Source organism: Narcine bancroftii, chromosome 1 (genome assembly GCF_036971445.1).
Source record: "Narcine bancroftii isolate sNarBan1 chromosome 1, sNarBan1.hap1, whole genome shotgun sequence".
Lineage (NCBI taxonomy): Eukaryota > Metazoa > Chordata > Chondrichthyes > Torpediniformes > Narcinidae > Narcine > Narcine bancroftii.
The window spans coordinates 350,931,611-351,175,403 of record NC_091469.1 but is presented as its reverse complement, the minus strand read 5'-3'; the positions used below and the strand labels follow the sequence as shown (position 1 = coordinate 351,175,403).

At 40.9% G+C, this 243,793-nt stretch overlaps 1 protein-coding gene and 1 long non-coding RNA gene across 5 annotated transcripts; one reads left to right on the top strand and one right to left on the bottom strand.

Moving 5' to 3' along the window:
• Nucleotides 1-15,222: 15,222 nt before the first annotated feature.
• LOC138749344 (cadherin-6-like) lies at nucleotides 15,223-185,726 on the bottom strand. Of its 4 annotated transcripts, XR_011348568.1 has the most exons (12): nucleotides 185,338-185,726; nucleotides 122,494-122,788; nucleotides 106,270-106,389; nucleotides 101,100-101,267; nucleotides 98,155-98,342; nucleotides 97,813-98,066; nucleotides 37,423-37,559; nucleotides 36,309-36,436; nucleotides 31,329-31,446; nucleotides 26,715-26,798; nucleotides 24,766-24,927; nucleotides 23,330-23,413 (listed from the first exon to the last, which is right to left on the bottom strand). XR_011348568.1 is itself a non-coding variant. In XM_069910557.1 (11 exons), exons 1-11 carry the CDS (start codon nucleotides 185,572-185,574, stop codon nucleotides 19,265-19,267), a joined length of 2,388 nt encoding a protein of 795 aa, XP_069766658.1. In that variant the 5' UTR covers nucleotides 185,575-185,726; the 3' UTR covers nucleotides 15,223-19,264. The 4 variants fall into 4 exon arrangements, 2 of the variants coding, with proteins under 2 accessions (XP_069766658.1, XP_069766673.1); XM_069910557.1 differs by lacking the exons at nucleotides 24,766-24,927; nucleotides 26,715-26,798 and adding an exon at nucleotides 15,223-19,755 and having other exon boundaries at nucleotides 23,162-23,413; XR_011348569.1 differs by lacking the exon at nucleotides 26,715-26,798.
• Nucleotides 17,285-47,356, top strand: LOC138749361 (uncharacterized). Its single transcript, XR_011348572.1, has 5 exons — nucleotides 17,285-17,433; nucleotides 22,339-22,473; nucleotides 25,313-25,376; nucleotides 27,917-28,034; nucleotides 47,128-47,356. It is a non-coding gene; the product is annotated as an uncharacterized lncRNA (long non-coding RNA).
• Nucleotides 185,727-243,793: the final 58,067 nt, after the last annotated feature.

Here is a 243,793-nt window from a genome sequence, read left to right as displayed (position 1 = left end):
GTGCCAGACTGAGAGTCCATTAAGTTAAGGCCATGTTTACTTCCTCTTTTTTTAGGTTCTCCAGGAAAATGACCTGAATCCACAAACAGCCATCCTATTTATGCATATCAACCATGCACATCCAACTGGATGGCATTAACATAGACTTCTCCAATTTTTGTTCACCTACTTCCTGTTCTCCCTCTCTTCCTCATCCCTCTGTCTTTTCTCCAGCTCTCCAACCCCTTTCCTCTTCCATTCACAGAGCCATTCCCCCTCCCCTTGTTTGTTGGAGTGCCTTTCCTCCCTTATGCAACTATTATTTCCTGCCTGTGGAACTGTGCTCCTCCCCCCGTGGTGTGGATTGTGAAGGGTCACGTGACCTCCATCTGGAACCTGGATGGAATGTGCATTGGGGAGGGCCATGTGTGCCCTCGCCATCTGAAACCTGGTCGGAATCTGGCCAGTTATTTGACCTGTCCAACGAGCCTGATATCAGAAGTGACCTCATCTACCAATCAGTGTTAGATCTGCCAACAGGTGAGGCTGACGTGCAATTGTCTGAGTCGATCAAATGAACTGGCCCTGCAATGAAAAGGCACATGTGGAGCCTGGTCATGCTCTCTCTTTGTTTGTTGCTACCTCCAAACCATCACTGAAGTCCAGGTTGCAGGCCTTGGGCTGCTCTGGAGGGCTGTCTGAGATGGGCCCATCTCAGGGCTGAGGTCAGTGCTGGAAAACAGGTTCATTTGATATACTTGTTGGTTGTAATTAATTTACTGATCAATAGTATGTTGTCCCACCCCCCCCCCCCCCCACCCCACCATTTTGTTTGGGCACCTGTCTACATTGATACCTTCATGAAGGTCTGAAGCCCAAAAATGGAAAGAACCAGGAAGTAGAACTCAGGGACAGAAGAAGTGTCCCTAAATATTCAGCCCTGTGTTCTGCAAATATGTCTGCCATACCTGCAAAAACATATTATACTTCTTCCTTATGTTACAAGTAATTTTCTCCAGGGGAACACAACTATGGATTTCCACATTCCATCGGGCCATGACCAGAAAAGAATCAGACTTCCACATAACTGCAATACATTTCCTAGTCCCACCAATGCAATTTTAAGAAATTATAATTGATACTTGGCCAGTTTCATTTTAGATTTTACGTCCACAGTATTTTCTAGGAGAAACAGTTCTGAACTTTGTGATAATTGTTTCCCAATAATTTGATCTAATAAAATTCTTAAATTTCCCCAAAAGGGTTTAACTTTAGAGCACACATGTCAAACTCAGGCCCACGGGCCAAATTTGGCGCATGATATAATTATATTTGGCCCGCAAAATCATATCAAATATGTATTAGAGCTGGCCTGTGCCAGTATAGCGCATGCACAGCTAATACTACAAATCCCAGAATGCTTTGCAAATGTGTTGGCGCCGGCCCGTCAGCCCGCTAATCCTCCCCACCTCCTCTCTTTACTTTCATTAGCATCTGCGACCTGTCGCCCAACTCACATGTAATAAACCCCTCACGAAAAATGGCCAAACCAAAGACAGAAAACAGGACCTTTCAAGACAGGTGGGAGGCAGACTCATTTTAAAAGTCAAACTTGTTTGTCATTGAAGGTTGTTGTTATTTATGACTTGTTGGCTTGTGAAAAAAAATGCATTCAAAAGGAGCTTAAAGGCTATAGAGAAATATTATTTATTGAATATTTTATTTCTCATTTGTTAATGCTTCTTCTGGAAAGAGTTTAACCAAAACTATTATTAAACATTTATTTTAATAAGAAAAAGTTTAACATTACATATGTTGAAAGAAGAGAAAACATGCAGATGTTGTTGAAAATTTCCAATAAATATTTAGTTTGGCCCACGACTTAGTCCAAGTTTTTAATTTTGGCCCTCTGTGAATTTGAGTTTGACACCCCTGCTTTAGAGCATGACCAGGTGGAATGTTAAAAAGGTTCCTGTTTCCTCACTGCTTCTAAAACAGATCCGATATATTAGAATTTAATTTATGGAATTTCTCCGGGGTATGTTATAGCTGATGCAAAAAATCATGTTGCACCAATCTAAATCTTAAATTAATTGTATTGGTCATGCAAACCTGGCATAAGTCAGGCCATTTTCTTATCACCAATACTGATATTCAAGTCTGATTCCCATTTTTGATTTATATAACTCCTGCTTAGGAGTGTCTGACTGAAGTAAGGAATACATTGCAGATGTAAACTTTCTTGTGTTCATCTTTGGAAAAAAAGCTCTTAATTGAAGTAGCAGAAGACTTATTAAGAATGCTATATTTATTTTTTAACTGTTCAAATGACATTAGTTGTCCTTGCAGATAACAATCTTCCACATAACTGATCCCTTTACGGGACCATGTATGAAGAATTTTATTATTTATTATTAAAGAAATTAATATATTTTGAGTCGAGGGCATTTTTGGAAATATTTTTTCCTTATGATCCAATTAAAATATTCATTTTGTACCAAATATTCAAAATACGCATTGTTAAAGGTACTGTTACGAGCCCAGAGGACCTCAAAACCCAGCAGCAATAGATATTCACCAAAACAAATTATTACTTGAACAAAATTGCTTTTAATTATTATTAAACGTGAAAACAGAATCACACTTTAACTTATCACTATTGACTTAACTAACCTAACTTAACCCCTTTCTAATTCTAAGCACACATGTATGTAATTTGTGTGTAAGTTCAGAAAAGTTATTTGATTTACCATCCAATTTCACTTCTCATTCCTCCAAGTTCACTGGTTGCAGGCAATTCTTATACAGAATTTAACATTTATAAAGTTCTCCAGGCTTTGGTACTTGAAAGGTAAATGGTTACTGTTCAGGAAGGTTCTTGTCAGTTTTCGGAGAGAGATTTGTTGTTTGCTGGACACCCACAACTGATTCCTTTTTAATCAGCCACTTCAGTGTCTTGCTAAAGAGACCTGCCTCTCAGTGTTTTCCAGATGATAGCTTCTTTCTTTCAGGTCACCAAAGAGTTCCTTTTTGTTTCACTTATTTCAAATGAAACATTAGGCAGCCAGTCTTCTCCTCTTGCATGAACCACAAGGGCTTTGACCAAGCTGAACTATGAACTCACAACACATCTTCCATATGGGGATTTCCACAAGCATGCCAGCTTGTCTTGTTCCAGTCCCATCTGCTGTTGCTGACTGTATCACTGTAAAGCTCATCTCTGTATCTCTCTCTCTCTCATACACACACAAACACAAATCCTGTTTGACTCTCTCTGCTTCCAAAACCACATGACCCTCTTGAAACAGCAAGTTCCCCTCCAGACTGTCTGCGGCTCTTTCATCTGTTGCCTTGTTGTAAACAATAATCCATTAATGAAGACTCTTCATTTTGCAAAGGCTCTGAGGCCCCAACATGTCGAGCATTAGCATAGCTCCAATATTTTAAATCTATTTTTAAAGTGTTTGTATGTGACCTACACTAACAAATCTTGCCCCAATTTATCTCCCAAAAACATATCTGTATACTCTGTCACAGTACTTTCTTTCCATCAGAAATAGATTTAGTATCACATTTATATATATCTTCTGCTATTCTCTTATTGACTTTGTGCAGTTCAATTTCCATCCATGAAGGCTTGTCTCTTCCAACAAAGAGGGAAGTGTCAAATTTCATCTGGGGCCCCCAATAGCAATATTTAAATTTTGAGAGTTGCAAACCCCCCCCCCCCCCACCCTGCCCCCACATAGTAATAACAAGTTAATTTTTCCATGGAGTCTCTGGCTAATTTACCTTTCCAAAGAAACTTCCTAACTAACTTAGTTAAATTTTGAAAAGAACTTCTGTGGTAATGGTATTAGAAGAGGTTGAAAGAGGTACTATATACGTGGAAATATATTCATTTTAATACAGTTAACTCCTCCGATCAAAGTTAGCATAAGAGTTATCCATTTATTTAAATGTTCCTCAACTTTTGAGCAAGAGGAGGTCATTCATTTTATACAATTTTTTCAGGTCATTGTCCATTTTGATCCCCAAATACAACCCCATTCTTCATGCATCTAAATTGTGTATTTTTTTTGGCAATTTGTATAATCCCTTTCAATTAATGGCATAAGCTCACTCTTATCCCAATTTATCTTATACCCAGGAACCCTCCCATAATCTTCCAATTGTAAATGCAATGAAGTTTCTGGTTCTGTGAGATATATTAATACATTTTCTGCAAACAGACTAATCTTATGTTCATCTTGGTCAACCCTGAACCTCTTAATGTCAGTATCCCTTTGAATAATTTCCACCAAAGGTTCTAGAGCCAATACAAAATATCCAAAGATAATGGACATCCTTGTCTGCTAGATCTGGACAGTGAGAATGTTGGAGATGCTTGACAGTTCATCACAACTCTGGCATTAGGCTCATTATATGGGGCTCAAATCCAATTTATAAAGTTTTGACCTTATCCAAATTTCTCCAATACTTTAAATAAAAAATTCTTACTCCAATCTATCAAAAGCCTTTTCCACATCCAAGGCAATTGCCACACTGAAATCATCTTTTTTTCTGGGCCAAATGAATTATAATCAATCTTGTTACATTGCCTGTTTATTGCCTTTCCTTGACAAATCCTGTTTGATCCATATTTATCAATTTGGCATATATTTTGCAAATCTTTCCCAAAACTTTGGCTACTATTTTATTGTCTGTATTCAACAAGGAAATCAGCATATATGTTGACAGTTTCAATTGTTCAATATCTTTTTTTGGGAATTATTATTGCTGTTGAGAAAGAATCCAGCAAGGTATGTGATCCATCCACTTGATTCAATACCTCCATAAAAAGAGGCATTAACAAATCCTTAAATTCTTATAAAATTCTGGTGGAAAACCATCCTCACTGGGGGATCTATTAACAATTTTCAATTGAGTAAAAGATGCATTAAGTTCGATCTGCTGAACCAAATCCAAATTTGGGAAAGCCAATTTTGACAAATAATTGTTTATTTTATCAATATCTCTGAGATTCTGATTTATATAATTTGGAATAAAATGATTTGAAGTCCTCATTCATTTCCTGTGGCTGAGATTCTATTGGCTTCTGTTTCAATTGCATAATTGTTTGAGAGACCTGTTCTGTTTTCAGTGGCCAAGATAAGACCTTGTGAGCTTTCTCCTCCAGCTTGTAGTACCTTTGTCTTGTTCTGATTGCTTTCTCTATCGTACAAGTTTCTGATGTATTTTACTTGAGCTTTTTATTAATAATTACTCTTCGTTCTGTTCTGAGTTCCTCAACTTCAGGTCTTTCTCAAAATGATGTATCTCTTGTTCTAACTTGTCTATCTCCCTTATGTATTTTTTTAATTCTCAAGTTATCAAAGTATCTCATATAGTAAATTTATTGGCAGTAGAATGACAGTCTCACAGAATATTCTAATAAAATCACAAAATTCAGATCTTCTCAACAACAATTGATTTAAACACCATCTATGTACCATGTCCTACTTATCAGAACAACAATTGATAAAAATAGAAGTGAATGGTCTGACAGGACTCTCACCTTATACTCATTTCCCATGATTCTATCCTGTAAATGCACTGATAGTAAAATTAGATCTATCCTGGAGTATGAATCATGTGTACTGGAGTAAAAGAAGTTGGCTCTTTGTCTCAGATATAATTTCTTCCAGGTGTCTATTAAATTCAGGTATTTCATTGAAACTAAAGTGGCTCTAGCTATTTTTGTCCTGGCCACAGCTCTTGTTGATTTATCCAAAACGGGATCCAGACAAGAATTAAAATCCCCTGCAACAATTATATTTTGTTGGGCATCTGCCAATTGAAAAAAAGGTTTATTTTATAAAACTTTAATTATGTACATTTGGGGAATATAAATTTAAGGGTTCAAGATTCAGAATATATCTGACGGTTTATCTTCACATACCTACCTGCCGGGTCAGTTACAACATTCTGTATTACAACTGGAAGATTCTTCTTTATTAAAGCCACTCCTGTTGCTTTAGAACTGAAGGATGATGCTGTAACATGGCCCACCCAGTCTCTTTTCAATTTTTGATATTCCTTATCAATCAAAAGTGTTTCCTGAAGGAAGGCCAGTTCCACTCCCATTTTCTTAATATACGAGAGTACTCTCTTTTAACAGTGTTGTTTAAATCTTTAAGATTAATACTAACAGACTTCACCACATTTATCATTATCACAGATTATCATTATACCAATTTCTGTTATCCTTCATTCCATCTATCCACACACCCTCCCCCAGAGATTCAAATTTCCTTTTCTTCCACCAGTGGACCCAAACCTGCCGACAGTTCCAATAGTACAATGTATCAAAAAATAAAAATAAAGTTATTTTCATATCTATAAATAAAATCAAAATAAAACAAATCCCTCTTATAAATGTTAAGAAATAAGCTCAAAATACTATCCAACTTACTATTACGGGCTGTGACTAATGCACAAATACACATTTGGTGTGACGAAGACACACCTTGAGCCTTCATCACCCCAGATATTAACATTATATAAGATTTGATTTCATTCTGTATTTACAAGAGGAATAATTCCAATATATCACAATAATTCCAATATATCACATACAAATATAAAGATAATATTATTGTCATCTACTAAGTTCAGTCAACTCTCAAGTCCAGCAGTTGATTAACAAAACCCATAGCACGTTTTGTATCCGTAAAAAAAGAAAATATTTTCATCATTCGGTATCATAATCTTCAGGGTGGTAGGATGACATAAAACAAAGTCGTAACCCTTTTTCTACAAAGAATCCTTCATGGGGTTAAATTCCTGCCTACGTCTCAAAAGTAGCACATTAATGTCCAGATAAAAGAAATTTTTTCCTCCTTATTTGAATGATGTCCGCCTTTGGCCGCTGCTCTGAGAATTTTCTCATAATCCTGAAATCTTAGACATAAGAAATAGGAGCTCAGGAGTAGGCTATCCGATAGGATCATGGCTTATCTGATTATTGACTCAACTCCACCTACCTGCCTTTTCCCCATATCACTTAATTTAAAAAAAAAATTAAATATCTATCTAACTGAACCTTAAATATGTTTAATGAAGTAGCCTCAACTGTTTCCCTGGGCATAGAATTCCATAGATTCACTACTCTCTGGGGAAAAAACAGGTTTTCCTCATCTCCATCTTAAATCTAGTCCCCTGAATCTTGTGGCTGTGTCCCCTGTTCTGGTCTCACCTCCCAATGAAAACAATGTTCCTACCTCTATCTCATTTATCCCTTTCATAATTTTCTATGTTTCTATAAGATCTCCTCATTTTTCTGAATTCGAGTGTGTATAATCCCAGATGATTTAGTCTCTCCTCGTAGGTCAACCCCCTCATCTCCAGATCAACCTGGTGAATCTCCTCTGGACTGCCTCCAAGGCCAGTATATCCTTCCTCAAGAATGGAGACCAGAACTGCACACAGTACTCCAGGTGTGGCCTCACCAGTACCTTGTATAGTTGCAGCATATCCTCCCTGCTCTTGAATTCAATTCCTCTAGCAATGAAGGCCAACATTCCATTTGCTTTCTTAATAACTTGTACCTGCAACCCAAATTTGTGATTCATGCACAAGCACTCTCAAGTCCTTCTGCACAACAGCATGCTGCAGTTTTTCACCATTTAAATAATAATCCGCTCTTCTATTTTTCCTACTAAAGTGGACGACCTCACATTTACTAACACTGTACTCCATCTGCCAGAGCTTTGCCCATTCACTTAACTATTTCCTTCTGCAGCCTCTCCACATCCTCTTTTCCACTCAATTTAGTATCATCTGCAAACTTGGCTACACTACATTCTGTTCCCTCTTCCAAATCATCAATGTAAATGATGAACAGGGCCCAGCACCAACCCCTGTATCACCCCACTTACCATTGTCTGTCAATCAGAATAACACCAATTTATCCTGACTCTCCGCCTTCAGTCAGTTAACCAATCCTCAAGCCATGGCAATATACTTCCCTTGACTCCATTCATCTAGCTTATTGATAAGTGGCATCTTATCAAATGCCTTCTGGAAATCGAAATATACAAAATCAACCTGTTCTCTATTAACTGTACCCATTATATCCTCAAAACACTCCAGCAACTTTGTCTTTTCTGAATCCATGCTGTGTCTGCCTGATGGAACTCCTTCGATCTAAACGTCTCGCTATTTCATCCTTAATGACAGCTTCAAGCATTTTCCCGACTATAGATGTTAAGCTAACTGGTCGATAGTTACCCATCTTCTGCCTACATCCCTTTTTAAAAAGTGATGTGACATTTGCTGTCTTCCAATCTGCTGGACCTGCCCAGAATCTAGAGAATTTTGATAAATGACTACCAATGTATGAACTATATCACTATTTCCTTCAGTACCCTGGGATGCATCCCATCAGGACCAGAGAATTTGTCTACTTTCAGTCCCATTAGTTTGCTCATCACTATCTCTTTTGTAACAATTATTTTATCAAGGCCCTCACCTCCCTTCACATCCCTAACACCACTCTTTGGCATGCTGGACATGTGTTCTACCATGAAGACTGGCATAAAATATCTGTTCAATGCCCTGCCATTTCCTCATTACTCAATATCAATCTCCCTTTCTCATCTTCCAAGGGACCTATGTTGTCTCGAGCCATCCTATTCCATTTTATATATTTATAATTTTTTTTTTGCTGTCTGTTTTTTTTATATTTTGTGCTACCTCATACTCCTTCTTCCCTTCCCTTATTTCCTGTTTAGTTGTCCTTTGTTGCCTTTTAAACTTGTCCCAATCCTTCAGTTTCCCACAACTCATGATCTTTTAATTTCATTCTTTCCTTTATTTCCTTAGTTAACCAAAGCTGACTCTTCTCTCTCTTAATGCCTTTATTTTTAATGGGAACATATTTTTGTTGAGGACTGTGAAAAATCTCTTTGAAAGTCTTCCACTGTTCCTCAACTGTTCAGCCAACTAGCCTGTGCTCCCAGTCCACACTGACCAATTCCTTCCTCATCCTGTTGTAGTCTCTCCTGTTCAAGCATAATGTATCTAACTATTACACCCTCCATCTGTATGAGAAATTCAATCATACGATAATTACTTTTTCCAAAAGGATCCCTAACTACTAGATCGTTAATTTTACGTATCTAATTGCACATTATGGGTAGATCTAAAATAGCATTCTCCCTTGTTGGTTCCTTATCATACTGCTCAAGAAAGCTATCACGGATACATTCTATGAAGTCATCCTCCAACTACCTCAACTAACTTGATTTTCCCAATCTACGTTCTGTTCTTACATTCCTCAATTATCTCTCAGTTAATGGTCTGTGCCACTGTGTTATTGTTATTTGGTGGGTAATAGACAACTCCCTCCAGTGATTTCTCTCCCCCACCCCCTTACTCTTCTTAATCTCTACCCAGATGACCTTAACATTCTGCTCCTTAGATTTTATATTGTCCCTCACTATTGCCCTGATCTCATCCATAATAAGACCACTACCCCACCACTTTACCTTCCTGTCTATCTTTTCGTATTGCCTGATACCCTTGAATATTTAATTCCCAATCTTGCCCACATTGCAACCATGTTTCTGTGATGACCACTAAATCATATGCCTAGGTACTGATTTATGCCTCAAGTTCACTATCCTTATTTCTAATTCTATGGCATTCAAATAACGTGCCCTTATGCTCATTGTCCTTTTAGAATCTAGTGACCTCTGCATTCTTTGCTTTTGACTTTTCTACCCTCTATTTTTCTTTTTCTCTTTCCTAACTCTAGCTTTGGTCTCTGTACCACCTTCCCATCCCCCTGCCCCATGAGTTTAAATCTTCCCCAACAGCAGTAGCAAACAATCTCCCTGAACAGGGCTTCTGGCCTGGAAGTTGGGTAGGGGGGGGTGGGGGGCAAGTGGAAGTGCATGCATGAGTGATCTATTTCAATGTTGTCACTCACTTTATCCTGTCCCAAAATTCTTGGTAGTCAATTTTGAAAATATGCAACACCGTCAACACCTTAAATTCCTCCCCTAAGACCTTCAATTTTAATATTATGTCTCCAACTAAAGTTTTTGAGAACATCGATTTTATCTCAGTCTGACTTTTTCCTGGCCCCAAGTGCTAACATCTTTATCCAAACTGGTTACTTTATTCATTACTTCATCATATTTCTCCTCAATGACATTAACTCTTTCATTTAATGACTGTAGCTCTTTCCATCTTCATTATTACTTTTAAAATATTATCAAGTTTTTTTATTTGTATTTTTTCCTTTCTATCCAAGGCTCTTAAATCATCATCTATATTAAGCCTAGACTTAACTTTATTTGCCTTTTTCTTCTTCTCCGTTGCTCTGGCAGCCTCTTCTACTTCTTCTGAAATTGATTCTTCAGAACTCACATTTTGTGATGACTCAACTTTTTCGATTAATTCAGACCTTTGCAGCTGATCTGTTGAATCTGCACCCCTGCGCACTCAGTCAAAGGTTCCCCTAGCAGCTTGTTCCGTCGCCAACCGCTGGAACCAGGAAGAGGCATTTCCAATTGAGAGGTAAGAGAAACTTCATCCCCAGGCTTCTTGGTATGTGAGGGCCTTTGCCCCCATGTATCTTCCCTCTGCCGGCATGTTCCAGAGGCTGCCTGGTGCGTCCTGCTCTTCTTTGAACCCATTACTAAGTAGGTTCAAATATTGTTTAGACAAAGAAAGTTATAAACATGTTGTGTATTCCAGGAGGACTGAGAGTTCACACCAGGTCTCTTACTGCATCGCGTGACTCCCCATCCCAAAATAGTCCATCCTTTTTTTAAAATATTTTATTTAATCAACATATATAAGATCATAATAGAAAAAGCAATGTCACCATAATACAATGTTAACAAATATATGCTGAAAATATATATAAAAAAACTAAAAACTAAAAAAAACCCTCTAAACCCTCCCTCCCCCCCAAACTTAATTTAATCCCATAACTAAATTACACAATATCATTACTGCATAATAATTAATTCTGATTGCATCAGATGACACCCAAAAATATTGTAAAATTGTTATTCTTTCAGGGAAAACTTCACCTGGTCAGGTGAAAAAACTGTTCATCCTTGAAGCAACACATCAGAGAGTCTGGACACAGACTGGTTAGCTGATACTTTCACTCTGCATCGATGACAGATCTCCCAGTGATCAACCATTTCAATTCGGCACTCCCGCAGTGACATGTCTGTTCGTGGCCTCATGCACTGCCAAACCAGGACCACCCATAGATTGGAGGAGCAACACCTAATATTGTGTCTGGGCACTCTCCAATCAGATGGCATTATCATCGACTTCTATTGTTTCTGCAAGATCAATCCCTGTTCTCCCTCTGTCTCCTTTCCTCCAGCTCTCCACCTCCTTCCCTCTTGATTCACAGAGCCTTCCCCCCCCCTCACCCTGTTTTCTCTTGCTCCATCCCTCCTTTATCCACCTATTATCTCTGCCCTGTGGGCCTGTGCTCCTTCCCTGACCGCCCCCCCCAACACCATTTTATTCAGGCACCTGCCTACATAGGTCTCCGGCCCAAAACATCGGTTATGTATCTTTGTATTTGCTATATAAAGTATGCTGTGTGACCTGCAGAGTTTCTCCGACATTGTGCTTTTAAATGGAGAAAATTATTGTGAACAAAACCAAAACTGGAGGCTTTAAATATTGTATAGTTGCAAATAAATCCAACAGGCAATTCTAGAAAACATCTAAAGCTAAAGGAAGACACAAGAGAGTGGTTGACAGAAGTAATATTGTTAAAAAATCAATCAAGTGGACTTGATGTTACTACAATGTCAGTGGGAAAGAAATATGGACCTATTTATTCTACATCTGTATGCAATAAACTCTTTTATTGACGTTACACTTCTGAACATAGAATGAATGAGCTATTAATCGGTTGGATGGGCAGCTGAAGGTTTTCATTCATGTTGACCCACCAAGACCCACGTGTCTCTTCCAGTGCTAGTGATGGCATCTATGACTGGTTGTTGCTGTCTGGCATATTTTTGAAGCTGTTGGATATGTTCTGGGTAAAGAATGTTATATGAAGATGACAATTTGTGGCAAGATCACTTCTCTCAAGGTCCCTGATGCATATCCTTACTCCCTGCATGGATCTCTTAGAGCATTCTTGAATCTCCAGTCCAAACCCTTGCAGGTACGGCACAATTAAAATAGCCATAGTTACATAGTTACAGTGCCAGCGATTGGGACTGGGGTTCGAATCTCATGATGTCTCTAAGGAGTTGGTACGTTCTCCCCATGTCTGCATGGGTTTTCTCTGAAGACTATGGGTTCTTCCCACTTTTCAAAATGTAACGTGGGTTGTAGGTCAATTGGGTGTAATTGGGCGGCACAAGCTTTTGGCCAAAAGGACCTGTTACCATGCTGTATATCTAAAAAAAATGTAAATTCCTGGAATTCATCCTGTCCACCAAGCAAGATATCAGGGTACCTGAGTTTCAATAATTTGGACTAATAGGCTGGATTTCAATATAATGCATCTTTTTTGAAAGACAATAAACAATAGGTGCTGGAGAAGGCCATTCAACCCATTGAGCCAGCCAGGCCATTCATTTAGATCATGGCTGATCTTCCACTATCAGTACCCTGTCCCTGCCTTCTCCCCATAACCCTTAATTCCCCTGTCCTCAAGAACCTTGTCTAACTCCGTCATGAATTTATCCAGAGAAACCACCTCTACCACCCTCTGTGGCAAAGCATTCATTCCACAGACCAACATCTGGGTAAAAGATTTTTTTTCTCATCTTTGTCCTAAAGGGCCTTTCCTGTATTCTTAAACTATGGCCTCTAGTCCTAGTCTCCCCCAACACTGGGAGCATGTAATCAGTTTCTATCGTGTTCAATCCCTTAATAATCTTATATATTTTTATCATATCTCCCTTCATCCTTCTAAATTCCAACATACACCACCCCAGTTATCTAACCTTTCGGCATACATCAATCCCGCTATCCCGGTAACTAACCTGCACTCCCTCAATAGTGACAATGTCCTTCCTCAAATTAGAATACCAGAACTGGACACAATACTCCACATGTGGTCTCACCAGGGCCCTATACTCGATACCCCTTTTTTTTTATCAAGGCCAACATGTCATTTGCCTTTTTCACAGCTTGTTGAACCTGCATGCTAGCCTTTAGTGACTGATGTACAAGTACACCTAGATCACGTTACACTTCCCTATGCCCTAACTTGACTCTATTTAAATAATAATCTGCCTTCCCGTTTCTGCCACCAAAGTGGATAACCTCACATTTATCTACATTAAACTGCATCTTCCATGCATCCAGCCACTCACCTAACCTGTTTAAGTCCCCCTGCATTTTCCTAACATCCTCCCCACACTTCACCCTGCCACTCAATTTCGTGTCATCTGCAAATTTGCTAATGTTATTTATAATCCACATATCTAAATCATATGATAAACAACTGAGGACCCAGCACTGAGACCTGCGGGACCCCACTTGTCACATCCTGTCATCCCGAAAGTGACCCATTAACCCCAACTCTCTTTGGTCTGTAAAAATACACCTGTCTATTTTTCATTCAAATGCTTTCTTTATTTTAGCTATAGTATTACAAAGACTATAGTATTACAATCATTGAGATGGTTAGAATTCTCTCTGATAACAGGGAGAACCCTACCCATGTCTGCTGGCAACCAAGGTTCACAGGTGAGCCAGAAACCAGCATGTGCTACAGTCTCCAACTGTATTGGTCAATTAACCTATAGCTCTTCTCCCACATTACTGCCATGTACCCATTAATGTACTTTGTGCATCTCCTTTTGTCTGCAGATATTGAAAGGCCTTCATTTTCCGCACTTTCTCACATGCTATTGTGAAGAGATGTTGAAGCAATGATCTTGCTATATTGCCATTCCCTTTTGTGCATTGAGGTAAATGAAGCTCTTGTTAGTTTACTGATTTATTGAGTGCAATTGATCCTTAACCTTTTGTTACATGCTGTTCAAATTTTGTATCCTGACTCTTCTATGAATTTCATGTTTCCCTCCGCAATTGGAGCCCTGCTTTCACACACTAAGAAAACTTGGATTATGTGTAAATGACTTAATACTGGAAATAACCTGCTGCAAGAGTGGTGAAGATCCCTGGTGGGTCTGTGAGAAAACAGTTAATATTCGAGGCCAACAACTTTTCCACTAGACTGAATTGCTATAGGTCTTAATGAAAGCTCATTGAGATGAAGCCTTAGTTGTATTTTACTTCCAATTTTCTTCATCCACAAAATTTTGTTTTTAGCAGAGAATTGTCAAAAATTTTGAAAAGGGGAACTTTTAATTTTGTGGGATGGATCTGGCAACTTAACAAGAGCATCCTGAATTAAACCTCTGCTACTACTACATTTAGTTCAATGGACCTAGTGCTATGAATTGAATTACAGAGATAGAAGAGGTTATAATATGGATTGAAGATGGTGTCTACATTTTAAAGACAAGACATTAACAATACTTTCATAATAATGTTAGATTCAATGCACTAATGTTACATCATTTCTTGTATGTAACATATTTTAGCTTGTAATCAGAAGAAATAATTGAGCTTGAGAGCATCAGGGATTACAGATGGTGAGCAGCGAAAGAGAAGCAGCAGGGATTACAGATGGGGAGCACTGAGAGGGATACCTTGATGATGAGCTCAAGCCACAACGTGTTTATGTATTTTTATCTTTGCTCTATAAAGGACTGTTTCACCCGCTGAGTTTTTCCAGCATTATGTTTTTACTCTTTTAGGTTGTAATCTGTTTATTTGAAAAACTATGTAAAGCTTCTAAGATTCCATAACAATTTTTCTTTCAGCATGTTAACTGGAAAATAACCTAAGGAAAGATGCCATATCCTTGACATAATCCCAACTGTTAGCAATAAAAATGTATGCATTAAAATAGGATTGTCTCTCACTAAAGCATTCTTCCAAATTAATGTTATTCACTTAATCTGTCTATACTCTTAAAAGCCTCCTGTGAAGACTGGTAGATATTTAGAATGTATCTACAGCACCTTTTAGTGCCCAATTAGCTACAATTTCTAAGGAACCAAATATGACTTAAAAGGCATTACTTGTGAATATTAAACCCTACCCTGGACAATGTCACGTCTTGTAATATGGAGAAAATTTAAAACACACATACACCAAATAAATAAAAAGAATCGCTCAGGCTGAATCCATACATAAAAACATTTTATTGAATAGTATCATATAAATAATCCTGGTACAAAATGTTACTTAGCAAAAGAAAATGACTCAGATTTTCTTCCAATTGCTAAACCTTACAGATGCTGCTAAAACAATGACAATTCTTTGCAGATCTTGAAATCATAAAAAAGCAGGTATTGATCAGAAACGTAAGCAAAGATCCTTCATTGGCATTAGCTATTTTCAGTTGTACAAACTGGCCCAGCCACATTAAAATATTTCACATTAACATAGATGTTAATAGTCACAAATTTATTTAAACTGGCAGGTCAATACTATCAAAAGACATCTGACTGGGTTTGTGATTTTTTTTTAAATGGCCTAAGTTTAAAATAGATAAGGGGTGATCCATGCACAAATTAATATATGGGAAATGAATATGAGAAATTGTTGTAATTTCTTTTCACATTTTTCCTGATCGCTCGAAGATACAGGGGTAAAGATTAATCATTGGGCACTTGCTCTAAATAATTTGCCTTTGATTTTAAGTTGAACAAGCCACACCTTAGAGGCAGAATGCAAAAGAAAGTACCTGTGCTTGGTGGAAGAGACTAAAGAGATATTTCTTCCTGATTGATATTCTTGGTCACACAGTTGCCCTTTGGTATTATTCATATAACAACTATGTCATAGAAACAGGAAATATTGAGCAGCTCAGGTAGAACCTTTCTCATTCTATCACACATTAGATGGCCCATTCCAGCTCGAACCAATTTCTACTAAAGCTTCTGATGTTGTTTCTTAAGGAAGTTGGATTACAGGTAAATCTGTACATAGATATCCAAATGTCACGGCACCTAAACAATGTTGCATGAGTGCAATCAGTTCATCGTCATTCTCTCACACTGTTTTCTATGCCAGTGTAGGTCAGTTGTCTTGATATAGTCTCTCCATGGTTGCCATCCAAATGATGCTAAAGTGAAGTAATAAACTCTTTATTTAAGTGAGAGGGAAAGGATTTAAAATACTCCTATTATTGGATTGAACTATGACGGACAAAATAATTTTAAAGCATTCAGAGCCCAAGTGACATAAACAAGTCTCAAAATTTTACTAAAGAAAATGCTAAGATTGTCTAAGCTAATCACAACTGGACAATGAGTACAGTTATGGATTTTAAAGTAACACCCACCCACTTTGTGATAGTTTTTATGCATGAGTGAAACAGAGCAAAATGGATGCAGAATGTACTGTCTCCCAATTAGCTCAGCTGGTTTTCCAACATGTGCAAAGAAGCGGAATTAGACAATGAGTCCAATTCAAATATTGATGGAATTTAGCATAAATAATGTAAACAGCATACATCTCGGAATGTTACTTCAACATTTTCCTACCTTGTGTTAATGTAGGATGTAATGACCAACTCCTAATTGTACCACTCACCCCCTGGGTTATTTTTCCTTCAGTCATGAGTGCGTTGGAAGCTTGCTGAGTATTTTCTTTCAGACAGAGGTTCAGCTGAGTACTTGTGTTCATCTCCTGTTGGCTGGAGATTGAGGGACCAGGTTTCAGTCGAGCTGATTTCATTCTCAAACTGTGGTCACCAGAAGCACAGGGATACCCATTGTTCACCTCCACTTTCCAACATTACCTGCAACTGACTGTTTTTGTTCTGTCATTTTGGTGAAATAGACTGAAGTTAAAAACAAAAATAAACCACTGGATTCTTTTGGGTTTATCTTCCTCAATGTTTAACTTAAGATTGTGTCAAAGAAGCTGGCGGTGATATTGCAGAGAAGCCTTATTTTACAGGTTTACACAGATTAGGTGATAATACTGTACTAAATTGTTGGAATTCTTTCACAAAAGTGCAATACATTAAGGATGTGCGTACCTTTAAATTCTAGTTACTACAAAACCATCAAATTGAAACAATGGGATCTTTGGATCCAAACTGAAATGGTATTTGCAGTATCCCTAACATTTCCACATCTATTGGTTATTTTTCCTATGATAATCTGCGCTTCCATTATGCTTCAATTCAGAATAGTTAATGACTATTTCTTTTAAATTTTCTTCTAGTAACTTGTCACTTACATTTCCAAGTGGTCATGACAGAACCAGGCTATCATCTGTATTAACAAGTCCAGTACAAATTCTGTGCGTAGAAAATGGGTGGCTCATCCGATGAGATTATAGCGGAATATGACAGTTTGCAGATCTCAGTTCAACCAGGTAACCTTTTACTCATCCTGTGTAGTGTTATGTAGAATTGTTGGCTACAGATCAGACAGGAGATTTAAGTCTGGTTATTTGACGAGCCTTTCCCAATCCAGACCTTGGGCTAAAAGTGAAGAAGAGATTTTATGAATTCATCTTCCAGCCTTTGGTTGGTTTGGATATCTAAGCTCCTGTGGGCAAAGTCTTAAAGGTAAAGGAAGTAGCAACACTTTCTTCTTCGGTCCCCCCCCCCTCCCCCCAAAGACAAGTGCCAACCCTTCAGTTGAGGACACAATGTAAAGCCATAGGTCAGCCTCGGCACATTTCTGAGTGGTGAATGGTCCATTCTGAGGCAGCAGGCATTCCAAAATGTATTTCTTTCACCTCCCCTTCCCTACTATCACCGGTAGAAAAATAGCAAAAATCACAAGCTCAGCAAGAGATCACTTGGCCTTCTGTTCCTCTCAGTGCAAAGAGGTGATTGACATCATCATCAAACAGGATATGAGATGGATTTTAAGAATTTTAACATTAATTTGTTGAAGTCCTATTGACAGAACCCCATCGATCAATACAGATTACTGCTAAGGCTTGTGCAATATTGAAGATGGTGAATATTAGGAGATACTTTTGTTTGCATTTAAGGAAGCAACCATGATCATTTAGGGGTTGATAGGGCCAACTATAGAGCTGGTTCAGTCTAACATTTAATTGGCCACCAGAAGCTGTGCATTCTATTAAAAAAAATTCTCCAACCTGCAGGTAACAATACTCATGGGAATTCCTTGGGAATCCAGAGTTCTGACCTGATACTTAATTTTACAACAGGAGTTGAACATTTCAGGTGGTAAACTAAATGGGAACTTTGTATCATTAGGTTAATGTGTGCAGCTTAAATCTGCTGCACACCAAAATGTCAACAGCACCCAGCCAATTAACTTAGTTTTCAGATGCACCTGTAGTGATTTACATCCACACTACATAATACAGCTCTGCATACAATATGTATACATCCGTGTATATTGAATCTAGATTACAGTACAGTACATTGTGAAAGAAAACGGTTAACTTGACCACACGTTCAGCTCAAACATCTAATTCACTAATTTCACCAAAGGGATGTGCTGGCCAGCAGGCCTGAGGCCGTAAACCTGGGTTAAATCCATCAGGCTTGTAGTTCAATAGCAAAAACATGACTCTTGAAACGTTTTACCTCTCAGGAAAGTGCTTGTTGGTTTAATGCACATTTTGACATGTTTCCTAGTCAAGTTAAATTTGTCTGCTACTCCAGCATAAAATAGATGATGTTTTCTAAGTCACAAATAGTGTCCTTGCAAATTGGAATTGGAGAAGAGAGGAAAAAGTCAGTTTTCAACCCAGAAAACAAGTATTATATATTTTGTCTAATGCTTGCTTCCAACCTGAATCTTCCAAACCATTAAAATTTACTGGTTGTTTTAAAGATTTTGTTCTATGCACATCCCTATTTTATTACATTTTCTATTCTTCTGTGTAGACAATAACACCTGTGAAATATTTCTATTTTGGAAACAAAATGAGCAATATAACATGTGTCTCCACTAGTACAACAGTGGGTCGTGTCGGCATATAGTTATTGTTTAAATTCTCAGAGTTGCCTTCTTAGGGATGCTCATTAAATGAAGCAAAAGTTACACACTTTTCACACTGGAACCATTCTGAAGCCATGAATATATGGAATAAAAGTCCAACAGTACACAATAAATGTTTTTTTGTGAGATAGATTTTGAAAAAGTACTGGCCCGCATGTTTACACAGCAATACTCTGTTCTGTCAAAAGCTGAACTTAAGGGAATGATTTTTCTTGCTAAGAGTCCCTGTCACTGTCGTCTCCACCATACATATCTGACAGTTTTTTGAACCGAGGTCCCCAGTCACTTAAGTAATCATAATCTTGGTCTGGCTCTGTGGTAACTGATTCCAAGGAGCTGAGTGACTCTGCTATGGAACCATTTCCTTCATAGGCGTATGTTGCTAGAGAATCATAAGGAGGGGCACTGGGATCTGTATCATTTTCCTTTAGCCTTTGATTAATGAAATCTCTGACATCGGTGTTGTCTGGTATTGGTGGGGTTGGCCGAGGTAGAAGGAAGTTCTCGGGTTTGATGTCCCTGCGTAACTGAGTGTCTTCTATAACCTCAGGATTCCTCAGTGTGCTAATGTCGAAGGCCTGGGTATCCTCCTCACCGCCACCTTCATCATTGTAGCTGACAATGTTGTCTCGGATATCCTCTTTGGAAATGATAAGAGGCTCTTTCTTCCTCTGTTTTCTCATGGCAGCGAAAAGGACCACAATAACTGAAAGTCAGAAAATAGGTTATAGTAAAACCCCTGGTATCTGGAATTCAAGCAACCAGCAAAATAAATGTTAAAGAATAAAATATTAGGTAAAAATATGTAAGTTTAAAGTTATAAAAGTATATGTTCTGTGAAGATGGGAGCAAATATTCCTGGACATGCTTTATTCATAGCAACTGTTTGAATAAAATGGCGTTGCCCAGGAAGAAGAGCTAGTTGATGCTGCTCGTCGTTGGGGTGACTCTCTTAAAGTGTCTCCTTATCTCTGCTTAGTAAGACTCACTCCAGTGAGGGGCTTTATCTGTAAACTTGGGGGGGGGGGCGGGCATTAATTATCTATAGTATTATTGTTTGTCTTTCAGACATTCATGGAGGGGAAGGAACCTGAAGTTGCAGCGCTGGTTAAATGTTTTCAAAGAATGTAACTGAAAATAAAGTTAAATGCTAAGGTTCATATATTCATGCAAGTGAAATTTGTTCACTGTAAGTATATTAGTTAGGCATTGAAGGAATAAGCCTCAAGCAACCAGAAAATACATTTATCCAGCATCCACCAATCCCCATGGGTTTTACTGTACTTGCAATGGGTGGCTGTGAGGGAGAGTCCATAAACCATAAAGCAACCTGTCAACAAAACATCACCAAATATAGAGTGTAGATAGTAAATGACCTAGATATATTTACTCTTTATGAAAAGGAAGCCCACCCTCCAAGCCCTGGCTATAATATTTATATTCCCTTTTCCTTTATTCCTGCCCAACAGAAACTATTTCTTTCACCTACTAATCAGTCCTTCTTGAAAATATTAAATCATTTTTTAATCTTCTGTAATATAGGAAATGAGACTCTTGTTTGTATGATCTCTCTGATGTTACAGGACATGTCAGTGCTTGAAATAATAAACTTCAGGACAAGGCACATCTAGACAGGAGTGGGTAGTGGACCCATTGTCATTTTACATGCTCCAAAGTCCTGGAGGGTACCAGAAAATCAGAAAACAGCCAATCTGTCCACCTTTTTCAATAAAGGGGAAAGGCAGAAGACAGGAGACTGCAGGTCTGTTAGTTTGACAATTATTGGTAATGGATTCTAGCATCTTGCCCAAAAGTAAATAGCTAATACTGTAATGTATGAGAGTTGGATATAATTAATCCTAGTCAACATAACTTTATGAAAAATAAATCATGTTTGATATATTTGTTTGAATTCTTTGACTATGTAATTTTTCTGGATTTACAACAGGTTAGTTCAAGAATTAGCAACGCAATGGCTTTCTTTACAAAGAGTTTAAATTTATGGAGGCTTTGTATAGAGTGTTGGTGAGGCCTTACCAGGAATACTACATATAGTTTAGGCTCCTTAGCTAAAATACACATCTAGTGAGATTGAGAGCAGTACCAGGCTAATTTATAGGATGAGAGAGATGACCCACTAAGAAAAGTAAAACACAAAAGTCTGTAGACACTGGTTGAAGTAAAAACACAATGCTGGAAAAACTTAGTAGATCAAACAGTGTACTTTATATTGCAAAGATAAAGATACATAACAAATGTTTTGGGCTTGAGCCCAAACGTTTGAGCCTGTATTCTCTGGAGGTTAGAATGAAGGTGACCTTATTCAAATAGTAAGAATCTCAGGGGGCTTGTCAGGGTAGATTTTTTTAGTGGAGGTGTTTCGAACAAGGGTGCATAACTTCAAGATAAGGGATCAGTCAATTTTAACTGAGTTACATAGAAATATTTTTGTCACTGAGATGGTGAATTTCTTGAATTCTCTACCCTGTGGCTAATGGAAACTAGATTATTATAAGTATTTTAATTAGAGGTGGTTAAATAATTGATTTAGACATGGATAGAAAAAAATGCAAAGAAGAAGAACTGAAGTCATCATCGATCAATCTTTATCATATTAACATAAGAAGATTTAATGACAGAACAGTTTTGACAGGCCTGGTGGCTTACTCCTGCTCCTATATTCTTGTAATATGTTGGAGAGGTGACAGATGAGGCTTTCACATGATTTTGCTTTCCTTCCCCCATAAAGAGCAGACAAATGTTATGCTGAGAGAACTGCACCAGCCATTTCAAGAAAGAGAAAGCTTTCACAACAAACTGAAAATCACTGGCCTAACATGAAGAATCAGCAACTAAAAACTGCACAAATAAAAAAAAAAGCAGTTATGAATCGTGGAACAATTAAATTTGCCAAGTGTACATTGGTAAAGGTGCATAACAGTGACAATGGATTTTGAAAACTATCTTAAAGATTTTAAAATGGAAGTTTTTCCAGCCCAACAAAGGGTCAGTCAGCATAAATGAATAAGTGACATTTGGTATAACTGGAGCAGATTCACTTAAATGCACAATCCAATCAAGTTACTGGTGTCTTTCGGTCATCTGCAGTGGAATTCCAAGGCAATGGGGGAGTGAGCTCAAACTTCTGATGATGACAGGCACCAATGAGCCCCTGACATCTATGGGGGTCTGCCAAAGATGGATGGGGCTAAACTTGGAGATGAGCTGAAAAAAGCATTACTGGTGACTTTTGATCAAATGGTGCATCTTCCTGATTGTATTTGCACAGATGCTGGTGTTCAGACCTGAGGACATTGAAGAACAAGAGTTTATTGAGAAGGCCATGCATCCTCTTTCTCTGGTGGGACATTGTCGAGGATGAGAGCACTGCAAATCAGGCAGCCACTTTCAAGGGACATTTCAGGTAGGATAATCCCAGATCAATGTTAGAGGGTTGACAAAAAAATCCAGTGGAGAATTCAGAAGAAGTTGTCAGGATGAATGTATTAAAGGAAACTTAAGCAATAAAGACTAGTGGAATAGCAGATTCTGGCAGTCTGTTGGATGAGCAAAGATCTGAGTAGGAAAACCAGAATGGTTGGTTGGGCTGAACGGCTGATTTGTCTGATGTATAGTCTATGTGCCACTTAACTGTGTGGTCTCATTGAGCACTAAGTACAATGTAATCATTCCTCATGAGGAGAAAAATTTTGAAGTAAAAGCATTAAAGTGACAGCAGCACTTCAAAAAGGTTTCCTGGATTCTTTATTTTCCCTAGAATTCATAATTAGCTAAAACCTTGAAACTACATTTCAAGCATAATTTGTAATAATCAGTGACCAGACATTCCCCTCACTAAATCTTTTTCCTTTTCATTGGAAAAATAGCTTAAAGTGCTTTGTCATGTGTGATCCTTTTCTGACATTTTCACCAGTATTTAGCATTCCCCAGGTGTTCACATAAATTCTGCCAAGTTGACTACGCTCTGCAAGTCAACATTGTGATTTCAGACATTCTCCAGTGTTCTCTTACAATTGTATCCTGCAAATTCAGGATGATAGGCAGAGGCGGACAATAAACTGAAAGTGTGACTAATTTTAAAAAAAACTCACCAAGCAGAATAATGATGCACAGCAGAATGGCGATCAGGGCTCCAGTGCTGAGCCCGGGAGGAAGGATTATAGCTTCAGTATTGCAGGACTGCATGGTGCCATCACTATCACAGGCACAGACTCTAATCAGAAGGGTATTAGTGCTGCTCTGAATAGGATGCTCCTTGTCAGAAATGAAAACGGGCAAAAGGTAGGTGTTCAGTTCTTGACGGCTAAATCCTCCTCTCCGAGTGAGAATTCCTGCTGTGTTATCTGAAAATAATATTGAATAGGAAATAAATAGTTACTGATGTGTCTTCACAAGATGGTGAAAGATAAATGATCAACATCGGTTCACATGAAACTTATATATGTTATTTGGAATGTTTTTGTACCCAAAAGGATTTTAGGATTGCTGTTGTTTGACCTTCCATCCAGTTAATGTAAGATAAATGGCTTGAGTTAAGGATAGCAGTATTACAGTGTGCACAACCCAGCAAGTTTGATGATCAAGCATTTACTTTGTGCAGGAAATAAGGGTGACATACTTCTCAAATTATGCAGTGCATACCATCAGAGATTGAAATGATCAAGTGGTAATAGGCCTATCAAGCCTATCTGCATTCATCCACTTACTTCCAAATTCCTTTCTGCCTCAGATGTCTCTTAAATATTGTTACTGTTCCTGCTTCTACCACACCTCCTCTGGCAGCTCATTCCAGAGAGCAAATACTTTATTGGATAAGTGTATCCAACAAAGAGGTGACCTGCGTTGTGGATTTGGAGATTTAGTCTCTAAAATATCGTGTTTTTTTTCAATGTCTCACTGGATCATTGGAATGATCATAAAATTCTGTTTCCCTTGGACATCTGATATCTGGAACACCTGCAATATTTCCACATCTTTATGCCTTGATTAAGGTCTTGTGAAGTTTTTTCCTGACTCCCCTTCCAAGACTGGCTACAGTGTTCATTTGCACAAGAAAGCTTCTCATTTTGAATTTGGTGAAAATGCATCATAACCCAGGATTTTGTCACTGTAAATTAACACAAAATCCTACATTTATTTATTAAACTTTGGACATACTGAAAACATGATGGATCTCCAGTATAGCTTATCTCTCCAGATAACTGCAGAAGTCTGCTTGACATTCTCAGCTTAATTCCCAAATTCTCCCTCGGTATGCTGTTTGTGAATTGCAGTTTGCACATGCCAACTGAGTCAAATTTATATTTTAAAAAGTCTGAACTGAGAGTCACAGTGGTGAGAGTTCACAGCAGACCAGCTGTTGCTCTTTGTATAAAAGCTGGCATCAGACTGGTCTGGGAATTAACAAAGGGCACAATTAGAAGTTTCTTAAAGGCTGAAATTAATTATTCTGAAGCTCAAAATAAACTCTGCCTCATTTCCATATGAATTATACTACTTTATCATATGTATCCTGAAAATAAATTACCCAGTGTTCACACAGAATTTTTAAACCTGTTATATTTTCTTAGGAGCTATATGATCAATGTGCCTGCTCTTGTTATAGCAAAATATTGTAAATTTAAAACTCAATGACAGCATCCTTTTTAATCCCAGAAAAACCAAGGATGTTCCATATACAAATATATAAACTGACCTGATATTAATGTAAGACAGGGCTGAGAGTAGTTAACTGAATCTTAGGTTTTAAAGTTTGGTAGTTTATGAAATCAGTCCGCATCTTTCACCAGTCATCGTGACCTTATAACTTCCTCGTTGATTCATTTGTCTGTGTCTGTTTGCTTTACTGTTAACTTGACTACAAAGTAATAGAATAATTTATCAGTGATAAACGGAAAAGTGATATGCCACCTTTGGTAATACATTTTGGTATTCATGATTTATTACAGGTACTGACAATTAAATTAATCAAAGTTCTCGTACTTTTGTTTTTTTTTTGGTTTTGTTTCTATAACACTTGCCTCAGAGTCCAGAGGTTGTAGCTTCAGTCCTGACTCCAGAGACATGAACAGATTATCTCTGTACAATACTGAGGAAGGGAGTGGGAGGCTACAGTGCCTTTCAGAGGAGTGTCAAACTGGGAGCCCATCTGCTCTCAGTCAGATGTGAAAGATCCAGTGGCACAATCACAAACAGGAGAAATTCTTTGTGTTGAATTGTTAATCATAATTTTTTTTTTTCAGCACAGGCAGTCCTCTGATTACAAAGGAATCGATTACTTAGAAGTGTCTGCACGTTGATTTCTCTGTAAGTCAGAAACATCTCTTTCCTGTAACTGCCCATAGGGTATCACTCAACATACACTTGATATATTTTGTTCATTTCATTGAATAATCACTCTTACACTACCCATAGTTAAACTAATGAAATATATACTATATCCAGTCATTAACGAATACCATGAAATACTTTAAGTCAGGTCACTTGTGACCATTGGACATTGGAACCCCATTGATTATGTGTTTGTGGGATTGGCTACTGTGTTTTCTGCATGCTCTCCAAAAGTGCAAAAATGGCCAGGATATTCAGACATCTGAAATATACCAATTAATTAAACCTATTTTTCCTTTTCAAAACTACTAGCCCTAATGAGGATAATATATGCTAATTCATTAACAGTTTGCTTCCATTACAACATAATTTAAAGAACACAACACATTTACTCAGGAAACTGGCACAGAGTTGAGAGAAGTAAGGAAATCAAGCAGTGAGATTGTGGAATTGACACAGATTAAAGAGGAGGAGGTGCTTGCAGTCTTAAAGCAAATTTAGGTGGATAAATCCCCAGGGGTTGACAAGATATTCTCAAGATCTGATGGTTTGCAGGGGCTCTGGCAGAAATATTTAAAATGTTCTTAGCCACGGGTGTGGTGTCGGAGGATTGGAGGATACCTCAAATTGTTCCCTTGTTTAAAAAAAGGCTCCAAAAGTAACCCTGGAAATTATAGGCTGTTGAGCCTGGTGCCATTAGCAGGTAAATTATTGGAAGGTGTTCTAAGAGATCGGATATATAATAATTTGGATAGCCAAAAACTGATTAGGGATAGTGAACATGGCTTTGTGCATGGTAGTTCATGATTAAGCAATCTTATAGAGTTTTTTCAAGGAGGTTACCAGGAAACTTGATGAAGGAAAGGCTGTGGATGGACTTTAGTCAGGAAGGTTCGTGTTGAGGTAGTAAACCAGATTTGACATTGGCTATATGGGAGAAATCAGAGAGTGGTCATGGATGATTACCTCTCAGACTGGAGGCCTGTGACTAGTGGTATACCTAAGCAATTGGTGCTGGGACCTTTGTTGTTTGTCATCTCTATAAATATCTGGATGATAATCTGATAAATTGGATAAGCAAATTTGCAGATGACACAAAGATTGGAGGTGTGGACTGTGAGGAATGCTTTCAAAGTTTGCACAGGGATCTGAAGCAGCTGGAAAAATGGCAGATGGAATTTAATGCAGACATGTATTGAGTTGCATTTAGATTAACAAACCAAGAAAGGATATACAAAGTAAATGGTAGGGCACTGAGGAGTGTAGAAGAACAAAGAAATCTGGGAATACAGATATAGGTACTTCCCGACATACGTCCATTTTCTGTTCTGGCCGCCTGGTTGTATCTCGAAATGGATGTATGTTGGAATTGCTCAGTGTTCCTGTTATAGTTCATCACTATAAATACAACACAATGGCCACCAAGGCCAGCTTGCGTAAGAGGTGTTATTTTGCATAGATAGGCCTGATTTTCAACATAATTGTGTAAATTTTATGTTTTCTTTTCATTTCGGTGCTCATCTTGTAATGATGTCAAGAAAACATGCTTTGTCGGACCCAACACAGTTTTTTTTTAAAAAAGGTGATTTAGAATGCATGCACAGATTGTTATTGCTGGGGAGTGATGGAGATTGAAGAGGGAAAGAGAGAGTGACGGAAATCTGCACATGTTCCAAATCACATTGTAGGTTCTCAGGTGAAGCCGTTGCCCCTAGTTATGCGGCACCAACTCAGGCTCCCGGCAGGGACAAGGGAAAATACTTCCTGTACAGTATTTCTCTTAAAAAAAAAAATTGGGTCATATGTACGGATGGGCATAAGTCCCATGGGTCATAAGTTGGGGTGTACCTGTACATGATTCGCTGAAGGTGGTGTAGCAGTTAGATAGGGTTATAAAGAGAGCTTTTGACATATTGGCCTTCATAAATCAAAGTATTGAATATAGGAATTGGAAAGTTACGTTAAACTTGTGTAAGACATTGGTGAGGCCAAATTTGGAATATTTTGTGCAGTTTTGATCACCGAACTACAGGAAAGATTTTACTCGGATATTGACTTCAGGGACTGATTTACAAGGAAAGGTTAAACAGGTTAGGACTTTATCCCTTGAGGGTAGAAGAATGAGGAAAGATTTAGTAGAAAGTAAATGTAGTTAGACTTTTTCTATAGAGGACATGCGTTAAGGGTGAAAGGGGAAATGTTTTGGGGGAATATTATGGGAAACTTCACACAGAAAGTGGTGAATGTGGGCTCAATTTTAACATTTAAGAAGAATTTGAACAGGTACATGACTGGGAGGTGTATATGGAGCATTATGAACTGGTCGCAGGTCAACGGGACTCTCTGTGCTGCAATGTTCTATGGCTCTAAAGCTCTTTTAACAACACAGAGAAAACACACTCTGTTCTGCTGGATACTAAGCTGTTAACATTATTGGTGGTAGATAAGGGGAAGGTAATCAGCTCCTCAGGCTTGTGCTTTCATGGTTTTGAAGTAATTGTTGTGGATTTCAGCAGAGCTGCTGCCATTTGGGGTTTCTGAAAAGGACAGCACAAAGTGGATGCAACTGTAAGAATTTCTATCCTTTGCTATTTTCAACATCGGCTGAGTGGGATTGGAAGCCTGCTGAACCAGGTCAGTTGTCTCATGACTTTAATCTTAGGAATTTAATGCATCTCGTCAAAGCCTCAAGCACTTTTGCACCAGGGGTACCAACAGCCAAACTGCAGATTGTCGGTTGCCTGTTAAATGCTTTGGAAAAAAAACCTGCTATGTTGGATGGCAGATAGCTTTTATCTACATTTGTCCTTCTGCTTGAAGGCCCCAATGAAAGCAGTGGTGCGTGAAGCTTTGCCAGTGGCAAAATAATAAAGTACAGCGGCAGCAGCTGTGGTGTATGTTTAAAAACCTGACTGAAACACTAGCAAGCATTCTTGTACTGCTTCTCTCCTAATTCTGCTGAAAGCTGACTGATCTTGCTGCAGAATCTTGAATAATATGGAGTCTACTATCATTATCAAGTGCACTAACATACACCAAGTTCTGGAGCAAAAAAATTCTTTTTCTCCTTCTGCCAGACAAGACCATCAACTGGCACAGAAGTCTTCTTCTGCAAAAAGGAGATATGAAAATTGCCAGGGTGATTTTAAAAGATGAAGTTACAATCCAATTTTAATTCCAGATGATACAGGTACACAATCTTTTATCCAAAATCCTTGGGGGACAGTGTGTTCCAAATTTCGGATTTTTTCCGGATTTCAGAACAAAAGCTAGCTGCCCCAGATTTAAGCCCACCCGAATTGTGCTGCCCTATCTCTCCCCTTGCTCGCCCAGTCAAGTCACGCTGCTGACTCTCTCTCCCCCTCCACTGTACCAGCACCAGGAAAAAAATGCTGGTTTTTGGAGCTTTCCGGATTTTAGATGTCCGGATAAAGGATTGTGTACCTGTATATAGTGAATTGAAGCGAATTATTTGGCAATCCAGCTAGTAAAGAGTTCTGTGGTTTTTTTTTAAAGCTATAATTTGCACATCCTTATTAGGTGTTTGAAGAATGACTAGGTTGGGGAATGGCAGGCTTGACATGCAAGTGCATTGATTGAGGTGAAGTGTTAATGCTCTGACTGGTGAACATTCGGTAAGGGAGCAGAAGTAGATCAGTCAGACTCTCGAGTCTGTTCCATCATGAGCTGATCCATTCTCCCCATAAACTTTGATACACTGACCTGTCAGATACCTATACACCCAATGACAGGTAAGGCCTTATAAATTTGTTTTTTGATTTGGAGAGGTTGCAATGGCAGTCAGATCAGATGTATGCTCCTCCTGCAGGATGTGAGATATTAGACATTGGTGTCTAGTTGGAAGTGTGTGCAGCTCTTAACAAACTCTTGTCAAAGAATTGGATCATAGTTAAGGGTGATGTGGTCACGCCCAAGGAAAGGTCCCTATGATCACCTCCCTCAGAAACATACACTGCTTTAGATACTGGGGATTGGGAGTGGTTGGATGACCTCTTAGGGGCAGTGGCAACCATGATCAGCAAGGAATAATGGAGTTAGACCTAGTGCTTGGTGACTCCATAGACTGGGAAGTGTGGTGCAAGAGTAAGTTGTCACTGCAAGCAAGAAACCAAGATGGTGTGTGTTGTCTCCTGACTGCCAAGGGCAAGAAGGCCTCTGAGTGTCTGCAGAATAATCAAAGGTTTGGGTGGGGGGGGGGGAAGCATGGATACAAAAAGGTAAGAAAAGAGATGAGGTCTTGTGGAATGTCACAAAGTCATACAGCATGGAATGGGCTGGTCAGTCCATCTCTTATATACTGACCAGTTTGGCATTTTGGACCAGTCCCATTTGCCAGCATTTGGTCCAAACATCTTTTGAATGTTACAATTATGTCCACTTCCACAGTTTCCCCTGGCAATTCAGTCAACCTACAGAGCACCCTCTGAGTGAAAAATTGCCCCTCAGCACACTCTTCAATCTCTCCCTTCTCTTAAACCTATGTATGTCCTTTAGTTTTAGAATAATTTTACCTCTCCCTGTAACTCAATAGTCCCAACAACATCCTAGTGAATCTTCTCTGTATCACTTCCATTTTATTGATATCCTTCCAATAGCTGGGGTGTCCAGACTCATTAAATGCCCTGTACTGATGAATCCTGAGGTCCTGATTCTTGTGCTCAATACCCCACCCCATGAAGACAAATGTATCAGGTGCCTTCAAGGAACCATGCACCTGTACTCTGTGGCCTGTCTATTCTACAGAAATCCCCAAGGCCCTACCATTCACCGTTGTAAGAACTAAATTGCCTTTGCTACTCCTTATCCCAAATAGATCTTTGTAAGCTTGGATATCGTTCCTCACTGCCCACTACCCCACTTTTGTTGGTGTCATCTGCAAATTTACTAATCAACATAACTACATTGCCATCCAGATTTGTAACAAACAACAATAGTGTCAGTACTGATCCCTGCTGCACAATCAGATAAACATTGCCCTTTCCCTCCTTCCACTAAGCCAATTGGGCCCGCTGATCCCTTGGATTGGATCCCTAGTGACCTAACCTTCCAGACTAATTGGCCAAAAGTCTTATTCAATGCCATCAATACAATGTCCACTGTCCTGCACTCAACATTCTTCTTTGCCTCCTCTTCAAAAAAACTCTCACCAGATTCATGAGATGCAATCTCCCACACACAAGCTAGTGCTAACTTGTTGTCATTCAATCCAGAATTTCCAATCACTTATTGGTCTGTAGTTCACTGACATGTTCATGCTGCCCTTTTAAAAATAATGGCACAGCATTAGCCACCTCCAATTTCTGACACTTTGCTCAAGGCCAAAGATGATGAAAATATTTCAGTGAGGGTCTTTGCAATTTCCTCCCCAGCTTCCCACAAGGTGCAAGGATGCACCTCATCAGGCCCTGGGGTTTTATCCACTTTAATACAATCCAAGGCTGCCAATAACTTGTCCCTGTAGTTCTGATACACCCCAGGACCTTTGCAACTCATTCCCTTCAATTCCCTGGCTGACACTATTTGTGTATTGCATCCGACCCCAGCATCTGTAGATTTTCTTCTTTAACCCTAAAGGGAATGCTCAGAGTTTTTCTTTCCCTAGGGTAGACAATTCTAGAACTAGAGAGCATAGATTTTAAAAAGACCTGAGGGGCAACCTTTTCCACTCAGAGGTGTCTGGAACATGCTTCCAGAGGAAACTATAGAAGCAGGTACAAGACATTTGGACAGATTTATGGATGGGAAAGGCTTAAAAGGATGTGAAACAAATGCAGCCAAATCGGATTCACCCAGAATGCCTTTCTGGTCACCATGGATGAGTTGGGCTTAAGGGCCTGTTCCATGCTATATGACTCCAGGACCCCACTCTGACTGTGGTTTTAATTAAGTTGCAAGTTAAAGGCATACCTTCATTATCCTGAACTGTGAAGTTTGGGTTGTTGGCAGCTTCTGGGGTCAAGCTGAAGAAGAACTTGGATCCACTTGGTGGGGAATCTTGATCCACAGCGCTGACAGTTTGTATCAGCTATAGTTTAAATAATATAAAGATCAATAAAATAGCCATTCAGGCAGATGAACATGTACAATATTGGTTATCTATAAGCAAAACCATAGGAGGAATCATGTCATATAAAACTCCAATAATTCATCATCTGACTATTCAGAAATTCTAACCTTGTGACTTTTGGCAACCTTGGTTCCCATGATCCCTTTTATTCACTGGGATCCTGAGCTCCAGCCATCAATTCCCCTGCACCCTTCCACTCACCTAAAAACTAATGCTTCCCATGCTTCTGGAACCCTGTTTTCCTGCATTTGTTTTGACCTTGCCAGGTTTATTAGAAAAAAAATTCTAGTTTGTAGCAACTATGAAAAACTTCTGAGAGTCTGTAACATCTGCTAATCCGTCCCAAACCTGTCAAAGGATTTTCCCGTCTTTGCTAGACTGTGCTCCATCTCTGTAGTTCATAATTAGACAATGCCCATAAGATAGCAAAATGTCTCAAAGCATTTCACAAGATTATTGTTCACAAGAAGCTTGATCAAAGTGGTAGGTTTTTAAGGAGCTTATTATCTGAGAAAAGGGATGTGGAAAGGTAAAGCGGTAGAGTGAGGAGGCACCATAACCTAGAGGTGAGGCAACTGAAGGCACAATTGCAAATGATGGAGTGATCAGAACTCTATATGTGTGAGAGGCTGGATTAGGAAGCTGGAGGTCTTTAGGAGACTGCAGAGAAAAATGGGGTTTGAACAAAGAAGAATTGTGATTTCACAATTAAAGACCTGCTGAACCAAGATCCAACATAGGTCACCAAGCAAGATGGTGATTACAATACCAAAATATATTTTCAACGAGACAGAAGAGCTTAGTGGATCATTGCGTCCCCTCTGAAGTCATGTCAATGACTGCCTAAGAGTAAGTTATTTTCTGCAGTGGCTTGGCTGTTGTGCACTTGCATTCACCTGGTTTCAACTCTCGTTGCAGCCTGCTGTCAAGAATGATAAGGGAAAAGAGGTATGGCTGCTTGGAGTGACCTGGAATACTAGCGGAATAGTCAGAAAAAATAAAATCAGCGGAGTTAGAAGCAAAAATAACTCATCAATGTACTTTTATAAATAATTAACAAAGGCTCAAATATTAGCAGTGTGTTTAAGAAAAATATTTTGACATGCTCCAAATAATTTATAGGCTTTAAAAAAAAATCTGAAGTAGACATTCATCTTCTGTTAACTGCTTTCAAAGGAGCTAAATTTCAGAAGGAGGACACAACTGGCTTAAGCTAAGGCTCTGAATTGGATCTTGGCCCATTCTTTTTGGTGACCTTGGGTCAAGTCTAGCTTAAGATGACATAAGGAGCAGAGGCTCCAAATTGTAACTACACATAAAGTGGATGAAATTACAGAATGTAAGATTCCCTAAAACATTAGCAAAAATTCTATAATCCTCTGCCATGAAAATGAGATACGTTGAGCTATCATAAACTCAGTTATAAATAGACACCATTATTGAATGATGTCCCCTGAAATATTGGTAAATACTAAAATTTGAACTCCTGGGTTTGGCTAATGCTTCATACAGCAAACACTCTTTCAAATGATACTTTTTATCCACAGCCTATCTGTGTGGTCCTGAGTTTCAGATGGATTGGAAATATTCTCCGAGATTTTTCTAATAACGGGTGATTTTTCCCGGACTCATTTACAAACCTGCTCTATCAGAGTGGAATTTTAGACCAACCTTGGAGAATGATGAAGTTGTATTCAAGTATTCTCACAGCTAATACAGTAGCTGCAACCATTAACAACAGTGATCCAGGAAGACAATGGGAATCAGCTGCATTGATTTTTCATCACTTCTCCAAGTCATGTACCATCCTGACTTAATTACATTGAAATTCCTCATCATCACTGGACCAATATATCTAGAACTCTGTACCAACCACCCACTGTGAGAAATCATTCCAAAAGATGGCTCATTGCTATCTTCTTAAGATTTGCTCAGACTTGCTGTCTTACAGGAGTTTGTACATTCTCCCCGTGTCTGCATGGGTTTTCTCTGGATTTTATTCCCACCATTCAAAAGATACCAGGGGTGTAGGTTAATGGGGTGTAAATTGGGCTGTTACCGTACTCTATGTCTAAATTTTAAATTTACCATACATTGGGCAGATATATATTTAATAAAAATGAACAGTGTGGCTTGTAAAGATCCCAAAATAAAAACATAAAACTACAGCACAGGAACCAACCCCTTGGCCCAAGTGTCTGTGCCAAACACGATGTCCAATTTAAACACTGCTGCCTCCACATAATACATATTCATGTCTGCTTCCACCACAACTCCTGGCAGTGTGGTCCAGGCACTGTGCATTTTGTGTGTGTGTTAAAATATAAATAAATTGCTCAGTAAAGCCCCCTAAATCTAATCTCTCTTTCCCCCACCTCAGCTTTAACTCACGTTCTCCAGTATCACTTTCTTTACTCTGGGGGGAAGAAGATTCTGACTGGATGAAAAAAGCAGAGGAGTGTCTTGTGAATGGGATGATCCAGAGAAAATAACTTCTTCCCCTTTAGTATCTGATGTAGATCCTGTTGTATTCTTTGATACTCTTGAAACTGTCCACCAATCTTCTGCAAACTTACTAACCACTCACTTACTTTTCATTCAAGTAATTTAATTTATTCATGTCCTAGCATCAATCCCTATGGAACACCACTGATCATGGACGTCCAGCCAGAGTAACAACCTTCCTTCATTACCCTCTTGAAACTGTCCACCAATCTTCTGCAAACTTACTAACCACTCACTTACTTTTCATCCAAGTAATTTAATTTATTCATGTCCTAGCATCAATCCCTATGGAACACCACTGATCATGGACGTCCAGCCAGAGTAACAACCTTCCTTCATTACCCTCTTGAAACTGTCCACCAATCTTCTGCAAACTTACTAACCACTCACTTACTTTTCATCCAAGTAATTTAATTTATTCATGTCCTAGCATCAATCCCTATGGAACACCACTGATCATGGACGTCCAGCCAGAGTAACAACCTTCCTTCATTACCCTCTGTCTTCTATGGGTCAGCCAGTTCCATAACCAAACTATCAATTAACCTTGCATCTATACCTTCTGGGAAGCCAACCATGAGGGACCTTGTCAAATACCTTACTAAAGACCATGTAGACAACATCCACTGCCATATCCTCATCAAACTCCTTTGTCACCTGCTCAAAAAAATTCAAATCAAATTTTAACGACATGATCTGCCCCACAGAAATCAATGCTGACTCGCTAATCTGAATATTCCTTTCCAGGGGTGTATAAATCCTAGTCCCAAGGATCCTCTCCAATAGTTTCCCTACCACTTGTGAGAGGCTCACCACCCTATAATTTCCTGGATTATCCTTATTTCTTTTCATGAACAAAGGCATAACACTGGCTGCTCCAGTCCTCCAAGATTTCACCTGTTATTCGTGGGGATAGACCACTTCAGGCTCTAGGGACATCCATTTTACAGCTTGAAAAGACACAGGCCCATTTTCCTTACTATCAATGTCCTCCATGTCCTTCTTGGTGAACACTGATGCCTCACCCACTTCCTCTGACCAAGGATAAATATCCTTCTTTGTCCTTGAGTGGTCCCATCCTCTCCCTAGTCATCCTCTTGGATTTAATATAAATTTAGACATACAGCAAACGGTAACAGGCCCTTCTGCCCCAGACCATTCAAATACCTCTATTAATCTACAACCCCCATACATTTTTAAGGGTGGGAGGAAACCAGAGCACACAGGAAACCCATGCAGACAAGGGGAGAAAGTAAAAACTCCTTTCAAACAGGGCCGAGTTTGAGCCTGGGTTGTTGGTGCTATTATAGCATTGCGCTAACCACTTGTATAAAATGCCTTAGGAGTTTGAGAAATGTTGAATTTCTCTATTGCGTTGTTGTCAAAGTGAGTTTGAGGGTGTTGTAGACACTGGGTTAGGATTGACATATATATATTTACCCAAAGAATTTCAACCAGAGAAGGAAAATGTATCTCAAGACATCAATCACCCTGGCCATCTGTTTTTAATAAAAGGCATTACCATTTTCGTGTTCACTTTCAAATCTTATTAGATTAAAACCTTTTTTGGGAATTTGTATGATCAAGACGATGACACTATTGCTGGTGTGGACACAGGGAGGGTAGATATTTCTTTCAGTGCTCCTCCACAGGAATGTATTGCCTAGCTGTCCCATTTGACAGCCCTATACAGGTTTCACCTGTCAAACAGGGCTGGCAGCATTTTAGGCCATTCAGCCCATCCAGTCTGCTTTGCTATTTGAATAATGGGTGATGTATTTTTCTTATCAACACCATTCTCTTGCCTTCTCCCCATAAAATGACATCCAATCAAATCAAGAACCCATCAATTTCCGCTTTAAATCTACTGACTGAATGATTTGGCCTCGACAGTGGCAACAAATTCCACAGATTCGCCACCCTCTGGATGAAGAAAATTATCCTGTTCGAACAGTATCCTTTTATTTTGAGGCTCTTCCCCCTTGTTCAAGACTCTCCCACTACTGGAAACATCTCCACATCCACTCCATCTATCTCTTACAATTTTCAACAGGTAACGTGTGAAAAAGCCATTTTTACTAAGTTAGAAACATCATGTCAATAGAAGTTATTCTTATTTTGGTCTCATTGTGGAAGGTCTGGGAAAAATCGGCACACAGGAGGAGTTCAGGCTTGGGGAGTTCAGCCAGGATCATTTGGAAGGAGGCAGACTTGAGGGCCAATTGGCCTACTCCTCCACTTAATTTATTGTACTCTATTTCACTGGTTGTCCTACTGCGCACAAAAAATAAAACTGAATAATTAAAATTGCTCACCTGACCAGCCTTGGCATTTTCACAGACAAAGGTTTCATAAACCATGGGGAATTCTGGTGCATTGTCATTCACATCTAAAACCTTGATATGAACTGGTACACGACTACTTTGTCTTGAGTTTTCTGTAACTGCAAACAAAAAAAATCATCACAGCTTTTAATTATAAACAGAGGTGGGAATTTAAATCATAATTAATCTAGAACTGTGTAATAATTGAAAAGTACAGTGCAGGAGGCAAACATTGGCTCATTATGTCCATATTGATTTGGTAAAGTGTTCAGACCAGTGAGTTGGGAAGTGGGACTGGTCTGAATACTTTATGAAATCAATATGGACATAATGAGCCAATGTTTGCCTCCTGTACCATACTTTTCAAATTTCTTCATATGAAACTAATCACCATTTTTTCTCTCCATATAAAGAGTAAGTCTGATTCTCAAGCTGTTTCACTTGGTCGTCCCCCCCACCCCCACCATGGTTCATTTAGCCCACGTAAAAATATGAGTTACTGCATTATACTTCATATGAATGCAGGTTTAATACAGCTTCATAAAAGTTCTCAGGTGAAATTTGTGAACTAACCAATCATGAAATACGATTAGGTGTATTGCCAGCATGAAATTCGTGCATTACACTCACCTCTGCATTTTGACTCCAATTAGCAGCCAATACACATGTGCATGTGTATGTGCCAGTGATCAAAGCTGAACATCCAGCCTACACATTGAATGCTTTGATTTTTTTTAACTCTGCAATTTCTAGTTATAACTATTGTCAATCCCCTCTGTGGGCTGGGTCACTGTCAGCACCCGATAGTGATGCTAGCCTGGTACTCAATGCTTGATATTACTGTTTCTCCAATGACTACCCATGACACCATGTAGCCACTGTACACCTCAAAATGATCACACTTGCTTATTCTTTTTACATGAGGTTAAAGCCAAAGTGGAATATTTAAGGAGGGAAACATTCATATTGAAGACTCAATAATTACTTGTTTTAACATAAAACAGGCAATTCTCACCCATGTTTAAGAGTGTACACTTTTGATAAGTGAAGAAAATTGACAAAAATTTGTGTGTACATCTACTGTTAATAATAGACATGCACTTACTTGTCTCAGTTGCTATTATTGTAATATTATGCCACGCTGATTCTTCCCGATCAAGTGGCTTTAATGTAATAATCGATCCATTCGCAGAGTTGATGTTGAAGTACCTGTCCAAATCACTATGACGATCGATTGAATAACTGAAAATAAAATCAAAAGAGGAAAACAATTCTTACAAACATCATACCACTTTTCAATTTAACCTCTAAAAATAGATATATTGACGTAGGCTGAATTGTGGCAACATCATTTTCTGGTTCTTTTGCTGATCGGGATAACTATCTAACTGTTGCCAATGCATTCAATGCTAGATTGATGGAATGCTGTACAGTAGGAAGTGCCATATTTCAGATGAAGTCCCATACCCATATTTCAGCAAATAGTGGAGTTTCTTGGTTTCCTGATCAATATTTATCCCTCATACAACATCATTAAAGGAGAATGTTTGGTAATTATTACAATACTACTTGTATAAGCTTGCCCAATGCAATTCCCACATTACAGCGGTGATTACTGCAAAGCATTTACATAGAAACATAGAAGATAGGCGTAGGTCATTCGGCCCTTCGAGCCTGCTCCGCCATTCAACGAGATCATGGCTGATCTTAAAGTTCAGTACCCCGTTCCCACCTTCTCTCCGTAACCCCGAATTCCCTTATATTGAAGAAATATATTTAATTCCCTCTTAAATATATTCAATGAACCTGCCTCTACTGCTCTCTGTGGCAATGAATTCCACAGATTCACCACCCTCTGGGTAAAGAAATTCCTCCTCATCTCGGTTCTAAATGGTTTGCCTATTATCCTCGAACCATGGCCCCGGGTTCTGGACTCCCCCACCATCAGAAATATCCCTTCCACATCCATTCTGTCCAGTCCTGCCAGAATTTTATATGTCTCTATGAGATCCCCTCTCAATCTTCTAAACTCCAGGGAGTACAATCCCAATTTGCGCAATCTTTCCTCATAAGTCATTCCTGCCATTCCAAGTATCAGCCTGGTGAATCGCCTCTGCATTCCCTCCATTCCAAGAACATCCTTCCTCAGATAAGGTGACCAAAACTGCACACAATACTCCAGGTGTGGTCTCACCAAGGCCCTGTACAGCTGCAGTAAGGTATCCTTGTTCCTATACTCAAATGCTCTTGATATGAAGGTCAACATATCATTTACCTTTATAACCGCCTGCTGTACCTGCATGCTCGCCTTCAGTGACTGGTGCACTAGGTCTCTCTGCACTTCCCCATCTCCCAATCTATTGCCATTCAAATAGTAGTCTGCCCTCTGGTTTGTATTACCAAAGTGGATAACCTCACATTTATCCACATTGTAGTGCATTTGCCATGTATATGCCCAGTCCCCCAATTTATCCAAATCACATTGGAGCTTCCTGACCCCTTCCTCAGTGCACACAACCCCTCCTAGCTTAGTGTCGTCTGCAAATTTGGAGATATTACATCCAATTCCCTCATCTAGATCATTAATGTAAATTGTGAACAGCTGGGGTCCCAGTACAGATCCCTGTGGCACCCCACTGGTTACCGCCTGCCACCTAGAAAATGAGCCGTTTATCCCAACTCTCTGTCTTCTATCTGCCAGCCAGTTCTCAATCCACATCAATACCTTGCCCCCAATCCCATGAGCCTTGATTTTACATGCCAGTCGTTTATGTGGAACCTTATCAAAGGCCTTTTTATCCAGGTACACCACATCCGCTGACTCTCCCCCATCTATTTTACCTGTCACCATCTCAAAGAATTCCAGTAGATTTGTCAAGCAGGATTTACCTTTTGTAAATCCATGTTGACTCTGTCCGATCCCTTCTCTGCTAGTCATATGCTCCGCTATTACATCCTTAATAATGGATTCCATCATTTTGCCCACTACTGATGTAAGGCTCACCAGCCTATAATTCCCCGCTTTTTCTCTACCCCCTTTTTAAATAGTGGGGTAACATTAGCTACCCTCCAATCCATAGGTACTGATCCTGAGTCTATCGAGTTCTGTAAAATCATTTTTAAAGCATCTGCTATCTGAATGTCCACTCTTTAAGTATCCTAGGATGTAGATTAAAAGGCCCTTGAGATTTATTGGCCTTCAATCCCTTCAATTTCCCTGAGACCATGTCCTTAGAGGTACTGATTTCTTTCAGCTCCTCCCTTGCATTAGTCTCAATGTTTCCCAACATCCTTCGGAGGTTATTTGTATCCTCTCTTGTGAAAACAGAACTAAAGTAAGAATTTAATTGGTCTGCCATTTCCTTATTCCCCATTATATATTCCCCTGATTCTGACTGCAAGGGACCTACTCTGGATTTCACTAATCTTTTCCTCTTGACATATTTATAAAAGCTTTTGCAGTCGGTTTTTATATTTGCCGCAAGCTTACTTTTGTAATTTATTTTTGCCCTCTTGATTAATCCCTTTGTCCTCCTTTGCTGCATCTTGAACTCTTCCCAGTCTTCGGATTTGGTACTTTTTTTGGCCAATTGATATGCTCACCCTTTGGACCTAATGCTGTCTCTAATTTCCCTTGTTATCCACAGTTGAGTCATCTTTTTTGGTTTATTTTTATGCCAAACCAGTATAAATGATTTCTGCAATTCTTCCATTAGATCTTTGAATGCTTTCCATTGTCTATCCACCATCAAACCCCCCCATAAACACCAACCAATCAATCTTACTCAACTCCCGTCTCATACCATCATAATTCCCTTTATTTAAATTCAGGACCTTAATTTCTTCACTCTCCATGTTGAGTGAGAATTCGATCATATTGTGATCGCTCCTACCCAAAGGGCCTCGTACAAACAAGATTTAGATATATAGAATTAATTTTCATACCCATGTAGCTGCCTCTGGCATTGAAGCTTCTGCATGGCCCCAAAGCTGAGTCTAAGCACTGTCTGCCTTGATTGTTCTTTCCATTTTCACTCTTGTTTTTCTGTGAGGACATAGCCACCATCCAACATGTCGATTTTTCCTCAATTAACTCACTAAGATTGCAGACATCATTTAAATAATAACAGCCCTGAACCTGTTAAAGCATATTCAGTGATATTCAGTGAATGAAAATGCAATATCTTATTCTAATGACAGGTTCACAAGTTTTCCATTGAATTCTCTACAACAGGAAATGTTTCCAAATATTAAACCTTGGTCTATAATGAGTTTTCTCAGCACGAGTAGAGATGTAGATATTTCCATCAACGTTCTCACCAATGTAACCAAATGAGTTCTGCTCCCCATCACCATTTAGTGAGTCCTGATGGATATACTTACACACATGTGGAAATTGAGTCAGGTAAAATGCATATGCTAAGCCTGCGATAGCAAACCTTCAAGATACTTCAAAGCTCACATGCATAAATGAGCACTCAGGATGGAAAGTCCACAGGAGCTTTGAGTGCAGCACATGAGGAAAGGGGAGAAAGCCAGCCCCAGAAATAAAATGCGTTTGAATATAAAATAATAGGTGCTGAAACATATTGATGATCAGCTGCATTCTAATGTGTGGTGACAAAGAGTGAGAAGCAGCAAGCAGTGGAAAGTGAGCTCTGCACTCCATTATCTATAGATAATGCAGTATAGACCATTCACAGAAGTACTGAGGGAAAAATAAGGGAGGGGGAGTTATAGTAACACTATTCCCATGCGTTGTACCAGTGGTTTTGTCTAGAATTACATTTCCAGAAATAGGTCTTGAACAAAGCCAAAACACAGTGAATATTTCAGCGACCCAGGTTCAATCCTGATCTTAAATATAGCCTGTGTGGACTTTGCACATTCTCCCCCTGACTGTGTGGTTTCCTCCCACATCCTAAAGATATGATTTTTGGTTAATAGCAAGCTAAATTGTCCCTAGTGGGCAGGCGAGTAGTGGAATCTTGGGGGAGTTGGTGGGAATGTGAGGGGAACAAAAAAAAATGTAGTATGAGTATAGGATGACTGTAAATAGGTTATAGGTGCACATTGTAGACTTGTCAGGTTGAAGGGACTGTTTTCCTGCTGTATAATTCTATGACTAATTAGATAGTGAGCAAATGGTTCAGTATCTGTAGAGAGAAAAATGGGGTTAAGTTTCAGATCGATGGCTTTCATCAAAATACTTTTGTCCACAGATCCTGCTTGCGCTGCTGAATATTCCCAGCATTCTCTCTTTTTACAATTGATCGTAGGTGTCTGAGCTTTTCATAACTGTTTGATCTAGACACGTTCACCAGTTCAAAAAAAAAATGATGAACAATCTTGTATTTTAGTAACAAAACAGCTCTAGCACTTTGGAAGTTTTGAGGTAAATGGCTTAATGGAAGAACAGGATTTGGGGAAACAGAGGGAAAGACCTGAAATATACATTAGGAACATGACTGGTCTGCGATCAGATTAACTTGGAAAATCTGATTTAAGTGCCACCAACTGATGTCCCATTATTATAACGGGTATTTCAATATTAGAATCTACTGGAAAGCCAGCAGAGGATTTTTCAATGGAGTAAGTGACCAATTTGAATGTATTATGCTGCACAGATACACTCAGAAAATAGATTGCATAAAAAACCATTTGTCATTTAATCTCTCCTTTTTTTGTTTTATCATGTTATCCCAAAGTACCCTGAGAGCTGTCTGTACTTAAAACCTCTTACATATTTAACCTTTGGTGGTTCATTGTGCAGTGCACTTGTTTCTCAGTGTAAGGAGTGAAACAAAAAGTCTGCAGATTGTAGTCAAAATGCCGACATGATGGAGGAACTCAACCGGTCTCGCAGCATCCATGGGAGGTAAAGATATATCATCGATGTTTGGGGCCTGACCGCTTCCTCAAGGAATGAGAAAAAAGAGGGACTGGAGGGAAAAAAAAGGAAAAATGGGAAAGAGGAGTGAAGACCAACAGATTAAAGGTGTGAGAAGAAGAACATTCTGGGATGATAACCCACATAGTGTACGAACTGTGCCAAGAGTCTAGGCTGCTGCTCTCCAAAGTGGACATAAACAATAAACATCATAACTTTGAAGAACAGGAAGAGGGGGACATCTCTTACAACCAATATCCTGGTCAATATTTCTTGTTCAGTGGGTTATCAGCCATTATCATACACTTATGTTTGGATCTTTATTTTGAGCCCACATAAACTGTTGTGTTCCCACCATCCCCCCCCCCCCCCCCCCTACCCCATGATAGTTAGCAGCAAAGAAACACCTTCATTATAACACAAGCTCTCAGGGTACTTTGGGATAACATGAAAAGCTGTTGATCCTCACATTTATCCTCAATCTGAATCTTCTAGCTGTTGTAAAACTAGTTAAACCTCATAGAGTAGCACAACCCAGAGTTCATTAATACTGGGGAAATACCATACATACATGGTCTTGTAAAAGTCGATACCATGTAAAAGTTGACCCCCCCTATTTCTGGCCAAAAATCTGGAATTTTCCATATGTCTAGTCTCTCACTTCTGCCCCAGTCCCTTACCCACCAGATCTCCTGACCCCTCCAACGTGGACGTGCTTCGGTCCTAACCATCCACCCATCAAAGAACTGATACTTCCAAAGATGAAGATACTTAGCGCTCTCCCGACCTCCCCCATTGTAGGACATATGGTTTGATGCACTAACTCTATATTTCTAATTTATTGTGTTTTTGTTCTTTATTTTTTTACTTTTTAAAAATTTAAAAGTAGGTAATTTGTTTAGAGATCATTTGGACTTTTGCTACTGATATTTTGCATTCTAGTGTGAATTTCAGCCCTTCAAATGTAATAGTCGACCCCATAAATTTAACATTAAAAAATTATCTAAAAAATTCTATTTTTACAGTTATATATGGAAATATAAATACTACAAATGGCAAGGCATAAAATATTATACAAAATTACTTTTAACCATACACATAATATTCACTGACATAGCTTTCTATCTCACTCTGTACAGGCAAACAACTCTGTCCACAGTTACCTTGCAAATGATTTTACCTCAGCGTACTCAAGTCAGACAAGCGCATGGTCACATTATCCACTGGGTGTGAATTATCCTTGACAGCTTTAGAAATTAGCACCTCTGCCCACAGAAAGACCACAGCTTTCAAGCAGTGGCAAGTTGCTAACATAATCTTCAGTGACCATACTCTGGTGGGAATTGCCACCACATATTTGAGAACAGAGAGCAAGACTGTTAAGTGACCAGGTGGCATTTTATAAGCCAGATGAGAAAGATTCTCTGCATTCACACCTTCCCTGGTGTCAGTAAGACAACATAAAAATTGCACCTGGCCCTGATTATAACACTTCATGCTGCAAAACAATTTTCCATTATTATTCAAGCTAACTTTGATTCCTGTTTTATCCTGATCTGGATATGCTGTGGAGATTGCACCTCATTATGACACTTTGCCCCTGAGAGCTTGTGTTATAATGAAGGTGTTTCTTTGCTGCTAACTATCAGCGTATGAGTACATCCATCATGATTTGGCCAGCTCCTACTGCTATATAGTAGCCTGCAGTTATAGTGTCGCACTGTAATTGCTTTCTTATTCAAATTTACCTCCACTGCAAGATTGAGGCACTCAGATGGTTTTGAACAGACATTTTTTAAAGAATGGTTAAATGACTACATCAGATGGGATCTCACACCTGCCACAGAAAAGTGCAGCAGATTAAATCCCTCTCATGTTGAATAGACCAGCTGAGTTCCTCCAGCATTTTGGTGTTTTTACTACAATCACAGTGTCTGCAGCCTATCATGTTTCCCCTCTCTCATGTTGAGACTTGGGGCAACTAACTCTTGACAACAAATCATCTTTATATGCCACTCTCATCATAGCTCCAAACAGATACAGGTCATTCACGGGCATTTTATTGATTACCAACAAAATCTGTCACAGTCACACAAAGAGATATTAAAACTGATCAAATTACAGCTTGTTCAATATTTTCAGCCCCACGTGCTTCATAATTTCTGATACCTTTCTTGAAAATCTGTTTTGCATATCCAAACTCTGCTTCCTTTTAGTGATATAAAGACCAGAATATTGAATATTGATATTTTAAGTTTATACACAACTTTCCCAATGTTCAATCCTGTTCCTCTAGAAATGAACCAAAGTACTTTTTTTTTATTGTAAACTGTGTGGCTATTTTCATTTGTTGCTGAATTTTACTTTTCCCCTTCGGTTAGATGTGATAAAAAAAATCATCCTTGGTTGAATGTACATCAAAGCCTTTCTATTGTCTACACAATACCCAAGTCGGGAATGTGATAGATGCCAGGATGTTTGCAGTTCCAACAGTGCTCAAGAAACCTGACGCCTTCCAACTTCTCCCATTGAGAAAGATGGGGCAGCATGCACTTGTGGCTTCACCATCCTGGGACTCCCTCCTCCCCAACATGCGATCACTTTGACCAGAAAAGGGAGCACATTGAACGGATTTGAAGGACAAGTAGGGATGGATGATAAACGCTGATGCTGTCAGCAAAGCACAGATCCCAAAAACTCAATAAATAAAAAAGATGATTAGGGAGCATGCTTTCTAAAATTCCAAAAGCTGGGCAAAATTGCAAATTCCTGCCCCGCCAAAGAGGTGAGTCCCATATTCCTACAAATTAAAAAAAATAAGGAAACAAATGTGAGTTTAATTTTTACTATCAGATTTCAAATGAACCAAAGCTGACCCTTGAGGTATGAAACATTCATTGACAACGAAGGAGAAGGGAGCTTGATAAATAGACCTCAGAATAATTTTTGAGTCCTTCACTTGGTCTAAGACCAAATAAAACACAATGTATTTGAGAATTCTGTTGTATTGATTATCACACTATTTAATGTGAAAAGTTATTTATGGTATTTCATGTAACATTTTAATAAAATTCAGAAATTGCCTTTTAATTTTAATGCAATTTTCAGCAAATTATTTGAGGTTTTGACATGAGTTCTCCATTGCACTGAAATTGCAATATATAATATACATTAAATATAATGTGTGAAACTACAATCCATCTGCTGGAGGAACTCAGCACACCTAATAGCCTGATCTTGGAAGCTAAGCAGGTTCTGGCCTGGTCAGTACCCGGAGGGGAGACCACCTTGGAACACCAGATGTTGTAGGTTTCTGTGAGGGGTGCTAGGACAAAGAGGTGACTCTCCGTCTCCCTTAGGGTAGACAATGTTAAAGAATTCCATGTATGTTACATTATAAATGTAGTATTAAGTGACAAAAAAAATGGAACCTTTACGTTTACATTGAGCAGCATCAGTGGGAGAAAAAATAATTATCAACTTTAAAGGCCAGAACTCTTTCTTAAAACTCCTAATTCTTTTCCCATCGGCATCAATCATCACCGGCAAGATTAGCAGATGAGCTGTTTCAACGACTATCGCCCAGTAGCACTCATATCTACTGTGGTGAAATGCTTTGAGAGGATGGTCATGGCCAGAATTAACACATACCTAAGTAAAGGACTGGACCCACTGTAATTTGCCTACCATAACAGATGCAATATCATTGGCTTTCCACTCAGCTCTGCATCACCTTTAAAACAGCACCTCATGAAGCTGCTCTTCATTGATAACAGCTCAGCTTTCAACACCATTAGTCCTTCAGTGCTCGTCAACAAGCTCCAAACCCTCGGCCTTTGTAACTGGATCCTTGACTTCCTCATTGGAAGACAACAGTCAGTATAAATTGGAAGCAATTCTCCTCACAGATGATCAATATAGGTGCATCTCAAGGTTGCATGCTTAACCCAATGCTCTACACCCATGACTGTGGCTAGGCACAATGTAAATGCGATCAACATATTTGTCGATGACACCACAGTTGTTGTCAGAATCACAGATGGCAATGAGGAAGCATACAGAAAGGAGATAGATCAGCTAGTTGAGAGGTGTCAACAACAACAGTGTACTCAGAGTCAGCAAAACCAAGAAGATGATTGTGGACTTTAGGAGGAAATCAGGAGAACACGAACCAGGATCTATCCTGGAATTTTCATGTCGATGCAATCATGAGAAAGGCTCGCCAGTAGCTTTACTTTGTGAGGTGTTTGAGGAGATTCAGTATGTCACCAAAACTCTCAAAAACTTCTGCAGTTGTACCATGAAGAGCATTCTGTTTGGTTGCATCATTATGTGGAACGGAGGTGCCAATGCTCAGGAAAAGAAGTCCAGAGGGTTATTAACTCAGCCAGCAAAATCACAGGCACCTGTCTTCACTCCATCAAGGACATCTGCAAGGGGTGTTGTCTTAAGAAAGCAACCTCTATCCTCAAGAACCCTCACCACCCAGGCCATGCACTCTACTCTGCAACCATCAGGAAAAAGTTACAGGTGCCTAAAGACGAGCACTCAGTGGCACAAGGACAGCTTTTTCCCCCCTCTGCCATCAGATTCCCTAATGAATAATGAACCAGACGCTGCCTTGCCTTGTCATTTTCTTTCTCTTGCACTATTTTGAAAGGTGGGTTATATGTTTCCACTGGGATGCTGCCACAAAACAACGAATTTTGTGACATACTCACGACAATAAATTCTGATTTTGATTCTGATCTTGTTTGACCTGCTGAGTTCCTCCTGCAGATTCCAGCATCTGCAGTTTCAGTGAAACATTGTGGTGAAGTAACACTCAGCAGAGTTTTGACCAATAAATATAATCACAGAAGATTTGTTGCAGTAACATCTTTTCACATTTAAGATTGCTCACATTTCTTTGTCTTTCAGAGTTAGCACTGATCTTGATGCTTCAACAAAAGAACAGAGGAAGACAGAATAGCTGATGCTGTTTACAATGTACTGCAACCCAACGTGAACTGGACTCAATTCAGTCATTAAATTTATGTCAGATGTAATGCACTGCAACTACTCAGCTTAATTTAAAGACTCATACTTCCAGCATACTGTCAGCCACAATCGGAGCTGGTACCAGACTATTTTGTGCCCTAGGTAAGGCCAAAAGTATTAAAATCTTACCTTCGAATGTTCAGAGGGTCGCCATGGGGATCGGAACCATCTGATGGAGCTCCAGGGAGAGGCAGGAAGAGGGAAATGGGGGGGGGGGGAGAGAGCAGAAATTGGAGAGGGGGAGGAACAGGGGAACGGACACCAGGGAAGGATGGAGCGGGGTCTGGGGAGGGGTGGGGAGGCGGGAGCAGCAGACACCAGGGGAGGGGGGAGCCGGGAGAGAGGGAGGAACCTGCTGGGCTCCAGCAACCCAGCACTGAGCCAATGTGGCCATATCTGAGCGAGGCCAGTTACATCTCCATCACCTCCCCCTCCCCAGGGAGCCACTATACCATTGCCTTCCTCGAGCCGCACACTCACCAGAAAGTGCCTCCCTAAAAAAATTTAAAGTCTTACCTGATCACCACGTGCTGGTTGGGGCACTCCACAAACATGTAGCCGCACTTGAGCTGAACTTGTCCGACAGCTCAGCATAAGTAAAGAGTGCCAATGTATTGAAAACATTCCAAGCTTTCAAACCAATGCGTTTGAAAGCTTGACATGTCAGACCCAAAACAGCTGTCTGAGTATGCCTGCATCCCAGTCTGAGATGCAATTTTAAGCTAGAGTCAGTCTCCGGCCGTGAAACTGTAGTGAGGGTATAGGACATAGAGAGAGAAGGAGTCACCTGGCTCCAACAACACTGAACTACTACACTTGTGCCGAGTGCAGAAAGATACGGACCCCGGGATACCTCAAAGTCAAATGTCGAACTGTCTAGCCACCCTGACTGCGCCCCTCTGAGGTCTGCGCTCTAGGCGGCTGCCTAGTTTGCCTAATAGTAGTGCCAGCCTTGACCACAGTTTAAAAGGTGACACTTTTACCTCTGATACAGAAGATTCGGGATCAGAAGGTAGATGAATGAAGAGATTCATAACCGGCTGAGGGTGACCTTGATGGCCTTTCAGGCAGGTGATCCAGATCTCTACAGATACGACCTACAAAAGGTTATTTCAGCAGCAGGGAGGCAATTCCAAGACAAGCTCGAGGCAGTCAGAAACACACAAACTATGACAGGAATTGAAGGTCATTACATCCTACAACAAGGCAAAGCCAAACACCATAAATGGCTGTGATACTTCACTACCCAATGAGCTGAACACCCTTTATGCTCGCTTTGAAAAGGAGAACTCAACTATACATTTGAGAACCCCTACCGTAGCTGACCACCCTTTGAAATCTGTCTCTGAGGGCAACATCAGAACATCCTTCAAGAGGGTGAACCGTCGCAAGGCATCAGGCACTGATGGCGTACCCGGCACAGTATTTAAAATCTGTGCCAACTAACTAGTTAGAATGTTCATGGAGATTTTCAATCTCTCATCGCTGCAGTTGAGGTTCCCACCTGCTTCAAAGGAGCATCAATCATACTGGTGCTCAAAAAGAGTAGTGAGCTGCCTCAATAACTATCACCCAGTAGCACTCACATCTACTGCGATGAAATGCTTTGACAGGTTGGTTGTGGTGAGAATTAACTCATGCCAAATTCAAGATCTGAGCCCATTGCAATTCACCACCATGGCTCCACAGCAGATGCAATATCACTGGGTCTACACTCAGCTCTGGATCATCTCGAAACCAGCAACAAATACATAAGGCTAATCTTCGTCAACTTCAGCTCGGCTTTCAACACCATCATACCCTCGGGATTGGTCAACAATCTCCAAACCAGGGCCCCTGCACCTCTTCTGCAACTGAATCCTTGACTCCTCATCAGGAGATCATAGTCAATACAAATTGGAAACAACATCTCCTCCTCACTGACAATCAACACAATCAATGCATGCTTAGCCCACTGCTCTACTCATGACTGTCTAGCTAGACACCACTGTTGTCAGCAGAATCATAGACGGCAATGAGGATATGTACAGGTGTGAGATAGATCAGCTAGTTGAGTGGTGTCACAATAATAATCTTGTATTTAACATTACCAAAACTAAGGAACTAATTGTGGACCACAAGGGGTGATCAGGAGAATATGAACCAGTCCTTATCAGGGGGATGGGGGTGGGGAGGTCAGCAGTGGAAAGGGTTAAGAATTTCAAGTTCCTGGGTATCATCATCTCTGAAGATCTATCCTGGGACTTACATGTCAATGCAATCATAAAGAAGGCTCACCAGTGGCTATACTTCATGAGGAGTTTGAAGAGATTAGGCAAGTCACTAATGTCTCCTGTAAACGTCTGGTCATGGAGGTACCAATGCACAGGACAGGAAAAGACTACAGAGCATTGTGAACTTGGCCAATGCCATCATGGGTATCAGTCTTCACTCCATCTTTTGTCTTCTACAAAAGGTGGTGTCTTTAAAAAAAAACAGCCTCTATTCTCAAGCTAAGCTACCATCAGGAAAGAGCTATATGAGCCTGAAGTGAGTGACTAGTGGAGTTTCACAGGGATCTGTTGTGGGATCCCTGCTCTTTCTGGTTTTTAAAAATTACTAGATGAAGTGTAAGGATGGGCCAGTAAAAGTTTGCTGATGATGCGAAGGATGGAGGAGTTGGGGTTGTCGTAGGTTCAAAAATTATATGTACAGGATGCAGAGTTGGGCAGAAAAGTGTCAGATGGAATTCAATTTGGATAAGTGTGAGGTGATGCATTTTCAAAGGTCAAATCTGAATGCTGAGTGCAAGGTTAATGGTCAGATACTTTGGGATGCTGGGCTTCATTAGTCAGGGATTGAGTTCAAGTGGTCACATTGCAAATCTGCATATCTGGTGAGGACACATTTAGAATATTGTGTTCAGTTCTGGTCACCTTTATTATCAGAAGGATGTAGAAGCTATGAAGAGGGTGCAGAGGAGATTTACCAGGATGTTGCCTGGACTGGAAAGTAAGTCTTATGTGGCCAGATGAGCTGAGCTAGGACTTTTCTCTTTGGAGTGAAGGAGAATGAGAGGTGACTTAATAGAGGTCTATAAGATTCTGAGAGGCATAGATAATGTAGACCTTTTTCCTAGGTTGGGAGTAGCAAATATCAGAGAACATCTGACAAGTTGAGGGGAGGAAAGTTTAGGGGAGACATTTGGGGTTATTTTTTTTTTACAGAGTTGTGGAATGCCTTGCCAGGGGTGGTGGTGGAGGCTGAAATGTTAGAGGCATTTAAGAGACTCTTAGACAGGCACAGAGATGAAGTAAAAGCAGAGGGTTATGAGGTAGGAAGGGATTAGTTTATTTTTTGGTCGGTGTCCAAGTTGGCACAATATCAAGGCCTGAAATGCCTGTACTGTGCTGCAGTGTTCTATGTTCTATGATGAACACCCAACGGTGCAAAAACAGCTTCTTTCCCTCTGCGATCAGATTTCTGAATGAACAATGAACCACAGACACGAGCTCACTTTCTCTTCTTTTGCACTAATTAATTTTTTAATATTATTTATAGCAATATTTGTACCTGTAATGCTGCCACAATATAACAAATTTTATGGCACACGTTCACAATAAGTTCTGATTTTTCTTCTAAATAAGAAATTCAATTCCCACTCCAGAAGACCCAGGTTGATACACCCAGTGTACTAATGTCCAAGGTACCATCATTTAAATGAAAGTCAAGCTCTCTTCTCTCTCAGATGCACTCATAAGAAATTTCTGCAATTTTACAAATAAGACAATATTGATGAGAGTTTATTGTTAAGTGTATAAGTCCAATGCTCCAAAATTTTAATTGCTGCGGCCAGACAGGTATGCAAGATAGTATAATAGTATAAATTAGGGTACCATAATATGCCAAGACAGAATAAAACATTTAAAAAGGAGAGAGAAATAAATTCACAGCTGTAGTTCGAACAAGAGGGGAAAAAAAAGTACAATTTTAATAGTGCAGATAAATATTTTGGCAGTCCTGGAAAAGTTTATGGCTAGGGTTCAGATATTATTGCGAGGTTAAAGAGCCCAAATAATATAGTCTTTGGAAGGGGAAAAAAACTGTCCATGAACCTCGAGGTATTGGACTTTAGGCTTTTGTACTTTTGTGGGAGTACTTCCCAATGTTCTGGCCAACATAATAAAAAATTATCTAGTAATTTATTTAATTGTTGAAACTATGTGGATACATTGGCTACAATATTACTATGTCACAACAATGAGAACTTCACTGATCGCAAGGCATTTTGAAATGTCATTACAGGTGCCATGGAAATTGAATTATATCGGTTCTATTGCAGAAATCTCTCAGCTGGTTTGAGTAAATAATAGTTTCCATTTCTTCACCAAACTAAAGCAGGTTCAACTTTGTAAATATTTGCATTTTTCTAAAATTTTGGCAGGTTCCACAGTTGTGTGGCATTGAGGCCTCCATTCGTTTTGGTACATTTGGGTACTCTGGACAGCCTTGACCACTAGATGGCTCTCCAAGATCAAATTTTGATTTCCATCTCAAAACCATGATGGAACCTTAGGCAAACAATGAGCTGCGCGATGCAAGAAGCATCCATGGGCAGAAATGGTCAATCAACATTTCAGGTTGGGACCCTTTGTCTAGACTGATTTCCATTGGTTTAGTAATTAACACTCTCTCAATGAATATATGGTAGATCTCCCATTCCACACCTGTAGATGGAAAGTGCTCAAGTAAAAGCTGCAGCACATTCCACAGAAGACAGCACAAAATTGACAAACAAAACTGCTCCATAGCCAGCAAGCATCTAAGGGGCACTGGCTCATGCGTTAAAAGGGTCAGTTCCCATGCTGAACATCCAAATTTTTAAAAAATCTTACTGCTGTTCCTCTGGTCAAACTGATTTAGAGGATGCTCACACATTGAGACATGGACGAGCAGTGCAGTTCACAAGATGACCCCTGAGCTTTCCACGTTTGCCTGTCAGTTTATTCTCCATCCCATTCTCTCCTCCTTTAACAACTATTCCAAAAACTCCTTTCCCCCACAATGAAAAAACTGATTCTTTCTCCTATAACTTCACGTGCAGTCCAATACCTCACCACCACACTAACACATGGACTGAAATCATTAAGCCTCCCAGAGATGCACCTCAGTCCTATCACCACCCTCCACTACACAATAACAGTAATGGAGAGTACCAAGTACCTCAGAGTTCACTTCAGAAGTGGCCTATCTTGGACACATAACATCTCACTTATCAAGAAGGTGCAACAATGACAGCACTTTCTGAGAAGACTGAGGTGGGCAAGGGTACTGGCCACCATACTGTTAACTTTCTCCAGGAGCTCTATCAAAAACAATCTGGCCAGCTGCATCATAGTGTGGTAAGGTTGCTGTAGAGCATTGGATTGGAGGTCAATCCACATGATCATAAGAGCAGCAGAGAAGAGAATCACTGGGGTCTCCCTCACCTCCCCATCCCCCAATCGATGTGATTTACTGTGATTGCTGTTTAAATAGGGCTTCTAAAATCAGTGAGGACCATTACCACCGTGTGCACAGCAACTTCCAGCTACTTCCCACTGGGAAAAAGATACAGAAGTGTTAGTGCCAGAACCACCAGGCTGATGAACTGCTTCTTCCAATGGGGAGTGAGAATGCTGAGTGAATGATGAACTGCTATAACAACTCTCCAAAACTCCACTATTAATAATATTTATTTTGTATTTGTGTTAACTGTATGTGTACGTGCACTGCTTTGCACTGTGGACTGAAGAGCTGTTTTGTCGTGGTGTACTCGTACAATCGGATGATAAAAAAACTTGAACTTAATGTCCCTCTTCTGTTGAAGTTGAAATTTATGATCATCTGACTGTATAAATACAACCAGACAAAACAATATTTTTCCAGCCCACGTTGCACTCACATACACACATAATACACAGCACAAAATAATCACACATGTATACATATATGTCAGAATAATTTACTCATTTCATTGATTAAAGTCCCAAAGTTACAGGATACCTTTCATCAATCTCACAGCCTGCCGGAAGAAGCTATTTCCCAGCCTGGCAGTCCTGCTTTTGATGCTCCTGTACCTCTTTCCTGAAGGTCATGCAGGAGACTGCCTCGGAACACCAGGTGCTGTAGGTTTCTGTGAGGGGCATTGCACAAAGTTGCGACTCCGCCTGCCTTATGGTTAACAAAAGTTAAAGAATGTGGTGTATGTTACATTCTAAAAGTAGTATTACGAGACAATAATGGAACTGTTACCCTTACATTTACCGAAGATTCTGTGTGCTGGATAGTAGAGACCTTCGATAAATCTTTGAGCCCTATTTAAGCAATGCTCCCAAAGAATGTCGTCAATGGAGACCTCAATCCCAGCTGTTTTGATGATTCCCTGTGTTGTCTTCCAGTCCGATACTTTGCAGCTATCATTCCATAGAATGATGAGCCAGACAGGACATTCTTAATTGTGCTGGTGTAAAATGTCATTGAGATGGAGACTGGTAACTTTGCCCTTCTCAACCTCCTTAGGAAGTGTAGGCGCTGCTTCACATTCCTAACTAATGAGAAGGTGCTGTGGGTCCAATGTTTATGCATCAAGGAACTTTGTGCTCTCCACGACAGGACTATTGAAGTCTAATAGGGAGCGGTCAACCTTTGTCATCCTGAAGTTCATAATCACCTCCTTTGCCTTGTCAGTGTTGAGACTCAGGTTGATGTTCTTGCACCATTTAACAAGCTTCCTAACCTCCTCTCTGTAAGTTGACTCATCATTGTTGCCAATGAGGCCAATTACTGTTGTATCATCTGCAAACATGATGATTCTATTAGAACTGAATCTGGAAGTGGGGCCATTAACAGAGATATTTAAGATGTCACTGGCCACGGGGGTAGTGCCAAAGGATTGGAGGGTGGCGCATGTGGTTCCGCTGTTTAAGAAAGGGTCTAACTGTAAACCTGGGAATTATAGGCCATGAGTCTGACGTCTGTGGTGGGCAAGTTGATGGAAAGTGTTCTGAGGGATGGTATTTACAAATATTTGGAGGTACAGGGATTGCTAGGGAGTAATCAGCATGGTTTTGTCAGGGGTAGATCATGCTTGACAAACCTGATTGAGTTTTTCGAGGGGGTTACAAAAAAGGTTGATGAAGGGAAAGCTGTGGACGTTGTCTATTTAGACTTTAGTAAAGCTTTTGACAAAGTTCCCCACAGGAGGTTAGGAAAAAAGGTGGAGGCATTAGGTATAAATGAGGAGGTAGTGAAATGGATTCAGCAATGGTTGGATGGGAGGTGTCAGAGAGTAGTGGTAGAAAATTGTTTGTCCAATTGGAGGCCGGTGACTAGTGGAGTTCCTCAGGGATTGGTCCTGGGTCCACTATTATTTGTTATATATATTAACGATTTGGAAGTAGGGGTGGAGAATTGGATAAGCAAGTTTGCGGATGATACAAAGATTGGTGGTGTTGTGGACAGTGAGGAAGATTACCGTAGATTAAAAGGTGATTTAGGAAGGCTGGAGGTGTGGGCTGAGAAATGGCTGATGGAATTTAATACAGATAAGTGTGAGGTGCTATATTTTGGAAAGGCAAATCTAAATAGGTCATATGCATTAAATGGTAGGCTATTGAGATGTGCAGAGCAACAAAGGGATTTAGGAGTTGTGGTAAATAGTACCCTCAAGGCTGATTATCAGGTAGATGGTGTGGTGAAGAAGGCATTTGGAATGTTGGCCTTCATAAATCGGAGTATTGAATTCAAGAGTAGGGAGGTTATGATGAAATTGTACAAGGCATTGGTGAGGCCAAATTTGGAGTACTGTGTACAGTTTTGGTCACCAAATTATAGGAAAGATATAAACAAAACAGAGAGAGTGCAGAGAAAGTTCACGAGAATGTTGACAGGATTTCAAGGTTTGAATTACAGGGAAAGGTTGTGCAGACTGGGGCTTTTTTCTCTGGAGCGTATAAGATTGAGAGGGGACTTGATAGAGGTGTTTAAGATTTTAAAAGGGACAGACAGAGTAAACGTGGATAGGCTTTTTCAATTAAGAGTGGGGGAGATTCAAACTAGAGGGCATGGTTTAAGATTGAAGGGGGAAAATTATAAGGGGAACATGAGGGGAAATTTCTTTATGCGAAGGGTGGTAGGGATGTGGAATGAGCTTCCGACAGATGTGGTCGAGGCGGGATCATTGGTTACATTTAAGGAAAGACTGGATAGTTACATGGAGAGGAGAGGACTGGAGGGGTATGGACCGGGTGCTGGTCCGTGGGACTAGGAGGGTGGGGATTTGTTACGGCATGGACTAGTACGGCCGAACTGGCCTGTTCTGTGCTGTAAGTGGTTATATGGTTAAGTGCAGTAGTGTAAACAGCAGCAGTACAGCCCTGAGGTGCACCAGTGCTCAGTGTGATGGGATTTTACACAGAACAGTACAGGTCCTTCGGCCCATAATACTGTGCTGACCTCTAGAGGTCAGGATACCTGACCTCTAGAGGTTTTGCCTCTACTTTAAATTCCTCCATATGCTGTCTAGGAGCCTCTTGAATTTCACCAATGTACCTGCCTCCACCACTGACCCAGTTAGTGCATTCCATGCACCAACCACTCTCTGGGTAAAAAACCTCTCTCTGACATCGAACTTCCCACCCATTACCTTAAAGGCATGCCCTCTTGTGTTGAGCAGTGGTGCCCTGGAAAGAGGTGCTGGCTCTCTATTCCTCTTAATATCTTGTATACCTCTATCGTGTCACCTCACATCCTCCTTCTCTCCAAATAGTAAAGCCCTAGTTCCATCAATCTCTGCTAATAATGCATACTCTCTAAACCAGCTATCATCCAGGTAAATCTCCTCTGCACCCTTTCCAACACTTCCATGCCTCTCCTATAAGGAGGTGACCAGAACTGGATACAGTCCTTCATGTGTGGTCTAACCAGAGTTTTGTAGAGCTGCATCATTACCTCGCAGCTCTTAAACTCAATCCCTCAAAGCTAACACACCATAAGCTTTCTTAACTACCCCGTCTACTTGTGAGGCAACTGTCAGGGAACAGTGGACATGGACCCCCCAGATCCCCTCGCACTGGCTATCCATTCCATAGGATGATGATAGTTCCTTTCAGTCAGTTTGTGGGGTTTGATAAGTGCGTCCTAGAGTGGCTGTACAGACCGATCCTTGATAGGCACTGCTTGCCGTATACTTGGCAGGTGAGGCCTAGAGGGGCAACAGGGGCAGAAGCTCTGCTGTGGCCCTCCTGTGCCTTTCCTCTGTTGCCTCTTTGAGCTTGTTGTCAGCAGCATCCACACCTTTTCTGATGGTGTCCCTCCACTGTGAGTGATCTTGAGCCAGACCCTCACATGTTGATGGGGCAGTGTCAGCTTTCTTGAGGCTCCTGTGTAGGACATCCTTGTACCACTGACCTCTTCATTTTCAGGTACCACTGGACAGTTGGCCATACAAGATGCCCTTGGACAGTATTCCGTCAAGCATTCTGACAACATGTCCTGCCCAACGCAGTTGTGCTGACAACACCAAAGTTGAAACTGTTGGGATTCCAGCTCGAGAAAGGACCTTGACATTGGAGACCTTGTCTCGCTCGGTGATTATCATCAGAGAACTTAGGTGATGTTGCTGCAGTTGGTCAAGCTAACATAAGTGACTCTGTTATGGGCATCTCATCTCACCTGCATATGACAATGGCTCTGTACACCTTGCACTTGGTAGCCACACTACCAAGAATCCAGCCATTAACTTTGTACTCTGTCTTGGAGTTTGTCCTTCCAAAGTATACCACCTCACACTTCTCCGGATTGAACTCCATCTGCCACTTCTCAGACCAGCTCTGCATCCAATTAATGTCCCTCTGCAATCTTCTACCATGTTCTACATTATCTATAACATCACTAATCTTTAAGTCATTTGCAAACTTGCCATCCCACCCTTCTACCCCCTCATCCAAGTCGTTAGTAAAAAGCACGAAAAGCAGAGGTCCTAGAACTGATCCTTGAGGGACTCCATGAGACACAACCCTCCAATCCGAATGTACTCCCTCTACAACAACCCTCTGCTTTCTATAGGCAAGCCAATTCTGAATCCACATGGCCAAGCTTCCCTGGATCCCATGCCTTCTGACTTTCTGAATAAGCCTACCAGGTGGAACCTTGTCAAATGCATATAGACAACACCCATCGCACTGTCATCATTAATATGCTGCCTACCAGTTCTGACTGACTCAAAGAAAGAAAGAGCCAGAGAGATATCAGGATCATAATAAGGAGAAAGATCTGAGGAGAGTGTGACTGTGGTTTATTTTACCTACCTTCCATATGAGACATCAGCTCTCGACTCTACCATAAAGTTCATACGTTCTAGGCTGTGTATAACATAAATAGTTCAATGACTGAACATCTATGATGACTCAAGTCACAAACAAATCCATGATTTGTGACTAGACTGAGCTTTACAAAAGGGATCTTCACACAGGTCTGGGTGCTGTCAACTTTCTGCTCTATAAATTTAAGTTTAGACATACAGCACAGTAACAGGCCTTCTGGCCCATATGCTCATGCTGCCTGTATACACCAATGAACCTCATACATTTTTGGAGGGGGGGGGGGGAACTGCAGCACCTAGAGGAATCCCACACATACACAGGGAGAACATTCAAACTTCTTACAGCCACCGCCAGATTTGAACCTGAGCTGTTGGCACTGTAATAGCATTACGCTAACCTTTATGCTAACCGTGCCGCTCCTGATCTTCAGGAAAGTGACTGAAATGAAGAAAAGGAAGGAAGGGCCCACCATACTACTAAGTAGCTTTACATTCCAAGGCACTGAGAAGACCAAAGGGAACAAGTGGTTTTTTAAAATCTTTACAGATTATCATGAGACACACATTTCTCAACAGGCAGATCTTGGCCAGATTGCAGGGGACACAATGCATTAAAAATATTTAAAGTCTATTAGATTTCACCCGAGAGTTCAATCACACTGCGACTCTTAACTAGTGATACATTTCAGGTTTCAAAAGAAATCTGAGGATGATTGATCCCCATGTAAAGTAGTAAGAAAGTGAAGCCGGTGGATTGTCAATAGCAATTGTCAGCCACGGTTCAGTGTGCAACACTCTTGCCTCTGGCACAGTAAATTGTGGGTTCAAATCCCACTTCAGAGAATTAAACTTAAAAACAGCCTGATACTCTGTCACAATATGAAGGAATGCTGCATTCTGGGTGAGAGTTAAATCATGGTCATCAAACTTCCCAGGGCACTACTTTTTGATGAACAGCAGGGGAGCTATCAACAGCATGCAGGCCAATATTAAATCCTCACCCAATGTCATGACAATAGTGTTGTCATGTCCCTATTTATGGTCATTTGCTGTGTGCAAATTTGCATAATGCAACAATGATTGTCAAAACATTTATGAGCTGTAAAGCTCTTTGAAAGGTTATGTGGTAAATTGGAGTAACAACTGAACTGTGCGGGCTAAATAGTTTTTTTTCTTGTAGGGCACACATAGCCACACCACTCCCAACTTATACTTTCAATGATTGCATTGGAATTGAAAATCTGACCAGGTGAAAGGTAGCTCCTGTTCTCACTTCGTGCTCAGTGCACGAGGATGTATTTCTTCCTCATATCATCTTTTGACATTTCAGCTCCTCACCGTTATTCCAAGAACACAGCTAAATAACTTCTGCCATTGTGAAACCTGGCTTATATTTATGATACATTTCTGGTTTTACAGCAAATATCAAGGCAATACTCTCTCAGGTAACAAGAGTTCCTCACAGAAATCTTGCAAAGACCACATGGTGTGCCACAGGAGGTTCGCTGGAGGCGCAACATGAAAGGCAGGAGATTCAATTGCCAATGCTGCATATACTCCATTCGAGTTGAATTTCCCTCCAATTCTTTGAAGATGAAAGCTTCCTTGAGTTCAATATTTTACTGTATAGTGATCAGAAATAGTAATGATAAATGTCAGTCTGATCCCGAGCAGTTTAGAAGCTAATTGTATTCTGCACCATGAAGCTTCTAATGTTCCAATCAAATTAATCTCACTGTCCCCCAAACAATCCATTAACATTTTTACTCCAATCACTCATCTCTCAACGACAACAAAAGCCCTTTCTGTATTTTCCCACACATCGTCATCTTCCTATGTTCTCATTTACAGCATTCACCTCATCTCAATCTACATTGTAAGCAGTTTTCATCAAACTATTTACATTTATCAATGCATTTTTAACACTCTTAATATACAAAAAGGCACCTTTACAAACAATATTTAGGAAAATTATTTTGGAAAAGATCATTATAAGAGATGAACTTTATAGTTCACTTTCTGAAAAAGACAGCACACGAGGTTGCAGCGATCAGTTCAACTCCACTTCATGGTCAAATCCCCAACCCTACACATTTTGTTTATGATTGTGAAACACTTAGGAAATAAGAAAAACGACATGGAATTTCAAACTAGAGGGTCAGACTGATAACATATGGAGTGGTTTTAACAATGAAGCAAGAGAGCCAGTCTGCAGTAAACCTCAGAGCAGATCATTGGAGATGCGAGGGAGGCCTTCGGAAGCATTGTTTGAGGAGGCAGAAGTACAGCAAGCAAATTAGCAACAGAGTTTGAATAAGAATTAAACCCTTCAGATCTTCAGTCCCGACAGTCTTAACCACGAATGTAAGATCGCTAGAGAAGAAAGTGTATTACCTTAGACTGCATATGAACCAGAAAAACTGCAAGGTGGCTGGGCTCTGGTGATTACAGAAATTTGGCACCAGTAGTCATAGAAACATGGAAGATAGGAGCAGGAGAAGGTCATTCAGCCCTTCGAGCCTGCTCCGCCATTCAACGAGATCGTGGCTGATCTTAAAGTTCAGTACCCTGTCCCCGCCTTCTCTCCGTAACCTTTAATAGCCTTATACTGAAGAAATAGATCTAATTCCCTCTTAAATAGATTTAATGAACCTACCTCTACTGCCCTCTGTGGCAATGAATTCCACAGATTCACCACCCTCTGGGTCAAGAAATTCCTCCTCATCTCGGTCCTAAATGGTTTGCCTATTATCCTCAAACCATGGCCCCAGGTTCTGGATTTTCCAATCCTTGGAATCATCCCATCTGCATCCATTCTGTCCAGTCCTGCCAGAATTTTATAGGTCTCTATGAGATCCCCTCTCAATCTTCTAAACTCCAGTGAGTACAATCCCAATTTGCGCAATCTTTCCTCATAAGTTATTCCTGCCATTCCAGGTATCAGCCTGGTGAATCGCCTCTGCACTCCCTCTATTGCAAGAACATCCTTCCTTAGATAAGGTGACCAAAACTGCACACAATACTCCAGGTGGGGTCTCACCAAGGCCCTGTACAGCTGCAGTAAGGTATCCTTGTTCCTATACTCAAACCCTCTTGATATGAAGGCCAACATACCATTTGCCTTTTTAACCGCCTGCTGTACCTGCATGCTCGCCTTCAGAGACTGGTGTACAAGTACCCCTAGGTCTCTCTGCATTTCCCCATCTCTTAATCTATTGCCATTCAAATAGTAATCTGCCCTCCGGTTTGTATTACCAAAGTGAATAACCTCACATTAGTCCATCCCAGATTTAGCGATTCAGCTTGATGGTCTTTATTTCCCTCAGGTCAGACAGAGTTGTTGCTGCTTCTAGCAAGACTCGAGGAGGTGGTGGGGGGGGGCGGGGTGGGGTGGTTGGTGAGAACTGGCTTGAAAATGTCTCTGATGTAAAGACCTGCTCAACAGAGATAGAGTGCCTGCTGGTGAAACGCAGACCCTTCTATCTGTCCCGGGAATTCATGGCCACGCGGAATGCCGCAGTTTTCGTTCCACCTTCAGCGAATGAGTGAAGCGATGAAGCAGCTTTAGGGTGCCATCTGTGAATTCAAGATGTCTCAACCTAATGCAGTGGTTCTCAACCTTTTTTTATCCCCCGCACCCCTAAAAAATTTTAATATGTTCTCGCACCCCTTAAAGGAATAATTTATTTAAGAATAAAGATGAAAGTGACCAAAACAAATTTGTATAATCAATTTTTACTAATATATAAACAAAAATGAAACATATGGAAAAGAAAAATATATCACAACAAATTAAAAGTTGCATAAACCCTACAAAAAAATTAAATTTTCATCCATGCATGAAATTTCTTTAAAAAAATTAAAGAACTAATGTTCAAATGTTCCTAAGCCAATTTAAATTTAATGACTCTTTTGTTCCTGTTTATTACTTAAGAGTTTTTCCAAAATGTGGCCCTTCGTTGCTGATAGCAGTCCACACGTGCAGACGATTTCTTGCATCATATGTAATTGCGATTTCTAGAATTTGTCTTGATTGACAAAAGGGCACTAAATCCAGACTCGCATAAGTATGTCGTCGCGAATGGGATGAGCACAGTTAATGCTTTTTCACAAAGTCTTGGAAACATGTCCATTGCCAAACACCAATATTGTACCAAAGTTGTGCTTTCAAACTGCACTTCAAGAACATGATTTGTGCGCAGTTCAATAAGATCTTCCTTCAGCTCTTCATCATCCAACATATTATCCAAATTGAAGGAGTATGGATTTATAAAAAAAAACGGAAATGTTATCTCGCAGCCCCTGGAATGCTTTCTCACACCCCCAAGGGGTGCGAGCACCCCTGGTTGGGAAACCCTGCCCTATCTGGTGACTTGTTAACCTGAAAACTGTTCCACCACAGTTTCAACAGCATCAAATCCGTCACCATAGGAGAGAATATCCAGGATCAAGTGTACACCAACATCTCTGATATGTACAAGGCTGCTCCTCCACCCCATCTTGGATACTCCAACAACATATCCATTCTGCTAGCCCCGGTATACACCCCTTTATCAAAATGGGTGAAGTCAATTTGCAAGGAGATCAGGATGTGGCCGGGGAATGGGGGAAGGTGAGGTGGTGTGAGGGGGGCCATAGCAGCATAACAGAACTGCTTTGAGACCACGGACTGGAGCTGTTTCAGGGAGGCGGCCACCTACAACAACTACATAAACATCACGAGCTCAGTGACTGGCTACAATAGCAAGTGCATCGAGCATGTCATAGACATTAAAGGGTACATAACCAGGGCTAACCAGAAACCATGGTTGGATGCAGAAGTCTGAACACTTCTCAGTCCTTGAGATGAAGCCTTCAGAACAGGGGATATGATGCCACCAAGATCAGCCAGGGCTGAATTCTCCTGTGCAATTCAAAAGGCAAAGCATAGTTATGGAAGGATGATCCATAGTCAGTTGTGTGACACTGGGATTATGAGGCACATGCACCAAGTGATCAAAACAATAACAGATCACAAAATGACCGTGTGAGTCACCAATAACAGTACCTTCCTTTTGGACAGACTGAAAATCTTCTGGTGAAACTGCAGATGCTATTATTGTAGTCAAAACACATAAATGCTGGAAAAACTCAAATAGTCTCGCATAGAAGGTAAAGGTATATTACCAATGCTTCAGTCCTGAGCCCTTCATCAAAGTGTGAGTGAAAATAGACAAGCATCTGAATTGATGACTGAGGAAAGAAAGGGGGAAGAATGGAAGGAGGAAGAGTCCAGACCAACAGCCAAAAGGTATTAATTAGATATGATAAGAGAAAAGGTGAGAATTGATTTTGGCTCTGTGAAATAACAAAGGGAGGGGAGAGAGAGATAGACAGACTGCAAGCACACACTAGAGGAAAGGAGATGGGGAAGAAGATTGGGGGGGGGGGGGGTTTCTAATGAAAACAGGAGTCAATGCCTAGATGGAAGATGAAGTGTTGTTCCTCCGATATGTGGATTGTCTCACTCTAACAGTGGATAAGACCATGGACAGACATGTCTCCAAGGGAATGGGGCAAGAAATTGAAATGGGTGGCCATTGGGAGATTTATATGATTGGGGTGGACAGAGCCGAGGTGCCCAATGTATCAATCTTCCAGTCTGCTCCAGTCTCTCCGACGTAGAAGAGACCACAACAGGAACACTGGATGCAGTAGATGACCCCTGCAGATTCACAAGTTAAATGTTGCTTCATTTGGAAGGACAGTTTTAAGCCCTGAATGCTGGTGAGAGAGGAGGTGTGGGTACAAGTGGAGCATTTCCTGCGGTCACAGGGTTAGGTCCCAAGAGGACGATTGGTGGGGAGGGAAGAATGGACAAGGAAATTATGGAGGGAGTGGTCCCTGCAGAAAGTGGAGAGGGGAGGAGAGGGGAATACGTACCTTGTGGAGGGATCATGTAATAGGTGGATTGGTGGAGGAGGTTACGTTGGATGCGGAGGCTGGTGAAGTGGTAGGTGAGGATAAGAGGGATCCTGTTTTTGTTATGTATGGGGTTGAAGGGGGGCTAGGGCAAGTGTGGTAGTAATGGAGGATATGCGGATGAGGGCTGGGTTTATAGTGGTAGAGGGGAAGCCACGTTATTTGAAAAGGAGGATGTATCTATGATCTGGTCTGGAAGATCTTGTCCTGGAAATAGCTGCAATGGAAACGGAGGAATTTAAAGAAAGGAATGGAATTCTTACTGGATACAGGTTATGAAGAGGAGCAGTCGAGGAGGCTGGAGTAGTTGGTGGGTAGAAGATGTCTGTCTAGATGCAGACAATTTTTAATTTGGACATTCAGCACAGTAACAGGCCATTTTGGCCCATGAGTCCGTGCCACCCAATTACAGTATCATCCCGATATATACTTGTGGGCTGAATGGGCTTACATTTAAAATTTAAATTTGTGCTGTAAATGGTTATATGGTTAAAGGTTGCCCACCCTCAGAGTTTATCTCATGAGTTGGAGTCAGAGAGATTGTGAAAAGGGTGATGGACCAAGTGAATTTGAGTTTGGGGTGGAAGTTAGCAGCAAAGTGGATGAAGTGGAGGAACTCATCATGGATGCACGAGGCTGCACCAAAGTAGTTGTTAATGTTGCAGAGAAAGAGTTGAGGGGCTTTTCATGTGTAAGCTTGTAGTATGGATGGCTCCATGCAGCCAACAAAAAGGATGACATTGGTGGGGCCCATGTGGGAACTCCTTAGATTTGGGGAAGTTGAATGAATCAAAGAAGTCATTGAGGGTGAGAACAAGCTCTGTCAGCTGGAGGAGGGTGTTGGTGGAGGGAGACTGGTTCAGTCTCTTTTCAAGAAAGAAATGAAGGACTTTGAGGCCTTTAGTATGGGGATGGAGGCATATATAGTGATGGATGTCCATGGTAAAGATGAGCCAATTGAGTTCAGGAAACTGTATGCTGTTGAAGTGATGGAGAGCATGTGAAGTTTCCCAGATGTAGGTGGGGAGGGACCAGGCCAGAAGGGGACAAAACAGATTCAAGGGAATACCAGTTCGGTGAGCAGGAACATGTGGAAATGATTGGTCTGCTGGGCCAATTGGATTTGTGCATCTTGGGTAGGAGATAGAAATGGGGGGTGCAGTATTGGCGAACATTGAGGTTGGAGGTTGGAGATGATCAGAAGTGGAGCCATGCTAAGAAGTTGATCTTTGGCTTGGCTTCGCGGACGAAGATTTATGGAGGGGGTAAATGTCCACGTCAGCTGCAGGCTCGTTTGTGGCTGACAAGTCCGATGCGGGACAGGCAGACACGGTTGCAGCTGAATGGCATTAACATCGAATTCTCCGAATTCCATTACAAACCATCTCCCCCTCCACTCAATTTCATTCTCCTGTCTCCTTTTCTCTAGCTCACTCTCTCTCCCTCCCTTCCCTTTTCACTGTCTCTTTTTACAGAGCCAAAATCAATTCTCACCTTTCATCTATCATATCCAAGTAACACATTTGACGCCAATCTGTTCTCCTCCCTCTCCAATTCTTACCACTTTCTTTCTTTCTTTCCCCAAACCCAAAACATCATTAATAAATATTTATTCCTAAGGATGCTTTGAGACTGGTTGCGATCCTCCAGCATTTCTGTGTTTTGAACATTTTCTATGTATGGTTGGACAAGAAGAACAGAGTGACACGAAAGAAAGCTCCGCCTATTCCGGAAAAACAGGCCCTTTGCTTAGCCACGGTCGGGGTTAGGATAATCCTATCCATGGTGAACCCACAGAAGACAGTAGAATAACACATCATTGCTGCAATCTTTTGTCCCTGCAGTTTTAAGGCAGCCAGCATCATCCAGGTACAAAAGAGATCAACAGTAACAGGCCTCAACAACTACTGTCCAGTGGCACTGACCTTCACCATTATGAAATGCTTTGAGCATCTGATGATGGAACCTGTTAAAGCACATCTCTCAGAGACAATGGTCCCATTTCAGTTTCAGATGGAACTGTTCCACTGATGATGCGATATCTTTGCCCCTTCACTTTATTCTGATACACCTGGAAAATGATGCCTCATACACCAGGCTGCTGTTCAGCATTTAATACAATCATACCCTAGAAGCTGATGGAGATGTTGTCCTTGCTAGGACTCAACATCTTTCTCTGTAACTGGATTCTGTACTTCCTAACAGAAAGACCACAGTCTGTCTGGATTGGCAGCAGAATATTGAGCACCATCATGCTGAACATTGACACTCCTCAGGGCTGCATACTCAGCCCATCCTTGTTCATGCTACTGACCCATGAATGCATTGCCAGATATAGCTTCAGCAGAGTGATCTTCTTTGCAGATGACACAACAATAGTTGACCTCATCAGTAACAATAATTCGCACTACAGAGAAGAAGGAGGTATGAGAATAACCTGTCTAAACTTGGTCAAGACAAAGGAGGTGATTGTGGACTTTAGGAGGACCAGGGACAATCACATTAATAGCTCGGTAGTGGAGAGCACCAAGTTCCTTGGAGTCTACTTAAGAAGTGGCCTATCCTGGACACTCAACATCTCCTCACTTGTCAGGAAGGTGCAACAATGACTACAGTTCCTTACAAGGCTTAGGCATGCAAGGCCACCATTCTGTCAACTTTTTACAAGAGCTCTATCAAGAGCATCCTGACTGGCCACATCACAGTGTGGTACAGTTGCTCTGAAGAGCATCAGGTCAGAAGTCAATCCACAGGACTATAGAAATGCCAGAGGATCACCTAGATCGTCCCTTCCCCCAGAGCCAGATCCACCAGGCTGAGGAACAGCTTCTTCCCATGGGCAGTGAGACTGTTGAAAATGGCTGCAAAAACAACTCCCTATGACTCAACTATTTATCAATTTTTTTAAAAATTTCATATATGTTTATATGGTGGCATGTATATAGGTCCTGTATATGTATTGTTTGTCTCTATGTGTGTTAAGACTGTATTTGTGTTTTGCTCTGTTTCTGCACTGTGGACTAGAGAACGCTGTTTCGTTGAGTTGCACTTTTACAACTGGATGATAAATAAACTTGATCTTGAAAATCTTGAAGGAGAAAAGAGAGAATGAAAAAGAGAAAGTAAGAGAAGATTAATAATGGATAATCCTGCACTTCTAACGGTCAGAGTTCTTGGAAGACAAAATATTTGGGGGTGAACACAAGGAAGAAACAAGGTCTTGGAGAACTTCAAAAATAAGGATGCATATTTCATTATGGCCCTAAGCCAAAATGGAAGCTGTTGTCGGTCATCAAGGGGAGGAAGCTTAGTGTGAGTTAAGATAGAGGCAATTGAAGAGTATGGAGGGTACAAGTGAGGACAGTATTGAGATAGTTGTCTCTGGGACAGGGCCATGATAGGAGGTTTCAGCTTCATTTGAACCTGGATTATCTCCATATCACCACTCTTATTCCTGTAATCTTGTGCCTCACCCTCCTTTATCAATTTACCCATCCATTGCTTACAGCTTTCAGCTCATTGCATTCCCTTTGCACCTTATCTTTGCTTCTATAACTACACTTCCCCTAAACGTAACTTAGCTCTGAACCCTGGCATTTTATGAACAGTCCTGCTCCAAAAAAAGCATTGATCTTTATCTCAAGATATATTTATAATTATTCATCCTTACCAGAATGCTCCTCGGCTGTGTTTATCCATTTTGAATCCACAGGATCATAAAACTATCAGAACAGGAAAGATTATTTAGTCCCTCAACTCCCCTCTCAGTTCAGTGAGATCATAGCTAATCTGCAACTAACCCCATACATCTCTTCCTGGAGCCAGCTCATCCAGGCAACCATGAAGAAGGCACACCAACACCTCTACTTCCAAAGAAGTCCAAGAATATTTGGCATGTTGTCGAATACTCTTTACAGGTGCATTGTGTAAAGTACAATGAATGGTTGCATCACGGCCTAATTTGGGTAAGTTGAGTGCCCAGGAATGCAGAAGACTGCAGAAGGCAACAAATATATCTAAGACCATCAGAGATTCCTTCTTTCCATATAAGTGGGGTGCTGACTCAAGAAGGCAGCCAGCTTCATGAAGAACCCCCATCACCCTGGTCACCTTTTCTGACTGTTATCTCAGGTAGAAGATAAAGACCAGCACCTCTGGGATCAAGAACAGTTTATGTCAAACACCTAGAAGGCTCTTGAACCTCCCCTTATTACATTAATCATGGACTGCTCTGTGTAACAGAGTTCTGTGTTATGTATTGGCCAATGTGTTGTGTGGTTTTATGTTAAAAAGTGACAGTTTACCTTAGAGAGCCAAGGTGAAGGTGGACTGCTGAGAGAATGGGAGACGGACTGAGCATGTGCAGAAAATGATCTAAAAATTTATGGACTTGGACGATAAACCACCACTGGGGGTGCTGTGGAGTGGAAGAAAGCCCAGAGCATGAGTCATGGTCTGGAGGACAGTTTAGAAAGTTGGGATTTCAAAAAGGGATGAACATTCCAAATGCAGCCAGAAGGATCAGGACCAAGCCAATTGTTCCTCTCTCTGCAAGCAACACAAGACAACTTCGAATTTTATGATCTCTCTCTCTCTCAAAGATCTTTTGGCTTCAGTTTACCAAACAAACTGAATTTTGTTTATGATCTTTGCTTCGGTTGAGATCGAAATTTGGTGAGTCTTGTGTGTTTTGTGTCTAAGTTTTTCTGTGGGCTAGTTGGAAATATAACAGACTTTAATTACATATGTTATATTTAGGCCGGGGAATTTATTAGTTTTACATTGTTATAGAGATTTGCATAGTAACCAGTGGGCATTGTTATAAAAGGGGGGATTTTGAATTAAAGTTTGAAGGTGAATTTTTTTGTTAATAATGTAATTGTTCATCTTTACCCCTGTGTGATATGCCTTCTTTGTGGTTGCTGGTTTGATCTTGTAACATCTGACACCACAAAATGTTTCAGACATTCTCAACAGGGGACAGAAGCCCTACTCCCACCGGGGCCACAGTCTGAAATTATAAAAATATTATGTTTTTTTGTGTAAAGAAGTTGGTAGGAGAGAAGTACTGAAGAAACCAACTAAACTTGACTGCTTCACAGCAAAAGAGGCCCATAAACTTTGAGCAGAGTTCTAAGGGGGCCATAGCCAAAAAGGTTTGAGATAGCTGATCTGCATTATTGCATCACATTTTTCATTCATGCATTATGGTAACTGTAAAAATACCCATATTTTGAATTTATTATCTCTTGTCAATTTATTTGATTAGCTGCAAGAATTTTGGTGTAAATCTACAATGTACAATAGATTTTTTCAATAAACCCATTATCATTTTCATCTGTTATAATCTCCTCAATCATCTCAGATTTAATTTTATCAAAACCCCCAGTGTCAAATTCTATTTGTGGAAGAGTGCAAAATTTTGATCACTCTCCAAGTGTAGGAATCTCTTAATACTACACAAGAAAGGCTTAGTCTTATTTGCTTGACTATGAACAAACATTTCATCCAGAAGAAATAGTTTCGCTATATCTATTCTGAGTCCTTCCTTAACATCTTAAAAATACCTTGGAGCTTCCTTGTTTGAGAAATCTATTTTCCTAATTTAATTCATAAAATCCAGGTACCACTCTGGAAATTCTCTTCATTCCCAGGTGAATATGTTCATCCTGAGGTGTAAGGCCCAAAGTTGGTCCAAGTGCTCCAGGTGTGGTTTAATCAGGGCTTGGTAGAACTGTAATTTGATTTCCACCTTTTTTTTTGTACTTCAGTTGTGATATAAAGATCACCATTCTTTACATTCAAAAGCAGTTGCTGGAACTATCCAGCACATCAACTACATTCCACAAAGAAAGATACTCAACTCTTAACATCAATAATATTTCACTAGAAGTAAACCACAACATTATTTACCTTAACTGTTCATTCCACAGAATCAACTGATTCACCAATGAATGACCCATTTAAAAGGTGGTTTGTGTAGATGTGTGAGATATTTCATCTCTTAGTCCACACATGCCAATCCTGCCAATGGCGATGGACAATTGGTCTGATTCAAGTACCATATTGTCCTTCAGTTACTTCATTGTGAGGAACCCGGCAGCCTGATCCAAGATTACCTTCTGCTTGAGGATTGAGAGAGACAAGCAAGAGTTTCATCTGCAGAACCCTGCCACCAATATTCATGTCTTTATGGCGTTGAACATTGGTACATCAGTTAAAATCCAAGTTTTAAGCATATTGGCAATTATCACTTTCTAACCAAATCTATTGTTAAAGGATAGAAAAATAAAACAAAAATGTCAGCCATTTCAGACCTTGCTGCGCAAAAATGCTTTTTTTTTGGAAATGAAATAGGTAAACCAATTAACATTAAATTTAACAGCCTTCAGTCCCCTAAATTCCAATTAATTATTTGCAGCAATCATTCCTTGGAGCAATGAAGACAAATGCCTATCTCTGTGAAACTGGCTCAGACTGCTTGCTGAGTGTGCACTGAGGCTGAATTCATGTCAACAGAGATGTAATCACAAAGACAAGAAGGTTTCAGCTTCATCTTTGCATCTGCCAATTCAGTTGTCTCCCAAGATCAAGCTTAATGCCTCTTCTCAGGCTAGGCTATGATGACTTCAGCACTCAATATTTAAACATTATTTAAGCAACATAAAGATAAGAACTGAATATGCTACTCACATGCTTAATATATTTTGTGTTTTCAACCTTCATGGTTTTTAAATTATTACAGCACATTCCAAACATATCCTTTGCCTTTTCCAAAGCAAAACTTCCCTGCCTGCTATTATGGAATTACTGATATACCCAAAATAAATTTTGACTTCCACGATGTATTCCAAGTGTATTTGGAATCCAAAGTTTACCCCAAAGAAAGGGTTGTTTGGTCCCGGATCCAACAAGATGTGTCCATACAAATCTTCCTTAGAATTTATAGAGCACAGCTTTGTAGGTTAAGACATGTCTAGTCCGTATTGAACTACTTACTTATGTTCTAAAGGCTAGTGCCTTAAACCTTTGATGTTTACCTCTTACTGTGTGCAACTAAAAATTCTTCTCAACTCCCACTAATTTATTGACCAATTACTTTAAATGCATGGTGCTGGTTTTAACCTCAGAGAGCATGGAAGCAGACCCCATGGCTTAGAATCAGAATTTATTGTCAACAACAAGTCACATAATTTGTTGTTTTACAGCAGCATATCACAGTGCAAACTTTCATATAAACCACCTTACAAAAATAAATAGTGATAATGTATGAAAAGTCAAAGTGTCTTTGGTTCATTGATTATTCAGGAATCTGATGGCATCAGGGAAGAAGCTGTCCTTGTGTCGCTGAGTGCTCTTCTTTAGGCTCCTGCATTTTTTCCGATGATAGCAGAGTGAAGAGGCCTTGGCCTATGTGGTGGGGGTCCTTGAGGACAGAGGCTGCTTTCTGAAGACACTGCCTCTTGTAGATGTCTTTGACGGAATGAAAACTGGTGTCTGTGATGTCAAAGGCTGTTAACAGCCCTCTGGAGTTTTTCTTGTCCTGACAGTGATGCAGCCAGCCAGAATGTTCTCTACGGTACACCTTTAGAAGTTTTCAAGAGCTGTCAGTGACATACCGAATTTCCTCAAACACCTCACAATGTATAACCATTGGTGAGCCTTCTTTATGACTACATTGACATGAAGACTAGCACAAATCTTCGGAGATGTTGACACCCAAAAATTGAAAGCTTTGATCCTCTCCACTACTCAGGCCTCAATGTTCTTCGTCCTGAAGTCCACAATCAGCTCCTTGGTTTTACTAACGTTGAGTGCAAGGTTATTGTTGTAACACCAGTCAATGACCTGATCTCTCTCCCTCCTGTACCCTTCCTTAGTGCTGTTTGTGATCCTGCTGACAACCATGGTGTCATCAGCAAATTTGTAGATAGCATTGGAATTGTGCCTGGTCACACAGTCTTGGATGCATAGGGAGTAGAGCAGTGGGCTAAATACACATCCTTGAGGAGCTTCTGTGTTTATAGTCAGTGAGGAGCAGATGTTGTTTCCAAATCATACTGACTGTGGTTTTCCGATAAGGAAGTCAAGGGTCCAATTGCAGAAGGGAGTGCAGAGGCCCAGGGTTTAGAACTTGTTGACCAGCATAGAGGGAATAATGGTTTTGAAGGCTGACCTGTAGTTGATGAAAAGCAGCTGTATGTATAAATTGCTTGAAAAGTGTTCAGAGAGATAGACCCTTCCTAGTGTCTGTCTCGATCCATCATCATTTATCCACTATAAATGTTCTTCTATTTTATCTGAGGAGATCCACTGCAGCCTATTTAACCTTGTCTCATTGTTAAACTCTCCAATCCTGGCAACATCCTCTTAAATCTTATTTCCACTTCAAGAGTTAACACATCCTTTCTGTGACCGGAACTCTTCAAAGCACTCTCCCACCTCTTGAGAAATTTTTTAAGTGTTCCCGCATAATCTCCCTGCTCTCTTATTTCATGTCTCACCAATTTAAAAAAAGGAAGCTCATACCTCTTATATCATCTATCTGTGCTCTATTGATACTTTTTGGAGGCTAATTTTCAGAAATACTTAATTTTTAAACATTTTGTTTCTGAACATACTTTATTCATTTAAATTCTAAAGTATGTAGCACAAAACCCTCAGATCAACATGTTCATTCATTTAAATTCACCTTATTCAGCTACTTTATATTAGCGTATCATTTATCTTTTCTTTCTATCATATTTTTTCTAATTATTTCTTTAAACCTGCCATGATTGATGTAGCTTTTAAAGAATGGTATAGATTGGGCACTAAATGTTTTAAGGATATATTTATCAAAGGAAGACTTGCTTCTTTTGAACAACTGTCAGTTAAATATAGATTACTAAATACTCTTTTCTTTTTGTTATTTATAGATTAGAGATTTTTTGAAATCTCAATTACAGTACAACTCCAATTATCCAAAATGATCAGGTCCGGGCCTACTTTGGATAAAAATATTTTCAGATATCTGGTCATTTTGTAAAAACAGCCCAGTAGCAACAGCAAATCACTTGCAACAGTGTTTAACCACTGCTGTTCGCTCTGCTGACCCACAACTGTGCAGTTAAACCCAGCTCAAACTACATCATCAAGTTTGCTGACGACACGACCATGGTGGGCCCTATTAGTAAGAATGAGGAGTCAGTGTACAGAGATGAGGCGCAGTCATTAACGGACTGGGGCAGAGCCAACAACCTGTACCTGAATGTTAATAATACAAAAGAGAAGTTTGTCGACTTCAGGAGGGCCTGGGGGACCACGTTCCACTGACCATTGACAGCTCAACCATTGAGGTCCTCAGGAGTATCAAGTTCCTTGATGTGCACTTGGTGGAGAATCTCACCTAGCCCCTTAACACCAGCTCCATAGCCAAGAAAGCCCAGCAACACCTCTACTTCCTACAAAGGATAAGGAAAGTTCATTTCCCACCCTCCATCCTCACTACATTCTACAGAGGATGTATTGAGATCATCCTATGCAACTGCATCACCACCTGGTTTGGAAGCTGCACCACCTTGGACCGCAAGACCCTGCAGAGGATAGTGAAATCAGTGGAAATGATCACTGGGGCCTCTCTTCCTACAATGAAAGACATCTACAACACCCGATGCAGGCGAAAGGCAATAAACCTTATGAAGGACTCTACACACCCCTCAAGTAAACTTTTCTCCCTTCTGCCATCTGGTAAGAGGCACCATAGCACTTGGGGCCCTTATGTCCAGACTGAGCAACAGGTTTTCCCAGAAGCCATCAGGTTCCTGATTTCCCAGAACATAAATGGATAGTGCACCGTGGACTTTTACTGTATACATCTTAATATTTTAATGTGCTTAACTTCTATTCTAACTTATATTAGTGTAAATATGTTCTGTGATCCTGGAAAAATGCTATCTCGTCTTTACTGTGTGAGCATGGTATGAACAATAAATAAAGGTGACTTGACTAAACAACTGCAAACAACAAGGGAAGGTTTTTTTTAAGCATGAAATAATGTATAATTCTCACCAAAAAACCACATGAACTTTGCAATTTTTCGGATAAATGTGGATTTTTGATTTTTTTGGATCTGAACTGACATCTCTTCTGGATCCAAAAATATTTCGGATAAATTAGGATTTTGGATATTAGAGTTGTACTGTACATTCATTCCCTATGAGCACTAATAAGAATTTAATAGATGCAATTTTTAATTTACTACCTGTTTATAATGGTTCAATATCTAACATTTATGGCATGTTGATGGGAATAGCCCTTTAGATAAAATTTAAAAAGCCTGGGAACAGGACCTACATCTTTTAATCTCTGAAGAAACTTGGAATGCCCACCACTCCCTCCTACAATTTAAAATAGTCCATAGAGCTCACATATCCAAAATCAAATCTCGTTTTTATGAGGATGTATCACCTCATTGTGAGAAATGCAGCAATGGAGGTGCTTCATTAATTCAAATGTTTTAGATACGATAGTGCCTTGAGAAATACTGGAATGAAATATTTCTAACTTTTTCTGTACTTTTTAATTTTAAGCCTAATCCTTTAACTGCCTTGTTTGGAGTTGTTAGAGAAAGTGGCACAATTCTAACAGTATCTGATTTGCATGCATTAGCTTTTACTTCTCTGAAGGCTAGGCAGGCAGTGTTGCTCAGATGGAAGGACATTGCTCCACCTACTCAATGGCTATGTGGCATCATGTCATGTTTAAATTTAGAGAAGATTAGGTGCTCAATTTCTGATTTGAATTTAAATTTTCTAACACTGTAGGGACCTTTTATGAATGCAGAAGGTGCTGACACGTAAGGTCAGCTTTGATTAGGAATTATTTTTTCTCTCCTTGCCAAATAGTTCTGTCTTTGGTAGTGGGTTGAGATCTTTTTTTTTAAATATATAATAAAATAATAAAATATTACTGTAATAATATTTGTTTAATTGAGAATGCAGGGAATCTTGGATAAACTGGTATGATCGAAGTGTAATGTATTATGTTCTCTGTATTTTTCAATGTGGAACTTCAATTTCAATAAAAATATTGAAAAAAGCTTATCATTTATCATTCTTTTTATAATCATGAAGCAAATTGTTCATGGGGCTTTAATACTGATTTTAACTACTTCGTTTGCAGAGGCAGGGCAGCTAAAATTGTGGCCCTTCTCCATGCAATGGCTGCATCATCTTTGCCTCTCTGTACATGGTCCTAAAGCTGAGGACAAAAAGGTTTGCAGTGCTTGGTAGTAGGCAAGGCCCTACTGGAAAAAAACAAGTTTTGGACAGTTTATTTTAGTGTGTCCCTACAACAGTCCCGGCATCATATCATCTCATGTCATTGTTTGGCAGGGTTCACATTGAATATTTTGATGTCTTTTTCCATCCTGTCTTAGCAGAGGAGCTGCCATGAAGTAGAAGGCCAATGATCTAATTTCCAGCACAGCCATCATGAGGGCAGTATTTTGGGAGGCTAACATGCCAATTTGATGGCCAGGTGCATTATCAACATGAACCAAAGTTGATGCTCTTTGGAATGTTTTGCTGAAGAGTCAGCCAGCCAACTGACTGCATACCTGCTTGTGAAACCACCCAACCAAATCCACCATCACCATTTCATGCAGTGTTCTGAAGAGCACAGGAGAGGTGATGTGGAGGAAACTAACTAAAGCAACATTCAGAGGCATCAAAAAGGCCAGTCTCATCCTTCGTGAAACTATAGACTCATCAAATCACCACGTGTAGTGATATTTGGCACTTGCATTAGAGGATTCCATGCATAGTCCACACAAAAAAGGTAACCAGCCATCAGAGTAAAGTAGGAAGAGATGTTTCACCTGGAGATTTAAACTTCAAGATTCTTCAAACTTGCTCCATTGTTAATTTCCATGTGGAATGCACAAGATCATGGGTGTTTGTAACTGTGAGGTTTGTGTCACACTTGTACAGGGTACAGTAACAACCAGTTGCTGTACCTAGTGACAAGGTTCTTTGCTGTGATTGACAGTGAGAGCTGATGTGGCATATCTGATCTACTTCAGCTGCTCACATTCCTCCCTCATTATTAACTCCCGAGATGAATGCCTTCACTGGAAGGTTGACCTGGCACAGGCTGGATGATTTAGTTCACAATTTACCCTTGCATTTTCTGGAAAAATTGAATGATCTGAAAGTGATTAACTAACCCTATTGTTTTTCTATTGCTGGCTCTCTGGGTTTAGATTTCCATGAAGCATGATGAACCATGAGATCTTGCAATGGTGACAATTCCCCATAAGGATCTTAGATCCCCTTCTCACTCCAGGTATATGTAGGAGCACTTCCTGTTGTGTGATTCACATCAATTGAAACAGTGTTTCATAGCCCCATCATCAAAATATTCTACCCCTTGTATGTCAAGTTATGTGCAGGCCATTCTACCACTCAAGGCTGTTCTGCTTACTCTTGCTGATAGGTTTTACCCCTGCACCCCCTCATTCCATTGCCTTGACCCAACAAAACTACATTGGCTGCAGTTCTGTCGCAGCATGGTGCGTTGAAGGAGCAGGTTCCAGATTTTCATCAATGTTTGAGGAACAGAAGTCTTCCTAATGATGCAGTTTAATGACCATGCTCTCTACTAAAGATCACAAACTTCATATTCTGAAATCTCCCTCTCATAGGAATAGCTACTCAGTAACTAATCTGCAACTGCTCTATCATTTTAAATATGAAAATTAAGTCACCCTTTTACAATCTCAGTATTTTTGAAAACTATCTTCAAAGGTTAACCATTAAAACATGATACAGTAAAACCCCTAACATCCAACACATATGGGGATTGGTAGATGCCAGATATGGTATTTTCCAGTTGCTTGAGACTTAGTTTTACAAAGCATAACTAATACACCTTTATGAAGAATAAACAGTTTAAAAGACAAAAATACTAAATGTACTTACACTGAACAAACTGCACTTGCATGAGTATGTAAACCTTAAAGCATTTTACTTTATTTTTAGTCACATTCTTTGAAAAAATTTAAGGATCGCTACATCTGCAGTTTTCTCCCCCTCCACAAAACTGCCTGAAAGACAAACAATTACATTACAGATAATTAACACCTCCCCCCCCACCCCCAAGTTTACAGATAAAGCCTCTGACCGAGGCAACTCTTACTAAGTAGTGATAGGGAGATACTTTAAGAGTCATCCCAACAATGAGCAGCATCAATCAGATCTTCATCCTGGGCGACACTATTTTATGCAAACACAACTTTATTTAAACAGCTGTAATGAGCAAAGCTTGACCAAAGCACTCCGCTGGCTGAATATTTGCTCTCATCTTTGCCAAAGGTTTATATGATACTTCGGAGAACATTTACTTTTACAATTTTAAACTTATGTATTTTACCCATTATTTTATTCTATTTATTTAACACTTTTTATTTATTTTCCTTGATTTTTCTACTTGTTGCTTGAGGCTGCCAGTTGTTTGAATTCCAGATACAGGGATTTTACTATATTAAAACCCCACAGCATGAGAAGCAGAGAGTTCATAAAGGAATAGAGCATTACTTACATTAAAGAGGAAAGAAATTGTGACAGGTGACAAATGGTAAAAGCAAAACATTGCTAGTCATTGCAGCCAAATTTTGGAAGGGGACTACTGCCCTGTTGCCATTATATTGCCGGTTTAGAGTGGCAATCAAAAGTCAGAAATAAGAACTGTAAAAACCCTTACAGGAGCAGGGAATTCACTGATAAAAGTTCACCAATCCAAAACATTAACTGTTTTCCTCTTCAAAGATTCAGTGTGGTTTGTCTGTTCCTTCCAATGTTGTCTGTTTTAATTTAATTTCCTTCCACAGCAATTTTACAAGGGCATGACATTTTCTTTTACAGCAACCCAACACAGGATTTAAATGGCTGAATGTGAAGGGGATTAAATCAGGAATGCCAACGAGATTAGTTGGCATCACAAATGGACTGCCTGCACTTGCCATATGGTAAAAAGTGCATTTGCAGGTGATTGTGACCTCTGAAGCAATTAGGGAGGGTAGCAATCTCTGCAGGCTTGTGGCAGGCTGGAGATTTCTGCCATCTGCTATAAGGGCAACGAGAAATACATACTACATATAATAGCGACGAGAACCTGTGCTCATCCAGGGCATTGGTAGCTATATTTCTACCTCATATTAAATCTTTGTCATCGATTCATAATATCACCAGCTCTAACAACATTTCAATTTTTAAAAATCTCATCTTAGTTTTTGAATATCTTTATGCTCTCAGTTCTCCTTATCATTTACTCTCTGAGATCTCTGCACTCCTCTTCTTCCTTCATCATCTCAGAATTTAATCACTCCACCCTTCGAGACGATGCCATTAGTGCCTGGGTTCTATGCTATGAAATTCCTTTCCTGAAACCTCTTTACCTCTGCACAATTTATTCCTTCTTTGAGGCACTTATTTTTTAAGCAAGCATCTATCTCAATTTTCCTTTCTGTGGCTGCATGTCAAAAATCTATTGACAACATTGCTGCATTGCATTGCTTGCCTTATTTTTGCAGTTTTGAGTTCACGTACATGGCATAGAAACAGGCCCTCTGATGTTCTACACATGCCTCCTGACGCGTTACTTGCCTCCTTTCACCTTGATGGCAAATCTCTGCACCATAGGAAAGGCCATTGATAATTAAGGCCATCTCCTCCTTCAGCTGCATCTCGTTTCACCTCGAACTGTCTTCTGTCCAGAGATCTGACAAGTGATTACTTTGTAGAGCCTGTTTTTGCAGTAATTCTCCCATAAAATGTTAACATCAGCAAGCCACTCCCAAAAGTCTGGGAAAATAAAACATGCCAGTTACATGGCATTATGCCTTTCATATGTTGAAAGTGGTATTACTTCACTCTAATTGAACTGAAAGCAACTTGATTAGATGCTTTCCTGAGTGCCATGGTTCAAACTAATAGGATTCCTGGATCATCCAGGGACAGCACCAGATATCGGGACACAAACAAAGGATCGAATGGAAAATATCTGAAATGGACCACTAGAAAACTTCCCTTTGTTCCAGCCATCATTCTCCCCTACCTTTTCTGCAATTCACACTAACATCTCATTATTTCTTAATTCTGAGAAAGGTCTTCAAGCTGAAATGTAAACCGTTTCTCTTCTCTTCGACGACTCTTGACCACCCGAGCATTCCACAATTGTAATATTTTTACTCCAGATAACTTTACAGGTGAGGGGTGCCTTAAACCATGGTTTCACCATTGTCTGAAAGCATAATTGTCTACTGCATGAATCACTACTTACAGTGCACAAGTTGTCTGCTGAGGAGGAGACCAGTCCAAACCAAGGTATACCAAGGAAGGTATAGACAGTGGTCATGTGAATTTCACTGCATAATATCCATGCAGCGCAGGACAATGGAATCAAGAAATACCGGTTAAATGATCTTCCCTAAATCCCAAGAAATACAATAGGTGCCCTCAACTACTGTCCATTCCTGTCCTCAGAATCCTCAAATGAAAACAGAAAATAATGGAAACACTCAGTTCTGATTAAGGCTTTTTTGACCTAAACTATTAGTTCTGATTCTCTTTCCACCGATGATCATCCCATCGAATCTCCTCTGGCATTTGAAAGATGGCTGATGTTTTTTTTCCCCTCTCAACCACATTTTATTTCCTTCTCTCCATAAACTTACTAATCAAGAACCTATCGACTTCTGCTTCAAAAATACCCTAATGACTTGATCTTCGCAGTGGTCCATGGCAATAAATTCCATCCATTCACTATCCTCTGGTGAAGAAATTTCTCAACTAAAGAGAGGTTATTTTATTCTGCAGCTGTGTCCTCTGGTCCTAGATTCTCCTGATACTGGACACATCTTCTCTGCATCCATTCTATTGAGGCCTTTCAATATCTAGTACAGTGGTTCTCTACCTTTTTCTACTCACATCCCACTTTAAGTAATCCTTCTGAAATCGGTGCTCTGTGATTAGTAAGGGATTGCTTAAGGTGGGATGTGAGTGGAAAAGGAAGGATGAGAACCACTGCTCTAAACCCAGTTGTTACTGAAATATTTTGCTTGAGAAAAATTATCATTGGTCCATTTCATTTGGAGTTATGAAACCATGCACATAACGAGTCAATTGGGTACGATTAAAACAGTGATTTTCAAACTGTTTCTTTCCACCCATAAACCACCTTAAGCAATCCCTTAGAGCTCCTGTGGCATGGGGAATACTTAACATGGTTTGTGAGTGAAAAGAAAAAGGTTGAGAACCACTGATCTAGTATATTTTAATGATCTCTCCCTTCATCCTTGTGAACTCTGGCAAGTACAGACCCAAAACCAACAAATGTTCCTTCTATTGTCACATAATGATACATTAAAAATATAACATACATGGTTAATTTTGCTTGCTGTAAAGAGGATAAAGAGTCAAAGAGTCACCATTGGCATTGCCTGGCATCCCTTTCAGTACTAGAAAGAGAAGCAAAAGAGAGTCTCTTCAGAGTCACTGAATATCCTTTTTGATTAATTGCCAACCCAAACTCCAGATCCAAACCTCTGACACAATCAAGAACCCTTCAGGACTCGAGGCCTATTGGGATCCCTCCTTACCCTCAGCACCCTCTTGAATCCTAGCTCTGATACTTGGTTTCCATGAGCCAGTGTTTAGCATTCTGCAGCCTGAGTGGGTCCTCCAACCCTTCAGCCGCTGATCCCCTCATTGGTCTGCAGCTGTGTCACCTTCCCTTTATGGTCCTTCAGCTACTGAGCTCCTCACTGGTCTTGTGGTGTTGTCTCCCATGCTTCTCTTGCTCAACAGGATGGAGGAGGGGTTGTGTTCTCCCCATTTCTGATGCCCTGTGCTTGCCCACTGCTCCCTGGAGTCTATAACCATTCGAGGCTGCTGCTGAGTATAGATGTGGCCATCTTGGGCACAGACCTTGCTTACAATCCCATTGGCTCCTTTAACAGGTCATTTAAAGCTTGTACTGAGCTGTCAGCATTACAATTGGGAGCTTGAACCCTTCAGAGCAGTACTACATCTCCGCTCTCCGAGGTCTATACCAGTAGCAACGCTGCCATTCCAGCAGCACTGGCAGTGCTGTGGGTTTTTTTTTTAATGTTTACCCTCTCATCCCCAGGACTATTATCATAAAATGGACCTGCTCCAAAGCCAGTAAATTCTTCTTTAGGTATGAGGCCCATTACCACCTGCAATACTCCAAAGTCCCTTGTAAAGCCTCAACAGAACAACCTCACATTTAGTTTCTAGATCTCTTGAAATTAATATTAACTTTAATTTGCCTGAACAGCAGAGTATTTCCAGCAATTTTTGCTTAAACCAGACTTCTAAAATATGTAATTATTGATATAATTTGCATCCTGATAATGTATTCTGTCCCAGTAGAACAGTGGTTCCCAATCTTTTACTTTCCACTCACATACCACTTTAAGTATTCCCTATGCCATAAGTGTCCTGTGATTAGTAAGGGATTGCTTAAGGTGGTAGGTGAGTAGGAAGGGAAGGTTGGGAATCACTGCTCTAGACCCAATTATTACTGAAATATTTTGCTTGAGAAAAATTGTCATTGGCCCATTTTCTTTGAAGTTATGAAACGATGCACATAACGAGTCAATTTGGAATGATTAAAAGAGGGGTTTTCAAACTTTTTCTTTCCACCCACATACCACCTTAAGCAATCCCTAATTAATCACAATGCAACACTTAAAGTGGTATGTGAGTGGAAAGTAAAAGGTTGGGAACCACTGCAGTAGAAGATCAAGCAAAATGAAATCAACACATCTGCCTATTTCCCGTTGCATTCCTATCGATGTTAACTGTTTCTCTCTCTCTCCACAGATGTAGCCAGACTTGTTGAGTATCCCAGCCTTCTCTGTTCTCATTGCCGACTTGCTTCCTTGCATTGTAATGTTGCTTTTTGTTTTGCTTTGTGATTACCACTGGTCCTTGTCCTGATTAGTATGCATGATATGGATCTATATAAAATCTTAAACTGCTCCCACTGCCTCTCCTGTGGCAGCTGGCAAATCCTGCTGATTTCCTGCTGCTTCCACCATCATTTTCCAAGGGAAAGAGTAGCTATGCCAGTCTCTGCACGGCCTTGAGTGATGAATAGATTTCCACTGGCCCACTTTAGACCTGTACTGGTGTTGGAATCCTATGCTGGGAGTCTGGTTAAAAGATGTATGTGGGGTCTAATTTGAAAACTGCAGTGAAAGCCTCTTTTGATAATGATTCCTTAGGCTTACTTTTTAATTCCTTGGGGACTGCTGTTACTGAGGTGATGCTTGCAACAGATGGTGCACATGATGCAGAGCCCTGTGGGCTTCTGCTGACATTCTGTAGTTTGAGTGTTTTCTGTAAAATTGGATAAAAAAAGGATTGTGTGATCAGGAAGAGAGTGTGCACATGTGAGCGTGTGCACAAAGTTCTCCAATACTATGTAAGGATTCAGTTTCAAGCATACCAAAGGCCAAAGATTTAAGGTCAGAGAGAAGAGATTTAATAGGGACCCGAGGGGCAACCTTTTCACTGAGTGGGCAGTCTTCATCTGGGAAGAGATCCCAAAGGAATCTGTGGAAGCACGTACATTGACGACATTCAAAAGACCCTTGGACAGATAAATGGATAGGAAGGGTTAGAAGATTAGAAGGATGTGGGCTAAATGCAGGCAAATGGGAACAGCTTCCAAAAACAACTTGGTCACCATTGACGAGTTCAGCTGAAGCACATGGCCATCAGCGACTCTACGAAGTAACGTATTTAGTTAAGATTTTATTCTATATTTTGAACTACCTTGTTCAGTTTGTTGTTACATTAAATAAAACATCAATGAGGATTTCTTATTTTTACGTGTTGCATTGTCTAAACAAATTAATAACAATAACACCCATTAGTTCACAGATTATTTATTCGGTGAGGTATTAATTGGAAAATCTTCATGGGCGGCTGGGGCAGGCTGCCAGCAAGGGCTGTCAAGGGCGGCCAGTAGGGCTGTCAGCGGGCAGATGAAGCAGACTGTGACAGCCCGCCCCACCAGCACCGCAGTCTCTGGCATCTCACGGGGCTGTTTTGGCCTTTGGGTCTGCTCGTCAGCACCAGCGCCTCAATGCGGAATCAATGGAAAAATGGCCATCTTCCATACCCATAATCCCCCATGCAGCTGGAACCATTCTGTTTTTCCTTGGCTGGTGCGGGGGCTGGCAAACCGGTTCCAGGAGCACTGCTCTGTGGTGCTCAAGTGAGCCCCTTCAGCGCAGCATTTCACCCCTGGAATGGAGCCTAATTATTGGGCTAGGGTCTCGGATATTTGGCGGTTAAGGAGCTCTAGATATGCCTTTACTCCTTTGACAACTCTTTACAATTATTCACAAAGCCTCACTTGTTTTTCTGTCCTTTTCAACTCAATCTCCAGCACAGCTTTCCTTGTTCTGTTCTTCAAAAAAAATCTTGTTGCTTGTCCGAATATGCAATGTGATTATTTCCATCTGTTTACAACCATTACATCCTGTTTTCTCTCACTTCCCGGGCACATACAGAGCATGCCAATCTAGCCATTTCTTCACATCATTTTACCACGCTAAAGAGAAAAAAAAACATTCCAAGTGTGCAGTAAGATGGTTGTGAAGAAAAATGCAACTCCATGCTCAAATCCACATTTTTGCTTATTCTGCACAGACTAACCATAATGTTTTCTACTAAATGGGAATTGCACTTTAAAATTGCTTCATTCGTTTTAAAACACTTTGGCATATCCTGCTATTGTGAAGGGCACTATATAAATGCAAGCATTTTGTCATTATGAGCTAAATGTGGTATTTTGTCATGGGTCTAGAAGTCAGCTGGTAGTTGCCATTGAACCTTATAACGGAAAACAGCTGCTGCCAATAAATTGTGTCAGGTTCATTCAAGGCCCACAGCCACATATTTGACTATACGTTTGAGCATTTATGTCTGAGATCTTATGCTATTTTACTCATAATTTAAGTATACTTCTCAAAGATTTAAGATTCATTAAAGGACACTTTGCCACCAGGAAATATTTCCCTTAAAACACTAATTTTTCCTCCTCTCAATCCAATTTTTTTAGGTGGCCCCCAATAAGAATTCGAAACACATGCTGCCTTTTGCTGAATAATTAAGATGATTCATTCAGGGGCTTTCACAGGGCTCAATCAAGTTCATAAGGGGAATTGTGTTTTCCTAAGCTCCATTGATTTCCACCTAGAACAAGTACCATTTCATCTAATTGAGAAATTATTTTTTTTTTCTGGAGTTACTGCACTTTTCTTCTGCACACCAGTAAAGATCAATAGGAATAACTTGCATTTCTAATTCCATTACTGAAACTGGAACACTATAGAGGCTGACGTTAACTGGAAGGGATGGGATAATAATTTGAAGTTTGCTGCAAGACTGCGTGCCTGTTGGTGATCAACAAATAGAATTGGTTGTGGCTTGACTCTCATGCTTGGCAAATTTGTGAAGCGAAATGACCTGTGCACGGGTTTGTTATATTTCCATTTTTCATTCAAACTTCGGCCCATGCCTTACATGGCATCTGATCAATGCAACCATTATGATGTTACAATAAAACTCCCAATTGAAGAAGTGATTCATAACAATTTAAGGAAAGCTGAGATCAAAGTTCGAAATGGAAACTCCAAAAACACATAACTTTTGATTACTTTTAACATTTTTTTTCTTTCTGGAGTTCTCTGAATAGTGTCAATCTTCAACTGGTCACTGTTTTCAGCTAAAATCTTCCATACATGTTTGCAAAAATAATTGTGTGGATTGCTAAAAGTGATTGGAATCCAAAATTAGGAAACTAGAATGATTTGTGGTTGATTGATAAAAGGGGGTCTGGTCATGACTATGTTTGTCAGTATGTGAAAATGAAGTATTTGAAATGCCACCATCTCATCTAATTCTTGGAATCTTACTGAACATAAAAAACACACACTTTCTTGCAGGTCTCACAAAACTTGACCTGCCAGCTAAACTAATGATAATGGATGATTTACTTAACTAATTAGACGATCTCATTGGAATGTATAGCCTCACTGATCTCAGCACTTCAACTTACACAGTACAACTGGATCTGTTTGATGTCCCAGACTGTGCTGTGAAATGTTCACATAAGAAGATTAGTGGAGCATATAATGGAGACATCAAATTATTCTGATTTCTAAGCAGTTAAAAGCACAATGCTTTCAGAAGGATTTTATTAACGAGGCACTAAAAGCACTCAGATGGCATGGAAACTACCTTAAAATGCAGGATTAAATCTGATCGAATATCCATTGTACTTCATCTTTTGTTCTGTTTGGAAATCTACATACCCAGTAACAATTTCACAACCTAGAGTTTTTTTAAAAATCCAGTTTTTTTTTGCCTAGGAAATATGTGCTTATTTAATTTATTTTAAGTTATGTAGGCCTGAATCTTTCTTTATTAGACTGAGCTTCGTTCTTTCATGGTAGATGGTCTGTTCTGAAGATGCACAAGTCTTCATGTTTGATAGGTTTAAGAGACATAACCCAGTGGGAGTTATGGATCTGCTTGTACTTGTTGCCCAGTCCAAACATATTCTCGGGCTCACAGTGTCATACTGGATTATAGCATGGCAGAGCAAATTTCATGATCTTTGACCTTCTCTGGCTTCATTCTGTGCACCACAAAAAACTGTCACATCCATTTGTCACACAGGTTAATGGGGAAGATTATTCTCTAGAGATGGTGAAAATATTGGACACTTACTTCATTAAGCCCCTATTCCCCTCAGTGAAGAAAGCACCACAGCACAGTATGGCAGCTGATTGGAATGCAGCCTTACAAAGCCCATCTTGAGCTGTATCATATTTCCATGTTCTCCCTATGACCATATGGGTTTGCTTCAGATGCTCCAGATTCCTCCCACTTGCCGAAGATATGTGGGCAGCGAGGTTAAATGGTCACAGTAAATGTCTTCTGTTGTATGGCTGAGTGGTAGAATCTGGACTGAATTAATGGCAAAGTGGGGATAACAGGTTAAGAAGGGTTGATTTGTGGAAGAAGGGGATTTCTATGTAAACAGGCATAGACCTGATGAACTGAATGGCCTTCTGTGCAACAAGAAAATATGGAACTGATTCCTTGGAGCAAAGGAGGCTGGGGTGGAGACATTGCGGTTGGAGAGAAAGGGGAAGACATCATGGAGGCTTATTATATCGTATGGGGCATAAATAAGTTGTCATGGTTCTTTTTCTGGAAAGTGGAGTCTAAAACCCTTTTTATAATGACAAAATAACCAAGTGTAAAGGTGGATATTCTCTGCCCTTACATTGCTTAACTTACCTCCATAAAACCTCTGCATATGGATCCAGCATATGAACCTTGATCTGCCCTGACGACAGTGTCATAGGTGGAGCGAGTCACTCCATCTCAGTCCATAATGGCAATGCCTCTGAATGCAGCTGCTTAGGGGTAGGTTGATGATGTCGTGATGATGCCATCAGACCGCAATCCAGGAGCGACCTCCAGGGCTCCCACAGTGATTGGTGCTGGGCTTAGGGGTCTCCTGCCACCCGGAAATGTCCTCTTTTGTTTTAATGCAGAATCAATGGCCGTCTTTGTTACCTATTATCCCCCACGCAGCTGGAACTGCTCTGTATGGGTCACGACGATGGGCATTGTTTGACCTTATGGCGATGGGCAAGACTACTGCACCACTTGCCCAGCCTCCCTCAGCTCTGGAGGTCGGCTCCCGACGCCGCTCTTCATAAAAGGTAAGTCTGTCTTTTTTTTCCTTGTTCTGCTGGCTTCAATGCAGCATCGCTCCATAAAAGGAGCTTAAAACTAGAGGGCATAGCTTTAAGATGAGAGGGGATATATTTAAAAGGGACCAGAGGGCCAACCGTGGTGTACGTCTATGATGATAAATATAATGTTTATTATCATACACATACAATGTCCTCCATAATGGTTGGGACAAAGACACTTTTTCCTTTATTTGCCCTGTGTTCCAGTTTTACATTTATAATCCAACAATTCACATGTAATTAAAGTGTGCATTCCAGCTATTATTCAAGGTTATTTATAGACATTTTGGTTTGACCATGTAGAAATTACAGCACTTTTTATACATAGAGCCCTCATTTCAGGGCACCATAATGTTTGGGATATTTGGCTTCACAGGTGTTTGTGAGTACTCAGGTATGTTTACTTTCTTCATTGGTGCAGGTATGAGAGAACTAGGGCTGCTTCTAAGCTTTTGATCACCTTTGGAGTCTGTAGTTGCCATTTTTCTATATGAGGACTAGAGTTGTGCCAATGAAAGTCAAAGAAGCCATTATGAGGCTGAAAACAAGAATAAAACAGTAAGAGACATTGCCCAAATATTAGGATTACCAACAGTTTTGAACATCATTAGGAAGAAAGAGTGTACTGGTGAGCTCAGGAATCGCAAAGGGACTGGTATTCCAAGGAAAACCTCCACTGGTAATGCCAGAAGAATTCTCATTATAATGAAGAAAAATCCCCAAATGTTTGTCCTACAGATGAGAAACACTTTTCAAAATGCAGGGGTGGATGTGTCAATGACTACTGTCCGCAGAAGACTTCATGAACAGAAATACAGAGGCTACACCACTAGATACAAATTCAATGAGTCTGATTTAATGTAAAACACCAACGAAGTCTAAAACAGGACAGTGAATTTGTAGAAAGAATGAGCCATTCATCTGCACATACAATGAATGCTTTCCAGTCAAAATGGATGGAAGATCCTGATCAGAAATGTACTTTGGTGCTTAGTTTAATATATTGGGTTGGATCAAGAACTTCTTCTTGTGGCCAGTTTAGAGAAACTCAGCTGTTGCTTCTTCCCTCCCTTTTCCACCCATTTGCCTCTTGTCTGTGGGCCTTGCTTTTTTTTTTAGAAATTTTATTTGTAATTTTACAGACTCAAATTTTACAAACATCACAGGGGATTACGCCTCCCCTTTTACAGATCAGTTTATATCGAGCCCCTATTTTCCCCCTTCCCTTTTCCCCCACCCACCTCCCATCCCTCTTCCCACCCCAACCTTAACAAAGAAAGATATATATAATTTACTAAAGTCAACGTAAATACGCTTTTAAAAAAAAGTGTGGGGCGGGGGGAGGGGTGGGGAAGGGGTTCCAATCATTCCTCTGATTTATTTCCTCATTTTTGACATTCCCAGGCTTGTATTGTTCACTATTTCCTTGTGAGAGAGACATTGGGAGGGTTAATCACACTTGCGCCTGAATGTATCGCAAGTATGGCTACCACATCTTAATGAATGTGTTGTGTCTCCCTCTCAAGTTACAGGTAATTTTCTCCAGGGACTCACAGCTCTGCATCTCCACGTTCCATTGCGTTATGCTTAGCTGAGAGTCAGATTTCCAAGTGACCATTGGGCATTTCCTGGCCACCGCCAAGGCAACTTTTACAATTTGAATTTGGTTTTCAGACAATCTAGGACTCTTGTCCATAATATCCCCCAATAGGAACAGCTCTGGATCTTGTGGGTACTCCACCCCTGTAATTTTTTTCATGAATGTCCCCAATTCTATCCAGAAGAGTCTCACCTTGGCACATATCAAGGTTGAATGCACAAAGGTTCCTCTCTCTTCGGCACATCTAAAAGACAGTTCTGACATTTCAGGTTTAGCCTTGTGCAATTTTTGCAGCGCAAGAAATAGCTGGTGCAGGAAATTATATTGCACTAGCCTATATCTAATGTTAATAACCATCATCATGCTTCCCCGACAGAAGTCAAACCAGCATCGTTCAGGAATTGTTTTTCCTAAATCTGACTCCCATCTTTGCCTCAATTTAAGGAGACTCAGTTTTGGGCTCTCGCTTTTGAACAGGAGATATATAGCCGAGATGAATTTATGTGTGATCCCCTTTTGAATTAAAGCCTCCATGTGACTATACAATGGTAGGGCTTGTCCCTCAAAAAGGATCTTAACTGAAGAAAGCAGAAAGTGGTCTTATTTGATAGGTCAAATTTATTTTTTAATTGCTGGAATGACATGAGCTGTCCCCTCTCATAACAGTTGTCAATACACCTGATCCATTTCTGGCACCAGATTTATTCTGGGTTAGGGGCATTTTGAAGGGCAGCCCTACTTTTAACACAATAGTCTGGTTTTTCTATTGGCACGTTTGAATTTGATTTAATATAGGACTGTCTGCTTTTTGGGTTATTAATTTAGTATCCCATTTATATATAATTTCTCTTGCTATCTTCTCCCCTACCATGTATAGGGAAATTTGTGCCCATGAATCCATGTCTTGTCCCTGACTGTTCAACATCAAGAAGGGTTAATGGGCAAGTTTGGTTGGCATGGACAGGTTGGGCAGAAGGGTCTATTTCCATGCTGTAGAACTTCATAATGGTGTTCCATACATATCAAAGCCTGAGGTAAATGGGAGATGGTGTGCACCTCCTCCCACCTTGTCTACCAGGCATCAGTGTGAAAGAATCTGGGGTTCTCCATTGTTCTCATCAGTCACCTCAGAATATATTAAACTGGAGTGAAAGCAAGTCATCAATAACCCTGACGAACTACAGTCATGTGCCACATAATGTCCATTGGGGCAACAACTGACCTCATATACATGGTCCCACAAGGTTATAATAGAGTTCAGAAATCCCGATCAGAGAACAGGACATAGCGGATGTAACCGGACATAGCAAACGCAACTCCTTCCTGCATGCAACATGTGTATCTCATGTCTCTTGCATTCAGAGTTATTGTGCTGGCAGGCGTTCAATGGTACAGGACATATAGAACCTATAATACATATGTCTTGATGGGCATAAATAGATGCCTATGTTACTGCCTTGTGGATTGTACTTTTTAATTGTTATTTTAATATGAACTTTCCCTAATTACAAATAAAAAGTTTACCATATAACAGTGTATGCTTCGACTCGTAGGTAGCAGCATCCAATCTCATGTATTGCACGTCTCTTGAGTGTTGTAGCATTATCTCTGTTTAATTTTCTTTCAAAAGTATTACAGGTCAAAACAGATACACTGCAGTATCCCATATAACTTTGCTAAGTATATAATATGGTGTTCGCACAATGTCCAAATTGCATAATGTTCTATTTTACAGAATGTATCACGGATGCTAAGTTTCGCATGACTGTACTTAAAAACATCATCAGATGATCCAAATGGAATTCTTGTGAGACATCTATTTCTATTTTATATGTTTTGGATTAATATAGCTGCAGTGAACTGGAATTCACTGTCTGTATGTAGAGTCGACGGCTGACCCCTCCTCTTGGCCCTGATATAAACCCTGCTTTCCCACCCTACCCCCAAATGATCTGAAGATCTTTGTAAATGCCATTAGTTGTAAGTTAATAAAAGCGTGTTTATGCTCCTCACAAGTCTCCGAGTACTGTCGAGCACATTACAATTTTATTAGACATGATGGAAGCCCTGTTGAAACCCGGCATGGAGTGCTTCCAGTCCTACATAGCAGCCTCCCATGAAGCTTTCCATTCTGATGGCCTCCGGAGATCAGCCCTCCTCTCTCGCATCAGCCCCAAGGGCTACACAGTCATCAGGGATTGAACAACATATGAGACAGCCATTGAAGGCTTGAAGACCCACTACATGAGGCCTCAGAACGATGTGCTGGCAAGACACAAACTCTCACAACATCCGCAATGACGGGTTGAATCGCTGAACAACTACTTTCTGGAACTATGGATGCTGATGAAGAAGTGCCACTATGAGGTAGTTTCAGCTTGAGTGAGGGAGGAAGAACAAGTCCAGGATACTCTCGTGGCTGGAGTGAGTTTGAGGTACGTGAGGAAGCAACTAATGGAATTGGGAAGAAGGACCTTGCCAGTTTGCTTGATCTAGCGAAATCCCTTTAACAGGCCCAAATGGGAGTGGACCACCTCGCTAACGAAAGTGGCGCCTACTTGGAAAGCCTGGCCTATGGATCAGAGCTGTCGCAAGTACCAGCTACCGTGGCCACAGCGACAGGAGAGCTACTTCTGCGGACAGGCCAAACATCCCCACGCCAGATGCCCCATGAGAGACTCTGTATGTTCTGGATGCAGTAAGGGGGACACTGGGCGAAAGTCTGTCGGGCAAAGGGGAACCCAGGAAGGCTACCGTGTGCATGGCCCCAAGTCGTACATCCCATGCCCAAATCCAGAGGCGCAGACCCCCATCTCTCTATGGTGCTCACTGCTTCCATCTGGCTGAGCCTCGTGGCAGGAACAGCGGTCGTCACCACAACCAGAAGAGAAGTAATGATGGGAATGGCGGCCATATTGGCACTCTTCGTGGTCGATGTCACCTCTGCGGCCTACAGACCAAGATGACGGCGGCAGAGGGAGTGATGCAGTCTCTAGAGTGTTGGCATCAGTCATCCTCAACCAAGAGAAATCCCACCAGCTGAGTAACTGAATGATGGAGGTGATGGTGAACGGTCATTTAATGGACTGTTTAATAGATACTGGCTTGATGGAGAGCTTTACAAACTCTACAACCACTCGGTGATACAAATTAAAAGTTTACCCTATGAACTACTGCATCTATCTAGCATCGTAATCGTATTCGGCAACTATTCAGGGATATTGTACTGTGCACTTAACGGTAAAAGGGGGAGTTTTGCAAGTTCTGACTGTATGTATTGAAATGTTTGCTGTGCCTAGACTCCCCGTGCCACCTTAAAAACGTGACTATGGAGTACTCAGGCCTACTTTCCCCAATCACGGTGCAGAACGGAAGGTTCCAAAACCTAGACACTACATGTGGTCTCTTCACGCTGAATATCGAACCCAGCCCCAAACTTGTTTCAGAACCGAACCCCCGACCGTAAGCTGCTAGTCACAAAGAGCAGGGAATACTGTGCAAGGGACAGAGATTTTATTAGAGCCAAAACACAGCGGCTGCTTAAGGAAAAAAAAATAATTGAACCCTGTAACTGTCTGTGGAGAGCCCAGGTGGTAGTCGTGAGAGGGGGAGAAAAACTGTGCAAGGGACAGAGATTTTATTAGAGCCAAAACACAGCGGCTGCTTAAGGAAAAAAAAAATTGAACCCAGTAACTGTCTGTGAAGAGCCCAGGTGGTAGTCGTGAGAGGGGGAGAAAAGCCCAGGCTAGTGATTGACTATAATCAAACTATTAATCACTTCACACTCCTGGAATCGTATCCCCTTCTCCGAATCTCAAACATGGTGAATGAAATTGCACAGTACCGGGTCTATTCGACCATCGACCTGAAAGCTGCATATCACCAGTTACTAATCCATTCTGAGGACCATCCCTAAACCGCATTCGAGGCAGACGGATGGCTTTATCAGTTCCTGAGGGTCTCTTTCGGGGTTATGAATGGGGTATTGGTCTTCCAGAGGCAGATGGACAAAATGGTAGACAAGTACGAGTTCAGGGCTACCTTCCCCTATCTCGACAACATCACCAATTTTGGACACAACCTGGCTGCCAATCTCCAGCCAATTTCTCCACACAGCCTAATCCCTGAACCTCACGTACAATGTCAGTAAGTGTGTATTCCGGGCTAAGCGTCTAGCTATCCTGGGTTACGTAGTGGAGAATGGCATTATTAGCCCAGACCCCAAGTGTATGCACCCTCTCCTAGACCCTATTGTGTGGACTATGAAGGTGCTAAGGAGGTGCCTGGGCTTCTTCTCAGACTGCACCCAGTTGGTACCTCATTACGCTGACAAGTTCTGCCCCCTCTTAAAATCCATCTCCTTCCCATTGTTGGCCAAAGCCCAGGCAGCTTTTAACTATGTCAGAAGCTACATTGTGAAAGCCACCATGCATGCAGTAGACTAAAAATCACCATTCCAGGTGCAAAGCGATGCCTCTGATATAGTTTTGGCCACGACCCTTAACCAGGAGGGAAGGCCGGTAGCTTTCTTTTCCTGCAATCTGCAAGGCCTTGAGCTCTAAAACCTGTCTGTAGAAAAAGAGGCTCAAGCCACTCTGGAGGTCCTCAGGCACTCCCTGGCCAGTAGGAAATTCACTCTATTCACTTATCAGCGATCTGTAGTATTCATGTCCAATAATAGGAACAGAAGCAAAATAAAAAACAACAAGATTGCCAGGTGGAGGATTGAACTCTCTATCTATAGCTATGAGATAGTGTATAAGCCAGGTATGCTCAATGAGCCCTTAGATGCCTTATCCCGAGAAAGCTGTACGCTAGTTGTGGCCACTTCATGACAACCTCTACCACCCAGGCCTCACCCGCATGGCCCACTTCGTCAAGGCATGCAACCTGTCCTTCTCTATCGAAGATATCAGGGAGATGACAGAGTCATGCCAGGTCTGCACTGAGTGCAAACTGCGCTTCTACCACCATGACAAAATGTACCTGATAAAGGCTTCCTGCCCCTTCAAACAACTCAGCATCGATTTTAATGGGCCCCTTCGTTCCACAAACAGAAACGTGTACTTTCTTAACATTATCGATGAGTACTTGCGTCTTCTGTTTGCTATCCCCTGCCCAGACACCTCCAACACCATAGTCATCAGAGCTCTGCAATCCATTTTCACCATGTTCAGGTATCCCAGTTATATTCATAGCGACCAGGGCTCATCGTTTATGAGCGAAGAGCTATATCAGTACCTGCTCACAAGAGGCATTGCCTCCAGCAGGATGACTAGCTACAACCCCTGGGGAATGGACAAGTTGAAAAGGACAACACAACAGTCTGGAAGGCTGTAAAACTGGCCCTCTGGTCTAAAGGCCTTCTATACTCTCACTGGCAAGAGGTTCTGCGCTCCATTCCATAAGGTTGCTCCTCTGGACCGTCACCAATGCGACTCCTCATGAGCTAATGTTTGCATTCCTGAGGAAATCCACGTCGGGGTTCACTCTTCCTGCATGACTAATGACACCAGGACAAGCCCTGCTGAAAAAGCACGCGAGGAGAAGCAAAAAGGACCCGGTGGTCGAGAAAGTTCACCTACTGCATGCAAACCCGATGTATGCCTACGTGGCAGGGAGGACGCAGTCTCGATTAGAGATTTGGCACCTTCAGGAATTGGGGTCCCGATGCCCACAAAAAGCCTGTAACCTTCAAATACCCTGCACAGGGTTCCGGACAACATGGTTCCAACGAGCTACCACTAGACCCAGGATCCCAACGTCGCACAACCCAAGAACCACAGGAGGCACAGGAAGTTCTGCAAGAGTGAAGCCCCCAAGTGCTAAGGCACTCAACCAGAATAACCAGGCCCCCTGACAGACTCAACTTGTAAATAATTGTACAAAATAAATTTTTGAATGTGGTCTCTGTTTTTGCCCGAAGGACAGGGTGAATGCAGTGAATTGGAATTCACTGTCTGTATGTAGATGACGACCCCTGCTCTTGGCTGATATAAACCCTTTTTTCCCGCTTTACCTCTGAATAACCTGAAAACCTCTGTAAATACTGGTCATTAGTTGTAAGCAATAAAAGTGTATTTGTGGTCCTCACAAGTCTGAGTACTGTCCATCACGTTACAATCACTTATGTATGCTTTCTGGTTGTCAGTGATAATAAATGGAAAATAATATTTAAAAGCAAACGTTTGCTGTTTAGTTCTCCATATCTGAAATACATAATCAATAAGATGTCTACTCTATTTCACACAGGTTCTACTACCCATTAATTCTTCATTGCTATTTTATAGCATGTTTCATTTGAAAATTATACAACTCACAATAAAATTAATGTTGAAACACTATGTGTAATAGAAACAGGGATATTTTGTTGCAGTGATACAATACCAATATAGGGTGAAAATAAAAGTCTGTGGCTAAGCATAGACAGTGTCTGATCGTGGAACAATCTGTCCCCAGTCACTAGTGCTAAACTTGCATTTTACGTAGTTTCAAAATGTTGATTAATTGGGCAAAATCAAGCTGATTGTTCTGAAGGGATTTGCACATTGTCAGCTACTCAAGGCTCAGCTTGTTTTGAGCTTCTGCACTTGCTTGGCCAAAATCAAAAGTCCGAGGTGACCCAGGGAAAAGGTGCCAGCACAGCTGATTTGCACTTCAGCAGGTCTCATCACTGAGGCCAACATCAATGCACTGACCATTCTGATAACTTCGACCTTGGCATGGTTTGGATGGCAACCTTGTTCAAATAAATGGGCTCATTAGGTGTATTTTGAAACCATGTTTTCAAGTTTTAAAAAATAATGTATTTTTGTTTTACCATACAGATTTATTAGGGTAGCTTTAAAAGCCATTGACAATACTTAAAAATAGCTCAAACGCCTTTGACAGCAGAGGACCAATATCGAGCTTGCTCCATCTTTGGGTGGGGGGGGGGGGAGCCTCTTGTCTAACTCACAAGGCAGGTACAGCAAGCAGCACATCGGGCATCTAGCTGGGTCCAGAAGGATCCAGCCCACTGACTTCAATAGAATCCTGTATCAGAATCAGAGTGCAATATGTGTCTGCTGCAAATAAGTATTAGTTCCACTAAAAGATAACATTTTAGGAGGATACATTTTAGAATCGGTTTTGAACGTGTATTTAAACATTAAAAAATATAAGAATTAGAAGCAGGAGTTCGTCATTTGGCATGTCAGACCTGGTGAGCCATTTAATAAGATTGTCGCTGATCTGACTGTGGACTCAGCTCCACACCCATCTGTCCCCCAGAATCCTTAATTCCCCTATATTTCAAAAATCTATCGAGTCGTGCCTGAAATATATTCAATGAGACCGCTCATACTGCTTCACTGAGTAGAGTTCCACAGATTCACAAGAACCATAGAACACCACAGCACAAAAACAGGCCATTCAGCCCATCTAATCTATAATGAATTATTATTCCATCTAGTTCCATCGACCTATACCCAGACTATTGCCCTCCAATTAACCTCCTATCCATGTACCAATCCAATCTTCTCTTAAATGTCGAAATTAAATCCACATCCACCACCGCAGCTGGCAGCTCGTTCCACACTCTCACCAACATCTGAGTCATGATTATTCCCCCTCATGCTCCCCTTAAATATTTCACCTTTAATCCTTGTCTTCTCCTTCTTATCACATCCAATCTCTGTGGAAAACATCTATTTTCACTCACCCCTCATAATTGTGTATATTTTTATGAAATCTCCCCTCATTCTCTGATGCTTCAGGGAATAAAGTCCTAACCTATTCAACCTTTACCTATAACTCAGCTCCTCAAGTCTTGGCAACATCCTTGTAAATTTTCTTTGCAATCTTTCAATCTTATTCATTTCTTTCCTGTGGGGAGGGGACAAAAACTGTCAACAATACTTCAAATTTGGCCTCACCAATACCTTATACAACTGCAACATAACATCCCAATTACTTTGATTTATGAAGGCCAAAGGGCCCAACACTTGCTTTATGATCCTAACTACCTGTGTCATCATTTTCAATGTTTTTCCAGATCCTTCTGCTCTACTGCACTCTGCAGTTCCGTATCATTTACTGGGCATGTCCTGCCCAGGCTTTTTCCTCCCAAAGTGCTCCCACTTTCCACATAAAATTCCATCTGCCATTTTGCAATACATTTTTCCAGCTGGGCAAAATCCTCCTGCAAGCTCTGAGAGAAATCTTCACTGTCCACTACATCCCCAATCTCAATGTTATCTGAAAATGTGCCTATCTAGCTTACCACATAAACATCCACATCATTGATATAGATGCAAACAACAGTGGATCAGCACCGATCCTTGATGCATGCCTCCAGTTAGAGAAGCAATAACATGTCTGGCTTTTCCAACAAAGTGAATTTAATCCAATTTTCTACATTATTCTTAGAGCCTTTCTTAAACAACATAACATTAGTGATCTCCCAAATTTCTAAATTTATGGCACTTCATCCTTGGCTCAAGATGTTTTAAACATCTCTGCTTGGGGCCCTGCACTTGCCTCCCTCAAGGTCAGAAGGAATACCTTTTCTAGCCTGAAGGATTTATCCACCTTTATATGCCTCAATTACCTCCTCTGTAATCCATATGGGGACAATGAACTCGCTGCTATTTTGCCTCACTTCTATAGACTCAGTATGTGTCCCTTGAATAAATATGCAAAAAATCTATTTTAAATTTCCAAATCTCTTTTGCTTCCATGTATAGATGAACACTCTGGTCTTCAAGGGGACCAATTTTGTCCCTTACTATCCTTTTTCTCTTAATATATCTGGAGATGTCCTTGGGATTTTCCTTCACTTTGCCTGCCAGAGCCACCTCATCACTTCTTGTAGCCCTCCTGAATTCCTTTGTGTGTTTTCTTGTATTACGGAGACTCTTCATGTACCTCTTTTGTTCCTTGCTGCCTGTACCTGCTATGCACCTCCTTCTTCTTAAAAACAGCCTCAATATCCTTGTTCCATGTACCTGCTAGCTTTGCCTTTAATTCAGATGAGAACATACGAACTTTACCATCTCAGAATTTCACCTTTGATGGCCTCTCATTTTCCAAGCACATCTTTGACCAGAAGACAACCTAACCCAATCCACACTTGCCAGGTCCTTTCTGAAACCATCAAAATTGGCCATTCTCCAATTTAGAATTTCAACCCACGTTCCAGACCTATGCTTTTCCATAACAGAAACTCTCTCAGAGAATCAGTTCCTCTCCATCTCCATCCTGAATCTACTCCTCCATATCTTGAGGTTATGTCTCCCAATTCTAGTTTTACCTGCCAGTGGAAACAATCTCCCTGCTTCTATATTATTAATTCCTTTCATCATTTTATGTTTCTATTAGACCACTCCTCATCCATTTAAACTCAGTGATTACAGTCCTGGGGTACTCAATGCAACTTCATAATTTCTGGATCAACCTGGTGAACCTCCTCAGCATCACCTCCAAGGCAAGTGCACTCTTTCTCAAGCAAGGAGACCAAGACTGCTCACAGTACCGTGTACAATTGCAGCAGAACCTCCCTGTTTTTAAATTCAATCCCTCAAGCAATGAAGTCCAACATCCTATTTGGGTGTAATGATGGTTGGGATCCAGAGACACAACTTACAATCATAATCAAAAGGCTATGATACAAAACATTTTACTTATTAAATTTCTGGAGAGAAAAAAAATCTGAATCAGAAAGGCACCTCAAGCAATTTCCATGCTCACAAATTAGACACAGACAGAGCTAGGTGTGATAATATACCAAAGCAGAGACTTAGCATTCTCTGCCAAGACAGTAAGCCTTACCTAATGATGTTCCGAGATGCATCGGGATCCTGGGCCATTACTGTACCAATCATTGTTCCCACATCAACATCTTCATATACCTCAAGCATATAAAAGGGTCTACTGAACACTGGAGGCTCGTTCACATCCTCAACTGTAATTCTTACTGTGGCGGTGTCTTTGTATGGACCCAGGTAGAGGAATCGAGCATCAAGGTGACTGTTCTGTGCCTCCACCTTCAAGGTGTAGCTTTTCTTGCTCTCATAGTCCAACATCTAAGTTCAAAAAAACCAAGACTTGATTAATTTGATGAAAAAAAAATTAAATTGGAGGAATACTCGATAAGATTAAGCTAATCTATACCTTTCTCACAAGAATGACACCCTCTTGTGAAGTCTTGTCTGTGGTGATGTCAAACATATTCATCCCATCACCATCAATGATTCGATAATTCACTTCCGCATTCTCCTTGGTATCTGAATCAAATGCTTTAATTCTACCAACAGATGCACCTTCTTGAGAAGACTCTTGCACACTCATTTGGTATATACCTGCGGAAACAAGAAGTGCCTTCAGCAGATGTTGCAGGGCTATTGAGTAATAAAATTTCACTTGCATTTCATGTACAAGTACTTCCAAGTAAAATGAGTAACTTTAGAAAAACCCAATTCCTAATCAAATATAAAAGCAACTCGAGAATATAACGGAAGTATAATGGTGGAAAAGTCTTCAATTGAAGGAACCTCTCTGACCCAATGAAAAATATTCCCCGAGTGTGAGAAAAGGTCAGCGTCAGCCTTGGAACCTAGATTTTCCCTCTCACTAACTCTCTTGGACCGGATACACTGAACAATTTGATTCATGTCCAGACATGTAAACTCAAGATGAACTTTGAAGATTTTTTAATGCTCTTCTGACTGCATTCATTTTCATTGTCATATTTACACATCATTGGTGCTCCTGCAAGCATACCCCAAAAAATGAATTTTGTTTGACGCAGCTCACTGATTTTCATTAACAAATGAATAGAAATGCATTAACAATAATGTCTTCTTTGGCTTGGCTTCGCGGACGAAGATTTATGGAGGGGGTAAAAGTCCACGTCAGCTGCAGGCTCGTTTGTGGCTGACAAGTCCGATGCGGGACAGGCAGACACGGTTGCAGTGGCTGCAGGGGAAAATTGGTTGGTTGGGGTTGGGTGTTGGGTTTTTCCTCCTTTGCCTTTTGTCAGTGAGGTGGGCTCTTGCGGTCTTCTTCAAAGGAGGTTGCTGCCCGCCAAACTGTGAGGCGCCAAGATGCACGGTTTGAGGCGATATCAGCCCACTGGCGGTGGTCAATGTGGCAGGCACCAAGAGATTTCTTTAGGCAGTCCTTGTACCTTTTCTTTGGTGCACCTCTGTCACGGTGGCCAGCGGAGAGCTCGCCATATAACACGATCTTGGGAAGGCGATGGTCCTCCATTCTGGAGACGTGACCCATCCAGCGCAGCTGGATCTTCAGCAGCGTGGACTCGATGCTGTCAACCTCTGCCATCTCGAGTACTTCGACGTTAGGGATGAAAGCGCTCCAATGGATGTTGAGGATGGAGCGGAGACAACGCTGGTGGAAGCGTTCTAGGAGCCGTAGGTGATGCCGGTATAGGACCCATGATTCGGAGCCGAACAGGAGTGTGGGTATGACAACAGCTCTGTATACGCTTATCTTTGTGAGGTTTTTCAGTTGGTTGTTTTTCCAGACTCTTTTGTGTAGTCTTCCAAAGGCGCTATTTGCCTTGGCGAGTCTGTTGTCTATCTCATTGTCGATCCTTGCATCTGATGAAATGGTGCAGCCGAGATAGGTAAACTGGTTGACCGTTTTGTGTGCCCGATGGAGATGTGGGGGGGCTGGTAGTCATGGTGGGGAGCTGGCTGATGGAGGACCTCAGTTTTCTTCCTGGCCAAACATTTTGGCAGTTTCTGCAAAGCAGGACGTCAAGCGCTGAAGAGCTGGCTCTGAATGGGCAACTAAAGCGGCATCGTCTGCAAAGAGTAGTTCACGGACAAGTTTCTCTTGTGTCTTGGTGTGAGTTTGCAGGCGCCTCAGATTGAAGAGACTGCCATCCGTGTGGTACCGGATGTAAACAGCGTCTTCACCCCATGAAAGAACAATAATGTATATATTATGTAAAAACACAATGCTGGAGAAACTCAGCAGGTCAATCAGTGTACTTTATGCAGTAAAGATGAATTTACATAATCAGCGTTTCAGGCTTGAGCTCTTCATCAAGGTGTGAAAAAACGTAAGTAGGTGCCAATAAAATGGTGGGGGGGGGCGTGGAGGGGCTGGAGCATGGTTCCATAGGTAGGGTAGCAGGTGGATAAGGGAGTGAGGGTACACCAGCAAGCAGGGGGAGGGTGGATGCCTCTGTGAATGGAGAGGGAAGGGGGTGGAGAGCTGGAGGAAAGGGACAAAGGGACGTGAGGGAGAACGGAGAGTAGGCTAGCCGAAACTTGAGAAATTGATGTCAATGCCATCTGGTTGGAGAGTGCCCAGATGGAACATTAAGTATTGCTCCTCCAATTTACAGGAGCAGGCATTGACTGCAGTCCCTTCACTTCTCTCGACGAACCCATAAATTGGAGGAGCAATACTTAATGTTCCATCTGGGCGCTCTCCAACCAGATGGCATTAACATTGACTTCACTGGCTTCTGCTAACCTACCCCTGTTCTCCCTATCTTTCCTTTCCCTCTTTATTCTTTCCTCCAGCTCTCCACCCCTTCCCTCTCCTCTCACAGAGCCATCCCCTCTTTCCTATTTGCTGATGTGCCCTCCCTCCCTTATCCACCCATTACCTCCTACCTGTGGGACTGTGCTTCTCCCCCCACCCCCCCCCGCACCATTTTGTTTGGTCATCTGTCTACATTTGTTCCTACCTTGATGAAGGGCTCAAGCCCAAAACATTGGTTATGTATCTTTATCTTCGCTACATAAACTACACGGTTTGACCTGCTGAGTTCCTCAATAATTGAGTTTTTACTTCTGCCATGGTGTGAGCAGACTTTTGTGTTTTACCCCTGTATATATTATGTACTCAGTTTTATTAAGTCAATTATTTTTAGTTATTTGGTAACTGAATGTTTTTCTTTTATTTATACTGTTAAACTTCAATTTCCTTTGCTCAAGTTACCAAAACAGGCTACAAATAGAGAACATCCCCATCATGTCATCTTATTTCACATTTTGAACTATCGAGCAAACATCAAATCAGTTCATGCTTTAATTCTTAATGGTTATAAGTACATAAAAATAGCATTAGATTTTGCTTACTTTGTGGAAATCTCGGAGGATTGTCATTGACATCAGTGAGTGTGATGTTCACAGATGTTGTTCCTGATAATCCTCCCATCTGTCCTCCCATATCCTTTGCCTGGATGATCACTTGATATTGTTCCTTTGCTTCTCTGTCCATGTTTGGTAAAGCTGTTCGAATAATACCTAGATAAATCCACAAAGACAAAAGCAAAGAGTTATGGTTTTAGAATATGAATAAAGCAACAAACATGACCATAATCGAGGCCAGTTCCCAGCTTGGTCAATTAATGAAGTGTGACAGCATTTCACTTAATCTTTGAAATTGCTCAGCTTCCTTAATTACCTATTGCATGACAGAACATAAGTATAGGGAGAAACTTGTTGTTTGAGGTTTAGTCATAAATGTGCTTGATGGTATAAGTACATCAGAACGGAGGAGTAGGAGGTTCTACTCAGTCCATCCAGCCTGTTCTGCTGATCAATATAATCATGGTGATCTGCCCCAAGCCTCATTCCTCTTCTGTGTCAGATCCCTTGACTTTGCAAAAGTGCATCTCTCAAAGGGAGCAGATCCAGACTGTTTCCTGTTTCCTGAATACTGTGTGACCTGCTGCATTTCTTCCAGCATGACTGGGTACTGCTCAATTTTATATGTTTCTGCTTCCGGTAACAGGCTGGGCTTGCTATCCAAGAGAGACCCTGCTTGCAGTGTCTTGCTGCCAGCATTTTACACCGTTCATTCCTTTTATACCATTCTACATAATGGGCCTTATGTCAGCCTATTTGTTTGCAATGGTAATGATGAAAATACTAACATTACTTACTTTTGTGGAAATTGGCAATGCTTTTGGAATTTCTGCACATACAGACCAGCTTGCTTTAGTGACTCAGCACTCCTCCTCATTCTGCACTGTTGCCGCCTCCTTGATTATAACAATGGGATATCATTTGGTTTAATGGGTTTTAGGCGTTAAATACCTGGTCCACTATAAAGTATGCTGAAAAAGGGAAGTTTCACTGTAGGTAGCACTAATTCTTTCTTGGGAGCTTTCATTGTGGTCAATGGCAAATGGTCACTTTGGTACTAATCGCCAATTCTAGATTATTACTTCTCCTTGAGCAAGCAATGAGAAAATGAAGAGACTCAGCAGATCAGACACCATCCATGGATAGAAATGATCGGTCAATGTTTTGGGTTGAGACCCAAATGAATAAAGGGGCCCAACCCAAAACATTGACTAATCATTTCCATCCATGGATGCTCATTGATTGTTCAAGTTACCAGCATCTGCAGTTTCTGTTTTTCATGCATTTTCTGCCTTGCCAGTGAACTACACTAATGATATTTATGTTACAGAATTGCCCTATCTGATGCTTTTCCCCAATAACTTCCTGTATTTTAGACTCTGTTTCACCCACATCTCTGGATTCATGCTTCATTTGACTGATCTCCACTCTGCAACCAGTCATATCTAGGTTTCCTTATTCAACATGATGTTCTTAATTAATTATTAACTAACATCATGTTCTTTTTCTTACACTTCGCTGCATCCTTTTACTTTCTGTTCATCTACACATTTAATAAATTTGTTTCCCAATGCACTTCCGCTTTTTTGGACATCCTCTGGCACCAGCATCTCCGAGTCTTTAAAATGAGTTAATCTTACTCTGAGCTTTTCAAACAGCACAAAAATAAAAATCAAAGAAAATACTTCCAAAAAAAATTAAAATCCACACTGCAGGAACATTTACTGAAATAAATTGATAGAAGCTTTTGAGTCCAGATTGAGAAGATGTGCTGTGTACAACCCGTTGCTGGTTCACAAGCATTTTCTTAATTAAAAAAGTACCTGGATATTAAAATACCAAATTGGGAAGTGTGATTGGAATTAAAATGCCAAATTGGGAAGTGTGATTGGAATTGCTTGTGCTGCAAATGGTTAGGAGAGACCTGACCATTTACCCTGTAAAACAGCTGGATTTCAGTTGCACAGGAAGCAAAAATATTAACCTGATATTTGGTTCCATCTTGCTTCCTTGCTCTCATGTTTGATTGGAAGGGTGGCCAGCCAACCAACCAATTCACAGGAGATCATGCAGTGATTAAATATCGGTCATTAGAATGGGTCTCTGTGGTTAGCAATGATCAGTAGATGTCCAAGTTTCCTAAAAAGGCATAGAGCATCGAGGGCATTAAGCAAGTTCAGGAGACAAGAGGTACGCACCCTGGATCCTGATGAATTGCTGGATTCAATTTATCTGCCTCAAATAACGTGCAATTGGACACCCATCCATCCTTCCAACTGCACCCTCAAAACCTTCCTCTCATAAACATTCCATTCATCCGACAAGCCATTTCAATCTTGCCACTGGTCTCAGGTTCACTGTAAGCCCTCAGCCTTTGCAATTGCTCCTTCCTCTCTGCTCCACACTGTAGCAGTGACTTGGTGACAAAGGGCTGTCTGCCCTTCAGCCAACAAGCCTCTTAAACTAATTAGCTATGTGCAGGAACAGGGAGACCAAATATTAATTCAGCCCCTACAGTTTGGATGGACCATAGGAAAATCCAGTTTTTGGCTCCTCCTACCCAAATTTGATTCACAGGGAACAAGTGAAGGCTCCTTTGTTTGTAAACATTACTGAAAAGTTCCAGAACATGACCAGATTAATCAAGGAATCACAGCCCCCTTTTCATGCAAAGAAAGCACAATGTCTCACATAAAACAGTATTTTGAGTTTAAATTTTTTAAAAGTTTAAACATAAAGCACGGTAACAGGCCATTTCAGCCCACGAGTCTGTGCTGCCCAATTTACACACTATTAACCTACACCCCCTTTGAAGGGTGAGAGGAAACCGGAGCCCCCAGAGAAAACCCACACAGACATGGGGAAGAAGTACAGACAGCACAGGATTCGAACCCCAGTCTGGTCCTGATCGCTGGTGCTGTAAAGGCATTACACCAACTGTGCCACCCACAACCATGGCGCAAGTTTTCCACTGGCACACACACAAAAGATGATTTTTTTTTCTAACAAATGCAACTGAGATTTTTTCCATTGAACCTGGGTGAGATACAAACCAGAGGACATGGGTTAAGGGAGAAGGGAAATCTTTTGGGGCAATTTCTTCACAGAGAGTAGTGGGAGTGTGGAATGAGCTGCCTGCTGAAGTAATGAATGTGGGCTCATTTTTAACACTGAAGAAAACTTGGGGAAGCTACATGGATGGGAGTGGTATGGAGGGCTATGGAATAGGTGCACGTCAGTGGGGCTAGGCAGAATAATATTTCAGCACAGACAGAAGGGCCAAACAGTCTGCTTTCTGTGCTGTCATGTTTTCTTGTTCTATGGTTCTAACAAATATTTCTAATTTTGCTTCCCTCCCAAATACACTTTTCCATGTAATGACAAGAAACATAACCAATTTTCTGAGAAGCTTTTTAGATGTGTGCATTTTTTTTGTAAGAGAGTAATGATTATTTGAGTTTAGGATCTCTTTCTAAGGGTAAAAATATCACATGCCAGAGGGCATATATTTCAGGTGAGGAGGGGGAGGGGAGGAAGTTTTTAAGGATATGTGCAGAGTGATTTTAAACAGGGAGTGGTGGTAGGTGCCTGAAAAGGACTGCCAGGGATAGTGGTGGGTGTATATGATAGTAGTGTTAAGAAGCTTTTACAGGGATATGCATCACATGCAAGCAGCAGAGTTTTAGTTTAATTTGGGCATCAAGTTTGGTGGAGTCATCCTGGGTACTTTTTTGTTTCTTTAGTTTTCTCAACTCCCTTTTAAGATGCTTCTTAAATGCTCTCTCTCAGACCAAACTTGTGGTTCCCTCCTTAATAAATCCTCATGGTTTGGTATCTACTGCTGGGCGTGGATTGGGATGTTTGATTTCATTAAAGGTGCTTTGTAAATACAAGTCACAGTGTTGCAGCAGTGGGTTGAATGTTGTGTGCCAATGCAGTTCAAATGATATTGGGTTAATGCAGGAACCTAGCCCTGGGTTTAAAGATCTGCAATGATCTCCATGAATATCAGATCCAGCAGAAGGGGACAAAGGGCCTAACCTGATTTCTCTTTCTTGTTTTCTAGCTAGCTGTCTATTCTGATTGATTGGGTTAACACTTTAGTCTTAAGCCCAGCTAACTAATTAGGCAACAATGAATTAGCATCTCTTGGTTTAAAGTTTCGTTTTTTTTTAGTGATCGATAGAATCTTACAGAGTTATCAGTAGGTCATATGGAAAATGTCATCTGCACTGTTGTGGAAAATATTCACCTCTCCATGACTTTCTTTTCTTTGGCTTGGCTTCGCGGACGAAGATTTATGGAGGGGGTAAATGTCCACGTCAGCTGCAGGCTCGTTTGTGGCTGACAAGTCCAATGCGGGACAGGCAGACACGGTTGCAGTGGTTGCAGGGGGAAATTGGTTGGTTGGGGTTGGGTGTTGGGTTTTTCCTCCTTTGCCTTTTGTCAGTGAGGTGGGCTCTGCGGTCTTCTTCAATGACTAGCACTTGATGAAGTGAACAATGTCTGAAACTCCAAAGAAGCTCATCTAAATACAACCCAATGACTTTGAGCAATCACCTTAGAATTCCCTAAATGTACCATTTCTCTGACTATTTTAGACGAATGCAAAATATTTTGTGTATCAAATCTCGTTAGTGTTGGAATAGTTGCGGAATTACTGAAAGATTAGAATAATGAAGAGAGGCATTCTGGATTTGTATTACAGAGCATCACATATATTTCATTCTCAGGCAAGTAACCAGCTTTATATTTGAAAGGTGATGCTGGTCACAAAGATTGAGAACCCTTTGAGATGTAGTCACTGTAAAAGGTAACATTAAATGTGATATGTCCACTCATATTCTTCCATTATCAAAATAGCCTGTACTTTTATTCAGAAACCAGCTTTTCTATCACAACTGCAATATTTATTCTTCTGTATTCATGCTGAGGCACACAGAACAAATTCTCAGCACTGTATGTCCATGTGTTAGTAGAATTTTGTGTTTGTAATATCTTTGAACAATTTATGAAATAACATTTTATTCTCATCAATGGCGACTCTCCCGTTATCTACATAGGAACAAAGTATGTAACTTGACGTGGTTACAACCCCAGCTAAATTATTTAGAAAATAATTCAATAAACGAATTACTGGAGAAGGAAAGTCTCTGACCTGTGTCTGACTCAACTGAAAAGTAGGGCTGTCCTTGTAAGATACTGTACACAACCCTGGCACTGTAACCATAGGTGGGATCATCAGCGTCCGTGGCTATTACTTGAATTACAGACGTACCTGTAAGAAACCAAAACAAATCACAACCTAGTTCAGCAAGTCTTATTCCGATAAATTTCATCAGGCATTAATCCAAACCCTTCATTTATCTTCATATTCTTGCTTTTTGAGTGTGGCCTGATGATTATAAACTTTTACATAAATGGACAAGTGTGGTCAATGCAAGAAACTGTTAATGGAGGACACTGACAAGTCATTTTAAATCATATTTGCACATCAGAAAGAGAAAGAGCTGGGAAATGTGGTGTGGGGTTGCAAGAGACTAATCTATGTTCAGTGGCACTAAATATGTGAGGGGATATTGGCTGCCCACTGAACTCACTGCACTTCTCCTCTCACCAAAGTCAATGGAAACAGATGTCTGAGGTGCGCACAAGCGACTTTGATGTATGTTTTGTACATACTTACCTCATCTCTTTAATCCGAACATTTTGGGCATTGCAATTACACCCCTCTCCCTACCCTTTTGTGCTCTGGCCAAATAATTTGTTATTTTACAGACCATGAAAATGGAATTAATTATTCTTATTTAATCACTAAATTTAAACCAAAGATTTCCTGTGCTTATTGAACTGAATGCATACTTGATTTTTTTAAAAATTCTCCCTGCAACTTGGAATCGAAGGGAAGGATTGACTTTTAACATAGGGAAGCCATTCTGCCAACTCCTTTTGTTGGTAGTCCTATCTCCAATCTCCATCAAATGTTGTTTGGATAGCTGAATACTTATGTTCACACATTCTCAGCTCTGATGATGAATGTTAACTCTGCTTCTCTCTCTCCCTAGATGCTACCTGACCTGCAGAACATATCCAGCATTATTTCAAATTTCCAGAATCTACAGTTTTTATTTTTTTTGGGTGATTTGATTTGTCAAATGTATCTGACCATCAACATTCTGCAGATAGGGCCTTGGCACCTGACACCAGTAGTTGAAGCACAATTCCTGGTCTGCTACTGCTTTGCAGAAAGTTGCAACAGTAATCTCCACACAATAGCTGCTTTCAGGTGCATTCTCCGCCAAGAATGCGCCTGCAGAAGCAGATACAGTCCTGTGGAATGGTCATTCAGGTGACAGCCCTGAAAGCGCTGCGCTGTCCACCTGAAAGGGACAGCTGCAGGAGAGGCGCCTCAGAACGCACTCTGGCTCCTGTCAGTGTGGGACGTCGGGGCAGGGGTGGCTGGAGGAGGACTTCGGGGCAAGGTGGCCGGCGCAGAATGTTGGGGCAGGGGCAGCGGGGCTGTCAGGTGCGGGGAGGGGGGCTGTCAGGCGTGGGGAGGGGGATCTGTCAGGTGCGGGGAGCGGGGCTGTCAGGCGCGGAGATTTGGGTCGCTGGCTGATTGTCATGAGCCCACCCCCAAGCAGCCGCTTTCAGGCGGCTGCATTCAGATATGGAGATTATACCTCCCGGAGGAGGGTTGGTGAGTACTCCTCCGAGCCGCATCAGGCTCTTTTGGGTGACCTCCCGACAGCCGCATTCCGGTAGAATATGCAGCTTTACATCAGGGTATTCTGGCCACCGGAAAGAGGCTAAAGTTAGCAATCGCATAGCCACAAATATTTAACTCAGCCACAAGATGGCAACCACTTCTTTGGATCCTGCATGCTGTTCACAAATCATGGCTTTAATTTCCTTGGTTGTGATAAATTCCTCTTGACCAAACTCCACTAGGTTTGACTTTCAATGGCAAAGTGAACTTTGCTGCATAGATTGAAGACAGGACAACCATTATGCAAACCCAATTTTCACTCTGGGCCTTCAGGTTAACATTTCTTCGACTCTAATGAGATGCAAGCAATTGCATTTGTTAAGACAGCCCTCTCTCCAAATTCAGTGAAGCTTAACAAAAGTAAATGATGGACATTATCCGGGTTCTATGGATATACTGTGCTATCACAATCTTAGAATTTGCACCTGTAAGGAGAGTGACAGGTTTTTAGTACAGTGGGCAGTAGAGAAATGATAGCCAAATTTACTTCCACTGACTTCGTTGGGACAGCAAATTAGTCTGAGTGTAGATTCTGCTTTTAGATTCAAAATGAACTATCAGGATTCATGAACAGAAATCAAACAAGGACATGTTGAACAGTACAAGCCTGTGTGTAATGACATGAGAATTTATTAAAGCCTTTCAATCTGTAATCTGCTCCACTAGTAGTCAATATGGAGAGCTCTTTATCAACAGTGTAACATGCTCCACTGACTACACTCAATTCATTTTGACTCAGAACCACCCTCATTCCCACGCTTGTTGGGATGATTCACATCTCTCTCTGCTCCTTGGGTCAGAGCTTATGCATGACCCATTTGCCTGGAGTGCATATTAATAGCTCAATCTTTTCTCTTAACAGTTCTATTTTCAACTGAACGATCCACAAATGGATACTGTTTCATTTCCAGATGGAGTTTCCCCAGCTCAACTAATGCATTCACACTGTTTGGAGCGAGGGAATAAAAGGCACCCCCTGACATGTGGTCACATTAGTGCTATCCCAGCGTCAATTGCTGATTTTCTAGTGTGATGCTTCCTTCTTTGTACAAAAACAATTCCTTTTGCTCTTCATCCACATTCTGTAACATTATCATGATTTTGTAATAAAATAACGGGTGACTAACCAAATGAATGAATGAAAAGTATCTCCCCACCAAAACAATGACAAATTCTTCTGTCCACAGTTCTGCTCCAGAACTGAAAATTCTGAGCTCTAAATAAAATCAATGGTTCTTCAAATACCACTTTTATATTTTGTAACAATATGCATATTGTATGCTTGCACATTTACTTTATTTAAAAACCAGGAACAGCCCTTGAAATAAATCAATCAACATCAGCTTAGACATGACCGTGTGAAAAAATAAATCAGGTTTATGTGATAAAACATTGTTTTCATTTGCAAACACCATTTGCCTTATTTGTTCTACCTTTTCTAAAGGATTCAAAATGGCACCACAAATTAATGCTTTGAAGGTTTTTCTCAGAAAGATCTTCACTTTGCTAAAATGATCTAAACTTTCACACAAAAGACAGAGAAATTGCTGCTTGAGACCACACACGTTCTTTTCATTTAAACTTGATTCTAGATTTTAAAAAATCAGCCTCTGTTCAGTTGAAATTCATTCAGGTTGCAAATTCTTCTGATTGAGATATCCAGACAGAATGACAAGCAGAAAATGAGTGGTAATGGGTTGATAGCTTGCGACATACCTTGTACTATTCTCTAATCCACTGACTGCAACAAAAAGTAAAGCTGTCCCCATGCTTGGACAACCTGAGAGAGTGAGGCAGGCATGTATTAAGAGTAAGAAGCCCTGAATTCTATTTTGACTCTGTAGCGGTTAGTGCCACGCCTTTACAGCACCACCGGGGTTTGAATTTTGCGCTGTCTGTAAGGAGTATGCATGTTCTCCCTGTGTCTGCGTGGGTTTTCCCCAGGGGCTCCGGTTCCTCCCACCGTTCAAAAACGTACCGGGGTGTAGGTTAATGGGGTGTAAATTGGGTGGCACAGACTCGTGGGCTGAAATGGCCTGTGATTGTGCTGTACATCTGCACATATGCATGTATGAATTCCCTGATATCAGAAAACACCATACAACAGAGAATAGTATGGGCCCTTCAGTTCATGATGTTGTCGGTGTATGTAAACCTACTCCACATGAATCTAATTCTTCCCTCCCTCACAACTCAAGCAACCAGTTTTCTTGCATTGATATGCATAAGGTGGTTTGGATGAAGGTTTGCTCTATGATTGCTGCCTCAAAACCACAAATTTCATGACTTGTCCATGTAATTAAATTCTGATTCTGATGACATCACATACAATGCTCAGATTCTTTTTCCTGCTGGTGAAGCAGAATTACAACTTATTGGAGTGCAAAAAATACTGTACTCAATGTACATATGAAAACTAACAAGGAATGTAAACACACTGTGTAATACAGAAAGGGGAAAAAATCAATCAAGTGCAAAAGTAAATCCTTAAATGAGTCCCTGATTGAATTGTTGAGGAGTCTGATGGTGAAGGGGTAGCGACTGTTCCTGAACCTAGTTGCGTTGAATCTTGTGGCATCTATACCTCTTTCCTGATGGCAGCAGTGAGAACAGAGCGTGTGCTGGGAGGTGTGGATACTTGATAACTGCTGCTGCTCTCTGATGGCAGCGTTCCCTGTTGATGGTCTCGATGGTGGGGAGGGTTTGCCTGAGATGTCCGGGGCTACGTCCACTACCTTTTGCAGAGCTTTACGCTCAAGGGTATTGATGTCCCTATTCCAGACCGTGATGCAGCCTGAGAGCACACTTTCCACCACATAGCTGTACAAATTTGCCAGGGTTTCCAATGTCATACCAAACCTCCACAAACTCCTCAAGAAGACGGAGTGACATGCTTTCTTCATGGTGCCATTAGTGGGTTGAGTATAGGAAAGATCCTCCGAAATAGTTACTCCCAAGAACTTAAATTTGCTTACTCTCTCCACCTCTGATCTCCCAATGATTACTGTATCGTACACCTCCGGTTTTCCCTTCCTGAAGTCAACAATCAGCTCCCTGGTTTTGGTGACATTTACTGCAAGGTTGTTGTTGGTGCATCATTCAACCAAGTTTTCAATCTCCATCCTGTGTGCCGACTCTTCACTTTTTATAATTTTTTAAAATTAAAATTTAGACATACAGCATAGTAACAAGCCATTTTGGCCCACGAGTTATGTCCAATTAACCTACAACCCCCGGTACGTTTTGAATAGTGAAAGGAAACTGGAGCCCTCAGTGAAAATCCATGCAGAGACAGGGAGAACGTACCAACTCCTTATAGACAGCATGGGATTAAAACCATGGTCTCAATCACTGGGGATGTAACTGCGCTGCATTATGCTTACTGTGCTGCCCTTATCGTGGTATTATCAACGAATTTGTAGGTGGCATTGTCGTACTTAGCCACACAGTCATAGGTTTAAAATGAGTAGAGAAGTGGGGCATGAACTCAGCCCTGTGGTGCTCCAGTACTGCTGGAGATTGTGGAGATGTTCTTACCAATCCTCACTGATTGTGGTCTGGTAATTTGAAAATCTATGATCCAATTACACAGTGAGGTGTTAATTCCCAGGCCTTGGAGATTGCTGATCAATTTTGAGGAGATGATGGTGTTAAATGCCACAGTGCAGTTGATGAAGAGCATCTTGATGTATGCATCTTTGCTGTCCGGGTATTCCAAGCTTTGTGTCGAGCCAATAAGATGGCATCTGTGGTAAACCTGTTGCTATGATAGGAAAAATGGAATATATCACCACTCAGGCAGGAGTTGATATGCTTCAACAGCAGCCTTTCAAAACACTTCATCACTGTTGAGTGAATGCTACTGGTTGGTAGTCATTTAGTTACTACAAACTTCTTGGGTACTGGTATAATTGACTGTTTGAAACATGTGGGTACCATGACCTGCCAGAGTGAGATGTTGAAGATATCCATAAATAAATTGGCAAGTTGGTCAGCATGGTTTTTAAAATACTTGGCAGAGTACTCCATTTGGACAGGATGCTTTCCTTGGATTCTCTTTTCTGAAGGCAGACCATACATCATTCTTGGATACGGACAGGAGGGGACATAGAGGTCCCCATCAGGGGACATGGAGGTGCATAGTGGTAGTTCTTTCTTGTACTTGTGGTCGAATTGTGTGTAGAAGGCATTTAGTGCTTTCGACTGCACCAGATTTGGTTTGCAGCAGGTTATGTCATTTAGGCCTTGCCACAGCTGTTGGGTATCCTTTGTTGTTTCCATTTTCATCTGGGAACTCCACTTCGCCTGGGAGATGTCTTTCTGTAGGTCATATCTACTCTTTGTCATGATCTGGATGGTATCACTAACAGTTATGATCTAGTTGCTGGGCTTGATGACCTGATCTTCAACTACTATTTTCCTCACCGAATTAAAATTGGTGCACTTGGGTTGATGTTTATCATTGTTGTCTGCCTTTGCTGAGTGGTGGCACTCTGGAGACAGAGAGTGTTCACAGATTGCAATCCCGATGCTAAGTACAACTCTCATTTTCTTGTATGGTTTAGTGAAGAAGTCAACAATGAACGAAAGCACAACTTCTTCGTGTGCTTATGCACAGATACTGTAAACCAATGACTGATGTTGAGGTGATCTTGGTTTTGGACTAGATATGAATGGAAGCTGAACTGATTTTAACTTCACTTAGGTAGGTTGCTTCTTTGGATGAGGTCCAGCACTGCAACATGAATGGCCAAGAGGTTGGTGTGATGACACAGTTTTATTTGTACCCAATCTGCTTTGGTTTAGGTCTATGGTGGACCTGACAGATGCTATCACAGTTTAACTATCAGGTTGTTGCAGAAATAGAATAGTTATTAATTTCTAAAGAAAATCATATTAGAAAAAAATCACCATAATTCATCTGAGTTGAGAAAGTTGACTGTCTTTTGATCCACTGGATGAATCATGTTCACGTTCACAAGGAGAAAAGGTGCCTGAGGAGGGCTCTGACATTAACTTTTCCTGTGGCAGACAGCAGTGGAACCTTGGACTTATTATCTTTCCGAAGATGGTCAGGTGTCTGGTGTCTGAGTTGCCTTGGCATACCATTCACACCAGAAATACTTTGGCACGAATGCACGATTAGTGCAGCAGTTAGCACAACATTGTACAGTGCCAGTGACTGGGGTTCAAATCCAGTGCTGTCAGGAGTTTATACATTCTCTTGAGTCTGCAAGTCCTCCCACTGTTCAAAATGTACTGGGGGTTGTAGGTCAATTATTAGTGGGAAGATAGTGGATTGAAAAGTTTTTTTTAAAAAGGTTACTAAAAAACTCATAAGGAGGGGAAAATAATGCATGAAAGCAGACAAACAAATTGTTTCAAAGAGGATACAAAAGCTTCTTCAAGTATATAAATAGTAAAAGAGAGTTGAGAATCGATATTAGGAAATGACACTGGAGAAATAATTATGGGAGACAAGGAAGTGGCAGAGAAACTAAATGAGTATTATGCATCAGTCTTCAGTGTGAAACACATTATCAGTGTGCCAGATGTCGAAGGGTATCAGGAAAGGAAGTGAGTGCAGCTATCATTTCAAGGGAGGTGGTGGTCAGAAATGTGAATGTTCTAAGGGTGGATAAGTCTCACAGATCAGATGGATTGCACTCTCAGGTTCTGAAAGGAGAAGCAGTAGAGATTGTGATGGTATTGGTAATGATCTTTCAGGAGTCAATAGATTCTGGCATGGTCATGAAGGACTGGAAAATTGCAAATGTCACCCTACTTTTCAAGAAAGGAGGGAGAAAGGGCCAGTAAGAAATTTCACTCTGCAATGTACCTTGTATTACAGAGAGCAACAGGTAAACTGGGACTTCATAAATCTAAACAGAAATGGGAACAGGGTCTGAATATTACAAATGATGAGCAATTATGGATGGATTTGTGTAGAGATTGTATGTTGCATACAATTAATGTGTGATACAGATTAGTACAATATCATTTTTTTTACATCAGTTATATATCACGCTGTATATGTTGCATAAAATAAAATCATATTTGTCAAATAAGTGTTTTAGGTGTAGTATGGAAGATGGTACTTTTCTGGATTCCACATAGATGGGTCCAAAAGTAAGAATGTTTTGGGTAAAAGTAGGGGAATGTTTGGACAAATTACTCATATTTCATATCCACAAAATCCTGATTTATTTTTCTTAGGGAATGTTGAGGGAACCAATCCTAAACTGGTCCTTTCACCAACTCAATGAAAGTTGGTGAAGATAGTATTGTCAGTGGCAAGTTTACCTGTCACCTGTAAGTTGGATTCTTATTTGGACACAGACAAGATTGCATGCGTAAGTGCAAAAGTCAATTTCATTGTAAAAACTTATGCATAATTTGAAAAATAAATAAAATATACCTACAAACATGGAGCCATATATTCATAAGATAGGAATTATGGATTAGTTTTATCCTTTTCTAATTGATGTTCCCTACGACCTCACCAGATAGAACAGATAATATTTGATAGTTAAGACTTCTGTGCCCCCTGACCTGCATTAGCACAATCCAGCATTTTTTAATCATTCTTTTTCTTTTGCTTCTTTTCTTTAATATGTTATTAACATGTCTAAGTAATGATTGATTTGCTTTTTTTGGGGTTAGGGAGGGTTTTAGTTTTTAGGGGGAGTGGTGTGGCGGTGTGAGCAGTGGAAGAAACACGGCCACCATGTTAAGGGTCATTACCGACTGTTTTTATTCAATTCAGCACGCCCCTATAAGGGCAGCATGAGCTCAGTCACCTGGTGCATTGTGACATCATAATCGCTGCCCAGGGTGCGCGCGGGAAGGGATGCTGGAGTCAGAGAGAAGCCATTTCCCCATGGCTCCCCCACCACATGGCGATATAAGCGAGGCCGGTTCGCTATGAGGATGTGCACTGGTATATTTTTGTTTTGTAGTCAGTATCAATTTGTATTAAAAGGATGGATGTATGTGGACCATATATACTATGTGTATGAAAACCTTAAAATAGTATTTAAAAAAAAAAGGAATTATAGACCAGTTTGCGTGATGTCAGTGGTTGGAAGATGTTGGAGTTGATTGTCAAGGTTGAGATTATGGAGTACTTGGAGCCACTTGACAAGGTAGGCCAAAGTCAGGGAAATTCTTGCCTGACAAACTTGGAAATTTTTTGAAGAAGTGACAAGTAGGCAATGCAGTGAATGTTGTATATTTGGATTTTCAGAAGGCTTTTGATAAGGTGCCACACACGAGGCTACTTAACAAGAGCCCGTGGTATCACGGCAACATACCAGTATGGGTAGAGCATTAGCTGATTGGAAGGAAGCAGAGATTTGGAGTAAAGGGATCAAATTCTCTTGGCTGCCAGTTTCTAGTGGTGTTCCACAGGAGTCAATGTTGGAGGATTTTTTTTTATGTTATATATTCATGATTTAGATTATGGAATGAATGATTTTGTGGCCAAGTTTGCAGATGATATAAAGGTAGGTGGAGAAGCAGAAAGTGTTGAAGAAACAGAGAGGCAGCAGAAGGACTTAGACAGATTAGGAGAATGGACAAAGAAATGGCAAATGAAATACACGGTCATGCACTTTGGTAGGAAAAAATATAAACTGGCACGCTATTTTTTAACCAGGGAGAAAACTGAAAATACCCAGATACAAAGGGACCCTGGAGTCTTTGTTCACGGTAGTCTGAAATTAAATTTGAATGTGGTAACTTTCATTTCAAGAGAAATAGAATATAAGGAAAGGGATGTGATGTTGAGGCTTTATTATGCACTGGTGAGACTTCACGGAGTATTGTGAGCAGTTTTGGTTTCCTCATTTAAGAAAGGGCATGCTGACATTGGACAAGATTTGGAGGAGGTTGACAAAGATGATTCTGGGAATAAAAGGATTATTATTGTTTAAATTTAGATCTTCTTCTTTGGCTTGGCTTCGCGGATGAAGATTTATGGAGGGGATAAATGTCCACGTCAGCTGCAGGCTCGTTTGTGGCTGACAAGTCCGATGCGGGACAGGCAGACACAGTTGCAGCGGTTGCAGGGGAAAATTGGTTGGTTGGGGTTGGGTGTTGGGTTTTTCCTCCTTTTTTGGCCCAGGATTCTGTGTCACCCAATTATGTCTCAAACAGTGGAAGGAAATTGGAGCCCATGGGGAAAACCCATGCAGACACGGGAAGAGCTTACAAACTCCTTACAGACAGCATGAGATTCAATCCCCAGGCCAGATCGCTGGTGCTGTAAAGGAGTTGCACCAACCACGCTGCCCAAGAATATGTAGCAGAGGAGGGTTTCGATCCATCGACTTCTGAGTTATTGGCCCACCCTGCTTCCACTGCACCACTCTGCATACTACTATATGAAGAATGTTTGATGGCTCTCTGCCTGTACTCTGAATTTAGGAGAATTAGGGATATCTCAATGAAACATTTTGAATGTTGAAAAGCATGGACAGAGTACATGTATAAAGGTTGTTTCTTGTGGTGGGAGAATCTAGGACAAGAGCGTACAATTTCAAGATTGAGGGGCATCTTGTTAGAAAAGGAATGCAGAGGAATTTCTTCAGCCAGAGGGTGGTAAATCTGTGGAATTTGTTGCCTTAGGCAGCTGTGAAGCCCAGATCACTGAGTGTATGCAAGGCAGAAATTGATAGGTCCTTGATTAGCTAGGGCATCAAAGGTTAGGGGGAGAAGGCTGGGCACTGGGGCTATGGGGGAAATGGATCAGCTCATGATTAAAAGATGGGTGACTATTGATGGGCTGAATGGCCTACTTCTACTCCTATGTCTTATTGCCTTCTTTTAATCCTCACCTTTTACCCTCTTATCCTCTGCATTCAATACATCATCATCCGTCTTTTCCGCCTGCTTCAAATATACCCCCCCCCCCCAATATCAGACATATCTAACCTTCTTTCATCCCCTGCAGGAATCTTTCTTTTCATGATTCCCTTGTCAGCTCACCCCTCCCCAACCAAATCTATGAAATCTGGTACTTTCCCTTGCAACCTCAGGAAGTGTGACCCTTGGTTTTACACCTCCTCCCTCACCTCCATCTAGGGTCCAAACAACCCTACCACAGAAGGCAAAGAGTCTACTGCACCTCCTCTAACCTCATCTACTCCATTCAATGCTCCTGATGGAGCCTCTTGTGCATCAGTTGGACCAAATACAGACTTGGAGACTACTTCACAGAGCATCTGTGCTCTGCCTGCATTCAACTCCACTTTCCATACCCACACCAACCTGTCTGTCATGGGCCATCTCTACTGCCAGAGGGAGGCTCAACAGACACCAGAGGAACATCACCTGAGATTCAGCCTGGGGAGTCTACTGCCCAATGGTACGAACATAGAATTTTCTAATTTCAGGTGACATCCTCTCTCTCTTCTTCTGTATCCCTTCTGCTCTTCTCTTTTCCTCCCATTTTTTTTGTCTCCTTTTCCACCCACCCTTGACCCATTCTCATTCCCCCTCCTCTCTGATTCCATCCCCCTCCACCCTCATCTCCCCACTGGATTTTTCAACTCCTAATCACCCAGTCCACTTTGTCCGACTCAACTTCCCAGGTGTCAGGTCAGGTATTGTTTACTTATCACAATTAACACCATACAGCATTGAAACCAAGATAGCATCCCCTGGCCTGGTACAAAAGCTTTCTAACAATACAATGCAACATACAATCAATTTTCAGAAACCAGACAATGGTACAAGGAGACAGGTTACAACAAGATGTTATAAAATGTCTGCCAGTTTCACCCGACCTTTGGATTTTATTGCCTTTCTCCCCTTTGATTGGCACCTATCAATCCCTTTCCTCTGTCTGTCATGTTTCACCTCTACCTGGTTCACCATTCCACACGGGTCCCCTCCCACCCTGTTGTCTTTACACTGTCTTCTCATTTCCATATCCCCAGTCTCAGTATGGAGTCCGAAACTCTTGGTGCATATCCTGCTAAGTTCTTCAGCAGATTCTGAGTGGCTTCAGATCCCAGTATCTGCAGTCTCCTGTGTGCCCCCTTACTTTCCCTCTTTGTATTCATGTAGCTGTTAACTCTGACTTCTCCCTGTTGAGCCCACGTTGGAGAATTGTGACTTTCGGCTCCCCTGTGGAGACTTCAGCATAAAAAAAATCTTTAGCTGATTGCACTGAGAATGTGGTACACTGCTAGGTGTGACTCTCAACTGAAACCTGAAAACAACACTGCATTTACCATCACAAGTGCAAATGCTCAGCATCTTTTGAAGAGTAGAAAATATTTCATAAATGTGTTGTTTCTAAAAGAGCATTTATTGCATCCTATTCAATTGTTATTGCACTTCCGTTTGAAGGTGTTTCATGCATCACAACAATATATAGGTTTCAAATGTTCACTACTGTGGAAATCGTTGGAATATCCTGAAGTTGTGAAGGATGCTCTCTAAACCTTTCTTTCTAAGCTATTCCCAGTCCCACATCTCACATCTAACATTAACTACATTGTCATGTTATGCTGGGCACATTGCAGATCTATCACTGAGTTAATGCCTCCCAGCATCAGTAGTACAAAAGACAATGTACTCTGGCAAATGCAAATGACTATAGCCTGGTCCAGCCACCCAGACCAGAAAGTGGCACTGAATTCTAACTAGTGGTAATGTTGCAAGCTTTCAACTCTGGAAACAGACCAATTACACTGGACATCAAAGATTTTGGTTCCTGAATACTTCTGGGTGTATTTTATGGATTTTAGGCTGCTGATCACAGAATTTACTTTAAAATTTTCATATCACACACTTTTTTTTAAAGATATAGAACCTATTTTTATCATTTCCTGTCGTATTTTAAATCTTCTTTAAGCATATAAAACCATGAAGTGCAACATGTCATTGAAAATTCATTTTCTGCATTTGTACTTGAACGTCTTTCCTGCCGAACTTCGTGCAGTCAGTGGCAAACATGGTGAAAGGTTTCAACAGGACATTGCGACCATGGAAATGCAGTATCAGGGCAATTGGAATTCATCAATGCTAACTAACTATTGTTGGACACTGACATGAGAGGCATCAGATGCTGAGTATAAACGAAAATCAGTAGCAAAACATTTTTAGGTCAGTTGAACTAATGCAATGTGTCAGCATCATTATGCAATTAAACCTGCTAAATTCAATAAATGTTAATTTAATGTTTCCCCAAGTTCCTACTTGATACACCACATCTGAAATTATCTGTGTTAAGCTTGGAGTTGTCTCTCATATTCCCAATTTTTTTAGGAAGCAAACCTTTTGAAAAAATTTGCTGCCCAGTATAATTACAGAAGCTATAGGCACTTTCAAGCAGGGAAAAAACCAGTCTGTAAAGGCAGAGGATTTTCACCCTTACGGCTGAAGACGTTCCTTTCTCTGAGACGTCGATTCCAATCCTTCTTGGGGAAGGATAATCAATGGAGCACTGTGCTCTGCCACCTGACCTGAAAGTACAGCCGCTGCAAGTGGCTGGTTAGGGGTGGGCAGATGATGCCATCAACCTGTGACCCATCTCTCCACTCACCCCCCCCCCCCCATGACTCCCTTAAGGCAAGGGTGATGGACAGAAGCCTTCGGGGCAGCAGGAGACGTCAGCAGGAGTCGGCGGGGCACCATGAGCCATAAGAGTTAGCGGGAACTGTCAGGAGGTGGCCAGTGCAAGCTATGACAGCCTCACCAGGCCACTTCAGCCTTCGGGACTGCTCTCTGCAGAGCAATGGCTGTCTTCCCTACCCATAATCCCTCATGCACCTGGAACTGTTCTGGGAACTAGAGTGGTTCCAGCTGTGTGGGGGTGGGATAATGGGTAGGGAAAACAGCCATTGCTCTGCCGCGTATTTATGACAGGTAGCGCTAGGCACCAGTTGCTCCAGAGGGTGGAATGAACCACCTCTCAATATGAATGGTACGCTGGAGCAACCTTTTAGGGCTATTGTCTGAAAGGTAAGAGGCCTGACATAAAATGGCCTTGTGGAACTTAGTACCAGCCCAATGTCAAAACCCCTTCAGTAATTTAAGAAATTTGGACCAAATTTTAAAAGACTGTACTTCTCAAAAGAAACATGAGTTATGGCAGAGGCATTTAATTTCTGCCATAATAAATGTCATTTTTATTTCTATTTTAGTTTGCATTGTATATCAGTCCACTCTGATGAGAATAACTGGAGGGAGGTCTCGAGAGAGTACTAATCCCACTCAAGAGCCAAAACTGACAAAGGGACACATCAAAGATAAATGAAGCTTGACTTCTAACACTAACATGCTCAGACACTAGGCTGCAAATCAACACAAATATTCACAGGCATGACATTTATTATGACAGCCCCTCCCCTTATTTCAGTACATTAGTTTAATCCTTTTGATTCATTAGTGGCCTTAGTGTAAATACATTGCACTTCTGAAGCGTTCTTAGAACTATATTCTAATCTCATGGTTCACTTTAAGTCAGCAGGCCATCAGGTGATTCGAAATTTTGAAGGTTGTTGGTTCTCGGTTTGGAATCAATGACTCCAAATGCATGGGAGATAAGTGAACCTGATTCCCCCAGCATGGATGACCCAAGATGAATTTTCCCTCTGCTCACCCAATGATTTGCGCAGGCTCAGACTTAATCCTGAAATGTTCACAATTTTTTCGAGATGTCAGAAAACTTTACAGTGAATTTCAAGCAGATGTTGGAAACAAGTGATTGGACAGATGTCTTCAAAACATACCTCTCCTCTTCCAATTGAACATAAATGGCATAAGCTTGTTCTTATTCATGATTATTTTTGATCACTAGGGGAAGATTATCCAATAATTTTTCATCGCTCTCCTGTCTTTGGGTAATTGTCTTCAGTTCATTTTCGAGTGATGTAAAGGAAGACTCCTCTCTTCTAAGCTTTTTTTTAAAGAAGCAAGCTTTGCTCTGATTCAGAACTCAGAAACAGGATCCAAAGAAACAGGGCTTCAGTAGCGTATTCAAGGGGAGCGGTTAAGGCAAGATTCTGTTTTATCTCTTTGGAGCAAGTAAAATATTTCTTGCCTTTTGTTTGAAGAAAAAACAGGGTTTATCCCTATAATCTTAGCCAAGGGTTATTTTTATTTCAATATCACTGAGCTATAATGTTATTGTTAATTTGCATGTTGAAGCTTTAGGACATTAAGGGGGACACATATACAGTCCTGATCTCTTTAATTAAAGAGGGATTTGTTTGCATTGGAGGCAGTTTTGGGAATTTGTTGAATCCTGGAATGGACAGGTTAATAACTTCAAGAGGAAATGTTTCGCAGCCTTCACATTTACTCACAGCAATTGAGAAAAATGGGTGGTGGTATTCACTAGGATGGAGATGTGGAGGACAGACAATGGTGAATCATTGGAATTCTGTATCCAAGAAAGGTGTGGAGGTGGAGGAGGTCACTTAATATATTCATGGCTGATATGAACAGATCTTTGGACAATAAGGAAGTCAAGATTTATAGGGACTGGGCAGGGAAGTGAAGTGAAAGCCATAATCAGATGAATAGTCTTATTGAATGGTGGGTTTAACTTTTTCTTGCTCCAACTTCTCAAGTTCAAATATTTCTCTTTATGCTCCCAAATACGTGGTCAGGTCCTACCCATTATAACTATTGCTGATAATTCAGAAGTACTTGATTAATCAGCTTGAGGATGAAATCTTTCCATTTTTTTCCTCTGTGAGATGAGCCTTGAATGTTCCAATCTGTCTCAGTATGTGCAACTAAATATTCTTCATCAACTGACACAAATTAGAAACAAGCTTTAGTGAGAAACCAACAGTTTACGTATTGTCCTAGAGTTTGGTGAAGAATATAGGGTGGCATGGTTAGGGTAGCGGTAAGTGCAACACCGTTACAGCGCCAGCAACCGCGGTTCGAATCTGGCGTTGCCTACAAGAGTTTGTGCATTCTCCTCGTGTCTGTGTTGGTTTCTTCTGGGTGCTCTGGTTTCCTCCCACCCAACAAAATATATCGGAGGGTTGTAGGTATGTAAATTGGGTGGCACGGGTTCGAGGGCCGTAAGGGCCTGTGACTGTGTTGTATGTCTTAATTTTTTTAAAATTAAAAATAAATCAATTTAAGATATAGAAAACCCATGCTATACTTGACCTGGAAATTATAGATCTTAACCATTGATGTCAGAACTTACTTCATTTGTTAGTTCTAATACCTGTCTCACTGAGGAGGAAAGCATTTTTGCTGATGGAAGCAAATACTCCCACAGATGTCTGCCCTGTGTCAAGCTGCATTCCACTTTAACACACAAGAATGAAAGTGGCAGATCCTCAAGGATCTGGGCCACCTTGAGGCTGGGGAAGACAAGGCCATTGACAATACAACAGAAACCAGCAAATATCCCTTTGTAATTAAGATTATGCCATTTAGATTCTGGTCCATGCCATAAATTCTTGCGCAAGGCAAGAACCTCATGTGATCAGAGGACTTCATGTGAAGCCATTAAGACATAAGACTTCAACATGCTGCTCACAGAGACAAAAAAGCAAGATCAGATGGAAAAGACGATATCCATTCAATAAATTACCATGCTGCTTGGGCTTTTCTGTGCCTCCTTAAACTTACCAACATCAGACATTTCCGGAATAGTGGCCACATATGTTTCCTTTGTAAACTTTGGCTCATTGTCATTGATATCGTGGATCTTAATAACAAACTCGGATTCTGGTTCCACAGGCCTGCCAGTCCTTCTTTCAATGGCTTGGGCTCGTAAGGTATAAAAAGATTTTTCCTCTCGGTCCATTTTCTTTAAGGCATGAATGTCCCCAGTGTTCTCGTCAATACTGAAAACTGTACCAGCCCCATCTCCTGACAAAATATATTTAAGCGTGCCATCTCCCTTGTCAACGTCAGAGTGTAGCTGTGGAAGTAAAAGAGAGAACAGGATTTACAAATCTTGAAGGGAAAGACAATGGAGAAGGCAAGAATTGAGAAGATGACAAGAATCATACAGTGAATGTCTAAAGATATTACAACACATTTCCAAACATGGAAACTGGCAAAGAAATGCATATATCTATGCCAGCATTAATTTTTTGAATTAGCCTCTCTCCACCTCATCCTAGCTACATCGATTTCTTCACCTCTTGAATGGTTATCTTATTCATACAGTGCGGTAACTGGCCCTTCCAGCCCATGGTGCTCAAATAACCTAAACCCCCATATGTTTTGAAGGGTGGGAGGAAACTGGAGCATCTGTAAGAAATCCATGCAGACATGGGGAGAAGGTACAAACCCTTTACAGACAGTGTCGGATTCAAACCCATGTTGGTGTTGCAGTAATAGCATTGCACTACTGCTGTGCTAACCATGGCGCCCCATTTTTACCCTCTGTTTTTTGTTAATAATAGTTATAAAACCAAATAAAAGAAGGTTTCAGATATAAAATTATGAGCAGAGACTGAATCATTTTCCAATCTTCCATCAATTCTGTAGTCATGTTTCAGGAGGAAATTAAAAACCAACAGATGCTGGAACTCTGAAGTAAAAACAGAAAATGTTGGAAACAGTCAGCAAATCAAGCAGCATCTGTGGATAGAGAAACAGTTAACATTGCAGGTCTGCTATACTTTGTCCGATGCTGTCTGACGTGCTAAATGTGTCCAGTATTTTCTGGTTTTATTTCCGATTTCCCAACACCTGCAGCTTGTTTTATAGATTTTGACTTGCTGTTGATTTCACAGCCACTTCTCTTCCATGAATTCCAGCTTTGAAGATGTTCGCTGCTCTCTGCCATGATTTCCACTGGTCCCTTTTATCCCGTCTTCCTTGTTTCCTCTTCTAGTCATCAAAAATGTATTTCTTCCACCACATCTCCTTCCTTGCTAAATGCCTGTGCCTTCAAGTCATCCCACATGGATTTCCTCTCAAATATTTCTTTGACAGCATCCCACATGAGCCTGGCCAGGTGGCTGTACAGTTGAGGCAGTTTGTGGCCTATACATCAAAATGTAATATGCAACGCCCCTTGAGAGAATCAAGGACTCTTTAAATGAACAAGCTGTGAGAGCAGGGAGATGGACATGTATTTGTCCTTTCATTTCTCACCTGTCCTTTCACTCTGACCCTGTTGTTTCCCCACTATTCACATCTATCATGTTCACAATGAGCCAGAAGTAAGTTCCATACGCATAAGTGCTGTACTCACAGTCTTTGATCGAAAGCTCTCGAATTAAAAAATATGTCCATTAGTGTAAATACTTCAGCGATGTAAACAAAGGTACTCTGTAGGAACATTGCTACCCATCTGAAGGACTTGTTTGTTTACATGTGGTATTTTATGTTAATGTGCTTGACATAAACTTGTTTCAGCAATGGTATGTGGGTGTGGAAGTTATGGAGTCTGTATTTTCCACATGTGAAACTCAATTTTCCCAAGCAAAATTCATTTAAAATAACCACCGTAGTGACTATAACTCCATTATAATTATCTTCGTCAATAGTGAATGCATCAAAATTAGAATCACAGAGCTTCAGCCCAGTTTGCCCAGTTTGCCCTCTCAAATATTTTTAACCTTACCATTCAAATTTCCCCTCTCATATTAGATGAAAGTCCTCAATTACCTAACACCTCAAAGACCACTCAGGAGAGGGATTAGGTTCTGTTTGCTCAGGTCAGGTGTGGAGAAGGTCAATATGAGACTTGAAGCAAGATCAAAATAGCAACAACAACAGTTATTAATGGACAGTTATCGTACGTCTCAGTCTTGAGGGTTCTGTAGCTGCGGAAGGGAAACCTGGTCAATAGAATGTCAGCTGATTGGCAATTGGACACAGTACACCCTGTCCAGTGATATCATAGTGTTAGCTGTCATCTTAAGATTATTGCAATCCTTCAACTCAAAGACCACCACCATGGAATTAACATTTCAAATCTCTTGTCATTTGTTAAATCACAGCCAGCAGCTATTCAATTACACCTGGTTGTAAACACAGGTAGGAGAAGATGCCAAAATGTCATTAGTGTTAAATGGTCAAAACAGTAACATCTGGACATTCGATGCAGACCATACTGTCATTTTCATTTAATCTGTTCAATCTCATGTCACTGTGGCAGGCCATTCGGCCAAACACATTTGAGGTGCCTGTTTCATCAGTGAATCTAATTAGCTGCACTTCCATTATTCCTGCCAATACTCACTCTGCGAATAGAAATAATAAACAGGAACAAGGGAGAATTGTGCTCATTATTTCTATATAATGCAATAAAACAAAATTAAATCAAAAAGAAATAGAGGAATATGAGCCATATTACTGAAGGTAATCAGCAGACCATGGAACAGGAGGCAGAGAAAGTATTCAAAAATTAATTAGCAAACATATAGAGTAAAAATGAATTTGGAATTTCAACTACATTGAATTTAATTGGCCAGAAGGCTTGGATTAAAGGAGAAAGGAATAAAGTTCCAATAATGTGCACAGGAATTCATTCCTAATCAGCATTGAAGAAGCTTGACAAGTCTGACAATCACTATTAGGTTTTATAACATGTCGTCAATCAGAGCAAATATGGGAAATAAAGCTCAGGTATGTATGGGATATATTAATCATTATGTAACATATTCAGAAAATAATCAGGAAGGATTCTGAGGAAAGGGTGCATAAAAAATAATATTGAAGGATTGAGAACAGGAGTTAGGCACTTAAAACAGACAGGTATGCTGCCAAACAGTGATATAGAACAACAAGAAACATCTAAAACAGTGTTTTAGACATGTTATCTGTCCTGCAGAGGAATTTGCAGTGGGAGGGGAAAGATCCAGTTGTTAGGGTCCATGTGAGTACCAATGATGTAGGTAAAACCAGGAAATAAGTTCTGCTGAGGAAATTTGAGGAGCTAGGGACTAAAAGATTATCAACAATAAGGTGGTAATCTCTGAATTACTACCTGAACTACATGCAAATTTGCTTAGGGTCCAGAAGATTAGTGTGTGACTCAAGGATCGGTGTGGGTGAAGTTGGTTACAATTCTTGGGGAATTTGCAGCAATTTTGGGGAAGGAAGGAACTGTTCAAAGGCGACAGGCTCCATCTGAACTGTGTTGGGAACTAGATCCTGGTGAATCACTTAACTAGAACTATGGACTGGTTCAACAGATTGGAGAGGGATGGGTAAAGTAAAAGCAAAAGTTAAAAAAAGAGAAGAGTAGAGTATATACAAGTCAAATGAAAAAGAGGCAAAGATTGCCAGATTTTAAAAGCACTGTAAGGGCATTTTATTTGAAACAAGGTCAGTGAACATGGCACAAATCAGAACAAAGGGCTATGATTTAGTGGCCATTACAGAAATGTGGTTGCAGTGTGGAGAGGGTTTGGAATTAAATATCCAAAGATATTAGGTAATACAGAAGGACAGGCAGGTAAGGGAGGTAGGGCAGTGATGTTAGTCAAGGATGAGATCTAAGGAGCAAAATGTTAAATCCACTTGGGTAGAGATTAGCTATAGTAAAGGGAAATTAAAAAAAAAAAATCACTGGTAGGAGTTGTCCACAGACTACCCAATAACATTACAGTAGCACAGTCAAAAAACCAAAAAATATCAGAAACATGTAAGGATGGACCAGCAGTTATCATGGGGGACTTTAACATGCAGAAAGACTGGGTGAATCAGGTTGCTCTTGGCAAACTTGAGGAGGATTTCATAGAATCTGTGAGAGCTTTCTTGAACAGCATGTTACTGAACCTACAAGGGAACATGTGACCTTGGATCTGGTCTAGTGCAATGAAACAAATAAAATTAGCAATCTTGTAGTTAGGGATCCTCTTGGAAAGAATGATCAGAGTATGATTGAGTTTCTCATACAAATGGAGGGTACAATAGTTCAGTCTAAGACCAGTGTTTTATACTAAACAATAAAAACTACAAGGGGATGAGGGAGGAGTTGGCCAGGGTATATGGAGGGAAGGTTGAGGAACAGTGGAAGACTTTCAAAGAGATTTTTCATGATACTACATTCCAGTTAAAAGCAAGGACCACAAGGGTGGAACCATCAGCCTTGGATAACTAAAGAAATAAAGGAAGGCATCAAACTAAAAGCTTGTGCGTACAAAGTCATCAAGAGCAGTGGGAAACTGGAAGACAGGGTTGGTGCCAGAAGGTATGTTAGAGAGGGGCATTAATGATTTTTGAGGGATCCTGTCACCGGAATGGGAAGGGGGTGTTGCTGGCAGGGACCTAACCTGTCATTAGCACCATCCATCCTCCGATGTGGGGCACAGGGATGCTCTTTTTATTGTGTTAAGCATACTAGACGCTACTGACACTGGACACACGCTAGAGATGTGGGAGGGAGTGGGGTGGGTCTGATGGCTGCAACCGTATGGGGAGGAACAGAACCCCACGCTTGGCGCCGACCCTGCTGGAAGATTGGGAAAACATTAAAAAGCAACAAAGAATTATGAAGTGAGCAATAAGGAGAGGGAAGGTAGATTATGAAAAAATACCAGCACAAAATATCAAAACATACAGCAAAATTTTTAATAATTCTATAAAGTGGAAAAGGGTGACTGAAATGAAGTTTGGTCCCTTGGAGGCTGAGAAGGGGGAAATGATATTGGGTAATGAGGAATTGTCTGAGGCTTTGAATGACTTTTGTGTCAGTATTCATGGTGGAGGACATGTCTACCATGCCAAAGACAGATGTTATGGATGTGATGGAGGTGTGGACCTGGATGCCATAGCTATCACTAAAGAGGTAGTACGGAGCATACTACTAAAGACAGATAAATCTCTTGGTCATGATGGAATGCATTCCAGGATACTGAATAAAATGCAGACTTTGTTGATAATTTACCAAAATTCTATAGACTTTGAACAGTTTGCAGCAGATTGGAAGATGTCAAATGTCACACCAATATTCAAAAAAGGATGTGGGCAAAAGGCAGAGAACTATAGGCCAGTTAGTTTAACATCTGTTGTTAGGAAAATGCTTAAAGAGGAAATAGCAAGGCATCTGGAACATAATGGATCCATCAAGTAATTGCAGCATGGATTCAGCAAAGGCAGGTCCTGTTGCCAAATGTATTGGAGTTCTTTATGACTATAACTATAGGGGGAGCAGATGGATGTTGTTTACTTGGATTTCCAAAAGGTCTACGATGAGGTGCTGCAGAAAAGGGACGAACATAAGATAAGAATGCATAGAGTTTGGGGGGGCAGGGGTAGTGATGTATTAGCATGGATAGATGATTGGTTAACCAGCAGAAGGCAGATAGTTGGGTGCAGGGGTATTTTCTCGTTGGCAATCAGTGGTGAGTGGGGTGCCACAGGGGTTGGCGCTGGGCCTGCAACTGCTCACAATATACATTAATGATCTGGAAGAAGGAACAGAGAGTAGTGATCTGAGTTTGTTCATGACACTAAATTGAGTGGAAAAGCAAATTGTGTAGAGGATATGGAGAGTCTGCAGAGAGATAGAGATAGGTTAAGTGATTGGGCAAGGGCCTGACAGATGGAGTATAATTTTGGTAAATGTGAGGTTATCTACTTTGGAACGATAAATGGAAGAGATCAGATCAAATGGCATGCAATTGCCTCAGGCTGCTGTGCAGAAGGACTTGGGAGTGCTTGTACATGAATCACAAAAGGTTGTTTTGCAGGTGCAGTAGACTTTCAAGATGGCAAATTAAATGTTGACCTTCATTGCTAGAGGGAAGACTTTAGGAGCAGGGATGTAATGCTGCACTGTACAAGGTACTGGCAAGGCTGTATCTGGTGGTCTATATGTCGTTCTGGTATCTTTACTTTAGGAAAGATGTACTAGCCTTGGTGGCAGTGCAGAGGAGGTTCACCAGGTTGATTTCAGAGATGAGAGGATTAGCCTATGAGGAGAGATTGTGTCATCAGGGACTGTACTTGCTGGAATTTAGAAGAATGAGAGGGGATCTTACAGAAATGTATAAAATTATGAAAGGCATAGATAAGATAGTAAGTGGTGAGGAGAATAGAACTAGGGGACATTGCCTCAAGATTCAGGATAGCAGATTTGAGAAGGAGATGAGGAGAAACTGCTTTTGCCAGAGGGTGGTGAATCTGTGGAATTCCCTACCCATTGAAGCATTTTGAAGCTACATCAGTAAATGTATTTAAGACAAGTTTGGACAGTAGGGGAATTAAGGGATATGGGGGGGAAAGGCTGGGCGGTGGAGACGAGCCTATCATCAGATCAGCCGCAATTATCTCATTGAATGGCGGAGCTGGCTTGACGGGCAGGATGGCCGACTCTTGCTCCTGTTTGTTAGGTTCTTATGTTTAAAGATATTCTGATTAAAAAATAAGAAGGACCTAAACACGTATGACAACAGAGATGAATAAAGATGAGCAAAACATTGGAATAAAGTACAGGACGAAGTTTGGCATGAAGAAATGAGGAAAGAAGTCATTAAAATAAATCAGGAAACTCACAGAGAAGTTGGAAATTAAATTACGAGGGAATAGTTAAGAAATTAGTAATATATTATACAGGCAGCCAAATAACCAAGTCGAAAGCATGTTAGAGGCCTTTTTTAGAGATGTACAGGTTATAATAAAGGCAGCAGGAGCAAAATGGAAGAAATACTTAATCATTTATTTACTAGAAAAGTTGATCACGTCATGTTATCAACAAATGAAGCTAGAAATGAATGAAACAAATTAAAAGCATGTTAAATAACTTGTCCAAACAAAGTGCATAAGTACATTGAAAAAGACAGTTACATTTTCAGTGAATTTAAATAATAATGATGATTAAGAGATTTATATTGCATATATCCATTGCAATTCTAACTTGATGTAGCCCAACAGGTACTTTGTAAAAGAAAACTACAATGGAATAAATTAAATTACATTTAAAAGAGGGAATGAAATCAAAAGGTGGTAAATATTCAGTGTCCAAAATACAAGGAAAAGAGTGGCATTTTGAATGTGCTGACAGACCCTTTAGTCATGTCGGAGTAGTTCAGTATACTGAGGTTCAAGAGCCTGACAGCAGTCAGAAAAAAATTGTACTTGAACCGAGAAGTCCTGGATTAAATACTTCCGTACATTCTTACTGAAGGTTGTAGTGAGGTTGTGGCCAGAGTGATGGGGGGGAAGAGCAAGTATCAAAGGTAGATTTTCCAGTTTGGAAAAATAGTGTATGTCTATAGATTGGTGCCGAGTACACCATTTTCAAGGAACCCTACACCAGTCATCTCAGCGTTTTTTAAAATCTGTTCTTTCATGTTCTTTGATGTTCTTGCCAAATATATCATTTATTGCTCATTGTTAATTATCCCTGAACTGAATTACAAGTTTGGCCTTTCAGAAGACAGTTAAGAATCAAGCAATTTATTGGTTCTGGAATCGAAGAGGAGTGCACAGCACTTGGGGTAATATGGTTTAACGGACTGACGATTAGTTGATAGACAGAAATAAACTGGTCATCTTCAGGTTGGAAGAATGTGATTGGAATTCCCACAGAAACTCTAGTTGGGGGTTCTCCAGGGGTTCACAATCTAATGATATGTTGAAGAACATTGTGTTCGATACATTGAAGGAGATGGATTGGGAGATCACTTCGTTCAGCACCTCCTCTTCGTTCGCAACAACAGCAACCTCCCAGTGGCCAACCATTTTAATTCTGAATTACAATAGATTTGTTGGCATTAGATGAAAATGGAGAGTTGACAAGATTGGGTCCAGAAGTTTCATTAAGACTTTTATTCAAGTCTTCCATTGGTGTTTAAGCTGGATGGTAAGTGTTTTGTGATGAGAGTGCGAAAAGATACCTAGGGTATGAATGCAGGAGGGGTATATGGGGGAGAACATTCCAGATATGGAAAGTGTAAGGAGAGAATAAAAGTAAAAACACAAAATGCTGGAGAAGCTCAGCAGGTCAAACAGTGTCCTTTACACTTCAATAAAAAAGGATGTGGGATGCCGGCCAGGCCTCTAAATGATCTCTTCATTCTTGACATTCCAGGACTTATGTGAGCCCATTATGTAGATCTGTTAACCACTGTTTCTTTTTGAGAGAGGCATTGGGAAGGTTAATCACATTATTTGCATTGTTATTTTTAGTAATTGATACATATCTTTCTTTGTTAATGTTGGGGTGGGGGGGGAAGGAAGGGGGTGAGGAAGGGAGGGGAAGAAAAATATAAACTGATCTGTAAAAGGGGAGGAGTGATCCCCTGCGATGTTTGTAAAATTTGAGTCTGTAAAACTACAAACAAAATTTTCAAAAAAAGTGTCCTTTATGTAGCAACAGTAAAGATACATAACCGATGTTTCTGGCTTGCGCTCTTCATCGAAGCATGAGAGAATGTTGCCAGGCATCCAAAAAAAAGAGTTGAGGGGCATGAGAAAGGGGAGTGGCAAAGGCAGAAGATAGGTGGAGAAAGGAGGGAGGAGACAGCAGCAATGAGGGGGAGGAGGGGTGGGTGGAAGAACTGGAAAGACAGGAAAGGGGGAGGGGAAAGAAAAGGTGAGCAGGTTGTGGTGAAACCACTTGTGTATGTTAATACCTTGTCCTTATATGTATGACCCTGGTCTCACTGGCCGGCTCGTGACTCTTTATGCCCCATAAAGGCTGTCATGCCACAACCCTTCCCCCAGTTTGAGTCTGGGTCAGTGTGAGCCAGCAACTCTAGTTCCAGTACTTCAGTCTTTTGGTTAATTGACTGTGCATCACAGGTTTAGTGGAAAGCAGTAATGTCAAACTTATGTGGAGCGGCATTTGGGACTGTCATCTGGATCCACTGTAGTTGGGCGACTGTCATAAATACACGGCAGACCAATGGCCATCTTCCCTACACATGATCCCCCTCGCAGCTGGAAGGGAGCAGCCCTGAAGGCCGAAGTGGTCCGGTGAGGTGCCGCAGCAGCCGGCGGAGCTGTTACAACCTGCCCCACCACCCCTGATGGCTCTGCCAGCCCAGCCTCCCCTGCCCTGATGGTCACCATTGGTCCCCCCTGCCTTGACGGCCCCCTGCCCTAAGGGGGTCATGGAGGGAGAGGGGTGAAAAAGTGGGAGAGAGAGAGGTGAATTGGGTCGCAAGCTGATGGCATCATCCTGACATCATTAGCCTGCTCCTAGCCAGCCACTTGCAATGGATGTACCATTATGCAGTTGAGGTGGAGTGCACTGCTCCACTTCTAGCACTACTCTGGAGCCGCTCATAGACCATTTATGAAGGCACGTTTTCCAATGTGAGGGCGGAGAATCTCCACCTTTATGTTTAGATTTTTGCTTTATAAAAGGGCCTGTAGTAAAAGCCATGTGGCTGGAGAGTGACCAGAAGGAAAATAAGGTGTTTTAACTCCAATTTGAGGGTTATCTGGGTGAGATAGTACACAAGGCCATTGACGGACATGTGAGCACATGAGGGTGACTCAGCATTGAAATGGTTGGCCATTGGGAGGTTGCTGTAGTTGCGAACGGAGCAGAGGTGCTGAGCGAAGTGATCTCCCAGACCACGATCGGTCTCTCTGATGTACAGAAGGCCACACAGAGAGCACCAGATGCAGTAAATAAGTCCTCTGGATGTACAAGTGAAGTATTGCTTCACTTGAAAGGCATGTTTGAAGCCCCGGATCGTGGTGAGGGAGTAGGTGTGGGCAGAAGAGTTGTACCTCCTGCAGGTCTAGAGGAAAGAGCAGGTGGGGGGGTGCGATAGGTGGGGAGGGATGAGTGCACAAGGGAATCATGGAGGAAGCAGTCCCTCCGAAAGGCCAAGAGGGGAGGAGAAGGAAAACTGTCCGGTGGTGGGATCCTGTAGTAAGCGGATAATGTGTAGGATGCAGAGGCTAGTGGGGTGGTAGGTGAGGATAAGGGGGATTTTGTGTTTATTTGTCTAGGGGCAGAGGGGGCCAGGGAAGACAAGCAGGAAATGGAGGAGATGCAGGTGAGGGCTGAGTTGATGATGATGGAGGGGATGCCACATTTGTGGAAGAAGGCAGAGATTTTAGAAGATCTGGACTGGAATTTGGTGGTCCCTTTGTGGCATTCTCTAGATTGGAGAGACCAGTCGCAGATTGGGAAATCACTTTGCCCAGCACTTGCTCTCCGTTCACAACAACAGCGTCACACTCCCACACTCACATATCTGTCCATGGCCTTGTACACTAACTTATACACCTTACTTTCTGTCTGGGCACTCTCCAGCCAGATGGCATTAACATTGACTTTACTGTTTTCCATTAAACCTACTTGCTTTTTCTTTTCCCTCCCCTTTTTCTGTCTCTCCAGTTCTTTCACCCACCAAGCCGTCTCTCCTCCCCTTCATCGCTGCTGTGCCCACCCTCCTCTCTCCACCTATCATCTCCTGCCTTTTCCACCCCCTTCACCCCACCGCCCCCCACCCCCCCCCCAACTCTTTTGATCAGATCCCTGTCGGGATTTTCTCATTCTTTGATGAAGGGCTCAAGCCTGAAATGTTGGTTATGTACCTTTATCTTTGCTACATAAAGAACACTATTTGACCTGTTGAGCTTCTCCAGCATTTTGTGTTTTTACTTCAACCATGGTGTCTACTGAACTTTGTGATTTACTTCTGAATAAAATAGAAAGTCAGAATACATTCCAAGTAACTGGAAACTGAAAGGTGTTGGTGTTCTGAAGAACACAGTTGGCCTTGTACACAAACCACCAAGAATTAATGTGCAGGGGCAGCACACAATTCAGAATACATAAAATACACTGGACTTTATTGCAAGAGGATCTGTTGATTAAAAGTAGATATTTTACTGCAATTATGTAGGACCCTGGTAAGACTGCATTTGGATCACTGTGTCTAGTCTTCAAACTGAAGGAAGCATTTGCCTGCAACACAGGTTATCATTCTGAATTCTGGGAAGGGGAAATGGGGGATTTCATCTGACAAACTGAGATTAAAGAGAATGGACCTGCACTTTAGATTTGGGGAATGAGAGATGATCTCATTATAACATACACAATCTCTGGTGTATAATTATGATAGATGCAAAGCTGAAGTATCCCCCGTCTGGAGCATCTAGAGCAAATGGTCATAATCTCACAATAAGGAACTGGATATTCAGTACAGAAATTAAAATAAATTTCTTCACCCAATCTGCAGTGAATGTTTGCTACTGTCTGATCAACCACAGCTTAGAAGCACAGATACATGAAAGAGATTAATGGATTTTTGGATATTAAGGAAAGTGGCACTGAGTTAAAGATCAGCAATGATTTTGTTGAATATTGGAGCAGTGATGAGGGTTTCAAGTGCTTATCCATCCTCTATTTCCTCTATTATGAGTCACATATAGGGGAAAGGAAGCAAGACAATCAGATTTCCCTCTCTGATCGAGATCAGTGAACTTGATTGGCTTTTATAACCATTTGATAATTGGATGGTCAACATTTTAGAGACCAGCTTTTACTCTAGATATCTGTAATTACTTGAAATTAAATAACCCAGCAGTTGTACCGGGAGTCAAATTCATGTCCTGAAATCAATACCAAGGCTCTAGATACTGGTTCAGTAACTTAATCACTATGTGAATCAAAGGAAGGAAAAATCAATGCTCAGAGATATAATGGAATTCCCGCTAAAGTGGAAACTAAACAACTAGGAACCAATGAATGGTCAACATAAAATAATCAAACATCAACAAAGATTTGCTTGAATCTCATTCTTTTCTTTGGCTTGGCTTCGTGGATGGAGATTTATGGAGGGGGTAAATGTCCACGTCAGCTGCAGGCTCGTTTGTGGCTGACAAGTCCGAAGCGGGACAGGCAGATACGGTTGCAGCGGTTGCAGGGGAAAATTGGTTGGTTGGGGTTGGGTGTTGGGTCTTTCCTCCTTTGCCTTTTGTCAGTCATTAAATTACTTGAAAGTAACAGAGACATCAGACAACAACTGAACAATGGATGCAATTTATCTAGATTTCCTAAGATTTTCAATAAGGTTTTAAGTAATAGATTAAAGTTTTTGTCAGAACAGGCAAAGTTACGAGATCAGGAGCAACATTGATAACCACTAATCTCATAATGGAAAGCGGAGAAGTTAAAGGTATCTATGGTACAATGTCAATTGGAGGATCCCTATTAGGGATTACTATTTTTCCCATTTCTCATCATGATTTCTGAAACCAAAAATTCTACCAAATTTACTTTCTACTGATCGTAAAGGCCAAATTGCTGGCCTAGATAATTCTGGAGCTGAGTAGAAAGACTGTGGGTGGTGAGGACTTGAGCAGTGCATTGGGTAATATGGATGATCCAGAAATTACTCACTACAAAATACTTCAGAAAGTCCTTGACAGAAGGAAAAGTCCTGCCACAAATTTGACATGCCAAAACTGTCGATAATTCGCAATAGTTCCAAATGCCTTTAACATTGAACTGCTTTCAAAACGGTTACAAATAAAAACAATTAAAACATTTCAAAGAGTTATTTTATAAGAGGTCAACCTAAAGTCAGTCTGAAATTACTTTCATTGAAAATATAAAAGCAAACACTATTTACTTTATTCTTGTACAATTCCTATTCAAATGAATGAGTTCACAGGTTCTCAATAAATTTAACTTGATGCAGGATTCAAAAGCAAATACCCAGTGTGTAAAACCAAAGGAAACTCATAATGATTCTGTTCCACTCTGTGGAGCTCAGTGCAAAATGCAGTGAGGAAATTTCTGGAAGAACTTTCCATTATATTCAGAAATTGTGGGTCATCTCAATGCTTCCTGGGACTTACCCCAAGAAATGCTAACAGGTCCAGAAGAAACTGTTGAACAAAAACGTCAAAATTCAGATATTTTCTAAATTTGTGGACAGCACTAACTTGGCATGGGAAGTTAAAACTGTGAAGGCTTTAGTTCAATATTTTCATGTCAGCCCTGAAGCAATATTACTTCCATAAGTTTATTGATTTACAAATTTGGGATGAGTTATGAACCAAAAATATTCATTAGCATTATTGTTCTCTATTTGATTACAAGTTCACTCAAAATATAATGGTAATATTTTGTCTAAACTTTATGACTTTGAAATGATGATATCTGAACATATATTGTGCCAATGTGTTTCATTTATAAAAGCTTCAGTTACACAACTCATGGAAAATTTGAACTTTAAGTTACATTATATACAATTTTCCAGCTTTGATTTTTAAATAGTTCTTGGGTGGATTAGAAAGAAAAAAAAGACTAATTTACAGTTAACTATGGACCAAATAATCCAGAGTAAAATAGCAAACAAACAGCGTAGAATAATTCGAGGATACACTCAATCATGTTGCAACAATTTGGAGAAATTGACAGGTTGAAATATTTATATGCTTGCTTTGGGTGAAGTGTTCATAGTAGATTGCATTTTGACTTCAACTTCGTGCAATGAAAAGTCAGCTTCTTCAGAAAACTACTAAACTATCCTGGAAATATTCCTCGTCAAGGTGAAAATTGCTGCACATCAGCACGCGGATAAAGGCCAAGATGAAAATGATGGTTGTCAACATTCCAAGTAAGCACCTACTTGAAAGGAGGAAGGGCGTCTGGTTTCAGACTGCAGAGCGTGTTTTGTGTAGGATGGGTCCAATCGACCAAAGGCTAAAAAGAGTGAATAAGTGCTGGCATTTCAAAATTTAACAGATGGAAATATTTGCTTTAGCTGATCTTTGAATGAAGAGTTTGCCCTTATCCATATCAAGGGACTGAGAAGGGTTTTGTTTAACTCTAGAAAAAAAAAATCAGGTATGCTATCAAGGATTAAGTTCCAAAAGATATAGGGCCCATAATCTTAAGAATTTGTTTTGTTGTAGAATTTTGGCACTGTGTTGTCCCTCTTCAAGTTGTTGTCACTCGATTCATTCAAGGAATCTTTCAAACTTGCTTAGATGATGGGGTTTTGAATTTTTTTCCTCTCCTTTTATATATTTTTTTTAATTGTTAAATTTTACTTCATTGTCTGGATTTCCTTATTGTGAGAATATTTGTAATTTTTGTTCAAATCTTGTAGCATATTTTATAATTGTACTGTTTAATTGTTTATACTGTAAAATATTAATTAAAAAATTGAAAAGAAAAGTGAGTGAATACTTTTAAATAGTAGACTTTTTTGCACCACTCGATTAAACAGGTTGAAACTGGCTACAGTCTTCAGGGATGAACTAAAGGAACTTATGGTTAGCCACCAACAGGGAGGCCATCCCATCAACTCCAGGGCAGAACTAAATGTGTAAAACATACCTCCTAACCATGTCATGCATAGTAGGTAGTCACAAGATTAAGTATAAAAAGAAAAAAAGTAGACAAAGGATAAAAACTATATAAACTCAGAGCAGTAGCATTTGTTCTTGAACATATCACTACTCTGTTGATGCCAGCTTTGTTCTGAAGGTAAACCCCAGACTCCTGTAAGTTTTTTCCATCTATGTTGCTTATGGTGTGAAGTTACAGATTATCCATGAATATCGCTGAATGGAAGAACTTGCTTGAGAAACTGGATGACCTTCTCCAAATTCAATATGTGATTTTTAAATGTATTTTCAACACCATCTCAAAAAATCAATTTTCAGCAAGAGCACCAATCCTCAAATCAATTCTTATTGAACATCCAGATCCCTGGGGATCACAGCATGAAGTTGATGGCCATGGTTCAATCTCAGCATGAATACATTCAAAAGAAAAAACACAGGAAAAGCAGGAGTAAATAATTACAAACCTTGCTTTTACATTCCTGTTATGGGAAATACATCGTCAAATTCTTCCAACAATTGTCTCAATTGCACAAATTCCAGAACCCAGTGTAAAAACATCATCATACATAAATTGCATCACTATTCTGAGGATACAAAAATTTCAGTGTTTACACTTGAAATAATGTCAGGCCACTTAACACAAGACATCCTTTCAAAGAAACATTTTGTTGTTTAAAAAAAAAATCAGTTAACTACCAAATATCCTGTATTACTGACAAGCAGATCAGAAACAAGCAAGAAAAGAAATCCCTTTGGAGCTCTGTTTACCTTTCAATCAACTTCAGCAAAATAAAACAAATTATATAATCATCATTACATTGTCTGTGGGAATATGCTGCATGCAAATTGACTGTTGTATATCCTGCAGTACCATGGTGTTGCTTCTATAGTGTACCTCACTGGCTGTAAAGTGCTCTGAGATATTCTGAGGTGATTAGAATTGTTATGGAAATGCTAGTCTTTCTTTTTTTAATTGCAACTTTAAAGGTTTTAGCTGCTGTGAAAAAATAAAAAACACCACTTGCCCCCTAAAGTGTTATCTTGAATATTATTTGAACATCATCTAATATTCAATACCCTGACTCACTATTTAACCATATTAAATCTAATAAAGATGCAATGACTTTTGTGAAATGTCAGATTTCATGATGGATCAAGCATTCAAAACTCTGCTGGAGATTTTCTCATCAAAAGTGAAATTACCAGGTTTTTTTTGTTTCTGCTTGAAATCCATCAGTTGTCAGTGCATTTTCCAAATGAATATAATGCTCTTTATTAAAAATCATATTTGTTTTCCAATTTATCATCTTTCTTTTTCTTTTCTCTCTTTGGCTTGGCTTCGCAGATGAAGATTTATGGAGTGGTAAATGTCCACGTCAGCTGCAGGCTCGTTTGTGGCTGACAAGTCCGATGCGGGACAGGCAGACACGGTTGTAGCGGTTGCAGGGGAAAATTGGTTGGTTGGGTGTTGGGTTTTTCCTCCTTTGTCTTTTGTCAGTGAGGTGGGCTCTGCGGTCTTCTTCAAAGGAGGTTGCTGCCCGCCGAACTGTGAGGCGCCAAGATGCACGGTTTGAGGCGATATCAGCCCACTGGCGGTGGTCAATGTGGCAGGCACCAAGAGATTTCTTTAGGCAGTCCTTGTACCTCTTCTTTGGTGCACCTCTGTCACAGTGGCCAGTGGAGAGCTCGCCATATAACACACCTTCCCAATTTATCATCTGTGCTTTGTAAATACACAGAAAATTAGCCTGTAGTAGCAATTCAGTCTGTTATCATATATATGGGTGTAATAGCCAAATTTTGTGGACCAATATTTTTGGTAAAATTTAGGGGGTGAACTATTACACCTTCACAATTTTTTACTGCATTAATTACCTGTGTTGTTCAAGGCATTGGGAGTTCTGACAGACAGGTGGGCAGTCGAGAACAGGTGGCAAGTCCACCTTTGGGGCTTTGGGAGCTCCAGTGGGCATGTGGCCAAGAACTGGGTGAGAGTCTGCAGTCATAGCCTCGGGAGCTCGGATGGGCTGGCAGGCTGCTGGGACTGTGTGGTAAGTCCATGTTCAGTGTGACGGGAGCTTAGATGGGTGGGCGGCCGTGGCCTAGGTGACAGTCCATGGTCAGAATGTTGGGAGCTCCGGTGGGTTGGCAGCCGGGGCTAAGGTGAGAGTCCATGGTCATGGTGACAGGACCTCAGATAGGCAAGTATATTAAATGGGAAATTCAAAATTATGATTCAAATATTTATAGCCCTTGGATTAAGTGTTCTACATACAAAACAAAATGGAAAACTAAAGATTTAAAGGACAACATAAATCAGCTACATTTATGGGGGCCCCGCTTTTCAGATGTCTTGGGTGATTGTCTATAGCAGATACTATTCGCCTTAAATATATAAATTGGACTCAATCCCGTTCAGCAATTAGCAAGTGATAAGTTGATCTGGCCTTGAACGTGTCTGTACCAAGTTACCAACTATTCCAGTCAATAAAAGGAAGAATTTATCAAGGCAAAGCTGAATTGTACTGGAAATTGCGTGATGCATTACTAAATCATGCCTGCTTGATTCCCCAAAGGAAACATACAAATTTCAAAAGCGCACCTTGTTACAAAGTCTGTAATGTATATTTAGTGCCCCTTCAAATAATTAGAGTACAACTACAAGTACTATTTAAAGGGGTGCTCTTGGTTACAAGAATTAGCTATACGGGGAACATTGGGTCCAGTTTATCAAGCATCCAAATTCTGACTAATTCTATGCACTGCCTTCATGTTGTGGTCTCAGCTTTACTGCAACATAAGCTGAAGCTATCCAGTGTCTAATCACAGCAGCGGAAAAAAATCCCTCTGACTTCAGGTGCACAAGCATCGACCACTAGGTACCATTATCAAGTTAGACCACATAGGATCTAAGGTTAGCTTGCAAACTGGATACAAAATTAGCTTAGTGGTAGAAGATAACAGTGGAGGACTGTTTGTAAGATTGTCGAGGCAAGTCAAATCAAGTTTATTGTCATCTGATTGCCTGACGAAACAGCGTTCTCAGTGCAAAACGTGCAGACACACAACCAGACATAACACACAAGCAAGCACACATGTAGTACAAATATTCATATATATATATATATATATCTTTGGCTTGGCTTCGCGGACGAAGATTTATGGAGGGGGTAAATGTCCACGTCAGCTGCAGGCTCGATTGTGGCTGACAAGTCCGATGCGGGACAGGCAGACACGGTTGCAGCGGTTGCAGGGGAAAATTGGTTGGTTGGGGTTGGGTGTTGGGTTTTTCCTCCTTTGTCTTTTGTCAGTGAGGTGGGCTCTGTGGTCTTCTTCAAAGGAGGTTGCTGCCCTCCGAACTGTGAGGCGCCAAGATGCACGGTTTGAGGCGATATCAGCCCACTGGCGGTGGTCAATGTGGCAGACACCAAGAGATTTCTTTAGGCAGTCCTTGTACCTCTTCTTTGGTGCACCTCTGTCACGGTGGCCAGTGGAGAGCTCGCCATATAACATGATCTTGGGAAGGCGATGGTCCTCCATTCTGGAGACGTGACCCATCCAGCGCAGCTGGATCTTCAGCAGCATGGACCCGATGCTGTCGACCTCTGCCATATATATAAAACAAGTAAATATTGTTTCTTAAATATGAGAGTCTTGGATGGTTAGTGTGAGCATATCCTTTGGTTGTTCAGCATTCTCACTGCTCGTGGGAAGAAGCTATTTCTCAGACAGGGTCCGATATTCCTGTATCTCTTTCTTGAGAGGAGCAGCTAAAAGATGCAGTGTGCTGGGTGAAAGGGTCCTTAATGAGCTTGCACGCCCTCTTCAGAAAACAATCCTGGTAGATCATGTGGACTGGAGGGGGTGGGGGGGGGAAGGTAGATTCCAGTGATCCTCTCTGCCACTCTTATGGTGCCTTGGATTAATTTCTCTACAGCAACCATACCACACTGTAATGCAGCTCTTCATAGAGCTCCTGTAGAAGGTTGACATGATGGTATGATTGGAGGTCTGTGACCAATGGTGTGTTGCAAAGTCAAATACTGAATATTAATGATTTGAATAATAAAAACGTGGCATGATTAATTTGTACGCTTGTGGAAGGTGGACAGTGAAGAAGAATGCAACAGCACCTTGATCAACTGTGAAAATGGACAAAGGAATGGCAAATAGATTTGACTAAGGTGAGTGTGAAGTGTTGGATCTTGGGAAGTTAAAGCAGGGTACGACATACAAGGAGTATAAGAGTTGAAGCTGTACAAGACAAGTTTAAAGTGAACTGCAGGCATTCTGCAGTGAACTGCTGTACACTTGGTTACCTGGCTCCGCCCTGTACTGTGATTGTACCCGTGGATCCTCCCTCTTGATTCTGTATAAAGACTCCAACACCACAGCCTCTCCCCAGAAAGCCTGGGTCACAGCAAAGGATAAGGTCCATGTTTATTGTGAATAAAAGCCTGTTGATCAGTGACTCAGGCTTTTGAGTTAACAGCACACCAATTTTATTTACAATAATTTTCTTTTCTTCTCCAACAACGGACCAGCCCTTGAAGCCTGATAAGCTGGAAATTGACCCACAATCACCAGATGCCTCAGACAACTTCAAACCCTGGCTACGCTGCTTCAAGGTCTTCCTGCAAAACTCCTCCAGGGTTGTAGCCACTGACGCAAACAGACTGCACCTACTCTTCTCCCAGGTCGCCCCTCAAGTGTTCCTGATGAGCAGGGATGCCTCCTCAAATGTGGAGGCAAGGAACATAGTCAAGAAACAGTACATGGAAAAGGTTAACAAGGTATACACCAGGCATATGCTGGCTGCCCGCAGACAGTGATAGGGTGAATCGGGCCTGCGGGGACTCACGCGGGCATACAAATGTCCAAGCAGTGTCGGCCACCAAAACCACGGAGGACATGATTCGGGATGCCTATTTTGCAAGTGACAGGTCGGACTACGTGCACCAGAGATTACTTGAGCTGAGTAACTTAGATTTAAAAGGGGCAATCGATCTCGCAAAAATTGCTGGAGGTCGCCCTCCATAACATGGAAGTATACTCAGCCAATGGTATGGAGCTTACACGGGGGTCACCATCTTGGGATGCAGGTCTACAGCCCAGTGGTCCGCTACTGCACCTTATTAATGAGTCCACCACAGCCGCGGTCTCCCAGGAGCTCTCAAATTTCTACTTTTGTGGCCAAACACCCCTGAAAGCACTGCCGGGCGAAAGACGCAACAAGTTTGAAGTGCAGAAAGAAGGGACACTGTGCGAGGGTATGCTGATTACTGCTGCCTTCCAGCCCCAGCTGCGCCGTGTGCGTAGCATAGTAGCCACAACATTGGACGCCACCAACTTCCGGGGATAGCCACACCACCATGTGGTGCGCTGCCATATTGCTCCCAGACTATGAGTCAGTATGGGTCAGACCATGGACCAACATTAGCCTCCATGGTCCTGAAGCTAAACAGCCCATATCAACTCTCCCACTCCATGATGGACATCTCGAACAATTACCAGCATCACCTACGGCTCCTACAACGCTTCCATCAGCGCTGTCTCCGTTCCATCCTCAACATTCATTGGAATGACTTCATCACCAACATCGAAGTACTCGAGCTGGCAGAGTCCGCAAGCATCGAATCCACGCTGCTGAAGACCCAACTGCGCTGGGTGGGTCACGTCTCCAGAATGGAGGACCATCGCCTTCCCAAGATCGTGTTCTATGGCGAGCTCTCCACTGGTCACCGAGACAGAGGTGCACCAAAGAAGAGGTACAAGGACTGCTTAAAGAAATCTCTTGGTACCTGCCACATTGACCACCGCCAGTGGGCTGATATCGCCTCCAACTGTGCATCTTGGAGCCTCACAGTTCAGCGGGCAGCAACCTCCTTTGAAGAAGACCGCAGAGCCCACCTCACTGACAAAAGACAAAGGAGGAAAAACCCAACACCCAACCCCAACCAACCAATTTTCCCTTGCTACCGCTGCAACCATGCCTGCCTGTCCCGCATCAGACTTGTCAGTCACCAACGAGCCTGCAGCTGATCTGGACATACTCCTCCATAAATCTTCGTCCGCGAAGCCAAACCAAAGAAAGAAATGCCTTTTTGATAGTGGGAGCACTGAGAGCTTTATTCACCCCAACACGTACTCCCTTGAAGCGAGGCTGGTAAACTATAAAGTCGCCCTATCCTCCAAGTCCTACTTGGCTGACATTTGCAGCTACGCTACGGTGACACTGACCATGCAGGGCACGACTTAGAGACTTTGAGCTTTTTAATTATGCTCCCGCTCTGCGCACCGGTGCTGTTAGGGTTGGACTTTTAGTGCCACCCAAAAAAAGTGTCACTATGCAATATGACAGTCCTATCCCCTCCTCCCACCCCACGGTCGGCAACCCACAGTTCCTTAACCGCCCACCCTCCTCACCCCCGCCCTCCCAATCTCCCCCTCTTCCGCCGGCCCAACAAACACGCCGTCTCTCTACCCTCCGTATCAATCCCCCAGCGGTGTTCACGAACCTCATCCCCAACTGTAAACCGGTTACCACAAAAAGCAGGCGATACAGTGAAGGGGACAGGGTGTTTATTAAAGCAGAGGTGAGATGACTTTTGAATGAGGGGATCATCGGGGCCAACACCAGCCCGTGAGAGCCTAAGTAGTGGTGGTCAAGGGTAGGAGTAAACACTGAATGGTGATTGATTATAGTCAAACCAATGACCGGTACACATAACTGAATACATATCCTCTCCCCCACATTGTGGATATGGTCAACAAATCGGCCAGTATTGTGTGTTCTCCATGATGGATCTGAAATCCATCAACAACCAGTTCCCCATCAGTCCAGAGGACCACCAGGGCACAGTTTTCAAGGCAGATGGCCGCCTCTACCATTTCCTCAGGGTCCCCTTCGGTGTCACCAATGGCATCTCCATCTTCCAATGGGAGATAGATTGGATGTGGACCAAAACAACGTGCATACCACCTTCCCCTACCTGATAATGTTACGATCTGCAGCTGTGACCTGCAAGATCATGATGAAAACCTCCAGAAATTCCTCACAACCATCAAAAGCCTAAACCTGACCTACAGCTGGGACAAATGTGTTTTCCACCCACTCTACCCATCTGGCGATTTCTTAGCTGTGTCATGGAGAATGGGGGTCATGGCCCTGACTCCGACTGCATGTGCCCACTACTCGAGCTTCCCCTCCTCCACATTTTCAAGGCCCTGAAGAGGTGCCTGGGGTTATTTTCCTACTATGCCCAGTGGGCTCCAAATTATGCAGACGAAGCCCACACCTTATCAAGTCCATATCTTTTCCCCTGACAAGTGAGGCATGGGCACTCTTCTGTCACATGAAAGAAGACATCGCTAAATCCTTAACGTAGGCGGTGGATTAATCTGCCCTGTTTCAGGCGGAGAGTGATGCATCTGATTTCGCCCTTAATCAGGCAGGTCGGCCTATTGCCTTCTTCTCCTATACCCTCCATGGTCCTGAGGTCTGACACTCCTCTATCAAGAAGGAGGCTCTGGCACTGGAGGCATTACTTAGCCGGCAGACATTTTAGCCTGCTCACGGATCAAACAGCAACAAACAGCGATTGTGGGGGGGGGGGGGGGGGGGGGTGGTAAGGTAAAGAATGATAAAAGTTTGAGGTGGAAGATCAAAACTATGATATCCTGTACCGGCTCTGGAAATTCAACAAGCCCCTTGATGCCCTGTCCCAAGAGACAAGTGCCAACGCATAGATAGACCACCTCAAAACCCTCTACAATGACCTCTCCCACCTCAGTGTCACAAGATTTTTCCACTTTATCAAATCTCGGAATCTGCCATACTCCATTGGGGATGTCAGAGCCATGACCAGACTGCAGGATCTGCGCAAAGTGCAAGCCACACTCCTACCACCAGATATGGTGCACTTGATAAAAGCCACACAGCCTTTCAAACGCTTGAGCATGGACTTCAAGGGCCCCCTCCACTCCACGAACCACAATGTTTATTTCTTCATGATCATTGATGAGTATTCACGTTTCCCCTTTGCCGTCCCCTGCCCAGACATGACCACCACCACGGTCATCAGAGCACTGCGCAACTTGTTCACCCTGTTTGGGTACCCATCATATGCCCACAGTGACCGGGGATCCTCCTTCATGAGCGGTGAGCTATGCCAATACCTGCTGGCCAGAGGTATCACCACCAGTAGGACCACTAGTTATATCCCCTGAGGGAACGGCCAGGTGGTGAGGGGGAATGGCACCGTGTGGAAGGCCATCCTCCTTGCCTTCAAGTCCAGTGGGCTACCAGTCTCTCAATGGCAGGAGGTCCTTCCCGAGGTGCTCCATGCAATCAGGTCACTGTTATATCAACGCCACCCCTCACAAACAAATTTTCTCCTTCCCCAGGAAGTTCACGTCAGGGACCACTGTACCCTCCTGGCTGACATCCCCAGAGCCAGTCCTGCTATAGAAGCACATGAGGAGCTATAAAATTGACCCACAGGTCAAAAGGGTGCAGCTCCTCCATGTGAACCCCCAATATGCGTACGTGGCCTACCCGCATTGGTGTGAGGAAACTGTCTCCATCCGGGACCTCACGCATGTGGGGGGCCCCCCTGAGGAGCATACCCACCAGGTGGCACCCCCCCACCATAAACACACACTACGTACCTTTGCACCCTTCCTCCACGCCCTTCTTTGTTGCCATGCCCCTAGCAGGTTGACACAGCGCTGGAGCTCCATGATGAACAAACAGCTGCAGCAGAGCGACTGACTCTCTGCTGGTCACTGCGGAAGGCCAAGCCACCAGATGTGCTTAATTTGTAAGTCTTTGTGCTCCACATCACCCCGCTGAACAAAATAAAGCTATACATTGGTTACCTGGCTCCACCCCATACTGTGACTGCACCCATGGCTCCTCCCTCTTGACCTTGTTTAAAGACTCTGACACCCTAACCCCTTTCCCAGAAAGCCTGGGTCACAGCACAGGATGAGGTCCAAGTTGATCAGTGTCTCAGTTTTTTTGAGTTATTAACAATGCGTCACATTTCATGAACAACAGGCTAATGAATAGGACGTTGCTGCAGTAGTGTTGCAAGACCTGCCTCTTTACTTACCTCACTTCCAGTAAACTCACATAAAGAAACAAGAATTTGGAGTTTTGGTCATTCATGTGTGAACAACCAATGCTGAGATATTGGACATTCTTTAGACAGTAAAATCATGCAAAATCTATCTAAAAGACATTAAAAAATTACTTATAGGTGAACTCTTTTGCTTGTATTCTCTTCCCCTCTTGTCACTTATATCCATAACTTTTTGCTTTGGCCTGAACTTTAACTTTCACCTCATCCCAGCCTTTCACACCATTCACTTTAATTTGAAGTAGAAAGCATATTTTTTTTAAATTAAATCAGCCATTTACTTGTTGTTGCCATTTTTCTTTCATTACTTATACTTATCATAGAAATTCCATGGCAAAGGAGTCTATTCATCCTATCACATCTGCTATAACCAAAATTATATTGATCACAGAAGTTGCCACATGACAGTAGAATTTTTAAAATATATTAACAGTCCGGGACATGATTCCAGAGCAGTCTGGAATTTCCTGAGAGCATCAAGGTGTTCACATTTACCACCAACTCCATGACATCTTTAAGTCTTCAGATGCCAATGTGATCCACCAATCTAGAGCCCACCTGGTCAGAAAGGCTCTCAATAGTGCAGGACCAACCAGCTGGAGCATGAACATGCCTTACCAATGAAATATCTTCAGGTTATGCCATTGCTCCAAGCTAAACAGACTATCAAATTCATTGACATTCAATAGTTGTAAATATCTCCAACATTCATGAATGTTCAAAAATAGTTAAACACTATTTACACTGTTAAAGAATTTCAAACATTATTTTAACAGCACAAACAAAACACAAATAAACACTGGAAATTACTTTGATAAATACATTTAAGCAATTACATTAATTAAATATGAAAGTGACAGATTCTGCAGCTCATCTGCAGGGAGGAGCAGGATGACTCTCCACTACCAGAGTCCATGAGGAATTCAATGACTGAGTGTAGTCATTAAACTAACAACAAGCATCTATAAAGAAGTTAGGGTTCACTCCATCACCTCCATTTGTGCTGGAGTTTCAACCTTCTGGGCAGATGTGAAGGCATATGATACAATTTCACTAAGGAAATGCTGGTATTTCTCAGGAAAATGAAGGGTGTTAATTTTATGAATAATTGACAACAATGAGTTTATTGTCCTATACATTTCACAACACAAATGCATTGATTTTTCTCATGTCTTCTCAGAGTGAATGCAGAATTGTACAACATGATAAATCTTTAGATATACTTACAGAAGAAAAAAGATGTTCCAATAATAGTTATTTTTCTTTCAGTTTCACTGTTGCGGACTGCAACCCTTGTGTAGAAGCAAGTTGTATTGTTTAATGAATAGGATGTCAGTCAATTTATTATGTTGTCTGCTGTGGTCCCTGGACTGCAGCGATGAAATCAGAAAATACTACAAATTGGCCTGGAAAAGGCAAGCTGGCTTGGGATACCTCTGCAGTAACATCAAAACCTACTTAGTGTTCAATGCATGAACATCATTTCAGACAGACGAATTGAGGCATTTACAGTGAAACACAAGCTTCCTTCAGTGTTCAGTTGTGCAGCTCAGATTTCCTTCAATAAAATCAAATTTTTTCTTTGATTACCTCACTCCAAATCTGGCTTCCTGGGTTAATGGAGTAATTGACTGCTTCAGAGGAGGCATAAGGTTTGTTGCTATGTGATTAACTTGAAACAAAATGGGATAAAAATTATCCTCAGTTATTTGGACTAAATACAGAATGTGCTGTGGGAATGGATGTGCATTGCACAATGTTTCTGCAATTTCATCTCATTGATGGCAATGGAATCAAATTTAGCAACTATCTCAGTTTTAGCATAGATATCCGTGATTGAATTTCTCCTACAACATGTGAAGCCACAGACATAATTCACTTATTGTTCATCAAGTTCTCCAAACATCTCCATAACTCTATTATTGCCAGAGCATATAATTACCAGCAAAGGAAATGGTTACTCCCAATTATATGGGCTTCTGGGTTGCTTCGCTTATTTCTGCTCCAAAGTCTTGAGTTGCAAAATAGAATGAAGCATTTCATGTACAGATACTCCCCGACTTATGACTGTAATTGGGACTGAAGGGTCGGTCATAACTCCAAATGAACACTTTGGAATTGTGCTTGCATGCGTGAAGTAGGGAAGTCTTAAAGCAAACTTTTTAAAATCAATTTTTTTTAATCGTAGATTTGAGGATGATAACTTAAAGCTTCCTGAATTTGTCAATCAATCTTGGGGAACCTTACCATAATCTGGTCCATGCTTTCCTTGTTAGTCAGCTTCCCGGGGCCTGTAGGCTAGGCTAGTCCATCTTGATTCCTGTGCGTATGTGCGAGTCTTCAGTTGGTACATGCACTGTAGGTTCACATGCTGGAGTTCGATTGGCGCATGCACATGAGTTAAGGGTGTGTATTCAATACTGTTAGGGTGAATAACTCTCATGCATACACCAACCGAACTCCAATATGCAAACCCACTGAGCATTTGCCAACTGAAGACTCACACATGCGCACAGGAATCAAGATGGCTGCACCCAGCCTATGGACCCCGGGATGCCAACTAACAAAGTAAGTACGGTCATTTTGGCTCTTACAAGCCCTGTATCCCTATTATTGTTTGTCAAATACAACATAATCCTTGTAAAAAAAAAATTATTTTAAAAAAAAATTTCAGTCATATGTGCAGATGGATGCAAGTCGCAGAGGTCGCAAGTCAGTGAGTACCTGTAATTATGTGAAATGGAGAACTATCAAGTGAAATTAAAAGTCGAAAGAGGGGCCATAACTGACAGACCCAATATCAAAAAGAATCTCAGTTGCTTGTCTTTTTAACCAAAATAGATTTCAAATTAAACCTTCCTTTGATTTAATTCACACATTTTTTTTTCTTCCATTTACACCTTCAGTGTGAGAAAATGTCCCAACTATTCCTTCAGATGTGTTTCATAATTGGACTAAGCCTTTTTGTGGGAACTGGTCAAGTGAAGTCACAGGGACATTGAATCTCGAGGTAATACAGCCCTTTCAGAACTCAGACGGACTGTTAGCTTTGACAAAATTTGTCTCTATAATTGTACTGCAATTGCTGCGCTTTAGCCATTAGCTGATAAAAATCAAACTTAGCTGCACATTTCTGACCAATTCTCAGCAACTCTGAGCCATGAGCCGCTCTGAGGGAGGTGTGGGGAAGGACCACAGCCTTGAGTCCTTCTGTCACCGGCCATTAAGGGACTGAGACAGAGGGGGAAGTGACAACAAGGTGACACAGCAAGGTCAATGGAGTAAATAGAGAGCATATGTAACAATGTATAATGATGGGTTGCATGTTCATGGCACTAAGGGTTTGAAGAGACTTTGAATCGTTTTCTTATTTTTGTTAACAATTTATCATGAATAAAGTCTATTTTTGAAAAAAAATCTCTTGAGCCATTATGAGCTCCAGGCTCTCTGCCTTTGCCATCACTATGTAATAGTGTGAAAAGGCAGTCTCAACACTTGTATGGTGCACTCTCACAAATGTCATCGGCAGCAGTTCAAACCACAGATTATTTATGAAAGTGATCCTTTGTTACATTAAGATAAAAAGAAATGGGAACAACAATTCATGCAATCTGGACATGTGAGAGAGAAGAAAAATTTTGGGATGATCTCAATCAGATATTAAATAAAATAACAGAAAACAATATACCAAAGAATCCAGAGATCTTTCTCCTAAGTAACATAAAAAACAAAGAATTTGGAATTGATTTGGAGGATGCACAAAAAAGATTTGTTAAGATAGCCCTAGCCGTAGCAAAAAAATGTATTATGTCAACCTGGAAATTGGAAGATAATTTGAAAATACAACAATGGTATATAGAAATGAATAAATGTATTCCATTAGAAAAAATAACATATAGTTTAAGAAATAATATTGAAATATTCAAACAAATATGGGAGCCTTACATTAAATACAATAGCGAAAACCTACCGGGGACAAACATTACCTAAGTTGATGGAAGGAGAAGGAAAGAAAAGAATGGACTCAGTAGAATTTCTGGTGTATTTTTGTTGAATGACAACATTGTCTGACTGGTTTAATGCAACCTAGATTGTATACCTAAAATGGATGAGGGGGGGGGGGGTGGGGGGTGGCTTGGGAGGAGGGAGGGGGGGGAAGAAAAAGTCACTGTATATGTGTGAAAAAGAAAAAGTGTATATCATGGCTAATGTGATTTATGGTGTGAAAAATAAAAAAAATTTAAAAAAAAGATAAAAACTCCCAAAAATTACAGTTTGGAAACAAATTAACCATGAATAGCTGTTTAAATTCCTGCCCATTTTTGCAATGCTTTATATTTTCTGTGATAGCATTAATTTTGCAGTGAAATGGAGGAAATGTACATTTAAAATTGTTCCATAGTTTCAGATTTATTGTCAGAGTATATACATGACATCACAAACAATCAGAGATTTGTTTTTCCTGTGGTGAGGCAGAATTACCCCTAATTGGTAGTGCAAAAATAAACTGTACACAGTGTAAACATGTAAACAAATAAATGATCTGTAAACAGATAAAAAAATTGTAATACAGAGAGAACAAAGAAAAATATTCAATAAAGTGCACAAGTAGGAGTCCTTAAATGAGTCTCTGACTGACTTTGTCATTGAGGAGTCTGATGGTGGAGGGGTAGCAGCTGTTCCTGAACCTGGTGGTGAGAGTCTTGTGACTCCTATCTATACCTTTTTCCTGATGGCAGCATTGAGAACAGAGCATGTGCTGGGTGGTGTGGGTCTTTGATGATTGTTTCTGCCTTCTAATGGCAGTGTTCCCTGTAGATGCACTCAATATTTTGCCTGTAATGTCCTTGGCTATGTCCACTACCTTTTGAAGGGCTTTATGCTCAGGGGTATTGGTGTTCCCATACCAGACCATGATGTAGATAGTCAGCACACTTTCCACCACACCTCTGTAGAAATTTGCCTGAGTTTCTGGTGATATACCAAACCTTCTTTAATTTCTGCTGCTCGTGATATCCAAGATATTGTACTCTTCTAATTCTGGTTCCTTGATCATTACTAAATACAATCTGTTGACAAGCAAAGCAGTGAAAACAAAGATGAGACTGGTTTGGCAATGTGCCAAAATGTCATGGGAACACCCAGAACACTGCTCTTGTATAGTCTCCTGCTGAATCCAGATCCATAGTAATATAGTTGATGCTCAATCCCTTCTTTGAAAGACCCTGGCAACAATTCAATTCAATGTCAATTCTGCGTTTCTAGCACCTATCAATCACCCAATTCCACTCTTCACCCTCCCCATTTGCCCTTCTTCCTTAATCTCTCTGTGCTAATCAATTCCCTACGTGTCTCTGTCTTTCCCCTCCCACCCTCTCCTCCTTATACCAGCCATTTCCCCTCCCCGTGATTAGTCTTGAAAGATTTTGATCCAAAACATCGACAATTTCTTTACCCACTGATACTGCTCAGCTCCTGAGTTTCTCCAGCTCTCCAGATTCCAGCAAATGCACTCTCTTACATCTCCATTAATAATCAGTGATGGGCAGTGGCAGCTGTTTTTTTTAAACCAGCAATGTTGACATCCCATATGTCAATAAAATAAATATCAATGTTAATAAAAGGAATATCAATACAACCTTCCCCCCCCCCCCCCCACCCATTCTGGAAATGCATCATCTTTCAACAATGTAAATTATGGTTATTTGAATATAATGCATAGAAACAATCAAGTCATAATGTAGTCAGGCACAGAATTATCTCAAACAGAACAAAACATCCCAGTGTCAGTCTTGTCCAGCCAGAAGTTACCATGATAGTTTACAGCAGTAAAATGCAGCAAGAAAAGAACAAGAACATTCAACCCTCTGAGACTGTTCTGTCACCGGGTGAGATGATCATTGAGCTATACCACATCTCCATTTGTCTGCCTCTGGAGTGGCAGGCTAAAAAGTCAGCCAGGCATCTTTGTTTCTAATAGTTATCTACAGTCTCCTGACGCAAAGTACAAAATTATGGAAGTTCAGTGGAAAAGTGACAAGGATAGATTCTGACACTCTGACTGAATGTCTTGCCATTGCTTATTATCCAAGCTCATGCATGAGCTCTGACCACTTGCACTAAGTACTGGCGAGTGATCGTACGCCTGAGCAATGCTACGTTAGAAAGAACACAAAGCCATTTCATAAGGAAGCAAGGAAATAGAAAAATAAAACTATTCCAACCAGGCAGTCATTTGACCATACTTGCACAATATCTTATACCACATTAGCACAAACCTTTGGGAACTGTCTAAATATGAAGTGGAAGTTTTCTTCTAGCCACATGGAATAGACTTTCATCTTGAGCTGGATATATTTAATGTTTTGATTACCTGTATAAAATTTGGTTCTATAACTTCAAAAATATAAACTTTGCAGAAGCACAGCTCAACTCATAGAAACCAGTAAATCACGTGTTCATGTTAGGTTTCTGACAATGGTGAATATTATACTGTTGAATTTTCCAGCAAAACTATAAACTTGTTCCATTAAATGGCATCTTCATCTACAACAGTAACTAAGTTATTAAAATCTGAATGTGATGCTATATGTGCTATATATTTGAATTATTGTAAGGAATAATTTAACCCACGAGTTGAGAATTTTTGCAAGTTACATTTCCAATAATACTACATTACGAGAGCTTACTGATTTTTTTAAAGTAACTGATCTTTTTTTCATTGTTCAAGTGGCTCTTGGTCCTAATGAACCTATTCCGGGAGGGCTTACAGCTATAGCTCAGTTGGATGTATATTTTTTGTAATATTTTATTTATCATTTTAAATATATTTAACAATCCACAATCATACAAAACGCCAAGAAAAACCACCCTTCCACCCCTCCCGTCTTGTATAAGTGCAATTAAACAGGAAAAAAGAAAAAACACTAAGAAAAAGGAACAGAAAAATCCTGTCATCAGTGTGTCCAGTAAAAACACAAACATGATGGTATTAGTGTTGAAATCTTTACCAAGGTCTGCATCAATGAGGTACCTACATGTTTTAAATAAGGCTACCAGATTTTTAGGAAGGTCTTACATCCCTTCCTAAGACTGCATGTGACTTTTTCAAATGGAATGCAGCTGTTCATTTCTGAAGACCACCTACCAATGAGGAGATGGGAGTCAGACTGTCACATTACTGATATACATTTCCTAGCTTCACACAAGGCAATTTCTGTGAATTTAATTTGTGAATTAGTTAGCGATCTACCAACCCTTGTAAGATCCCCAGAAGACAAAGATCAGGGTCTACTGGGAAGGTGGCTCCTGTGATTTAGTTTGGATGTCATGAAGGTCATACCAGAAGGGCCTCACCTTCGTGCTGAGCCAGGAAGAATGAAAGAAGGAACCAATACCACACCTAAAACACATCTCTGATAACTTGGGTTTGTATTGGTGTAATTTCTGTGGGGTGAGGTACAGCTGATAATGGACCAATCTATACCTGGCATTGAAAGTTGCCAACAAACTGCCCTGACACAGTTCTGCCCAGAGTTGTTCATCAATTGTTATGTCTAAAGCTGAATCTCATCTCACTCTAGATTTATGCAAACCTGGCTTTGGGCTCACACTCATCAATAAAAAAAGTACATTCTAGAAATAAATTTATATACACTTCCTTCATGAGTAGATTAGATTAGAGTAGTTTATAAATTAGGAGGCATCCAGCCACCCAGTTTCAAAAAATATTATTTGGTGGCCCAAATGAGATTTATTCCTTCATTTTTTTGAGGGTGATGATACCCCTCCTGGGTACAAATAGGATTGAACTCCCTAAAAAAGGTGTACATTGATTTTATTTATAAATGGAATTCCAGAATTATAGCTAAAACAACCGCATTTTAAAGCATTTGGTTAGAATATGGTATGAGACCTGTGGAGACTCTGGACTGAAAAAGAGGATTGTCACCGAAAACACCTTTAAGGCAAAATGAACTTATACTCATGACTTTGAATAACAAAATTCTGGAAGCCTGGTACTATAATATGATACAATGACTGGAAGATTATTATGAAAAAAGACTTTTCATGTTATCGGAACAATTGAAGAAGAAATCTGACTTGCCCAACAAGACCTTCGTTTGTTACCTTCAGTGAGGATCCTTCCTTAAGGCCAACTTGGGCCCTGAAATGACTCCACCCAGACTTTCAGAAATTGAGAAACGACTCCAGTTGGACAAATTCTTGAGTCAGAATCAAGTCTCTATTCAGCAAAAACATGAAACCTTGCTCAAAGCTGCTACCAGAAGAGAATACTGTTCTATTGGGGATGTCACCTTTTGGAAAAATCAAATAGTTGCTTGTGAGCTTATGGAATTTACTTAGAAGACCAGTAGATAGTAACCCTGGCCAATATTTATCCCTTAAACAATATCAGAGAAAAATATTATTGTGTCATTGCCTCACTGAAATTGCTGGGCACACAAATAGACTGCAAAATATCTGTAATTTCAATGGATGTAACACTTCAAAAGTAAGTTATTGAATGCAAAGGTATTTGGGTTTAACTAGGTCTGTAGAAGTCACAACCAAGTTCACAAATCTTTCTTTAAAGAATGTCACAGTGTCTGTAACCACAGAAATGATGAGACTGTAAATTTGCATTTTCTTCTAATATTTATGCACCAACATAAACTATATGTTCTTCAATTACAAAGTTATAGAACAGCAAGATACCAAGGGACCACTCAGTGCCAGGATCAGTCTGGATCATGTCTGCTTTGCACCAGGGTGGTAATTCTTCCAGGAAAGTTACACCAGGAATGTCATGCAAATTTTGGGCAAGTTATTCCAAGAACGTAACTTACCTTAGAAAAAGGAAAAAAAAATAATTCCTTAAAATTGTCCCTTTAAGTATAAAAATACCTGGCAAGCAATATTTCCAAAAAAAATGTCTGTTAGTTGTCCCTCATTTTCATCTTCATTGCATCAACCCTATATTTGTGAATAAGATGGAGATTGATAGCACTCTAAAGAATCAGGAGAAATTAATTGGATGAGTTGAGGAATGACAAATGGAACCTAATGTGAATCAATACAAGCTAATGCATATTGATACAGGAAAAATAAAATATGTGCATGTGAAGACTGCATGTCAATTAGCCAAGGTGAAAAAGAAGATGGATGTGGATGCATCTATTGATCACCCATTAAGCAAAACTAGTTGAATCAGCCATTAGGATGCATTTATTTCAAGTTCTGTTGCATTAATTTAACCCCTGAAACTCATTAAATCAGAATGCTGATTGGAGTTTGTCATTTCAGCTTAATGTAGAGCAGTAAAGCACAGTACAGTCCCTTCAGCCCACAATGTTTGCTGACCCATATAAACTTATACCATGATCAATCTGACCCTTACCTCCCTCATTGTCCGTAACCTATTTTTCTTACATCCCTGGCCTATCCAGGAGCTTTTTTTCACCGTTCCTCCTGTACCAACCTCAGCTACTACCTCTGGCAATGCATTCCAGGTTACCCGCCCCTCTCGGTGTAAGAAAAAACCTACCTCTGACATCTCCCCTAAACCTTCCTCCATTCACTTTAAATGCCCTCTGGTTCCAAGCCTGGAAGAAAGGTGCCGGTTGTTCAAAGTAAATGCACACAAAGCTGGAGAAACACAGCAGGTCAAAGTGTCCTTTATAAAGCAAAAGTAAAATGTTTTATTGCTGGTTGTCCACCCTGTCTATGCCCCTCAATCTTTTACACCTCGATTATCATCAAAAGAAGTGGAAATAGAAATAATTGAAAGGGTACAATGTAGGTGAGAAAATAGGAATAGAAAAAGTTGTTTAATGACCCTTTAAAAGACAATCTACAATTCAAAGTGTTTGCTGGTCTAGAGGTATCTCAATCTATTTAAGTTGCAATTAAAGACCCAGAAGTTCCACGAAAGAGTAAAGATGACAAGATTTTTTTTTCTTGTGGTGTAGTACAAACAGTCAGCAAAATCAATAAGATTCAATGTCAATTAAATATAATTTTAATAATATAAAGGTAATTAAAGAAAAATGGCATTTTGGCTTCGAAGTTTCAAATTGATTCACATGGTCATGCTCTTTTATTTATCTAGTAATCTAAAATAATTTGGTTCTTCCAATTTTTTTTTCCCCACGATCATCCCATGAAGTTAATGGCTCTACCACGGATAGACCCAATCTCTGAAATTCCCTCCTTCAACCTTTCCACCATTTCCCCATCTTTTTTCCTTTAAGGTGCAGTTTTTCCTCTGGCCTTACAAAACTCCTTTAAAGTGCTTTGAAACATTTTGCAGACCTAAATGTGCTGCACAAGTGAAAGTTGCTGGTGATAGGTGTGAGTATAAAAGACTAATTAACCAAGCAATTGCTTTTAGGAGGCAGAGAGTTGAGGAAAGGATGTTTTCAATTTAAATTTTGAGATACAGGACAGTAAAAGGCACTTCCGGTCCACGAGCCCACACCTCCCAGATACAGCAATTAACCTACAAACCCCATGTGTTTATGTAGGGTGGGAGGAAACCGGAGCACCCAGAGAAAACCACATGGCATGGGGAGAATGTACATACTCCTTATAGACAGTAAATCCTGTCGCTGGCACTGTAATAGCGTTGTGCTATCTGTGCTTCTCAACTGCTTCAAGTGCTCTGCCTGGGATTGGAGGAAATGGGTGGAACCATTCATTGTATTTGCCCCTGATTACTGATCAACAGCTTCCGTGGGAGCTGAGTGGGAGGTTGGAGGGCAGAATCAGCTCAATATTTATCAGCAAGTCTTACACAGTATCACTTAGGCAAGCCAACTTAGCCTGCGAAGAACAAAGATCTTTATGATAATTGAGAAGGAAAGGAACTGGCAAATAAAATTCAGAAAAGTAGAAAATTGGCCATCTAATTTAATCCAAATTCACTTTGGATTATGCCTTGGACCACCTTGATCCAGCAAATGAGACAGTAATGTCAAAAGTCTGCAAGTCTTCAATGAATGGCTATTTCCTACACACAATGAAGCAGAACAAACAATAAAAGAAGATTTAGAGTGTTATACTGGCTCATGAAGATGACCCTATTTGATGGCAGCATTTGGTAAGGTAATAAATTTAAAAAATGCACCAGAAAATGTGCAGCTTTGTGGATAAAATGGAGCACGGGGAGGAAGAAATTCTATTATATATTTCCAAATGGAAGGACACCATTCAACTTTATCTGCGCTGACTCTTTGGAGCACCGTGCCATTAATTCCATTCCCCAGAATGCTGCAATATTTTCCTTCACCAAAGTATGACCCTGTGACTATTCCCTCTATATTTCAACATTATATCAAGGTGGTTAATTTAATGTAACTCATTCTGCTTGAGGATGAAATTAACAGTACCCACATTTGCTGAGTGTTTGGACAAAAACAGAAACATTTCAGTGATCTCTGTAGTCCATGATGAAAATAACAACATCTTCATAAATTTTGTAATCATCAGTCACTTGTGATGGCTCAACTCATTGCTCACATTGTCAAAAATATTTGCCATCTATTAATGTCTCTATTAATATTCAGCTTCTGAAAAGGTCACAATACTTGCAGTCAAACCTTACTTGCATGACATGCAGGCAAAAAAAAATCTAATTTCACAACTGGCATATTACAAGGTTGCACCACTTCTGAAGCATGCTAATTGTATAAAGGACAGGACCAGAATGATAAAAATATCTGTGGATCAGGACATTACCAGCAATTTACTCACTTCAAGACATTAAACCTATGGACTTTAATGAAAACAAAATTAAATTATAATTCACTTACGAATGGATACAAACCAAATTAAACCCTTCCAGTTCCAAGCAACACTTTATCAACAAAAATAAATCGAAAGATCATTCCTCTAAAAGCAATGTTCTGTCATCTTACCCTGCCTGAATGTATTTAGCACAGCAGCACATTAAGCCCTGTCTGCCAATGCAGCACCATAGTTAATATGACAGCAGATGGAGTAGGCCTGACATGATTTGACAATAAATTTGGTTAAGTGAAGAAAAGTGCAGTAATGCAAGCAATTGCGGCCTATTGTTTCTGTAAAAAGGTTTAAGCATTCAATATTCTTGGGCATTCCCCATTTGATTTCTGCTGTTTGAAAATTCCCTTATAAATTAATGCAATGCTATTTAACAATTGAATAAACTGGCAAGTTTCCGACCTGCATTGCCCTCAGTAAGAGATAGGAGAGTACACTTTGTAAAGCTCACAGGTTGTTCCTGTTAGCTGTCCAATATTGACTCATAATTAGCAGTGCTTGAATTTTGCTAATTGAATGATCGTGCTTTGGCATATATTTCACCTAATAAAGTGTGCCATGCCCTCCTTTGGAATGGCCACCCTCATCCTGCCTACCCAATCTACTCTTTCTTTCCAATCTCCTTCTGACCTTTGAGGGACCAAACTGGAATACCTCCCCTCATCTCTCTACTCAATTTCCTGTTCAAGTGCTGCTGAAAGCCCACAATTTAAAAAAAAAAAAAAAAATTTTGTTTTTTTTCTCTAATATTTCTTTTTTTTTTATTATTTAATTGTTTGCATCATTACAGGAAAAAATGAATAAAACATTAATCAAATATCCATATCCAATGATACAAAAAAAAAACACTTTTATATTTTTCTCCCCATCCCTCCTCCTACCCAAAAGTAAGAAAAGGAAAGAAACACCTACCATTTAATATACAATAATATTACCATAGACAATCATTAATTGTTATTAAAAATTACTAATTAAGAGGAGTGAAAAAGATAGAAGAGGTGGACAGAAAATTATCCATAAAATCCATATCTGGTTTCCAAATACTATAAAAAATTTTCAACTCGATTCCTTAAACTATACATAATTTTTTCCAAAGGTATACAATTTTGCATCTCACTATGCCATCTACTTAATAACACTTCTCTATCATCTTTCCATGATATCGCTATACATTTCTTTGCAGGCGCTATTGCAATACTTGAAAAAATTTCTTGGTATTTGTCCAATTTCAATTTTATATCCTTTTCATAAATATCTCCAAATAAAAATATTCTTGGATCCTTTGGTATCTTTATCTTCATAAATTGTCCTAATAATAAACACAGTTCATTCCAAAACCTTTCCACTTTTTCACAAGACCACACTGAATGCAAAGAAGTCCCTATTTCTTTTGCACATCGAAAATACTTATTTGAATAATTAGAATTAAGTCCATTTAACTTATATGGAGTATAATACAATTGATGAAGAAAATTATATTAAACCATTTGATAGCTAACATTTACTGTATTTGTAACACTTTCATAATATAATTTTGACCAAATCTCCTCCAGAATTTGTATATTTAAATCATTCTCCCATCGGATTTTTGATTTATATAAATCTTTTCTTCTTTACAGTCTCTTGTAATTTTATATACTAATTAGTAATAAATGTCTTAACAACAAACGTATCTGTTATTATATCTTCAAATTGACTTTGTTTAGGAAGTCTCAAATCTGCTCCCAGTCTCTATTTTCAAATACATTTTTAATTGATAATATGCAAAAATTGTATTATTATCTATATTGTATTTATCTTTTAATTGATCAAAAATTAAGGAAAAGATCCTAAGGAACAACCTTTTATCCTCTGTATTATTTTACTATACCAATTATCAAATAAATAATTATTCAAAGTAAAACGAAGACATTGATTTTGTTTTAACAACATTTTTGGTAATTGATCATTTTTAATTCATCTCTCAATATGAATTCTATTCCAAATGGAATTCTATTCCATATTTTAAATATGTTTCAATATGGAAATTTATTTTTAGTTCCTTTGAATGACTCACTATTCCATTTATGCAAAATTAACTGGAATAGTTTCACCAATTTTATGCATTTCTATTTGAATCCAACAGGATGAAAAACCAGTTTCTCTAATATTTCTTCTGAATAGATGTCATTTTTTATGCCATGCACTCTGTGAAATGTCTTCAGATATTATTTTCAGAAGTTTTAAAGGTACAAGTTGTGTTTTGGCCATTCTAGTTTTATTACATTGTTCAAAAAAAATGCTATTTCATATCATTGAAATATATGGGATCACAAAAATGTGCCAATAGTTGACAGCTCACTCATCACAACTGTACAAATGGAGTTAAACAGGATAGTCAGCAGAGGCTGGGATTGTTGTGGAATGTACAAAAGTGCTGGAGAAACTCAGAACTTGTTCTCACCTTCAATAACTTCTCCTTTGGCTCATTCCACTTGTATACTGAGGAAATCTGCGACTATTTTATTTGGTATTCAAAATTTCCGAAGCACCCGAGTGTGTCAAAGTATTCAGGGTACATGTCCGTGAGTCAGTCCTTGTTTGTGATCAGAACCACAGTCCTTGTTGTTCAAGCGGGATGTCACTATTTACCCTCTGAGACATTTTCTTCTCCCTAATCTCACTGTTTACAGAGATTAGCTGCAAGTCCTGATAATTATTCAGGCCTAATATTGCTGGTTCATCAGTATCAACCACAAAGAATGTACATATGATGCTCTTTTATTTGTCTGCCTTTTATTTGGACTTTTCCTAATTGTTTAATTATGGGGCCACCATAGGCTGTGAGGGTGACATTTCCGGTTTCTAGTGTGTCTTCCTTCGGGTACCTGTTCACCATGTTCTCAGGGAACATCTGACTGTACGGTCTGAGCAGGAGGAAGTTGCTTTGTGATCCAGTGTCCAACTTTATTTTCAAGTTGAATATTGTCAGTTTGTTTCCAATGTTTCTTTTCACTTGGATCGTGGTGTGTAATTCACTTTTTCCTCCCTTCCCTTTCTTGGGTGTCTCATGGCGGAGTATTGATTTGATGTCGAGTGTCAGTGTTTCGGAGTCACTACTATTGCTTCCCTCGATGGTGTACTTTCCTTCTGTATTCTTGTTTTCTCTCTCTTTTTGTACAAGACCTATACATCTTTTCCCATGTGACTGACCTTCCCACAGGTCCTGCACTTCAAACCATAAGTGGAGCTTTTTATTGCAGTTATTAAAGGGGTGTTGTCTGCTACATTTCCTACAGTTCTCAGATGTCTGTAGTTTTCTATGTGCGTGCTTTATAGCATTAACCCTTCTATCTCTGTGCTGCATATTGGCCTGCATGGAGAGGGACTGCATTTGCCTCCTAGTGGCCTCGAAGGCCCTAGCTGTGTCTATGGCATCTGCTAGTTTCAGGCCATCTTTTCCTATGAGAGCTTTCTGCACTTTGGGATGGCGCTTCCCAGATTAGTTGGTCGACTGTTCTCGCCTCTATTTCTTTGAACTTGCATTTCACAGCAATATTCTTTAGCCTTGTGAGGAAGTTATCTACCGACTCGTCAGGATCTTGTTTTAATCCCTAGAACTCACATCGCTTTATTCTGTGGTTGGATTGTAGTTCCAGATGAGAGGAACATCTTTCAAATATCCTTTCTGGGTTATTTTCTTCCTCTTTAGCCAGCTCCTAGCTATTAGTCCTCTAGTCCTAGCTATCCCATCAAAAGAAGGATGTAATTGACCTTTTCCTCTGGTGTAGCTCCCTTGAGGAAACTTTTGAATGCCAGGTTGCACTTCCGCTTGAATTTTTTGAAAGCCTCTATGATGTTGCCTGCTTCCCCATCCATTACTGGGTGCAGTGCAGCAATGGCCATTTTATTCTCTAGCACTGGTCATCAAATAATGGTGCTTTTATCTTTGTTTCCTTCTTTCTGTGTTAATTTCAATATTTTTTCCTTTCTGGTGTGGGTTTCGATCGATCCCACTGCTGCCACCATGTTGTATCCAGATTGTACCATTAGAGGTCTTAATAAACATTAGAAAGGCTGGTAAGTTTAACAGCACATTTCTTTACTCACATCCAGCTTCTGGGCAGTATATCGATACAATGTGTCTCACCGCGTGTGATCCACTGTCAAGTGTGATGTGGCTCTTACAGTATTAGTGTTCATGTTCTAGCATAAAATAGCCCCAGGTTTCCTCAGTAGATAACACAACTTTCTCAGTCAAAGGGGAAGCCATGGGTATTTGCATGCGTCCTAACTCTGCCTGCTTTTTGTTTGCTATGTGGACCAGTCCCTGCTACAAGTCTACAGAGGCAGGATTCCTCAACTCTTTCTCTGCTACATCAATGACTACATTGACACTGCCCCCTGAACCCATAGTGAGCTCATCAACTTTATTGTTAACTTTCACCTGACCTTAAATCCACTTGGCCTATCTCTGGCAACACTCTCACCTTTTTCAATCTGCCTTCAACTCAGGAGACAAATTCTCTACATATATTTTTATACAAACCAACCAACTCCCACAGTTACCTCGATGACACCACTTCACACACTGTCCCCTGCAAGAATTCTATTCCTTTTTCTTAATTCCTCTATCATATCTGCTCCCACGGTGAGGTCTTCTATTCTAGAACATCCAAAATATCTTCTTCAAAAAACACCTTCCCCTCCACTGACATTAACTCAGACCTCACCTGAATATCCTCTATTTCCTTCATATCTGACCTGGTTCCCTCTGCTCCGAGATGAAACAAAGACAGTATTCCCCTCACCACCACCCCCACCAGCCTCCACATCTAACCTATTAACCTCTGCAATATCTGCCACCTCCAATGTAATCCCACCATCAGACACATCTTCCCCTTCCCTCCCCACATTCCAGAGGGACTGCTCCTTTCAGGAATCCCTCATCCTCTGATCCCTTCCCACCAATCACCCCCTTAGTACCTACCCCATGACTGTAGGCAATACTACATGTACCTATTTCTGCATCACCACCACCATTCTTAGCTCCAAATTGTCATTCCAAGTGAAACAACAGTTGACTTATGAATCTGCAGGGGTCATCTACTGCATTTGGTGCTCCCAATGTGGCCTTCTCTACATCAGAGAGACTGGATACAGACTGGATGATTGCTTCATTGAGCCCTTTCACTCTGCCTGATGCAATAACAGTGGACAACCATTTCAACTTTACACACCATTCTCACACTGACGTGACTATTTATGGCCTCGTGCACTGCCAAACCGAGGATATTCGCAAATTGGAGGAACAATATACTCTCCGACCAGAAAACGTTACCATCGACTTCTCTAGCTTCTGTTAAAATCCCGCTCCACAAGTCATTCTCCCTAACCCTCTGTCTTCTTTCCTCCATCTCCCCACCCTTCTCCATTAAGACAGGTGCCCCCTCCCCATCGCTTCTCAGTTTTGTCTCTTCCACCCATGACCCCTCACCTGTTAGCGTGAGCTCTTCCCTCTACTTCTTCTTCACACTTCTTCACCCCCCCCCCCCCCCCCAGCACTTTATTCAGGTGCCCATAGCTTGACAAAGGGATCAGGTCCGAAACATTGGTTACCATTTGCTTCCTATAGATATTGTGGGAACTGCAGAGTTTCTCCAGCATCAACTTTATTCTATTAAATGTTTGTCATCATCAAACAACATAATAGATTCAATTTCACTTAGTGGATGCTTAGGCCTACACTGTTGCATATTTCTCACATTGCAACAGTGATTACACTTCAAAAGAGCTTTGTTAAGGAACAATTTGAAATGAGTTGAAGATGCAATACCTTTAAGCAAGTCTGATCAAGGATGTTGATTGCAGATTCACAGGGGGGTGATTTGGAGTTTATGGGATTGCCAGTTGGGGTTCAATTGGCAATAATGGAATGAGTGTCATTTCACACAAGGCTGAATGGAAGGCATTGGAATTCTATATTTTAAATAAGGAGCTTTTAAGGAAAAGTTTTTTTTTCTGCAAGAATGGAATTCCTGCAAGAATGGAATTCCTGCACAAGTTTTCAGGTTAAAGATTTTAGAAATAGATCACTGGAACAGTTTTTTTTTTAAAATAAATTGACTCAATTTAATATCATTATTCCCTCAGTGCTGGCCAAGAAGCTACAAACTCTAGGCCTCTGTACTCCACTCTGCAACTGGATCCTTGATTGGCTCATTGGAAGATCACAGTCAGTACGAATTGGAAATAGTGTCTCCTCCTCACTGATCATCAACACAGGCACACTCCAAGGATGCACGCTTAGCCCACTGCTCTACTCGTTATACACCCATGACTGTGTGGCCAGGCACAATTCCAAAACCATCTGCAAGCTTGCTGATGGCATCACAGTTGTCTGCAGAATCAGAAACGGCAATGAGGAAGAGTACAGGAGGGAGATAAATCAGCTCGTTGAATGGTGTAACAGCAACAATTGCGCTCAACCAAAGAGCTGATTGTGAACTTCAGGAGGAAGTCAGGGGAACAGGACTCATTCTTCATCAGGGCTCAGAGGTGGAGAGGGCCAAGTACTTCAAATTCCTGGGCGTCAATATCTCCGAGGATCTGTTTTGGTGCCTCCACGATGAAGGCTTGCCAGTGCCCATACTTTGTGAGGTGTCTGAGGAGATTTGGTATGTCACCGAAGACTCTCGTAAACTTCTACAGGTGTACTGTGGAGAGCATTCTGGCTGGTTCCATCACTACCTGGTAATGGAGGCACAAACTCTCAGGACAAGAATAAACTCCAGAGGGTTGTTAACTCGGCCTGCGGCATCAAATGCACCAGACTTCACTCCATTGAGGACAATCTAGATGAGCCAGTGTCTTTAAAAACCAGCTTCTATCCTCAAAGACCCCCACTTCCTAGGCCATGCCCTATTCACTCTGCTACCATCGGGAAAAAGGTGCAGGAGACAAAAGATGAGCTCTCAGCGGCACAAGGACAGCTCCTTCTCTGCTGCCATCAGATTACTGAATAATAAATGAACCAAAGGTACTGCCTTACTTTTTGTCCACTACCACTGTTATTATTTTATTTTTATAGAAAAGTCATAAGATGGTTATAATAGGAATGTTTGCACTAAAATGCTGCCACAAAACACCAAATTTCATGTCTTGTTCATGACAATAAATCCTGATTCTGATGGTGACAGCAATATTATTTGAACCATAATCTTTCTTCTTTCTCCTTTGGCTTGGCTTCGCGGACAAAGATTTATGGAGGGGGTAAAAGTCCACGTCAGCTGCAGGCTCGATTGTGGCTGACAAGTCCGATGCGGGACAGGCAGACACGGTTGCAGCGGCTGCAGGGGAAAATTGGTGGGTTGGGGTTGGGTGTTGGGTTTTTCCTCCTTTGCCTTTTGTCAGTGAGGTGGGCTCTGCGCACTTCTTCAAAAGAGGTTGCTGCCCACCGAACTGTGAGGCGCCAAGATGCACGGTTTGAGGCGATATCAGCCCACTGGCGGTGGTCAATGTGGCAGACACCAAGAGATTTCTTTAGGCAGTCCTTGTACCTCTTCTTTGGTGCTCCTCTGTCTCCGTGGCCAGTGAACCATAATAGTGCATCGAGAAGCCTCAGAATTTCAGTGGGAAAGTTTCTTTACTGAGAAATAAGGGTTAAAAATCACACCTGATGACTGCTGTGTTTCCTTTAGATGCATCTCAGCAATAATTGCAATCACGTTTTCCAGCCCATTAATTCAGCATTGACAGCCACATTAGCGACATTCTTTAAAGTTCAAAGTTTACACCAGGGGGCACTGCTTAAAGGTGATGCGATTGAACAGTAGTAAACTACATCCTGCTGCAACCTTACCAGTGATCTGGCTCAAAAACAATTTTAGGCTTTATATGCCAAATGCCTAAAGGTTTATGCAAGCATAAATTAAATAATAAGGAACTAGAGCATAATGCTATCATAGTATGTGCATGCGCTTCCATTATTTGAAGCATGATTCATAAATCAAACTATGGCATTTTCCATTTCTTTCACATGCTTTCAAAACATGGAGTTTTTAATTTTTGAGTGATGGTGATGTTGGACTGCCATGGGATGCTATATTCATCATAAGAATCCTAAGTTGATAAATAATTTTCCAGTTACATTGCGAGAATCCAAGAAGTGGTGGGATTCCCATCAAATGTAAAAGCCAGAACTCATCATAGGACCTGTAAAATATTTTGGTGGGAAGAGGACAAGGAGAAGCCACATGGGCAAAGCATGCAGTGACTGGACAACCGGCTTTCCTGTGGAGACTGTGACCGAAGCTAACGTGTGAAGACAGTCCCCATTCAGCTGTAGGTCAGTGAGTAGTGATCTGACTTGGAGTCCAAAAAGTGAAGTTTTGAGTCCTTCTCCAAATGTTTAAACACCAAACTTGTCAGGTCTCATGATGCAATGCTGAAAGAAAGCTGCCTTTTTATAGATGTTGTACTTTGAAGAAATATCAGACGGAGGTCACAACCTCTGTATTGCACAGTTGGCATTTTTTTGTTTACACGTATACATATCTTCTTGACTACAGTTTTTTTGCACAACCAACAAGTGATAATTCTGACTCGCCTGCAGGAAAAAGAATCTCAGGCTTGTATGTGACATCATATATATGCTCTGACAATAAATCTGAATCTTCTGGCCCTGCAAGTATGTTGGTGCTATATTGAACAAGGGTATAGCCCTCAATGTTATGATGTTCATCCCTCAACGTATGTGGAAGAAATTATCCACTCAGACACATTCCTGTTTGTGATAACTTGCCTTGACCTTCTATGCTGTACCTGTGATGACACTTCAAAGGTATAACTTTAAAAGCTTTAACTTTTTGTGGATCATCTTGTATTCATAAAAAGCAATGTGAAAATGTTCAGTTTATTTTTCCCCAGATGGGTACATTTACATTTAATGGAGGCAATGAGTTTAGTCAGGTCACACCAGTGTAGATGTAAAAGAAAAATATCTTAATATTTTTGTATCGTATAAAATTTTGGGACTGAGAGAAATGACAACTGAGAAAAGGCAGTCAAATCCATTATTGTGCATATCTGCAGGCTATTGGGAATGAATGCCTTGCTATTCTCTTCAAGATCATATCAAGACCATTTTTCAAAGTCCAAAGTTCAAATTTATTGTCAGAGCACATATATGGCATCACATACAACCTTGTGCCCAAGATGATTATCTAAGCAGGAGGTTAATCAATTCAGAAACAACAAATATTAAAATATCAAAATTGACATTGCAAATGGACATTTGGAGATTTGGCCCCTTCCTGCTCAACCATGGTTTCAATAGCATGTCAACTTCGCCATCAGAGGAGGGAACAACTGAGATTGAGTGTACATCAACGTCCATGGTGCATATAAGGCTGCCCCTCAACCCCACCTTGGATACTCAGAACACATATCTGTCTTGCTAACTGCAGTCTGTATGATCCTTGAGGTACTTGCCTCAACGACTACCGGCCAGTTCTACTAACCTCCACAATTATGAAATGCTTCATGTATCTGATGGAATGCATCCAAGTGCACCTCCCAGAGACACTGGACCCATTTCAATTTGCCTGCTGACAGAACCATCCTACTGACGATGTTATAGCCTAGTCCATCCACTCAATCCTGACCCACTTGGAAAATGACACCTCATAAGCCAGGCTGCTGTTCATCAACTTCAGCCTAACATTTAACATAATCAACTGTAACTGTCTCTGTAACTGGGTTCTGCCCAGGTTGTCAGCAGAACATCGAGTATCATCACACTGAGCACTGGCACACCTCAGGACTGTCTGCTCATTCTGTTCCTGTTCATGCTACTAACACATGACTCCAATGCCAGACTGAGTTCCAAAAGAGCCATCAAGTTAGCAGATGACACAGCAGTAGTTGGCCTCATTAACAACAATAATGAGTCAAAATACAAAGAAGTGGAAAATACCATGAGTCTCATCACAGAAGGACAAATGAGATGATTGTGGACTTCAGGAGGACAACGGATGACCACCCTCCTCTACACATTAACAGCTCAGTAGTGGAGAGAGTGGAGAGCACCAAGTTCTTTGGAGTCAACTTAAAAAGTGACTTATCCTTAACACACATCTCCTCATTTGTCAGGAAAGCGCAACAGTGACTGCACTTCCTTAGAAGGCTGAGGCGGGCAAGGCTACTGGCCACCATTCTGTCAACTTTCTATCTGAGCTCTATCGAGTGTGTCCTGGCCAGTTGCATTACAGTGTGGTATGGTTGTTGTGGACATTGGATCGGAGCTCAATCTATAGAACATAAAGGTGGCAGAGAGGATCCACAGGGTTTCCCTCCCCCACATTGATGGGATTTACCGGAATTGTTGCTTAAAGAGTGCTCACAAAATTCAGGAGGACCCCTACCACCTCACAGGTAGCATCATACAGCTGCTCCAATCGGGAAAAAGATACAGAAGTATCAGAGCCAGAATTACCAGGTTGAGGAACAGCTTCTACACAAGGGGAATGAGACTACTGAATGACTGCTAAAACAACTCTCCATGACTCTAATATTTATTTAGAATATTTATTTTAATATATGTACATATGTAGTTTGTGTATATGTATCAGTTGTCTGTATTGTGTTATTCTGCACTGTGGACTGGAGAACACTGTTTCGTCAGGTTGTACTGGTAAAATTGAATTAAAAATAATCTTGAAATTGAACTGGAAATTAGATTTTAGGGATATTTTAGGGATAATACCCTATGTAGGCATTTGGTGTACTGAGCATTTCCCATAAGTCTCAAAATTGGCAGAAAACATCTTCAATAAAAATAAGGACCACTGTGCTTTTCAACCCAGAAGAATAGGGCCTATGGAATGTGCCAGGCACACACACAACCCAGTTTAGCAGTCCAGCTCACACAAGAGCAGCAGCCCTGAAAATCAGGGCAAATGATGACAGCAACACTTATAGTGGTAGCACAGATCAACAGAGAGGCTGCAGAGTAAAAAGGACACAGCCCAAGGATCATCCAGTGTGACTTACACATGCTCATTATTTCCAGAGGTGGGAGGCCCTTGAGGTACAGGAGCCTAGGACACTCATCAAGGCCACCAAGAGGAGTGGATAGCACAACACTATTACAGTGCCAGCGACGAGGGTTAGAATCTGGTGCTGACCATAAGGAGTCTGTTCGTTCTCCCCGTGTCTACGTGGGTTTCCTCCAGCTGCCCCAGTCTCCATAAAGGGGTTTTAAGTTAATTGGGTGGCAAGGGATTGTGGGTTAGATGGACCTGTTACCATGCTGTATGTCTGAATTTTTTTTTAAACTAGCAGGAGAGTGAGGTGGTGGCAACCTTTGTGTGTCAAGGGGCAATAGAGCAAAAGGTTTCATCATTTAAATAGATACTTGAAGGAGATATAGATATATATATATATATTTATATTTATATTCATAAAAAGGATCCCTCATACTGGCATTAATATTGTCACTCAAACACACACAGATTCTATCAACATCTCCCACTTATGAATTTGCCCATAACAGTACCTCTGAATTCACATCACCATCTATGTGCCAGCACGAGAGACGCACAATGTTTTACGAATAAATTAAGCAGATGTTGTCAGAATTGGAGAAAAAGCATCATACATTGGAGGGTGGAGAAGCACCCCAAGATAACAAAACTTCATCCATGAGGTGTGAACCGCACTGAAGGTGATGGACAGAGGGATCATAGATAGCTGGGAGAAAAGGCTGACCATTATGTGTCCTTCTATTCCATTCTCTCCATTCAATATGATGAAGGCTGAATTTATCTTCTGTGCTGATTCCCCTTAACCCTCAGTTCTTCCACCTTTCAAAGAGTCATTCATCTATAACTATATCTAATGACTAACCCGCCACCACCCTCTGGGCAGAGAAAACCCTTTGAAAGAAGAAATTTCAATACATCTCAGTCATAATAGACCAGCACCTTATTTTGTAACCATGCTTCATTACATGCGACTCTGTCACGAGTGTAAACACCTCAACCTCTACCCTGACAAATCCCCTGAGGATGTTATGTTTGAATATGTTCACTCCTTGTTCTTCCATTATCTGCTATTATCCTTGATCTGCCCTGTCAGAGGATCAATAAAGGACTCAAATGAAAGACAAAAAAATGAATGGAAGAGGGGCAATTGAACATATAAGACAAGAGATCAGGAGGGGTGAAGAGACACTGGTGAGATGAAAACACTGAAGAGAGCAAGGATGAGATTATGGGGTTGGGGTCCAGGTTGGAGCCATCTCTGAAAGGAGAGAGTAAAGAGAACGCTGGAATGAGGGGTGGAGACTGAAGGGGGACTCAGAATTAGGTGAAGATGGAAGGGACTCCATGAGGAGCAGAGAAGATGGAGAAGACTTTGGGCAGGAAGTGGGGAGTTGAAATGAGGGATTGGAATGAGAGGAAATATGAAAGATTTGTAAACTGCATCATTGCATCTGCCATACAATAACATCACCTTAGAGATTAGCACTGTGCAAGATCACATGCTGAGTAGAGAGGGAAGTGTATTGTGTGGTGACTGACCAACAGATAACAGGCAGACAGGTGACAGAGACTCAGGTGTGGAGCTCAACAAAGGGATATCAAGGACCTGAGTGGGCGGAAGCCATGGCAGGGGTGTCTTCCTGATCCAATTGATGTGGATGCAGATGGTGAATGTGCTGCCAAGGCTGCCTGACCACCTGTAGGGGATGATAAGGATCAGGGAGGAGTCCATCTCTTTACTCTCACAGCAGGGTCTGCAGAAGCAGGATACTGTGAGTGCCTCTCCAGAGACCAAGAGCACTTCCTGGCAAAGTCGCAAAATCAAAGCCCTCTTACTGGAGCAGGTGTCAGCTGTAGCAGAGGCAGGACAAAGTCTCAATGCATCCATGCAGTCCTAACCCAACAACCTAGCTGGGCAAAATGATCTCTGCACCAGAGTGCATCTTCATGTTCCATTCAAACCTCAACAAGCCACCAGGGGACAGAGAAACACCACTTGGTGGCGGAGGGGGGGGAAGAGAGGACAAAAAAGAGAGAGAGAGAGAGAGAGAGAGAGAGATCAACTTCTGTGGAGGGAATGGAGAGCCTTCTTGATATTGATAAATTCAATATTGAGTTCTTAGGGCTGCAACATTCCCAGAGAAGTTGAGCTCCAGGTCCTCTGGCTTTTCTCTTCCCACTCTACATTAAAACATTATTTTCTCATTTTGATGAAAGGTCTTTGACCTCTAGTATTGACCGCTTCTATTTCTAGTAATGTTTCCTAACTGCTAAGTTTTTCCTCTTTTAATTTCAGATTCTGCACTTTACTGCTCTAGCCTGTGTTCTTGCTTTTGGTCATCAAGGAATCTGGAGGTTAACCCTGTATGGAACAACATCTGAGTCCTTCGAACTGCTGCTCAACAATGAGGTCTAGAAGTCTCAGACATCAGAATAATCATTGAGTGATGACATTGTTTAATGGTTTTATTGTATTGTCTATGTTGAATGTTTAATGGGTTTGGAGGGGGTGGGAAGGGGGGAGGGAAGGGAGGGGGAAAAAAAGGGGAGAAAATGCCACTGTGTATATTTAAGAGGGAAATGTTTGTATGCATTTTGATTGATATGGTTCACAGTGTGAAAATTTCTTTTTAAGGGGAAAAAAAAGAATATAATGTGATTGACATTCAAAGACAATGAGGATCCTCAAAGGGGTTAAGATTTCCAGCCCCACAGTATTTAGACTGCTCCACTAATTGGCTGTGGAATAATCTAAAGGCACCTGTGGGAAGTGAGAGAAGAGATAGCTGGGGCAGTAGCTATGATCTTTGAATCCTCTTTGGCTGCAGAGGAGGTGCCAGAGGATTGGAGAATGGCAAATGTAGTCCCATTGTTTTAAAAAAAAAGGAAGAATCCTGGGAATTATAGACCGGTGAGTCTTACGTCAGTGTTGTGCAAACCAATGGAAAAGATTCTTGATGATGGGATCTATGATCATTTAGCAAAGTACAGTCTACTCAAGGACAGTTAGTATTGCTTTGTAGAGAGAAGGTTATGCCTCATGAGCCTAATTGAGATTTTTTGAGAAGGTAACAAAAGAAGTTGATGAAGGTAGGGTGGTAGATGTGGTCTACATGGATTTTAGCAAGACATTTGACAAAGTCCCCACGAGAGACTATTCCAGAAAGTCATGAGGCATGGGATCAGTGGAACCTTGGCTCTGTGGATAAAAAAAATTGACTTACAGGAAGAAAGCAGAGAGTAATAGTGGAAGGCAAGTATTCTGCTTGGAGATCGGTGACTAGTGGAGTGCCGCAAGGATAAGTTCTTTGTGATTTTATAATTGTCCCGAATGAAGAGGCAGAAGGATGGGTCAATAAGTTTACGGATGAAATAAAGGTTAGAAGAATTGTGGATTGAACTGGTTGTCAAAGGTTATAAGAGGATATAGATAAGATGCATAGTTGGGCAGAAAAGTGGCAGATGGATTTCAATCCAGATAAGTGTGAGGTGATGCATTTTGGAAGGACAAACCAGAAGGGAGAGTACAGGGTTAATGGTTGGTTATTTAAGAGTGTGGATGAACAGAGGGATCTTGGGGTTTACATCCATACATCCCTCAAGGTTGATAGGATAATTCAGAAGGTCTATGAGATGTTGGGATTCATTAATAGGGGGATGGAGTTCAGGGGTAGAGTGATCATCTTGCAACTCTACAAATCTCTGGTAAGACCACACTTAGAGTATTGTGTTCAGTTCTGGTCACCTCATTATAGGAAGAATGTGGAAGCTATGGAGAGAGTACATTGTTCTCACCAATGTAGAGGAGGCCACACAGATTACATTGAATGCAGTAGATCAGGTTGGACAATGTGCATGCAAAGTTCTGCCTCACCTGGAAGGTCTGTTTGTGACCCTGGATGGAGACCAAAGGGGGACAGGTTTTGCATTTTCTGCTGAAAGTGTCTGGCGGGGTTGGGGGGGGGGGTGCAGGAGCAGAAGGTTTGGTGGAGAGGTAAGAGTGGACCAGAGACTTACCCCTGCAAAAGTGGATAGGAGTGCAGGGGGTGAAGATGTGGCTGGTAGTGAGATTGTGCTGAAGTTGGAGGAAGTGTCGAAGGATGATGCATCAGATAGTGAGGCTGGCAGGGTGAAAACTGATAGATTCATGTGCTATTATTTGCCAGCTATCTATTAGAGAAGTACATTGCTTTGATGGAAGTTTTTAAAATTGGGATTTTTGGCAATGATTATAAGAAATGTTTGTCAGGAGATTCCTTCTTGCCTTTGCTATGACAATCTACCTCCTTTAGGACACTGGTAAATAATGTTGTGGGTAACAGTTGAACAATCTCACAAGTAATACATACACAAATAGACCAATTTACGGCATTAAACCACTGATTCACACTGTATGAACACCATTAACTGAACATATGACTGGAAATAATTCTCCACACAAAGCTATAAAAATAAATGAAATAGTCATATAGGACAATCTGAAAGTTAAACGTTAAAAATCAGGGTTGTCCTATACACCGGGTCTAAAATCGGTACCTTGACCTTGAAGCCTTGACATCACTGCCATTTTCGACACAATCTCATGCTTGACCTATTAGATATTTGCAAAGTCTTAGCATTCCTTCACAGGGTCCATCCGTTTAGTCCAACTGCCAGTGACTCTGTACAGGCTGTAAACAGCCCGTTGCAGGAGCTGATAGAGGTTTATTTTAAAATATCCAAATAAAATATAAACCTTTACATAGTAATTTCTTATTAAAATATTATGATTTGCTTTTAACAGTGTCCACTGGTCAGTGGTAAGTTCCAGATTTAGGAGGGTGTCGTCTTATACAAATGGTATCACTCAAAATCAACATTTAGGTGGAAATTCTGGGGTCGTCCTATATACGAGTCATCCTATACGAAGCCATATTTGGTAGTTCTATTAAAATGAAAGCACAAATGTGGCCAATTTAAGCAATTTGAGCTTGTGTCTGTTTTGTGTGTTGTTATTTTATGGCTCTCATGATCTGAGCCTTTTCACAAACAATCCAAGCTGCTCCATCAGAATTATGATGTTTTTGTTGCATAAGCTCTCTTACTAAATGTAGAATGAATTTTCTTGAAGATGAGCAAAATGTAGTCAAATTGGGTGAAAACCTGTAAATACCGTTCGCAGAGATAAATGTAGAGTGCCACAATTAACTACAATTTCATTGTAGATGTATTTCAGTTGACTGTGAGAAATGTGGAGTGCTAAATTGCTAAATTTAACAATAATAATCTGATGGTTACAATCCAATTTACGCTGTTATGTGTACATTGCTCTAGTAGTTATCCAAAATAATATTGCAAAGATAATACAGATCGACAAGCAGCATTCAATAATCTTACTTGAAGCAATGGTGATAGTTTCCTTGATGATAACTTTGATTTATCTCAAGGAAGCATTTAGGCTGGCACAGTTAGTGTAGCGGTTAGCACAATGTTATTACAGTTCGAAACCAGTACTGTCTGTAAGGAGTTTTTATGTCCTCCCCATGTCTGTGTGGGTTTCCTCCAACCTTCCAAAAATGGATGGGGATTGTAGATTTATTGGTGTATTTGGGCGGCGTGGCTAATGGTCCAGTAGTTCCTATCACTGTGCTGTATCTCTAAACTGAAATTTTTAATTCTAAAATTAAGAAGGCAGCGCTATTAAGAGGAATAAAATGATTAAATTTGGCCCTCATTTTGAATACTAGTGTCAAGCAAATAAGCCCATCTTTCTCCCCAGGCAATTTCCAAAGTGAACAGAAGTGTTCACACCTTTGATGTCCATTCAGTTTCTTCAGTGCTTAAGAACCTATTTCTTCTCCATCCAAAAGTATGGTGACACTCTGCAACATCACCCAGTTCTTTTCCTTGCTCCAAGCTGCTCATCACTGGAAAAACACACAGGTGCCATTTTCTTGCTGCACTCTCAACTTCTGTTGCCTTCCACCTTTACCTAAACATGACCATCTATCTGTCCACCACTTTGCCATGAGCCCTGTGCCGACTCATTTAATTTTTTGTTCAATTGCCAAAATGCATTCAAACCAAAACCCTATTTCCATCTTCCATATTCAACTGTCACTTCCTCATGACATTTGTTCCCAGAATAAAAAGAAAATACAATACAAGTCCAAGTATCCAGCTCCTATGGGGATTGGTAGATGCAGGATAAGTGAGTTTTCCACTTGCTTTAGACTCACTCTTCCAATGCCTAACTAATACACCTGCATTAAGAATAAACAGTTTAAAAGACAAAAAATAATATACTGTATGCTGAACAGACTTCACTTGCATGAATGTATAAAACCTTAAAGCATTTTAGTTAATTTTCAGTCACATTCTTTGAAAGCATTTAACTATTGCTGCATCTGCAGGTTCCTCCCCCTCCATGAAGCTGCCCAAAAGATGAACAATAACATTATCGATAACTAATCCCCCCACCTCCCACCCCAAGTTTACAGATAAAGCCTTAATAATATACTAATGAAGGTAAGGACTCTTACTAATCAGGAATACAGAAACACTTTAAGAGAGTCATCCCAACAGTGAGCAGTATCAAACAATTCTTCATTCTGGACAATTCCATTGCTGTTTCACAAATGTTATTCAAACAGCTACTACGAGCAAAGCACCACCAAGGCACTCCGCTGACTGAATATTACTCCCAACTTCACCAAACGTTTTGTGTTACTTCAGAGAGCATTTACTTTTACAATTTTAAATATTTATTTATATTTTTATTTATTTTAATTGTAAAAATATATTTTCCTCAAATTTTTTGCCGGCTGCTTGAATTCTGCATAGCGGGTTTTGCTGTAGTGTAATCAGTGAAGTGTTGGTCCTTTCAGTTTGTACCCCCTCTACTGTTCCACTACAGAGTCTGAATGTCTTGTACATTTTGTTTACACATCTGCAGACAGAGCACATTCAAGCTCAGAGTAGTTGCTATAAATTACAGGGTTGAAATCAAGGCTTTCAGGTTTCACAGTGATAGATAAAACACTTGAAAATAATCTGCCTCAAATTGCGGTGGAGAAATGATTACAAAGTCAAGTTATTCTGCCCAAGTCGGTGATGTAATTTCAAGCTGCTGTGTCTGACTGTAATCATGAAATATGGATGTTGTAGTCAGCCCCTGGCATTGATTTCAACAGTGGTGTCATAAACAGCATCTGCATCTATAAAGTTATGCAGAAACTGTTGATAAATCAATATTCTGAGCTACTCTTAATCACAGCTAAATATCTAACAATTCTAATTATTTCATTCTGTCATTGCAGTCATTGTCAATGTTGCACCCACACAGTGCAGAAGAAATGTAAGCACCTGTTTTTATACAGCTGGCAAACTATTAAAAATCTTTGTCATTTAGAATATTCAAATCAAATCTGTAATTTATTTAAGGTCAGTTCATTTATCTGCTCATTAAACATGTGACCTAAATCTGGTATTGAGAAGGTAATTGTTTGTCATATTTGCTCCCTAACGAAACAATCAAATTTCACTTATGATTTGATCTGTGAATAGCATAATGCAACGTTCAACCACTGAAAAGTAAAATGGAAGAATTTCATTTACAATTCATTTGGCAGACTTCGATCATCCAAAGTGCCTTACAGCCAACAAGTGCAGTAACTGCTTTGGTGCAGCATTAATTCTGGTTCACTTGGTAGCTCTCTAACCCACCCCCCTCCCATCAACTCCAATATCTGAAGATTCACATAACATTACAGAGGCTTGGGTATAAGACAAACTTGAGATGATGCAACAGTGCAAATGTTAAGTTTGTTATATTCACTGACTTCAATGCAAATTTCTTTAAAAACCTTCAACCAGACAGCATCAATATAGATCCCTCTCCTCTCTTTCCCTTTCCCCCTCTTTCAACCAGACAGCATTAACATAGATCCCTCCCCTCTCTTTCCCTTTCCCTGTCTTCTTTCAACCAGACAGCATTAATATAGATCTTCCCCTCTCTTTCCCTTTCCCTCTGTCTCCTTTCAGCCAGACAGCATTAATATAGATCCCTCCCCTCTCTTTCCCTTTCCCTCTGTCTCCTTTCAGCCAGACAGCATTAATATAGATCCCTCCCCTCTCTTTCCCTTTCCCTTTCCCTCTGTCTCCTTTCCTCCAGCTCCACACTCCTTCCCTTCCATCTCCATTCAGAGAACTCCCCCCCCCCCCACCTTCCCAACCCTATTAATCTATACTTGTCCCCCCCACCCCTTCCTCCCTACTCTCCTCTCCGCCCCCACCTTTTTATTCAGGCATCTGTCTGCTTTTTGCTCATATCTTGATAAAGTGTTCAAACCCGAAACACTCAGTAGGAAACGTATTTTAATCTAATTTAAAGTATTTTATTTAACATTTTTAAAGACCCACATGGAAACACTCTGCAGCACACCAGTGGACCATGGACCATTAGTTGAGAATGACTAGCTTTACCAGGGGTTGCCAACTTTTTCATTTCTACATGAATGGTAACAGGCCATTTCAGCCATGCCAACCAATTAAACCACACCCTCGGCACATACTGGTGGGGCTAATTGGCCTGTTACCATGCTGTATGTCTAAATAAAAATTAAAAGGTTGACCATCCCTTGTCTATGCTGTGATATGGAGGAGCTGACACTTCAAAGAGTGCCTAAGGGAATGATCTCAAAGCAATCCGTCTTGCAGGAGGCATAAGGATCTTTGATAGATGTGGAGATGGATCATTTCACATTGTATATACACATACAGCACAGTAACAGGCCATTTTGGCCTACAAGTCTGTGCTGCCCAATTTACATCGAATTAACCTACACCCCCTAGTAGGTTTTGGACTGCGGGAGGAAATCTGGAATCCCCCCCCCCAGAGAAAGCCCATGCAACACAGGGAAAACGTACAAACTCCTTACAGACAGTGCAGGATTCGAATTCAGGACGAGTCCCAATTGCTGGCACTGTAATGATGTTGTGCTAACCGCTACACCGACTGTGCCACCCTATGAAAAAACTATACATGTGCAGAGTGCACAAAGGGCACTAGAAATCCTGCTGTCAAGCCCCTCAAAACACCAAAAAGATTGGAAAGAATATTTGCAAAGATGAAGGCAGAAATTTAAGGATTTGTACTGTGTGAGCAAAATCACGCATGTTGCTGACACACTCAGCTGAGCGTATGTCAAGAGTGCAAGACATGCCAAGGATTTTGAGCTTGAGACAGTCAATGTGGTGAAACGTATTTCAACCTCTCAGTATCTGATGTAGGAGGCTGAAGGATTTGGCCAGATAAGATGATGTGATCAAGCACCTGAAGTGAATAATTTCAACAGCAGGGAAAGAAAAGCAGATGACATCAGCCTACACTGATTGGACAGATATTATGATTGTCAGAGGCCAAATCCATTTGCTCCCAAGCTACAGAGGAAAAACATGATTAAATAAGATCAGCCCTCATATCCAAGAGAGAATTGTTGCCTCTAGCATGTAGGAGGGTATTTTCTGACTAGGAACAAATGAGAAGATCATTTGAAATGCAAGATTGGCAAATATCTAGGAAGGGAAAACTTAATTGTCAACAAAACTCAGAGAGACATTTGGCAAAAAGTGGGTCAGACCAGTGACAAATAATACTTCACATTTCTGGAAAATACACTTATTAGAAAATACTGCTAATTAATCACAAGCTCAAATGAACTTTTGCCAGAGTTTGCACTGCTGGGGTACTGATCACAGATTCAGTTACAGTTTAGTGCAGACCACCTTGAGATTCCAAAGGACTGGGAGTTTGCTCAGCAGACAACATTACTTCACTTTCTGGCAGAGTAATGGAATTATAGTAAACACCATGAAGGTTGTCAAGGACCTATTGAAGGAGGCTAAATCACTGCAGTCAGAACCCTTCTTGAGCATACTAGCCTTCCATGAAAGGAATACTGAGCAGAAACTTAGGTTCTAAGACTTTGAACCTATTCTCAACACAGGTAGATGCTAGTCCCAGGAGTTAAAAAAAAATGTACGAGAACAGTAGAGTTAGCCAAAGAATAATGGGCATATTTCCAAATGGTGGCAAGGACAAGCTGCCTTGACTCGACTTGATACCATGGCTCATGTAAAGATGATGAAGAAGATTAGCTCAGAGCCCACAAACAAGCACAATTTCAGAAAGACTGAGGAGATGTATTTTAACTAAAGCAAATGGATAGACATTGGATGGTATGCAGCTAGTTCTCTGCAGCAAGGACAATGCAGCTTAATAACTGGCTCCAGGTAAACTGCAACCAATTGAAGCAAACTGGCAAAAGCGGTCCATCTATCGAAGTATCTAGAAAACTTCAAACCAAATTGAAATAAATTAGTCAAGCATAATTATGTAGATATTTTGTTTTTCATTTTTAGAAGGGTGTAATGTATGAGTTGGTGTAATAGAAGTCTTTTGGTGTGTAAATGCTATAATGCCCTTATTGATTGTGTCATGTCATTTAGTCCTCTCTAGTATTACCACAATGTGAAGTTGACAAAAGTTCAAAAGCCAGTTTATTTTCAAGAAGGCTGATGTAACCATTAATAATGTAACTGTTTGATATGTTTAATTACTGCCTATAACCAGTTTCCGAGGGAGGGAGTAAGGGACACACGGTGGCAGAGGAACCTAATGCAAGGTAAAGAAAGTGGCACTCTGAAGTATTCAAGTCACCAAAAGTTTTTTGAAAATTTGGATCTGCAAATTGAAACAATCAATTAACAGATCCAATTGATGGTTTTTAAACTCCCAAAATTGGAGACTGCTAGAAAACGGTGCTGAAGTAGAAGGCCATTCAGGTTCTTCCTGAATGCTGAAACGAGCACAACAGGACACTCCCATTTCTAATTCTGTGTTCTCACTCGTTGTCTACACCAGATTGGCCGCCTTTAATGAATCAAGAGGTAGGCTTGAAAGCAAAAAGACGGCAGTAAACATTTCAATGTAACTCATTTATTCTGTCTATATGACCATGCTATTCCAGTAATTTATCCTTCCAGTCCTTTGTAACAAACCCTCTCCGATATCAGATTCCTGAATAATCAATGAACCAAAGGCACTGTATTACTTTTCATGCTCTATTATTGTTAATATATTTTTTTTAAAAATGCTAATGTTGTAAGATGAATGTTTGCTCTATGATGCCACTGCAAAGCACTGAATTTCATGACTTGTTTATGACAATCGATTCTGATTCTGACTCGATCTTTAGTTTCCAAAACTGTTCAAACAGAACTCTGTAACAGTTGATGTTAAACTGTATAAATAAATATTCAGCTTGGCCATGCAATTCTTGGTTAGCGGGGTAGGATTTAAGAAACATTTCAAAGGAGGAATGAAAATGCTGCAGATAGGTTTAGAGAGAAAAATGCAGAGCTTAGGCTCTGATCAAGTGAAAGCTCAGCAACCAGTATTAAATTTTATTAATTTTAATTTTATAGATGAAACAGGGTACTAGATCTGACTGGCCTGCGAGCCCGTGCTGCTCAAATGCACCCATGCGACCAATTACCCTACTCACCCTGTACATCTTTGTATGGTGGGAGGACACTGGTGCATCCAGAGGAAACTCACACAGACATGGGGAGAATGTACTAACTACTTCACACAATGCCAGATTTGAACCTGAATCATTGGAGATGAAATGGCAGTGGAGGATTACATTTAGGAATAATGAAGAGAGTGGACTGGAGGAATGTTTGTATCTCAAAGGGTTTTAGAGAAAGGGCTGATTACAGAGATAGGACTGAGGGTCGACACCATGGAAATTTTGAAAACAAGACTCAGAATTAAGGTGTTGCTTGATCAGGAGCCAGTAAACATCAGCAGGCATGAGGGCAGCGAGTAACACAGTCTTGTACAATTAGGATACAAAAGCAGAATTTTAGTCGATGACGAGTTTACATAAATTTGAATAGGAAGACTGCCCAGGGACATGGAACAATGTCGAAACAGGCCCTTTGCCCACTGACCACTGTGCCAAATATGATGTCCAAATGAAACTGAAACTCTACTGATTCCATTCAAGAGTTCTCGCTCCACCCTCTTTGTACTAATGTATCTATCTAGAATGCTACTATTGTAGCTGCTTCCACCACTAACCCTCACATCCCAATCCAGGCAGTCACCATTGTTTGCATAAAAAAGTTGCCCTGCACGTCTCTCTTTAAGGTTTTTTCCACTCACCTTAAGTGCATGTCCTCTCATATGTGATGTTTTTAGTCTGATTCTGACATTCCACTTTATTAACGCCTCTCATGATTTCAACACACGCACGCACACTCACCATTAACAGGGGCCCCAACACCAATCCCTGTGAACACCACCAGTCACAGTGGTGGAGTGACAACCTTCCACCACTTTCCTCTCCCTTCTTTAGGCCAGCCAATTCTGTATCCAAACTATCAATTAACCATGGTTCCCATGCATCTGCACATTCTGAATCAACTTACTATGAGGTATCTTGTCAAATGCCTGACTAAAGTCCATGCAACAACATCCAATGCCTTATCTTTATTACCACCATCATCATTTTTTCCAAAAACTCAACCAAACTGGTTAACATGATCTGTCCCCAACAAAGTCACACTGACTGTCCCTTATATGACTAAATCCTATCCAATATTTTTCCCTGCCATTGATAAGTCTTACTGATCGATAATTTTCTGGATTATCCATTTTTTCCTTCTTGAGCAAGGTATATTAGTCATTCTTAAGTCTTCTGCAACCTCTCCTGTCTCAAGTGAGGATGTAAAGGAAACTGGAAAAGTAGATGTTAATATTATCTGGTTGGAGAGTGCCCAGAGGGAATATTAATTGTTCCTCCAGTTTGAGGATGGCCCCCGAATGGCAGTGCACAAGACCATGGATGGATATGGCAGTGTTGAAATGGGATGGAGAACTGAAATGGTTGGCCACTGAGTGGTGCCCACCATTCCAATGGGCAGAGCGAAGGTGCTCAACAAAACAATCTCATCCAATTCCTCTGATGTAGAGGAGGCATCAATGGGAGCACCAGATGCAGTTCTGAACCCTGAAGATTCACAAGTGAAATTTTGCTTCATTGGGAAAGACTGTAGTGCTCCAAATGGTGGTGAGGGATGAAGTGTGGGTGCAAGTGTAGTATTTCCTGCAGTCACAAGGGGGCAATTATTGAGAAGGTTGAGTGGATTAGGGAGTCATTGAGAGAGTGGTCCCAGCAGCAGGCAGAGAGGGGAGGAGAAGGGAAGATAGGATCATGTTGTAGGTGGTGGAAATTACGGATAATATGTTGGACATGGAGGCTGGTGGGGTGATCAGGGAGAACAAAAGGAATCCTGTCTTTGTTGCATCTAGGGGTGGAGGGGGGCAGGGTAAATGTGAGGGTAATAGAGGAGATGCAGGAAAGGGCTGACATGATGGCAGTAGAGAAAAGGCCACATTTTTTTTGAAGATGGATAATATCTCAGATTATCTGGAATGGAAGATCTCATCCTGGATGCAGATATGGCGAAGATGATGGAATTGAAAGAAGGCCAAAAAGAAAGAAAGAAAGCCAAGATCTTTGTCAAGGCTCCAAAATTCTCTTTGCTTGCCTCTCTCATTATCTATGATATATTTCATTTGGCTCAAAAGACCCAGCACCATCTCTTTCTTTATCTCCACATTTTACCACTGATGCAAAGTACTCACTTAGTACCTCATCTGATTCCTGGCACAAATTCCATTTTTGTCCTTGAGTCATCCTATCCTCTCCCAAGTCATCCTCTTGTTTTTAATGCTTAGTATAAAATGCCTTGAGATTTTCTTTAATCCAGCTCACCAGGATGTTTCAAGGAGATCCAGGTCTTTCATTTTTCCCCCCCATGTGACAAAGTGTACATTTCCATGAACTCTCTCCCTGCAAAAACATTGCTTACTCTACTGTCAGCACATTATAATGGGGTCATGGGGCTTACTGTAGACATGTCAGCTCCTGATGCTACAAAAAGGGGAACAACAGTTCAAAAAACTTTGTTCCTAGATTGCCTCTAACAGCAGGTATAAATTGAAATACATCAAAAATTTCACTGAGTTGTCTCTCAGCAACTGTAATGGATGAATGTGCCAAGTTTCTAATAAATCTGTCTTAGCGCCACATGCAAAGTAACTCAATGTTATGATTCACACCTGAATCAGCCATTGAAGACTTTCATTAAGAAGAGGTGCAAAGCAGGAAATATGGTGTTGACAACCTAATTTACCTCTACCCTTCTCATTGTAACCAGTGGATGTAAAACCAAAAATCAATATATGAGTATTGCTGGTCACACTCTATTGTCAAACTGTTAATCGTGCCTTATGTCACAGGCTTAAGAAGCGAAATGGCCTCAGAGATGTGAGGGGATGGTGCTATCATCAGTAAAGCCATCCTTCCTCGCTCTCTTACCTTCCTCACCTCCTATCCACTCATCATTGTCTATGTTCCAGATGAGCATGCTTGCAATCATGTGCAATATGTTTCAAGTGTCTTGCAAGAAGCAGTCACATTTAAATTTCTTTGCATAACCCTGAAATGCATAACACTTATTCCTATGTTGCAATAACTTTATATAATGGCTAAAGGTTAAATCCTTTTGCTCCAATAAGTATTCGCAACATGCCAGTGGAATGTCGAAAGAATTAATGATCTGCAGGATTACTGAATAAACCAAAATATATCTTTGTTAATTTTTTTTTAAACTATGTTTTGGGAGCACGGCTTTAGTCTTCCACCCATTCATCCCATGTAACTGAAAACTTGACAGCTTGAAGAGTGCTCAGTGTAATGGAGATTGTGGCAAAATGGCTAGACTGCAGAAACAGAGAGACAACTAATAAACTGACTCTAATCTGATTAGATTAATAGATGGATGGTTAAATGCAATGTTTGCATTTGCAAATTGCTGCAGAGAATGGAGATTACTGAAGTAGGTGATTACTGATTAAATATAAATTGGAATTTTGATGATATGTAACCAAATTAGAAGGGCTTGAAAATGACCTCTCTCACATTAATTGCATGTTCCTGTCACCAAATCATTTATTAGATTTTTACCTAATAGCTGAGATACAAAGGCAAACAATGAGAAGCTGGAGGGACTTTGCAAGTCATTGAGTTAATCTTTCAGGTCGGGGGGGGGGGGGGGGGGGGCGAAACGACACCCTTTTTTGAGAGGAGGCTGGGAAGGGGTGAAATTATGGATAAAAGGATGGATTTTTTGGGGGGAGGGCTCACTGGGGACAAGATGTAATAGAGTACTGGACAAATTAGGGAGGGAGGTGATAGAGAGGAAAGGGAAGAGAGCACGCGAGGTGAGTGCCAGTGAACGGGGTTTGAATCCAGCACAGTCTGTAAGGAGTTTGTATGTTCTCCCACTGAGGGTTTCGGTAGTTTGGGTTTAATTGGATCAAAAGGGCTTGTTACTGTGTTGGATGTCAAATATTAAAAGTAAGTACGAGGCAGGAAATGAATGTCTAGAAGGTGGAAGTGAATAGGGTTGGGGGTTACCTGAAATTGGAAACATTCACGCTATTGAGATTAAAGCTACCCCAACAGAATGTTGTACTGCAAGTTTGTTTAGCCTCGCTCTGGGAATGGATGATGCGGAGAATGCACAAGTCTGTGTTGGAATGGCCAAAGGAATTGAAATGACTGGCAACCAGGAGTACCAGCCAGGCCCTATGGAGGGTGCAGGAGCTCAGCAAAGCATTGGTCCGATTTCCAAAACATTGGCTGTCCATTTCTCACCATGGACGCTACCTGACCTGCTAATCCTCTCCAGTTTCGTACTGTTTGCTCAAGATTCTAGTTTCTAGTTCTCGTGTTCTCCTGACCCAAAGGTAGGATGTAGTTCTGACCAACTTTGTTTTATAAGAGGCCAAGTTCTGGTCACTCCAAAATGGAATTCTTATTTTGAAAACATTAGATTTGAAATTACTCCTGTCTACCCTGAAAAAAAACACACACTGCATTAATATAAAGACACAAAAATGCTTGAAAAACTGAGTAGGTCAGGCAATGTCCATAGAAGGTAAACCAACATTTCAAGCCTAAGTCCTTTTTTGGGTATTGCTTCACAAGATATCTGTTTCACATGCATTCATACAATATCTTTTCATGATTTTGCAGGTCCAAATAAGGAACTTGCATATATCTGCATTGAAATAGGAGAGAGGCTGAAATACATCATGGTACTGATATTTAGGCAACTTTCTGAGTAGATTTTGTGGTGCCTACCTTGCCAACATATTGTGGTTCTGATCCAGTATATTCCTCCAGCAAAAAGAACTGATTCCACATCCAGCCCCGTTTGGAGCGTTGCAGCACGGAGAACATGCTGCCAGAAGGCTCTGTTGGTGTGACATCCTGCGGCTCTTCAGTAGTCCTTTCTGACAGAGGGCTCAGCTGGCTGGGCTCAAGAAGGCAGACCCAGAGCAGCATTAGCAAGAAGCAGCAGCAGCTCAACGTTGCCATTCTTCACTCTGCGTTGAAAGACTGCAGTGTCAAACTGAATGGGTTGGCTGTGCTCCAGGTATCCGTCACCAAGCAGCGTTTCTCTTACTAACCTTTTTGTTCCATTTCTAAACTGCAGGATTCTCAATCAATCTTCATGCTCTTCAGTTCTGGCAATTTCTAAACAACAAAAAAAATCAAATTAACTTTCAAAAAGCTATTAGAAGTATTAAAACTATTACACATTCATAATTACTTTATTAAAATTGTTAGTCTCTTCTCCTTGATAACTCTTACATTTTGCCAGCCATAGCTCAATCTGTAAATTCAATGGAAGTAGCTTCAAGTCCAGAAAGAGTTGACAACCAAAACTAGGTTGACCTTCCACCCCCTTTCGGAGGTGACAGTAAATCAAGATCTTGACAGCTGTCTATGGCACCATTGAAACAGATAATCTTGCTTTCTGAGACCTGAACGTCTACAAATGGCTTGATGCATTTACTACATTACAACAGTGACCACACTTTTGAAATATGCTGTTTGAAGTAATGGAACTTCCCAAAACACGTGAAAGATGATTTCAGAGTTATTGTCAGAATATAAACAAAACATCACTTACAACTAGGATTATTTTTCCTGCAGGCAAGGCAGAATGACCATATATTGAGAGTGCAGAACAAAAACCGTACACAATGTACGCATTTAAACAAAGAAATGTAAACAAATGACTGTGCAATACAGAGAGCGGGGGGGGGGGGGGGGGGGGAAGAAAAATCAATAAAATGCAAAAGTAAGAGTCCTTAAATGAGTCTCTGATTGAGTTTGTTGTTGAGGAGTCTGATGGTGGATGGGTAGTGGCTGTTCCTGATCCTGGTGGTGCGAGGTTTGTGGCACAGATAGCTCTTTCCTGATGACAGCATCAAGAACAGAGTGTGTGCTGGGTGGTGTGGATCTGACGGCAATGTTCCCTGTGGATGCTCTTGATGGTGGAGAAGGTTTTGACAGTGAAATCCTGGGCTTCACATTCAGCGACAATGGCGTCACCATACCAGACCATGATGCAGTGGGTCAGCACACTTTCCACCACCCACCTGCAGAAGTTTCCCAACGCTTCGAATGTCATATTAAACCTCTGCAAACTCATGACGAAGTAGATGTGCTTTCTTCATGATGCCATTAGTGTGTTGGTTCCATGAAAGGTCCTCCCAAATAATGACTCCCATGAATCTAAATTTGTTCACCCTCTCCACATTCGATTTCCCAATGATCACTGGATTGTAAACCTGTGGTTTTTCCCTTCCTGAAGTCCACAATCAGCTCCTTGGTTTTGGTGACATTGCTGTGGGTGCACCATTCACCCAAGTTTTCAATCTCCCTCCTGTATGCTGACTTTATTGGCCATTTTTTATACAACCCACTGCCGTGGTATCATCAGTGAATTTCTAGATGCTATTGTTGTCTTATCGAGTCACACAGACATAGATGCAAAATTAATCGAGCAGGGGGCTAAAAATGCAGTCCTGTGGTGCTCCAGAGCTAATGGAAATTATGGAGATGTTCTAACCCTCACGGATTATGGTCAGGAGGTGAGGAGATCAAGGATCCAATTACACAGTGAGATGTTGAGTCCCAGGTCTTGGAGTTTACTGATCAATTTTGAGGAGTTGATGGTATTAAATACTCTGTAGTCGGTAAAGAGCATCCTGATATATATATCTTTGCTATTCAGTTGTTCCAGGATTGTGGGTAGAGCCAGTGAGATGAGCCATTATTCCATTGCTAGGATAGGCAATTTGGAATGAATCCATGTTGCTGCTCAGACAGGAGCTGATATGCTTCAAAACCAGCCTTTCAAAACACTTCATCACTGTTGATCTGAGTGTCACGGGTCGATGTAATCCAGCCAGGTTTCTACACTCTTCCTGAGCACCGACTGGTACGATTGACATCTGTTTGAAACAGGTGGGTACCATGTCTTGTTAGAGTGAAATGTTGAAGATAGCGATGAATATATTGGTAAGTTGGTCAGCACAGATTTTTAATACTCGGCTGGGTACTCACTCCATCCTGATCAGATGCTTTCTTCACATTCACTCTCCGTGTCCCCTGATATGTGATTGGATGCTTTCTTCACATTCACTCTCCATGTCCCCTGAGGTGTGGGCTACACATCATCTTTGCATATGGACGAGGATCATCAGGGGACACAGGGATACACAGTGGTAGTAATTTCTTGTGGTCCAATCAGGCACAGAAGGAATTGAGTTCACCTGGGAGTGAAGCTTTGCCATCTCCTACTGTACCAGATTTTTTTGTAGCAGGTTATGTCATTTAGGCCCTGCCATAGCTGTCAGGTAGATTTTGTGGTTTCCATTTTTGACCAGAAACTTCACTTCATCCAGGAGATGGCTTTCTATATGTCATACCTGCTGTCTGGAATTTAGCCTGGCATGTCAGAGGCTGAAGGTTGTAAAATTAGAAGAGGCATTGAGAGGGGTGGGACGGTCAGAATCTTTCTCCCAAGGGAAAATTTCAAGCACGAGAAGGCAGGTATTTAAGGGGAGAGAAGTTTAAAGGTAACGTATGGGGAAAATTTATTTTTTATATTAGTGCCTGGAATGGGCTGCCAGGTATAGTGGTGGAAGCAGAACAAGATGATATTGTTTAAGAGGCTTTAGACCAATGGTTTACAAATTATTTTCTTTCCATTCACATACCACTTTAAGTAATCCATAGGTGCTCTGTAATTAGTAAGGGATTACTTAAGGTGGTATATGAGTGGAAAGAAAAAGTTTGAAAACCACTGTTTTAATTGTACCTCATTGACTCGTTATGTGCACTGTTTCATAACTCCAAAGGAAATGGGCCAATGATTATTTTTCTCAAGCAAAATATTTCAGTAACAGTTAGGTCTAGAGCAATGATTCTCACCTCCCCTTCCCACTCCCATACCACCTTAAGTAAACCCTTACTAACCAGAGCACCTATAGCATAAGGATTACTTAAGGTGGTATATGAGAGGAAAGAAAAAAGTTTGAAAACCATTACTTTACAAACATACAGGGAACAGAGGTATTCGTCAATCTGCAGACAACTGGGGTTAGGTAGGCCGTCATCACGGGTGCATAAACATGATGGGCTGAATGGCCTTCCCTATGCTGTGCTGTTGTTTTATGTTCCAAATGCAAGTGTTTATTTTCTTTCTAAAGGTCTGAACTTCACCAGTTTGTCCATTAGCCACTTTTCTCAAACAATCACAAGTATTCTTTATGGTACACAAAGAATCTTGATTGCAAATTTTGAATTTACGCAAATTTTGAATTTACACAAATTTGTAAATGCTGTGGCAAAGCTGCCGTTGCCCTAGAGTCATCTTGTGAAAGTGGACTTTGCTCCCACACCCAACTTCTGTTAACCACCCTGTCCTGAGTCAGAGATGGGCCACCTCGGAGTACTGCAATCCTTATATTGAACGTACTCTCAAAATGAAGAGATCTGGAGAGTTTAAAGAGTGGATTCAATGACAAGGAAGAAATGGCAATTTGTTTCCAATTCATAATGACAGACCTAATCAATGTCATTTCTTTGGAATTGCTCCCCTCACCCTTTAGTGCGGAAGAGAATATGCCTCTGGAATTAATGTTGCACAAAATATGATGCAGCTTCTCAAAATGATTTTTAAAAAGCTGATAATTGGAAATTTAAGAAAATTCTGTGCAAATGGGCAATATCTGGATAAGGTTTCACTACTGTGAACTTGATTGAGAAAAATAGTTTCATTGCACTAAATGTCAAATGAAAAGCTTGGTTTCCAAGGCGAGTGTATTTTTTTTGCATTTGCCACATTTTGACACTTGCCCACCTCGCTCTGTAATCACCAGCTGAGTCATTGAGATCAGGTGATGAGAGAATTCTTGCTCTGTTTGCTAAGCAATGAGAACACAACACTGAAGTGTTTGGCCCCTTGTTTTCATTTGCAATAGGAGTCAATGCCAATTTTTGGCACCATTTCTGGATGTCCTTCAATCAAAAAAAATTGCACATTTCGGATACAATATCAGCACTCATACAGCAACTCTTACACGATGTTTTGCACCTATTTTGACAAGAAATTAGTCACAGTATCATTAGATACAACGGCAACAGCATTAGTGTTGAAGGCAACAAGATGCAAAGTGATGAAAGGTAAAAGAATGATCAATGTTTTGAGTCGAGACTCTTTCTCGAGAATGGGCTGAAACACACACTATCCTTGTTCTCCCATGAATGCTGCATAATTTGAGTTCATCCAGCAGATTGGCCAACCATTTCAATTCTGAGTCACACTCCTGCACTCACATGTCTGTCCAAGAGTCTTGTGTACTAACCCACCCAGACCACCCACCGATTGGAGGAACAACTCATTTTCTGTCTGGGCACTCTCCAACCAGATGGCATTAACATTGACTTTATTGCCTTCCACTAAACCCACTGCCTTTTCTTTCCCCTTTCCCCAATTTCCTGTTTTTCCAGTTCCTCCAACCACCCAGTCATCTCTCCTCCCTCCCCTCATTGCTACAGTCTCCTCCCTCCTTTCTTCACCCATCATGTCCAGTCTTTGCCAACCGCCCCCCCCAACTTTTTTGTTCAGACACTTGCCGACATTTTCTCAGACTTTGATGAAGGGTTCAAGCCTAAAAGGTCGGTTCTGTATCTTTACCTTTGCTACATAAAGGATACTATTTGACCTGCTGAGCTTCTCCGGTATTTTGTGTGTGTTTTTTTTTTAAACTTCAACCATGGTGTCCACAGAATTTTGTGATTTACCTTTAGTTAATTTTATCATTGCTGTGTTCTCGTCACAAGGCAATGGATTTAGCCCTATGCTCTATACCTAATACTGTTGGGCTTGGTATGACAATAACACATTCTACATATTTGCTGATAATATTATGCTAGTGAGCTGTACAAGAAGGGGCAATGAGACAGCATCGAGGACGGGGATTTAAATTGCCTGAATGGTGCTCCAACAACAACCTCTCAGTCCATTTCTGCAGAACCAAGGAGGTGATTGTTGACTTCCTGAGGGAAAACCAGAGGTGTGACAGCACCTTTATTTCCTCATAAGTCTGCAGAGGTTCGTTATATCATCGAAAAACATGGAAAATCTCTACAGAGGTGTAGTAAAATGTCCTGCCCAGCTGCATCATATGGTGACACTAATAACTTTGAATGGAAACCTCTGCAAACAAATAGTGGACACAGCCCAGTACATCACAGGCAAAGCTCTCTCACCATTGACAGCGTCTAAATGGAATGCTGCTGCCAGAGCGCAGAGGCAAACATCAAGGATCCACACCACCCATGTCATGCTCCGTTCTCGCTGTTACAATTAGGAAAGAGGTATCAGTACCACATGACTTGTAGCACCAGGTTCAGGAACAGCTGCTATCCCTAAACCATCAGACTCCTAAATAGCAGATTCAATCAGAGATTCATTTAAAGGACACTTACTGTATTACTGGTTTTTTTTTTACTATTTTGTTTCCTTTTTTTTTCTTTTGTGTACATATTTTTCTTGTTCAGTAGCTTACAGTTGCCAATAAACATAAATTCCATCTTGCCTGCAAAAGAATCTCAGGAATGTACATAATGCTCTGACAAATTTGAACTCACTACTCCACAGTGCGCAGTACACCTCCTGGACTACATTCTGGTGCGAGGAAGAGACAAACGAGATGTGCTCCACACCAGGGTCATGCCCAGCGCGGAATGCCAAACTGACCACCGGCTTGTTCGCTGCAAGCTCAACTTTCACTTCAAGCCAAAGTTCAAGAACAGTGGAGCCCCCAGAAAGAGGTTCAATGTTGGAAACATGCAGTCAGACGAAGTGAGAGGAAACTTCCAGGCAAACCTCCAAGCAAAGCTCAAGGATGCAAACTGCCTCACAGACATGTCTCCTGAAACCCTCTGGGATCAGCTGAAAACGGCCATACGGCAATCCACTGAAGAGATACTGGGCTTCTCCTCCAGGAAAAACAAGGACTGGTTTGACGAAAACAACCAGGAAATTTAGAATCTGCTGTCAAAGAAGTGATCTGCCCACCAGGCTCACCTTGCAAAGCCTTCCTGGCCAGAGAAAAAAACGAGCCTTCCGTCTCGCATGCAGCCATCTTCAGCGCAAACTCCAGGAGATCCAAAATGAGTGGTGGACTAGCCTCGCCAAACGAACCCAGCTTAGCGCCGACATTGGCGACTTCAGGGGTTTTTATGAGACACTAAAGGCTGTGTACGGCCCCTCACCCCAAGTCCAAAGCCCTCTGCGCAGCTCAGACGGCGAAGTCCTCCTCAGCGACAAGATCTCCATCCTCAATCGATGGTCAGAACACTTCCAATCTCTTTTCAGTGCCAACCCCACAGTCCAAGAATCTCTTAAGTCTAGAGCTGGATGAGGTCCTTACCCGGGAAGAGACATATAAGGCAATTGAACAACTGAAAAGTGGCAAAGCAGCAGGTATGGATGGAATCCCCCCCCTAGAGGTCTGGAAGGCTGGTGGCAAAACTCTGCATGCCAAACTGCATGAGCTTTTCATGCTCTGCTAGGTCCAAGGAAAGCTGCCTCAGGACCTTCGTGATGCCATCATTATCACCCTGTACAAAAACAAAGGCGAGAAATCAGACTGCTCAAACTACAGGGGAATCACGCTGCTCTCCATTGCAGGCAAAATCTTGGCTAGGATTCTCCTTAATAGACTAATACCGAGTGTCGCCGAAAATGACCTCCCAGAATCACAGTGTGGCTTTCGCACAAACAGAGGAACTACTGACATGGTCTTTGCCCTCAGACAGCTCCAAGAAAAGCGCAGAGAACAAAACAAAGGACTCTACATCACCCTTGTTGACCTCACCAAAACCTTCAACACCATGAGCAGGAAAGGGCTTTGGCAAATACTAGAGCGCCTTGGATGCCCCCTCAAATTCCTCTGCACGAAAACCAAAAAGGTCGGGTCAAATATAGCAATGAGCTCTCCGAACCCTTCTCCATTGACAACGGCATGAAGCAAGGATGCATCCTCGCACCAACCCTCTTTACTATCTTCTTCAGCATGATGCTGAAACATTCCATGAAAGACCTCAACAATGAAGACGCTGTTTACATCCGGTACTGCACGGATGGCAGTCTCTTCAACCTGAGGCACCTGCAAGCTCACACCAAGACACAAGAGCAACTTGTCCGTGAACTACTCTTTGCAGACAATGCCGTTTTAGTTGCCCATTCAGAGCCAGCTCTCCAGCGCATGACATCCTGTTTTGCGGAAACTGCCAAAATGTTTGGCCTGGAAGTCAGCCTGAAGAAAACTGAGATCCTCCATCAGCCAGCTCCCCACCATGACTACCAGGCCCCCCACATCTCCATCGGGCACACAGAATTCAAAATGGTCAACCAGTTTACCTACCTTGGCTGCATCATTTCATCTGATGCAAGGATCGACAACGAGATAGACAACAGACTCGCCAAGGCAAATAGCGCCTTTGGAAGACTACACAAGAGTCTGTAAAAACAACCACCTGAAGAAACACACAAAGATCAGTGTATAGAGAGCCGTTGTCATACCCATGCTCCTGTTCGGCTCCGAATCATGGGTCCTCTACCGGCATCACCTACGGCTTCTACAACGCTTCCATCAGCGCTGTCTCCACTCCATCCTCAACATTCATTGGAGTGACTTCATCTCCAACATCGAAGTACTCGAGCTGACAGAGTCCGCAGGCATCGAATCCACGGTGCTGAAGACCCAACTGCGCTGGGTGGGTCACGTCTCCAGAATGGAGGACCATCGCCTTCCCAAGATCGTGTTATATGGCGAGTTCTCGACTGGCCACCGAGACAGAGGTGCACCAAAGAAAAAGTACAAGGACTGCTTAAAGAAATCTCTTGGTGCCTGCCACATTGACCACCGCCAGTGGGCTGATATCGCCTCCAACCGTGCATCTTGGTGCCTCACATTTCGGCGGGCAGCAACCTCCTTTGAAGAAGACCGCAGAGCCCACCTCACTGACAAAAGACAAAGGAGGAAAAACCCAACACCCAACCCCAACTAACCAATTTTCCCTTGCAACCGCTGCAACCGTGCCTGCCTGTCCCGCATCGGACTTGTCAGTCACCAAAGAGCCTGCAGCAGACGTGGACATACCCCTCCATAAATCTTCATCCGCGAAGCCAAGCCAAAGAAAGAAACTACAGTATTCCACAGTGTACAGTATTCCACAGTGTACAGTACTCCACAGTGTACAGTACTCCACAGTGTACAGTACTCCACAGTGTACAGTACTCCACAGTGTACAGTACTCCACAGTGTACAGTACTCCACAGTGTACAGTACTCCACAGTGTACAGTACTCCACAGTGTACAGTACTCCACAGTGTACAGTACTCCACAGTGTACAGTACTCCACAGTGTACAGTACTCCACAGTGTACAGTACTCCACAGTGTACAGTACTCCACAGTGTACAGTACTCCACAGTGTACAGTACTCCACAGTGTACAGTACTCCACAGTGTACAGTACTCCACAGTGTACAGTACTCCACAGTGTACAGTACTCCACAGTGTACAGTACTCCACAGTGTACAGTACTCCACAGTGTACAGTACTCCACAGTGTACAGTACTCCACAGTGTACAGTACTCCACAGTGTACAGTACTCCACAGTGTACAGTACTCCACAGTGTACAGTACTCCACAGTGTACAGTACTCCACAGTGTACAGTACTCCACAGTGTACAGTACTCCACAGTGTACAGTACTCCACAGTGTACAGTACTCCACAGTGTACAGTACTCCACAGTGTACAGTACTCCACAGTGTACAGTACTCCACAGTGTACAGTACTCCACAGTGTACAGTACTCCACAGTGTACAGTACTCCACAGTGTACAGTACTCCACAGTGTACAGTACTCCACAGTGTACAGTACTCCACAGTGTACAGTACTCCACAGTGTACAGTACTCCACAGTGTACAGTACTCCACAGTGTACAGTACTCCACAGTGTACAGTACTCCACAGTGTACAGTACTCCACAGTGTACAGTACTCCACAGTGTACAGTACTCCACAGTGTACAGTACTCCACAGTGTACAGTACTCCACAGTGTACAGTACTCCACAGTGTACAGTACTCCACAGTGTACAGTACTCCACAGTGTACAGTACTCCACAGTGTACAGTACTCCACAGTGTACAGTACTCCACAGTGTACAGTACTCCACAGTGTACAGTACTCCACAGTGTACAGTACTCCACAGTGTACAGTACTCCACAGTGTACAGTACTCCACAGTGTACAGTACTCCACAGTGTACAGTACTCCACAGTGTACAGTACTCCACAGTGTACAGTACTCCACAGTGTACAGTACTCCACAGTGTACAGTACTCCACAGTGTACAGTACTCCACAGTGTACAGTACTCCACAGTGTACAGTACTCCACAGTGTACAGTACTCCACAGTGTACAGTACTCCACAGTGTACAGTACTCCACAGTGTACAGTACTCCACAGTGTACAGTACTCCACAGTGTACAGTACTCCACAGTGTACAGTACTCCACAGTGTACAGTACTCCACAGTGTACAGTACTCCACAGTGTACAGTACTCCACAGTGTACAGTACTCCACAGTGTACAGTACTCCACAGTGTACAGTACTCCACAGTGTACAGTACTCCACAGTGTACAGTACTCCACAGTGTACAGTACTCCACAGTGTACAGTACTCCACAGTGTACAGTACTCCACAGTGTACAGTACTCCACAGTGTACAGTACTCCACAGTGTACAGTACTCCACAGTGTACAGTACTCCACAGTGTACAGTACTCCACAGTGTACAGTACTCCACAGTGTACAGTACTCCACAGTGTACAGTACTCCACAGTGTACAGTACTCCACAGTGTACAGTACTCCACAGTGTACAGTACTCCACAGTGTACAGTACTCCAATTAACCAACCACTATTCCACATCTATGGGGTATTGGAGGAAACCATGGCACCCAGGGCAAACCCACACAGGGAGAATGTGAAAAATTCACACTAACAGTCCTGGTTCAGGATTGAACCAGGGCCAATTTCAGCTGTGAGGCATCAGCTCTACCAGTTTTGATATTGTACCACCGTAATCTTTGAATATTTTGAAGGAAGAGTTGGATATCTAAGAGATGGAAGTTAAACTGGAATGCAATGTTCAAGTTAAACTTATTGCAGTTATCGTAAAAAATGAACAAGCTGGTGGAATCAAGTATCTACCCTTGCTAATAATTTGTATATTGTATTATACGACTGTTCACAAATAAACCATATTAGATGTTTCAAAGCATTCCCTTCATTGTTTAAAATTATATAAATTAACCATAATTGGTACAAATATAATTTCATTATACAGGATTAATTAATTTCTACTGGTAAATGCAAAGCAATTTTGATTTCCATGTGAAGGAATCATACATCTACAAAGGAAATAAAGGAGATGTTCCATTATTTACAATCATGTACTCATTACATGGAGATATCAACCACTACAAAAAAAATGATTAAACAGTCATTGTGGTCAAACTCCAGAAAATGCAGTGTTGTGTACATTCAAATATGCACCTGAGAAATGAAAATATTAAAAGATCAATCTGACATCATGCACACTTTCTCAACACATCTTTATTCCTCTGGAGAAAGAAATGAAATGAAAAAAGTTGTGTATCTACACATTCCAGATGAGCAGATATTAAAGGAAAATGGATGAGGCAATGATAGATTTTCAACTCAATTTACATATGAATTGAATAGTAGGCACAAATCAGTCTTACCCTTGAGCATCAGAATGAATAATCAACATGACAGGCATTTTGAAGTCAAATAAAACTCAATCATTTGAAGCTTTGGAAATACATATTATTTCAGAGTCCCATTTCTTCTCTTAAAAAGTCAAGGATTACATTCTTGAATCAAGAGATGTACTTACAATTATCTTGAAATCACAGAACACACGTTTGAAAACTGGGCACACTGGTCTATTGAGAGTATACCACCAAAAACACGACATAGCACTGGTGCATATAAATTGGGAAGGATATTGAATTTGGAAAAATATTACTGAGAGGTTTTCACTTTGGAGTATCACTACTGGTCATTGACTAGCTTCCAAAAACTAAAGACCTGAATCTCCATGGGGCTTTTTCCTTCTAATTTACATTGAACTTATTCCTAGAAGCTTCAACAGAAAACATGTGTGCTCATTACCCAGCCCAATCCTTAATTGATTGTTTGCCTGACAAATTCCTCCCTGCAGTATTCAGCCATCCCATAGCCAATCAGAAAGTGAAGAGATTTTTTTTTTACATAGAAAATATTGAGTCTTAAAAAATTGAAAATAAAATTGCTAATATTTCTGTGATATCCATATCCAGATTTTGTGGATGTAGCTTCTGGTGTTCACCTTCAATTTGTAGATAATTCAAACTGGAACTTGAAAAGAACTAATGGCTCTAAAGTGACTAGATGAGTAGTACTCATGCCATTTCTTAGCAGATTTTATCAATCTCATTGTTAAGACTGGATAATCATCCATGCAGACAATTATGGTAGGAAATCAAACCAATAAAAAGTGCAGTATGAAGAATGTTTATAAATCAATTGCAATTCTGATCAATTGAAGTGAAAAAATGGACAAGGACATGGTGACCAGACAATAACCTTTCAAGGCTCACAGTTTCCTGATTTGCAAGTAGCTCACCATTCCTTTAATATCACTGCCTCAAAATCCTGGGACTCCTTCCCCAACTGTGCTATCAGGACAATAGTTCAATTTGAGTTGTCATCATAACATCAAGGGAAAATTTTACATTAAATAATTTGTAAAATAAAACTTTATTTTGAAGCATTCTGTATTTCATTCATTCCTGAGGTATCATTTACTTTGAATCCTTTTATCCTGGATTTATTTTAATTCTGGGGGGAAAAAAAACTTGATGCCACTAAAAGTGCTGGTGGTCTCTTTCCATGCAAGACCACATTACTCAGCATAGCAGGCTAAGTTCATGTTTCAGGTAAGGTCAATGAGCTTCCATTGGAATGATTCAGCTGAATATCAGGTCTTCTGTTCAGTTTCTTTTCTCTTGTTTTTTGAATCTTGATACATCTTTGCCTGAGGTAAGAGGCTCTGGAGGGACTACCTCTGAGAGAAGTAACTTCACATAGTTCTATTCTGAATGGGATAATGCCTCCTGGTTTGGGATATCACAGCCACTGATAATGTTATTCTTGCACATCCCCTGACAAACCATGCAGGAATTCTGCACGTTTCAATAAGATTGTCTCTTTTTTTTCCCTGAATAAAGAGTATGTAACCCTGACTCAGAGGACTAACCTACTCACACCACAACCCCCTCCCCTCCCTCCCCAATCCCAGGAAGCAGTCGGTTGAACCTTTATGCATTCCTTCTATCATAAGTGTTCCTTTTCCTTAGTTGGAAGATCAGACCAACACACAGCATTTCCAGTGCAGTCTCACCAGGACCTGATACAATTGACCTTACTCTTAATCAATTTCTCTCACAACGAAGGCCAGCATACTATTTCCTATTGTAATTGCTCAACATGCCTTCACATAACTTTTAGTTCTTCACTTCAGTTTCACTGAACATCAACACCTTTCAATCTCTCACCATTAAAAAACACTCCACTTTTCTACTCACATCCTTTTCCATATTACATTGTAACTTTACCCTGGAGATTATGATATGTTTGTATGCAAACAGGTCTAATGAGTTTTTAAGATAATGCACTAGTCTGTTGCTTTCCTGGTTGTGGTTTTGCCAAATTTTCTCGTTTTTTTCCCCTTACTCCAGATCGCATATGTCAGAAAACAAATAAAAACAACCACAGGAAACATCAAGTGGTTCTGTAGTTTGATCTTTGCTATCTCTCTGTCTTCATAATGTCATGGGATCATACAGCAGACAAATTGGTTTTCACCAGGTTTGCACCATCAAAATTAATTTAAGACTAATCCAATTTTATCCTCTACGAACATTTCCCTAGATTCTATTACTCACCTGCTCACTGGGGTAATTTACAATAGCCAATTAAACAATTCACCTGAGCATATTTGCAAGTAGGATGAAAGAGATAGAGGAACTGGGGAAACCCATATGGTCAAATGGAAAATGTGCACACTCCACACACATACACGCACCTGAAATCCAGATTGAACCCAGATCACTTGAGGTGCAAGGCTGCAATTCTACTTGCTGTGCCACTGTGCCATCCAATTTCTTTTCAGTATTTTGATGAGTTATCAACTCTTACTGTTACAATCCACTTGAAGTTCTATTGAAAGAGACTTTTGAATGGCCAATGTGAAATTTTAACTATAAATTATCCCCTTGTGAACAATCCAATTAATATAAGGTGGAACATATACAAGAGCAGTTGAAATATAATTCTAACTTAATACAATGCACCCTGCTCAAGTTTCTGTTCAGGGAACTGTGACAGATATTTTATATTATATATAAATACATTTTAAAGGAGATAGATTTGGGTTGGGGGGGAGAGGTTAGAGTGTAGGTCACAAACAAACACTTAACAAAACAGGTCTCATTTAAAATGCAAGAGCTTTGCTGAAATTGGGGCATTGAGGCACCGAGGGCCATTGCAAAGACAATAAAAACTATTTTGGAAATGCTATACTAAGGAACTTCAGCAGCAGGTGTAAATGGATTATTGTCTTGAAAGCAACAGATGAACAGGTTCAGAAGATTAGGTCCGGTGCCAGAGTCTGTCTGGTTGAAGTTTGCTGTTCGAAGAAGGACATGTGGTTTTGCAATGAGAGAGAAAAAAAAGACCAAACAGGCTTTCTCTAAGAGAGTGAGAGAGAGGATTCAGTTCGAATACTGCAGTGGCTTTTGGAAGCTGACAGCTGTTTAAACCCCATTTTAAAGACAGGTTGTGAGTTCTGAATTCAGCCTGTTGAAAACCCTTATGGTCCATACAAGAGGAAATGGCTGGTTAGAGTATTTCACCTGCAATAAAAGAAACAAGAGGAATTCTGTGGTGACCTGGAAGAAGAGGTTACCATTTGGAAAACCCTGATTGGGCAAGTTTCTTCGGCAAGACACTGAAGTGACTGATTGAAGTAAATCAATTTGTGTGTGTCCAACAAGAAATGAATCTCTCTGAAACCAACAAGAACCTTCTTGAGTGGTAACCATTTAAGCACCTGAGATTGATGAAAATTCATAAATGTTAAATTCTGAGCACAGTATAAGAATTCCCTGATAATAGTGAACTTGGAGGAGTGTGAAGTGAGATTGGACTGCAAATCAAAGAACTTTCCTGAACATATACACATTACATACACGTGTGCTTAGAATTAGAAGGGGACTAAGTTAGGTTAATTTTAATGTTAAAGTTTGATCCTGTTTTATGTTTAAAGAAAATTAAAAGTGACTCTTGTTTAAGTAACTGTTTGTCTTGGTGAATTTCTATTGCTGCTGGGCCCATAACAGAACTGCTTCGTCTCTAGCCGAGTATTAATAAGATCATATGATCAGGTTGGTTATTCAATACAAATGTCTTGGTCTTTCTCAACAATATGCCCCACACTATCCCCATATTTCTTGATTTCAAAATTCTACAGATCTCTGCCAAGAGCATATTCAAAGTCTGAGGTTCTACAGCTATTCAGAAGATTTTCAAGGACATTCACAATGACTAGGGTGAAAAAAATTTCCACTTCTTGATTTTAAATCGTGGTGTTTTTACTAATATTATTGCTCTCAGTTCTAGATTCTTCACCAAGGAAAATATCCTCCCCAAATGTGCCTTTTATCAACCCATATAATTTCATTTGTGATCTCCTTTCATTTGTCTAAATTCTCTAGTATGCAAGTTCTGTCTGCTTAATCCATTAGGGATTTTTTCAATTGTGGGAATGATATGTTCCTATGTTCAACCATCAGTCGAAGCCATCTTATGCTCTTCCAAGCAGTTCCATCAACTGTTGTGTGACTCTACCTGAAAGATAACCCTTTAAAGTATTGTTTTCCTCAATTGTTCTATGATGTGCCTGAGTCCACACTCTCTCGCTAGAAGGGAAGGTGGCTGCCTGACCTTTTGAGTTCCTCCAATGCTTTCTGTATTGTTTGGTCCTACTTTCATGTTCAAACATTACTTTGTATGCACCTAAACCCAAGCAGCTGGCTGCTATCATTTCTCTTTTTTATACGATATACTGTCCTCAGAACAATTTCTCCAAGGGTAACCCTTATTTGTATTCACACAGAGCTGGGAGATCAGTGTGAGATGGAACGTCAGAATGTTTGCATCTGTCTTGACCAAGAATGCTTGTTTTACATTTAATATCTCCTTTGGTTAATGCGAGAAAAATCTTTCAAATATTAACAACTTTGATTAAATCAAAAGGAGAGTGGCACTGTCAGAATATCTTTCGTCTCTCTTCTTTGTCCCTTCAAGGCATAATGCATTGCTTATAATTTATGTATCTATCTTTCTTTCTTTGGCTTGGCTTCGCGCACGAAGATTTATGGAGGGGTAATGTCCACATCAGCTGCAGGCTCGTTTGTGGCTGACAAGTCCGATGCGGGACAAGCAGACACGGTTGCAGCGGTTGCCAGGGAAAATTGGTGGGTTGGGGTTGGGTTTTTCCTCCTTTGTATTTTGACAGTGAGGTGGGCTCTGCGGTCTTCTTCAAAGGAGGTTGCTGCCCGCTGAACTGTGAGGCGCCAAGATGCACGGTTTGAGGCGATATCAGCCCATTGGCAGTGGTCAATGTGGCAGGCACCGAGATTTCTTTAGGCAGTCCTTGTACCTCTTCTTTGGTGCACCTCTGTCACGATGGCCAGTGGAGAGCTCGCCATATAACACGATCTTGGGAAGGCGATGGTCCTCCATTCTGGAGACGTGACCTACCCAGCGCAGCTGGATCTTCAGCAGCGTGGACTCGATGCTGTCGGCCTCTGCCATCTCGAGTACTTCGATGTTAGGGATGAAGTCGCTCCAATGAATGTGGAGGATGGAGCGGAGACAACGCTGGTGGAAGCGTTCTAGGAGCCGTAGGTGATGCCGGTAGAGGACCCATGATTCGGAGCCGAACAGGAGCCTGGGTATGACAACGGCTCTCTACACGCTGATCTTTGTGTGTTTCTTCAGGTGGTTGTTTTTCCAGACTCTTTTGTGTTTATGTATCTATACTGAACAAACAAAGTACTCAACATAGCAGTCAACTTCTTGCATCTTGTGCAACTTTCAGAAAAAGGAGTCAATAGAATTTAACATGAATGATGAACTCAATAATGAATCAGGCTCATTGTTAGATTCGGGAATTAGTTGAAGGCTCGAGGGAAGCTCATCAGTAAAAGGATAGCTTCTCTGATACTGAGGGACACTGAGTGGATCTATTCAAATTAATTTTATTATCATGCGGCTTCATGTAGTGAACACCCTCAACTCTCAGCAGGCACTTAACCTTCATTTCTTCTTAAATTTCATTTGTATTGAAGGCAATGCTATAATTTCGGATTAGCATAGAAATCCTACAACTTTTTTTGATTATAATTGGGCAGTTATTACTAAAAATGGCAATTCAGAATCCTCAATCTCTCCAATCTGTGACAATTATGTCAAGATCTCTACAAATATACTAAAAAAAAACGATATGCATTTCTCAACAGTCCACTTATGGCTTGCAATTCACATTTTGATTTCCCCATTCTTGCAGGTTCATGGAATGATTATAACTGATATCTAATGTTTAGAAGACCTAAACTGAACAAATGCAGAGATATCATGTAGATCAATTCTTAATTAAGAAAGTACCTCAGCATTTATCCTTCTATTCAATTCTGCCTTGTAACATTAACACATTTCCATTTGCCATTGAGCGTGCTTATGGGAGAGGTTTCTTGGTGGTAATAATCTAATTACAAACTGTACATCACCTGTTACTAAATGATCCTCCAAAATACAACAAATGGGAAGGCTGAAATTTAAAAAAAACAAAATTCATATTTTGTTCTTGTTGTAGCTCACACATCAGGATGATATCCTCTTGAAAGTTAACAACAATTAAATGTTAAAAAAGACTGCAAACATATGTACATAATAGAGTGAAAGTTTAACAAAACACTTACATTGCACCTTTAAGCAACTTTATTTGAAGTGGTTTGAAATCAGCAGATTAAGGTAAACCTAAAAGAAACACCTTGGCAAACCTGAAAGCAACCAATAGAGTCAAATAATAAGTCTGTCCTGGGAATTAATTACTTTGTGATCTGTTTTTTCTTACTTTCTCACACATTACAAAATCTGACTGATTGAAAACTGCAACTTAAATGATGTCTGTGTACAGAGAACAAAGTGGATCTGAAAAGGAATCACAATGCAAACCTTGCTACAATCACAAGAGGTAGAAATATTATAAGCTTGCTAGTTCTCAAAGCTGCATTGATTGATTTAGTCAGGATACTACATATGCCTCATAAAAAATTTAGCAAAATTGAGACCTTATTAAATATTGGCATGACATTGTGGGGCCAGAATCACTGCCAGCCCTGCCAAATCCTCCCAGCAAAACACATTTTCCAAGGTGTCAAATGGAAAATCCCCGGTGAAACACAGATATCCAATAAATAGCCAGTGGCCTTTGAAAGGTAATACTGGACACTGTTGTTTAGTTCTGAAGCCCAAATATAAAGAACAATTCAGGTATAATTCAAGGGCCAAAGCTCTATTATAACTCAAAACTCAGCATTTCTCTCTGCACAGATGTTGCCTGATCTGTGGAATATCTAATGCTATCTTTTCTTTCAGGTTTGCAGCAACTTCTGTTTTTTTACTTTTCCTCGTTCCAGCAGATTTCTTCATTTTATTTTCACTCTCAGAATGCTCTCATTCTTCTAACGCTGGATAACCACATAACATTGTGTCAGTTGGACAACCTTAGTTTCCATTCTACCACAGAAATATCTCTCGGTTCTCCCCCTCCACCCCCCATCACAGAGATGTCTCTCTGTTCTCTCCATTTGGCTTCTGTCACAACTTGAATGTACACTTGGAAACTTGGCATTGAATTGAATTGTTTTATTGTCACATTTACCAAAATATAATGAAAAGATTTGTTCTGTGCACTATCCAGGCAATCCAACTAATACTGCAAGTAGTGAAATTTTAGTATATTATAGCAGAGGGAATAGTGTTCTACTTGTCAAATAGCGCAGGGCACAGAGAAAAGTACAAAAACTTAGTTCATGAAATAGAGAAAAATACAATGAAAGTCAGTGCAAAGCATCATCTTTAGCAGTTCAAGAATCTGTTAACAATGGGCAAAACCTGTGCTTGAATCTACAGTTTCATGTTTTCAAACACTTTCACTTTCAGCCTGAAGGAGGAGAAGGGAGTAAAACCAGTTTGGGATAAGTCCTTTAATATTGTAAGCACCTTTCCCAAGACAGTGAAATGCATAGACAGAGTCGGTGGAGGGGAGAGTGAATTTTGTGATGGCCTGATCTGCATTTACCACTCTGCAATTTCTTGTAGTCCTGGGCAGAGTAGTTCCTGAACCTTTTCTCTAGTACCAATCATTCATTAACCTGAACTGGTTTGCCCTCTGCAATTTTTTAATTCCAGTATTTTTCTTTTATTTCACTTTTTTATAACTTCATTTGCCCACCTCTGTTAACATTTCCAGACAATGGAATATCCTCATTTCCTGAATCTAAAGGCAGCATCAATATCATTGGGTTGCGCTTGTAGATGGGGAGGTAAAAATGCAAGTGCAACTTTCGATCTTTAAGCAAGAGAGCAGAAGGAGACGCGGACTTCTTTGTGAGCTCCGTAGCTTTCTCCATCAGGTTGGGAAAGCTCCTCACTGCTGTGCAGAGTAGGCAATGAGCACCAAACGGCCCAGCAAAAATCTTCTCTGTTGACCATCATTTGCCAAGTGACATACATGGATAAGGCTTTCTGGTCTCAGTTCTCAGAAAGCCTGGTGAGACAACAGATCAGTGAGGGTCACTGCTGCTCAAGAAAGGTGCTGGCTCAATAATGAGCCTTTGAGACTGATGCTTGCTTCTAAACTCAAATAACTATTTAATTTCCACAGAAATATCTGTACAATTTAGCTTCTGACCTCGCTGTGCGTTTTGATAAACTATGATGCTGCGGCTCCATTTGTCTTCCCTGTTCTTTAATTCAACCTATGTGCCATCTGGGAGAACAATAAACATCAATTACTCTTCAATGCAGCTTTCTTTGCTCCTGCTGTTGGGTTGTTGAGAATGTGTTTATGTCAGGGGAGAAAAAAGCATTTTGATGATTATCCAAAAACAGTACATTTTGACTATTAAATTCCTGTTGAAAGAACAAAACGATTCAACCACAGGGGGGAGCCAGATTCCTGTTAAAGATATTCTTTATCCAGGCAATGAATGCAGTTTCTACTTCAGGAGAGAACAGGCTCTCTAAAAACACAAAGGGGGCAGATATCGTGATTCTCACAGGTGCCGTGTCAGTGCAAAAATATCTGTTAATTTGCTACTAGTAATCTGATCTTTCCCACTACTTATATTGTCTGACCTTATGGATTACAATGCATTGAGCAGTTTCAATTAGAATGTTTGCACTAACTTTTAAGTCCAATTAGGGCTACAGTAAACCAAACTGGGTCAAAACTTGTTCTTTTCTGAACTGAACTTTTTGTCTTTGGAAGCTTTCACTTCACTGACTAAGATCTCACTTTACAACTGTTGACTTGAAATTTTTCATTCACTATGCATTGCTCAGAGCGCCGAAGTCATGAATTATTCCTCAAAATATGTTTCCGTTGTTTAGCTGAACCTTCTGCCGTAGTAACAGATGTCTTGGGAGTATCAAAGTCCCAAGAGTTTTGAACCTCCAACAAAGTCGGATCCCAATAATTGTTTCCTTCTCTTTTTTGAAAAGAGAAATTCTCACTCCATTTAGTCCCATCATCATTAAAACTTTACAGTCACCAACATTTCCTTTCTGTGGGGCAAGTGTTACGTTACATCACTGAGTACCCCAAAACTATGAATCCCAATCCCAACTATGAATCCCATGTTGATGCAATCACCAAGAAGCTTCACCAGCAGCTATACTTTGTGAGGTATCTGAGGAGATTCGGTATGTCACCAAAGACTCTCTAAAACTTCTACTGGTGGAGAACATTCCTGGCTGATTGCATCAGTGTTTGGTATGGAGGTGCCAACTCTCAGGACAAGAATAAACTCCAGTGTTGTTAACTCAGCCTGCGACATTACAGGCACCAGACTCCACTCCATGGAGGACATATAACTATTACAGTACGGAAACAGGCCATCTTGGCCCCTCTTGTCTGTACCGATTAAAGTGATCTCCTCTAGTCCCACTTGCCTGCACCCTGCCCATAACCTTCCAATCCCCTCATATTCATGCACCTATCCAACTTTTCTTAAAAAAAGCAGCCTCTATCATTAAAAGCCCCCACCACCCAGGCCATGCCTTCTTCACTCTGCTACCATCTAGGAAAAGATACAGGAGCCTAAAGATGAGCATTCAATGGCACAAGGACAGCTTCTTCCCCGCTCCCATCTGATTCCTGAATAATATGCTTTACTTTTCGTCCACTTTTATCTTAATTTTTTACAGCAATGTTGTAAGATGGTTATTAATATGAATGCTTGCTCTAAGAAGCTGCCACAAAACACCTAATTTCATGATTTATTCGTGACAATAGATTCTGATTCTCATATCCAATAGGGCAAAAATCCACTTAGTATAAACAAATGAAAGATTCTTTTAAGTGTCCTGCTCACTCACTCCAGCCAAGCTGTGTTGCATAAAATATATTAGGCAATGGATGCGAACATATAGTTAGAAAGAACCGGCCTTGATCAGGTTAATGAACTGCTTGAACAATGCAGTATAGCAGTCCTCACGCTGCTTCTGTATTACAAATTAGAAGCAGTTGGATCCTGCGGACCGCCCGCGTTGACTAAGAATGCAAGGGATGAATACCGATGCATAGGAGCAGAGACAAGGAACAACGGGCGCGCCTTATTTCAGTCGCCACAATATAAACACACGGATAGATCAATACATTTTCTCAGCATCACTGCATCGCACTGCGAACTCGGTAATAGTTGTGTGTTTTTATAATCCGGCTGAGTGCGTGAACTGTGCTCAGAAAGACAAGCCATGGTTTCACTCTTCCTAGACAGAATCCTGGCTGGCTGATTAGCATCCTGTCAATTTCAATTCCCCACCAAAGCATCCAAGCTGATGTCAGTACACACTTGGAAACGAATGGAGACAATGTTTCCACACTCACTCACAGAGAGAGAGAGAGAGAGAGGTCCAAATAAAAGGCAGCCAAAAAAAGAGTGGGGATGGATGCCAACATCGAGGTTAAGATTAAAAAGAAAGAGGCGTGTTGTTCAGGCGTTGGTTCACAACCACCAAGTCTTGGAGCTTGGGGGACATGACCAAACGCATCAATCATAACCAAGCTGTTCACACAAACTAGCAGGAACCTGGGTTAACTACTAGTTCGAGAATATCGGGCTCGCAGCAAACAGTTGATCCGGCACCCGCCCTGTTCGAGGGGTGGAGCTTCCTTCCCATTCTCACTCACACGGGGCTGGAGACCTAATGATAGCATTTTACACCGCGGGGAGGAGGGAGGCTGTTCGTGCTCCCGCTAACTCTTCCCTTACACCCACTTCCTGCTCTTACATCACCGCCCCGCAGAAATTGGGGTTTAATTGAGCAAACTTCTCATGCCCTTCCCGGATGGGAGTGGAGGCAATTTCAGACGCTCTCCGCCTCTCACCCGAGGGGACACCTCGCCCTAGAAAAGTGAACGCTCTCTGTCCATGCATTTAAATGTTCAGCTCCAGGGCCATCCATTGGGCGCTTCCCCCTCCAATTGGGAGGGTTGTGTGCCAGAAGGAGGGTGGAAAGGGGAGGGCAGTGGTGAGAGGAACACAAAGCCACTGCCATTTCAGAATGCCTGCACGGCACAAGAAACATGAAGGGTATTGAGTGATTCCTCCACCAACACCCCCCCCCCCCCCCCCCCGCCACCAGTCAGAGTTTGGGCTAAATCCAAACGGCCAAACACGACACTATTGACTGAACTTCGTACCTTTGCCTTTCAAGAAATCTCCAGACAGTTTTGTTGTGACACTGCGACGCTTTCAGGATGATATCCCGCCGCTCGGCATCGACCAAACCTTGAAAGAAATCCCAGACTGTTTGTAACATTCATCTGATTTCAAAGAACACAGAGGAAACCTGCTCGATAGCAATACTTCATCCACGCACTGGTTTTAAAGGATATTTATTGCCGGATGAAACGGTGCAATGTGACCCATGCTGAGAATTTCGAGTTTGGGGCGATGCTGATGTTTGGGGCCCTAGATCAGATTCTAAAGGTGTCTTAACTCCGGAAGGACGAGGGCATTAAATGAACCAGTGGATTCATGGGGAAACCCCGATTGGGGCAGTCGGGAACTGGTGATTTGTGCTGGAGTAACTCGAGTACAAACGGGGTCTCAATAGATGGCTGAAGAGAATGCACTCATCGGCAATAAGGCACGGACTTCACAACTGCTCGCCTTTTTAAGAACTAAGAAGGGGCAGCTGGTTGGATCTGTAACGAAATCCTGTTTTAAAAGAATCAGAAGAGCATAATACTATAGATTCCAAAAACCACCATTAAAATTGTTGGGAACTTTTTCCCGACCGATGCTACCTGACCTGTTGAGGTGCTCAGCTCTTGCTTTACCTTTCTGCAACGATGCCGGCGCAATTGTCCAGCACAATTCCATGACCACTTTTACACCGTTCAAATGAAAAGAAACGTGATTTAAAGGCAAAGGTTCCATTATTGTCACGTAATGCTACATTTAGAATATAACATACATGATTTTTTTTGATGTTTGTCTACCGCAAGGCAGGCCGACCGTCGCCACTTTGTCCAGTGCCCCTCACGGGAAAAAAAAACCTACTCCACTTGGGGTTCCTAGGCGGTCTTCCCTGCAAGGACGGACCAGGCCTGAGATCAATCATATGCTTATTCAGGCTATTGGGCTTCCGTTCAGATTTGCTAGGTTAAACGTCAATGGTTGTGATGAATTACACTGACCATAGATAATAAGTAACTTCTTGGAACAGTAGAGCCCTTTTCAATTTGTATTATTAAAATGTAACAAATGCAAAAACAAATATACAGTTAAAATACTGCAGATGCTGGAAAATCAGAGGCAAAAGGAAATATTGCCTTTGGCACTGATCTGTGAAAGAAAGTTACTGCAGGGCACATTAGCAATTAGCAGGTCGTTCAATAGATCTACTGATCAATTTTAAATGGATTCAGGGTTTGGGTTGATTTCGTTAGCCTTCAGGTGCCAGGTCCCCAAGACTTTTATTCTCCATCCACCTTGATTTGCAGGCAAGTTTCCTTTCTAACTTAGATCAATTTCTTGTATGGTAACCACTTAGATTCTGAACTGGGGTAAGAAGCATCCAATTAAAAAAAAAAATCAGTCTTCTTACATTCCAATTTTTCCAGTCTCTTGCAACAATCAAATTTCCCGATGAATCCACAATGTCTGTAATTATTTCAGCTCCATAATCACTGATATAACTCTTCTCTTTAGATCAGCATCATCTTGGCTGAACACTTTTAATTATTGTACCCCTAGCAAGGTATTAAGATTGGAATTACTGCATGCACATTTGAGCTATCTGCATACTATTTGAATTATACAGTTAAAAATTCTGTTCACAGAAACAAGTTTAAGTGATAACAACTTCATACTTTCACTACTGCTGGGAATAGAATGCTTCTTGAGAAGGTCCATAGGTTTAGGAAACTATAGAGCAATGGCACTATACCACTTTACAAATGCAACAACCTCACACCTTCCTGTTCTTGATACAGACGTACCATGTAAAATCCATATACTCTTTCCCATATATTATTTATCCATCATGTTAAAATATTACTGTAAATGTCTGTGACAACATAACAGTTGAGATATCAATCATATATACTACCATATCTTTCTACATTTGAAATAACTTACTTTTAGTTATTAATTGTGATTTGTTTGAAATATATTATATTATTCTGACTGTATTAAGTCTTGCATTTCATGAGTCCCAACAGTGCATAGTTAATCCTTTGGAGCAACCCCCTCTTCATGACATATTAAGGGGCATCTTCCACATTATGTCAATAGTGAGCCTAAGAATGGTGAACCACTATGTTGCCAAAATTGGAAGCCAATGACTTGACATGGTAACCAACCAAGCTGATGTTTTCTACTCCTATTTCTCTCATTCCTTGCAATTATATCACAGAAATACGTTATGTGTAAGTATGCATGAATTGCAAAGTAACATTAAAATCAGAGCTAATGTCACATCAGAAAAATCTCATCCAAAATACTATAAAATATGCTGCCATGTAATATTATCTCAGTCATGTCAATAATGGAACAAAAGCAAATCTAATTTCGTTGACCAGTTAATATAAATCGTTATTGTACCATTATGACCCGCAAATAGTAAATCATATGAAAGCAAATAAATATGCATCTACTCCACAATCAATTCCTTACAGTTTTCATCAACTGCAACCCAAAATGGGACTTCAGGACGATACAAGGCAACAAGTCAAAATGTTTGGCAACAATTCCCGAGCAGCACGAACAGCTGGAACATAATGGGCGCCTAACTTATCAGGAAGGTTCCCAAGAGCAACGTTAAAAAAAACTCTAGATAATAATAAATATATTTTCGCTAAGTATTTAACATTTAATTTTTTTTGCTGTCTAACAAAGATTTTATGGCAAATTATTGCATTATCCATTTTGTCACTGGAAGCATGATTTGGCCTTCACAATCTCGGGGCTGCCGTTCAACCGGTTCCAAACACCTAAATTTAGCGCGTCTAACCTGTGCGCCTAACCTTTGACAATCACAGCCAGTCTCAGCGGGGAAAGAACCACTTGTTTAGATAACGGGAATTCCATTATTGTCGTACACATCAATCTAGATTTATTTACTCTAACAAGTCTAGTCTGAGCTATAATTACGTTTCTTTTTTTCAGATTCTATATAACAAAAGAGTCAGAAAAAAATTATTTAAACAACAAAAAGTCAAAATTACTTTATTGACAACCAATGCTATTAAAGTGGATGGGGGGGGGGGGGGGGGGAAGATGGTTAAATTGGACTCATCGAGAACGATGATGAAAAGTAAAACACGAATCGAAGTCTTTAACCTCTAATAGTTTTCTGCTGAAAAGTTAATTTTGTTCATGGAATCTTGCAATGTTTAGCGCCTGTCAAGAGGTCGGAAGGAAATGGGTATTTTTAACGGCTTTTAGAATTGTGCAAAAGCACAGGGCAGGATTTGTAAGGGTTGGAGTCATGCAGCGGCGGAATGAGTTAAACACTTGCTGTGTGTTTACAATGAGCTATTCCTGCGCATTCTCATTTTATATCATTCATATTGCGCCGTGCAACTAAATATCATTCTACTTCAGCTCAAAACCAACCAAAGAATTATATTAACGCGGATGACTGCAAATAGCCCAAGACACTAGAAACACCCTAATCATTTCCTCACTAAGACGTTAGGCATTTATCGCTCCTCTATTCAACAGAAGGCGACATTTAGTACACGAAGGCACCAAAGCACTCACCCTCTTTCGCAGTCATTCTGATGTCAGCGTTCCTCTGCACAGGCCAACCGATAACCGGGAGACAATCGGACATCGTACATATTTACTCCCTGCTCAAATGTCTTGGGTGCTTATTTATTCCAGTGGATGTTTCTCTGTTGCCTTTGGATGAACAAATAGAGTTCACTTTTACAGGGTGGGCATGGGTTCAATGGGCCGAATGGACCGCTGCTGAACAATTTTCTGAGAAAAGGGGGAAAATACTGGCCACATTACGGTTCTGGGGCGAACCAAGGGCATTCAGAGGATTAAATCACCAGGTTAAATAAAGTCTGGTCGTGACTCCCTCCCCTAAGGCTTGACATTCATTGGGATTTCTGACCAGGACTTGGGTTACTAACAGTACCTGAAAGCCCAGCCAAATCGCAAGACCCGCCAGTGGTTTCTAGCGGAACAGTAGCCGACAAGATCGAAGTTGGGTGAAAATGTAAAAGGCTTTACTGTACATAAAAAAAAAGACTCAAATTGTAAACCGCTTTTTGCCGGGGGCGTGGGGCGGCGTGCTGCTTAATATCCGCGAAACCAGGCTTTGCAAAGAGTAGAGGGTTAAGTGGACAGACACACGCTGATCTGCTCTCTCGCACATTATTAGATAAATAACACGCGGGCAATCTGCATTCACACCAATGAAGTGTCAGACACAGGGTTAAAATGCCTCAGAGTTAAATATTGAGCGGCGAACTGGAAAGTGATGAAGCCAGCACCTAGTTGCATCAAAACCCGTCCGTGTTAAAACTCCGCGGAATTTTGGGTTGGGTCCACAGCGGGGGGTGGGGGCTCAGGTTACGTTCCATCTCCCGTCCTCATCGCATGTTGCTCTTCAGATGCCTGGATGACCTTGGGCAGACATACAGGCACTGATGTACATTTGGGCAACCCACCTCGTCCCCCCCTCTCGTGTCTTCCAGTCCCGCCGCACTCCCACCCGCACCGGTCAGTCTGCTTTGGCCCAGCACTGGGATACTGCCGATTATAGGCTCTTGGTGTGAGTGGGGGGCGCATTCAGAACACCTCGCACAATAACACAAGACTCTATTGAGGATATTTCAGTGCCATCGGCCCCCGCCCCGCAAGGCGCAGAGAATTAACACAAACTATTAAAGTTGAGCCAGAACGTGCCCAAGCAATAGCTATTTCGCTTCGGCTTAGCACCGCACAACCACACTTGGGCACAGATTTGCACAGCTAACTCCAGCCTGCTCCTCCGAATCCTGTCTCCGACAAGTGTTCCCATGCGAACCTCCCCTGCATTTGAAAGCTGCCAGAAGCAGCTGAATCGAAGGCACATTGAAGATGCGTTGTGTGACAGCCGCGGCGAACACGGGCGCCGTTTCTGCACAAAGGAGAGAGAGAGAGAGAGAGGGGGGGGGGGGGGGGTGGACAAATTTGCCCTCCAAGGTTATCTTCATAACTACCAAACAACACTGAACAGAAAGCCCCGCCGCGATACCAGCCTGAGAGCACCTACCTCTCACACGCATTGCCCATCAGGTAAGCTGACCAGGGTACTGTGAAGTAATGCGCTGCTGTCTGCCGGTCGGTGCTGCGGTTGCTCTTAGGATGTTGAGATACCAAGACTGACTTCTTGTTCTGTCTAGTTCAGGCATCTGCTCATAGCATCAGTCCTTTATTTGGCACTTGGAAGCAACGATCCGCAGGCGAAAGAGAGATGGGTGGGGGGGGGGGGGGGGGGGGGAGAGAGAGATTCTCTCTGCCAGTCAGTTTGCTGATTGGTGACCATTCGGTCTCCCGATGATTATTAATAATAACATTCACCCGAAGGAGTGACAGGACTGTATGCTCGGTGTGCAGTCTGTGCTCTGCACGGACGAGGGGGCACTGGGAATCCTGTGTCTTTCAGGGCTGAGGAATTTGCAAGTGAATTCGGTGGGAGGGTTGTACAGAAGAGCTTTCTGTTAAAAGAGCCTCCCTCTGTGCGATCTCTCCCACCCCCTCCAAACACACACACACAAACGCATGCAGGCATACAATGATGGATTGACCTCCCCCCCACCCCTCCACCCCACACCGTTTGAAGACTTAAGCAATCACATTCTTCCTTCCTCCCCCCCCCCCCCATCCCCCGCTAGTTTATAATCAATTTTTTTTATGATTTGAGATAATAAAGGGTGAAACTGTCCAACGAATTGTAAATCATTTTCAGACCAGGCACCTTCACCCCACTCAGAAGAAATGATCTTTGCTTCTCCCTCTTGCTCCGAATCGGACCAGAAGCCAGCAGACTGTTGATCAATGCTCAGTTCCAACAGCAGCGGGGTTTAGCACACACTTAATGCATGTGTATTCTCTTTATTCATAGGGGGCAAATCTAATATGCAAAAAAAAAACACGCAGAATAGGGAAATAACATTTAGATGGGAAAACATTCAATTATTTTGGGAATACATTATTTCCTTATTCATAGAAATCTGTGGCTAAAGAACTAATATATTCATAGAATCTTACCAAGAAAATAGTTTTGCCCTAAATGACTTATTTCAATTGCTTGCCATATAAATATTTAGCTGTAAAAAAAATCTTGCGCAACATGCTTCCTCTGGTTAACCCTCTGTGGAACCAAATGGCTCTTGTTCTGTATCTGAATGAAACCCCATCGTTTCCAGAATTTCCTATTTCTATTCCCACGATACTCCACGTCAGGCGACTCTGAATGTAACTCATGCTCTAAGGGCAGGGTCTCTCGGAGCACGTCTTGTTTTTTTTTCCAAAGGCAGCTGGATGCCCCGAGATTTTGCTTTTGTAAGTATCCCTTTTTGTTTTTGCTTTTCTGGGCATTCAGTGGCATTTACTTTCTCAGCACTGTTCACAGAAAAAAAAACTCAAAGATGAGCCAAAATGGGTACAAGGGAGGGGGAAATGGTAATTTTAAAGGGTTTGGCCAAAATCAGACATTAGTTGACACAAATGATGTCTTCACGTTGCTCTCAGTGGAAGAGCTATCTTTAGTATGAAAAAGACGGAACTAATTGAAAGGTCACTCTGCTTAATGCAGCATTACACTGGTGTTAGATAATTGGCATAGTTCACAGCACTTTAAGAGAATATTCCTATTAACTGAATGGCTGATAATAATCCAAAACCATCCTGCAGTATTTAATTGGAGTCACTCCTGTTATTAAACTTTTAGATTTTAAGCTGCATTTTTATTGGACAAAAGCCTTCCAGAGCGAGTTCTCTCATTAAGAGCTGCCTGCTCACTTCTATCTATTGCAACCAATTTCACTTCATTGCATCTGTCGGGATATTTTAAATGTGCAATTGGAAAGCAATTTTTAGATGGATCCAATCCTATACCTTGCTGGCCACCTGTAACGTTCCATTGAGCAATAGTATTCAAAGTAAAAATGATTCGTGAAGGGGCAGTAGGTCCATTTGCATCAACGCACACCATGGCTAAAATCAACCTCAAGCCACCAATGTGTTAATGGAGATAGGAAGGTGTGGAGCAGAATTATCTACTTTGGTAGCATATGGCTCTCCAAAGGTATGGAAGTTTGTTGAGCTATATTCACCATTTTACTGAATGCAACACATAGTAGGCAAATGTCTTGATGAGTAACACTTGTTTCATGCAGTCTGCTAGCCTGCAGTTAAGTATACATCTTTAGAAATCTTTTCCCCTTGCAATCCCTGTTTCATTTCTCCTGAATTTCAGGATGCATGAACAGGTAAGAGGTGAGAAGAATTTTTTTATATAATATTTTGGTTTGGCTGTTGTGTTATGAGGAAACTTGATTAAATCAGCTGGTATTTTTCTGTCCATCGATTTCTATTGGCCATTGATTGTGGAGCTCCTGTGAGCACATAAATTAAAAGCACAAGCATTGCTCTTCATTCAGTCTTACTGCAATGATTATACATTTGCCAGATGTTTATTAAATACTTCAATTATTTTGTAGTCTGCAAAATTAACAATATGCACTTTTATATTTTGGAACACATTTCAGTATATTTAAAACTCCCAACTGGACATTAGAACTGGTTATATTTTATTCTGGATGCTGGACAAATGATTACTCAAAACAAAGCTACAGTGTTCTGAGGATATGGGATCCTGAATGACAAAGTGTTTCAGAGAGCAGACTGCTTATACGACAGAGATTATCTATACTTGGGAGATAATTTGAATAGCTGAAAATTGTGCAAACATTAACTGTGAGTTCAATATATTTCAAATGAACAAGGTTAAGCTTCATTTCTAATCTGTATATAGTTGTGGTCATAATTGTTGTTTGCCTTGTATGTGAACACACCTTGAGGATTCAGAATACTGTCAACTTATATTCTCTTCTAAAACTTAAGATTTTACACAGAGTTAAAATTCCTTCTGCTTCCAAACCTTTGTCTTCATAATACTTCATGATTCCCTTAGTTCCACGTAACCAATTATGATCATTCCACCACAGTGTCGTCATTCTGTCAGGTCTGGAGTTCCTTTGTCCCCTTCAGCTTCTGAAATTCTCCTTCAAGTCCTGAGAAGTACAGGTGACCAGCAACCTGTAGATGTTGCAGATGAAAAAGTGCACCAAGCACAACTTTCTGAGAAGCCTGAGGAATTTCAACATATACCGGAGGTCTCTTACCAACTTTTAAAACTGCACCATAGGAAGGGAAGGATTGTACATATACAGATGTTCTGAGAACAGGGTTCCTATTTGTTAGTGTATCAACCCTTTTGGCAAAGGGTTCCTTTTGGAATTATGCATCCACAGAGATTTTAAATCCTCCCAGACTTCGGTCAGATAATCAATCATGTCAGAGTATGCATAGCGACTGCTGTCACAGTATTCAACCTCAGAAGACAGCAATCTGAACACACACACACACACACACACACACACACACACACACACACACACACACACACACACACACACTCTTTCTCCTCAACTTGAGAACAATTTGGAATGGAATAAAAATGCAATGCTGGAAAAAAAACACCAGGTCAAACAGTGCACTTTATTTCAATGCTTTGGGCTTGAGCCCTTCATCACGGTACCTTATCGAAGGACTCAAATCTGAAAGGGTGGTCATGCATCTATCTTTGCTATATAAAGTACTCTGTTTGGCCTGAGTTCCTCCAGCCTCGTGTATTGACTTCAATCACGGTACCTTATTGAAGGACTCAAATCTGAAAGGCTGGTCATGCATTTATCTTTGCTACATTAAGGACACTGTTTGGCCTGAGTTCCTCTAGCCTCGTGTATTGACTTCAATCACGGAACCTTATCGAAGGACTCAAATCTGAACGGCTGGTTATGCATCTATCTTTACTACATAAAGGACACTGTTTGGCCTGAGTTCCTCCAGCCTCGTGTATTTACTCCAATCACGGTGTCTGCAGACTTTTGTGTTTTTCTTCAAAGGGGAATAGATACCCCGACAATGTATTTTTCTAGCTTCAGTCGTGACTGTTTACAGAGGTCAGTCACATCAGAGAGTGGGAATCAAACCAAAATATTTTTATGCAGTAGAGCTGAACACCAGAATGTGGCTCTTAATAAAAAATAAACTATTTGGTACTGAATTGATGCTAATTAACCACACAAATGAGTAAGTGGTTAATCAAATGCAATTTTACCATAGCTGATCAGGCATACAAGGATCATTCCACATTCCACAAGAACTACAGAAGGAGGTGAACTGCTTGACTCTAAATGTGCTTTTTTTCATGTATTTCTTCAGAACTCAGCTGGAATGTTTCAGTAATTCACAGTAGCCTGCTTTGTCCTGTATGGATTCCATCTTTGTTTTGAAAAGAATCTGAGGCTAATTAATATTTAAAGGGGTGCCGAGAATAATTTTCTTAACATACACTGGTGATGGCCAGAGATTTTGATCACAGATTTTACTGTTTCTTACATGGTGTAGCCAGCCAAAAAGGTCTCAGTCCCTATGCTTGGTAATTGGTTTAGCTCAGATAACCAAATGTAGCATCAGGTTTCATTGTTCAGGGTGCCCAGGATAATGTGGGTAGTAGTTGGTAGCTATAGATCTTAACAAAATGGGATTATCTTCACCTTTACTTTGGTGTAACTACAGGCATAGCCTTGGTGTTGGGGTGAGTGTATGTGGAGAGGGAGGGAATGGGTGTGCGTATATTATATATATATATATATATATATGGGTGAGATATCCTTGAGTGTATGGAGCAAGTAGATAAGTTAGTGAAGGTACTCAAGGCATCCTTTATTAGGAAATATCTTGCGGAAAGATAGACACAGGCAAGTAAATAAATTACCTTTGTGAAGGTCTATATGCCTAGACAACTGTGTACAATTTCTGGACAATAGATTATAGGAAGCATACTATTGTTGGAGAGAAGGTGCAGTGCAAGTCAATAAAAACAGAGGGGATGGTTGTTTTCTTTGTTGCAGGGAGGCTGATGGCAGAAAAATGTAGAAAAGTATGGAAGCTTGAATAGAGTTGAAATGATGGTCCAATTACCTGGTATTCACAGCCTTTTTGGAAAGAAACTCCAGTTTATCTTTATCTATTTGTGAAAACCTGTTTGCTCAGTTTGCAAAAAGTTCAGATTTAAGTTCATGCTTTTTGATTCTGAACGCCTGCACCGTTTACCTTGATGAATCTCTTTACATAAATAAAAATAAAGAGCAGTAGGAGAATTCACCTCTGTAAACTGCTCTGTTATTCAAACAGATCTCATGGGATCCGGGGAGAACAAATCAATTGTATACAGAACTGGCTTGATGATGGAAGTCAAGGGTGTAAGAGGAGAATTGATATTAGGATTGGAGGCCTTTGGCCAGTTATGTGTGGCAGGATCCACTGTTATTTGTCATCTTTATTAGTTATTTGAATGACATTGTTAATACATTTGTAAATGATGCCACTTGGTTTTACAGTGGACGGTGAAAAAGATGATCTGAGATTACAACAGGATCTAGACAAACTGGGAAAGTGAACCAAGGATTGGCACATGAAATTTAACAAAGACAAGACCAAATTCATGCACTTTGGTAGGTGAAAGTAGCATAATGGTAATAATAACCAGTTAATGGTAATGATCTGGACACTTGGTATTTGGGACATACACCTTTATCAGTCTGGTCACTGAATATGAGAGCAGGGACATCATATTACAACTGCACAAGATGTTGGTGAATTATGTGCACACACAGTGCTGATCACCCATACACACAGAAATCTAATGCTATGGGACAAAAAGTCATTTAAACACCTTGCAATAATGTCTCACTGAGGAATGCAAGAACAAGTACAATGGTTACAGTTCATTGCTCTATATCTGGTACAAAAAGTGAAATAAATGGGGAGCAAGAACTTGTACTGGAAATGTATTGATGTTCAGATTTAACTATATGTAGTTTAGCCCACAATATCATTCATCATTTTACACAGAACTCTCTAACTAAACCTTCTTTTATCCATCATTAACCTAAACTCATTTTACGATGGAAGATTCGAAACTTTAATCCCGTTGATTCGACGTTACATAAATTTAAACTTAACCACGTGAAGCATTTTGCAGTTCTCTCCCCAGACAATGGACCCACTTTCTGATGTACAGCACCTTTAAATACTTACAAATTTCACAAATTTCTTCAATGTTTTGCAGTATCTATTCCAAATTCAGGAATGCAGGAAAATGTAAAAATATTAAATAATATAACAAACATTTTATTTTCATATCTACTGCATTCATTAGATGCCACAAAACTCTGACATAATACATTTACTATTTAAAATGATATTCTCATTTAATAAGGCATTATTTCTAATGAACTTGCAAACACACAATGAAAAGTGATAAAAATCTATGCAGACAATGTTTTCTAAAAAGATAACCAACATAGCATTGTTAAAAATGACAGTGCACGTTAAGCACAGAAGGGAAAAAAGATTATTTAATTTATTCTATACTCCATCAATTAAAAATACAAATTCCTTAAAAGGTCATCGACTTGAATTGCAATATAGAAATGAGCTGTAGAAACTCAACAGGCTATGCATAGGCTATGTTCGCATAGGAAGTTAAGTGTAACCAATGTTTCAGGCCTGGGAGGACTTTCATTTTTAACTCAATGACTTGGAATATTACCTTCATTCCACTCTCCAAAAATATTTCAAAATTTTGTGTTTCAGTTTGCAGCATCCATAGGATCTTACTTTTGTATAAAATCTTTACAGTTACAGAAAGATTGTGAAGTTATCACATTAAACCATGTACTCACTCTCAAATCCAAAGCTGCCTTACCTTTGAGCATTCAACTTTACAGAATTGAATCATATCATCTGTCATCTAATTTCAATCCAATTTTCAACTACAAGAGAAGAGCATGAGAATCATATTCCCTTCTCATCTGGAATTCGGACAGTTAGACACTTACAGATAAACTTGTCTACATGGGGTCCAGTAAAGTACTGAGATGGTCCCTCATGGTAATATATCCTATATTAGATCATATAGGATCCCATGGTGAATTGGTAAGTTGGATAAAAAATTGGCTTGGTCACATTCTTTCCCTAGATATTCTGTAGCGTTATCTTTGGATTCTCTTTATCTGTCTCATAATTCCTTCCTTGCCCTCCTTATTTTCCTCTTAAATGAACTACTAAGCCCTGCATACCGCTCAAGGGATATGCTTGATTTCAATTATCTACAACTGACATAGTTTTCCTTCTTTTTTTCTTAACTAAATACTCAATATCTCTGGTCATCCAGGGATCTTGCCTCTTACCAGCCTTGCCCTTCAATCTATCAGGAACATAACTTCCCTGAATTTTCTCTATCTCTCTTTAAAACACCTCCATGTTGCCAGATAAACAAGAGAAACTGTGGATGCTGAAAAAGTGGAGCAACAACCAAATTACTGGAGAATTTCTGCAGGCAAGACAGTATCCATGGAAGGTAAGACAGTATCCATGGAAGGCAATAGATAGTCAACATTTAGGACTGAAAGACTTCATCAGGAATTTCTCAGCTGCATTTCCCAAGAGGAGGCCCAGTATGGCAATTTTTTTCCCCAATAAGACCATTTAGATATTGTTGGAGAAAATTCTCTTGGATACACTTAATGAAATCTGCCTTAACCAAGCCCTTTGGACAGTCAGAATCTCAGTCAATATGAGATAAGTCAAAATCTCCTATTATGATACTGGTATTCCTGCAGTTGTCTGTGTCTTCCCTGCTTTCATTCAAACTGACTATTGGCTATTGGCAGTGGGAGGAGGAGGATGGTGTCTATTTTACAATCACATCAAAATAATTATCCCCTTCTTATTTCTAAACTCCACTCATAAAAACTCATTGGGCGATCTCCCAAGAATATAATCCCTCACTTCTGCTAAGGTGTTCTCTTGATCAAAAACACACCACCCTCAGCCATGTTTCTGTAATGGCTATAATATTCCAGTACCCTGCACCTAACCACGTCCTGTATTTATCCTCTTTGCCTGTTAGACTTCCTGCATTCAAAAAAAAAATGCAGTTAGTCTGTCCAATTTTTTTTCACACTCTTTAACTTGCCCCTGTCTGTCCTGCTGACTGAACTTCTACTTTTAACATCCAAGTTAACCTTAGCTTGCTCACCTGATCCACTGATTATTTTGGTTCCAACCCCTAGTCAGACAAGTTTAAATCTCCTTGAGTAAAACGAACAAATCTCCCCACTAGGATATTGGTGCTCTTCCAGTTCAGGGACAATCTATCATTCTTGAACAGGTCCCATCTTCTCTGGAGGAGAGTCCAATGGTCCAAACATCTGAAGCCTTCCCTCCTGCCCCAATCTCTTAGCTACACATTTAACTGTGCTGTCTTTTTATTCCCTGTCTCACCAGCATAACATGATCTGGATGCAAATGAAGCTGGTCTGATTATAAGTTAGCAGATGACATAAAAATTGGTGGATTTGTGGATAGTGAGAAAGGTTGTCAAAGAATACAACAGATGATATATTAATTGGAAATTTGGGCAGATGGAGTTTAATCCAGACAAAGGCATTGAATACAGAAGGTACTGAGGACATTATATCATAACTGTAGAAAATGTTTGTGTGACTGCACAGAGTATGCCTTGGAGTTCTGGCCACCCAGCGAAAAAGGGAACAAACAATGCAGATCAGATTTTACAACAATCCAGTAGTTTGCATTGCTGATACTAGCTTTGCATTTGATTATTTAACAAACTAAATTTGAATTCCCCAGCTGCCATGATTGAATTTGAACTCTTGCCTTCTTTAGTCCTGACCTCTGGATTACTGGTCCACTGCATAATCATTAAGCTAGCTTTCACTGATTTTTCACTTGGGTACAATGATTGTTAAGGTATGTTTATAATTGCTCTGAACAGTTACCTATGAAAACTTTGAACCACAGGTAACTCACTCATGCGTGACTGTAGTCATTAGGAAACATAATCTAACTCAAAAGGTGTCTGTTTGACAAGCTTTTGCTCACTGGTATTAATTAGAAATTTGGATCTATTTTATGTCAGAAAAATATAGCACTACTATTTTATTCCTGAAGCAACAATACATTGTTGAATATGCATTTATGATTTTTCTTGATCAACACAACTCAATAGAGGAACAAGGACAGCCTCTTCCCCGCTGCCATCAGATTCCTTGAATAATCAATGAACAAAGGACACTGCCTTACTTTTTGTGCACTATTATTTTTTATGTTTTGTTGTAAGATGGTTTATAATGTGAATATTTGCACTGTGAGGCTGCCGCAAAACACCGAATTTCATGACTTGTTCATGACAATAAATTCTGATTCTGATTGATGATAATGTAGTTCATTGATCAGTTTAAAAGAGCCACAAGGCAGCACCAACACAAGAGTAGAAGGAGAGAAGTATTTTCTGTGCAATGTTTTACTTCTGGTAACACCTGTGAGAAATGCAACATTTTTATTAGTATTAACCTAAATTGCATAAGGTGAAATTATTGTTCATACAGATGTATCTTTGCCTAAAATGTGGTCAGTGGGATGTGATATTGGATGGAAACAATGGATTAATTTATGGATTTAATAGAATATAAAGTAGGGCACTCCAGTGATGGAAAATCAATGTCATACCAAACCTCTGCAAACTCCTGAGGAAGTAGAGGCACTGACGTGCTTTATTTTCACATGAGTTGGGTCCAGGAAAGATCATCTGGGATGGTGACTCCAAGAATTGAAATTTACTCACTGTCCCCACATCTGCTCCCCCAATGATCACTGGATAGTATACATCTGGTTTTCCCTTCCTGATGTCAACAATCAGCTCCTTAGTTTTGGTGAAATTGAGTGTGAGATTGTTGTTGGTGCACCATCCAGTCAAGTTTTCAATCTTCCTCCTATGTGCTGACTCATCATCCCTTTTTGTACAACCCACTACCAAGCTATCATCAGCGAATTTGTAAATGGTGTTGTTATCATACTGAGCCACACAGTTATAGGTGTAAAGTGAGTAGAGCTGGGGGCTGAGAACACAGCCCTGTGGGGCTCCTGTACTGATCAATATTGTGCAGGAGATGTTCTTACCAATCCTCACTGATTATGGTCTGGAGGTGAGGAAATCCAGGATCAGTGTGGTGTTGAACCCAGGTCTTAGAGTTTGCTGATCAATTTCGAGGTGATAATGGTGTTAAAAGCTGAATTGTACTCGATTTAAAAGCATCGTGATGTATGCATCTTTGCTGTCCAGGTGTTCCAGGGCTTTGTGCAGAGCCAGTAAGGTCTACGGCATCCATTGTAGACCTATTGCTACAATAGGCAAATTGGAACAAATCCAGATCACTGCTCAGACAAGAGCTGATATGCTTCAACATCAGCCTTTTAAAATACTTCATCACCGTTGATATGAGTGCCACTGGTCAATAGTCATTTCGACATGTTATCACACCCTTCTTGGGCACTGGTATGATTGGCTCCGGTTTGAAATAGGTGGGTACCACACCCTGCCAGAGTGAGATGTTGAAGATATCTGTAAATATGTTGATAAGTTGGTCAGCATGGATTTTTAATACTCAGTTGGGTGCTCAGTCCAGAGCAGATGCTTTCCTCTGATTCTCTCTCTTGAAGGCACCCCCACACGTCATTCTCAGATATGGACAGGAGAGGGACAGGAGAGGACCATGAGAGGACATGCGGGTGTGCAGTCATGGTTCTATCTTGTTATTGTGGTCGAATCAGACATAGAAGGCATTGAGTTCATCTAGGATTGAAGCTTTGCCATCTCCTACGGCTCCAGATTTGATTTTGTAGCAGGTTATGAGCTTAGGCCCTACCGCTACTGTTGGGTAGCCTTCGTGGTTTTCATTTTTATCTGGAAACTCCACTTCCCCAGAAGATGGCTTTCCATAGGTCATACCTCCTCTTTCAGTAGTGATCTGGATATCTGGACTTAATTCCCTGTGATTTGGCTTTCAGCAGGTTCTGGATTTCATTGTTCATCCAGGGCTTCTGGTTGGAGAAAACCCTGAATGATTTGATGGGGACTCAGTCATCCACAGCTGTTTTGATAAAATCTGTGACAGCCCTGGTACAATCATTCAGATCCTTAGCTGAGTGCTTGAACATCTGCTGACTTGAGGCAGTCCTGTAACCATTTTTAGCCTCCTGCAATCACCTTCTAGCTGGGAGAGAAATAAATTCTGGTGAGGATCACTGATGAGAACTCTTGGGGTAGATAGAAGAATCTGCATTGAATCCAGATTTGCTCTCAGGCAATAGAGTAGGAGGTGAACATAACCCTAATGAATATGCACCAGCCAGTATTAACGAAGAAGCACAGACTGCCCCCTATCTCTTTACCAGAATGTCAGGCAAATAAAGAGTTCAGGCCTAAAATGTCGAGTGATTGTTTCTACCCATGGATGCTGTCTGACCTGTTGAGTTAATTAAGTCCCTTACTGTTCCTGAAGGCCTGCTTGCATCCTGCCTTTTCTTTGACCTGAAATATTAACTTTGTTCCTCTGGCCATAAATGCTATCTGACTGCGCATTTGCAATATTTTGTGAGTTTATATTCATGTACAATTTTTCTTTCTGTCTTCAATTAAATTAATAGAGTGCTTACCTCAACTTTTACAAAAGAAACTACATAGAAAAAGAATTGTTGCTATTCAGTGACTTCTCTTTACAACTGATTATGCATGCCCATGAGAGAGATTTGCAGAGTGCCGATGGGTCAAATGTGAGCAGAAAAAAAATGTGAGCAGCAAAAAAAGTTTCTAATTTAAGTAATGTTGATTGAGGATTAAAAGATGGCCAGGATAACAGATACAACTGCAGTGTATACCATCAAAATACAGACTGAGATCTCTTATACTTCTAATGAGATTAATATCTCCTTCAATTGCAATACAGATAGTCCCCGAATTACAAATGTGATTGGGACCAAAGGATCGGTCGTTATCCCAGAATGGACGCAAGTTGGAATTTTGCCTGTACGCGTGGAGTACTGAAATCTTAAAGCAAACTTTTCAATCAAATGTTGTATTTGAGAAACTATAACAGGGATACTGGGCATGTAAGAGCCAAAATCTGCGTACTTACTTTGTTAGTCAGTGCCCCGAGTCCATAGGCTGGGCACGGCCATCTTGATTTTCTTGTGTGTATGCGCGAGTCTTTGGTTGGTGCATGCAGGGTGGGTTTGCATATTGGAGTTCAGTTAGTGCATGTACTGTGGGTTCACATATTGGAGTTCACTAGGTGCATGCGTGGTGGGTTCGCATATTGGAGTTCAGTTGGTGCATGAACGGTAGGTTTGCATATTGGAGTTCAGTTGGCGCACGTGCAGTGGGTTCGCATATTGGAGTTCGATGGTGCATGTGTGATGGGTTCGCATATTGGAGTTTGTTTGATGCTTATATGGTGGGTTCGCGTATTGGAGTCTGGTTGGCGCATGTGCGATAGGTTCACATCTTGGAATTCAGTTGGTGCATGTGCGGGGGTTCACATATTGGAGTTTGGTCGGTGCATGCACAGTGGGTTCGCGTATTGGAATTTGGTTGGTGCATGCGTGGTTGCTGCATGCATGGTGAATTCATGTATTGGAGTTTGGTTGGTGCATGTGTGGTGGGTTCCTGTATTTGAGTTTGGTTGGTGCATGCACGGAGAGTTCCTGTATTGGAGTTTGATTGGTGCATGCCTGGTGGGCTCGCATATTGGAGTTCGGTTGGCACATGTGCAAAAGTTAAGCATTCTGATGATAGTGAATTCACGCCCTTAACTCTCACGCCATCCGAACTCCAATACGCGACCCCACCGCGCATGCGCCAACCGAAGACTCGTGCATGTGCACAGGAATCAAGATGGTTCTTCATACTTGCAGAACCTTTTACAGTCTCACGTATTTTCTCTTTGTCTTTTAAAATTGTTTAAACATTGGAATGAGACAATCTATTGGTAAGGGATAGATTTATCCTCTGCCATCTTTTTAATGCACCTACAGAATGGCGGCTGCGTGGCAGGCGCTATATTGCACATGTGCATATGCATATTTTGGTTGTATGTGCAGATGGATGCAAGTCAAGTTGGTTGTAATTTGGGGAGTACCTGTATATCTTAAGTTCCTCAGTGTTAAACTCGAAAGACCTGCTCTGGTCTTGGACAACTTCCTTTCAAGCAATAACAATATTATTCAAAGAACAAAGGCTTACAAATGACCAAAGAAAAGTAAACATGGGCCCCTTTTGAGGTTGAATTTGGCACATCAGTTTCTTTGGAATCACTTTCCACCAGGGCTGAGCCATTAATTAATAAGGACTGGAGTTTGAATTGGCATCGGGTTGTTACAAGGATATCTCTAGTATTCACTCATTTCAGTCATGTTAATATGCAATAGAATCTTATATAATTTTCTCTGAAATAATACAATGAACTTGGTAACACTGCAGGGCAAATCACTTTTTGTTGCAGTTGAAAAAAACACAATATTGACTTAACTAATTCAGACCAAATTAATTATTTTTGTAAATAAGACCACTGCTGAAGAGGTCTTCACAGAGCAACACTCAACATAATGGAACCTTTTCTTCAAATGGCTTTAATAAGGGTACAGGGCAATAAGGGCATGACATCTGTTTAATGTCTTGGCAAGAAAAGCCAATGTTAATGCATCAAGTGCACAATTCATTTAGCTGTACAGTACATCTTATTCTGCTGAAGTGCAAAATATACTAACCTGTGGCTTCTAACTGAACCTTGTCACCACATTGTGAAATGAGACTGCCTTGACATGGAAAGCAGATATTGGACCCAGGATAGCAATAGTGCGAGCCATTGAGAGACAGTTAAATGATTACTTGCATGATCAATGGTAAGTAAGTTAGCCAGCTGGAGTTTTGTGCTGAACACAGATTGCTCTCTCTGACAAACTGGCAATGTGAAATAATTCAGTTATTTTAATCCCACAGCCTTAAAAGCTGTTCTAAATGCCCAATTTGTTTTAAATGTTCAATTTCTTTTGGATGTGCAAGGACTTAATTAACTCCAATCATTAACATTCAAGATTTTTGTAAGTGTATAATTCCAAAGGCAACATTTTTCCAGCTCTGAATTATGGACAAAATCCAGATTTTGCAGGAATTATGAAGGAAATGGCAGGCAGAGTTAATTTATAAAGTTTTCACATGCTTTGAGCAAAGGCATGCAATAATTGGTCATCTTATCGATTGTGGTGCCACATGTGAGAAGGGTAAGTAAAAGCATCTCTCCTTAACAATTAGATTGAAGGATCCTCAGAGCCTTGCAATGTCCAAAGTTAAATTATATTTTAATCAATTGAAGAAAACAAAATAAAGGAAGAGAAAAAAAAATGGGATTTAAAGAGGAAAATAAATGAATCAGACAGAAAAAGTAATAGATATAAGAATAACTAATATTGATTCCACTCTGAGAATGAAATTCTGTAAACCTAAAGTGAAATCTTTAGTTTTGTAGTCATCATGTGGCCTTTATTATGACTTAAAACACTGAATTAAAAAAAAAATTCCTAGTCCCTACTCTGCAATATTTAGGGGGTAAATTGTGGTTTTGCACTCCCTGCCATAGGCTTCTAGACTCTTCTGTGGTGGAAACTGGTATCATAGGTTACAAATAAATAAGTTAACTCGGTCTGCAATATTAGTATTTCTCCATTTAATTCGACATGGATGGTGTGCTCTGATTCACTCATCTAAAACACCATAATCCCTAACATAAAATACAGGTCAATGCAGCTCACTGTATGTTGCAAGATCCTGGATATGCACATTCCCAGGATTAGCAAATTAAAAAAAAAATGACAAAGCATAATACGTTTGTGCATTAGTTAATATTACATAAAGTGAAGGGAGGACAGTTTAGGGAAGGCATCAGGGTAAAAGTTTTTTTTTACAATGAGAGTTGTGGGTTCTGGAATGCCTTGCCAGGAAGTTGGTGCAGGCTGAAACAAGGGGGATTTTAAGAGATTCTTAGATGAAAGCAAAACAGAGGGTTACAGGGGAGGAAGGGTTTAGTATTTTTTGGTAGGAATATATTGAACAGCACAACATCAAGGGCTGAAGAGGCCTGTCTGGTGCTGTGGTGTTCTATGTTCTTTCATTGAAGCATACAGGAGGGAAATAGATCAGCTCGTTGAATGGTGTAATGACAACCTTGCACTCAGTGTGAACAAAGCCAAGGAAGTGATTGTGGACTTCAAGAGGAAAATAGGGGAACACGACCCAGTCCTCATCGAGGGCTCAATAGTGGAGAGGGTCAAGAACTTCAAATTCCTGGGTGTCAACATCTCTGAGGATCTGTACTGGAGCCTCCATGTTGATGCAATCACAAAGAAGGCTCGCCAGAGGCTATACTTTGTGAGGTGTCTGAGGAGATTCGGTATGTCACTGAAGACTCTGTGGAGTCTCCACAGGTGTACTGTGGAGAACATTCTGGCTGGTTGCACCACTGCCTGGTACGGAGGCGCCAACTCTCAGGCCAAGAATAAACTCCAAAGAATTGTTAACTCGGCCTGCGACATCACGGGCACCAGACTTCCCTCCATCGAGGACATCAACATGAGGTGGAGTCCAACACCTCACTTCTTCCCCGCTGCCGTCAGATTCTTGAATAATCAATGAACCAAAGACACTGCCTTACTTTTCATGCATTATTATTTTTACATTTTTTTTAATAGTAATGTTGTAAGATGGTTATAATCTGTATGTTTGCACTGTGATACTGCTGCAAAACACTGAACTTCATGACAATAGATTCTAATTCTGACTACTTTTAAGTTTTGTTGAGAATTAAGATGTAATGGCATTATGGAAGGTAAACAGTTCCATTCCATTCTTTGTCGTGTGAAAGGTGCCAGTGAGTGAAAAACTGCTGCTTTCTTCCGTGTAGTCATCTACTTCATCATGCAACAAGTGGAACAGATGTTATGTGACAAGGGAAGCTTTTTGCAAAGTGCCTGCACCTAATTCACCATCAGCTTCAATGAGCCTGGTGAATTTGAAAAAGCACAGCAGAATGCATTTGTAATTACTTTTTTTATATACATCCCCTCGTATTTGAATATTCATATTTGCCAAACCAGAACATTAGCAAAAAATTAGTCAACAACTTGACAAGAGCTGAGAACTCTTTCAGAAAACTTGCAACTCAAATACAGGTCTGAATACAAAAATACAATGACAATCAGAGTTTATGTAGTCCCTTTATTATTATAAAACATGAGAATTTTAATTCATTGAGAAATTAATTTGAACTGGAAATGGGTAGTGAAGAAGATACTGAGAGAAAGGGATACAATCCTTCCAGAAGACGGGCATTTAAGAGACAGGGACATGGATGAAAAAAAAATAGAGGGTTATGAGGTAAGCAGGGGTTAGTTATTTTTTGCATAGTTGTAAGGGTCGGCACAACATCATGAGTTGAAGGGCTGTAATGTTCTATGGAGATTTTTAAAAAATAATCAGACTTATTCTTTCCTTTTCTACACTTAGGAAGGGCAAGTGCATGAAATGTTCATCTTGACCTGAATCCTTGCAAATGGAAATTAGATTTCCATCACTTCCTTGAGTTGTCTATCCTCAAATGTGTTTGTCATTGCAACTGCAATAGCCTACAGACCATGGGGTTTGCCTGATGAAAGAGAATGTTCTGAATCGAACACCAGGAGCGGGAGTATTCCTTTCGATTTTAACGTAAACCACTTCTCACCTCCTGACCCTACCTTCTCTCCAGTAAATGATCTCTAAGCTTCTGGACTCTCAAGTCCCTTCTTTGACCTGACTGTGATTCCAAGCCCTCCTCTGTAATCAGCTCCTCATATTCCACCATCGACTGACTTCCAGCGCCTGCATTCCCAGACTCGCTTTCCTTAGGCTCTTGGATAGTAACATTGTTTTTTTCTGCTCGCCTCTCTAGACTTTGCTGGTCATCCTTACCATACATATCCTCCTTTACAAAGAGAGCCAGCATTCAATACCATTGAGAATATGGACCTCACCAGTGTGATGTCCACACTCACTCACATCCTTTCTTCTCAAGGCACATTGGTTCATTCTCTTCAAAAATGCATATTTGAGGTCCATAAAATTAACAGTGCAAATGGGCAATGAAAGTTCATTTTCTAAAAAGGATGTTTTAGAATCATGGCTTTAATGAAATCTACACCTTTTTTGAGGATCAGAAGTTTATTATTATTCAGCTTGGTTTAAAACTGTTTGGTCACAGCGATTATCTGTTGCTATGAGAATTTTTAAAAAAAATTGTAGGTTAGTACAATTAAGTCTGATACCAAAATAAGACCTAGTGCTTTTCTAATGTCAGCTGTGGCTCAGCTGGTAGCTTCTTCCCCTGAGTCAGAAGGTTCAAGTTCCACTCGAGCTGTAAACATGATGCTGGCACTAGAGTGCAATACTGAGGAAATGAGAATATCACTTTAAAATCAAAATGGAACTATTCACTTACTTTGCTGGTTTAAATTAGACAGTGTCTCAGAAAATCAAAGATTTTAGTGATTAATCTCACAGAAACATGGCAGTTACTGTCTGTGCAACAAGGCAAATGTATGATCTGAGAAGCCTTACAAGATGAGTAAAGTTGGCAGAATCGTTCTCTGATAGAGCTTGGGCACTGAGTGGGGTCAATTAGTCTGCTTTGTGGATGGGGCCCAATCAGTGTAAATTATATGTTCCACCAAGTTAACTGCCGAATATTTTACAGCAATATGTTCTGGGTACAAGGCACTTGCTTTTTTTTAAAGACATGCAGCACCAGTAATGAGCTCTTCCGGCCCACAACCTGTGCTACCCAAATACTCCAATTAACCAATAACTCCCATATGATTTGAAGACTGTGAGGAAACTGAAGCACCTGGAGGAAACCCACAGAGATACAGAGGAAGATTTAAATTCCTTATTCATAGCGCCGGATTCATACCTGGGTTGCTGGTGCTGTACCACAACACTAATTATGCCATCCAACCTTTATATGACAGCGCTGATTGCTCTTGGATTAGGTTAATACAACTAACAACAACAGGCAGGAACTCAGGTCCTGACAGTCTATATTAAGTCTAAACTTTTGGCACAAAAATATTTGAAATTGCTTCTGTCATTTTGCAACAATTCAGTGAAGACTATCGTGGCCAATTGTGTGTCAAAGCGAGACATGTGGGGTGATATCAACTTGAGGCCCAAAGTTGAAATGGTACCATGTCATACCATAGAAGTTATGGCCTGGTGTTTCGACTTGATTACAATGGGGCAATTCAGCAAAGATTAGCATGCATGGAGCAAAGGATTACAGAAGTTTGATAAACCATGGGCCTGCAATTAATTAATCATGATTGCGAACATAGGTTTTTCTTCAGTTAGACTTCAAAAAATAAATGGATTCATTTTGGAGCAAGGACCTTAATGTATATGTTTTAGAAATTTTTGAATGAGCTTTTCATTTCAATTTACTAAGAAACTTAAAAATGTATTTTGTACCACTGTGTGTTCTAAACTGGACAATGATTTACAAGTTAATTTCAACAATTTAAAACTGGTGTGCTCTTAAATGAGTGAAATACAACAGCTTGCAGATGCTGAGATTGCAGTAAGAACACAGAAATGCTGGAGGAACTCAGCAGGTCTTGGAGTGTCCATAGGAGGTAAAGTTAAAGGCCTGAAACGACAGTTATCGTTACCTCCTATGGACACCATGAGACCTGCTGAGTTCCTTGTTTTTGCTAACAGTGGAGAATTGACAATCTCTAAAATGATTTTTTTTTTGTTGCTGCTCTAAAGCCACTTTTAGCAGTTTTAATCAAACTGTACCCAATTAATTTTGGAACAAAATCTATTTTACACAATGATCCCTACAGATTTTGCATTTGACTGGATGCAAATGAGCTTGAGGGAAAGTTAGTGCAAGTAGCTCTGGAATCACTGACAGTGTTCAAAATAGAACTTTATTCTGTATCCAATTTTGAGTTAATAAGACAAAAAAAACCCAGCACAAAGTTATGCAGTTTGAAATTCTCAGACTGTTACTTATAGACAGATAATATTGCCCAGATAAACATGCTGCATGGTTTATATTTCTGTTCACTTCCACTAAGTTTAAAATTCAGAGATAATGATCTGTGGGTGATTGAATCTCTATTACCTGCACTCTTAAGAACCTTAACTTTCAGCTGACTCTGATGCCTTTCAGGCAATGGGCTCAACGAGGTCGAACATTAGCAATAAACCTACAGCAATTGCATTGGGACACTTAGATCTGTCATGTTACATGGTCTAAGGTGTTGATTTTCCTATTGAGACATACAACTCTATATATGCAAAAGTAGTGATATCATTATTGTTACAAGAAATAGGTTAGCATGTTTCTCACAAAAATCATGGGATTATACTGTGTGAGACCTCTAATATCTGAGGGCAAGGGGGGAAATGAACCATGGCAAGCCACCATCTGATCCCTTATTTGTGCATTTTACAGAAAGAGCATTTTGAAAGTAATCTACCCTCTTTAGGCCTGTGCACTTGGATTAATTTAGGTTTCAGATTCAGATGGATCCCGAGGGAATGGGAACAAAGAGTAAAATATGAAAAGAAATGAGACACTACCAACACTGGTTGATGAAAGGAGCATCTGGCAGATGTCTGAAGAAACAGATAGTTGTAGGTACCCCTTGGCTAATTGATCCTATTATCCACAACACAGATACTTTGGCCATCATTTTGGCTCATTCATAATAAAATGAGTCCAGATGTCTGTCTGTCAGACTACCACATCATTTGCTTCCAGTGGCACAGATATGTGAAGCAACATAAAATATTGCAGATTTAAAAGGCAACATTTATTCTGTACAGTGCAATCATCAAATTTTACCTGTGGTGTTGTCAAACTTAACAGGTCATTCATTTGTATGAGTTTTAAAATGGATTTTCTTTGGATGTGGGTGATGCTGGCATAGCCAGCAATGATTGTCCTTCCTTGAAGAACCACTGTAGTCTGTGTAATAAAAGAACACCCACAATGCCGCTGATCGGAGAGTTCTAGACTGAATGATGGTGAGGCAGCACTGATGTGTCATATTTAGCAGAAGATTAGTCAATTAGTTTGTGCCATTAAAGCCTGCAACAACAAAAAAAGTTGAAACCGGTAATGGACCCACTCTCAAACCTTTAGACAAATTTTTCATTCAAAGAAGATAAGCCAAGATTTGGATTTTCCTGGAAGTATTTCATTCTTTCTGAAGATATTAAAATTTTGATACTTTCCCCTCATTCCCCTCAACAAAAAAAGTTGAAACCGGTAATGGACCCACTCTCAAACCTTTAGACAAATTTTTCATTCAAAGAAGATAAGCCAAGATTTGGATTTTCCTGGAAGTATTTCATTCTTTCTGAAGATATTAAAATTTTGATACTTTCCCCTCATTCTACCTCTTCTCCCAAAATATATCAGGGTCTCTGTAGATCTTTCACTTCTTCTCTCATGAATTTAGGCTCAAATAATGTTGAGCCTAAACTGCCCCAGTTTAGGAAAAAAAGAGTTCTATTGCAAGTGTCCTGGCCAGATGCATCACAGTGTGGTACGGTTGCTGCAGAGAAATGGATTGGAGGTCAATCCACAGGAACATAAGTGTGGTGGAGAGGATCATTGGAGTCTCCCCCCTCCCCCCATCCATTGATGTGATCTACCTGGATCATTGTCTGAAGAGTGTGCAAAAAATCATTGAGGACCCCTACTATCTGGCATATAGTATTTTAATTTTTTTAAATTTAGACGTACAGCACGGTAACAGGTCATTTCAGCCCATGTGTCCGTGCTGCCCAATTTACACCATATTAACCTATGTCCCGGTATGTTTTGAACAGTTTGGGGAAACCAGAGCCCAAGGACGAAACCCACGCAGACATGGGGAGAACCTACAAGCTCCTTACAGACAACACACGGAGAAAACCCATGCAGACATGGGGAGAACCTACAAGCTCCTTACAGACAACACACAGACAAAACCCATGCAGACATGGGGAGAACCGACAAGCTCCTTACAAACAACACAGGATTCTAAACCTGGTACCATCCCAATTGCTGGTGCTGTAAAGGCTTGCAATAACCATTACACTAACCATGCCGCCCACATCTTTCAGCTACTACCATTGGGAGTAGCCCTCCATAATGTTTGGGACAAAGATACATCTTTCCTCTATTTGGCTTTTTATTCAAGGTTATTTGTATACAGTTTGGTTTGACCATGTAGAAATTATAACACATTTTATACATAGTCCCTTCAGCTCAAGGCACCATAATATTTGGGACATTTGGCTTCACAGGTGTTTGTTATTATAGGTACACAATCCTTTATCCGGACACCTAAATTCTGGAAAGCTCCAAAATCTCTGGCAAGTGGGGAGAGAGACGGCAGCATGAGTGGGGCGGGCGGGGGGGAGGGACCAGCGGTGCGAGTCGGGCTGGCAAGGGGAGGGGGGAGATCGGCAGCACGAGTCAGACGGGCGGGAGACCGGAAGTGCGAATCTGGCCGGCGGGGGGGAGAGACCGGCAGCGCGAGTTTGGCGGGCGGGAGACCGGCAGCACGAGTCAGATGGGTGGGAGACTGGCAGCGCGAGTTGTGCTGGTGGGGGGGGGGTGTGGGGGAGACGGCAGCGTCTCTGGAAGGGGGTGTGGGTGGATAAGGCAGCACAATTTGGGTGGGTTTAAATCTGGCTTTCTGAAATCAGGTAAAATCCAAAATTCGGAACACGCTGTCCCCAAAGGTTCTGGTGAAGGATCATGTACCCTGTACTCAGGTATGTTTAATCGCTACATTGGTGCAGGTATAAGAGAGCTTGGCTTGCTTCACAGCTTTTGATCACCTTTGGAGTATGCCGTTACCGTTTTTCAACGAGGACCAGATTGTGTCAATGAAAGTTAATTAAGCCATGACGTGACTAAAAAAAAACAAGAATAAAACAGTAAGAGACATCCGCCAAACCTTGGGATTAGCAAAATCAACAGATTGGAACATCATTAAGGAGAAAAAAGCATACTGGTGAGTTCAGTAATGTCAAAGGGGCTACTGTTCCAAGGAAGACTTCCATTACTGATGATGGAAGATTTCTCATCATATTGATGAAAAATCCTGGAACATATGTCCACAGATCAGAAACACTCTTCAGCAGGCTGGTGTTGATATGTCAATGACTACTTTATGAAAGGAAATACAGACACCCCTAGTTAACCACAGAAACAGGATGGCCAGATAAACCAGTTTCAGTGTGATGGCAAGAGCAAAATGAGGAGGTTTAAAAGAACTATCCAAATTCCAAAGCATAGCCCCTTTGCCATGGTTTGCATCTTGTAGGGTAGCCTCTGTATTTCTCTTCATGAGTCTTCTGCGGAGAGTAGCCATTGACACATCCACACCCGCCTCTTGAAAGAGTTTCTTATCTGTAGGACCTATGTTTGGGGATTTTTCTTCATCGTGATGAGAATTCTTCTGTCATCAGTAGTGGAGGTCTTCCTTGGAATACCAGTCTCTTTGCGATTACTGAGTTCAGCAGTATGCTTTTTCTTAATGATGTTCCAAACTGTTGGTTTTGGTAAGGTTTACTGTTGTATTCTTGTTTATCAGCCTCATAATGGCTTCTTTACTTTCATTGGCACAACTCTGGTCCTCACGTTGAAAAATGGTATCTATAGACTCCAAAGGTGTCCAAAGGCTCAGAAGCAAGCCTATCTCTCTTATACTTGCACCAATGAAGCAATTAAATATACCTGAGGATTCACAAAGCACCTGAGAAGCCAAATGCCTCAAACATCATGGTTCCCTGAAATGAGGGGACTTTATATTTAAAAAAAAGTGCTGTGAATTGTTTGGTAACAAATTTAAAGCTGTGGCGCACAGGGGCAAGTAGAGGGTAAAAAAGTGACTCTGTCCCAAACATTATGGAGGACACTGTATATGAAAAAAATAAATAAGTAAATGTTGTTTAGTAAATATGAGAGTCTCGCAAACAGTTCCTTTTGGTGGTTCAGCATTCTCACTGCCTATGGGAAAAAGCTGTTCCTCAGCGTGGTTGCACAGGGTCTGATACTTCTCTATATCTTTCCTGATGACAGTAGCTGAAAGATGCTACCTGCTGCATGATCGGGGTCTTTATGTGCATTTTAATTACATGCGAATAGTTTGATTACAAATTTAAAATTGTTGAGCACAGAGACAAGGAAACAAAAGTGTCTCGTCCAAAATATTATGGAGGGCATTGTATGTGTATTTGTCCTGAGCACTGTATGTATTGCTTGTCTGCTTGGGTGTTGTGTCTGGTTGCATGTCCAGAGAATGTTGTTTTGTTGGACTGTACATGTGCAATCAAATGATAATAAACTTGAATTTATTACAATCCAGTTTCACTCTAACAGTTAAAATATTAAAATTGTCACTTTAATATGTGAAGAGGTCAATATATTAATTGAAATGCACAAAAAATTTTCTTGAGCATAAAAATTGCATTCAACAACACGCCAACTTCCATTCTTTTTAACATCCCAAGGCTGAAACTTACTTTTAGCTGAGAAGAAACATTAAAAGGTTCTTTCAAGAGCCTCATTACATTTCATTATGAGGGAGAAAATCTCATAATTATGAGGAAATTGCCTTATTAGGAATTAAATGTTAAAGAGCAAGTTCTGAAAAGGGTCAGAGAAAAAAAATGATTGGTGAAACTGTTTCTGTTAAAGATTCCAATTATCATTTAAGTGCTTCAGATCATTTATAATATTCAGCAGATGTTAATGTGCTTGCTGTCTCTAAAGTTAAATGGGTTGCAGCGGACTTTCCAAAAACATGCATCATGGTTAAAAAACACCACTAACAGAAAAGTAGATAACCTATATGGAAGTTGACAGAGTAATCATACATTTCTGGTTGTAGTTAACTTGGTTATCCTTTGCCTTAACATTATTTAAGGTCCAGATATTCTACAAAATAATTAAATGGAGGATTTATATTCAACTTTTATAGATACACTAGCAGAGGTAGAATTATGCTGAGAGGCTGAAAAGATGTGCCCAGAGAGCTCTCATCTAAAAGAAGGAAAATTTCAGCTAATAAAAGAAATTAAGCTTAACCACTGTGAAGCAAGATAGGCAGAAAGATCAAGAAGCAGGTGACAGATTGAGACCAGCTAGAAGCGATGGAAACATCAAGTGGAAACTCACTCGACACTGGCGACCTGCAGGCTCCTGCGCTACCAGCAGGGCCTAGTGCGGAAGGTGTGAGGACGAAGCCTGCAATGTTGGGTTCACCTGACCAAGGTATTCTAGAAGTGGTGTGGTTGTTGGGGACTCGGATCAGAGGTCTGGAACAACGATTGGATGTCAGACTAAAAGAAATCTCAGAGGGCCTGCTCAACCTGCGAACTTCAATTGGGTCTCTGACAAATCGTGTCGGAGCCCTGGAAGACAAAATGGAGGTCAACCAGGATAAACAAGAAAGACTGGAAAATACAGCCAATGTGTGGGTCGCTGGGGAAAAAACAGCTGATAGATCAGTTGAAATATCTTGAAAATTATAATCTGCACAATAACATTAGACGACTGGACTTGAAAGAGAGGGAGGAAGGGAAGGTCTCGGTGGAGTTCTTTGAACACTGGATCCCTGTCGGACAATCGGACCCCGCCCCAATCCAAATCAATGACCGAGGTTGGTTCTGATCCGATTTATTAGTAACCGGGATGGGAAACAGTGCTAAGGGCAGTGATGACCTGATCAAGGGAGACAGGGGAGCCTGTAGAATTCGGGGTGGAGGGAAGATTGATGTTCTTCCCTGACCAAAGTCCTGCTTAAAAAAAAAATAATTTGACTAGGTCAAGAAAATATGAGAAATAAAAAAATTGAGTATGTGATGCTGCATGCAGTCACTCTGAACGTCACACTACCTGGAGGGGACAGGAAGTATTTCAAAGAACCACAGGATGCTAATGTTATGTGCCCAGGAGCTACCAGAAAGTATGAAAGCTGCAAAAATAGAGGCTGAATTGAACCACCTGATGGAGCCATGGACGGATTGCTTGAGAAACTATGAGACAAAGGAGTGGGGGCGGGGGTCATTACAATTCTACAATTATCGACTCATGAAAAGAACTAAGGTGATTGAGGGTATTGTTGGACAAAGTAGCCAGGGTTTTGAAAATGTTTTACAATGATTTAAAAATGTGTAAATGGTGAAAATAATGGGAGCTCAAGGTAGAAGAGACTACACAAGGCTACAGTGCAGACCGGGCAAGAGAGAAGATGGTACATAAGGAGACTTGAAATAGAAAGGGAAATGGCACAGGAGCAAAGAGGAGAGGCGCCAAAGCGGAAGACAGGAATACTTTGAATGTTTTGCTTGTTAACTTTGACATATTGGGTTTTTTTTTAAAGGTTTACTTTATTTCATCTTGGCTTGTTTACGGGGAGAGGGGTTTTGCTTTTCTCAAGTTTATCCATATTCTTCTTTCTCTTTTTCTGGCTGGTGTGGATGTCGGCATGGAGACCATGAACAACGGAAGGACGTAATGAGGACGCCATTCAAGACAAACAAATGAGAGTGCTATGAACGTGGAAAGATAAGATATAGAAACACAAATGAATAAAATTATTACATTTATTAGTATTAATGTGAATGGCTTAAATAGCCCCATAAAAAGGAAATGGGTCCTGAAGCACCTTAAAAAAACTGAAAGCAGATATAATATTCTTACAGGAGACACACTTGACAAAAAGGGAATATGATAAACTCAAAAAGACTGGGTGGGGAAAGTATTCTCCTCCTTCTTCGGTTCCAAGACTAGGGGTAGCCATTTTAATACACAAAAGGGTTCCAGTGATGGTGAGTGGTGAAGCTACAGAACTGGCTGGGGGATTTGAAATGGTGCACTGCCAGCTATATTCAGAACCATGGACACACTAATGAATCTCTATGTGCCAAACTTTGATGATGAGCAGTTTATCCAAAATGCTTTCCTAAAGGCTGCAGAGGGTAAACAGAACATATTAATTGGATAAAATCTAAACCTGCCTGGCCCCTATTCTAGAAAAGACAAGGACATTGGCAAGGTCCAAGGCAGCAAAAACAACTCTGGCCTTTATGAAGAATTAAATTTGATAGGCATATGGAGACAGAGGAAATTGGAGGCGAGGGACCACTCTTTTTACTCAAAACCTCAGGACTCTCACACCAGAATTGATTCCTTCGTGATATCTGCCCGGCTGGAAGGCAGAGTGCTTGAGACAGAATATTTAGCAAAGCTAGTATCAGATCACTCACCACTGACCTTGCAGATAACAATGTCTGAAAAACAGGCAAGTGCATATAGGTGGCACCTTAATGCTATGCTGTTGAGAAATCCACACTTCTGCACCTTTGTGAGGGGTCAAATTTCCCCTTAAAGGCTGACCTGAGGGGGCAAATAATTTCGTACACCAAAAGTGTTTTTTAAAAAAAAAACCATAACTGAGGTGGAGACATTGGAACAGGAGATCACAAAATTGGAAAAAGAATATCAAAATCTAGGATGAAATGAGAAATATTGGGAATTGCAAATTAAGAAACTTAAATGCAACACTTCAAACATACAGAGTGGAAAAAATGCTCTTGCGATCCAAGCAAAGATATTAAGAAATAGGTGAAAAAAAACCCATAAAATACTGGCATGGCAATTGAGAACAAAGGAAACTTTAAGGACGATTAATACAGTTCAGTCCAGGTTAGACTTGATAACATCCAATCCAAGAGAAATTAATGACATCTTTAAAACTTATTATGAGAGATTGTATAAATCTGAGGCAGGGATTGAACTGCTGAGATTGGCCTAGGAGGACCAGACAGAATTAGATGCCCCACTTTCTAATGAGAAATTGAACAGGCCTTGGGAACCTTGCAAACAAACAAGAATCCGGGAGAGGACTCTTTCTCCCCACTCCCCCCTTCCCCCCACCCCCGGCTAGAGTTCCATAAGGAACAATTGATACCATTGTTAATAGGGGCAGTGAACCAGGCGGCAGAGACATGGTCTCTCCTGGAATCTTTCTCAACAGCCATCATTGTGATGATGCCTAAAAAAATGGACCCATTGAAGCCATCCTCATACAGACTTATCTCACTATTAAATACAAACTACAAAATAATAGCCAAGGCATTGGCCAACAGACTAGGTCAGTAACTTCCCAAACTGATAGATCCAGACCAAGTGGGGTTCATCAGGAAGAGGCAGTCTGCCAACAACAGAAGCAGACTATTTAATATCATACATTTGGCACAGGCAAAGCATGATCCAAGTATAATAGTTGTGCTAGATGCAGAAAAGGCCTTTGATTGGCTAGAACGGCCTTTCCTCTTTAAAGTTCTGGAAAAATTTGGAATGGGGCAAATGTTTGTTAACTGGATAAAAACATTGTATGAAAAATCACCGGCAAAAGTCAGTACGAATGGACAAACATCACCAGCATTCCTCCTTAGTAGGTCCAGCAGGCAGGGCTGTCCTCTCATCTCCACGGTTGTTTGTCTTAGGATTGGCAGAAGCTATCAGATAGATACATTCATAAAGGGATTCATAGTGGGTCAGTGTGAGCACATGATAAATCAAATGGCAGATGATGTGTTGCTGTACTTAACAAACCGGCTATGTCTTTGCCAAAGTTGCTCACCACACTGGAGGACTATGGTACTACAAAGTCACACTGGAGGACTATGGTACTACTAAAGCCAACATACAGAAAAGCAATTTCATGCCACTGAATAAATTTGACCACAAAGAATACCAAACTTCAGTTGGCAGGCAGGAGCTATAAAATACCTAGGAATCAAGATTGATAGTAACCTGGAAAACTTGGAAACTCAACTACCCTCATATGCTTGAGAAGATTGAAGGCAACTTAATGAAATGGAGGGATCTGCCCATCACCTTAATGGGAAGGGTCAACTGCATAAAGATGAGGTTGATGGCAGGACTCAAATACCTCTTCCAATCTTTGCCAATTTCATTGGCACAATCTCTTTTGAAGGCACTAAATGGCAATATAAGGAAATTTATTTGGAATGGAAAAGTACCTAGAATAGCCTTGAAAAATCTGACATGGGACTTCAGCTTGGAGGAGCGAAGGTTGCTTGATTTTAAGAAATATTATCTAGCAGTTCAGTCGAGGTTCCTTGCATCCTTCTTGGAGGAAGGGGAACCTCCCACTTGGGTGCAAATGGGATTGTACGCAATGGAGGAGAGGATGGCGAAGGATACAAATGAGATGCCAAATTAATAGAAAAAAAAACAGGTAACCCCATACTGTAACATCTGATTAAAATCTGGTTTGAGATCAATTAATGTATTGGAAAGGAAGTGAAAATATTGTCTAAGGCACCAACTGATTCAAAATTAATTGATGCACATGAACAAGGGCAATAAAATCTTGGAGATTTGATACCGGCAGAAGATCTGACATATTGAGGACTGCTACAATGGAAGACAGCTTAAGACTTTTGAGCAGCTAAGGGGATAATATGATTTATCTTATGGGACCTTTCACTGTTTCCTCCAGTTAAGATCATTTCTAAGGGATAGGTGGGGCCCTTCAATGACCCCGCCTAGTGAGGTTGAAGGGATGCTTCAACTGAGAAACACACCCAAGTTTATTTCAAGAATGTACTCAGTTCTCCAAGGTGAAAACCCTAAGCAGAGGCTACACAGATCAAGAGAGAGGTGAGAGTCAGACCTGGGCATTACAATTGATGAAAGATGTTGGTCAGACTGGTGTAAAGACAGTGTGACAACAGTTTTCACCTCTAGTTACAGACTGGTCCAATACAACTTTGTGCACCAGCTCTACCTCACAACCCAAAAAATCCACAAGGCAAACCAAGAGGAGTCAGAAACATGGTTCAGGTGAGGAGTGGAGCACAGAACATTTGTTCATGCAACCTGGTCCTGCGCAAAAGTAGTCCCATTTTGCCAGGATTTGGCCGACATACTAACTAGAATAATGAGATTAACCTTCCCGCTGGACCCAACATTGTATCTACTAGGGAACGTTATGGACTTAAGCTACAAATTAACCAAACTCCAAATTCAATTCATATTTATATCTTTGGCCATAGCAAAAATATGCACAGCAATGATCTGGAAGTCTGACTCCCCTCTTCATATCACCTAGATGCATTCCCATGGAAAAATATTATGTATTATCTTAGAAACCGACATAGCACCTTTGTTAAAATATGGCAGCCATATCTGAAGTACACAGGAGCACGACTGTAGCCACACCTGACAAAAAGACTTATAAAGATTCACCAATAGATGGATTACGAAAAGTAGCTACACAAGGGGGTGCCTCCACAGCTTCTATGGATACACACTGGAAGTGCCAACGTCACACCCATCCCCTCTTTCTTTCTCTCTTGGTATCTCTACTTTTCCTTCTCTATCCAGGGGTGGGGAGGGGGGGGGGGTTGGGTGGTGGTGGGAATGGGGGAGGGAGAAACATCATATACAAGTAGATTGCTGGTAGATATTGATGTGCTCTGTAACAGTTAATGATGTGTTCTCCTGGTTTAATAATGGAAAATCAAAAATAATTTTTTTTTTAAAAAAGGATACACTTGCAAAATTCTCATTACCAACATTAATGAAGAGACTCAAATCATGGTGAATGAAATATTACTTTTATAATCACATTGTTGAAACAGCTACAATGAAATGCCAAGTGAATCACTGTTTCATGTCTGATATTGGGACCCCTCCCCTCCCAACCCCCAGAGAAGTGGGCACTGTAAGTTAGCAGCTGCTGCAGAAACTTAAAATACTGGGTAGTATTAAAAGGTGGTGCTACTTTTGGAAAGCATTGTAAATATGTACGTATGTATGATATATTCATTAATTGCAAATGTGTTTTCAAATACAACAGCCGTGTAATATGAAGATTAGATGAAGTGACGGATCTACACCATCCTAAAACCTCTGTTAAATGGGTGGAGAAATACACATGAATATGTTGGGGAAGTTGACTTATTTATTTTAATTGTCATCTTGCCATTGACATTTTACATACCCACCAACTCCCATAACTACCTTGATTACAGTTCTTCATACACAGTCCCCTGCAAGGATTCGATTCCTTTCTCCCAATTTCTCCATCTCTGCCATATCTGTTGACAAGATGAGGTTTTCCAGTCCAGATCTTCTGAAATGTCTGTCTTCTTCCACAAATGAGGCTTCCCTTTTGCCACCATCAACCCAGCCCTTACCTGCATCTCCTCCTTTTCCTGCTCGTCTCTCCCTGGTCCCTTCAGCCCCCAGACACAACAAACACAGGATTCCCCTTGTTCTTACTTACCACCTTAGCAGCCTCTGCTTCCAATACATTATCCTCCATAATTTCTGCCACCTACAACAGGATCCCACCATCTTCCCCTCTCCTTCACTCTCTGTCTTCTGTTGGGACTGCACCCTCCATGTCTCCCTTGTCCATTTATCCCTTCCCTCCAATCACCCCCTTGATATCTTCCCCTGTGTCTGCAGGAAATGCTTTACTTACACCCCTACCTCTTCCCTGACCGCCATTCAGGAGCACCACACAGTCCTTTCAAGTGAAGTAACACTTCACTTGTATATCTGCGGGAGTTATCTATTACATCCAGTGCTCCTGTTGTGGCCTGGTCTGCATCAGAAAGACTGGATGTAGAATGGGAGATTTCTTCAATGAGCGCTGTCACTCTGTCTGCATCAGTGTCAGGGATCTCCCAGTGGCCAGCCACTTTATTTCCATGCCCCACTCCCTTGCTGACACGTCTGTCCATGACCCCACCAAGACCACCCATGAACTGGAGGAGCAACACTTGATTTTCCATCTGGGCATTCTCTAACATCGACTTCTCTGGTTTCTGCTAACCTACTCTCTGTTCTCCCTCCTTTCCCTTCCCCTCCTTCCTC

Excerpts from the sequence above, each read along its gene's own strand:
- LOC138749344 (XM_069910557.1), bottom strand. The coding sequence starts at position 185,574 with ATGGCAACGTTGAGCTGCTGCTGCTTCTTGCTAATGCTGCTCTGGGTC. Across the intron at positions 98,067-98,154 it reads GTGTCATTCTTGTGAGAAAG|ATGTTGGACTATGAGAGCAA; the intron begins GTATAGATTAGC and ends TTTTGAACTTAG. Across the intron at positions 36,437-37,422 it reads AATAATAGCAACTGAGACAA|TTACAGAAAACTCAAGACAA; the intron begins GTAAGTGCATGT and ends TTTTGTTTGCAG.